Source organism: Peromyscus californicus, unplaced genomic scaffold (assembly GCF_007827085.1).
Source record: "Peromyscus californicus insignis strain IS unplaced genomic scaffold, ASM782708v3 Scaffold_5__1_contigs__length_169319896, whole genome shotgun sequence".
In the NCBI taxonomy this organism is placed as follows: Eukaryota; Metazoa; Chordata; class Mammalia; order Rodentia; family Cricetidae; genus Peromyscus; species Peromyscus californicus.
Window position 1 is genome coordinate 13,498,883 of NW_026294573.1, and position 264,625 is coordinate 13,763,507.

At 52.2% G+C, this 264,625-nt stretch overlaps 1 protein-coding gene across 8 annotated transcripts; it reads left to right on the plus strand.

Annotated features, from left to right (window-relative positions):
- The first annotated feature begins 62,841 nt into the window (after positions 1 to 62,841).
- On the plus strand, positions 62,842 to 201,714 carry Arhgef10l (Rho guanine nucleotide exchange factor 10 like). Of its 8 annotated transcripts, none has more exons than XM_052715390.1 (30): positions 62,842 to 62,962; positions 74,610 to 74,706; positions 98,868 to 98,947; positions 104,828 to 105,010; positions 105,643 to 105,676; positions 121,836 to 121,927; positions 122,863 to 122,946; positions 125,247 to 125,416; positions 130,060 to 130,176; positions 132,831 to 132,939; positions 135,953 to 136,059; positions 136,386 to 136,463; positions 137,342 to 137,521; positions 138,446 to 138,562; positions 139,782 to 139,874; positions 140,382 to 140,555; positions 144,303 to 144,448; positions 146,526 to 146,540; positions 146,777 to 146,958; positions 149,722 to 149,837; positions 150,220 to 150,347; positions 151,701 to 151,801; positions 162,244 to 162,365; positions 169,179 to 169,265; positions 172,534 to 172,757; positions 174,266 to 174,420; positions 179,730 to 179,878; positions 194,503 to 194,677; positions 198,982 to 199,104; positions 200,670 to 201,714. In XM_052715390.1, exons 3-30 carry the CDS (start codon positions 98,911 to 98,913, stop codon positions 201,209 to 201,211), a joined length of 3,840 nt encoding a protein of 1,279 aa, XP_052571350.1. In that variant the 5' UTR covers positions 62,842 to 62,962; positions 74,610 to 74,706; positions 98,868 to 98,910; the 3' UTR covers positions 201,212 to 201,714. The 8 variants fall into 8 exon arrangements, with proteins under 8 accessions (XP_052571350.1, XP_052571348.1, XP_052571352.1 ...); XM_052715388.1 differs by having other exon boundaries at positions 62,843 to 62,962; positions 74,610 to 74,707; positions 98,870 to 98,947; positions 104,825 to 105,010; XM_052715392.1 differs by lacking the exon at positions 146,526 to 146,540 and having other exon boundaries at positions 62,843 to 62,962; positions 104,825 to 105,010.
- The last annotated feature ends 62,911 nt before the right edge of the window (positions 201,715 to 264,625 follow it).

Here is a 264,625-nt window from a genome sequence, read left to right on the forward strand (position 1 = left end):
TGAAGGCAGGCAGAAACTCCAAGAGAACCAAATCTAAGTTATTCGATAAAGTCATGTAAGTCTGTGTGTCCTGAGAGCCGGAAGCACTTATGTAAAGCAACTCCAAAAATGAGCTTCAACTGGTGCATTTCGGAGATACTCAGGTCAAGACCACATAGGAGTACCGTTTGAAAGCCTCTTAATAGGCCAGGCATTCGAAAAGATTGAAGAGATTAAACCTTGAGGCTTTGATATAAAACATTAGAACCAACCAGAAAAGAATTCTGCCTTAAGTGTGCCGTCAGGTCCTGGCTTCAGGAAACGGCGTGCTGGAGCTTGTCGGGGGAGGTGGCTGGTTGGGCGTTTATCTTCCCGACAACACCCTGTGTGGCCAATTAGAAACGCTGAGGGCGCCTTTAAAAGGCTTTCAGGCAGCGAACGTCTCTTTCTTTCTCCTGCCCCATTATACTGCTTTCTGCCGGCGTAAAAGGCACATGCGTCAGAACCGCTGATGCAACCCGACGCTAATATCACGTTGCATCATCTGACCCAAGGTGTGGTGCTTCCAAAACTGGTTTTTCCTGAGGCTGTGCTGGAGAAGAGCACTTGGGGGATAACACCCACCAACTGGCCCTCCTCGGCGGATGATAAAAGTGTTTGCTGCCACTACATGCCTCAGTTCCACACTATTTGAGACCCAGGGAAAGCCCAGTGACTCCCCTGGCTGAGATGGGGGTGCAGACGCACACACTCATCAGTGAGGCATGTCGGCTGCTGCTTGGCTTATGTAACCAGTGTGACAGTGAGGTGCACCTACGGGGCAAGCTGGGAGTGCTCCTTCCAACCCCCACTTAAGCTTGAGAATTTTACTTCATTTTAGTTGAGCCACTGCTCGGGGACAGAAGAAAGGTTTAGAGCATGGGATGAAGAGGAGAACGGAGAGCAGGGACTGAGACCCTTCTCTCTGGGCACAGGTGACTGGCCCCTGTCTGTTCATGGAAATATGGGTGATCTTGCTGTTTGCCTTTTTTGGTGCTCCTTAATAAAGGTTGGACTCAGCAACAGTCCAGAGCCCCTCTCGGAGGTGTGATTGCATCCAGCTGGACTACAGAAAGCTCCCTTGCTAGTCCACAGAGGCTCTGGTCCCGTTTATATAAAAATGAAGCCAGCCGGGAGGTGGAAATGGTTCCGTTTTTAAACCAGGCTGGCCTTGAACTCACAATGTAGCCAAGGATGACCTTCAACTTTTGATTTACCTACATCATCTCTGGAGTGCTGAGATTACAGGCATGGACCACCATAGTCCATTTATAGCGTGTTGGGAATCGGGTTTTGTACATGCTAGGCAAACACTCTACCCACCAATCCACACCGTCAGCTCCAGACAGAAGTGAATTCTGATAGTCTGAGTAGGTGCAATTGGACCGCAATAGGATGATACACAGTCTGCCTGTGCTGTTGAACCAGGGAGTGGAGAAAATACTGGACCCTTGAATGTGGCAGGTTCATGCTGCAAGTATGCTGTAGCATAAACACACTGGATTGGTTTGTTTCATTTGGGTTTTTTGTTGTTTTTGTTTTCTCCTTTGTTCTTGAAGCAAGGTTTTACATTGTAGCCCACCCTGGCCTTGAACTGATATTCTATTGCCTCACCTCCAGAGTGCTGGCATCTTGGGCTTGTACCACCATACCCAGGTCACGATACACTTGAAGACTCAGAACATAACAAAATGAAAAACCCAAAAAACGAAACAACCCATGACAGATCTCGTGAACAGTTTTATATACATACCATTGTGTCAATGGTATGTAGCTATGTAGTCCCAGATATTGGGAAACTGAGGCAAGGGGGATCGTAAGTTTGAAACTAGCTTGGGCAACATATAGAAACTTCCTACAAAAAGCTAATAGAGTTGGGGATACAGCTCAGCAGTAGAGCACTTACTTGCCTGGCATGTGAATGGCTCTGGTTTCAACCCCAGGCACACCCGGAAGTAAAGGATAAACCTGGTATGGTTGCACATACCTATAATCCTAACACTCAGCCAGCTAAGATAGGATTGGTATGACCTAAAGGGCAGCCTGGGCTACGTAGTGAATCTCAGGCCACCCTGGTATATAGACCCAGAGCCTGTCTCAAAAGCAAACAAACAAAATAGGGGCTGGAGAAATGGTTCAGAGGTTAAGAGCACTGGCTGCTCTTCCAGATCCTGAGTTCAAGTCCCAGCACCCACATGTGGCTCACCCCCCCCATAATGGGATCTGATGCCCCTCTTCTGATGTGCATGAAGACAGGTCACTCATACACATAAAATAAATATTTTTTAAAAAAATTAAAAATAAATCTGTAACACTAACAAATAACAACAACAAAAAGGGCAGGCAAGATGGTCAGCAGGTAAAGGCTCATGCCATCCGGCAGGGCAACCATGATGACCTGCCTCTTGGAACCCGCATGCCACCTATGGCATGTGTGCTCACATCATACATGCACCCACAATAATAAATTTTAAAAATGTAAAGTCAGATAGATATTTAAAATAATATATTGATTCCACATTGAAATGATAACATCTTGCCAATCTGGGGTTAATATACTAAAATATTCTTTTTTTTTTCTTTCTTTCTTTTTTTTTTTTTTGAGACAAGGTTTCTCTGTGTAGCCCTGGCTATCCTGGAACTTACTCAATAGACCAGGCTGGCCTCAAACTCAGAGGTCTGCTTGCCTCTGCCTCCAGAGCACTGGGATTAAAGGCACTGACTTACATTTTCTTTCTCTGGGGGGCGGGGGCATGCCAAGGGGTTCCTGTGGAGGTCAGAGAACAACTTGCAGGATGCAGGAGTTGGGTCTCTCCTACCATGCAGTTCCCAGGGACCAACCTTAGGTCTTCAGGCCCGAAGGCAAGTGCTGTAACCCGCTGAGGCCTCTCACCTGCCCCGGCATTTCTTTCATTCTCGTTGAGCTACATTGCCTTTGCAAGCGCAACTGGAAAGCCAGTAAATGAGTGAAAAAATGAAGTAGAGGGAGGAGGGCATGGCTGCTCCTAAAGGATGGAGATTTTTATTGTAGAGATCAAGAGGAGACAGGCAGAGGGGAGATCCAGCCTGATCATGGCCGGTAGACTGAACCGGACCGTGAGAGGAGCCGAGCCGTTGACCAAGAGGCAGCCAAGAGGTAAAAGGGCTAAAAAAAATGCGTGACATGGCGGGCGGTGGTGGTGCATGCCTTTCATCCCAGCACTCAGGAGGCAGAGGCAGGTGAATCTCTGTGAGTTCGAGGCCAGCCTGGGCTACCAAGTGAGTTCCAAGACAGGCTCCAAAAGCTACACAGACAAACCCTGTCTCAAAAAATAAATAAATAGATAGATAGATAAATAAATAAATAAATAAGCACCTCGTGGCCAAAATGACTGGATTATATAGAGAAGAGCAGTTGGGGTAAGGGCAGACCCAGCCCAGTCCCTAAGCTAGAGGAGTTTAGGGTAGGGGGACAGGTGTGCCAGCCAGGAGGACCCCGAAACAGGTAGGAACTGAGGGATGCTGGGAGAACCTAGTGGCCAGGTCCGCTCTGATGTGTTCCTAGGTCCCGGGTTTGAGAGCTAACACTGCCTTTGTAAGCAGAAGTGGAAAGCCAGTTGGTTGATCTGGAGTCAACACTTCCTGCTTCCTCTCTGGTTCCCCTGTCTGTAAATGACAACATTGATCTGGGGTTCCTTCTGAATTTACTGTTTCCTCATACCCAGATCTGTAGGTAGTGGCATCCCTGTCCTAATAGTTGAGAGGTTTCCTGAGAAGTACAGATCCTGTTCTAGGGGCTGGAGAGATGGCTCAGCAGACGGCTCTTCTAGAGGACTTGGGTTGGATTCCCATCACCCATATAGCGGCTCACAATTGTCTGTAACTCCAGTTCCAGGTGATCCAACACCTTTTTTCTGGCCTCCTTGGGCACCAGAAATGCATGCCACGTGGCATACAGGCACACATACAGGCAAAACACCATACACATAAAAATAATTAAAAAGAAAAAAAACTTCTATTTCTGACAGTGAGTCACAGAATTTTAGAATCCAAAAGGTCTTTAAATGTTACAGCTGGACCTCTAAGTCCCCAGCCTGGCAGCTATCCTGGGCTCAGCCTGTGGTTTTTCTCTCTGTTATCTAGTGAGCAGCCAGGGCAGCTGGCATGCAGGAAGCCGGCTACGTTTGCTTGCTGACCTAAATAACATCCAGAAGACGACTCAAAGCCCAGAGAAGCCCTGGTATGACAGACAGGAGGAATGGAGCTGCTCAGCCCAGGTCGGGAAGCTGTGATGTGACCCTGGGACCAGCCTTGTCAGCATCCCTTGGGAGTTTCTTAGAAGCTAACTTACTAAAACAGAAACTGCAGGGGCGGGAGAGGAGGCACAGCAGTTAAAAGCATGCTTTGCTCTTCCCAGTACCCACATGGTGACTGCCCTGTGCACGTGGTGCACTTACGTGCAAGGAGACAAAATACCCATGCACATCAGCTAAAGTTAATACGTAAATATTTGGAAAAAAGAAAACAAATCGCTAATTTTTTGCTTCATTTTTTATTTATCTTCACTTGTTTGTTTGTTTGTTTGTTTTTGAGACAGGGTCTCACTATACATTCTTGGCTGGCCTGGGACTTACTTTGTAAACCAGGTTGGCCTTGAACTCGCAGAGATCTGCCTGCCTTTGCCTCGTGAATGTTAGGATTAAAGGTGTGTGCTACCATACCTGGCTGTTCATTATGATTATAATTAAGCTGGCTCACAGGGCCAGCTTCGTGGGTCCTACGTCCTTTAGCTGAGAGCTCCTCTCCACGAATTAGGGGACAAACACCCCCAGGATGAAAATAGACAGTGGGCCCTCCCTTGAGGAAAGTGGTCAAGCAGGTGGCACTTCTTAGGCTGTTGGAAGCAGAAAAGGCTCCTGGGATATCTGTTTAAGATGCATTTTCCTGGCTGAAGCAAAGCTCACCAGAGGGTACACCTTTTGCTTGCTTGTTTCACCATTTCCTTTTCCTTCTGTTTGTTGTTCTTACTTCTGAGATAGGGCCTCGTGTAGCTCAGGATGTATGTCGCCAAGGATGACCTTGAACCCCTGATCCTCCTCTCTCCCCTAACCAAGTATAAGCTTTACAGGAGACATCGCAGAGTCCAGCTAACATCTAATGCTTAAAATGTTCTAGTCCTGTGTAGGGTTCCCATCACTGCAAACATGAAAATCAAATCTAGCTAAACATGTCGATGCATGGGCATCATCCCCGCAGGTGTGGGGCAAAGAGAAGAGGATCAGGAGTTCGAGATCACCCCTGCCTCCATGGTGAACTGGAGGCCAGCCTAGAGGTACATATTGCTTAAAAAGATAACGACCATGAGGGAGCTGGAAAGATGGTCCAGCAATTAAGAGCACTCACTGCTCTTCCAGAGGACCAGGATTTGACTCCCAGCACCTGCGCGGAGGCTTACTAGTTCCAGTTAGGGAATCTGACACCCTCTTCTGGCCTCCACGGGTACTGCATACACTTGGTGCATAGCCATACATGCAGGAAAATCTCTTACATACATAAAATAAAAATAATAAATCTTTAAAATCATAATTATTTTTATTTATCTATTTACTTTTGGTTTTTTGAGACAGGGTTTCTCTGTGTTATAGCTCTGGCTGTTCCAGAACTCACTTTGTAGTGAGTTTAAGGCAATTCCATGAGCATTTGCAGGCACTCTGCCTCATGCCTGAGCCACATCCTGTTTGGAAGGCAAGAAAAGTCCCAAGGGTTGGAGAGGGCTCTTGCAGTCCCGCCACCTAGTCTTCAAGGATTAAGCAAGCACTTTGCAGTTGTGCCCTGACAGGTTTTACCGTTTCTCTCTTAATAGAAGAGAGGCCAGAAGAAATGGGAAATGAGAAGGGGCTCATCTGGGGAATCAAATGTAATTTCTCCAATCCGGGAAAACCTGGATCGAAATCAATTTAATCAACATATGCGGTTAGCTAGCTTGCAGTCAAGTGGCTCCCCATCCTGACCCGTGTTTGCATTCACGACAGAGCCACAATCTGCAGAATTGCTCTCTAATCAATAACTCAGCATCCTTCTAGAAGACCGTCCCTCTCTCAGGCTTAGAGGCAAAGGCCATGTTCTGCAGGGTCTGTTTTCCCTGTCAGAGGACAGGACAGATACTGGGTTGTTTGGTCGGTTGGTTGGTGTAGCAAAAGTTTCTCTGGTCCCACCCGGCCCTGAGGCCCATAGCCGCTTATAAAATAATCACTCAGAGGCTTATATTAATTATGAACTGTATGCCTTTGGCAGGCTTCTTGCTAGCTAGCTCTTTCATCTTAAATTAACCCATTTCTATTTGTCCGTGTATCGCCACGTGTTCCGTGCCTTTACCTGCGTCCCATTACACGTCGCTCCTTGGACGGCAGTTCAGCTTCTCCCCCCACTCCCCTTTCTCCTTTCACTGTCTTCTTGGATTTTTCCCACCTGGCTCCATCCTGCCCTGCCATCGGCCAATGCGGCTTCATTTAATAGCCAGTGGGAGTAACACATAGTCACAGCATACAGAAAGACATCCCACAGCAGGTTGGTTTTTGGTTGTTCGAGGCAGGGTTTGTCTGTGTAGCCCTGACTGTCCTGGAACTTACTCTGTAGACCAGGCTGGCCTCGAACTCACAGAGATCCACCTGCCTCTGGGATTAAAGGTATGTGCCACTATGCCAGGCCAGTTTTGTGTTTGTGAAACAGGATCTCATTTAGCCCAGGATGGCCTCCAGTTCACTTGATCCTCCAGTTCAAGGATAGTCTTGAACTTGTGGTCTTCCTGTCTCCACCTCCTAAATTCTGGGATTACCGGCCAGTGTGACCACACTCAGCTGGTTATACAGGTTTGAAATAAGAAAAAGACCAACTAGGCTCTGGTGGCTCATGTGGTGGTACTGTGTTCCCCAAAATATTGTGCACCCTAATAAACTTATCTGGGATCAGAGAACAGAACAGCCACTAGATACAGAGGCTAGAAAATGGTGGCACTCACACCTTTAATCCTAGCATTCCAGAGGCAGAAATCCCTCTGGATCTCCGTGAGTTCAAGGCCACATTGGAAACAGCCAGGCATGTGACACATGCCTTTAATTCCAAGAAGTGAGCCTTTAATCCCAGGGAGTGATGGCAGAAAGCAGAAAGATATATAAGGCGTGAAGACCAGAAACTAGAAGCATTTGGCCGGGTTAAGCATTTGGCTAGTTAAGCTTTTAGGCTTTGAGCAGCACAGTTCAGCTGAGATTCATTCTGGATGAGGACACAGAAGCTTCCAGTCTGAGGAAACAGGATCAGCTGAGAAATTGGCGAGGTGAGGAAGCTGTGGCTTGTTCTGCTTCTCTGATCTTCCAGTTCACCCTAATAACTGGCCCAAGGTTTGATTTTATTAATAAGTACCTTTAAGATTCCTGCTACAGGCTCAAGTTTGTAATCCCATCATTCTAGAAGCAGAAGAGGGGAGAGCAGGAGTTCTAGGCTAGCATAGGCTACAAAGTGAGTCTCAGGTCAGTCCATACTATATTAGCAAGAGCTACTGGGGTTGTGGAGGGGACTAGGCAAAGGGATTGTGGGAGGTCTTAAGAGACACCCACCCGCCGGGCGGTGGTGGCGCCCGCCTTTAATCCCAGCACTCGGGAGGCAGAGCCAGGCGGATCTCTGTGAGTTCAAGGCCAGCCTGAGCTACAGAGTGAGTTCCAGGAAAGGCGCAAAGCTACACAGAGAAACCCTGTCTCGAAAAACCAAAAAAAAAAAAAAAAAAAAGAGACACCCACCCAACTTCACCTGTGAAATGGGCTGAACCAAATGCTTTTCTGGTGACGTTGAGAGCCACTGGGATTTGAACAGACAAGAAAAACAGCATCATCAGCATAGAGTCATGTCATCCCCCTAAAATTTACTGACAAAACAGGAAACAGGACAGCCTGTTTAAGGCATACTGGTGGCCCTGGTGACTCTGGTGGAGCTCTGGTGGCTAGGGGCTTTTGTGCTGCAAGCTGTGTTACGTCATACAAAACTATTCAAAGTGGAAAAAGAATTGCTGGGGATGTAGCTCAGGCAGTAGATTGTGCCTAACATGCAGGAGGCCCTAGTTCCTATTCCTGTCACAATGTAATCAGGGATGGTGACACATACCTGTAATTCCAGCACTCTGGAAGTGGAGGGTGGAAGACAAAAAAAAAAAAAAAAAAATCCGAGGTGAGCTGGCTGTGGTGGGACACACCTGTATTTAATCCCAGCACTTGGGAGGCAGAGGCAGGCAGATCCCTGTAAGTTCGAGGCCAGCCTGGTCTACAGAGTGAGATCCAGGATAGTCAGGGCTACACAGAGAAACCCTGTCTGGTGGTGGTGGGGGGAATCCAAGGTCATACCCCCTCCCCTAGGCACAAAGCACATTTGAGGCCAGCCTGTCTAAAAAAGTAAGAAAAGCAAGCAGAGGCATGGCAGCACATGCTTTTAATCCCAGCATGCAATAGGCAGGGGCAGGTGGATCTCTGTGAGTTCCAGGCCAGCAAGTTCCTGGCCACCAGCACTGGCTACATAGTGAAACTGTGTCTCAAAAAAAAAAAAAAAAAAAAAAAAGGAAGAAAAACACATTATTAATCTCATGGGAAGTACCCACCATTCCAAATATCTAGGCTGATTCTAAAATTCACTAACTAGACAGCCAGGTGAAGGGAAGAAAGGCATTCCTACATTTGTTCCAAAAACACTGAACTTTTACCGTGTGCCAGACATGACAAGGCTTGTTTGGGTTGAGGGTGTGGTTCTGTGGTACAGTGCATGTCCTGGGCTCCATCCCAGCACCATCAAAAAAACCAAAAAAAAACAGAAGAGTAAAGTTATCTCTACCCTGATACGGTTGTGGTCTCACTATGAGTGCTTAGGGCCACCAATATACAGCACATACTCGAATGCATGAGGCCCTCCCTAGGTTCCATCCCAGGTTTAGCAAAGAAAAGATAGGATAGGAAAAGATGAAAGAAAAAAGGAGCTGGAGAGATGACTCAGCGGTGAAGAGCACTTACTGCTCCTCCAGAGGATGCGAGTTCAGTTATCCAACACCCTCTTCGGGTGAATAACCACCTAAAACTCCAGCTCCAGGAGACTGGCAGCTTCCTTTGGACATTTTGGATATTGCACTCACATGCACAACACCTCCTCCCCAACACACACACATATACATACGATTCACAATAAAGTAAATGTTTTAATATTTATTTTTCATTGTTATGTGATGGGTGTTTTGCCTATGTGTATGACTGTGCACTGTGTGTGTGTGTGTGTGCCCAAAAAGGGCAGAAGAGTCCGCTGGAACTGGAGTTGCTGATGGTTGTGAAGAGCCAGAATAATCTGGGGATGAACAGAGTAATCTGGGGCTGGACAGATGACTCAGAGGTTAAGAGCACTGGCTACTCTTTCAGAGGTTCTAAGTTCAGTTCCCAACAACCACATGGTGGCTCACAACCATCTATACGAAATCTAGTGCCCTCCTCTGGTGTGCAGACAGAACACTGTATACATAATAAATAAATAAATCTTTAAACAAAGCCAAAACCAGAATAATCTGCTGGGAGGTGGTGGCTCATGACTTTAATCCCAGTGCTCAGAAAGTAGATCTCTGTGAGTTCGAGGCCAGTCTGGTCTACAGAGTGAGTTCCAGGACAGCCAGGGCTATAAAAAAAAAAAAAAAAAGAAAAGAAAAAAAAGAAAAAGAAAGACAGTTATAGGTCTTGTAAAAATGTGGAAGATGGTTTCTACACGACCATGGCTTTAGGAAGGGGAATTGGATGCTGCCTGATGCCTCTCCAGCCCCGACACTCCCATCACCTTATGGCCCCTGATCTCTCTCTAGAAGCAACTCCTGGGTGGCAAAGTGGTTCAGCAGAGATAGACTCCCGCTGCTAAACCTGAGACCTTTGTTTGATCTCTGGAATCCACGTGATGAGGGGTGAACTGAATCACACACATTGTCCTCTGATCTCCACACGCTCAGCTCACCTGGTGCTATCGGGTGCACATATGGTAGCATGCACCCTTGCACACACACACACACACACACACACACACACACACACACACACACGTGCGTGCCCGCATAAAATAAAAATTTAAAAATAAAAACAGAAGCATCCATGATGATGGGGAAATGGAAAGAGACAAGAAAGTAAGACCTGTTCATGCCCTGACTCACACAGATCCTCACGCCATCATAGAAAACCTGTTGGCGGAGTTCGTGTGCAGCCTGTCACACCCCGGCAGGAGCCTCAGCAGTGGGAAGCTGACCTTGGCCTCTCTAGTGCATACATGTGAAGTAAGGCTGGTCATTTAGAGAAGTTATCTTTCTAGCTGGAATCCAAGCCCTCCTCTGAGAGACAGAGACCTGGGGAAGTCGCGCTGGCTCCAGTGAGTCCAGAGAAGGACCATGTGTCCACTCCCTGGAGCCTGTGGCTCAGTGCCCTCCACTCTGCCGAGAGCCACTCTGACAGCTCAACCACTCATTATTTTTTTTAATCTGCTGGATACTTTAAATAACTGTTATTACACACACAGTGTTCAAAAGAGTACACTTATTATCAAACCTCATTAAAACGGCCTGTGGCGGGGAGACTGTGGCTGGACACAGAAGGACCCCCTCCACAAATCACCACCCAGAACACTTGCCTGCTGGGGAGGGTCTCAGTGTCCCTCAGCAGAGGTGAGCTCAGGGGAAGCTGAGATCAGAGCAGGGCTGGAAGGGTAGGAAGTGCAGGACAGGGAGCTTGAGTCACGGAGGGCACAAAAGTGCCCTGGCGGCTCATACCCCTGCTCTGCCACTCGCTGTGCGTTCTTCATCAAGTTCCACTGCTTTCTCCATGCCTCGCTTCCCCCTCTCTCTGTGGAATGATCTACCAAGGGGCCTCTGAGAAAGAGGATAATCTAGGTGTTACACAAAGGCAGAGTAGCATAGGGAGAAAAGAAAAGATGTGCCATGACCCACATGGGTCAAAGTGGCTTCTGCCTTTTATGCCTTACGTAGGTGGGAACCGCATCGCTTCCCACGAGTCCTATTTCACGTCTGACCCTTCGATATCAATATCAGCGGAAGCGGGAAAGGGAAGGCTCAGGAAATATGGACCCTTACTGTGCTGACTACCTTTGATTAAAAAAAAAAAAAGTCTGGGGGGCGGGGCTGGAAAGATGTTGCAGCCTTTAAGACCTCTGGCTGCAAGGGGCTGCTCTTGCAGAGGACACAGGTTCAATTCCCAGCACCCACTGGCAGCTCCCAACCACCTGATACTCTAGTTTCGGGGCATCTGACACCCTCTTCTGACCTCCACAGGCTCCATGCATGCACATACATTCAAGCAAAACATTCATATACAGAAAAAAAAAAAAAGCCAGGCAAAATGGTACAAGCCTTTACTTAATTCCAGCCCAAAGAGAGCAGAGGGAGCAGAGGGAGATGGACTTTTGTGACTTCAAGGCCAGCCTGTCCTACACAGTGAGACACCCCCACCCCCCCCCCCACCTCAAAAACTAACTAAACGTACCTAGTGTGTGTATTCTTGCCAGCTTGCCACCTCCTGGTCCACAGGGCCTCCTTCCCAACTCTTTTTTTCTTTGGGGGGGGGGGCGGGATGTCCTTTGAGTGAAGTCATTTCTTTCACAAATGACACCCAGGCCAGGTCTGAGCCTGAGGGAGTGGAGCCTGGCATGCCCTGGAGAGAGAGGTGCATCTTCAAGCCTGATGCTTGGAGGGGGGCGGGGTGGAGATGCTGGGAGGAGGTGGCCTGGGGAGGAGGCCGGCAGGCCTTAGAAGGAGGCTCCAAACTGGGGAGACTCAATGGTTATTCCACCCAGGGCGGCTCCCCTGGGCCTTGTGGTGCCAGAAGAGGATTCAGCTCCGGAAAACCTTGGCGATGGTAGCAGATGGAGAACTTGCTGAGGGCATGAGCCCCTACCCACCAAAACCCACCAAAAATCTTCATGTCACAGATGGCTGGGTGGGTCGACTCACAGAGGTCCCCTCTCTAGCCTTTCTGACTTCCCTCTTGATGTAATTGGTGTTGTCAACTTGAGAAAATCTAATCATTGGGAGGCTGGCCTCTGGGCACGCCTGGGGAGGTGATTTTAATTGTGTTAATTGAGGTGGAAAGACCACCCACCAGGAATAGCACTCTTCCTTGGGCGGTCTGAATGGAGAGAGGGGGCTGGGCAGCAGCATTCCTCTCTCTCTCTCTCTCTCTCTCTCTCTCTCTCTGTCTCTCTCGGCTTCCTGACTGCAGATGTGACTGGACCAGCTGCTTCAGGCTCCTGCTGCTGTGACTTCCCACCATGGTGGACTGCATCCTTGAACTGTGAGCCACAACGAACTCCCTCTCAAGGTTCTTTTTGTCCGAGTATTTTATCACAGGAACAGGAAAAAGAAAAAAGAAATGAAAGAAAGCAAACAAAAATCCCAAGACGCTCCTTTCTCCACTAAGCCATGTTGCCCACATGCATTTGCTGTACAAGCTTAAAGGGCCCAGGGCGTATCTGGATCTTCCCCCCTTGACTCAGAAACTCTAGAATGCTTCCTGTTTGCATCTTCAGAGAAGACACTTCTAGAGTTCTATTGCTAGCCTGAGCTTATTGCCAGTTTTGTTTTGGTTTGGTTTAGTTTAGTTTGTTTTTTTTTTTTTTTTTTTTTTCAAGACGGGGTTTCTCTGTGTAGTTTTGGTGCCTGTCCTGGAACTCCCTCTGTAGACCAGGCTGGCCTCAAACTCAAAGAGTTTGCCACCCGAGTGCTGGGATTAAAGGCATGTTTAAGGAGAAAGGAGAGACTATGGAGGCAGTGGGAATGGAGTGCTGTGGGCCGGAAGACAGAAGGGAGGGGAGAGAGGTGAGCAGGTACTGGAGGCGGCTTGGAGTTGAGGCTACCACACCATACATCTCTGACACCCACGGTGCTAGGTAGCAGCTAGTCAGTATTTCAGGCTAGAGGATCAGTGAGGATAGATGAACCCTCCTCCCCTAATCAGTAGTTTGTAAAACCAGGAAATGAAGCTTTGGGACTTGGATTACTGGTGTAAAGAATAAGGGTTGGGGATGTAGCTCAGTGGTAGAGCACTTGCCTAACATGTATAAATTCCTAGGTCTGAATCCCAGAACCCTAGAAAGAATTAGGGTCCAAGCCATGTCTCTGGCCCTAAGTGGCAATATGACACCATACATTGACCTGAAGATTTTAGGATTACTATCCAGCCAGAGGCTTTCTGGTAAAGAACAAAGATACAACATATTCTCCTGTCTTAAAACTTAATCCATGGTACTGTCTGCCTATAATCCCAGCACTCGGGAGAATCCAGAGTTCCAGGCTAGTCTGGCTGCATACCAAGTTTGAGACTAACCTGGGCTACATGAGATTCTGTCTCCCCATATAAACATAAACACAAACAAACAAACCAAGAGTTGATCTAAGTAGGCCTGTCAGTTACCCCAGGCAGCCCCCAGGAAAGCTGTCTGTTCTCCAGACTTTACAGTGTACATCCACATTAGAAGATGGGGTGGCTGCCAGATGCAGTGACTCATACTTAATCCCAGCACTTGGGAGGCAGAAGCAAGCAGATCTCTGTGAGTTTCAGGACAATCTGGGCTACAGAGGGAGCTCCAGCCCATCAGAATTACATAGTGATGTTCTGGCCTTTTTTCCCCCTTTCTGAGACATTTCTCTGTGTAGCCCTGGCTGTTCTAAACCTACTTTGTAAACCAAGCTGGCCTTGAATTCAGAGATCAGCCTACCTCTGCCTCCCAAGTGCTGGGATTAAAAGTGTGTGCCACCACCCCCAGCTGAGAGCCTATTTTAAAAAATAACTTAAAAGCCAGGAAGGGGTAGTGCACACCTTTTGACCCCAGCACTTGGGAGGCAGAGGCAGGCAGATATTTGTGAGTTCGAGGCTAGCCTGGTCTACAAAGTGAGCCAGGGTTGTTACACAGAGCAACCTTGTCTTGAAAAAACAAAAAATATAATAATAATAATAATAATAAATTAAAAACAGCACACCTGTCCTGTTGATGTTCCCCTAGAGAAGAGGTGCCAGAGTGAGTTATTAGGTTTCTTCCTGAGTCCCACTTTGATCTGCATGGAAGCCTCCGCAGTTGTATATGGTCCCAAGAAGTGCCTGAATAGAATATAGAGAAGGTAGAAAGTTAATTGGGGGGGGGGGTCTATTTCTACAGCTGGTGGGACTTTGCAACTGTTTGGGGGGGTTGCCCACCATGCTGGTTCATTTTTGCCAACTTGACACAGCTGGAGACTTCTGGAAAGAGGAAATCTTAACTGAGAAATCACCTCCATTAGATTGTCCTTTGGGCAAGTCTGCGGGGCATTTTCTTGGTTAACGATTGATGTGGGAGTGCCCAGCCCACCTTGGCATCCCTGGTCCCATGGTCCTGGGTTTTATAAGGCTAGGAAGCAGCACTCCTCCATGGCCTCTGCTTCTGGCCCTGCCTCCAAGTTCCTGCCCTGACTTCCTACCCTGACTTCCTGTCCTGACTTCCCTCAGTGATAGCTTGTGACCTGGGGTTGTAAGATGATGTAAACCCTGCCCTCCCCTAAATTACTTCCGTGTTCATCACAACATCAGAGACTCCAAGCTAGGCCACCCACACCTCTCACATGCTTCCATAAGCAAGCCCAGTAAATCCATTGGTTCACCAAGATGGACTTGGAAATGGTGGAATCTGCTGGTGGTGTCTCATCTGGGATGAACAGACACTTGTTCATATCTCCTGCGGGGATAATCGAGAGAGAGGCAACTTGCAGTCAGTCTCTCTTTCTCTCTTTCTTCCTTCCTTCCTTCCTTCCTTCCTTTCTTTCTTTCTTTCTTTCTTTTGGAGACAGGGTTTCTCTGTATAGTTCACTCTGTAGCCCAGGCTGGTCTTGAACTCACAGAGATCTGCCTGCTCCTGCCTCCCAAATGCTGGGACTAAAGGTGTGCGCCACCACCACCCAGCACTGTCTTTCTCTGTGTTGTTTATTGCTGCTCAGAATGGAGCACCAAGTTGTAAGAAGTCACGACACACTCCTCCTCCCCACCCCTCCCCCTCTTCTTCCTCTTCCTCCTCCTCCTCTTCCTCTTCTTCCTCTTCCTCCTCCTCCTCTTCCTCTTCTTGCTCTTCTCTCCTCAGCTCTTGTCTCCTCTGCTCCAATAAATTTTCCACGTGAAAAAATAAGAAAAAAAAAGTCACAACACATGAGGTAAGTGGCAGAGACCCACCCCAGGCTTGGGGACCCCCAGAGCCTACACCCTTTTTTGACTGTGTGGCACTTTTCCTGGGATCCTCTGAGCTTTCCCTGGCATACTCCTGTCTGGGTCAAGGGTTCTTCCTCCTGCCCAGTGTTTTGCAAGATGTACCGGTCCCTGGCACCTAGGGTTGTGTAGACAATGGCTGGGGGAGGGAGAGGGGCCTTTGAAGAGTCAGCAAGCTCCAACCTGCTCTGCGGGGCCTGAGCTTCAGCTGGCAGCCTCTGCTCTCCTGCAGCTCCCTGATTGTGCTAAGGAGTATCATCCTCCAGGCAAAGCCCTGCCACGTGCCAGAGGTTGGCTGTCTAGAGTGCCTCCAGGTGGCTGGTGACATGTCTGCACCCAGGGGTAGGATGCTGGTCTTCGTGGTATTCACCTGTAATGTCAGAGGGTTCAAGGGTAGCTTGTGCTACAGAATGCTTCCTTGCCTCAAAACAAAACAGTAGTGTCACATGCTTCTAATCCCAGAATTTGGGAGTCAGAGGCAGGAGGACCAGAAATTCAAGGTTATCCTTGGATACATAGGGACTTTGGGGCCAGCCTGAGCTACAAGAGACTGTCTGAAAAAAAAAAAAAAAAAGAAAAGAAAAGAAAGAAAGAAAGAAAGAAAGAAAGAAAAAACCCAAAAGCCAAAATAAAACAATAACCAGGTGTGGTGACACATGCCTTTAATCGGGGCACTAGGCAGGCAGAGGTAGCCAGCTCTGTGTGTTTAAGGTCAGCTTGGTCTACATAGAAGGCTCCAGGCCAAAAGAAACAATGTCAGCATTGTCTACTCTAAAACCAAGAGGTGGAGGGAATCTTGGAGGCAAGCAGGCCTGCTCAGAGGAGGCTGGACAGCCTCCTGACCCACGCATCACCCCTAAACACACCAAAACACGGACCTGGTCCAGCGTGGCCACGAAGCCTCACTCTGCCTTGATTAGAGAATAGTGCCATTCCAAACTACAAGAGGCTGAATAAAGGGCTTAGGAATATATATATATATATATATATATATATATATATATATTTTTTTTTTTTTCCAGGCTAGATTTCCAGAAGTTAGAATGTCTAGGATAAAGAATGGAACTTTAGTTTTGTGACAGACTCTTACGGTGTGGCCTGGGCTGCCCCTGAGGGTGGGTTCTACAGCCTTGGCCTCCCAAGTGCTGAAGTTAGGTGTGTGCCCTGATATGCTCTGCTTAAAGATTGGATTGTTTTTCTTTTTCTTTTTTTAAAATTTATTTATTTATTTATTTATTTATTTATTTATTTATTTATTTATTTATTTATTTATGCAGGAAGCCCTGAGTTTAAATACAGCATAGGATAAACCAGACATGGAGACACACACCTGTAGTCTCAGAAGGCTGCAGGCATAGGAGAATCAAAAAGTCCAAGATTGCCCTCCGCTAAAAGGGGAGTTCAAACTTAGCCAGGGCTACAGGAGACTCTGTCTCAAAAATATCAAACTAGAAAACCCCTAACAAAAAAGATGCTGTACACCTGGTCTTGGAGCTAGCACTGGCTAAGGGAATGAGCCAGGCACCCTGCTCCATGAAGGCTTTGAAGATAGCATCTCCTGTGTGACAGGAGATATTATCTCATTTAACACTTGAGGGCTGTCTTTGAAGGTGGAAATTTACGATCCTCTTCCTACAGATGAGGGAGGTGAGACACAGCTCGTCGGAAATTTGCACGGTTAATATGCTGCTATCTGACTAGTTCCCACCTGTGCTGCTTTATCCGTTAGTCGAATTCTCAAGGTCCCAACCCAGGAATCCAAGTGAGGCACATGCCTGGCATACTGTCTTCCTCTTGCTCTTGCCAGGGTTCTAAGCTCTAGCGGATACCCACCCCTTCCTTGCTGGTGCAAGTCTTTGCACTCACGCTGGGCAAACTTTCTCATCTATGTGTGCATCTCCTGGTCTATACACTGGGATGGAGCTCAGGTGGTACAGTGCTTGCCCATGCACAAAACCCTGGATTCTGATCCCAGAACCACCTAAAACCAGGCATGGTGGTGCATGCCTGAAATCTTAGCACTCTGGAGGTGGAGGCAGGAGGATCACAAGTTCTAGGTCATCCTTGTTGATGTAGTGAGTTTTAGGTCAGCTTTGTATACATATGTTTCAAAACTAAAAGTGGGGTGGGGTGGGGTGGGGAGGGGGTGCAGCTGAGAGGCTGCCTCTTGGGTTGGCATCCATTCCTCTGGGGTCAGCCTCAGAAGTGGCCACCTTCTTGGTTTTTGGCTATGGCTCCAGGGCCCCCAGTCACTTGGTCAGGTGACTCTGTACAGTGTGGGTATCCTGCTTTGCTGGGCGAGCGGTTCTGGCATGCACGGTCAAGGGCAGCTTTGCCCACACACATCCCTTCACAAGTCCTCACAAGCCTGAGCAGGGTCTTAAGGACGGTGGAAACCACAGCTCCAGATGTGAACAGCTTCTCTCTGTTCTTCTCTCCTCACTAAGAGGACTTGCAACTGAGGGTTATCCTCCTGCCTCCACCTCCCCAGTGCTGGGATTACAGGCCTGAACCAACATGGCCTGTTTCAGGAAGCCCCGGACCTGAAACCCAGGGCTTCACAAATGCCAAGCAGGCACTTCACCTTTTTTTTTTTTTTTTTTTTTTTTTTTTTCACTTTCTTTTGAGAAGGAGTTTTGCTTTGTAACCCAAGCTAGCCTCCAACTCACAATCCCTCTGCCTCCCCAGTGGTAAAATCACAGGCATTCCACATTGAAACATTTTTTTCTACTATTCGTCTTAGGTTCTCTGGCTGGGGCCCTGCAGATTAGACTGTTTAAAAAAAAAAATAGGTAAGGGCTGGAGAGATGGTCCAGCAGTTAAGAGCTCTTGTTGCTCTTGCGGAGGATCCGGGTTCAATTCCTTGTACTCATATGGTGGCTCCCAACCATCCTTAACTCTAGTTCCAGGGACCAGAAACTCTGACCTCTGCAGGGCACCAGGCACATGTTACATACATGCAGGCAAAGACTCCTCCTACACATAAATAAATCTTTAAAAAATAATAGTGTTTCGGGGAGGGGATGACGCACGCCTTCAGTCCCAGCTCTCCGAGGCGGAGGCAGGCTGATCTTGTGAGTTTGAGGCCAGCCTGGTCTATACTCGGGAGGCAGAGCCAGGCGGATCTCTGTGAGTTCGAGGCCAGCCTGGACTACCAAGTGAGTTCCAGGAAAGGTGCAAAGCTACACAGAGAAACCCTGTCTCAAAAAACCAAAAAAACAAAAACAAAAACAGAGTGAGTTCCTGGACAGCCAGGGCTACACAGAGAAACCCTGTCTCAAAAAAACAAAACAAAACAGAAAGTATAGAAAGAAAACAACAGGAGAAAACCCTATATGTTAATATTTTTGGATTCATTTTATTTTATCTTATGCATAAGTGTTTTCCCTGCATGTAAGTGGGTGCTTGGTGCCCGTGGGATCTTCACCCGGGGCCTCTGCAAGAACAAAACAGTATGTGCTTGTAACTGCTGAGTCATCGCTCCCTCCCTGAAGCCCCAGATGCTGCATTTTACCACAACATGGGGACTCCTGGAATGAACACCTCAAAGGTTTAGTTAGCATTTAGGCCTTGGTAGCCAAAGAATGATGCATTTTTCTTTTCTTTTCTTTCTTTCTTTTCTTTTTCTTTTTTTTTCTTTTTTCTTTTTTTTTTGGTTTTTCGAGACAGGGTTTCTCTGTGCAGCTTTGCGCCTTTCCTGGGACTCACTTGGTAGCCCAGGCTGGCCTCGAACTCACAGAGATCCGCCTGGCTCTGCCTCCCGAGTGCTGGGATTAAAGGCATGCGCTACCACCGCCCGGCCCTTTTTTTTTTTTTTTTTTTTTTGAGACAGGGTTTCTCTATGTAGCTTTGCCTGGAACTCACCCTGTAGACCAGACTGGCCTCGAACTCACAGAGATCCAATTGCCTCTGCCTCCCGAGTGCTGGGATTAAAGGTGTGCACCACCGCCCGGCGGCAAATGATGCATTTTTCAGTGAGATATGTCAGGGCTGGAGAGATGGCTCAGTGGTGAAGAGCACTTATTGCTCTTTTGGGAGACAAGGGTTAGACTCGCAGCACCCACATGCCAGGCAGCTCACTACTGTCTGGCACTCTATTGCAATGTTACTGTTAGACAGGCTGAGGCAGGAGGATTAGTATGAGTTTGAGAGTCTGTATCTCATTTCTATGGGATCCATCGCCCTCTACTGGCATCCATGAGCACTGGGCACACACGTGGTGAACAGACACATAGGGAAAAACACCTTGTACGAATTAAAAAGTAAACGTTGCTGGGGTCCTGAGGCAGACACCTGAGGCCTCATTCATGCTAAGCAAGCACTGCTGACTGAGCCACATCCCCAGCCCCGGCACCTGTACCCGGCTGTGACTGGGGAACCAGCAGCAGGGGAGGGAAAACGAGAGTGCTGTTCTTGCCCAGGAACAGAAGTGGGAGGCCCACCGGTGTACTTTCCACTCCTCGGTGGGGGTTGTTCCAGCAGCCCGGTAAAAGAACACGGGAGGGAGAAGCTGAGAGAGGGGAGGGCTGCCGTTGTGGTCCCTGGGAATGGTCTTTTCCAGGAATTCCGGTGTGGCCCTTTTCCCTGCTTTTCTGGTTCTGTTCAGTCCTCACCCTGGCAATTCATGGCCAGTCAACTGTCCTGGCATTTGGGGAAGGGTGTCATTGACCGTATAGATAAGATTTTCTTTTTTCTAATTCAGGGTTTCTCTATGTAGTCCTGGCTGTTCTGGAACTTGCTATGTTGACCTGACTGGCCTCAAACTCACAAAGAGATCCACCTGCCTCTGCCTCCCGAGTGCTGGGATTAAAGTCTGCCATTACACTTGGCCTGGGATTTTGGTTGTTGTTGTTTTTTAATTTTTAAAAAATTTTTTAGACCGGGCGGTGGTGGCACAGGTCTTTAATCCCAGCACTTGGGAGGCAGAGGCAGGTGGATCTCTGTGAGCTCGGGGCCAGCCTGGTCTATGAAGCAAGGAGTTCCAGGACAGCCAGAGTTGTTACAGAGAAACTCTGTCTTGAAAAACCAAAAAAAAAAAATTTTTTTTTTTTAGACAAGATTTTACTCTGGTTGGGTGGGGCCAGCCTTGAATGCCAGCACTCTAACTCCCTTGGCCTCCCAAGTGCAGGAATTACAAACATGTGACCCACAGGAGGCTTGACTCTGTAGATGGGATTATAACGAGGCTGAGGGTGGGGGTGTCTGGCAGTCTCTTAGTCCACAAGGAACTTTAAGGCCACAGGCCTCTGGGGATTAGGCAGGAGGCAGTAGATCTGGAAGAGGGAGGCTTTAGAAGTGCCCAAGACTGTCCTTGTAGGAGTAACTTCCCTCAGGGAGGACCCAGAGCCTCAGCACATGCATAACAGGCCCCACCCAGTGCTGGGAATGGCCAGTGACTCAGTAAAGACCTGAGCTGGTGGTGGCTGTGTGCCGCCTCGCATCACTGAGACTCCACGGCCCTAATCCACAGCCCACTGGTAGAGGGGATGTCCATAATCTCTCTTTCTGTAATGCTCGAAGCTGCTGTACGTGAGCTAATTCAGGGTTTCTCAGCGCCCACCTCCCTTTTGTATTTTTATTTAAAAAAATAAATAAATAAATTGAGTGTGTGAGTCCCCAGAGAGGCTGAGGTGTTGAATCCCCTGGAACTAGAGCTACAGGCAGTTGTGAGCTGCCCTACCCGGGTGCTGGGAACTGAACTTGGTCCTCTGCAAGAGCAGCAGGAGCTCTGAACCACTGAGCCGTCTCTCTAGCCCCTCAGGTCCCTTTTTCTGGGGCATGGTGACACACAGCTTTAATCCCCATGTTCGGGAAGCGGAGGTTCCTGTGAGTCTTGAGTTCCCGTCTCTGCCTCCTCGGTGCCAGCATTACAGGCATGTGCCATCATTCGTGGCATCACCATTTCCCAGGGCTTCCTGTATGCCAGGCAAGCCTCCACCAACTGGGCTTCATTCCAGCACCATCACCAAATGATTACCATGTGTTTATTCATTTGTCTGTGTGTTGTGCGTGGCGGTCAAGGCCACCTTGTGGGAGTCCTCATTTTACCCCATGAGTTTCAGAACTTGAACTCAGGACAGTCTTGGAAGCAAGGCTCTCTACTCTCGGAGCTGTCTTGAAGGCCCTGTTGTTGTTTGTTTGGTTTTTTTTTTTCCAAGACAGGTTTTTACTATGTAACTCTGGCTCACCTGGAACTTTCTTCATGTTTTTCTTTTTCTTTTTTCAAGACAGGGTTTCTCTGTGTAACAGTCTTGGCTGTTCTTGAACTCGTTTTGTAGACTAAGCTGGCCTGGGACTCACAGAGATCTACCTGCCTCTGCCTCCCGAGTGATGGGATTCAAAGCGTGCCTAGAACTTTCTATCTGGACCAGGCTAGTTTTGTCCTTGCAGTGATCCTCCTGCCTCAGTGCTGGAATTACAGGTATGTGCGACCACACTGGCCTCCCAGGTACCACTGACATCATGTCACCCTGAGCAGTGCCTGGGAAACCCACTGGATGTCCAGCTCTCCCTAATCCACAGGGTGTCTGTGGCCAGAAGTCTCGCTTTAGATCAACTAGCCCAACCATTGGATCCAAGATGGATCCAGAGTGACGGTGGCCAGGCAACTTCTAATCAGCCTCATCCCAGTGCCAGCTGTGCTAAGTGACACCACCAGGGGCACAACGGTTGACAATTGTCACAGCGAGGAAAGAACCATAAGAAGAGGAAAATGGCTGCCTGACACCAGAATTCCCAGGAAAGCTGTGACTGTCCCCATGTCCCTCCCTTCAGCAGCTCATCCCAATCCTCCTTCCTTTTACACTGCATCTTAGTTCCGTCCCCAGGACCTGAAGGACAAAAGAGAATAAACAAGCTGTCCTCTGATCCCCTAGACATGCACAGACACACACAGACATGCACAGACACACACACACACACACACAGACACACACCACACACATGCACTGACAAACACAAAGCACACCCATGCACAGACACACATTAACACACACAAACACAGATCACACCCATTCACAGACACATACACACCACACCCATGAACAAACACACACACATACACACATGTACATACACAGAGACACACATAGACACAGACATACACACATACAGATACACATATATGCACACACAGAGAAACACAGAAACAGATACACATATACTTAGACACACACACACACACACACACACACACACACACACACACACACGCCATTCTCTGTGGTGGGACCACTCTCCGCACTGTGTAAACGGAACTGAAGTTCTCTGAAGAAGCTGCATTTGTCTAGAGCGTGCAGCCCTCTTGACCTTGGCTGAGTAGAACATGGCACACTGAGAGCGATTATCCCAGCTGTCTTCAGTCCCGTGTAATAACCAGTTACTACCCACCTCTCCTGTGACTTGACATCCTCTTGACTTTTAGAAGACATTCTTGACACAAGTGTGTAGCTTCCATCAAACTCACACTAGGAATTTCATTAGGTAGGTTTCTCAGTGCAGGGAGCTGTTCCTGCCTCCAGCATGCACGAAGCTGGGTGTTTCATTACTTGCACTTTTTTGTTTGTTTGTTTGTTTTTTCAAGGCAGGGTTTCTCTGTGTAGCCCTGGAGCTCTCTTTGTAGACCAGGCTGGCCTTGAACTCACAGAGATACACCTGCCTCTGCCTCCCAAGTACTGGGATTAAAGGCGTGTGCCACCACCGCCCAGCTCATTCCTGGCACTTTATAAAGCAGTAATCGACACACATCTGCAATGTCAGTACTTGGAAGGTGGGGCAGAAGGATCAGAAGTTCCGGTCATCTTTCATCACATAGAGAGTTCGAGGCTAGTATAGACTATTTGAAGTCTTGTCTCTAAGAACGGAGCCAGCTGTGGTTGCTTAGGACTTTAATTCTGCACTCTGGAGGCAGAGGCAGGTGGGTCTCTGAGTTCAGCCTAGCATTACCTCATCTGTTGTAGTTCATCTACCTGAAGGGCCCCACCAATGCATTCTGGTTTGACTTTGGGGCAGGGTTTCATGTGTCCCAGGCTGGCTGACAACTCAATATACAGGCAAGGGTGACCTTGAGCTCCCGATCCTCTGCTTCCTGAGTGCTGGGATTGCAGGCATGCCCCCACCTGGTTTATGGAGTGCTGGGGATTGAAACTTTGCCTTTGTGTACTAGGTGAGCAATCGAGCCACATGCCCAGCCCCTCCATCTATACTTTGCAATGACTCATGACTTCTCTTTTGTCCTCTGACTATACAGGTTAATGTCACTTTTCCCAAGTGTCATTTCCACATGTCGTTCCAGCTACTTTGAACTTGAACCTACTCCTGGTCAAGAGGATGGAATCTGTGGCCTGGGTGGAGACTGAACATTCCAGCTGAGCTGGCTCATTCACTTTGTGTAAGGACCATCCCTAGGACAGTGGGCTCCCCTTATGCCATGGGGGAGAGATGGGCGGAATAATTAGTCCTTCAATGAGATACCATAGTCTCCTAGAATCCCTGTCTTGAGTGCAGAAGCCTGTTTGTCACAGCCACATAAGCTGGCAGGTTTATTTGGCAAGCTTCATTTTACCCTTTCTTCTGTCTCTAAGCCTGCCGTTGTCAACATTTTGGGGTTTCCCCCCAACATTTTGGGCTTCCTTACGCTTTCTCTAAAGCCTCCCTCCACATGATGTGGCTGCCTGTCAGCCATGTGTCTGACCTCCCTGCCAGCGTAGATGGCATGACCCTTTTTCCTTGTCTCCATTCTCCTGCTCTGGGCAGCTACTGAGGTCTAGAGCTTGCCTCCCCTGGGGGGGTTTCTTTTCAATGCTATTAAAATTGCCCTTGTGTCTCCAATTGAGTTCATTCTTAAAACTTTCTATTAATGAGGCTAAGCACCTCAAGAGAGGACCCCGGTTTTCCCATAGCACCTTCCGCAGAGCTGGTGTTTGCCATCAGCAATTACAGCTGCTTCAGCACTACCCCGGCCCCCACCTACTGAATGTCAGCAGCTCCCCTTTTCTTCCAGCTACAAAACCAAAAAATATCTCCTGACATTGACATATGTTCTGTGGGGGGGCCATTGCAACCCCTTTCCCAATGGAGAACCATGGAATTGCTGGAAAAAATTACCTTCCCATGTGGTCCAGGAGCTGGGGGTCTGGCTGGGGCCCTTCCAGGGGTAGGGATGTCAGAACCAGATGTCTCACTTTGATCCCAACAGCCTAATAGACTTCGAGGCCATGTGTTTCCTATCTGCTGGGGGCTCAGAGACTTCATTGTCCTGGGGTGAGGCCCGGAGTCTGTGGGAATCACCAGGCTCCCTCAGAGACAGTAGAAGGGGGTAACATGTCAACGATGTCTTCGTTAATGAAGAAACATGTCATTCTGCAAAGGGAAAGAGAAGAGAAGTTGGTATTAGGGATACATGCCTGTGATCCCTGCACTTGGGACGTAGAGGCAGGGGGCTAGTCAAGTTCAAGACTAGCTTGGGCTACATATCAAGACCTTGACTCAAATAAATAAGTAAATCAACGAGGTGCTGGAGATTTCAGCAGTCAAGAACATGGACTGCTGTTGTAGAGGCTGTGGGGTAGCTCAAAACCATCAGTAAAGCCAGCTCCAGGGATCTGACATCTCTGGCCTCTGTGGGCACATACACTCATAGGCACATACCCTTACACACTTACACATATTTAAAAAAAATCTTTGTGTGTGTGTGTGTGTGTGTGTGTGTGTGTGTTTTGAGACAAGGTTTCTCTGTGTGACAGCCCTGGCTATCCTGGAACTCACTCTGTAGGCCAGGCTGCCTTTGAACTCACAGAGATCTGCCTGCCTGTCTCCTGAGTGCTGGGATTAAAGGCGTGAGCCACCACGGCTCGGCATTTTTTTTTTTAAAGCTTTCAAAATAATGAACAAAATATATATATATAAAAAAAACCCCGAGGGACTAGAGAGACGGGTCGGTCTGTAAAGTAGCTGCAGTATGAGCCTGAAGACCTGAGTTCAGATCCTAGGTGCCCACGGGAGAGCCTGCTGTGTGCCTCTAATCCTAGCACCAGAGGGATGGAGACCTGAGGATGCGTGGAGCTTTCTGGACTGCTAGCCTTGCAGAATTGGTGAACCCCATGTTCAGTGAGAGAACCTGTCTCAAAAAATAAGGTGGAGGCTTTGGGGAGGTGCCTCAGTGGGTAAAGTGCTTGCCAAGCAGGCACGAGGACCTGCGTTCCGATCTGCAAACCCCACACAGATGCTAGGCAGGTGTGATGGCCCACCTGTCACTCCAGCTCTTGGGAGGCAGAGAGATCCCCAAGACAAGCCATCTAGCTAGACTAGCTGAATGACTTGGTGAGCTTTTGGTTCAACTTGGTGGCCTTACCTTGATCTGTAAGGTGGGGAATGATCAAAGACACTTGACATTAGCCTATAATTTCCACATACATACACCCCAACACATGTGACTAGGAATACACACATGTACACCACACCCAAAATAAGGTAGAGAGTCGTTGAGGAAGACACCTGTACATGTACACATTTGCACACGCGTGAACGTGTATACACACTCACACATACAACAAATAAGAGAAAAGTGACTGAGGGGCTGGATCTTGGCAGGAGTAGAAGACTGTGTGACCTCAGGCAAGTTCCTTAACCTCTCTGGGTTGTGAAAATCAAGTACCAGGGGTTGGGAAGGTGCCCAGGTCTTCTGTGGCCTGCAGCTGGCCTGGCCCTGTGAGCGCAGAGTGTGTGTTTTCACTCTTGAAATGGAAGCAGGGCTGGATTGCTACAGAAGTCTCCTAAGAACTTTCTGGAAATGTGAAACTGCAGGGTCTTGCCACACAAGCCTGTCATTTCGAAGTGCTGAGGGCCAGCATGGTGTCTATGTCTAGAAAGGACACAAACCAAAAGGCTGGGAGGGACTTTGGGGTGGGCGGTTCCTTTAATGGCCTTTTGTTTGGGGCTGACTGGATTCAGACATTCTTAGAAAGTTTGAGGTTTTCTTGGTATCAGTCGAGGGGGCTGGAGAGATGGCTCAAGGCTAGAGCACTCTGCTCTCCCTGAGGACCCGAGTTCAGCTCCAGCACTCACATCAGGCGGCTCTTAACTGCTTGCAACTCCAGCTCCAAGGAAATGGATTCCCTCTTCTGGCCTCTGTGAGCACCTGCTCCTACGTACATACCCACACACAGGTGTAGACGCAATTAAAAATCAAATAAATGGTGGGTGTGGGGGCACCTACCTTTAATCCCTGATCTCTGTGAGTTCAAGACAGCCAGGGATACAAAGTGAGACCCTGTCTCAAAACAAACAAATAAATAAATGAATGTTACACACACACACACACACACACACACACACACACACACACATTAAAAACAGGGTTTCTCTGTGTAGCCCTGGCTGCCCTGGAACTTACTATGTAGAACAGACTGGATTTGAACTCAGAGATCTACCTGCCTCTGCCTCCTGGGTGCTAGGATTAAAGGTGTGCCACCATGCCCAGCTTGTAAAATAAATGTTAAAAAAAAAAAAGACTAGGAATATTAGAGAAACATCCATGGAGGTGATGAACGAAGGCTTAAGAGAAGTTAAATAAAAATTACAGGGTCTGAAGAGATGGCTCTGTGGTTAAGAGCACTTGTTCTTCCAGAGGACCCTGGTTCAATTCCCGCACCCGCATGGCAGCTCACAACCGTCTGTAACTTCAGTCCCAGGGGATCTGATGTCCTCTTCTGGCTTCCTTGGGCACCAGACATAGATATGGTGCACAGACATACATGCAGGCAAAACACCCATACACATAAAATATACATAAATAAATACATTACAGGAATCCATTGTTTTGGACTAATCCAAAAATGGCTCCAAGCAGCGAGGCTAAAATCTAAGATGATTCCATACCTCTCAAATGAGCTGTTTGTCTGGCCCAGAGAAGTGAAGGTGAGGTGATATTTCCCAGCTAAGTTTCTCAGGCTGGGCATTTAACTGACAGCTAAAGACGCTCCCTCCTTCGTTATCATGTAAAAGTCCCCTGGTGTTCCAAGACAGGTCCTCAGCCTATTATTGTTTGGTTCCCTTTCTATAGAGGTAACTCTGACAGTTCAATGCACCAGAGTACCTATTGTGTTTCTCGGCATGCTAGAATCATTCTATAAAATAATTGTATAATGACTAAAGGCCTTTAATAAAGATTAAGCTAGGGCTGGGGTGTGGCTCAGTGGTGGCTTGGTTTGCTTATCATGCTTGAGGACCTGGGCTCCCCAGCACTATAAAGAGGCAAGAAGCAGGGCTGGGGTGTGGTTTAGCTGGGACAGTTCCTGACATCAAGCCCCAGCGTCCCACAAAGTAGGCGTGGAGGTGCACCCTGCCACCCCAGCATTTGGGACGGGGAGGCAGGAAGATCAGAAGTTCAAAATCATTGTTGTGGGATATTTGTACACGGTGTGAAAAGATATTGCTGTGCTTGGCTAATAAAAAGCTGGTTGACCAATAGCTAGGCAGGAGGTGTAGGCGGGACTTCTGGGCAGAGAGAAAACTCTGGGAGGAAGAAGGCATGGGCAGTGCAGAGAGGAGGTAACTAGGCACTCGACAAAACGTAGATTAAAATAAATAGGTTAATTCAAGTCATAATAGCTAGTGGGACAAGCCTAAGCTATAGGCCACGCTTTCACAATTAATAAGTATCCATGTTGTTACTTGTGAACTGGCAGCCTAAAGAAAAATCCGACTACAGGTCATTTTCAACTACATAGGAAATTCGAGGCTTGCCTGGACTACTTAAGACCCTACCTAAAAGAAAAACAGTACAAGTTAAAATTCTGTTTTGTCTAACTGTTTTTTAGATTTATTTATTTTTCTCTGTGCATATGAATGTGTTGCCTGCCTGCATGCACGTTTGTGCACCACATGCGTGCCTGTTGGACCCTCTGGAGCTGGGTTTATAGATGGTTTCAAGCTACCATATGGGGCTGGGGATCAAACCCAGGTCACCTTAACCTTTGAGTCATCTTTCCAGCCCCCTGGAATTTTGTTCTTTGACCTTCCTCCTGGGCTCTGTATCCGCCCGCCCCCTCCTTTTAGACAGGGTTTCTCTGTGTGGCCCTGGCTGTCCGAGAACTCACTCTGTAGAACAGGCTGGCCTCAAACCCAGAGATCCACATGCCTCTGCCTTCAAGAGCTGGAATTAAAGGTGTGGGCCACCGCCTGGCTGGTTCTGTATTTTTTGTTCTCAGTGCCAGCCCCATGACATACCCGCCCCCGCTAGCCCCTCCCACTCAAAGCTACACTGCAACGATGTGGTGGGGTGGGGAGACTCCTAGGCCTGGAGATGGCACTGTGACCCTAGCCAAGATGGTAGACGCTTGGCAAAATTATCAGAAAACAAAAAGAGAGGAAGAAAAAAAAAAAGAGGTAGATTCTTTTTGTTGTAGCCTCTAGCACACCAGGGAACTTGGTGTGTGAAGCTTGTGTGTGAGCACGCATATACACACACAGACACACATACAAACACAGTCCCCCGTCCGTCCCCCCCCCCCCAGTAATGCCCACCCCTTCCCGTCTCCCTGGCTCACTCAGCCTGCACACTCTGCCTTCCCTGGCACACTGTCTCCCTCTGCTGCTCAGACATGACGACGTGTCCTCAACTCCTTTGGCCCCTCTCACCACAAACCCAGAACAGGAGGGAAGTCGTGGCTGCTCAAGTTTTACCAACGGGACATTTCTTTCTCTTCTCCTGTTTTGAGATATGGTTTCACTCTGTAGCTCAGGTTGGCTTTGAATTCCTGACCCTCCTGGCTCCATTTTCCCTGTGCGGAGATTATTATGTGTGTGTGTGCCACCACACAATCCTGCGCTCTCTCTGTCTCTCTCTGTCTCTCTGTCTCTCTGTCTCTCTGTCTCTGTCTCTGTCTCTGTCTCTGTCTCTCTCTCTCTCTCTGTCTCTCTCTTTCTCTCTCTCTCAGGCTCCACTCACTATGTAGCCCTAGCTAGCCTGGAAGTAACAGAGATCTGCCTCTGTTTCTGCCTCTTGAATGCCGGGATTAAAGCCACAGGCCGACATGCTCTGCCTTCTTCAGCTTCTCTTAACATGAAAGGGTGGTCTGTGCCAATTTCTCTGGTCAAGTAGACATAAATTATTTTCTGGGACCCAGAGAACTGAGCCCCTGAATCAGGCTGTCACTGAACGCACATCACTGCTTCAGGAAGCCTTCCCAGACTGAGCCAGGTGAATTTCTTTGGTTCTGTGCTGGGGGTCTTTTCAGAAATGGTTGATTTCCTCTGAAAAGAGCACGAGCCTTTCAAGGCTGGGATGCTGCGGCAATTATTTTAGAATCCCAGGCGGACTCGGAAAACACGGGTGGAGAAAGCAAGTGCCGTCCTGTTGGCGTTGTTTTCACTGCCACCAGCAGGGGGTGCTGGAGCCCCACGCTTCTGCACAGATGGGTTCTGTTGGAGGGAAGGGGACTCGGGTGAGGGCTCTCTCCTCTCCTCAGAATCAGGTCACTCTGTTAGGCTGTGAAGAACATGGGGACTTAGGCCCAGGGCATCCCACCCAGGACTTTGTGCCTTCCCATCCGACCCTTGTAGTTAATAAAGCAAGGATGGGCCAGGCAGAGCTCTGAGCCTGGCCAGGTAGTGCAGGCTGGCCCTGACATGCTGTGTATCCAGGGAGCTAGGATTACAGACTTGCACCATCACACCTGGGGCCTGAGAAGGTCTCCCCGCAGGCCAGAAGGAGAGCGAGGTGGACCGCAGGGACCTGGTTTCCATCCATATTCGGAGGACAATAACACACATGCCAATTTTTGTGTTTTGTTTTTTATTGGGATGGGGGTCTCATGTATCTCAGGCTGGCCTTGAACTTCATGTAGCTAAGGCTGGCTCAATTGTCTACAGTGTCTCTGGATGCTGAAGGTAGGAGACATCAGCAGATCCTCCTGCCTCCATCTTGAAAGTGCTGGGATGACAGGTGTGCCCTCCCATGGGATGACGGGTGTGCCCTCCCATGGGATGACGGGTGTGCTCTCCCACACCTGCCCACATCTCTCTTCTGTGCACTAGTTGGGCTTACTCCATCCAGTAGACCCCCTTTTCCTCCCTTTTCTTCCTTCCTTCCTTCCTTCCTTCCTTCCTTCCTTCCTTCCTCTTTCTTTCTTTCTTCCTTTCTTTCTTTCTTTTCTTCCTTCCTTCCTTCTTTTCATTCATTCATTCTTTCTTTCTCTCCCTCCCTCCCTCCTTCCTTCCCCCACCTTCTCCTCTTCCTCTTTCTTCTGACTTGCTATGTAGTTCTGGCTGGCTTAGAGCTTACTATGTAGATTAGGCTAGCCTTGAACTCACAGAGATCCGCTTATCTCTGTCTCCCAAGTGATGGCATTAAAGGTGTGCACAACCATGCTCCCACCCCACTTTTTCACATACTGGGGACTGGACTAACGGCCTCACACAGGCTAGATAGACACTGTATAACTGAGTTTCATCAACTACCCTCATTTTATTATTAATTGGGTTTTTTGTTCTAAATTATTTTTAGATACAGGGCATCATGGCACACACCTTTAATCCTAGTACTGAGGAGGCAGAGGCAGTCAGATCTCTGTGAGTTCAAGGCCAGTATGGTCTACATAGCAAGTTTCAGGTCAGCCATGGCTATATAGTAAGGCCTTCTTTTAGTTTTTGATTTTGTTTTTCAGGTTCTGGAGAGATGGCTCAGAAGTTAAGAGCACTTCCTGATTTCCACAGAATCCAGGTCTGTCCCTAGTATTCACAGGACAGCTCACACCCCTCTGTACTCTAATTCCAGGGGATACAACATCCTCTTTTGGCCTCCGAGTATATATATATATATATATATATATATATATATATATATATATATGTATTTGCAGGTAAAACACTCAGAAGCATAAGGTGAAAATAAGTCAATCTTTAAAAAGAAATAAAATTGGTCTTACTATGTAGTTCTGGCTGTTCTGGAACTTGCTATGTAGGACAGGTTGGCTCTGAACTTTTCAAGGCCTTTCTGCCTCTGTGTATTGGTCAGTTTTATGTCAACTTGACACAAGCTAGAGTCACCTGAAAGGAGGGAGTCTCAACTGAGAAAATGTCTCCATAAGATTGGGCTGTAGGCAAGCCTATAGGGCATTTACTTAATAAGTGATGGATGGGGGAAGGCCCAGCCCACTGTGGGTGGTGCCATGCCTGGGCTGGTGGTCCTGGGTTTCATAAGAAAGCAGGCTGAGCAAGCTAGTAAGCAGCACCCCTCCATGGCCTCTGCATCAGCCCCTGCCTCTAGGATCCTGCCTTGTTTGAGTTCCTGTCCTGACTTCCTTCCAAATCAAACAGTAATTTGGAAGTGTAAGCCCAATAAACCTTTTTCTCTTCAGCTTGCTTATGCTCATGGTGTTTCACCACAGCAATAGAAACCCTAACTAGGACCCTCGGTCTCCCAAATCCTGGTGTTACAAGATCTATGTCACTATACTAATAATAGTGATTATTAAATTTGAAACAGGGTCTCACAAGTTGCCCAGGCTGGCCTTGAACTTACGGTTCTCTCGCTTCAGCCTCTCCAGTAGCTGGGATAACAGACTTGTATATCAGCAGTCACATCTTCCAGTAGAACTCGCTGCAGAGGAAAAGTCCCCACTCTGCATGCAGCTAGCCCATTTGGCAGTGACTCTCATTCCTGTGACGGTTTGTGTGACGCTGAGCAGGTGACCTCGGTGGAGCTCAGTGTTTGCAGTGTCTCTGGACGCTGTTTATGACAGAAATCACATGGGTGTCCTGTACCTGCGTGCTTTCCCCTCGCTGCAGTTACTGACGTTGGAAACTAAGTCATCTTTAGTTATACAAGAAGTACTCGAGGAAGGAGGGTCAGGAGGTATTGTCAGCTACATAGCAAGTTCGAGGCCAGCCTGAGCTTCATGCAATCCTGTTCCAAAAAAGATGAAACAGGGCCGGGGAGATGGCTCAATAGGTAAAGTGCTTGCCGCACAAGCGTGAGGACCCGAGTTCAATCCCCAGCACATAAAAAAAAAAAAAAAAAAAAATCTAGGCCAAAAAAAAAAAAAAAGTAAAAAAAAAGCCGGGTGGTCGTGGCGCACGCCTTTAATCCCAGCACTCGGGAGGCAGAGCCAGGCGGATCTCTGTGAGTTCAAGGCCAACCTGGTCTACAGAGCGAGGTCCGGGACAGGCACTAAAACTACACTGTCTTGAAAAACAAAACAAACAAACAACAACAACAAAGAAAACAAAAAATAAAAAACAAAACCTAGGCATGGCGGCATGTGTCGCTAACCCCAGCACTGGAGAGCGGAGGCGAGGCTCACCGGTGCCTCCTGGCCACCCACTTAGCCACGATGGGGAGCTCCATGTTTAGTGAGAGACCTTGTCTCAAGTCATAAGGTGCAAGTTGGTGTGGTGGTGCACACCTCTAGTCCCAGCATTCAGGAGACAGAGGCAGGTAGAGACCAGCCTGGGCTACATAGTGAGTTCCAGGACAGCCTGGGCTACATCACCCTTTCTCAAAAACAAACCAACTTAAAAATAAAGTGGAGAGTAATGGAGAATGTCAATGGAAATTGAATGAGTTTGAAAGAGAATGGCCCCCATAGGTTCATATATGTGAGTACTTGGTCCCAAATAAACACACAAAAGCTGTTATTAATTACAGAATGTTCAGCTGATCACTCAGGCTTATTACTAACTAGCTCTTATATTTAAATTAACTCATTTTTATTAATCTACGTATTGCCACATGGTCCGCAGCTTTAATGGTCCTCTAGCATCTTGCTTTTTGGGCAGCTAGCTGGCATCTCCCTGAACTCTGCCCCTCTTCATCCCAGTCCTCAGTTTGATTGTCCCGTCTAACTTTATCCTAGCCAAACAGCTTTATTATTAACCAACAAGAGTAGTAGTAATACATACTCACAGAAGCTTGGTCCCTAGTGAGTGGATCTCTTTGGGAAAGATTAGCGGGTGTGGCCATGCTGGAGGAGGTGTATCACTGGTGACAGGCTTGGAGGTTTCAAAAGCCCATGCTATTCTCAGTTAGCTCTCTCTCTCTCTCTGCTTCGTGCTAGTGGATCAGGATGTAAGCTCTCAGCTACTGCTCCAGCACCATCCCTGCCTGCCTGTTGCCATGGTCCCCACCATGATGGTCATGGACTCCCACCCTCTGGAACTGTGAGAGTTCCCAGATTTAACGCTTATTTTCTTCCTTCCTTCCTTCCTTCCTTCCTTCCTTCCTTCCTTCCTTCCTTCTTTCTTTCCTTCCTTCCTTCCTTCCTTCCTTCTCTCTCTCTCTTTCTTTCTTTCTTTCTTTCCTTCCTTCCTTCTCTCTCTCTCTCTCTCTTCTTTCTTTTGTTGTTGTATACATTGCTTGGGGAGTGGTCATGGTGTTTTGTCGTAGCAATGGAAAAGTAACTAAGACAGAGCAAGACACCGACCATCAACTCCTGGCCTCCACATTCTCATGCACAAGGGAACACAGCTGCACACATGTGTGTAACACACACACACACACACATACACACACACCCCAAACTGAAAAAATATGATCAAGACCACATGTCTAAACCAGTGCCACAAGACAAACTTCGGGGGGATGACCCCCAAGCTAGAGATCCCTTGTTAGTTATGCTCCTGTCTCTGAATGGAGAGAAGTGGTGGGGGTACTATTCCAGAGACATCCTAAGACTCCAGCCTTATACACCGGTCACTTCATGGACTCCTCAGAGGGATGGTTAGAGCACTGTCCCAATATATGGATAGGGAAACTGAGGCTCCAGGAAGTTGATTGACTCCTTCAAGAGCCATACCCAAAAGACCAGTGGTCCAGGGGCTGGATTTGACCCTGAACAAGGGCTCAAGGTTGCTCTCACTGTACTCGCTGTAGTATAGCCTGACTGCACCACTCTGTGCAAACTCCTAGGGTTGCCATGTACCAGCAGGAACCTCTTGTGAACCCAGCTCTCAGGATTGTCCCTCTGTGGCCTGTGCTTCAGCTGTAGCCAGCTACCTGTGTCCTGGGAAGACACACAGTGTCCGGTATTGACTGGCATTCTTGACTACCCCACTCCAACTCACTTTCTGTTCATGCAATGTATTGTGTGTATCCACCTGTCTATGCTGTGAATAAGATTCCCAGGTGGTCCTGTTATTGGCAGAGGATAGATGCAGTAGGAGTCTACTAAATGCATGAGTGCTAGGGGAAAAGAATGTGAGTAGCCATGGCTGGAGCCTCTCAGTGGATCACTCGTCCTTGAGAGAATGCTTAAAGGACGGGGCTGGAGAGGAATGAGAACTCCCTGCCCAATACAGTGTTGTTGGCCTAACGAGCTGGGACCCAGACAGGATGGCTTCTCAGTGAAGGGATGGGTCTGGGTTCTAATTCTGCCCCAAGCCTGTACAAGTGAAAAAAATGACTGCCACATGTCAGCATTCCCATTGTGGTAGAGTATCTATTTCCCTGTTACTTGCTTTTAAAATATTTATTTATTGAGCATATGTAGATGGATTTTTCTTTGGGCTGCAAACTCACACACACACACACACAAAAGATATGGAGACTTCTTATTAATTATGAAAGCTCAGCCTATAGCTTAGGCTTGTCCCACTAGATCTTATTATTTTGTCTTTTTTTTTTTTTTTTTTTCAGAGCTGAGGACCGAACCCAGGTCCTTGCTCTTGCTAGGCAAGCACTCTACCACTGAGTTAAATCCTCAACCCCCTCCACTAGCTCTTATAACTTAACCCATTTATACTAATCTACAAATTGCCTCATGACTTTTGCCTCTGGTCCATATTGCAACTCCTGTTCCCTCTCTGTGTGCTCTTTGTCTCTCTCTGCCCAGAAGTCCTGCCTAATTTGTTCCTGCCTAGCCATTGACCATTCAGCTCTTTATTAAACCGTGTTTGGATATTCAAGCCCCACATTGGGTGCCATATGTAGACAAATTTTTCTTTGGGCCACCAGCTCACACACACACAAAAACCAACATAGAGACTTCTTATTAATTATGAAAGCTCTGCCTATAGCTTAGGCTTGTCCCATTGGTTCCTATAACTTAAACTCACACATATATATTAATCTATGTTTTGCCTGTGGCTTTTTACCTCTCTTCCATCTTGCACCTCGTGTTTCTACTTCATGTTCTCTGGCATCTCTCCTGTGCCTAGATTTGTCTCCTCTTCCTCTCTTTCTGCCTGTAAGTTCCGCCTAACCTCTTCCTGCAAAGTTATCGGCCATTCAGCTCTTTATTAAACCAATCAGAAGGTGCCCGGGCAAAGACACATATTCACAGTGTACAAAAAGATTGCTCCACAACAAACTTTGTTTATTTTATATTTATGGGTATCTTGCCTGTATGTATGCCTATTTACTATGTGTGTGCCCAGGGTCAGTGGGGGTCAGAAGAGGGCATAGGATCCTGGAACTGGAGTTACAAATGGTGGTGAGTGCTGAGGTTTGAACACTCGCTACACTCCAGATCCTCTGGAACAGCAGGCAGTGCCCTTAGCTGTTGAGCCATTTCTCCAGCCCTTTACTTTTTTGAAATAGGGTCTAGCCAGGCAGTGGTGGCACACGCCTTTTATCCCAGCACTCAGGAGGCAGAGGCAGGTGGATCTCTGAGTTCAAGGCCAGCCTGGTCTACAGAGTTAGTTCCAGGACAGCCAGGACTACACAGAGAAACCCTGTCTCGAAAAAGTTAAAAAAGAAAAAAAAATAGGGTCTCGTAAAGCCCAGGTTGGCCTCAAACTTCCTATGTAGCTAGGATGCCCTTAAACCCCTGATGTTCCCTGGGCTCCACACATTCACGGCAAGCCCTCTACCAACTGCACTTCATCCTCAGCCTCATTTACTTCTTTGTGGGGAGTCACCCCAAAACTTTATGGTATAGGACAAATGGTTTCGCTATGCTGATTTGGACAAGGTACAGTGGGAACAACTTGCCTCTGCTTTATAGTAACTGGGGCCTCAGTGGGGATAATTTAAAGGCTAGGGACTCAGTAGCTGGTATTGGAACCCTCTAGAAGCATCCTCACTCACGTGAGCCACAGTTGATGCCAACTGGGTGGGGACTCAGTTGGGTTGCTGGCCAGAGTACCTGCATAGGGCTTGCTCAGCTGGAGGGGCTTCTCTCATTATGGTGGCCAAGTGTGGTCAAACCCTCCACCTCAGCTCTGCCAGAGAGTTCCGGTGAGCCGCCCATGGCCTACTCTAAGCCAGCCTCCTGAACCACACAGTGTCTCTTCTGCTGCCTTCCACGATGTGTTACAATCTGTCTGCAGTCTACCTGGCTGTAGACACAGACTTTCCCTCCGTGAGGGTTTGTGGGGGTATGTGTAAGCACCACAGGTGGGTGGCACCAACAGATGAGCATCCTAGGGCCGTGACAGCTGGGGTGAAGCGTGTGAGACACTAGGACCAGTTCAAAGGTCTCAGTCAGTTGTCCATCCCTCTCCTGCCCCCCCTCCACCACCCCTTCAATTTTTTTCCCCTGCTCAGTCATGCTAGCAGCTTCCTGCCTTTGAACTGGAGACTGTGCTCCTAGTGACCAGCAGGGGGCGGCAGATACACTGGGAGGTAGCTTTTTGACATGGAGGAGCTTATGGGGCATCCACCCAGGAATTGGATCGCCTTCTTACAAACGCAGAACAAACTAATGATGGCTTCCTGCTTTTCCCAGCTGTGCTGGTAAGACCCCAGGGGAAGCCCAGGGTAGGCTTTGCAAGTGGGCAGATTGTGTCTTGGATTCATCCTTTCCCTAGTCTCACCTTTGACCTTTGGATCTTCTAGAAACACCACAGTGAGGAGTTAAAGGCACAATCTCTATATATTCCTACCTCAGTTTCCCAAGATAGTGGGATGACAGGCCTGGCTCAGACATAACTCATTCTGAAGGTCACTACCCTGCTCTGGGCCTCAGTGTTCTTACCTGGATCGCACATGCTGGAGGGCTGCATTAGGGATAATGTAACTTATAAACGTCCCCAGCAGGCACTAGCAGGTGGTCAATGACAGCTTCCTGCTTGGAAGCTCCCTCCCAAAAGCCTGTGGAGGCAGGCTCTCAGTACTTCCAATGAGCCCATGGAGGATCTCATGAAACCATGGAGGCAAGCTCAGGAGTCACTGGGGGTCTAGGGAGCCAGTGAGTATGGCTGAGCCCATTCCATCTGGCTCCTGGATGCAGTTCCAGAGTCCCCCCCCACACACACACACACAACTGAGGCTGTCGAGAAAGGCTCAGGTATGTATCAGTGTAGATAGACCCAGCTGGGGGGTGGGGAGGGCTCTGCCCTGGGCCTCTCCGATGGTGCAGTCTGACTCCATGTTGGATGACAGGAGGTCATGGGGAGGCACTGTGAGCCAGGGAAGAGGCTGGGGACCCAGATCAGCAGTCCATCCTGAGAGGGAATGGGAACCCCGACTCCCTCTAGCAGTGAGACTCTTCCTGTGACCCTTTCCGCACTTCCTTCCCTCTCTGCTCAGCCCTGTGAGCTCCAGATTGGGTTCACGGTGCCTGCGCCTGCCTTTCCTCCTTGCTGCCCAGTGCTGAGCCCATGGCTGCCCTGCAATGAGTCTTTCTCTGTCCCACCAGCCAACTCCCAAATAACAACACAGAGACTTATTATTAATTATGAAAGCTCGGCCTTAACTTAGGCTTGTTTCTAACTAGCTCTTATAACTTAAGTCAACCCATTTCTATTAATCTACGTGCTGTCACGTACCACCCATCCTGCTTCTTCTGTGTCTCCTGGAGTCTCAATTATTTCCTCCTACTCATCTTTCTACCCAGAAGTCCTACCTAAACCTTCTGCCTAACTATTGACCATTTAGCTTTTTATTACACTAATCACGGCAATACACCTTCACACAGTGTACAGCTATCCCACAAACTGCCCCATCTGGTTCACCCCGATATGCCTTCCTGACCCTCCATGGACCATGCCAACTCTGGGGGAACAACAGTTTCCGTGGATTCCTCAGCTGGTGACATTTGTCTGCAGAATTGAGGGTGGCCTGTTGGCTGTCTCAGTAGCAATACTTAGCTAATCATGGTGATGGGACTGGAAAGACGGCTCAGTGATGAAGAGCACTGGCTACTCTTCCAGAGGACCTGAGTTCGATTCCCATCACTTACATGGTGACTCACAATTGTCTGTAACTCCAGTTCTGGTGATTTGACTTCTTCCAGCTTCCACAGGCATGTGTTAGACACACACACACACAATCATGGTAGTGCAGACCTGTGAACCCAGCACCCAGGAGGCTGAGGCAGATGGTCTGCCTGTATGAATTTGGGGCCAGCCTGGGACACATAGTGAGATCTTATCTCAAAACCAAATAAATAGAGGCTGAGCTTGGTGATGCACACCTTTAATTCCAACACTTGGAGGCAGAGGCAGGCGGATCTCTATGAGTTCAAGGTCTAATAGCAAGACCCTATCTCTAAAACGAAAGCAACCAAACAAAACCACATAAATAAATAGACAAATGCGTTAGAGATGTGGCCTGGTTGTTACAATGCTTGCCTAGCTGGCATGAAGCCCTGGATTCGATTCCCAGCACCAAATAAAACTGGTGACCATCAAGGCCTGTAATCCTAGCACTTAGGAGCTGGGTGAAGGAGGAGCATCAGGCTTTCAAGATCATTCTCAGCTACACAGACACTTTGAGGCTAGCCTGGTGTTGTGGAATTAGTTGAAGATGTGTTACATTTGTTCATGCTGTGGAACATTTGTTTAATGATGCAAAGATGTGTTACATTCTTTTATGTTGCATTTGTTTAACTCTATGTTACTTTGCCTGTCTAAAACACCTGATTGGTCTAATAAAGAGCTGAATGGTCAATTGACAGGCAGGAGGAAGGATAGGCAGGGCTGGCAGGCAGGCAGGGAGAATAAATAGAAGGAGAAATCTGGGAAAAGAAGGTAGAGGAGCAAGAGAAGGGGAAGGGGAGGAGGACTCCAGGGGCCAGCCACCCAGCTACACAGCCAGCCATGGAGTAAGAAGAAAAGAAAGACATATAGAATAAAGAAAGGTAAAAGCCCAGAGGCAAGCAGGGTGGTGGTGGCAGCACTCGGGAGGCAGAGTCAGGCGGATCTCTTTGAGTTTGAGGCCAGCCTGGTCTACAGAGTGAGATCCAGGACAGGCACCAAAACTACACAGAGAAACCCTGTCTCAAAAAACAAAACAAAACAAAAAAGCCCAGCAGCAAAAGATAAATGAAATAATTTAAGAAAAGCTGGCTAGAAACAAGCCAAGCTAAGGCCGGGCATTCATAAGAAAGAATGAGTTTCATTAGGGAGTTGGGTGACCAGCCCCCTAAAAGAGTAAAAAGGAAAACAAACAAACAAATAAACAACTATAGCTTGGACTATGTGAGAACCTGTTTCAATTACACCACCACTCCAGAAGCTTCAAGTCCAACTGCCTCTTTCTATAGCAACATTCATGGACAGCATTCAACTCTCTGAATGAATTTTTTTCTCCGTCTGTTGAGTGGGGACAATAATGACAATAATAAACATGTGGGGTAAATCTTGGTGGCAAAATGATAGGGACAGAGCAGGCACCCTGAAAATGCCTCTGTCCTTGGAGTACTAAGGAGTAAGGTTTCCCTCCCTCTCCCCAGCTAGACCCTTCATGCTTTGCTTCCAAACTCAGGAAGGTCCAGTGTAGATGAGACATTTGGGGTCCCAGAGCTTCCTCTTCCTTACAGTGTTTTTCTTCAAAACAGAGCATTGAATTTAGGACCTGTACACATACAAGGCATGCACTCTACCATTGAACCTCATGGGCAGCCCAGGGTCTCATGTAGCCCAGCCTACCCTTAAATGCCTGACCCTCCTACCCCCAACCCCCACTGTAGGTGGAGTTTCTCTGTGTCTCAGCAGCTGCTCCCAAATAACCGCAAAGAGGCTTAATATTAATTATAAATGCTTGGCCCATAGTTCAGGCTTGTCTCTTACAACTTGAATTAACCCACATTTCTTATCTAAGTTCTATGACATGGCTTGTGGCTCATGGCTTGTTACCTCATATTCTACATGTCCTGCTTCCTCTGTGTCTGGCTTGAGACTCCTCTGACTCCTCCCTCCTTCTTCCCGCATTCTTTCTGTCTGGAAAATCCTGCCTGACCATAGGCCAATCAGCTTTTTATTAACAATGAGAGAAATACAAATTTACAGTGTACAAAGATTGTTCCACAGCATCCCACTTCATAAGTGCTTGGGTTACAGGCTTGTGCCACCATACCCAGCATTTTTTTTAGGCATTATCTCTATAGGCAGCCCAGGCTAGCCCAAAACTCACCAGCCTCCTGAGTGGGATTAGAGGTGTACTACTACACTCTAAGTCCCAGGTTTTTCTTGTTTGGTAGAATAAAAAAGAACAAAGGCCACTCTCATTGTGCCCACATAATGATCCCTGGCACCTGGGTGCTTTTTGTGGGCGAGCTCATTCACTTTGCACAATGGCCTCTTCACAGTTGAACAGCTTCACTCCCATTTTACAGCCTTGCATATAGAGGCCAATGGGTCAAGTGGCTTCTTCTCCAGGGTCATGTGGCTTGGGAAGAAGCCGGACTCAAACTGGGGTTTGTTTGATCCCACCCTGCCATAATTACAGGCCTGTCCTGAGGCCCTGGCTGCATTGTGTCTCCATCCAGGGCTAGGAGCTCTTTAAGTCAAGCTGTGACACGGCTGGCCAGGAGGGAAGGCTCAGAGGAACAATGAGTGGCAGTGCCCTCCCCAGGGCAAAGCTCCCATCTCAGCAGTAATGGTGGGGACAGCTGGAGTCCCTCTGGCTCAGCCCGGTGGCTTGTTTCACAGCTAATGGTAGCACATGCCATCTGTCTCCAAGACACCAGACAGGCTGCCCCAGAAGGACTTCTGGCCTCAGCATCCTTTGCAAAGGCTGAGGAGGGTGATGGGGGTGAGGTAGGAGCCCTGCTCTGCAGCACGAAGATCACCACTCAGTGTGTCATGTGACCATGACTCTTTACCCCTTCAAGGCTGTGGGCAGATAGCTTAGGAGGTTGGGAACCATGGGCAGACCCCCTGCTCCTCAAGCAGCCTGCCCTAGGCGCCTCAATCGTCTCCTTCCCACGAGGACTGAGTCAAACACCAGCTCTCCCTCTTGCTAGCTCTGTGACTTCTCTGAACCTTGATTTTCTCATCTTCCAAAATGATGTGAGATCTGCCACTCTGGCTGTTTAGGAACTGCCTGAGCTGACTGACAAAGAGTGCCTGGTTCCTGGATGGACACACGGTCTGTCCATCTGTCGGTCTGTCGCAGGCAGCCACATTCCTGCAGGAGCCTGGAGTGGGCAGGCTCTCCCCAGCTGCCCAGGCTGCACAGCAGGCTGGGCCCACAAACCTTCCCCTGCCTTTGTCCTAACCACCCAAGCTTATTGTGTAAGGATGTCCTTCCGGTGGGAAGCCCAATGCTTCCTGCGCTCTGCCTTGGAAGATCTCCAGAGCCTGCTACCTTACTGTTCTGAGGCTGGGTTCGGTGTTCAGAACTAGTGAGGAATCTTGGGGACTCCACACTGTTGACTGGTTTGAACAGGGATGATGAAGAAAACGGAGATGAAATGCAGGGATGGGCCAGCAAAAAGGCTCAACAAGTAAGGTGCTTGCTGCCAAGTCTGACGACCTGAGTTCGGTCCCTGGGACCCACATGTTGGAAAGAGAAAACCAACTCCCAAAAGTTGTCCTCTGACCTACACACACACACACACACACACACACACACACACACACACACACACACACACTCACACATACAAATGTAAAAAATGAAATGCAAGGAGGAGGCTGTGTGTGGTGGCGCACACTTGTCAACTCAGCACTTGTAACCCAGGTGGAAGCACTAAGATCAGGAGTTCAAGGCCAGCCACAGCTACGTTATCAGTCCAAGGCCAGCCTAGACCCTCGGAGGCTTTGTCTAAAAACCTATCAGTACCACCACCGACAAAACTACAAACAAACAAACAACAAAACCAGTAAAACACAGCAAAAGCCCCAATTACAACAACAAACAAAAACAGTAACAAACCCCGAGAAGGAAGTTGGTGGCAGGAAGCAAGCGAAACCGATGCCTGTGAGCTGGAGTCCCCTCTGAGGGCAGATTAGCCCCTCGGAGGGCATTTACAGCAACTGGCTGTGGCTGGGGTTGACAAAGAGAAGGTATTGCGGGCATGTGACAGGGGAGGGGGGCAGAGGCAGAGATTTGGTGCTGATCACCTATGGAGTCCAGGGTGATCCCGTGATGCAGAACCACCCAGCCCCTCACAGCCGCAGTGCAGAGGTGGGGACCAGTCCTAGGCCACCGCAGCTCCAGGTAGAGTCCTTGACTCCCACAGCACCTGCCATCGGCCGCCTCCATCCTGTTCTCAAAGGACTGAGATCAGTGTCAGCTTCAGCAGGACACTCATTCTATCTGCTTACTGTTGCATTGTGGGTGCTGGGCATGGGAACTGGGGGTTAGATAGGGCAAAGGGTGACTGGGGTTCCGTGAGGAGGAGCAGAGGCCAGGTGCATGCTGGACTCCCATACCGTTTCTGTAACCTTGGTTACAGCCAGCCAGCTTGCTCCTGCTTGAAGACACTGAGCATGGTTTGGTGTGGTGGGTAGATGGGGCATGGGTCTGTTCACCTGCAGAACTGGCTATTCCAGAATGTGCTTGTTAGTTGTTTTTTTTTTTTTTTTTTTATCAATTTGGTACAAACTAGGGTCACCTGGGAAAAGGGAATTTCAACTGGGAAAATGCCTCCATCAAACTGGTCTGTAAGTATGTCTGTTGGGTATTTTCTTGGTTAATGATCGATACAGAAGGGTTCAGCCCACTGTGGGTGGCGCCATCCCTAGGCAGGTAGTCCTGGGGTGTATAAGAAAGCCAGTAAGCAGCGTTCCTGCATGGTTCTGCTTCTGTTCCTGCCTTGACGTCCCTCCATGATGGACTCTAAACAGCTGAAATAAAGCCTTTCTTCCCCAAGATGCTTTTGGTCACAGTGTTTTATCACAGCAGTGGGCAGCAGTCCAGGATAAGGAGACTGAGGTAAGAATGATAACGGGACCAGGACTTTAAGACTAGCCTGGGCGACGCGGTGAGGTCCTGTTGCCAAGGAGGGAAAAATGAAAGAATGAACTCACTGTTACTTTTTTGTTTTGTTTTGTTTTTCGAGACAGGGTTTCTCTGTAGCTTTGGAGCCTGTCCCGAACTAGCTCTGTAGACCAGGCTGGCCTTGAACTCACAGAGATCCACCTGCCTCTGCCTCCTGAGTGCTGAGGTGTGCACCACCACCGCCCGGCAAACTGACTGTTACTTTTTTCTGAAGAAATGTGTGTGTGTGTGTGTGTGTGTGTGTGTGTGTGTTTTCTTAAAGATTTCTTTATTTATTATGTATACACACACCAGAAGAGGGCACCATATCTCATTACAGATGGTTGTGAGCTACCATGTGGATGCTGGGAATTGAACTCAGGTCCTCTGGAAGAACAGCCAGTGCTCTTAACCTCCGAGACATCTCTCCTGCCCTCTGAAAAATGTATTTTTTTTTTTGAGAAGCTTGTTCTCACCCCTTATGCAGTCCCTCTCAGGTCACTCCGGCTCAGGGATGGGGTGACATAAAGAAGGGCAGGATAGGGGATTCCAGAAATCCCTTAGCCCATCCTGGCCTGGGGGGTGGTCAGGTTTTCCAAAGGCCAACTCTGGCCCCTCCCATTTTCTCTTGCATCTAGGGGGTTCAAGACCAGGTTAGACTCTCCAGGCAGTGGGACTAGAAGGCAGCGGTTCTAGGGGTGGATGTGGCTGGAGACAGAGTGCAGCCTTCCCCCAGGTTGCCCGCAGGTACTGGTGGAGGTGGCAGCTCTCCTTGAAGGGAGGGCCTGGACCAGGGAACAGGACGCCAGCCTCCCACACTGGCCCCTGTTGGAGGAGTGACCACCTCTGCCTGGGGCATACTCCAAACCCCAGTGGCAATGACGAGGACACTAGAGCCTCGATGGGAGCCTGCCCGCCTGGCACGTGCTGGGCACCCCGTGCACACCATCTTCCTCAGTTCTGTGGTACTCCTCTTGTTCCGCTTCGGAGATTAAATCCAGGAACGTGACTCATCTGAGATTCTCAGCCTTCCGGGGGAATCCAGGGAGGCAGGCTTAAGGTTCCTCTTCTGGACTGGAGGACTTCTAAGCCCAGCCAGGACTTGCCTACTGGGGTAACTGGTGGAGCAGGAGGCTTCGGACTCGGAGTTTCGTTGTTGTTTTTAGATAAGGGTTTGTGTAGCCCAGGCTGGCCTCAAACTTGCTATGTAGCCGAGGATGACCTAGAACTGCACATGTCCCTGCTTCCACCTCCTGAGTGCTGGGTTACAGGAGTGTGCCACCAGGCCTGGCTCAGATGTACTTATTTGATGTTAGCATTTGATTCTTGAGACAGGGTTTGCTATGTAGCTCAAATTAGCCTTGAACTTGCTTTGATTGTCCTGCCTCTGCCTCTAGTGCTGGGAGTACAGTTGTGCTCCACTATGCCCACTTCCAGATAGTTTTTAAATTCAAAATATCCATCCATTGTGAGACTGTGGGTAAGTTACTTTCTCAGAAGCCACAGTTTCCCTCTCTGCATGAAAAGGGGAACCCATGTTGTAGGGTGTGAATGGAATTATGCTTGGAGAAGTTTTCTGTGTAACGAAACTAGTAGAGCTCATAACCCAACCACCCCACCATTATCAACACCATCATCATCATCACAGCCATCATCATCATCACCACCATCCCTACCATCATCACCATCGCTATGCAGCCCAAGGCTGGCCTCTGACTCTCAGAAATCCTCCTGCCTCTACGTTCCCAGCGCTGGGATTACAGGGATGCACCACTGTGTTCAGCTAAACACGCACTAGATTTATGCAAGCAAGGACAGGCCAGGTTTAGCCCTAGGGTTGCAGCTGTCTGTCCCGATCTAATACCTCAAGGCTTTGGAGTTTCGGTGGTGAGCACAGAACTGCTTTGGTGTGAAATCTGAGCACGGCTGTGCACACTGCCACTGATCTGTGTGGATTTGGTGAGTGCGGGCCGAGCTACCTCTGTGTCTCCATCTAGGCTTTTCTGAGGGACCCGTGATTAAACGACCTTTCTGCCATTCAGACACCTGTGTTCTTGACCAGCTCAGGGTTGTTCAGATCTGTGATAACTAACTCTGACAACAGAAAGATGACGATGGCGAGGCCCGCTGCCTGTCCTGCAGTGACAAAGAAGTGTCCTGGGATCTGAGCCACCGTCACGGACTGTCCCTAGGAGCCAGAAGCCTGTGGTGGCAACCCTGTTCCTTACAGTCTCATTTCATTTTCCAGACAGCCCTATCACGCAGAGGCTATTATAATTACACTTACAGTTTAACAAGCAGATAACTGAGGCTCAGAGAGACAAGACCGCTTGTCTGAGGTCACCCAGGTGCCCTGGAGAGGATCTTTCCAGATCAATGTATGCCTGGTCCTTCCCATCTTCCCTGGTTAAAGGGTCTGGATCATGGAGGGCTCCACCCACCCCCGGGCCTTACCTTGAGCCCTGTGCTCAGCACACCTTGGAGCCTCATCTTTCCTCATTCTGTTCCTCCCTCCTACCGTGGCTGGCCTCCTGGGCCTCCTAGGCCAGACACAGCCTAACTCTTCCCCATGGTAGGGGCCAGGGCCCTCTCCTGTCCTCCGGTTTCCCGCCCTCTGCCCGCCTTCATGTCCTATGCACTGGCCCAGCAGGTCTGGCTGGTAAGTGACTCATACCCCTGAGCTGTCTGCAAGCCTCGCCAGGCCTGGCTCAGGAGTCTGTGTGTGTCAGAACCGGGGCTCCTGCCTGCTCCCCCAGCAGCTTCCCCGTCAGACATCCTCCCCTGGTGGTGCCTGCCCCAGCCACTTCCACCTTCTCCCGTGAGGACCACGTTCAGACTGTGAGCAATCCAGGTCAGTCATTCTATACAGTTAAAGCCCTCTCCAGCTTTGCAGACCTGGAGGGAGCTCTTTGGATGTGATGGAGGTGGTGAGGGTCTCCTTGTGTCGACACCCTTGGGCTCAGGGGTGCCCAGCTCTCCCCCAGATGGCAGGGTGGCTTGGAAGTGCCTGGCGGTCTCAGAGAGGACCTTGTTGACAGTTCTGTGGTGGTGACCCTGGCTCCTGGCTAGCAGGTCGGGGCGATGTGGGAGGAGGAAGGCGGTGGGAATTTCCCTACCCCATTCTTAGGGTTAATGAGGTTGAGAAGGATGGCCGTGACTTCAGAACACCTGTCCAACCTCATCTCTCTATAACTGGAAAATTGAGGCTCCGAGACCCCTGAGAAAGGCAAGGTTGCCCAGTGGATGGGTGGCATGGTGGCTGGACACTAGCAGGTCCACTCCTGGTCAAGCACAACGTCCTTGCCACTCCATACCTGTTTGTTTCTGCCCATGTTGTTTGCTACCCTGGTGGCCAGCCCTGTCCTGTCGGCTCCGCCCCCCCCCCCCCCCCCCCCCCCCCCCCCGATTCCTGTGATTTCAAATCTGGAGGGGAGGGCAGCAGTTCATACAATTTCCTTAGCAGGGATTTTACCGGCTTGGGGTTGGATGGTATTTTAAAGGTCACCAGGCAGTCTTTCCCTGAGTCCCTTGACAGGTGGCTGTTTAGCCACAGCTTGAATACCTCTGGTGACAGACAGCTCACTGCTTTCTGAAAGAGTCCTTTTCATTGTTTGGTCAATGTGTGGCCAATGATAACATAATAAACTCACTGGACCCTTGCTTCATGTTTTGATTTGGCCGACACAGTGTAGTGCTTGTTTGAAGCATTTAATCCTCCAGCATCCCTGCTGAGTACGTGTTACTCTGACCGCAGTTCCAGAGAGCTGAGGTAACTTCCTGAAGATCTCTTAGATGAAGAAAGGGGAGCTGGGGCTTAAGGAGGAGGAAGGGTGGCTGAGGGCAGAGGACAAGAGGGGCCTAGGTTCCATCTGCTTCTTCTTCTTCTTCTTCTTCTTCTTTTTTTTTTTTTTTGGTTTTTCGAGACAGGGTTTCTCTGTGTAGTTTTGCGCCTTTCCTGGATCTCGCTCTGTAGATCAGGCTGGCCTCGAACTCACGAAGATCTGCCTGCCTCTGCCTCCCAAGTGCTGGGATTAAAGGCATGTGCCACCACCGCCCCGCCTTCCATCTGCTTCTTTTTCCCCTTTATTGCTATCTCCCACCTCGTCTTGCTTTTCTGCGAAGGGACTCTCCGTGATCAAGAAGGCAGTGTCTTACCCAAGGCACTTCACAGTCTACAGAGCCAGCCCGTGCTGCTGGTCCCCTAGGACATTCACTGGTGAACCGGACAGGGTGGGAACAACCACCCCCATGATGACTGACACTCATGATGACTGTCCCCATAGTTATGGGACAGAGGCCTAGAGAGGTCAGATATCCTGCCTGAGGCCACCTAGCTTTGAGACAGCACAGCTTCAGGGTCTCTTCCTTCCCTGGTTGTCTCCTCCTCTTGGCAGGTTTTAGTCTGGAGGACCCTGGAGTGCCTGGCAGAAGAGTCAGAGGTGGGGTTGCCTCTCCCACTGAGGCCCAGTTTGTGGCTATCACCCACATGCTTCCTGTCCCCCAAGAGCTGAAGACTTTGCGACATTTTAGAGGGTGACCCTTCCATATCCCTGTCATTGAGAAGTCCCCACTGTCAGTCTGGAGGGCAGTCATGGGGAGGAGAGCACACGAGGAATCTATCCCCCCCCCCCTCAGTGCTATCATGGTGACAGTGGCATCCACTGCTTCCACATTGCCATGGCCACCAATCTACTCCCTGGGCACTGCCAATGTAATGCACAAGCCACACAGAACTCTCCTGACGGCCCATTTCACTGAGGGCTCTCACTACGCATGACAGAGATTACTTTAAAATGCTGGGATGTGGTGGCTTACACCTGTCATCCCAGCACTCAGGAGGCTAAGGCAGGAGGGTTGCCATGAGTCTGAGGCTATCCTGAACCTGTCTCTACAACACCCAGTTCCCTTCTCCTTCAAGACAACAGCATAACCCAACAAAGCCCAGACCTCCACACAGTCCAGGCAGCTGCTCAAGAAGTCTGCAGGCCCTTCGGTGACGGTGAGGGTCTGAGGTACTTTTTTGTTTGTTTATTTAATGAATGACTGCAAACCTTTTAAGCATTTCTCTTTGCTTTTCTTTTTACTGTGTGTGTGTGTGTGTGTGTGTGTGTGTGTGTGTGTGTGTGTGTGTGTAGGGATGACAAACGTGAGCTATGGCGCACTTGTGGAGGGAAGTACCCTCATCCACTGAGCCGTCTCACCAGCTGGACTGTGCGGTTCTTGATGTCTATCCTTGTGATGCTGGAGCACAGGCCGTACGGATGCCGGGGAAGCGGAGACTGGACTCAGTCAAGGTCACAGGGCCATCGGGTGGGGACAGGGGTATGAAACAGGTCTCCATGTCCCAGGAAGTGGGTACCACTCCTGGAATGAAAGGTCTCCCAGGGTACTCGGGCTGAGCAGGGAGCCTGTTTTGGAGGGTTTGCCCAGCAGGTAAAATAAAGGTACTTGACACCAAACCTGATGAAAATTTAAAAAAAAATATTAAGTGAAGATTTAGAGATTGTGGGATTCCTGAAAACCAGACCCCAGGGAACAAGTCCCAGGAGTTGAGAGGATGGCTCTGAGCAGGCACAGTGGCTGCCTTGTTCTTCCCTCGAGTCTTCAGCTCCTAGATAGAGGGCACCCCGCTCCCAGTTTCCTCAGTGTGGGGGGAGAGAGCTCACTCTCCCCTGACTCAGCCCAGCTTCAGTCACGAGACAGCCAGCTGAGGGAGGGAACCAGGGGTTCAGACAGACAAGTTCCCCTCCTCCACCCCCAACACCTTTCCTGACCCCATCTCTCCCCTAAGCAAGTTGGAATCGAATCTGCTAAGCATTCCTTCTATCTGATAAGAGGTTGCAGTGGGTTTGTTTTTCAGAGCTACAGTGGGGGTAGAACCGGGGCCTGGAGCCGGCTGCTTTTGCTCCCTGGAAGCTTGAGACTTCATCTTGTGACCTTGAGGAAACCTTTGTCCTCCCAGGGCCTCAGTTTCCCCTTCTGGGAAAGGAGGGGATTGGTTTTCATCCTTCCTAAGAGTCCTACAGCTCTGAGGGTCTGAGGTCTGAGGTCTGGGGTCTCCAGGGACCCAGTGGCTTCCGGCAACCCTGCCTCTGTCCCAGGCCGGCACAGCCACAGTGTGCAGGAAGTAGGGCTCCGTGGCTTCTGGTGGGAGGGGAATGAGCAGGAGTGTGGGTCACATAAGCCCAAGCCTTTTGGAATAAACCGTGGACTCTGAGGGCTCATCTTGGGGAGAAGAGGCCTCATGGTGAAGGAGGAAAGCCGGGCTCAGGGTCAGGCTGGGGTTCTGAGCCCCTCTGTGCCTTCCATGGATGAGTCACTTGCCCAACCCTGGGCTTCCAGAGTTGGGGAGGGGGCAAGTTCTCCCAGTCATAGATCTAAACTTGATGTATAGTAAGTCACCCCAAAACCCCAACACCCCTTCCTTCTTTCAAAAGAACAAGTTTCAGCCGGGCAGGACACTTGCCTCCTCGTGCCACCTTGGACCACAATGTCACTGGATGGGTATCTTTAACGGGGTGGGGAAGACACATACTTCCAGTCTCTCTCTCCCTCTCTCCCTCTCTCCGTCTCTCTCCCTCTCTCCCTCTCTCCCTCTCTCCCCCTCTCTCCAGTAGGTCTCATGCAGCCCCAACTCATTGTTTATCGGAAGATGACTTTGAACTTCTGACTCTCTTGTTTCTACCTCCCGAGTGCTGGGGTGGTTACAGGCATGTACCCCCATGCCTGATTCTGTACTGCTGAGGATTGAACCCAGGACTTCTCGCTGCCAGGGAAGCAGTCCCCAGTCTTTCTGTTCTTTCTTTTCTTTTCTTGGTTTACTGGGGCAAAGTTTCTCTATATAACAGTCCTTGTTGTCCTGGGACTCACTCTGTAGACCAGGCTGGCCTCAAACTCACAGAGATCTGTCTGCCTCTGCCTCCTGAGTGCTGGGATTAAAGGTGTGCACTGCCACTGGCCGGCCTTTCTTTTCTTTCTTAAGATTGTTCCAGCAACTAGAAACTGGGTCTCCTGCCTTGATGGCTCCCCTCCCCATGAGTCTCACCTGTCCTACAGGAAACTGCTCAGAGAAAGGGGGCGGGGCACATCTCTTCATGATATCTTGCCCCAGAATCTAGTAATGAGATGGGAGGACTCATGGGTCACATGAGATCTCTCATATGAGGACAGCCAGCCTGGAAAGAGCTGCCAGGACGTCCACCAGCCTGGGGTCTGAGAGCTCCTGGGTGATGGTGGCGGTGACTCCAACCAAATCCACACCTCTGTTCCCAGGCCCCACCCTGCAGCCACAGGGCAGGGAGCTCACTTGCTGGGTACAGTTTATGGCTGTCTACACCCCCTCCCAGCCCCATCTGGGGACACAAGCTGGGGCTGGTACAATTCCCGGGCACAGAGGTGTCTGGGAAGGGACTGCGGGATCACTTCTGATGCCGCTGTCACTCAGCCTTCTCAAGGTGTCTCATCTGACCACATTTCCTTGTCCCTAAAAAAATGTCACCACACTCCTCTCTGCTGCCTCTGGAATCCCTGCCAGGGGATTTTCCAGTAAACAAGGAAACCACATCCAGCTTCCTCCTTCTCTCCCAGGGGGTGAATCTCTTCTCTCAGTTTTCAGTTGTGTTCACTCATATGCCATCCTTTCATTTCCCTTCTGTCTGTCCATCCATCCATCATCCATCTTCTCTCCACCCATTTCTTTTTTAAAAATATTAATGATTTATTTATTTTATGTGCATTGGTGTTTTGCCTGCATGTATGTCTGTGTCAGAGTGTCAGACCCCCTGGAACTGGATAGTTGTGAGCACCATGTGGGTGCTGGGAATTGAACCCAGGTCTTCTGGAAGAGCAGCCAGTGCTCTTAACTGTTAAGCCACCTCCCCACCCCCTCTCCACCAGTTTCTACCCATCTGTTGACTATCCATACACCAATCTATCCACCTCTACATGCATCTACCATCCATATATCTTCCATCCATCAGTCTATCCAGTTTTATCTATCCATCCATCCATCAATCCATCTTCTACATACCTACCTACTATCTATCCATTTTCCATCCATCTGTCTACTATCCATCCATCTATCTACTCATGTATGTACCTACCATCCATCCATTCTTTCATCCAATTTCCATCCATCCACCCACTCAGCCACCCACCCACCTGTCTATCCATGCAACCAAAGGCAGTTTATTGGATGCCTGTTCAGTGCCAGACACTGTGTTCAGGAGATGGGATTCTGCCATACAGACAGGATCCTGCTTTCAGGGGGACTAGAGTAGCAGGAGTGACAGATAATTGAGCAAGGACTACAGTTGCTTATGCTGTGGGTTGGTTGTCTCTGCTGATCAGCTTCCTTGTGTGTAGCACAGGATGGCACTAGCTCCTACCTAAGGAGAGATTATTGCGATCTGACCAGATCACATAGAGAAATGCTCACACTCGGAAGCCAGCAAGTGCCTGTAAAGGTGATGATGGTGATGGAGAGGATGACAGTGATGGTGGTGATGGAGAGGATGATGATGATGGTGATGGAGGGGATGATGGTGCTATTGCCAACTCCAGGCCAGGCTCTGATGAACCACTGCATCCATGAGTTCCTCTGGGCAACAGAGGTGGCAGGAGATAGTAACACAGGCCAGGTCTCAAGCCAGCTTCCCAGGATGGGTTAGACCATGAGGGACCGACCACCTCCACAAAGGGCCTGGATGCTGGCCCTGCTGCCTGGTAGCTGATGTGAAGGTCTAAGGCATTCTACAGGATCTAGGACACCAGAGCTACCCTTCTGTCTGCCAGGCAGGAGTGGAGTGTCTTAGCACAAAGGAAACTAGGAGGCTAGGGGCTGTAGACTGCCTTTTTCTTTGTCTTTGGGTTTGAGATAGGGCCTCCCTGTATTGCCCAGGCTAGCTTGGAACTTGCTGTGTAGTCCAGGCTACCTATGATTTTATGATCCTCCTGCCTCTGCTTCCCCAGCACTGGAAGTGCAGGTCTGTGTCCCCCTGCCCCGCTCTACCTCCTCAGACTGTCTTCAGGTGCAGGGGTGAGGAGGAAACCAAGGGAAGCCGAGAAGAGGCAGGCAGTGCAGGGAGTCAGGGGCGCAGGTATGGGTGGAGCCAGAAAGTCCCAAGTGGCTCCTTGGGAATGAGGGACTAGGGACATTTTGACACATCGTTCTCATGTTCTGCTAGACTCCTGGTTTCTAGAAAGATGAGTAGGGATGTCCTAACACTTGAGGAGTATATGACATGTGTGTCAGGTAAGGGGTCTGGGTGTCCTGACTCTCATGCTGGTCTACCAAAGGGCAGTGATCTATATCCAGACAGAAGTGAGTCCATCACTGGCACTCACACTAACCAGCTTCATGGGAGTATGGCTAAGACCTTTCCCACCCCCCTTCCCAGACTTTTTTTTTTTCTAGCTTTTTTTTGGAGACAGGATTTCTCTGTGTAGTCCTGGCTGTCCTGGATCTCACTCTGTAGACCAGGCTGGCCTCGAGCTCAGAGATCCACCTGCTTCTGCCTCCCAAGTGCTGGGATTAAAGGCGTGCGCCACCACCACCCAGCCCAGACTTTGTTCTGGCCTCTGCAGAGTAGGAAATGGCAATATCGGCATTGGGTTATCCAACAGGTAGAGGGTTAAGGGCTTTAGTACTTAGAAGCGACCCAGGAAAGAGTGTGAGTCCGGGCCTGTGACTATGGCTTCAGGATGGAGTGCTTTCCTGGCATGTGCAAGCCCTCGGTTCAATTCCCTGCTACAGAAAAATAAGACAAAAGTAGAACAAAACTATGAGCCACATATCTGGGGTGACACTTAGGAGGGTGCAATCCAGGGCCAAGTGGCTGAACCCCACTTGTGACATTTGGGGGAGGTAAGAGGTAGACCTAGAATGCAGGGCTTACATGCTGTGTGTCTCAGGCATGCTACTTGGCCCCTTTGTTCTTCAGTTCCCCACATGAAAAGGGATCTTGGAAATCTGTTCTTACGTGAGGGAAGGGGCTCGGGCATGGAGTATATGATGTATGTACTCCAAGCATTTGTAAAGCTTGGGGGGCTTCAGGAGGAATGGGGTGACAGGACTGTGTGAGTCTGAGCTGGTAGAGGATCCTGGGCTTTGTGAGGGGCTGGGCTCAGGTACTCCTTTGGGTTAGGTCCTTGATGTGCTGGGTCCCATCTTATGTGATCCCCTCTCTGTGCCTGACCTGCGTGCTGACAATGACAGATTGTTCCTAGGAGCATGGACACTACAGTTTCACTTGCAAGGCTCTGGCTGTGTATCCTCAGGCTAGTCCCCCACCCTCTCTGGGCCTCAATTTCCATATTCATAAGGCGGGACAAAGCCATTGTCCTGGCAGGGATGCCTGAGGGCCTGGTGCACAGTGATCCTCTGTGAATGAGAGGGATCCAGTGGAGCCTCATACAGGGACTAGGGGACTGGATGTTAATTAGCGCTGGGGCTGGTCCAAAAAACCAGTCTATAAACCCTGGGCCTGCAGCTTCATGGGTGCTGCTGATTGGAGTTTATGTGAAGGGTGCAGCCACATAAGGGCCCATTGTTCCGAGTGGGCACAGTTTTATGACTCTTAGAAAGCGTCTTTCATCTGGGGACCCGGGAACTGGTAGCGAGTCCCAGCTCCGGGTGGTGGTGAAGCCGGGGACAATGGAGGTTTCTGGGGCTCGTGCCAGGCCATAGCTGTGGCCACTCTCACTGCAGACTGGCAGCTGCAGAGCCTCCTCCCAAGCTGAGGCTGTTCCCTTCTGGAGACCTTGTGTCTGGGCCCGGTCCCCTGGCTGGGCTCACACTGTCCCTGGTTCCCTTGCTATCCCTTTTCTCTGCAGTGTCCCCTCAGCCTGTCTCTCCATCCCTATGGTGACTTCTGGAACAGGCTCGGGGCTCTGTCAGCTGACCAGGAACTCTGAGCTCCTGGTCGGTGGTAATCCGATGCCAGGAGGAAAAGACCTTGCCTCCTGTCCTTTCTGGCTGTGCGCCCAGGCCCCAGGCGGAGCCACCCAAACTCCTGCTCATCAGAGGCCCCGAGCGCTTTGCTTGCTCCTCCTGAGAGGCTGCAGACACCCAGGCTGTAGGTGAGGCAGGGCTCCTGGGCACATAGGATAGCCCATGGGCCTGTAGTGTTGGGCTGGTGGGCAGAGATTCTGAGTGTCCTGGCAGCTGCCTCTGAGGCCCCTGGCTCACAGTTACCCCGCTGTGACCTTTCATGTTGCTCTTTCACCTTTTGATGACACAGGAAGGCAGAAACAGGGGACTGAGCATCCTCTTGTACAACACTCAGGTGCTCCCTTCACCCTGCATGGTGACAGTGACCAGGACACAGAGAGCACCACCTGCCTCTTGTCACAGGCTACTTTGCTGTCAAGGACTAAAGATGCCCTTGGGAGGGTCCAGAGAAAGGGGCTCTCTGGTGGGGCTCACGTCAGTGATGGAAGTCGGGACCACGACAAGTCTTTGTGCTTCAACTCCAGTATCTGTAAAAATTAATATGATACTTTATATCTGGGGGTGGCAGACACAAGTGTCCACACAGAGCGAGGTAAGAGACAATGTTCTGTTTGCTATTACCATTATCGTTGCCATTATTTTTATTTATGATTGCTTATTGTTGGTTTGTTTTGAGGCAAGGGCTCATGTAGCTCAGACTGGCCTTGAACTCACCACGTAGCCAAGAGGACCTTGAATATCTGTTCCTCCTGCCTCTACTCCCTGAATGTTGGGATTACAGGTGTGTACCACCACTCCTGGTTTATGTGATGCTGGGAATTAAACCCAGGGCTTTGTGTGTGCTGGGCAAGAACTCTACCTACAGAACCACGTCTCTCAGCCATGTCTTCAGCCCCGTTTTTTTTTTTTATTTATTTATTTTTATTTTTATTTTTCTCTCAAACCTCAGCCTGAACTCGGCTGCAGTTACTTTGTAATGTGAACACTGACCATGCTCTGAACAATCTTTGTGGTCAATTTCCAGCTCAGCCTTTTGGCTCTCTAATTCCACATTCTTGGGAGCAATGAGCCGATGGACTCAGTGTGGGTCAAGTGTCCATTCCAGCTGACCCGCTGTGCCAGGGAGGAGGTGGCTCCAGGGTCAGTCTTGTTGGTTGGAGGCCTCATCACCATGGGAGTGGACAGCTGAGGTCTGGCGCCTTCTCTGTCGATCCAAGGATTTCATAAAGTTCTAAAACTTTCAGAATGATTTATTTTTGGTGTGTTGTGTAGAAGCCAGATGCAGGAGGATCTCTGTGACTTTGAGGCCAGCCTGGGGTATACAGCAAGTTCTAGGCAAGACAGGGTTACATAGTGAGACCCAGTTTCCAAACAGCTACAAAACCAGAAAACAGTGTGAAGATGATTGAGGAGGACACCAGAAGTGTCAACCTCTGGCTTCTACACAGGCATGAACAGGCAAGTGCCCTCATGCACACACATACACACATTTGCACATATATACACAAGATAAATGAAAAAAAATCACATAGTTCTGCAAAATGTCAAGGTTTGTGCTGGGTTTGGGGGCACATACCTGTAACTCCAGCCCTTGGAAGGCTGAGACAGGAGGGGTGCCTGGAGTGTGAAGGCAACCTGGGCTGCTGTGTGAGACCCTGTCTCACAAAACACAACAACCAAAAGAACAAACAGAAAAACAACAACTCCTGGCCTGTTGTGTGATTTTTCTTGTGGCTATGTGAACAAATGTCTGCTTACTCCAGACACTATGCCAATGACAGACCAAAGAAACATTTCCACATAAACCCAGCTTAGGAGCATGGGTGGTGACCTCCTGAAGGGCACAGGGGAGGGCGCAGGGCAGAGGGCAGGGGGAGGATACAGCTGGAATCTCGGGTGAGGGGCTGGTGAGCTACCTCCCCACTGTTTGACCAGAGAATCTGTTTGATAGGATGGCTCCTGTGAGTCATTTTGTTTGCTTGTTTTTTTGAGACAAGTTTTCTCCATGTAACCCTGGCTGAACTGGCACTTGCTCTGTAGATCAGGCTGGCCTTGAACTCAGAGATCCACCTACCTCTGCCTCCTGAGTGCTGGGATTAAAGTTGGGCGCTACCACTGTCCGGGTAGCTGAGGAGTACAGTACAGATCTGCTTTTCTGGGCTCGTTTTGGGTGTTTTAGATGCACGTATGTCTGTACTGTGTGTGTGCAGTGCCCACATACGCCAGAAGCAAGTGTTGCATCCTCTGGAACTGCAGTTACAGATGGTTGTGAGCCACCAACTGATGCTGGGAACTGAACCTGGGTCCTCTGCAGGAACAGCAAGTGCTCTTCACCACTGAACCATCTCTCAGCCCCTGTGGGAGTCTCATGCCATGATCACAGCTGCTCCATTTAAGAGGGTAAGGGCCAGGACATGCCCCTAGGAAACGGGGGCATTATGTCATGGAACTGAGACCGAAAAGGTGGGCATTGTGTCATGTGCAGATATTGGAACTGAGACCGAAAGAAGGAAATGGCTTGTTTGGTTGAGGATGAGTCATCTGACTTTTCCTCTAAATTTTATTCACTATTATTATATGAGTTGTGCCATTGCAGGCGTGCACATGCCACGGAGTGCATGTGGAAGTCAGAGCACACACCTCGGTAGTCAGGTCTCTCCTTAGACCTTTATGTGCATTCTGGGACTGAACTCAGATTACCAAGCCTGCATAGCAAGCATTTTTAGCTAATGAGCCCCCTTGCGGGTCCCAGTTTTCTTTAGTGTGTGTGTGTGTAGCGGGGGCACATTAGGAGTTTAGAGGACAACTCTGGCAGTCAGTTTTCTCCTTCCACTGTGGGATTCAGGGATCAAACTTGGTTGTCAGGCTTCCAGTACACGTGCATTTACTCCCGAGCCATCCTGCCAGCCCTGCCTGACTTTGCAAAACACCTCAAGTACTCAGAACAGTTCCAAGTCCGACACGCTCCCACTTCCCGCCGGCTGACCCTCCCAGGGACTGGAGAGGGAGCTGCTGGCTTCATGGTCTTTCACCCTGGCCACTGTGGTGTCTTTCCTGCCCACAAGGACACTGTCCCTCAAAGCTATCATACAGTCAGCAGAATCAGGAAATTTACATGATACCTATCTTCAGACATGGATCAAGATTTTCCAGTTGTCTGTGGTCACATGAGGCAGCTCATGCCTCCTGAATATTTCCTGATCCTGTTCGAGCTACCTGAACACCTGGGTACATTTACTGGGAAGTTGCTTTCTGCTCTTTTGGGGTTAACAAGCATTGTGTGGGGAAGTGTGGGAGACCATGGACTTCCACGTGTTCTTTTGTATGTTTATGGTGTGTGGACCTGGTGGTCCATTGTAGAATGCAAGCTGTTATAATTTTGTGTTGTGTGTTTCTTTGCCTGCATTGCCAAACAGGGCAGGGGCTGGACAGAGCTGCATCTTAATGAGATTGAAACGGGACCCAGGCTCTTTAGACGCTGAACACTTAGGACTGGCCTCAGTGTCAAGGATAGAGTGAGGACTTCCGGTGCACACTCCTTCCTGCCGCTGTGGGAGGGTGGTCCCTGGGCTGGGAAGTGACCCGCTTCCGCAGCCACCCTTGTCGTCTGTCTTTTCTTTTTTTTTTTTTGAGACAGGGTCTCATTAAGTAGCCCCAGCTAGCCTGGAACTCACTGTGTAGACCAGGCTGGCCTCTAACTAACTCACAGAGATTTGCCTGCCTCTTGCTTCTAAGTGCTGGGATTAAGGGTGAGTGCCACCATGCCCAGCCCTTATATTTATTTATTTTTGTATGTTTGTGGGTGTGAGCATGCCATGGCTCATGTATGAATGTCAGAGGACCACTTGTGGGGATTAATTTTCATTTTCCACCTGTGGGTCCTGGAGATGCAATTCAAGGTTTAGAGGTAAACACCCTCATGTGCTGAGTCATCTTTTCTTCTTTTGAGACAGTGTTTCTTTTTCTTTCTTTCTTTCTTTTTTGGTTTTTCGAGACAGGGTTTCTCTGTGTAGTTTTGGTGCCTGTCCTGAATCTCACTCTGTAGACCAGGCTGGCCTCAAACTCACAGAGATCTGCCTGGCTCTGCCTCCCGAGTGCTGGGACTAAAGGCGTGTGCCATGGCCTCCCGGCTTCTTTTTCTTTTGAGACAGCGAAGCCTGGCTGTCCTAGAACTCACAGAGTTCCACTGCCTCTGCTTCCCAAGTGCTGGATTAAAGGCGTGTGCCACCACCAGGGGGTCAGCTGTCCTGCAAATGTTTGTTTTTGCTGCAACAGATTCTGTCCTAGGTGTCGGGAGGATGTTCTGCCCGATTCCAGAAACTGCCTCTAGGACAGGTTATGGGGGCAACTTCCTTGCCGTGCCTGGAGGGGACTGCAAGTTACTTGGGAGCCGGGAACTCCCGAGGAGGGAATGCAGGAAGGAGTCATTTGAGAAGGTGCTGTTGATGTAGAGATACCTGGAAAGCAGTCACCAAGCCTGCCTGTGATTCTAGGGTCTGGGAGGCTAGGCAGGAGAACCTCAAGTTCGAGACCAGCTTGAGTGATATAAAAAGATGGTGTCTCAAAACACCAAAGCAAAGCCTGCCTTTGCACATGCCTGCCACCCCAGGATTTGAGAGGCAGAGGCTGGAGGAGCTTGAGTTCAAGGCCAACTTGGGTTATGTAAGACCCTGTCTTAAAACAAAACAAAACAAAACAAAACAAAACAAAACAAAACAAAACAAAAGCACCCAAACAAAGAAGTCACATAATAAACAGCAGTTAGTGTTGTCTTTGGCATGGAATAGCTAGGTGCAGTCCAGGCCACAAAGACAGCAAGCACAAAGGGCCAGAGATGTCCCTTGTATCATTGTCGTCTGTGTTGTGAGCTTAGAATGTGGAATTGCAACAGCTGGCCACAGGATCTCCCACCTGTAATCATAGCACTGGGAGACTGCCAGGCAGAGGCGGGATTGTGAGCTCAAGGCCAGCCTGTGTTACAGAGTGAGATCCTGTCTCAAAAAATCCAACCAACTGAAAACCTTAAAAAAAATAAAAATAAAAAGAGTCGGGCAGTGATGACACATGCCCTGTCCTAGCACTTTGAGTTTGAGGCTAGCCTGGTCTACAGAGCAAGTTCTAGGTCAGCCAGGGCTACATGGTGAGATTCTGTGCTATAAAAATAAAACACTGGGAGTGGTGGGGCATGGCTTTAATTCCAGCACTGAAGAGGCAGAGGCAGGTGGATCTATGTGAGTTCAAGGCCAGCCTGGTCTACATAATGAGTTCCAGGACAGCCAGGGCTACACAGAGAAGCCTTGTCTCAAACAAACAATCCAAACCAAAAATAAACAAATAAAAATAAAAAGAATATGGAGCTGGGGGAAGGGAGGGGAGATGTGTGTGCGCATTCAGAGAATGAAGTTGACGGCCCAGCTTGTGAAGGCTGTGGTCTCATGCTTTGTCAAGCATGCCTCTTTATGGCAAAAGTAGAGAGCAGAGAGATGCTGAAGTCAAAATGCTAACTCCCAGGGGAAGGGCCTGGGAGTCAAGGGTTCATGGGGCTGGCAGGGAGGGCTGGCTGGTAGAGAACATATTTGTGTTGAAGGGGCCTGTCCCCTGCAAAACATGGCCACACCACAGGGAACATGACCCGGTCATTACCATCTCCTAGCTGTATTTGGAGATCTGGCAACTTGGCTCTTTATGGCCAAGCTCCCTGTGATCAAATGTTGGCCACCAGTTAAGGGCAACTGCAGAGGCGCTGTGTGGAGAGCAAGCTGAAGCTCCCAGCTCGGTTTGTTTTCTCAGCCGGGGGTTTGCGGCGTGGAGCCTCAAGGGTTCAACGGATGAGGGTTTGGGGGTGTCCATGCAACCCTTAAACGTTGAGGATGCTTCCACCTTGTGCAGAGCTCTAGGGGGACAAGGGACATCTGGATCATGATCTCTGCCTTCAAGTCTGGACCACAGTGCCCTCCAGCTAGGTGTGGTTCAAATCAGCAACCTGTTCACAGCTGCATGTTGAGGGTGCAAGGCAGGCGTCCTAGGGATTCTGGGTCTTCGTATAGTTCAGGGAGGGAATGGCAGCCTTATGAGCCTGAAGGAGGCTGGGACCGATCCTGAAAAGCAGAGAACAGAGACCCAGAGCATGTGTTTGGCTCTGGTTATGACAGCTCCCTCAAGTCACATTCTGGTCTACCACTTAGTGCTATGAGCTGGGGTCACTCTGCACATCTGAAGTTCTTCCTGCTCTGACGGCCTTTTGGAACATTCCCCTATGTTCTTCTGGCCTCAGTACATTAGCCACTGGCAAGCTCCCCCAGGGCAGAGACTGGAACTGCTCGTTCAAGAAGTCTCCCATCTACCCACAATGGAGCCTGGAGGGTAGCACGTGTTCAGCAAACATTTGTCACTCAATGACCAGAGTGAGTGCTTGTGGTGACTTCAGAGAGTTCGGCCCCATGACTTGTCTGTACTGTAGCCTGTTTATTGGTGTCTCTTCCTAGTTCAAGAGCCAAGGAGGCAGGGTCTGGGCCCCTCTGGTTCCTTTCTTCTTCGGTAACCCTTTAGGCAGGTGCCTCATAAAGGGAGGGTATTTAATTTTCTTTAGATTTATTTATTAAGCCGGGCGGTGGTGGCGCACGCCTTTAATCCCAGCACTCGGGAGGCAGAGCCAGGTGGATCTCTGTGAGTTCGAGGCCAGCCTGGGCTACAGAGCGAGTTCCAGGAAAGGCGCAAAGCTACACAGAGAAACCCTGTCTCGGAAAAAAAAAAAAAAAAAAGTTGTAGATTTATTTATTTCATTTTGTGTGTATGAGTATTTTGCGTGCATATATGTAGGTTCACCATGTGCCTGCGTGGTGCCCGAGGAAGTTAGCAGAGGACTTTGGTCCCCTGGAACTGGAGTTATGAATGGTTGTGAGCTGCCATGTGGGTGCTGGAAATTGAACCCGGGTCTTCTGTAAGAACAACAAATGCTCTTAACCATTGAGCTATCTTCCCAGGCCCAATAGAAGGCATTCAAACAAACAAACCGACAAACAAACCTACAAACCAATTAAGGGGCTGAAAGGATGGCCCAGTGAGTAAAGTGCTTGCCTTGAAAACAACAAAGACTGGAGTTTGAATCCCCAGCACCCACGTAAAAAGCTGGACAGAGCGGCAGGACCCTGTTAATCCCAACACTGAGAGGCAGAGACAGGAGGATTGCTGGAGTTTGTTGGCTAGCCAGTCTAGTCAAACTGAAAAGCTCCAGGTTGAATGAGACACCTCTAAAAAAAAACAAGTGACTTGGAGAGATTCACTCTAGAGGACCGGGTTTGACCCCCAGAACCCATACCGAGTGCTTCACAACTGCTCGTGACTCCAGCTCCTGGGGATCTGACGTCTCTGGCCTCTGTGGGTGCCTGCACTCACATGCACAGACCCGCGCACACAACATCATTAAAAACAAAATAAATCTTTTTAAAAGATACAGGGAGTGACTGAGGAAGATATCTGACATCAACAGAGACACTTACACGTATTCAACACACACACACTACTACTACTACTGCTACTACTACTACTACTACCACCAACAGCAACAAGAGCAAGACACCTCTCCTCTGCTGGTGTTATGTCGACAAACACAGACGATGATTTCAACCTGCACTTTGCACTACGCTCCTTCAGTCATTATTGCTAACCCAGGAATAATTGCTGATAAGCCTGAGTGTGAATTACGTCTCACATAGAGAGGTAGCTGGGAGTGTTTAATAACAACGGATAATCTTAATTAGTGACCTGATAACTGTAATTAATTGCATCATATCCTGAGGCCCTCTCTGGGATCCTGGAAGGCAGTAGCTAGTGCTTGGCAGCCTTGAGGCAAGCAAGGCCGGAGAACTGGGAGCTCAGCTTCATTCACCACCTCCTTGCTAGGGGGCTGGGGGCTTTGGCGAATGACTCCCGTTTCTGAGCCTCAGTTTTGGCACTGGGAAATGGGGCTGTATCAAAGACTGCATGGTGAGGATGTCAAAGCCCTTCTTTGAACAAGCCAAGAGTACCTGGGGCTGCTTGGCTGCTACCGGAGTCCAGGCTGCACCCAACCCTCGTGGATGTAGGGCAGCCACAAGAGGCCTTGTGTCTGCACAGGAACACATCATGGGTCTCAGTTTCCCTGAGGACAGGCCCATGCACCTTTCACCCCTTGCAGGGAACTCCAGGTCATGCTGGGGGAATTTAAAGGAGCCTGGTGTCTTCAGGATCTTTCCCAGGGCTGCAGAGGAGAGGCGCAGTGGTGTACAGGGGCATCCGGTGCCAGACTGGGAAGGCGGAGGTTTGTGTGTGTGTCCCTCGTGTTGCCTGGGGTCTCTCCACCCCCAGCCTCAGTTTCCCGGAGAGAGAGAAGGATGAGTGAAGAACCGAGCCCCGCCCCCCTCTGGGTTCACGGTTAGGGGAGCTGGGAGGGGCGCTGCGTGCAAGCCAGGCCACCAGGGGTTAAGCGGTGACCTCAGCCGCGCGCCCCGGGACCGTGCGGGCGGGGCTGGCCGTGCAGCGGCTGCAGGCCGCGGGCCGGGGCTGCAGCGGGGCGCGGGGCTCGGCCCGGCCACCGGCGCCCGCGGCGGGATCGGGAGGCGCGGTGGCGCGGAGCCTTTGTCAGCGGCAGGGACGGTGAGTTGCGTGTTGCCCAGGCCGGGGCTCCCGGCTCCGGCCGCTTTGTGTGTCCGGGTCTCCCAGGTGCCTCTGGGGACAGTCCCCAGCCCTGTATGCGCGGGTCCGGCTCTTGGTTGAGTCCTTTTGTGCTCCATGAGTGTCCCTCTGTCTGAGTCCTGACTGGCCTTTGTGCCTCAGTCTGGTTTTGTTTTTCCCCCTCTCTGTTCTGGACTCCCCCCCCTCCGGTCCCCCGCCCCCAGCTCTCTGTCATGCTCGCCCCATCCCTCCACTGTGGTTCACTGTGCCCCTCCCACGCCCCTCTGACCTTGGGTGTTGTGGAGTCCCCAGATTGCATGAAGTCAGGTAACACGGTGTGGCTTCTGTTCTGGGTCAGCCTCTTGAGCCCTTGCCCAGAGGCGGGACAGCCAGGCCTCCTGCAGGAGTGGAGTGTAGGAGGGTTGGATGCTGGGTCAGCGGGAGGCCATGGGCACAGAGCCCTGGGTGGCCTTGGGTGGAGATAGAGTCCAGTGGGCTCTCTAAATGGTGGAGATCAGCTTTCGGGCGTGACTTGTGAGTGGGAGCCCGGGTCTGAAGTGGGGGAGGGGCCAGGTTTCTCTGTGTTCCTGAAGGTGGGAGTCATTTGCCCCCCCCCCCCAGAGCCTGAGGACCCCACCTCAGCCGAAAGCGGGGAGATGGTACTGGGTGGGTCTCATTTCTGAGGGGCTTCGGATCTCAGGGCTTGCTTCAAAGGCCTTGGAGTCCCTATAGGGAAACTCCTGCCCGCTCCCCACACCCCCGCCCCAGGTCCCATCTGTTCCACTTTGGATGTGGGGGAGAGAGCAGGTTGTGAAGGCTCATTAATACGTTCAGCCCAGCACTGCAGCCCTGTGGGTTGGAGCTGAAACCCCCAACTATCCACCTGTCTACACAGCATGGACCCCGTCCAGGCTGGGCTCTCAGAGGAGAGACAAGCATAGACTGAAGATCTTAGGCAAAGCTCAGGATGCTCTTTTTCTGCACGCGCTATTCCATCCCATTTGTCTGCCTGGGGCTGGGATTGCCTCCTTGGTCCCACTCTTGCTCCATCTACAGATGGGTTCCATCCCTCACCTCTTCATTCTCATTTGGGGGTACCTCCTTTCCATCAAGCCAGGCAAGTTTTCCCATGCTCTTAGGACTCTTGTCCCCAGTAGAGAGGCTCCCCTACATTTGGAAGGCTTTGAATGCAAGGGCTATGTCTGTTCTTGGTCACCCGCCTGCAACACTGCCTGGCACATTTCATAGTTGTTGAAACTGGTGGTTCCCGCATTGTGTTGTTTCAGGTTTTAACTTTAGGGGGCTGAGGCTGTAGCCCAGTGGTAGAACACTTGCCTGGTCCGTGCAGGGCCTTGGGCTCCTTCCGCAACAAACAAACAAACAAACAAACCAACAAGCTGGGAAAAGCTGCTGGGCTCCTTGGGGACATGGGTCCCAGGCTGTCAGAAGAGGAAGGACCCCTGCGTAGACGTGGAGGGCTGAGTGACGAGCTGAGAGCCCTGGAAGCTTCCACAGTGGGAAGGTACAGGGTAGCAAGAATATAATCATCTTAGATACTGTTGGAGAGATAAAGCGGTGGTTCTAGAGACAGGTGATAACAGCTTAGGTTTATATTGTACTTTCACAGCCCCTATCTCTTCGTTTGACAACAGCCCTGGTAATTAGGTGGGGAAGACAATCTGTTTTACAGATGAGGAAACTCAATCAATAGCAGGCAAGTATCAGCCTGATGTAAGTCAGGGAAGGCGCAGGGCTCCAGCCCGTGCTTTCCACCTCCTCATCCTCTCTGGCCTCTGCAAGCTGCTGCGTCAGGCCTCTGTTCTCACCCTGTCCCACGAAGGCCAACAAGTCCCTGTCTGGTCCCCGAGGGATCCAGAGTCCCCACAGATTCAAACTCATAAACAGTGAGTGGTCCGGGGTTCTCTTCCCGTCTCCCTAGACTCCCTCAGGCCCAGCTTCTTGTCTGGTGTCCCCAGTGTCTGCCTTGGTGGAGGTCCGCAGGGTCACTTTCCTTCAGGGCCCCTGGATTGAGTATGTTCCCAGGAATTGTCTGTCCTGATGGGTTTGTACAGAGCTCTGGGCAAGCTGTGCTGGAGTTAGTGAGTCTCGATGCATGAGAGCCAGTGGCCTAGTGTTGGGAGCTGATTATTAAACATCCATTAGACAAAATCATGAGTGAGGCCAGGAGGATGGCTCAATAGGTAAGCCCTTGCTGCCCAAGTCTAAGGACCTGAGTTCAAATCCCTGGAACCCACATGGGAGGTGGAGGGAAACAGTGAGTTTTTGGAGGTCTGCGAGCCAGTTAGCTTGGTATATGCTGCCACAAACAGTGAGACTCTGTCTCAAACAAAGTGTAAGACAAGGACCATGCATGAGGTTGTCCTCTGACCTCCACATATGCTGTGGCTTGTTCGTGTCTGCTCTCACACATATATCATACAGACACACAGAAACACACACATTACAAAGATTAAAAAATTGTGAGTTAAAGCCAGGTGTGGTGATGCACACCTTTAATCCCAGCACTTGCAGGACAGCGGCAGGTGGATCTCTGGGAGTTCAAGGCCAGCCTTGTCTATGTAGTGAGTTCCAGGCCAGCTAGAGCTACATGTCTCAAAAGAGAAGGGGAGGGGGATGGTGGAAGGAGACCTGATTTATTGAGAGCAGCTTTGGTATTGATTGACCGGGGGTGGGGTGGGGTGGGGGGGTTGGGGGGGAGTGACCTAGGCACTGAGAGATAGAGTGAGCTGTCAAGGTGCCAGACATGTCAGGTAGCTCCTGGTGACGTTCAGGTCACCTGTGTGGCTGAAGCTGCTTGAGGGTGGCATAGGCACTGGTGACCACGTCCCACCTGGACAGATTCTGGGACCTTGTGAGGGAGAGGAGTTGGCTGGCTTTTAGATGGTTTATGACCTTTGGTTGGGACTCAGAAATGACAGCTTACTGAGTCTGGGCAGGATCCTGGACTATGGTTGCTGGGGTCAGCCTGTACCAACATGTAGAATGCATTGCTAGGTTCCAGAGGTGTTCAAACTGGTCATTCAACAGAGCCACCATCAGAACATGGGCGGCTGTATGGCAGCCTCTGGTGCGGGAATGTGCCGAGCCCAGCGTGGAGAAGGAGCAGCCCTGGAACAGTGTCTGTGAAGGTTCAGTAGCAGAAGCAGCTTCAGTGTGACTCCAGCACCAGGTGAACTGGGAATCTGCAGGTCTGTGGCAGAGTGGGCAGTACCCAGTACCAGACCTTCCTTGGGTCTGGGATTATGGCATCTTCCTGGGTATCCATAAAGGATGCCTGCACACCTTGTCCATCAGGCCTTATGCTGGGTTCGCTCCCTTTCTTGTGTGTCTTGAAGTGTTTCATACTGCTTACCTGCCCCCACCCAGACCTGCTGCTGCTGTTCCAGGTCTCAGGGGTTCAGAATGAGTTATTCAGCGTTACTGGGCGCTTAAGTGGGGAGATCATCCAGACAGGCCGCATGTCTTACTTGCATTTGAGACAAGCTTTGCTGTTTAGCTCAGTCTGGCCTCCAACTCATGCTCATCCTTGCTCAGGTTCCAGGTGCTCTTCCCTCAGATGGATGAGAGGGCCTGGCTTCAGGTGCAGGATTAAGAGGATGGCATGGCATGGAAAAACCGCAGGTTCAGGTAGCCAAATCAACACACCGCCTTTAAAACGGCGTAGTCTCAATTACCCGCCTAAGCCAGGACAAGAGACAGAAATTACTTCCGTCAGTTTTTCTGGTAATGTAGAGAGAAGGAGGAGAGGGGGGCAGGGGAGAGAGAGACCCCCTGCCCAGCTGTGTCGCATTGGTCTTGATGTGGCTGGGCGACACATGAGCACCGCCATGCCAGCTTAGAGGTGGTTTCACTGTCCTCTGCTCCCACATTTGTCCTGGGTTTCTCGTCCCTTTGCTGAGGAGGTGGGGAGGAAAGACGGCTCTCTAGATATCTGGAGTGCTCCCCCCGCCCCCCCCCCCTGCACTTTGCCCTTCTTACTTTGAAGCCAAAGAGGTGGGGAAAGTGTTTATTTTAACCCCGTGTTGGGGAGGTCCAGTGGTTTGCTACTGGCTCGTCACCCCCGGCTCTACGTTAAGTCTGGGGAGACTTTAGTGTTCTTAGGGACAGCCCTGGTGCGGTGTCAGGAGAGCTGCAGGGGTGCGCAGGGAATTTGCGGGGTGGTGGGCACCCCACCATTGCACGGGGAGCATGTTTAGTCCTCCTCACCTCGAGGCGGCCACATTGCTGTCTCCATCCTCTACTACGAGGTGAGGCCAGGGCCACGTGGCTGGGAGCTGGAGGTGACCAGAGCCTGTTCTGTTGGCCCACAGCTCTGCTTTTCCACCCTGTGCCCTAGCACGCTGCTGTACTCCGTCCTGAGGCCTGGTCTGCACAGCTGCTGGTATCCTGGCAGTTCACACATGATGTGGAGATGAAAAGACGGATGGCCAGCTCATACGGTTGGCCTCTTAGTTACACCCTGGCCCTGGCTCCTGATTGCATCTCCCCTCCAGCCTGTGGGTTGGTTGAGAGGTGGTCTCGGACTGTCCCTCCCCGCCATAGGCATGTCCCCAGCCCAGGACAGTGGTTGGGTTGTGGTAAGCCAGTTGTGATGGTACCAGCACACGGTGGCATCTGCCCACGGGGAGCCTAAGGTGAACTCCTCTTCCCTGGCGCTTCTTAGTGAAAGTCCATTCCAGAAACCCCTTGCTTGGCATGTGTCCTGAATCCCAGCCATCAGCACAGAATTCAGCCACCTCCTCCTTGCCCTCCTTCTTGTGAGTCTCTCTCTTCCTTGTTTGAAGTGGGTGGAGGGAGGGAGCTGTCAGGAGCGGATCTTATTCAATTTCCATAGGGAAACAATGGTTAAATCAAGTAGGAAAATAACAGTCTTAGAAGAGAAGAGAAAACATCTCCCACCTGGATCCCTCCCAGAACCTCCCGAGTACTCATTACATAAGGGTTTATTTTACTTTTATTATTTTTGTTTCTTGAGACAGGATCTCACTGTGTAAGCTGTGGCTACCCTGGAGCTTGCTATGTGGACCAGGTTGACCCAGAACTCATAGAGATCCACCTGGTTCTGCCTCCTGAGTGCTAAGATACAAGGCGTGTGTCACCATGCCTGGCTACTTTTGTTTTTAAAAACATTCATTTTATTTCTGTGTGTATGAGTGTTTGCTTGCATGTATGTGTACCACGTGTGTGCCTGGAGTGTATGTGGAGGTCAGAAGAGGGTGTTGGATCCCCTGGAACTGGAGTTACAGATGGTTGTGAGCCCCTAGGTGGCATAGGGAACCAAACCTGAGTCCTCTGCAAGAGCAGCCAGTGCTCTTAACCACTGAGTCATCTCTCCAGCCCTTTTACTTTTTTTATTGATTAATTTATTTTTAATGTTTTATTTATTTTTATTTTATGTGCTTTAGTGTTTTGCTTGCATGTATGTATATGTGTGAGGATGTCAGATCCCCTGGAACTGGAGTTATAGACAGTTTTGAACTGCCATGTGGGTGCTGGGAATTGAACTCAGGATCTCTGGAAAAGTAGCCAGTGCTCTTAACCACTGAGCCATCTCTCCAGCTCCCCTTTATTTTACATTTAATGACACATGTACTTCGTGGCCATTGAAGAAAACTTGGAAGAAACCCAAAATAGCCCTTTATGGAACCAGCTCCCGACTCTGGACAGGGTGGCGTGTACCACTCACTCATGCAGCCACTGGCTTGCTCTTTTGGCCCAGGTTTTGTAGAACCCACAATGCACCAGGTCGGCCTGCACTGGCTCTGGAGAGGAGGGGTCCGCTGCTCACCACTGGGTAACTCTCCTTCTCTGTAAAGTAGAGTCATGCTAACTCTGGAGTCTCAGGGCGTGGAGACCTAACAAGAGAAATGCAGGTGCCCAGGGCAGTGCGTGGGCTGAGTGCAAGTTTGGGTGATTGTTACGTGGGCGAGGAAACGATGCTCTGCACTTTCAGGGTCTTCCTGAGGCCTGAGAATTAAACTGTCAAAAGGCAGATTAATAAGAGAGAAGGCATGCTTTTATTTATGAACTTTTTATTACATTTATTTATTGATTGATTGATTACTTTGTGTGTGTGTGTGTGTGTGTGTGTGTGTGTGTGTGTGTGTACTAAGCTGAGTGTGTAAAGGTCAGAGAACAGCTTGTAGGAAGTCAGTTGTCTGCTTCTACCTTGTGGGTCCTGGTGATTGAATTCAGGTTGTCAAGCTCGACTCAAGCTCCTATACCCACTGAGCCATCTTGCTGGCCCCGAATATTATTTGATATTGATTTTTTTTGAGACGTTGTCTTATATGATCCAGGTTGAGCTGAAACTTACTACGTACCCTAGGCTATCCTTGAGCTCATAGGAATCTTCCTGCCTCAGCCTCCTAAATGTTACATTGAGTCTAACCTTTTGATTTAACTTAATTTAAATTTTGGAGACAGGGCGTCCTGTAGCCCATGTTGGCCTAGAGTGACCCTGAACTTCTGATCCTCCCGCTCCACCTCCCCAGTGCTGGGACGGCAGGTGCGTGTCACCATGCCTGCTTTCTGGGACCTGGAACCTTGTGCGGTCTAGTCAAGCATTCTACCAACTGAACCACATCTCCAGCCCCGTATGTAGCCTTATTATTATTATTTTAAATATTAAATTCTAAAGGCTGTGTTGGGGCTCCCTAGAGCAGTTGGGAGAGAGCCCTAAGAAGTGGACGTCCCACGTTAACACAGGGTGATAAATCTGAACTACTGGAGAAGTGTGAAGGCTGAGTGCCTAGGGGTCGTCAGTCCTGGGAAAATGACCAGGAAACGGTAGTAAAGTGAGGCTGCGTCAGCCACCTTCCTGTCATTGTGACGACACCTGACGAAAGCAGCCTGAGGAAGGAACACAGGTGGGGTGCAGCCTATGAGGCTGCGGGTTGTATCACAGTCAGGAAGCAGGGAGCGATGACTGCTGGTGTTCAGCTCGATTTTATGCTTTCTTAGCAGTCCAGGACCTGAGCCCCGGAGACAGTGTTGACCCTAATCAGGGGGCGTCTCCCACCTCCTTTAACCTCCCTGGAAATGCCCTCATGGGTAGGCCATGAAATGTGACTCCTAAGGGTCTCTACATCCTGTTCAGTTGACAATCAAGAAGGTCCATCGCAGATGTTCAGTAGGCACCGCATACAGACAACATTCCTCTTCTTCCTGTTTGAGGGGGAGGGATTTATGTCCCTGTCACAAAGGGAAACATAGGCCCTGCTTTTAGACAGAGGGCACAGGCGGAGAGCATTCCTGTCCCTGCTGCCTGCTCAGGGCCTTTAGCTCAAAAGTATTCTTACACCAGAGTGACAGATTTTGAGGTAACATTCTTTTTATTTATGCTTTACATGTATTTATTTTGTGTGCCTGTGTGTGTGCATGTGTGCGTGCATGAGTGTGTGTGTGTGTGTGTGTGTGTGTGTGTGTGCATGCGCTGTGATGTTCCTGGGGAGGTCAGAGTCCAACTTGTGGTAGTCAGTTCTTCTCACCACGTGGGTCCTGGGGATCGAACTCAGGTTGTCAGGCCTGGTCATCACGCTGGCCTTGGGGTGGCGTGCTCTGATCCCTCTCAGTTACAAGGAGCAGGCAGGCTGTCACCCTTTCCTCGTGGATCTTCTCTAATGGCAGATGTACTTACGAGTCAGTTTTCTGTTACTGTAACAGAGCACAAGGTTAACGAAGACGTTTATGACTCACAGTTCTAGATGTTCAAGGGGATTGTACAGCATCTTCTTGGCTCTGATGATGGGGTCGAGGCAGATAGCATCATAATGGTGGGAGTGTAGGAGAGAGAAAGGAAGCTGGGAGAAACTGAGGCTCATAGTCCCTCTCCAGGGCCATCAACAACCTCAGAATGGCCACTAGGCCTCACCCCCCAATCCTTATGATCTGTTAAGAAGTCTGCAGATAATTTTTCTGAGTGGCCGTGACTTGGGGGCATTTGCCTGGATATTATCCAAGGCTGAGGGCCAGACACAGGGTAGGGAGGCCATAGTTTCCAGGCCAGTGGAGGGGATAAACAGATGGAGATGGCCGGTGTGGGGTTCAGGAAGGTTTGCACCGTATGCCTAGCACACCCACCCTGTGCTCCACCTGCCTCAGTCCCCCTGAGTTGCCATAGTCACTTGAGGAAGATCTTAGCAATCTGCTGGACAAGGCAGTGGGCTCCTGGGGCCAGAGGGAAGCAGGGTATAGGTGCGGGTTGTGCCAGGGAGCTGGGATAAGTGTGGGATCAGGGTTATGTGTCTGAGATAGAATCGGCTAGAATTGCGAGCTAGGACTGCATGCACCGGGTGGGGGGGGGGCAGGAGGAAGGAATCAGGTGACTTCTAGAATTTTCTCTTGTATCCGTGGTTGTTGGCAATGTCAGTAAGTGAGCCAGTTTGTGGGGATGGCTTGTGGGGGAAACTGAGGATTTAGTTCAGGAGGTCACATTCAGAGGTTGGCTGGAAATCCAAAGTGTACTGGCACCTGTGGAGAGTCAGACTTGAGCTCAACATCTAGGCTGGAGGGTGCAGTGGGGGGTGGGCAGGGGCCCCACAGGAGACTGGGAACCTGGTTGGGAGGAACCCACCCTGCTGTGCTGGGGTGTGGGGCTGAGCTCAGCACTCTGGGAAGATCAGAAGTCAGAAGTACAAGCATGATTCTGGTGGCGGAGCTGGGAGAGAGGCTCCCACAATGCCCAGCTGTGTGGGAAGGAGAGAGGAAGGGAGAGAGGGAGGGAGAGCAGGAGGGAGAGAGGGAGGCTCCCCAGCAGGCCAGCTACTGTGTCCATGACCTTGGTGACCTCCTTCAGTCTTGCCAAGAGGATGCCAGAAGCATGCAGTGGTTTTCATCTGTCTGGCTTTGCATTCTTCTCTGACACCCGTTTAGTAAGTGACTGGATACAGGCACAGGTGCAGAGCCAAGATGCCCAGCGGAGTAGGATATGGGCATGCTCAGTCTCTAGGGAAGGCCGACAGGTCACCACCCAACACAGGGAAAGGGAAGACTGGAGGAGGTGCTGGGTGAAGTAAATGGCAAAGTTAGCCCAGAGGAGGGAGGGATCTGGAGGCAGGGGAATGCTGCTGGAGACCCTGCACCTCTCATGGGACCCCTCTGACTTATTCTGAAGGTCTTTGAGCCCTTCAGATGTTTGGGTCAGGGAATAACACAACCAGAATTTTCTGTCCCAGGGACATCCTGGCTTGGAGGGGGCTGGAGACACAGGAAGCCCGTTGAAGCTGGTCCGAGCCCCGGATTACTAGCCCCGTGTCTGAACCTTTCTTGCTTCCTCAGGTTTCCCAAACTCTGCTCATTCCTTTTTTCTTAAAAGAGGTTTCAGAGACTCCGAGAGGTTAAGCAACCTGCCCAAGGTCACAGAGCATAACAAGGTAGATGAAACAAAGGACATCTCAGGGCAGAGGCAGGAGGTTGAGTAACCCCAGGGAGGGGCTCGCAGGACAGATGCTGTGGCTTTGACCTTTGTCTTTGTAGTCTCGGGGCCTCTGGAGATGAGGAGTGGGGCGTGGGGCTTCCCGGAGCCACTTGGTCGGCATGAAAGCTTTCTGGGCGTCTGTTTCCTTGCAGTGTTGGGAAAACCACATGGGTCTGGTCCAGGATTCGATTAACACAGGTCACATGAGGCCACCAAGGGAGGTGGCCCCACCGGGGAGCTGTGTTTCATAGATGGCAGGCCCACGCCTCATGCTGGGGAACGGCAAGAGGTGTCAGGCAGGTTTCAGAGCCCCGCCCTTTCTGAGTGTAGCCGAGGTGAGCAAGGGTCTCCCCATCCCCTCCTAAAGCAGGGGTACCATGAACATGGCCTGCAGGACTGGAGTCCTAACCGCAGTCACTGTGGCTCATCTGGTGATGTTTTGTATGTAATGTGCAGGCTTATTTATCTCCACTGTATAGATGCGGCAGCAAAGGGTGAGCAGTTAGCCCAAAGTCACAGAGTGAGTACACAGCAGGGGTGAACACTGTCCCATGTGACTCTGGAGCCCTCCTTTGAAACCCTGAGGGTCCCTGTCAGCCTCAGTTTACCTGAGCATGTGTGTCTCCTGCAGGCCTGCCATCTGGGTAGGATCTTGGGGGGCCTTGATTTCGCTTACCCACTTAGGGACACCCCGTCTTTCCAATTGTTCCCATTTTATCCCAAAGCCTTGGTGCTGTGGTCGGCCTAGTCAGGTAGACCAGACTGGGGATCCCAGCAGCCCAGTTCCCAGTCTTGGGCTTTTTACTACTCTGGGGTCTTAGGGAGGGTGTGTGCCAGGAGCCTGGAGCTGGGCACCTGGGTTCACACCCCACTTCCAACCATCCAGGAGAGCATGAATAGTCTTGCCCTCCCTACCTCCAACTTCTTCCTCAGCTTCAGTTTCCTCTTTTGTGAGATGGGCAGATTGAACATCTAAGGTTTCTCATTCCATTTAAAAATTTTTTTTTGAGATTTTATTTATTTTTGATTTACATGTATAGGCTTGTCTGAATGTATGTCTGTGTACCACGTGTGTACAATGTCTGTGGGTATCAGATCCCCTGGGACTGGAGTTAGAGACAGTTGTGACCACCCATGTAGATGCTGAGAATTGAACCTGGATCCCCTGCAAGAGCAGTCAGTGCTCTTGACCACTGAGCCATCTCTCCAGCCCCTCCTCTTCTTCCTCTTTCTCCTCCTTCTCCTCCTCCTCTTCTTCTTTTGAGACAGGGTTTCTCTGTGTAGCTCTGGCTGGCCTTGAATTCACTTTGTAGACCAAGCTGGCCTTGAACTCACAGAGATCTGCCTGCCTCTGCCTCCCAAGGGCTGCGATTAAAGGAGTGCGCCACCATGCCTGGCTCCAACTTCATTATTTAAAAAAGAAAGAGGGGATCTCCTGTAGCCCAGGCTGACCTCCAACTCATTATTTAGTCAAGGGTAGCTTTGAATTCCTAATGCTTCTGCCTCTACCTCTCAGTGCTGTGCTTACACAATAAGGAGTGTGTTTTGGGACAAAGCCGCTTACCACGTGGTGGCCTGGAAGCAGAGAAAGAGAGGGAGAAAGGGGCCAAGGTCCCTGTTTATTTATTTATTGTTTTTTTCAAGACAAGGTTTTCTCTATGTAGCTCTGTCCTGGAAGTTGCTTTGTAGACCAGGCTAGCATCGAACTCACAGAGATCCCCCTGTCTCTGCCTCCCTAGTGCTGGAATTAAAGGCGTGCACCACCATGCTCTGGCTATCCCAATATTCCCTTTAAAGGCGTACCCCAATGGCCTCATTTCCTCATTAGGCCCCACCTCTTAAAGGATCCTCCCTCTTCCTCACCCCAGTAACACCACAGGGAGTGATCAGGCCTTTAACTTAAGGGAACATTCACTCAGTAAGAAATACTTGACACACTGGTTACCAGGGTGGACTCTGGAGGCAGGTTGAGCTCAGGTCCCTCCTCCCACTCTCTAGCCCCGCCTCTCTCCCACTCTAGCCCCGCCTCTCTCTAGCCCCGCCTCTCTCACTCCCTAGCCCCGCCTCTCTCATTCTCTAGCCCCACCTCTCCCACTCTAGCCCCACCTCTTCCACTCTCTAGCCCTGACCCAACCAGGGCTTGAAAGTCTTCCAAGTCAACAAGTCTCTTTATCTTTGTCGTTTCATCAGGCTCTGGTGCTGCAGGACTTCTCAGAGCCTTTAACACGTGCATTATTCTGCTGTGATTTCCCTACTGTTCCTGACCTCTGAATGTCTCCATTCTCCGAGTGAGTAACCTGTAATGTATTGCAGGACCCAGATGTTGCCCCAAATGTATATATTGGTGTGCATGATTCTTTAGGACTTTTGACACCTTTAAACTTAGACACTATTGCTTGTGGAGTTTGGGGACATCCCTAGGACCTGGGACCAATAGAACTCTCATTCCTAGCCTGTTTGTGCTCCTTGGTTGTCTGATGTCACTTCCCTGAACATGGGTCTTGTTAACTGTAACCACAGGCTGCCTGGGGCGGCAACCTGGCTGGGATGGCCGGCCGGCCGGGGTAACCTGGCTCATGGTAGGGGCAGACACGTGGGCAAGGAGAGCGGGAGGGAGATTCATCCAGTGATTCCTAGAAAGTTTGGATGTCGCACCAGGGACTTTCTCCAAGCGGGCCAAGTGTGTGCAAAGGTAGCAGGTGTAGACAGATGGTCCTGAGCCCTGGAGAACCCAGGAGCCAGCATTCTGACCTGAGTGTGTGTCAGGTGGGGCCCTGGACGGCCTGCCAAGAATGCTGATCCCCAGGCCTCTTAGGGAGGAATTGGGAGAGTTTGGGATGTGATTTTTTTGGGGGGGTACTGGGGTTGGAGCCCAGGGTCTGCTTTCATTCCCACTCTGGTGCATGTTAGGCTGGTGCTCTACCAATGAGGTCGGCCCAGGCCAGAATCTGCATGTGAAGCTTCTTGTACTCAGGTGGGTCTGAAGCCAGCAGTTTAGGGACCAGCTTGGAGACAGCTTCGAGACCCTCAGACCTGGAGAAGTTTGGCCGAGTGACTGTCATGTGAGTGGGAGCCCTCTGCGGCTCGGCTCCAAGCTGCCTTTCTCTGCAGCAGCCTCCAGCAGCCTCCGGAGGCTCCTCTTGGGTATGTGCCTGGTACGCCAACACTGCGCTGGTGACTCTGTACAGGATGCACGTGCTTGACTCGCACCCGCAGAGATGCCCGGGGCCGGCAGACCTTGCTGGGCCCGGCTTTTCAAAGCTCCCAGGTCTTTGGTTTGTTTGTTTTCTTTCATTTAGGAGGTATCTGTTGAGACCTATGAAGGCTAGTGTAGAGAACATGACTGTCGGACCAGTCACAGCCTGTGGTGTTACCTGCTCTGCGCGTCTGGTGATGGAGACGGGGCGATCATAGAGGAGGTCTAAGCCGGGTTGGGGAAACAGCTGTCTGCAAGATGTCTGAGTCAGACTGAAGCTTGGGATACAGCTGGAGTTCCTGGGGATCTGAGCTCTAGAACATTCTAGGTGGGAGTAGGGCTCCAAAACACTTCTTATAAGTTCCTGTCATTTTTCTTTCAGTTATTCATTCATTCCTCCATCTTTTTGGTTGTTCAGCTGTCTTGGCATTTATGCATCTGTTTGCTTATTCATCCATCCGTTTATCTATCTACACACCCACCCATTATCTACCCTCCTGTATCCATCCATCTACCCATCTACCATCGACCCATTCATCCCTTAACCCATCCACACATCTAAACACCAATCCATCCACTCACCTATCATCCATCTTCTACCTGTCTTCTACCCATCCTTCATTCATCCTTCCATCCACCTACCCACACTGCCATCCGTCCACTGATCCATCTGCCCATCTACTATGCATTATTCCATCCATCCATCCATCCGTCCGTCTGTCCATACATCCATCCATCCATCTCATTCACCTCTCCACCTACCCATCCATACTCCCAACCATCCATTTATCCATCTATCCACCACCTATCCTCCTACCCATCTACCCATCCATCTATCTATCCACCCTTCATCTTCCCATCCACCCGCCACCCGGCTCCTTGGCCTCCCGGTGTGTGCCGAGGACCCTCTAGGATCTGGAGAGACAGTGGAAGCATCATCACTTCCCTCTGGGAGTCAGAAAACAAAACAAGTGGCTGCAGCCCTGAATTTCAGGTGCTCAGAGGGCATGTGGCTGGTTATCCTGTGGTCATGTGGCTGGTTATCCTGTGGTCATTGCGGGAGCCTTTTAGCCTGGGCTGAGTCTCAAGAGGTAATGGGAGGGTCCCAGGCAGATGAGGTGGGGGACAGCCTTGGGATGGAGACAGGGTCCTGCCCTGGGGAGCTGGGGCAGGTGGGCACCTCTTCCATTCCCAAGCTCAGGTTATTTTTGTCTTCATCTTCCCACAAGGCCTGGTCCACAGGAGATGCCAACAAGTGGTGGGGTTAGCCGACGGGTCAGAACAGGGCCTCTGAGCCACACTGAGGAGCTGTAGGCTGTGTCGCGGCAGGGGAATGATACTGTTACATGCTGTCCTGTCACAGGCAAAGCTGAGGGGGTCCTAGCTCTCTTCCTCAGCCCTTCCTTGGTGCTCTCATGTCCTAGGCACAGTTGGGGATGTGTGATGAGTGGAGTCCTATAGAGATGGTGGCTGAGACCCTTAGCCTCCTCAGTCACTTCTGACGCTTGTCAGTTGTGTGGCATTGGCTCAGCGTCACAACCTCTCTTTCTCTCTGTTTAGTTTCTCAATTTGGGGTTGTTGTTAACAGCTGTCGCAAGGACTAAGAGAGTCATATCAGTGCCCAGAGTATAGTTAGAATCCAGTGAGAGTCCAGGGAAGGAAGGTCCTCTGCAGGCAGCCTGGCCTCCGTGGGCTGGTGTGAACAGTCTCAAAGAGGGAAGACTGAATTCAAACCCTACCTGTACCTCAGACTGACACTAAGACCTCCTCGAGCTGGCTCAGTGCTCTGATGGGTTTCCCGTCTGTGTCTGGGGATGGCAACCCACAAGCCGTGGGGTCTGATGACTCATCTGCCTTGTGGGTTCTCCCTGAGACTGCTGGGAAACTCAGGTCCAAACAGGCAAAGTGAACTTTGGGTTTGGTGAGGGTCATGGAGTCATGACCTTAGAGACTAGGGCCAGCTGTGGGGTCTCTAGGGCCATGTGCTCACGGCCTCAGGTCCTTTGGAAATGGGCCCTTGAGTGTCAGCTGCTAAGGTCTTCACAGCTGGATGCTCTGGCTGGGCGGGGGGTGGGGGTGGGGGCTGGCCTGGCTTTTTCATCTTCTTCAGGTTCCCAGGCTCTCTCTCCCTCCCCGTCTTCCTGCCTGGCCCATGGGTGGGGCATGCCCGGTGTTCTGCAAGGTTTGGGTCACTGCAGGTAAATATTAACTCATATCTAGCCTCCATCACAAGCTTGTCTGAACTGGCTTTGGGGGACTTAGATCTTAACCTGGTAGCTGAGTTGCAGGCCTGCCTGGGAGGAAAGGGCAACCATTCTTTGATAGGGATCGTATTGTGTTCCAACCCCAACTTTGTCCAGGACTGCTGTAAGAGGAGGCTCACCCAGGGTCACACAGCTGTGGAGGTGGCCCTGTAGCTGGAACCTAGCAGTGTTACCCTGCAAAGTGCCTGCTTTTCTCACCGGGACCTGGATCATCCTTGTTCTGTCTGGCTTATCCCGGGATGCCGTGCCTGTCAGAGATGCCTGAGATTTGCCCACCTGCCACACTTTGTCTGGGCTGCTGGATTTCTTCTTGTGAGTTGTTGCCAGGCTTGCCCAGCACACCCTCAGGGCAGAACACCATGAGCTTTCCTCAGCCTGGGTTGGGACCTGGGAGTGACTCCCTAGCCAGCCAGCCAGGCATCTCTGGAAAGTCACTCACTGGGCACCGTGAGGACCCAAGTGTTGAGTCCCATTTGGGAGCAGACACATGTACAAGAGCCAGCATGCCGGTTGGGCCTCTGGGACCCGGCTTCCAATCTCTGACGTTTTCTTGTGACATTGTCTCATTCAGTGTGAGGGGATCCTCTGAGACGTGGGACTAGAGTGTCCAAGATGGTGAGGGGTGTTCATGAGAGCAGGTGCTTGGGGGAGTTTCTACTTTACCCAGGCTTCCTGTGGCTGAGAGCCACATGGACCTGAGATAGTAAGTGAGTTCAGTCCCCCATGGTACTGGCTGCTGTAGACAGGACAGATAGGGGTCAGTTCATGGGGGGGCCTTGGAGGTGGGACAAGCTGGGCTCAAGAGAAACGCTGGCTTTGCCTGTACCTTGCTCATGGTCTTGCCGTCAGAGGTGGCCCAGTAGCCCTACCTAGGAATGTCCCCATTCCTATCTCAGAGGGGTCATGTCAGGACCCCCAAGAATACAAATGACATGTCAGTATTGCCGGGAGTTGGTGGCCAAGGCATGTGACCCAGCCTAACGCCCAGCTGGTCAGTCTCAAAGTGGCTTGGGTTAGGTTGGGCTTCCTGGCTTTCTGGCATGACCTGGAACCAGCCCTGCATGGAATATTCTTGGGCACATGAGTCACAAGGCTAACTTTCCTCTGTAGGGCACCCTTCATTTTGCTTTCTGCAATTTTCCCCTAATATGGTCTCTTGTGGCTTCCACTTTACCCTGTTGGGTGCCTTGTCCTGAAAGTCTGGCAGGAGGTGTCCCCCGGAAGACGCTGCCGGACTATGTATGGGCTTAGGCGCAGGAAGGGTCCAAGGGCAGCCAGATGGACAGGGTGGAGTCACGTGGCTCAGGGCAGTGAGCTGAGGCTGAGTATCCTGTGAGCATCGGCTTTCATGGGGAGGATGCTGGAGGCCAGGTGTGTCTCATCCCTCAGCCGTGATTCCCCTGGCATAGCCAGCATCTGAGAGGAGTCTGCTGAACTAACGAGGACCACCTGGCAACACCCTCTCAGGGTGGGACCGGCAGGGGAAGGCAGGCAGTCAGGCACACAGGGAGGGACGAAAGGGCGGAGACTGGTTGGCCAGGGGGAGGGCAGACATGGAGAAGGAAGGACAGCTCTGAGGAGGGAGTATCCTGTGCAGGAGAGATGGTCCTTGTTCCTAAGAGCCCCAAAGGATGAAGTGGGGTTGGTGTGGTGGGAGGTAGACACCCACCCCTCTCCCAGGGATTGTGAACTTTCTGCCAAAGGAGCAATTTCAGTGTGTGTGGTGGTGTGGAGAGTCACTTTGGAGACTGGCCCATGCTAGGTACAGGGCTAGGCTCCGTAAGCTCCCTTGGATCAGGGCCCTTTTCTTCCCTACACACAGTTGTTATATCCCCAGTAACTGTGCAGAAGCTTGACGTGGGGCCTTTATGAATGTAGGCTGAGGGAGTGAACTAGCATCTCACAGCAGCTGGGTGGGTCTTAGGAGTGTTGTTTCACCCGGTAAACTGAGGCTGGGGTAAGCTGAATCTCACAGTGCCTAGGAAGAGATACTGGGTTTGGCATCCACTCTGCCCGATTCTCCATTCTATGCTTTAACCCACCACACCAGGCTCTTTAAGAAGGAGTCTTTGTACTGGCTGCCTGGGGGCCTGTGAAGGCTGGCAGAGAGCTCCTGTAGTTAGCCTACTGAGACTCTGGGGCCCTGCCACATCTAAGAAGGTCCTCAGCCACACCAGGGCGGGACACATCTCAGGCCAGCACTGTGGGGTCTGTACCACCTGTGGATCTGCCTGGGCGGTGGCAGATCCATCTGGCTGAACCCCTGGAGCCCTCAGAAGTGTGTGCGTTCGGGCTGGAGGGATGGTTCAGAGATTAGAGCACTGGCTGCTCTTCCAGAGGACCCGGGTTCAACTCCCAGCACTCACATGGCAGCTCACAACTGTCTGTAACTCCAATTCCAGGGGACCAGACACCCATGGCAAAAAACCAATGCACATTAAAAAAAAAAAAAAAGCGCTTGGGAGGCAGAGGCAGGTGGATCTCTGTGAGTTGAGGCCAGCCTGGTCTACAGAGTGAGTTCCAGGACAGCCGGGATTGTTTCACAGGGAAACCCTGTCTTTAAAAATAAAATAATCAATCAATCAATCAATCAATCAAATGTGTGTGCTCAGCCCCTTCCCAGCTAGAAGTCCATCGAGACATCCTGTGTTTGCATAGAGCTGTTTTCAGAGCCCAGGGAAGAACCTGCATCTGTCTGTCAGTTTTCTGTTAATTGGGCAGAATGCTCGAAGAGTACATGAAGGCACCTTGGGATTGATTTTGTCACCTGCTTCTCAGTGACGCTGGGCCACCCAAAGAACTGTGCCCTTAATTCTGTGCCTGGGCATGGGACCTGGACCCCACTTCAGGCAATATGCTTATCACAAGTGAGGAGCAGGGCGGTTGGGCGGAGCGGCAGGAGAGAAGACAGTGTGAGGACACTGACTCCTCGGCAGGCTACTGTCCTGGCACAGTCACCCTGCTGTGACTGGACACCAGGGCCCAAGTGGTGGGTCATCGGCAGACACGCTTCTCATGAGTTCTCAGCCTGTGGGTTGCGACCCCCTGGGTCTCAGCTATCTTCCATATCAGATATTTACATTACAATTCCTAACAGTGGCAAAATCACAGTTATGAAGTAGCAATGGAATAATTTTCTGGTTGGGGTCACCACAGCATGAGGAACTGTATTAAAGGGTCACAGTATTGGGAAGGTTGAGAACTACTGTTCTAGAGGCTGGGAGGTTCAGCATCAAGGTACCTGCTGTTCCCTGCCCGCCAAATCTGGTGTCTGTGAAGGTCTGCACCTTGTGGATGGTCCCTCCTCACTGCGTCCTCACTCAGGTAGTGAAGGGCACTTGCTGGCTCTCTGGGTCTCTTACTTTACGTTTGAAAATATTTATTTTATTTTTAGTTATATGTATGTCTGTGTGTCTGGGGTATGAGTACATGTGTACAAGTGCCTGAGGAGACCAGAGACATTTGATGCTTCTGGAGCTGGAGTTACAGGCGGTTATAAGCTACCTGGAGTGGTGGTTGATCGTGGTGACATTGCCCTGTGTTAGGAGGCCAGTGCTACCCCACTGTCAGGGAAGTGACCCTTGGATCAGAGTTTTCCCCGAGTGGAACAAAGGACACCTAGACTGCACAAGCCTTTGTTGGGAGGCCATCCTGTGCGCCATGAGTGTTTGGCTCCCTCTTCCAGTTGTGACATGGCCCCCTCCTCCCTCGTGAGGTTCCCCAGCTTACCAGGCACCACAGCGTGTGTTTGTAATCTCAGCACTTGCAAGGCCAAGGCAGAAGGGTTGAGGCAGGATTGCTGTGAGTTTGAGGCCAGCTAGAGCTACCTAGCAAGACCACATCTGAATCTTTCTACTCTCCAAATAAAAACCACTGCCTTGAATGGCTCTGGAAACCTGCAAGTATGTGAATTGAGGGGAAGGGGCACATTGGACTGCAGTAGTGACCCTCTCCTCCCCAGGGAGGAACAAAGGAGGCAGATGAACCCCAACCCCCATATTCCTTCTGTGCAGACACAATATGCAAATACCTGTGAGGTGTAGGGGCCTAGGAAGCCAGGGCTGCTATGCGTGGCCACATAGACTCAGCTGGAGTGTTGCCTGGTATGTGTGTCTGGGTGGCCATCAACTGAGACCTGAAGAACCAGGGAAGAGCCTTGGACCTAGAGAGTTGAGATGTTGGGCCATTGGCTGGAGCCTCAGCAAGCCCTGGAATGCTTCCTTACCTTATGGTTCCTATGAGCACAGGTCCAAAGCTGTGCCAGTTGTTAGCATCTTCCTAGAGCCGCATGCCATGCCTGGGCCACAGGCCATCATCACCATCACCACCACCACCATCATTATTATTTTGATTTGATTTCTGAGACTGGGCCTCATGTAGCCCAGGCTGGTCCCTTACTATGTAGCCAAGGATGACCTTGAATTCCTGATCATACTGCCTCCACCTCCTGAGGGCTGGGATTACAGGCAGGGTCCATCATGTCTGGCTACTCTGTAGTCTTTGGCACACGGTCCCTGGGCTGTTGGGTGGTTGGAAGACTCAGAGAAGGAGGCTAGTGTTCCTGCTGTCCCTTTGAGTACGTGAGGGTGTGCCTGGAGATGGGACCACTGACCTTCATTGCCGGGTTTGAGCCTTCCTCTTGGAAGGAGACGGTGTCCTTGTCCTCTGTGAGAGCCGCCGGCCACGGAGCAACCTCGGGTGGACTTGGCAGGCAGCATCCATGTGGTGATCTGTGCGTTGTCCCTGTTCCAACATTTTTTGGTATAAATTGTTCTGAGTGGTGGCAGCATATGGGGAGAGAGCCCTCTGTCTCGCCTGCCCAGGCCACAGGTCTCTGAGGGGACGACTCTGGCTTTGCATGTGTCTCTGTCAGGGACATGCTGGTGGGTTTGCTGACTGAAGAGACTTTGCTGGCACAAACTTTAGCAAGCCCCTCATGTATGTATGTATGTATGTATGTATGTATGTACGTATGTATGTATACATTGTGTGTGTATGATGTGTGTATACTCGTGCACATGTATACAAACATGTACATACCTATGTATGTATATATGAATGTATGTATGTAGTGTGTGTGTGTGTACATGCATGTGCATGTATGCTACATGTACATGTAGAGATTGGAGGACAACTTGTGGGACTCTGTTCTCTCCTTCCATCATGTAGGTTCCGGGGATTGAACTCAGGTTGTCATCCTTGGTGGCAAGTTCCTTTACCAGCTGAACCATTTCGGCAGCCTAAGCAAGTTATTTTTCAGGCCTAACAAGGGAGTGGAGGCCTGAGTCTCTGTGTTTGTGGCTCTCCCGGGGCTGGGTGTCTGGGCTCGGGTCTCTGCAGGTGATCCAGTGCAGCCTGTATGGGCCCAGAGACTGGAGGTCCTCTGTACCCCACCCTAAGACCGTGGTCATTGCTGTAGTTTACACAGTGAGAGGAAGCCCATCTTGCTGTCTTGATTTCAGTTTCTGCCTTTTCCTGCTGGGCCTCCCCACCCCTGTCCTGGAGTCACAGTTGTGAAGAGGACAGGGGGCATATGGAGGCTTTGGGAGAGCTGAGGTTTAGCTCCGCATTGGGCCAACTAGTGGCTGTCCTAGAATACATCAACTATCTCTCATTCCCCGCAGTGAGGGCTGCTGTGGGCCAGTCCCTGTAGGAAGGCCCGTCCCAACACAGAAGCTTCACTATCCCAGGAAGGGCAATGATTGGGGGTGGGGGACTCGAGCCTAGGACCTGGGCGATCATTTATTCAATCAACAAGTATATTGAGCGCCTACTGTGTTCAGGCTCCCATTGAGGCATTTTATACGAATGACTACTTTTATTGATTTACCAACATATTTGCAGCGTTAGGGCTTGGATACAGGGCCCCCTGCAGCTCTTCCTGTGCCCTGTATGGTGAAGGTTCTTAGTGGGGGAGGAAGCCAAGATCGGATAAAGGAACCAGTGTACTCCAGAGTCCTGCCCCGCTCACCGGGCCACATGGAAACCATAAACTCGTTCTCCTAAAGATCGTGGCCGGGGCCTGACGGTGGCACCCGGGCCATTCCGAGGATATGTGGTAGGGCTGAGGTGGCTTCAGAGCAGGAGGGACCCCAGGGGCAGTGGCCTTCATTCTCCACTGTGCAAACAGGACACAGGCAGCGTGGGCTGCAGCTTAGGCTCTGTGTGATTTCCACATAGTGGGGAGGGAAGCTGGGATGGGGAGAGCGGGGAGCAGCAAGTAGGATGCAGGCAGCCTTGTGAAACGTGCCTCTGGGTAGTCATCCCCAGTCCATCCTGTCTTAGTTGATCGTCTGTGGAGGTTCCCTGCCTGGGCCAAGGTCATGGGCTTGACTCCACCCTAACACAGCAGGATTCAGGGCACATCCTTGCCAGGGTTAAAAGCCTTCTATCCTGGACACCCTAGCCCAGCCTCCCCCGACCCTTCCCACACCCCTGGGTAGACAGACAGCATCTCTCCTTGGAGTCAAGAGTGAGGGAGGCTGGGGAAAGTGCTGGCTGGATCCTGGGGCATCTTGCCAGCTCCCATGGACTCTGGACACTGGAAATAGACAGCCTTGGGGTTTAGTTGGGGACCTGCCACTGATAAACTTAACTTTGGATGGCTCTGAGCCTCAGTTTCCCCTGTAGAATGGTGGTGCCAGGTAGAGTCCGGCTTGGGGCAGGGTCAGAGTGTATGGGCTTCTTCCACCTCCCTCCAGAGGTGTTGAAGTCCACTCAAAGCTCTCCAGGAGAGACAGTACTCCACACAGGCCACAGGTTTACATCTCTGAGAGTTCAGCCAGGGCTCTCCTGGGCTAGGTGGCCCCTGGCCCTCCAAGTGCCTTGGACTTGACCTTCTGGAGGCGGCAGACTCTCCTCCCAGCTCACCCTGCCTTGGGTGGGTGAGCCAAGCTGTTTTTAGCTAAGTTTTACAGAGGCGATTTCCTGCTGAGCACTCCCTGGGGTCAGAGTTGAAGACTCCCTCCCTGACAGACTGGAGATGGGGCCTGAAGCTGTAGATGGAGCCAGATAGAGTCCTGTGGCCTCCCAAGGGCCCTTTCGCTCTCTAAGTCCAGCCTTGTCTCTTCCCTGGAGAACTGAGTGAGTGTCCCAGTGCCCACCTTCTCTCCTGCTGATGGAGGCAATCATGACGTTCCCGGGTCCTGGCCTCCTCACTGGACCACATGCTTCTGACTCACCAAAGGAGGAATGTGGTGTTTTGGGAGCAAGTTTTTAAAAATAGCACCAGTCTTTCTCCACCCTGCCCCACCCTTCTCCCCAATCACTCCCTAGAGAGGGCCTCAGATCTCTTTCCACACTGGTTTTGGGGTGCCGCCTCTTGTACAGCCCAGGGCATGGTGAGGGTCCTTGAGAGGTTCTGTCAGATGAAATGTGTACACGGTGGCCATGGCTTGGGTGGAGGGAGCTGTGAAGGAGAGGTAGGAGTGGAAGCGGAGAGGCGGTGATGGCCTCTTGAGCCAAGCTGCGGCAGGAACTTGTGAAGGTTCCAAACAGAGGATTCATTTGGCTCCCATGCTGAGCACAGATGTGCGGGGAGGAGGGAGGTGTGTGAGACCTGGAAGGTTGTGATAATAGTCCAGGTTAGTGACCATGTGGTGAGATGTGCTCAGTCCCTGGGCAAGCCTAAAAGAAAGAGTAAGGCTGTCCATTCGAGGACAGGGGACTGGAATTGGCCCCCGGGCACTGGTGGGAGCGGAACTTCTGGTGGGGGTGGTCCAGGGAGCTAGCCCACCGGGAGCAGCAGGCGGCTAACTGTCGACGGGGCTGGTCCACAGTTTGGTGTGAGCTCAGTGAGATTCAGACCCCAGTGACAATGGAGTAAGGGTGCCAGGCGGGTAGCAGAGAGAAGAGGCTGGTGTGCGGGAAGGTCAAGCCAGGGCCATGGCTGTGGGACAGCAGCAGGTGGGGTGGGGAGCCGCAAAGTGGGTGAGGTCACTAGAGCAGAGAACAGGTAGGGACTGTCTGGTTTGAGGTTGAGCCTGGGAGGATCTAGGTCTGAGATATGAAATGGAGCGGGGGTGGGGGTAGAGGAGGCAGGAGCGCTGGGTGACAGCGGCTGGGGTAAGAGGGAGAGACTGAGGAAGGGAGCAGCGGGTGTGTGGGGACTGAGGGGGGGCTCGAGGTCTATCTACTGGTTCTTGTATTATAAGGCCTCTGGTGACCTCAGGAGCTGGCTGCTGGGGAGTGAGCAGACACCTCCTTGCAGGAGAGAACAGGAGCGCTGCGGACAGAACCCGACCATACTTCTCAGGAGCCTTTTGTAGGGATGCGTGGAGAAATGGGATGCCAGGCAGAGGAGCCGCAGGGTGGGAGAAGATCCTCACCCCCCTTCTTCCTTCCCTCCCTCTTTTCTGTCCACCCTCTGTCCCTCCTTCCCATGGCAGGGTCTCATGTAGCCCAGGCTGGCCTTAAGCTTGTTGTGTAGCCTTGAACTTATGATCTTTTACCCTAAACCTTCCAGAGTGCTGGGACAGGCGTGTGTCATCATGCCAGGTTTTATGTGGTGCTAAGAATTGAACCCGGGGCTTTGCGCATGCAGGGCAAAGTACTCGACAAGTTGAGTTTCAGCTCCAGCCTTCTTACAAGACAAGGCCCGGTATCTAACCCAAACGGGCCTGCAACTTTCAAGGTAGAACAGGCTGCCTTCCAATTTGTGGCAACCCTGCCCCTGTCTCCTAAGTGCTGGGGTTACAGGCGTGAATCACCTTGTCTGCTAAGTCTCTGTTTTTAAGGTGGGCAGGAATGTTGCCGCAGAGATGAGCTAAGATGTGTGCTAATGGCCGCAGCCTCAACCCCAGAGAGACGTTGCTGCTCTCATTCTGGTGTCAGCACAGAGGCCAGGTGAGGAGCAGGTGGCCCATCTCACTGACCCATCAGCATGCAAATGTTGGCAGGGACAGGGCGGGCAGGCACTCCTTCCTGCTCAGAGAGGTGGGGGGGGGCAGGGACGGGGATGGGACGGGACTGGACAGGTCTCAGTGGTTCATTCCTCTGTGTGTGTGTGTGTGTGTGTGTGTGTGTGTGTGTGTGTGTGTGAGAGAGAGAGAGAGAGAGAGAGAGAGAGAGAGAGAGAGAGAGATTGAGAGGGAGAGAGAGAGGGAGGGAGAGAGAGAGATGCAATGTGCTTGAAGAGTTCAGATGACAAGTTTTGGGAGTCAATACTCCTACCTTGTTGAGACAGGGTCTTTTTTTTTTTTTTTTTCCTCTGCTGTAGCTCTGTATACTCTGGCATAACTGGTCCATTAGCAATTCTTCTGTCTCTGTGTCTCACCTTGCTGTGATTACAGAGATGGGACACTGCACCGGGCTGTTCATATGTGTGCCTTCCAGGGATGGAGCTCAGGCTGTCACGCCTGCAGGGTCTGCACTTCCACCTGCTGAACCTCAGCACAGCCCCAGCCTAAACTCTTAGCGTGTGGAAGTCTCTGTGCGTGATCCACGGGGTCTGGAGGGCTGGAGGCCACAGGGAAGGGGTCCCAGAAAGGAGGGTGCCTTGTCCTAGGTCCATAGTGAGGTCTTGCTGCCTTGCTGGGTGGGGTGCAATCGGACCTCAGTGGGAAGGTCGTGGGTGTGGAGGAAGTGACGGTGTGCAGGTCAGCGCCCACCTGAGCACGTGCTGAGAGTCCAGCGGTGGCCGCATAGTCCTGTTAGTGTGAGGTCCCTTGATGACCTGGTCAGGTGCCAAGTCAAGTTCGTTCCTCATTCCAACCCCGAGAGCCTCAGTTGCTCAGCACACAGTACCCATTTCACTCACACAGTGGAGTTAACCCAGCTTGTACGCACTGAGCTCGTGGATGCTTTGCCTCAGAGCACTCGCTGTGGCATCTTCCTGAAAGTGGGCTGGAATACCCATCTGCCCTTGTTCAGGGGCCTGCCAGTCAGAAGTCTGGGCTAGGCCATTCTTGCCATAGAGCCTGTACCTACACTGGGTGCCTGCTACCTGAGGACAGGTACCTGGGGTCCTCTGCAGGCCGGGCTAGCAGGAAGTAAGCACCGCGCTCACGAAAATGCTTACTGAATGGCAGACTTGGGGTACAAGGGAACAGAGGTGAGATTAACCTCTTGGAAGTCAGGGCAGGTGAATTGGAGTCATAAGGATATTCCAGAAGTTGTGATATGATCTTACTGTGTTGAGGCCACACATGGACTTTTAATGCTTCTGGCATTTGGGGCTGGATTAGTGGGTCATGTGTTTGTGCCTTTCCCGTCCATACTCCAATGCATCCCCTCAAGATGCCCCCCTGATATCTTGGCTCTAGCCTACCACCTTCCCCCTGCCTACATCTGGGGACTGTGGAGCCTCAAAGACCACCATTCCCCATCTCAAGTGCTGAGGGCCGCAGGAATATATCATAAGAACTCAGCTGGTTCTGGCAAAGTCACTACCTGAAGGGATCAAGGAATTACTTCAGAGGAAGCCAAATTCCAAGGAGCTTTTGGTGTTATTTGGCTTGTTACATATCAGCTGTATTCTGTTATGAAAATCATGTGTACCTTCATAGTTTTCTCAATTGACTTTTCCCTAAGAAGGGCTAACAATGTGGACTGATCACCCTCTGGACATACGCATTCAAAGTACTTGGAGAACAGCCTCAGGAAAGGCTTCCTCTGGAATCAGATATCTCCCTTAGCCACTTTCAAGGACTAGCAGTAATAACAGTGCACATGCAAGTCTCCTGATTTAAGATAAATTCCACAAGGAGACACTGCCTAGGTCAGGTGGACGTTAAGTAATAGTTTTACACAATTTAGCTTGGACCCTCCTTTCTTACAGCCGTACTAACTTTATAGACCTCTAACTCTTTACCTAACCACTTCTAGGAACATTTAGATAACCTTCTGCACTGACAGCTATGCTCAGCCAGAACCCCAGTTCAAGCCTCCCTGTAATTATCATCATTGGCAGCATCCGGCCAGGTCCAGATGGAGGAAAGTACCTTATCAGAGATACCTCTGTGTTCTCTAAGAACAGACTTAAGCATCCAGGCTACCCATTTGAGAAGGCCTGATGGATGTGTCAATTAAGCTTTACTTCCTTCTTTCCCAAACCTTACCTCTAGTTCCAGATCTCCCTTTAACTATCACCAGAGGCATCTAGCTGTACACAGGTTACCTAGCGACTGAGCACACTTTCCCCCACCCTGCAGAAAAACAGCAGATAGCTTGGACAGATAGGAGCCACAGGAAAAAAGAAGACAGTTTTTTTTTCTCCTGTTGACCTAGCAACTTATAGATTCTTAACATTTTCTACCAATCACGTTTAAGATTATAGGTGAGCACATAAGATCCCTCTTCTTAGATATTACCCGAATTTAGCCTTTAGTTAATTCATTAGTCACTTCCCTTTTGGGTTGCAAATGATAATTAACAATTACTGCCCCTCTATGTGATTCTTATCACCCCTCCATTTGACCCTGAAAGCCTGACAATCACTGTCTGAGGAAACTCTTACCTGCCTTTATGACCACACAAGAATTCAAGCCTGGTGACCTTGCTTGACCAGGAAACTGCTATTGCTTCGGTTTATAACTGGACTCCAGAGAGATTTGGGGGGAACGGAGAGACGGAGGATTTTGTCCAGAGAGAACGTGTGGACGAGATGGAAGATGAGAAAGAGTCAGATGGGGAAGTACTAGTTGGGTAAGAATGAGATGATAAGGACCTAGATGAGGCAGAATTAAGACGAGAGAATTAAGACAGAACTTAGAGGGAGCAGTAGATAAATATAGAGAGAAATCAGGAAGAAAGGAGCTAAAATAGAGGCTTGTAGGGAGAGAACTGACACAGAATAAAAATAAAGTGTGTGGACTAAGGAGTTTCGTGTACATAGATTCATTTATTCTCATCAAAGATTAATTATCCGCTGGTTGTAGATTCTTCCCGGACCCTGGGAGGGGACTATCGAGGGGCTGGTCCCCCATAGTCCTCAATACTCAAGCTCCTGTTGACCCTGGCCCAGTCATTTTATCCACTTAAGCCACAACTTTTGTGGTCACAAAAATGAGGGTGGCAGAACCCCCTCTTAGTTTGGCACGTGTTCCCTGGGAAGTGGCTTCCTTTTCTAGGTAGGGAAGCTGAGTTGGGCCAGGCTAGCGGAGTGATGGAGGACAACCCAAGCCTCAAACTCACCCATCTCTGCTCTCCAGGTCACAGCTCAGGATGTGGCTGGGAGCCCCGGGCCCCCAGAGAAGAGGGCGGAGTAGTACCGCTGATGGACTGTAGGATGCTTTTCATGTGCACTCCAGCTTCTGATTCCCAGCTTGGCTGGACCCTGGGGACAGCAGGGTTAATGTGTCTAAGACTGGGAGGGGGAGGGTAGAGAAGGGCCGAGCTGAGTCTGGTGCAGCCAGGCGCCCTTACTTGCTGGATCCAGCAGTTCTCCAGCCGCGCGCTCTGGTTTCCAGGGCAACAGACCCCAGGGTCCCCTCTGGCCAGGCTTTGGGGCGGCTCCTTCCCACAGAGGCCTGGGGGTGGTGCCCCTCACCCTTTCTTGGTCATTGACCAGGGGCTGGCCTAGGAGATCTGTGGGGTGGGGGCACCTACGCTGAGCTGACAAGCCATCCTTTGTTCCCAGACTGCCTCCATTGACCAAGTCTCGCCCACTCCGGGGAGGAGAGACTCCCTCCCTGTTCCCTGTAAAGAAAGGAAGTTAAGAGACAAGGGCCTGAATGACCCAATGTCTGGGGACTCAGTGCCTGAGTGGCCCAGAGGGGAGGAGCCAGACCCTGCTGTCTCTTTGGCCCACTCTGCCATCTGGGGGGGGGACTCCCTCCACCCCCAGCATGTCCTTTCTTCCAACAGCAGCTTCTGAGGGACAACCCTGCTCTCTCCCAGTGCCTCCAAGCTCAGTGGTCTCTAGGCCCTGGGGACATCCCTCATCCCTCTCAGGCATTGGTTCTTTTGGGATGGGAAGGAGTTCAGATGACGTCGGGTGACAGGAATTGACTTCATTTCTGATGTCGTGCTCCTTGGCCGGTCCTTAGCTGGGAGACATCCCGCTGGGACTTTACTCGGCCATCTGTGAAGTGGGATCTCCCGGCTAGGGCATTCACGAAGAACCTGTGGTGTTACCCAGTGCCATCCCTGCCTTTGACGGGCGCCCTCTTCGTGCTGAGCTGTCCCCCTGGAGCCCAGCTGAAGCTGGGGCCACACCCCTCTCACACAAGTGCCTCTTGACTTCTCTTTGCCGTTTTCTTGGTTGAGCTCATGGCCTTTGGGAGTCTCCCTGTGCGGAGTCTCCACCAGGTGGCCCTTGGTGCTGAGGGATTCCAAGGGCTGGGCTTTGCCTAGGAGCCATGGTGCCCCCTCCTGGCTGGGGCTCAGCCCCACTTCCTGCTTAGAACCATTTTCCTTTGTAACCCACCTCTCTCCACTGGGCTTCTGGGCAGGGCTTTGCCCCCTGGGAGGGCTTTAGTGCACAGTTTCCCCTCCATCCCTCTGAAACCCATCTATCTCTACAGATGCCCTAGCTCTGTGCCCTCTGTTCCGAAGCGGGGAAATGCTCTGTATTTGGTTGGGCACCTGTTATAGGCACGTGCTGTAGGTCACACCCTGGCTGCTGTTCCTGATGCAGAGGGATGCAGCCAAGTGCACCCCAGAGCTTCTAGTCTGGTGAGCAAGACCTCTGTAATAGGGGCTGTGTCACCAACCTTGTGTTCGTCTCGTGTTCTTTGAGCTTTTGAAAATAGCCTCTGGGACTAGGACTGGTCACATCTCAAGTCACAACCTCTGTGTGTTCTTTTAGAAAGCTCCACAGCCAGGGCCCAGAAGCCACTGTGTGAGGTGAATCATGGGGAAATCATGGGGAAAGTGGGACTGGGTTTTGAAGGTTTAGTAGGAGTTTGCTGATTGAGAGAGGATTCCATTTGGAGAGAACAAACAGCCCGAACAAAGGCTCAGAGATCTGAATCAGGTCCCCACTGTCCCTGGCAGCAGAATTTCAGGACAGGACAGGAGCTGCTGAGATCAGAGGGGACAGGTGAGGGGCTAACCTGAGAGGGCTTTGCTTAGGACCTGGATGAGGAAGGGGCTGACCAGAGTGGGCAGTCTGTGGGAGAGTCGTTGGGGTGTCCGAGGTAGGGGACCAGTTGGCCAAGTACCTATCTGATGAGAACTGGAAGCTAGAGAGACCCTGGAGGACAGTGGGCCCTGAGGCTAGCTCAGCTCCAGCCTAGCCCAAGCTCCTTGCTACCCACCCCTCCATTCTCCACCTTGCTGTCTGTTTGTTTGTTTTTCCTGGCATCCAAGAGACAGACATACTGCCTCTGAGGCTGGAGTTCCTCAGTTGGGTGCTCGAGACACAGCCTGTTCCCTGTGCCTCATTCAAAGGTGGCCAGAAGCTGCCTGGTACAGACTAGAGCTGCTGGACCCCACCCCTCCCCCTCCCCTCGCCCCTCCTAGGGACCACCCTCCACTGTTCTTCAATGTCTGGCTCCCCTCACAGTCCTTCCTGAAGTCTGGGTCCCTCCAGGAGTGTTTCCTGGGGTTTGTGAGGATGGAGGGAGGATAGGAGTCACTCAGAGAGCTACACACACAGTGCCTAGGAACTGAGTTCACCACCTACCGAGACTTTGAGCTCTAGAGAGAGGGAAAACCCCAGGGAAACCCAGGGCGAGCCGATTGAATTACCAGCTGAGAGGGAAGACATGTCTGAGTGAGCTGCCGTCAAGGGTGCTGGGTGTTTCCTCTCTGGGGTCTGGTCACTGAACTCCACAGGATCTGGCACACCGTGCATACATACCCCTGAGCCCAGACTCTCTCCCTTGTTCCCCTGTATCTCACCCTGCTGTGTACCACCCCAAAGAGCAGGCCCCCCCACCATTCTGCATAGTGTGGCATAAAAGGGACACTCTGGGCTCCACCTGCCTGTCCAGTCTCATTTTAAAAAGGTGCCCGCAAGAGGGGACAATCTGTAATCCTGTCACCCAGATATCACGTGGTCGGTGTCAGTTTTAACAGTGGCCACGCTGGGTATGGTGGTAATTTCTGTAGTGGTGGAGCGATCGTGTCCAACACTTCATCTTAGCTCAGGACATCTCTCTGCTCTCGACAGGTGTCCCCTGTCTTGGCTGGCACAGCCAGAGCTGGGATTTACACTCAGAAACGCCTGGCTATAGATCCCTACTTTGAGCCACGTCCTTCACAGTCACTGCCTGGCTTATGTTGCACCCACTGGGGAAGGTTCTTCCCTTTTCCTTGACTCAGTTTCCATATCTGGGTAGCAACAGCACCACGTTGGGGCCGATTTCTGATTCTGAGGATGTGCTGATGGTCGTGGGAGGTGGAGCAGGAGGATAGGAATAGGAAGTTTATTTACGTACTTGGCTACGTAGTAAATCTGAGGCCAACCTGGGCTACATCATACCCTGTCTCAAACAAGAAGAAAATGCCGATGGATTGGCTGGGGGTGTATGGTGTGGCCCAGCACTCCTGAGACCTGGATTCTGTTCTTAGTGTCACCACCAACTGAAGAAAGTGTGGATGGTTTTCCCGGTGTGGATGGTTTTCTCGGTGTGGATGGTTTTCTCGGTGTGGATGGTTTTCCCGGTGTGGATGGTTTTCCCGGTGTGGATGGTTTTCCCGGTGTGGATGGTTTTCCCGGTGTGGATGGTTTTCCCGGTGTGGATGGTTTTCCCGGTGTGGATGGTTTTCCCGGTGTGGATGGTTTTCCCGGTGTGGATGGTTTTCTCAGTGTGGATGGCTGCTGCTTCTCTCCCTCCTCAGTGCTCACTGCAGAGGGCTGAGGGCAGCAGCAGAGGCAGTAGAAGGAAGACCCTGCTACGACGTTCACCTGCATGTCACACTCCCCCCCCCCCCCCGCCCCCGAGACAGGGTTTCCTCTGTGTACAGCCTTGTCTGTCCTAGAACTCACTCTGTAGCCCAGGCTGGCCTTGAACTCACAGAGATCCTGCCTGCCTCTGCCTCCCGAGTGCTGGGATTGAAGGTGTGTGTCACGGTTTTATCCTGGCTCTGCCCTTCTGGCCCCTTTTCTCTTTGTGCTGCTAAAATACAGCTGGGGTGCTGAGGATGGGGCTCAGTGCACAGTCCTTGTCAGGCCCGCACAAAGTCCTGGGGTCAGCACTCAGCGTTTGATGAATTGGGTGCGACAGCACACATCTGTAATCTCAGCACTCGGGAGATGAACGAGAAGGATCAGGAGTTCAGAGTCAGCTTCGGCTACAGAGCTCGGAAGCCAGCCTGGTCTGTCTATATGAGATCTCGTTTTTAAACAAACCACACTAAACCAACAAACAAAAAAATGTAAAAAATGAGAGGAAACGAAATGTAGGGAGGCTCTGGGAAGGCTGGACCTCTGTGCTTGCCTGGCCACTTTCAGCTGTCTGTTATGTCTTCCCCTTCAGGAGAGCCTGCTACAGGGAAGGTCTAGCTTGGCTCTTCCTCACATCACCACAACGCAGTCATCTGGGCTACAGCCCCCTTCTTGGAAGCTTCCCTAGCCTGCACAGCTCAGGGAAAGCCTAAAAAGCGTCAAGCACCCCGCCGAGCAGCTCTTGTCCTGAGTATCACCCTCATCTGCTTTCTTTCTTTCTTTCTTTCTTTCTTTCTTTCTTTTCTTTTCTTTTTTTTTTTGTTTTTCGAGCCAGGGTTTCTCTGTGTAGCTTTGTGCTTTTCCTGGAACTCACTCAGTAGCCCAGGCTGGCCTTGAACTCACAGAGATCCGCCTGGCTCTGCCTCCCGAGTGCTGGGATTAAAGGCGTACACCACCACCGCCTGGCTCCTCATCTGCTTTCTTTCTTTTTTTTTTTTTTAAAGATTTATTTATTATGTATACAATGTTCTACCTGCATGCCCGAAGAAGGTGCCAGATCTCATTACAGATGATTGGGAGCCACCATGTGGTTGCTGGGAATTGAACTCATGACCTCTGCAAGAACAGCCAGTGCTTTCAACCACTGAGCCATCTCTCCAGCCCCTCATCTGCTTTCTAATGGGCTCCTCCATGTTGCAACCTTGAGGCCTCTGGGCAGCCGTGTGCGTACCCACTGCCCAGAAGCAAAGCCTAGAGCTGTGAGAGGTGAGGGGAGGCTGGGGCCACACAGAGAGGGGGCAGCCCAGCCTCCACATAGATCCCATCACTCCATGATGCTGTCCTCAGATCCTCAGGGCTTCAGGTACTGGGGTCCCCTGAACTCCTGTGGTATGGCATCCTGGCAGAGTCCTGTTTGCTACCCTCATTGTGGGTGACTGTATGGGGACAGGTGTGTTGGCACACATCCTCCCAAGGCTCTGGCTGGCCTCAGTTGTCCTACAGAGTGTCCTGTGGGATGGGTCCTAGATCCTCATTTTATAGATGTGGACACCAGGGCTCTGCTGGACTGAGCTGTCAGTGGTCACGTGGGAGTCTAGCCTGGGCCCCAACTCTGGAACAAACTGGTTGTCACAGCCTGTGTCTCATGTGTTGGCAAAAGGAGGACTGACTGGCAGGGACTGGCGTCGCCGAGTCCTCGTTGGAAGTTTTGCCTGTGCTCCCTGTCTTTGTTTTTGCCCACAAGGGCCTGTAGAGGTGGCCATGGGCAGCTTCGAGCCAGCCCCCTCGCTTTCCCACATTCTTTGGAGACTAATGGCTTCGTGAAGTGGCAGCCACAGGTCTGTGGGTATGACAGGACTCACTAACATATGTCCTTGCCCAGAAGAGTTTCCAGGGGTGCTGATTAGCCTGGATTAGGTGCCTCCAGAGTCCAACCCCAAAGTCCAAGGCAGCAGTGTGGCCAGGGGGCTGATCAGAGTTCCTGGGTCAGAGCCCTGTACTGTGTCCTGTTCTGCCAGCTGCTCGCCTTGGCTGTGTGACCTCGGGCAAATCCTTAACCTCTCTGGTCTGTCACTGTAAGAGATGGGATGGTGAGGGAATTAGATGGAAAACACACAGAAAGTTTCTGAGCCTGGAAGGGAAGGCCTCTGGATTTTGGCTGTAAGAAGTCCAAGCCTCTGCCGTCACTATTACGCCGTCTTTGTGAGGTTGGGTGATGATGCCTCCATTTTCCTTTCTGTGAAATGAGCATTTGTTTTCTTGCCTTTGGGTCCCAGTGCTCACAAGGGAGATCTGAGGGCTGAGCCCACCGGAAGGAGCCCTGCAGGACAGCTATGTGGCTGTACTCCCATCTTCAGTTTGCAAGTGGGATGGCATCAGTCCCTCCCTGGGCATTTATCCTTAGAGACTTGTGTTTTTAGGGGTGAACCCTGAAGGCTTGTGAACTCACCTCCACAAGGCGCAGGTGGGGTCAGGGCAGGGAGGATGATGTCCACCTTTGACTCATTTATAACATCAAGAAACCAAGGTAGCTTCTGCCTGTGCAGCCAGGGGCGATTATGACTTTCAGATGAATTGTGGGGCTGTCTAGGGCAAGTACAGCACAGGTGCGTGCTGTTTGAGAAAGGGGGCTGGGCTCAGTGTGTCAGAGTGCTTGCTGTGCGGGCATGAGGACCTGAGTTCAAATTACCAGAACTATAAAAAGCCAGATGTGGCCACGAGCATGCCTGTAGCTCTCGCACTGTGTGTGTGTGTGTGTGTGTGTGTGTGTGTGTGTGTGTGTGTGTGTGTGTTAGAGACAAGAGGATTGCTGGGCACACACATACACAAATATACACATAACTGAAAATAATATGTATGTCTGAGCTGGGGATGTAGCTCGGTGGCAGAATGCTTGTCTAGCACACCCAAGTCCCTGGGTTCTATACCCAGTGTCGGAAAGCAAACACACCCATTTCCGCATGCACTGTTGGGAGACCAAGAAGAATGAAATGAAAACCGAACAGTGGAGAGGTCTGTGTCCTTCAGTGTGAACAGGCTGAGGACGATGCTCCAAGATCCCCAGTGACGCCTGACGTCCCCGATAGTGCCCAACGCTGTGCACGCTTTGGAAGCAGGCCTGACGGGAAGCTCAGACCCCGGACAGCAGAACACATTAATGATGACAAGCAGCGAGGAAGTTGAACAGTGGTGGCAGCTCTCTGGATAAAAGCTATGGTTAGGTGAAGGCAGGCTCTCACCGCTCAGGTTCCTTCATGGCATCCTGCGTCCCCTCTGGTAGTGAAGGGAGATGCCCAGTGCCCCACTGATGAGCTGAAGTGAGGCAGGAGATGTGGGTGTGCAGCAGAGCATTAGGCTGTGGTCAAAGGAACAACGGCAGAGCCATGGTGACATGCTTTACTGGGGGGAGGGGTAGCTGACATAGAAGACAACATCATGAATAAGGGGGAGGAGACAACTGAATAAGCTTGTGACAGCTAGTGAATCTGTTGGATTGTTCTAGAAGTTGGTTCTGGGTTTTTGTTTTTGGTTTTTTTTTTTTTGTATGTTGTTTTTTTGAGGCAGAGTTTCTCTGTGTAGCCCTGGCTGTCCTAGAACTCACTCTATAGACCAGCCTGGCCTTGAACTCACGGAGAGACATGCCTAGTTCTGCCTCCCATGTGGTAGGATTAAAGGTGTGTGCCACCACACCCGGATAAAAGATTCTTAAGAAACTAACATTAGCTATTTCTGGGAGTTTAGAACCTGGAGTAAAAGGGAGATTTTGTGTGTGTGTGTGTGTGTGTGTGTGTGTGTGTGTGTGTGTGTGTGTGTGTGTATGAGCACACATGTGAATGTGTGAGCACACATGGGCATGCTTGTACATGTGTGTGCCTGGTGCCCACAGAATCCAGAAGAGGGCATCAGATCCCCTAGAACTGGAATTGCAGACAGTTGTGAGCCACCATGTGGATGCAGGGAATCAAATCCGGGTTCTTTGCAGGAGCAGCCGGTGCTCTGAACCCCTGAGTCACCATCTCTCCAGCCCCATACTGGTTCCTTAAGGAACACGGACAGTGTATGTCCTTGGTTTGAATCCCGCGTCTTCCAAGCTGTGTGATCTTGGTCAAGTTGCAGACACACTCTGGACCTCATTTTCTCATGGTGATGTATCCATCTACACGAGTGCTTGTCCTGGGCCTGGAGTGGCCTCTGAGCTGCAGGCGCTCCGTGAATGTCACTGTCATCGTTTTTCCCGGTCATTCTTGCACATTCCATTTTTATTCGGTCAGTTAGTTAGTTAAAAATAAAAGCTGTTTTCAGTTAGTAAAAATAAAAGGCAAGCAGGCCCCCAGCCAGCTGGCGACAGGGTCAGGCTGGTGATAGGGTCAGGCTGGACGGAGTTCTCTGCTCTCTCTTTAGGCCTGAGTCCCTCCCTGCAGGGAGGTCTAGAAGGGCAGCTGCCAGATCAGAGGTGCAGGGTACCTCTCCCTGCTCTGTAAGGGACAGCCGGCAAGGTTGCCCCAGAGCCTGGGGAGTCCTCCCCCCATGGTTTGGCCCTGCTGTATGCGTGAGCCTCATGAGATGAGAGTGGCCTCTGCCACCAGGGCAGAAAGCTGCCCCAGCTTGGGGCATTTTGGATTCTGTCCCTGTCGTGTGCCGTCCACCTGCCCTGCAGCCCTTTGCCCTGCAGCCTACAGCCATGTACTTAGGCAGCCGGCTGCTTGCCAGCTGGCCAACACCATAGGGCAGGACAGTGAGAAATGAGGAGAGGGTGGCTTGTATCGGGGCCTCGGGAGGGGCCTGGTGAGAGCGGTTAGCCCCCAGGGAGCCTGTGGTGATGAGGACACCATGAGGAGGAGGTGTCCCGCCACATCTGTGACAGTCCAGTCCAGGGCAGTATGGTTTCTGGAACACGGGGACCTGGGCGCTCAAGGGCGACCCCAGGCCCTGGGCTAGAGGACGTGGGAGGGACCCTCTTGGCGGCCTACGGGCTCTTATGGGCCCCTTGACGGTGGCTAAGGCATGTTGTGGCTGTGGTGAATTCTGGGAAGATGGGGGTTTCTGCCTTGCAGCTGCACGTTTTTCTATAAGTTAATGATTTATACTGGGTGGAGGCTGGGCCCTTCCCAGGGCTGCCGGGAAGAGTGTGAGTGTGGCCGGGCCAGAGCATGGCTTACAAGCCAGGCTCCCTGGCTGTGTTGGTTATCTGACTGAGTCTCTGGCCTTCTTTTCACAGCGAACACTGAGGACGGCGGCACCAGTCTGAGCTGGACTCTGATGGCTTCCTCGAACCCTCCTCCACAGCCTGCCATAGGTACTGTACCCCAGGGGCCCGGGGGCATGGGTGAGCTGTACTGGCTTTGGGCAGGCTGAGCTCTGCTGGCTCTGTGCCCTGCCCTGTGTCTCCATCTGCTTCCCTGTCCACAAGATGGAGTCATGTCTTTGGAGTAAACCCCAGGCATTTCCCGGTGATTTACCTGTCACCTGAGATCACCTGGGGAAATGGACGGTTTAGGGACTGGGATTGAGGGGCACTTGGGGCTGAAGTGGGACAGTTGAAGGTGCAAATTGGGACTGAGGGGAAGGGTGTGACCATAAAGTCGGATCATGAAGGCCTCTTAGTCTTGACCAATTTATGAAAAGAAGGAAAAAAAAAAGGAATGTATTTACCTAACAAAACCACTTGTTGATCTGGAATTCAACCCAGCTTCCTGTATTTTATTTGGCGGTCCCTTCAGTGGGCCCCGGATACCGCAGGGTGGCATCTGTGACTGTCTTACCCACAAACCCAGCTTCCTCTCCTCTAGTCTCCTTCTGCCCCCCCTCCCCACCCCTCAGGGAGGGAAGAGAATAAATCTGCTACCAGCCAGGCTCCTTGATTACTGGCCCAGTCTGAGTTTGGATCCTGACCCGGCCACCACTTACACTGTGAGCTTAGTGATGGGACTTGGTATCTCTCTCCAGCTCAGGGTCCTTGTCCTCAAATGCGGGGTAATAATGCCACCCTCTTCTGTACTGTTGCAAGGCTTAAACATACATGAAGAACTGTGTGTGGCAACCAGTGCTCAGTGAATAGGAGAGTGTCTCATTGAAGGGTGTGCAGAGCCTGTGTGGGTCGTCCTTGCGTGCCTAAGCTCTGGTGGGGCCAGAAGATGAGTCTCTTCACCTCTGGAATGTTCTCTCGTGAAGTATGAGGAATCCACTAATTTGTAGGCCCACCTTGACGGTGGTGGAGGAGCCGCCCAGAGGATTGCTTTCTAATGGCAATATGGCTTCTCGGTGTTCTGCCTCCTAGACTCACTTAGGTTGACTGTCTTGAGAACTGGGTGTGTCTGTCAAGGGCATGAGTGACTGGCATCTGTCATGCTACCTGGAAGCATGGCTAGGAAGGGTTGGGCTTCCAATCACCCTGAGCTGGGTCAGTGGATCCTCCCTCTGATGACGATCAGTGTGGGGTTCTATAGCAGATAATCCACAGATAACGATAAAGGAACTATTTATTTAGAAATTATATTGGGGAGAACAACTCACTAAACAGGATAGGCAAAATCGTCACTGAGTCCTGGAAGGCTGACGTCCTGTCCCACGATGCTCCTGCCGCCTGAGTCAGTCTGCACCATCCAAGCCCATGAGGGAGAGAAGGGGCCAGGCATATGTGCCCCTCAGCTTAAGCTAGCCCCCGAGGCCACGCCCTAGGGGCTGGTACTTCAAGGTCATGGAACAGTTATCCACTACAGGGTTCCCTGGGGAAGAGGGGAGGGCAGCCAGCTGGGAGGGGATCTTTGCTGTGCCAAGGTCCTCGGGTCCCTCTGGCTCCTGCCACTGGGCCCCCAGTTCTCTCCTATCCTGTAAGGAGGCCGTTTGGGAAGTAAGAATGAAAACAGAACGGACCCGTCCAGAGCCTCTGTTCTAAGGTCTTGACCGACAGCCGGCTCCGGGCTCCCTTGTCACCTGTTGGACTGGTCCGTGTCTGTGTCTAGTTTTCAGTTCCTGAGGAAGGGATGCCCTCAGATACCCGGCCCATGCTGACCCACGCCATGGCTCATGTCTTCGATGTGCTGGGGGGCACTCGCTTTTGGTCACTGACTCCTGCTGCCCCCGAGAGCTGCATCCACTCCCCATCCAAGCACGTCATGTTTCTTTATCCTTCTGGCTCTCCAAGGGTAGCCTCATGCTAGGTCCTTTCCCAGGGCCTGGTAAGCACTGGCTGCCTCCTCTTTGGGCATGGCCTTATCCCTCTTTCTCCCGCCCCCCTCCCCCCACCACCAGGTCCTCAGTGACCTCTGACACCTCAGCCAATGTCTTAACTTCCCCACAATGTCTGGCTCAGGGCTGCCAGGAGCAGCTGGTTGGATTCATGGTGATACAGATGAGGATAGCTGGAGCTATTTGCACTCTTCAAGGAAGGAAGTACCAAAGTGACCTGAGCCCCTAGTACTCCCTGGGGGAGTCAGAGTGACAGGGGCTGGCCTGTGAGTTGGAAGTGACAGCTCATGTTAGCCAGGGACATGGATGGGGCTCAGATAGGGCTGTAATAATAGTAATAACCATGATAGAGTTAGGAGAACATGACGTGATAAATGACAATAATATACTTGGCATCATTGTTGTGCAAACAGCTGGTAGTGACTGAGCTCAGCCCTCACACCAGGGGCTCCATGCTAACCTGTCTTTCCTCATCAGCCCTGGGAGCCAGGTAGCCCTGTGACCCCATTTTTGATAGCAGAAGCCAAGCAAAGCTTGATGGTCAGGTATCTCCACACTCACCCTACAGCCGATGTCAGGGCTGAGCGGAGCCTTAAGACCTTAGTCACTGTGGTGACACCTGCCACATGTGCAGAGAGACCCGTCAGAGTGAAGACGGAGGACACTGAGAGGTTAGGCATCCAGGAAGCAGGATGGGTCTGTCTTGTACCTTCCCCACATAGCAGGCAGAGACTCTGTGGTCGTTTACTGTGGGACTGAAGAATTATTTTGAGAGCTGGGTGTGGTGGTGCCTGTCTCTACTCCCAGCACTCCCTCCCACCACAGTGTGGTGGAGGCAGGAGGATCAGAAGTTCAAGGTCATCCTAGGCTACGTAGTGAGTTTGAGACTAGCTAGCTTGGGTTACATGAGACCTTGTCCCAGGCTTTCCATGGCAGCCTGAGGGGGAGCAGGAGAAGACAGATGGGAAAGAACATCTTAGGCCCTGGAGGAGCCAGTGCATAGTTCCTGAGGCAGGAGCTACTTACCACATTCTTGTACAGCAAGAAGACCAGTGCGGCTGGAGTAGAGAGAAAAGGGAGAGAGCAGAAAGTCCTGCACACACACACACACACACACACACACACACACACACACACACACACACGTTCATACATGTGCACATTCCCATGTATGCACAGACTGTACGTACACACTGTATATATAATTAACACCACCGTCAAAAACAGAACCAAAGTTGTACTTGATATGGGCTGGTGAGTTGGCTCAGCTGGTGGGTAAAGGCACTTGCTGCCAAGCCTAATGACCTGAGTTTGATCCGGGGACCCATCTGGCTTAAGGGGAGAACCAACTCCCACTCGAGTGTCCTCTGACTTCTGCAGGAGCATCCTGGCACACACACACACACACATATACAAATAAACGATTTTAAAGATTGTGCCTAATCTTATTTTGTTAATATAAAGCTTTAAAATGTCCGAAGTTACCAACCCAATACCGAGTGGATTGTATTTGGTATTGTACCGCCAAATGTGGTTTTCTTTTCTTTTTTTTTTTTTTTTCAAGACAGGGTTTTTCTGTGTAGCCCTGGCTGTCCTATAACTTACCAGGCTGGCCTCACAGAGATCCACCTGCCTCTGCCTCCCCAGTGCTGGGATTAAAGGCGTGCGCCGCCGCCGCCGCTGCCGCCGCCACCACCCAGCTATGATATCTGATTTCTTTTCTTTTTGTTTTCTTTTTAATTTTTTTTATTTTTGTGCATTTTTATTTTATTTGGTATGAAGGTGTCAGATCCCCTAGAACTGGAGTCACAGACAGTTGTGAGCTGCCATGCGGGAGCTGGGGAACCCAAGGTCCTCTGGAAGAGCAACCAGTGCTCTTAACCGCTGAGCCATCTCTCCAGCCCCAATATCTGATTTAAAAAAATATTATTAGTGTGTGTATGTGTATGTGTGTGTGTGTGTGTGTGCGTGTGCGTGTGCGTGTGCGTGTGTGTGTGTGTGTGTGTGTGTGTGTGTGTGTGTGTGTGTGTGTGACAATATGCCTGCGGAGGTCAGAGGACAGCTTTTCCGAGTTAGGCCTCTATGCAGGTTCCGGGATGGAAAGGAAGTCATCAGGCTGCCATCATTGGGCCCCAAGTGCCGCTATCTTTTCCCAAGTCCTCTTTCTGGCCCCACTGTTTTTTTCGAAAAAGACTATTTTTCTGTGTATGTGAGTGTGCATGCCTATGTCTGTGTCTTTGGAAGCCAGAAGGAGGCACTGGGTCTCCTGGAGCTGGATCCAGGTGGTTGAGTGCTGGGAATAGAATTCAGGTCCTCTGTAAGCGTTCTTACCTGCCGAGCCATGTCTCTCTAGCTCCAGCTTTTCTTTCTTTTCTTTTCTTTTCTCTTCCTTCTTTTCCTTCCTTCCTTCCTTCCTTTTTTTTTTGAGACAGGATCTTATTCTGTAACCCAGGCTGACTTCAAATCTGTAGTCCTCCTGCCTCAGCCTCCCAAGTGCTGGGATGACAGGTATGAGCCACCACATCTGACAGGAGAGCTGGTCTCCATCTACATGTATGCCTGAGTGTCATGCCTGGGGCCACCATGGGGAGGAATCGAGGCTTCTGGGGAGGAGAGACTATTGGAGTTGAGGGTGGCCGCCCATCCATGCATCTGCTGTCTCCTCCACCCTGCTCTCTGCTCTGTCTTCCTCCACCACTCATGTCCTCAGGGGTCTCAGGCAGGCTCCACAGTCTGTCGTTCAAGTTGGGGGCAGAAATTCCTGACTAGGAGAGGCTTGCTCCCTGGGGAACAAACAGTCATGTTTAGAGACACTTTGGGGTGTCATAACTATAAGGAGCCACTGTCCTTCAGTGGGATGCTGCTGAGCCCCCACAGTGTGTGGGAAGGATGCTGTGGTAGCATTGACATTCACTGTGCCAGTTACACTGAGCTGAGAAATTTTTGAGGCCCTGCAGGCAGCCTTAGGGGGTACTTTTCTTTTCCCTTGTAGAGAGGAGGGAACTAAGGTGCAGAGATGTTGAGTGAGATTCGGCTCTCAGCTATGTAGTACTGCCGCGGGAGGACCCTCAGAATCAGGAGTGCTCACGGTGCTCTCTGTTGGACAGAAATCCCAGTCCTTAGGTATTTAGACAAAAGCTGCAGAGCCCCAGCCTGGACCAGTCAGACCCTGACAGTAAAGGACACAGTCAGCTGAGGTGTTTGGGATCCGTCTCTGGTGGGGATTGCATGCTATTCAGAATAAGCTGGTGCTGGCCATGCAAGACCGGGGTGAGGAAAGCAGGAGGCAGGGGCAGAAGGAGGCACCCCCAGTGAGCTTGGGGAGACCTCTGAGCTGGGCTGTGAAGAAAGGGGGATGGGGATGGGGGGGCGGGGTGGGTGGGTGGGGACGGGACTGAGAACACACCAGGAGGGGAGAAGCAGGAAGTCAGGCCCTGCTGGAGACCTCAGTACTGGGAACTCAGGTCTCACACCTTGCTCCAGCCAGCCCTGCCTCAGCACCTGGGTGTCCTCTATCTGCCTTCCAGTCACAGCGTTCCCAAGAGGCTGTTTCACACCGCCTGTTCATGTGGGATGAAGAGCCTGCTTGCTTTCACTTACCCCTAGGCACCAGCATGTAAGCACACAGAAACAGGTGTCTTCACATGTGCATTTGAAAGGACTGGGAACTCAGCCAGGCATGGTGGCGCACGCCCGTAATCCCAGCACTTGGAAGACAGAGGCAGGCGGATCTCTCTGAGTTCCAGGCCAGCCTGGGCTACAGAGTGAGGTCTTGTCTCAACAGACTAAGAGGAGAGACTGTCAAGTAACGCCTCCGCTGCCCTCTGCTCAGAGACCTGACCCAGTACCCAAGATGCTTTGGGACCACAGTAGGACCCTCTGGCTTGAGCAGCATTAGCCTAGTCTCCGGAACTGCTAACCAGCCTCCAGACCCGGTCCTTGGAGGCCCAGTAGCCCACTAACCCCCCCCCCCCCCCTCTTCCAGAAGATCCACTGGCTCCCAGAGCCCCAGGCCCCTCCCCGGAGGTGGAGGAGGACTCCGGAGAAGCCTTTGAGTTTGATGACAGTGATGATGAAGAGGGCACCAGCGCAGACGTGGTGGCTCCTGGCCTTGCCCCGGAGAGGGATACAGAGCCCTCACTGATCTGCTTCGACCCTGTCCCCGGCCCAGGTGAGGTGTCTCTGGGGGTCTCAAGCAAGGAAGTGAACCGGTGGGGAGTGTTTGGCTCCCAGGGTCTCCAGTAAGCAGGAAGAGAGCCCCTGGGAAGAGGCTGTGTCCCGCTTCTCTTGGGAAAGGAGATTCCTAGCATTCCTACAACATCTGGCTTGCACTCTGGCGGGGCCCGAAATGGAATCGTTTCTGCTGGGGACACAAGCCCTGAGCTCTTGTAGCCTTCCAGCCACAGCTCCAAAGAACCCATCTGTCTGTTTGGGGAGCCAGCACCCCGGGGGTGGGAGGGCCCAGTCATGTTGTCGGTAAATGCCAGCTGCTGGGCGCTCAGGTCTGTCATCTGGGAGACATTGGGGACTGGATCAGCAGGAACTTCCTGAGCTGGGGTTGGTGGAAGCCTGGCAGGCGGGGTGCTGGTTCTGACTGAGGTTGGGCTGTGGGGGCGGTGTGGGGCAGGCAGGACAGGTAGGGAGCTTACTCAATAGAGTGGGGGCCTAGGGAAAGGCAGGGGCTCCTCCAGGCACCCTGGTTCCTTGCAGGGTGGGCGGGGCGGGGTGGAAGGGGGCGGGGATAGGCTCAGCTCTTGGGGCCAGCCTCTGTCTGACAGGCTGTCTCCTTTGCTCTTCCCACAGACCTGGACCCAGCCGCTGTACCGCCCCAGACAGAGTAAGTGAGCTTACAACTCATCCTTGCTTTGCCCATTGGGAAGAGAGTGGAGCAGAGCAGTGGAACGTGGGGCAGGGTGGGACAGTGGTTAGACCCTTTGCCCGGATGAGGTCAGTGTTGAGGCTATGGCGGCCCCTCTTTCTTTCTTTTGACTGGGAGCCTGTTGCATAGCAGGAAGCAGGCCTGGCCCCAGTCCCACACCAAGGCCTCTCAGCACCCAAGTGGCCTCAGTGGACTTGTGGACTCTCCCAGCATCTTTGTGAGAGGAGACTCGCTCCCCCAGAGCTATCCATGGGAACTAAGCCGCTGTGTGGCTACCTCTGCTAATACCAATCCATCATCCTTTTTTAATTAAATTTTTTACTGTGTGTGTGTGTGTGTGTGTGTGCATGTGCCATGGTTCATGTGTGGAGGTCAGAGGATAACTAATGGGAGTCAATTCTTTCCTTCTGCTGTGTAGGTTCTGGAGAATTAATTGAATTTAGGTCATCAGGTGTGGCAACAAAGACCCTTGTCGGCTGAGCCATCTGGCTGGCCAGTTTTTATTTTGCTTTATTTTGTGGGAGAGGGCAGATAAGTTTTCACATAATCCAGGGTGACTTTGAACTCACCGTGCAGTGAAGATGACCATGAACTTCTGGTTCTCTTGTCTCTACTGAGATTATAGGCATGTGCCACCGTGCCCAGTACTGGGGAGTGAGCCCAGGGCTGTGTGCATGCCAGGCAAGCACTCTGCCAACTGAGTTACATCCTTAGCCCCTATTTAAAAATAATTCCTTTTTTTCCTTTTTTGGTTGAGACAGGGTCCATTTGTACTAATGGCAATCCTCCTGCCTCAGCCTCCTAAATGCTAGCATTACAGTTGTGAGCTACCACACCTGGTTACATCCCCCCTTTGTTGTTATTGTTGGGGACTCTCTGCGCCTTGTGCCTGGGAGCTCCCAGGAAGCAGGACAGCCTAGTGGCTAAGGACTGGAATGCTGGGGCCTTGTTTTAGCCCACCCAAGCACTGACTTAGGGGCCACATGGAGGCCAAAATTCCTCTGGACTCTGGTTTCCTCCTTTGTAAACTGGACCACTGATTTTTCTTTTTTCTGCTGTGCCTAGCTCAACTTAGAGCCAGTGGTACCTAAGCAGGGTGGCTACTTAAATTTTTTTATTATATTAATTTATGTAGTGTGTGTGTGTATTTGTGTACATGTGTTTGCATGTCATGGCACACAAATGAGGTCAGAGGACACTTACAGAAATGGGTTCTCTCCTTCTACCATGTGAGTTGTGGGGATTGAACGCAGATCCTCAGGCTTGCCTGCAAGTGCCTTAACCTGCTGAGCCGTTTAGACATCACAGTTCCACTATGCTCAGGGTAACAGAAAGCTCGTGCGTGCGTGTTTGTTTGTTTGTGTGTGTGTGTGTGTGTGTGTGTGTGTGTGTGTGTGTGTGTGCGCGCGCGTGTGTTTGTGTGTGTGTGCGCGTGCATGCGTGTGTGTTTGTGTGCATGTGTGCGTGTTTGTGTGCGTGTGCGTGCGTGCGTGCGTGTGTGTGTGTGTGTGTGTGTGTGTGTGTGTGTGTGTGTTCACACTTGGGGGGATAATCGATGGCTAAAGGCATCTGGAGCCCTGAGTTGAAATCCTGGCTCTCCTGATGTGAGGAGGGCAGAGGAACCCTTTTTCTCCCTGGGTGAGATGAAGGCTAATTCTTAGGCGGATAGCCCCGGGTCTCCAGGACAGATGCCCTTGCAGTGGAGGGAGGGCCTCAGTGGAGGGAGGTCACATTCATTGCTCATGTTGCGTGGGTGGACCCCTAGGGTTTTCTGCCTGGCTTGGAGTGGGTGAGCAAGTTCGGTATGTGGACACCTCTCCTCTGTGATTAGCTTGGACAGGATCAGCATGGTTCCTCTGTATTGCCTGGGAGTCTGCTCTGGAATCCCCATGGTACACCAGGGCAGTAAACTGCAGAGAACTTCAGTCAGGGGTCTTGGACACAGGATGAAATAGAATAGGGATGGATATCCAGGGGTCTGGGGCATGACGGGAAGGGCTGTAAAGGAGGTCTTGCTAAGCGTGAGTGTAAATTCATATAGGGCTGGGCAGGGTGGGGCAAATGTCTGGGTTGAGAAGCCCCTGAGCAGATGGACAGGCTCTCCTGGATTGGTTTGGGCTACAAGAAAGAATACCCCTCCTCAGGGTCTGGCTGTTCACTCCATCTCCTTCCCAGAGCCAGAGCTCAGGGCTGGAACTGTGGTAGTGGCATTCTTCTAACACTTTCTGGTGTGCCTTCTCTCTGCCCCCTGCCCAGTGTGCCCGCTGTGTCCTGGGGACACGACTCCTCAGCTCAGACTTAATGATCCCAGCCTGATCATATGTCAGATCAGCGCTGGACATCATGCTGAGGCTGAGTGACCCAGTGACCCCAGGAGCTGGCTGTGTACGCTAGTATTTCTAGTTCTTGGCTCGTCTGGTCAGGATGGCTCAGAGTGGTTCATCGCTTAGACATGAAGGGCCAGACGCCTCACTCTCAGTCATCACCCTGTCCTGCCTCTCTGCTGCCTGTTCCAAGCTAGCCTAGGGGACAGTTGCTCTGTTGCCTTGAACATCTTCTCTTGGTGGCACTGAACCCAGTGCTAAAGCTCAGCTGTCCACTAGCTGTGTGCTTTCGGGTTGTCTGGGAACCTCTCTGGGGTCCCGTTTCCCCATCAGCTCAGTGGAATGATGATACGTACCCAGCAGTGGCATTAGGTGTAAACAAGGCTGGGGAGGGGAGCCCACCTCTCCGAAGTGTGCCTGGAATGTGGCTTCAGCCCTGGCTTGTGCAGTGGGGAGGCTCCCAGTGAGGGCAGGCTCTGCATTCCCCATGCCTCAGCCTGAGGCAGTGGGTCACAGCTGCAACCAGGAAGCAGAGGACAGTGAATGCGGCTGCTCAGATTACTCCTTCCTTCCTTCCTTCCTTCCTTCCTTCCTTCCTTCCTTCCCTCGATCCCTCCCTCCTTTCTTTCTTTTGGTCTTTTGAGACAGGGTTTCTCTGTGTAGCTCTGGCTGTCCTGGAACTCACTCTGTAGACCAGACTGGCCTCAAACTCATAGTGATCCTCCTGCCTCTGCCTCCGAGTGCTGGGATTAAAGGTGTGCGCCACCACCACCCTCTGATTTCTCTTTTCTTGTTTAAACCCCCAGCCTTGGGATAGTGTTACCCACAGTTAAAGTGGGTCTTCCCACTTCAGTGAATCCAGTTGAGAAACTTCCTTAGAGACAAGCCTAGTCATGTGTCTCCTACGTGATTTTGGTTCTATCAGGTGAACAGTTTTAACTGTCACACGGAGGTCCATCTCCGATTCAAACCATGACAGGGACTCCTTCCTTCCCTGGCCACTCAGTCCATAGCTGGGGAGGCGAGGAGGCAGAAATTGCAGGTGGAGAGAGGAGCCAGGGGCTCTGAGTGTGGCTAGGCAGAAGTGTGGCCTGGGGTGGGGTCTTCTGGGGAAGAAGTGGTTCTGCCTTCTTCAGATTGTGACATTTTAAAAAATTATACTTGCTGCGCATGCTGGTGCATGTTTTTAATCACAACACTTGGGAGGGAGGCAGAGGCAGGCGGATCTCTCTGAATTCCAGAAGAGCCAGAGGTACACAGAAAAACTGCCTCAAAAAACATATATATATGTATATATGTATTTATTTGTATTTATATGTATATTATTTGTATATATTTATATATAATGTATTTATTTGTGTATGTATGTGGTATGTGTGCGTGTGCATGTTTGGACATGTATATGCCACAGCGTGTGTACACAGGTCAAGTGGGAGTTAATTCTCTCCTCCACCGTGAGGGTCCTGGGGACCAAACTCAGAACATTAGGCTTGGCATCAAAGCAGCACTACCCACCGAGCCACCTTGCCGGTCTCAGATTGTGGCTCTGCTCCTCAATAGCAAGGGACTGCAGTGCCTGATCCTCACTTTCCCCATCCACAAAGGGGAGACAGCAAAGCCCAGAGTGAGGAGTGCGGGGACACAGTGCTTACCTAGATGGCTGGTGACTCCAGATGCGTCCTTTGCTGGGGCTATGTCCCTACGGTTAGACCATCTGTGCTCACGCACTGGCTGTCACCCAGACGGGCCCCTCCTCATGTCAGTCTGAGTGACCTGTCTGCACAGTGAGTCGGTGTCACCTCCTGGTGCATAGTTGTCATGAGGAGCTGACAGGCAGCTCAGATGTGTCCATCCATCGCCCTTGCTGTGAGGAAGTCCCCAGGACCAGCAATTTGAAGGAGGGAAGATTCATTTTGGCTCATGGTCTCAAGTCCATGGTCAAGGTGCTGGGCCTGTTGCTTCTAGGCCTGTGGTGAGGCAGGGGCATGGTGACAGGAAGGCACGGAGTGGGGAAACCTGTTCCCATTATGATAGCCAAGAGCAAGCTCGAGAGCAAGCTTCATCCAGGTCTCATCTCTTAAAAAGCCCATTCAGTATGAACTCGTCAAGATTAACTAAGGCTAGGATCTAACTCAGATGGCAGAGTGCTTGCCCAGCATCCATAAAGCCCTGGGTTTGATCCCCAACACATCAATAAGCGACATAGTGACACACACACACCTGATACTCTGGATTGGAGATGTGGAGGCAAGAGATCCGCCGTTCATCTTTGGCTACACCGGAGTTTGAGGACACCTTGGGCTAGAGAATTTGTCCCAAAACCAAACCAAAGACAACGGATTGACCCACTGATGAAGTGTGCACCCTCAAGTCCCATAAGCTAGGGACCAGTCCTTTAACATGTGCTTTGGGGAGGGTATTTTATATCCAGGCCATCACACCATATGGCAGGCGGATGCAGTAGTAGATGAATAGGTGACCTGTCACCTCTCCCTTGGAGCAACTTCAGCGTGCTCAGCTGACTGGCAATGCATCCCCTTTCTTCAGGGACACATTTGTTAGCAGGCACGAATGCTATTAATGTAGCTTATAATGACAATGACCCTGTTTACCACACACCAGGCTCACAGCTGGAGGCCCAGGTGTCTTTCCATCTCTGGAAAATAGACTCTGTTGTCCTGCTAAGGCTCTAAGTGTGTGTGTGATGTGCACACACAGACACATGCACACGCACACGCACATGCAGGCACGCACACACACACACACTTCTTTGAAAAGGAGATAGAACTGAAACCTCTTTGGCCGGCAGCCCTGCAGCTCATCACTGAGTCCCCTGCTCCAGGGGCTGAGACTGTGGGTCCTGGAGGGAGGGCTTTCCTGGCCCCAGTCTGGTGTTTTAGGAATGTTACCTGCTGAGAGGTGAGCTTCGAGCTCCTGGGAGAGTCATTTCCCAGCTTCCTGTGATGTTCTGTAGACCCTGCCTGGCGAGCCTCCGAGGTACCTGGCAGTAAAGCCTGGTGTGTGATTCTAGGTGAGGCCCCTTCCCTTGCAATGAGAACAGAGGGGAAGCCCTGGTCCCTCTCTCCCAGCTCTTGTGAAGGTGGTAGGGTGTGTCTCTCACCTGCTGGTCAGCTCCCAGGTGACAGGGACTCATTCTTGGGGGGTTAAGTTTGGTTTGCTGCCCAGGCCTTACTTCAGTCCCCAACACAGGGGAGAGTGGAAGGCAATCCTTGTTGAAGAGGTGAGGGATGGAAGGTCCAGGTGGGTCGGGAAGGAGACCTCAGTGTTGCTATGGAAACGAATAGGACTCAGATGGGCCCAGGCCAGAGGCCAGTGGGAAGGGAAAGCGGACTTGAGTGGTTTGAGGGGTCACCAACTGCAGCCACCCAGCACCCCCAGTGCAGCTGCTGTGGCTGTTCTTACTAAGCTGCCACATTACTGTGTTACCTTCAGGCACCATCGATCGATCACACCCACTTTGTAGATGCGTAGCTGAGGCTTAGGCAACTGAAGAAAGTTATCTCACTGAGGTTGTTGATGGCAGGGCCGGGACTGGGTCTTTGTGCCCTGACACTGTCCCCTTGAAGTCAGTTCTGTCCACCAGAGCCTGTTTGGAGCCTGTTCACTCTCTCTGGATCACTGTCAGCGTTAACTAAGGGAATCGGGATAGAGGGGCAGTCCTGAGCACACGGTAGCGGCAGGATGTGTGAGCTGTGGACAGCTGACGTCCACTGTTTCTCCAGGACACTGGCCCACACCTCTGCCTGCTGAGCATAGTGCCTGGACTCCACCCCCCTCTAACACTGTTTGCTTTTCCTGCCAGCTTCGCCTCTGTCACAAACACCCCCAGGCACCCCAGCCTTTGCTGGTGGTTCAGGGTTTGGGCTCATGGCTCTCCCTGTGGTATTGTCCCCTTTCTGGGCTCATTTGGACCAGGCATGCTATGATGCCAGTTGCCTGGGGTCCTTTAGCTGGGCCTGCAGCCTAAGAGAAGTCAGGGGGCAGGCAGTAGTGTTCACAGGAGGGCCTGGGAGACCCATCCTCCCCACTGGACTAGGATCGAGAGGGAGGGGCCTGTGCTTCTGAGCTTCTGGTGTGGGGAGCATAGGAACTTTGTGGGCAGGTCAGTCAGGACAGCCATATTCCTCAGTCTGCAGAGGGCATGCTCAAGATTTTCCCTATGGCCTTAGACCTCACCTGCAGCTGTAGTCAGTCCTGGGGACCTGGGGTCCTGGGGTCCTCTTGCACTTGATGGTTCCTGAATCCCCTGAATCAGCTTTCTGGGTTTTGTACCTAAGGGTGGGGCCTGAGACCTGATAGATACAAGTTTCACCCAGTGGAGTCTCTTGTGGGAGGGGTGTGACTTCTCTCTGTGCCCCTTGCCGGTTGCTAATTGAGAGAGCTGATTTTTTTTTTCTCTTCCTTTTTGAGACAATTTCTCACTGTTAGCCCTGGCTGGCCTAGAACTCTCCATGTAGACCAGGCCAGCCTTGAACTTACAATCACTTGCTTCTGCATCTAGAGAGTTGGGATTAAAGGCTTGCACCACCATGCCTGGCCCGTTCTCTCTCCTTTTCCTCTGGTTTCAAGGCCTCTCAGTCTTTGTATCAGCGCCCTCTAGCTCCCAGGCACTTTGAGGGTCCAGGGCCAAAGCTACTCGGCTTCTTTGCCTTAGCCGGAGGCATGTGGGAGATCCTTGTCTGAGGGTGTCCCTGGGTTCCCACAGCCGTGAGACTCAGCCTTGTTAGCTTGCAGTCCCCAGTGCCCAGCATAAAGGAGTGGAATGTCTCATGCTCACATGGGCCTGATGCTCACACAGCCCTCTGCACACATCTCAGTCTGCTTCACACAGCTAAGGTGGCTGGGTAGCAGCAGCTCCTCCAGTGCCGTCCTCATCCTAGTCTCAGAGACCATGAACATGTGCCATGAGTGGCCAAGGGACTCTCATCTGGGATCTGGAGATGGAGAGGTGATCCTGGGTCTTCTGGGTGGCCTGATGTCATCACAGGGTCCTCGTAAGAGGGAGGCCAGAAGTCAGAGAAGGGAAGATGCCATGCTGCTGGCTTTGGAGGGGGAGGAAGGGGCCCTGAGCCAAGGAATGAGAGCCACTTCTAGAAGCAGACTGTCCTCCAGAGCAGTACCTCTCAACCTTCCTGGTGCTGCGGCCCTTTAATACAGCTCCTCATGCTGTGGTGACCCCCAACCATAACATTATTTCATTGCTACTTCATCACTGTAATTTTGCCACTGGTAAATATCTGTGTTTTCCAACCCTTGTGAAAAGGCCATTTGACCCCCCAAAGTGGTCACGACCCACAGGTTGAGAGCCACTGCTCTAGAGCCTGAAGGAGTCTAGCCTGTCCCCTTGACACCTTGAGGAGGCTCAGTTTGGACTGTGTCGACCTCCACAACTCTAAGATAATAGTTGGCAGTGACAGTGAGTCCCATTTTGCAGACACAGAGAGGTGGAGCACCTGACTGGAGGAGGCAGGCTGGCTGGCAGTGCTCGCTCTGGGCGCTTCTGGTGTTCTGTGTGTGTCTGGGTCATTCTCACAGCTCTGGTGACTGGCCGGGGCTCTTCAGCCCTTCACTTCCTTCTTCCCACCCTTACATCATTCTTTCCTGAGTGCCCAGGCTGGGGTGCTGAAATACTGGGTGAACCAACGATGTGTGTGACAGCTCCATTGACAAATAACAACGCCCCATGTGCATCTGGACTCACTACAGACCAGGCCTAGTACTAGGAATGTCACCTTGCTTATCTCATCAGTCATGACACACAAATGCTCGTGGGCAGGCATGTCACAACCACATATTACAGGTGTGGCAACAGGTACAGGAGGGGCATAACACCAGCCTGGTGTCACAGAGTGAGGTGGGCAGAGCTAGGGTCACATCCAGGCAGCTTCCAGAACCGGTGTTGCCTCCTTGTAATCTCGGGGCTCTGGAGGCTGAGGCGGGGATGGCCTGGTTGCACCGTCAGGGTCACGCTGAACTGTATACATGGTGACTTCCAGGATAGCCTGGGCACGCAGACCTGTTTCAAATGGAAGAAAGACCCCTCTCTGCTTAAGATTTTTGTTTTGTTTATTTATTTTGTATGTGTAGGGGTGGTGGTGGGGGTCATAGTGCATGTGTGGAGTTCATCAGAGGGTAACATGGTGAGTGTTGGTCCTCTCCTGGGAATTAAACTCAGGTCTTCAGGCTTGTAGCAAGCACCCTTACTAAGTTCACAGTGGATCCTGGGAATTGATTTATTTTCTCTTCCTTCCTTCCTTCCTTCCTTCCTTCCTTCCTTCCTTCCTTCCTTCCTCCCTCCCTCCCTCCCTCCCTCCCTCCCTTCTTTCCTTTCTTTTTTTCCTTCCCTCCCTCCCTCTTTCTTCCAACAGGTTCTAGTAGCCCAGGCTATCCTCAAACTTACTCTATAGCCAAGGATGACCTCGGATTTTTGATCCTCCTGCCTTCATACCTCTCATGCTGGGATTACAGATGTGAGCCACCACACCCAATTTATGTGGTGCCCAGGGCTTTGTCCTGCTAGCGAAATGCTCTACCTGCTAAACGACATCTCCATCTCCCAGGAATCAGTCCTCAACATTCCACGTCATTCTCCTCCTCTGCTACCCCCTCCATCCCCTCCTTTCAGTAAGTCAGACATGCTTGTTGTTGAAGCACATCTAAGTCAGAAGATGACAGGCCGTGGCCCACCTTTCATGTGTGCTGTGTGCCGTCTCGCGTCTCTGCTGGCCACACACTGCAGCGGGAAGTATGGTTTTTGTAGAGCGGTGGTTTTATTGCGCCTGCCATTTCACGGCTCACTAATTTTTTTTAACCTAATTACACACAGTGAACGTTTTCCCGTGGGAACCTGTGTTCTTGTTTCTCGCCTGTCTGTGCTCTCACTGCGGACCCCAGGCCCTCCAGATGTTAGGGAGCTCCTGAAGTAGACCAGTAGCTGCACTGGGGTGGCACCTGTGTTTGTGGAGTCAGGTCATATGAGACAGTTCTCTGGTGTCCCTAGCTCTCACTTCCTGTTGAGGACTGTTTTGGAGGCCAGTATGAAGCACCCCTGCCACACCATTCGTTGAGCGTGTGGACTTGTGTCCAGGTGTAGGACACACAAAACAAACTGTGCCCTGGAGAGCATCCCTACGCAAGGGGCCCTGGACACAGCATGCAGAACACATGGTTAGAGGGGACACTCTCTGGAGAGGCAGAGGGAAAGCCTGAGTTGATGTGCCACAGGCCAGAGCCTAGGCAGGTATTGTTACCTACTTATCTCTGTATCTGCTTTTCGGCAGGACCCTCAGAGGTGGGTATCATGATCTGTTCCACAGATGTGGAATCTGAGGCATGCTGAGTGCTTTACTGTATATTCTTCCTTGATCCTCACGGAAGGAAGCAGAAGTGATGATTCATTTGGTTCCGCGTTTAGTGACTCTCCCTGTGCTCTGGGCCAAATGGCAGAGGCAGGATTTATCTTCTGGCTGTTGTAACTGGTGTGTGCTGCACCTCACCTCTGGCCTGGGTCTCTACTTTGCTGCTCATTGGAGCTGGTAGAAGTCCCTCCCAGGGCCAGCGATCAGGCCCATGGGGCAGGTTATTTGAAGCTAGTGTCTTTTTGGAGCTCCTGAGTGACTCTACTCTCCCAGAAGCTGGCTTGGAACCTTTGGGCCTGATACACAGTCTCCTTATGTGGTTCAGGCTAGCCTTGAACTCATGATCCTCTTGCTTCAGCCTCCCAGGTTCTGGAACTGCAGGCCTGAGCCTGTGTGCTCAGTCTTACTTGGTACTGGGATGGATCCTAGGGCTTCATGAATGCTAGGTAAGCATTCTACCAACTGAGTTACATTCGGGGCATCAGGGTTCGATGGTCTTTAAGGTCCGTTCAGCTTTGCTGGGCAGGGTGGTCAAGAAAGCTACCTGTAACCCCCACACTCAAGAGATGGGGCAGAAAGATCGTTAGACTGCATTTATTTCTTGGTGTGTCTGTACACGCGTGCTGTGGTTGGTGTAAGGCCGTCTGAGGGCAACTTGTAGGAGTTGGTGCTCTCCTTCCTCCGTGTGAGTTCAGGAACGGAACTCAGGTCGTCAGTCTTGGTGGCAATACCTCTACCTGTTGAGCCGTCTCACCTGCCCCGAGGCAGAAGGATTTTGAGGTTGAAGCCAGCCTGTGCTACGCAGTGAGTTCCAGGCCAGCCTGGGCTATACAGTGAGACCTTGTCTTAACAAAAGAAAAAGAAAAAAGAGCCTTTCAACATGTGTTCCCAACCAGCAAGCACCGAGGCCTGAAGAGAGTACCCCGTGTTTCCTTCCAGCCTGCTAAACTGACTTTTGTTGGTGTCTCTTGGATGTGGAGTCACAGGGAGTGGGGGCTTTTGGGGGGACTGGTGCTGTGTGAACAGCTTGGAAGGAGAGTCTCCACTCTGCCCTTGGCTGCAGACTGGGTTTTCTTCCACATCTATTAAGGCAGATCCTATCGCAGCGTGTTCTGCTCCCCAAAGGTGGCATTCTTTCTTCTAGAATATTCTTCATGCCTCACTTCATAAAAGGCCCTGGATTTGCCAGGTGGCTGGGCCCAGCTAGCCAGGAACCTTCAGTGTTCTGGAGTAGAGGCCCACCCTGTATAGCCTTTAGGAAGGAGCCTTCTGGGGTCTGATGTCTAAAGAGGTTCATTGGCAGACCCACATCGACTACAGCAGCTGCCACTGGACGGATGATAGGAGTGAGGTTTTTCAGGTGGGTGTTGGGCATTACTGTGTGCTTATGGTGCATGGTGCAGGTAAGACAGAGCAGGTCACTGCTGTCTGTGAGAAAGGAGAAGGGGCACACAGGGCTTTGGGGCTCTGGGATCTGGAGGCATGCTGGGAGGTTTGTGTGAACTGCTCTTTCTGATTGACACCCCCACCCCCACCTTCTCTGGACCCTTATCCTCAGCATAAGTGGCTTCACTTGGCACGTGAGGGCTAGGTGATGCAATTCTTCCTGTGCAAAGCCTGAGGCCTCAGGAGTGTGGAAGTGCACACGAAGCCAAGATAACGAGCCTCTCCTAGGTATTTATGGTGGTTATTTGTTATCTGGAGCGTTGGAGGAGGCTCAGAATGAGTGTTTGCTCACTGGGAGAATGGTCTATCCCAGCTGGGCAGTGGCAGAGTCCTGGGTGATTTTCCGGGACAGCACCTGGGAGGGGCTGCCCCTCTGGGAACAGGCTGGGCACGGGGGAGGAGGTGCCTTGGGCTCATTTCCTGCCATGTTTTCCTTGTACACTAACCTGAGCCTAGACCTCTGCTTGGAGTGTTACCCCATTTGGGGAGCCCCTTTCCTCTTGCCTGCCTGGGAATACTGACTGTAGTCTGTGGGCTAAAGAGCTGACCCCTGGAGCAAGGGTTTGCAGGAATGGCTGGGGATGTGTCTCAGCTGTGGAATGCTTGCCTAGCGTGTACAAGGCCCTGGGTTCCATCCCCAGCACCGAATAAACCAAGCATGGTGGTGCACACCTATAATCTCAGCGCTTAGGAGGTAGAGGCAGGAGGATCAGGAATTTAAAGTCATTTTTGCTACATAATGAATTTGAGGTCAGCCTGGGCTATTAGACCCTCTCTTACCATCCCCAGCTTAAAACAAAACAAAAACCAAAGAGCTTTGCAAGAATATCAGCTTGGTTCAGATCTCAGCCTTGTTCTTCCCTACTGGCCAGGAGGCTTGGGCAGTGAGGTGGGCAGGAAGGCAACATTGTGTATAGATGACACCTTCCACCCGGCCCATAGCTGCAGGACCAGGACCTGTGCCTGGTGTTTCGTGTGCTTGGATAACACACAGCCAGGAGGCTCATTCCTCAGCCTCCCTGTGGCATGTAGTGTACTCCTGGTATTTCTAGGTCCCTCTGGAGCTACTTGACCTCACCCAGTAATGCCCAGCCCCACCTTGAGGTCAACTTCAAAGTTGACACAGGATCTGCCATTAGCAGTTGTAATAGCCTCAAAGTTGGCTGCCAGGCTTTCTCTTGGGCAGCCTATGAGGCAATACCTGAGTGTTCAGCATGGTGGTGGCATAATTGCCTGGCACCTGTAAGACCTGGGGTTGCATTTCCTGCACAAAGAAGGAAGGCAAGGAAGGAGAGAGAAGAGGGAGGGGGAAGAAGGATGGGGGGTGTGTCATAAGCAGCAGATGTTACCTCTCATAGCTCTGCACCCTAGGCATCACTGTGTGCCCACTGTGCATGGGGCTGAAGGTGTGGGGCAGGCAGGACAGAGCAGGTCATCGCTGTCTGTGAGAGAGGAGGAGGGGCACATGAGGCCTTGGGGCTCATGGGGTGGAGGCGTGCTGCACTGCCTCTGCTCTCCCAGAACTGTCTGGCCTGTGTGGACACCTCTTTCAGATTGAACACTCCAGCTTCCTCCCCGTCCGTCTGTTCTCCCCTGCACTGGTGGAGTGGCCAAGCCTGGCAAGTGCAGGTCACGTGATACCACTGTAGCTTTGTCTCCCTCAGGGGTGCAGAAGCAAAGTTGAAGCTAAGATGAAGGCAGCGGGAGATTGAGGGTCTGCAGGGTATGTGTGTGTGTGTGTGTGTGTGTGTGTGTGTGTGGTTACTTTGTCACCTATCGATGGCTGTCATCTTCTTGTGAACTCTCATGGTGGAAGGGGGAAGGGGTTGCTGGTGGCTTCTTTTATAAGTTATTCCTCTCATGGGTCTCTGTCTCATTACCTAATCCCCTCCCCAAAGACCCCATCTCCTCTCACTGCCCAATTGTGGGTGAGCATTTCTTCTTCTTCTTCTTCTTCTTCTTCTTCTTCTTCTTCTTCTTCTTCTTCTTCTTCTTCTTCCTCCTCCTCCTCCTCCTCCTCCTCCTCCTCCTCCTCTCCCTCCTCCACCTCTTCCTTTTCACAGGGTTTCTCTGTGTACTCCTGGCTGTCCTGGGGCTTGCTCTGTAGATCAGGCTGGCCTTGAACTTAAAGGTTCACTTGTCTCTGCCGCCTGAGTGCTGGGATTAAAGGCGTGGGCCACCACTGCCTAGCTGCGGGTGAGCATTTCAACCTGTGGGCTTTGGCAGGGCCACAAACCAGGGCTCAGGGATCGAGACTTAGCCGGTGCCTATGATTCTATGCTGAGCGCTGTTTCTTGACTTCCTTATAAAAAATAATGGTTAAACAGGTGTCCTGGCTAGGCTCTCTATTGCTGTGATGAAACACCAGAACCAAAAGTGTCGTGGGGAGGAAAGGGTTTATTTGGCTTATGTTTCTACAGCACTGTTCACCATAGAAGGAAGTCAGGACAGGAACTGAAGCAGGGCAGGAACCTGGAGGCAGGAGCTGATGCAGAGGCCGTGGAGGGTTGCTGCTTACTGGCTTGTACCTTCTCATCATAGGTGGGCATAAGAGTGATCATTAGTAACCACATGACACAGTCAGTACTGGGCTGTCTTGAAATCTCTTCTGCCAACTCCATTAACCTAAAACTCTTAGATTTAGCCTCTGGCAGGTTATTATTATTATTTTTTGATAAGGGCAAAAAGCAGCCACATTCTTTGTAAAAATATTGTAAGAATGCTCGCTAATAGTCTTTCCCTCTGAGACTTCTGTACTGGGCCCCCACTGTCCCCATCACCCCCAGCACCACTGTCTATGGCCCTCCTGGGACGGCCCAGTGAGCCCTACTTAAAGCACTCAACTGCTTTTCCAGTCCAAAGTCCACATGCTGCCAACATGCAGCAGAGTCAGGCCTGTCATAGCAATCCTCCGGTCCCGGTACCAACTCCTGTCTCAGTCACTGTTCTGTCACTGTAAAGAGACACCATGGCCAAGGCAAGTTTTGTTAAAGAAAGCATGTAACTGGGGCTTGCTTGCAGATTCAGAGGGTTAGTCTGTTATCGTCTGGGCAAGAGCATGGCGACATGCATGGTGCTGGAGTAGTAGCTGAGAGCTGCATCCTAACTCATAGGCAGTAGCAGAGAAAGAGACTTGGCCTGGCATGGGCTTCTGAAATCACAAAGCCCACCCCCAGTGACACGCATCTCCTCCAACAAGGACACACCTCCTAGTCTTTCCTGACAGCTCATCATCTGGGGACTAAGCTTGCAAATATATGAGCCTACGAAAGCCAATCTCGTCCAAACCACCGCAACAGGAAGGATAGGGTAGGACATTGTGTGACATGGTGGGGCTGAGGAGTAGGTGAGGATTTAAAAGCCTCAGCTTTAAAAATGTTTCAGAGATTTTTGTTTGTTTGTATTTTTTTGTTTGTATATGTATTTGTGACGAGTGTGTGTGTGTGTATGGGTGTGTATGTGTATGGGTGTGTGTGTATGAGTGTGTGTGTATGAGTGTGTGTATGTATGGGTGTGTATGTGTATGGGTGTGTGTGTATGAGTGTGTGTGTGTGTATGGGTGTGTATGTGAATGGGTGTGTGTGTGTGTATGGGTGTGTGTACGTGTGTGCGCGCATGCGTGCGTAGAGTCTGAGGATATCTTTCCTCCCACTGTGTGGGTCCCGGGAATCAAACTCAGGCTGTCAAACTTGGCAGCAAGCATCTTTACTGAGCCATCTCACCTGCCCTCAACCTCAGCTTCTGAATGGTGCTGGGAGAGCATAGTCCTCACAGCAGACAGACTTGTGTTTAGTGGCCCTCTGATTAGCCCAGTGGTCTGAGTAAGTGAGGGAGCCTGTTTCCCAGCCTGGATACTGGGTTAAAACTCCTTAAACTTTTTCCAATTCATGACCCCTTCTCACCCAAGAAACTTATATCCAACCTCGGATGCACAGATGTATTAAATAGGTACACGTACCACACACTTAGCAACGATGGGTCATTTAGACATTTATTTAACAACTCCTTAGTGTATTGTGTCATTTTACACAATTTTTCAATGGTTAAAGACATAAACAGATTTTGCATACTAATGAGGTGGGTATGCTTGTTTAGTAGTTATGAAGATTTAAATCTCCGGTAAACACTGGATGCAGCAGCACACAAGGCAACTGTTCCTCACAGTTGATTGGCTGTTTTGATTTTATGATCATCAGCGCTGAGACCTCTCTGCAGTTTCACATAGAAACCCAGGACAAAACATCAGAAGAATGTTTAAAGCCATCTCAGGGACTGTTAAAGATTATCTCAGGTCAAAATCCATATCGTGATTTTACTTAAATGAAATTCAACTCAGCAACTTTTAAAATTAAATATTTGAACATAATCCAATCCCAAAGACAGAATGGTTTGATACTTATGTGCTGAAGAATGTGGGTAGGAGTAAATGAAGTCTTTGCTTTCCATGATGAAACAGTATATTTTTATTTATTTATTTAAATTTTAACTTTTTTTCTTTCTTTCTTTTTTTTTAACTATTTATTAATTTATTACATATACAGTGTTCTGTCTGCATATATGCCTGTATGCCAGAAGAGGGCACCAGATCTCATTATAGATGGTTGTGAACCACCATGTGGTTGCTGGGAATTGAACTCAGGACCTCTGGAAGAACAGCCAGTGCTCTTAACCTCTGAGTCATCTCTCCAGCCCCCAACAGTATATTTTTATAAGAACAGAGAACTCTATGTACAGTAAAAACATTGCAATTTGTAACATTCATGGTCTTGAACCAGGAGGCTCATACTCATACATAAAATAAATAAATAAGTCTTTAAGAAACGAATTAAAAAAGACAGTCTTGAATCAGAGCCAAGGTTTCCTTTTTTTTTGGAGACTAGCCAGCTTAGATGACCTGAGGGCCTAACCCTAAGCCATCCTTCCAGTGTGGCGAGAAGGCTGAAGTTTCACTGAACCATCTCTCTGCAGGGCGCCCGCTGTGGTCAGCAATGGGGATGCTGTGGGCGCAGCTTTCTCTGGGGTTCGGCGCTCCAGCTGGAAGCGGAAGAGCTCACGTCGCAGTAAGTCGCTCCCCACTCATCCCCGCCCCCCATCTACCACCTATCCCAGACAGAACCAAGATTGTTTCTTAGTCTCTAGGCCAAGAACCGGCATGGGTGCTTGAGGGCCAAGGGGACATTCATCTTTAGAGGGTTACCACAGACTTAGTGGCTGTCTGTCTGTAGTGGACTGCCCACTCACGGCTCACCAGAGCCCTAGATCCTTAATCCAGCTGTCCACCCATTCTCAAGAGGCTCCAGCAAGAGGCTGGCCAGAGTTAGCTCCCTGGCAACTGAGGCAGGCCCTCTGCGAGGAGACCCACGTTCAGAAGCAGGCGGTTCCCACACAAGCCAGAGGGGCAGCTTCTGTATGAGCTGGGGTCCAGGGGATGAAGTACCACGTGGCTCATGTTAGTGTGATGGCTCATTAGGGTTGAGGTGGGCTGCCAGCTCCCTAGCTCCTCCAATACCTCTGCCAAAAGGTGAACGATAGAATCACACTTGTGGTTCATCACAGGGGTGGGTGAGAGAATGAGACAAAGGGGGAGGGGCGGGACTAGTGAGGACCATCACAACCATCCAGGAGAGGGGTGGTCAGTCTGGACCCAGTGGAGAGTGGGATGGGTGGGAGGAAGAAGAGGGTATGGGGACAGAGCCTGGTCAGGCTCTGGACGCTGCAGGACTCAGGATGGCATCCCTTAGGGGTTAGGGTCTTTCTAGGAGGCCCAGAGGTCAGGACAGAGTCCCTATCCTGGGGCTAGGCATCAGTGCAGGGTTTCCCGGCAGGTACTGTGGCCAGGGTGGAGGTCTGTGGGTGGCTGGGAGGTAAGTTGGGGTCTGTGGTGGCCACTGAGAAGTGGGCCAGAGGTAAGCAGTGGTGAAAGTCAGGATACATGATGGCCTCCGTGGCTGTCATCATGTGCCACTTGGGTGACCTTTCTCCCCTCTGTCACCAGTTGACCGATTCACTTTCCCCGCCCTGGATGAAGATGTGATTTATGACGACGTCCCCTGTGAGAGCCCAGACACCCATCAGCCCGGTATGGCCTATTCTGGCTTCCTTCCTGGCCTTTCCATGGGACAGGGAGGGAAAGCCATGCTTAGGAGGGTCTCTCCCGCTTCCTTCTGTCCCCAGTGCCTTCTGTTCCCACCTTTTCACACTCCTGTAGACAGAAGCAGAGATTCTTCATAACTTCAGGTCTGGGCAAACTGGGCAGGACAAGGTTTGGGGTCTTGGGTAGGATGACATTAAGCCATGAGTCCCCAAAGGCTCTGGGTTGAAGACAGAAGAGGGACAGGTGGTGTGTGTGTATGTGTGTGTGTGTTGGGGGACTGAGATACATTAAGCCATGCTGCTCAATACACATATTTATGTATGTGTACACATGTGTACATACACACACACACACACACACACACACACACACACACACACACACACACACGAACACAATATGTACACATGCATACACGGGCACACACACAAAGTGGTCCAAAGCCAAGACCCCTGAGCTATATCTCAGACTCTTGGTGCTTTGAGACAGGGTCCTGCCATGTAGCCGAGGCTAGCCTTGAACTCATTTTCCATCATCAGCCTCTGAAGTCAGCTGGGATTACAGGCACACATCATTGCTCCAGGCTGACTCTTCACATGTTGTCATGTAACCCGTGATTAAGGGGTCTTCATTTTACAGATGAGGAGACGTTAGAGGCCAGGCTGAAATTCAAGTCCAGCGCTCTGGCCCTCCCCCGGGAGGATCCAGGTGGCATTTTTTTTTTGACAGATGAAGCACATTTGATTTTCCTGCAGAGTCAACACAACCCCTTGAGATAGTCAGGGTGGGGCTTGTGATTCCTTGTGTACCAGACAGGTCAAGCCCCAAGCCCCAGATCACACAGCTAGAATTTGAATATAGGATGACTTTTTAAAAATTATATTTTTCTATCTGTTTCTGGGGAGGGGGCCCCCTACCTACTTGGGAAACATCACCCCTGCTTTTGAGTAGCCTTTAGTCTGATGGGGCAGCAGTAGCTATCCTTGGACAATACACAGTACCATGGGGAGTACACAGATACCAGCAAGGCCAGAGGGCTGCTGAGAATCTCCTGTCTCCTGTCCCAAGAAAAGGGACTGATGCGCCAGTGATGTGCATGTCACTTTAGCAGGTCTGGGCTGGGCTTGGATCATATTTACCTGCTTGCAGCTCACTGGATCCTGGGAAGATAGCTGATGGAGCTAGGAGGCAGGGGCTCATAGGGGTGCGTCTCAAAGTGGGCAGTTCCAGTGGCTGACCGGGCCCCCTCACGGTGATTTCTCACCTGAATAAGATCAAGCAGTTGATGATGTAACCCAGGTTGTCTCTGTCCTCAGGTGTCACAATGGGTCTTTTTTTAGGCGTCCCTGGGATCTAGGGTCTATCTCCTCAGACGATAGTTGTGGGGGTAGCCAATGTAGAAATAACACACCCAGCCTCTCCTTCTCAAGGTCGCAGCCAGGGTGGCCTGCTGCTCTATCCTAGAGACGTTAGTCACTAACATCTTGGCTTAAAAATAACCTCCCCATGATTGGAGGTGAAGTGCTTGTCACCAAGCAGGAGGGTTTAAGTTTGATCCCCAGGACCCATAAAAAATGCTGGGCATGGTGTAGTCCCACAGCTAGGGAGGCAGAGGTCGCTCCCTTGGGCTTGCTGGCCAGCCAGCCTAATCGAATTGGCAAGCCTCAGGTTCTTGTGATAGATCCACATTCAAAAAACAAGATGGATGGTGCCTAAGGAACACACACACACACACACACACACACACACACACACACACACACACACACAGAGGCATGCACACGAGTGCCCAGTTGAATTCTGCCCCTCTAAAGACAAGACACTCAACTTATTGTCCCCACTTCTCAGTCTAAGCATTTCCTGTGGTCTGAAGTGAAGGTTCCTCTTGGACTCTAGGCCAGTTGCGCCCTCTCCTGGACCTTTGCAGACCACATGGACCCATGGGAAGGATACAGCATGAAGGAAGTCCAGCCCCTTCCTGTGTCTTCCCATTGATGCATTAGAAGTCTCCAGCAACCCAGGAGCATGCTAGGGTTCCAGTTAGACTCTGAGGTTCCCTCTCTCTTCTGAAAAGATGCCGAAGTGTGAGCACCCTGTTCTCAGGCCCTTCTTTCATAGAGAGGTGGAGGACATGCTGGCACTGTCTCTGAGGAAGTGGAACTAAGTCTGGGGCCAGACCAGCACACCTGCTCTGTCCTCCCTCCCTTTCTTATGCCTTTACCCACTGGGGTTCCAGATCTGGGTAGCTGGGGCCTCCAGCTCACCAGATTGTCCCTGGCTGGCAGGGGCAGAGCGGGGCCTACTTTACGAAGATGTACATCGTGCTGGAGCACCGCGTGAGGCTGAGGACCTAGGCTGGAGCTCCAGCGAGTTTGAGAGCTACAGTGAGGACTCAGGGGAGGAGGCCAAGCCAGAGGCAGAGCCCACCAAGCACCGGGGATCCTTCCAGCCCAAGGTGAGGAGCCTGGGGGTTATCTCTCAAGGTCTGGGCACCCACACTCCTTCAGGAAGGGATGTGGGTGGTGAGGGCCGGGCACTAGACCCCCATCTGGGCACCATCAGTTTCCAACAAGGGGCTTGGGTTATCACCTGAAGTTAGGAAGTCACCTGGGATCCCCTGTTTGGCTGTGGAGGACCTGGAATGGAGGCAGGTACTCCCCTGTCTCCCACATTTCTATGCAGACTAGGTAGGTCAGTTGCTTGTGATGTTCATGGGCTTAGATTGGTCTTCAGAATTCTTATAAACACAGTGGTCTGTGAAGCCCAGCCAAATGATTAGAGTTGGTTATTGCCTCATTCAACTCAGTTTTCCGGCCCTATCAGGTACATCCTCAGACCCACACAGTACCATTGGCCCTGGGAGTGGACAGGTGATGGGGGAGTGTGAGCAGGGGACTGCACCGGAGCTGCACTGGCCCAGCATCTGCTTTCTTCTTGTCTGTGGCCTTTCTCCTGCCTGTTTCACGAGGAGCCACTGGGGTGGAGATCTGGTTCTTCCTCTCCTGTGCTCTTCCTACTGCTCTCATGTCCCATGCTGAGACTGAGATTCAGTGGGTGACACTTAAGGGTCCTGCCTGACCAGAGGTGACAGGGGTCTCTCTTTAGACATGGGGGTGGGTGGGGTCCAGACTGGCTGGGATTAGTGGCTAGCTCCAGTTGCATCCACAGACTTCTTGGGAAGGCTTACAGTATTCCTTCCTGCCTGTTCCTGGGTTTCAGGTACACCCCCGCCCTCCGGGAGAGGAGTGTTGGCCGGAAAGCCTTTACTCAGCCTTGTGTTGAGCAAGCTCAACTGCATGGACTTCTCAGGATAGGCCATGGGAAGGAGCTTAATGCTCACTGGCCACCAAGCACAGTTCTCAAGACCCTACTGTGTACCAGGGCATCATCTTAGGTCATGCGGGGTAGTGTGGGTCCAGGAAGACCTGACCCAGGCTTGGTGGACCTTTATGGTCTGGGAGGAGATGCTGTGTATGACATAATTTGTTAAGACTGATAATAAGGACTAGGGGTGTGGCTCAGCTGGTATAATGCTTAAGGCTCCCATCCCCAGTGCCTCATAAACTGAGTGTGGTGGTGTACACCTGCAGTGCCAACGCTGGACTGGTGAAGGCAGGAGGATCAGAAGTTCAAGATTGTCATCTGCTACTTCGGAAGTTTGAGTCCAGCCTGGGCTACATGAGACCCTATCTTAGGGGAAAAAAAGAAAGATAAAAATGCCTTTCTGTTGAGATGAGGGGTCCTGCCCAGCAGCATGCTTGACATGTGTGGGGGACCAGTGGGATAAGCCTGAGGGCTTGCAAAGCCAGGTGAGAGTTGGGGGCAGGACTCTTGAGGCCTGAGGAGATGACCCTGATGCTTGTGGGCCAGAGAGACAGCCCAGGCTGGCCTGCGATTGTTTCCTGTTTTCAGAAGGGGTAGCATATGTTCCTTTAGAGAAGAGGTGCTGTACCACAGGCCCCCCAATTCCCTGAGTCACCTCTCAGTAGAGATCAGGGTTTGTCAGGCTATACTGCTCTGGATGGTGACAAGTAGACTATTGTGCCTTGGGCATCCTGTGGTCCCTCCTCATCACCCAGGTCCACTCCTACCTCCTCCTCCTCTGGGTTTTTGAGACAGGGTTTCTCTGTGTAGCCCTGGCTGTCCCAGAACTCATTCTGTAGACCAGGCTGGCCTTGGACTCAGAGATCTGCCTGCCTCTGCCTACTTAGCAGAGGGATCAAAGGTGTGCGTCACCACACCTGGCTCACTCCTACTTTCTTGACAGGGATCTGAGAGGGAACCGCAGGATCTCTGAGGGAAGGAGTGTGGCAAGGGCAGACTTGTGCCACCCAACAGCAGGCCTTAGCCTTACATGACATCAAGAGTCCTGGTGGGAGTTGGTTGACATCACAGGTGCCAGGGGTCTGCTCCCAGGGACCCTGGCTCAGAGCTTGCCTTTTAACCCTCTGGCCCCAGGGGGTGCAAGTGGCCCCTCACAACTTTAAGGAGGGCTGGAGTGGGCTTCTCCTACTCCATAGCCTCGCCTGGAGTAGGATCCGTGGCCTGCTGGGAACTTGTACCCCTTAACAAACTCACTCTGGGGTAGCAGTTGGACGGCGCTCTGTTCTCTTCCTCAACAGTGTCCCATAGCACAGTTTTAGGGATTTTTAACAGGAGGGCCTTTTCTCTATCCATCTGCTAAAGCCTGCAAGCTTGCTAATGGCTGGTTCCCAGGGAGATGGGGGTGTGTGTGTGGCTTCTTCTCTCTGCTTTCTCTGCCTAGGGTTACCGCCAAGCACTGTCTGTGGAGTTTCACCCTCCTGAGCTGCTGGGGCCCCTGCTCTCTGCCTGGCCTTGCAGCCGCTGTGTGTTTCAAGGCCCCTGCTGCTCGCACATATGCTGTGTATGCTGCAGAGCTCTGCATGGCAGGCCTCTGGGGAAGCATTTTATCCTGTCCTTGGAGTCTGATGGCAATCCCAGCAATAAGCTAGCTAGGACTCCCTGCTTTAAGATGCCCAGGCCAACCAACTCCAGCCCCCAAAATGGACCAAAGTATCTGTAAACAGACCTTCTCAGACGTACCCGACCCAGGTGTGAGCAGCTCCCTTGAGCTTTGTTGGTCCCCAAGTGACTGTTCTATTGGCCACCAGGGTCAGCGGGTGTTTGCTGGGCCTGTGACTCAGCCTGTGACCTCTTTGTGGCCAGTCACTGTGACCCAGCTAGGGCAGTCTGGGAAGGGTGGCCTCATTACAGAAGCACCTACTATAGCCTCAGTCTCCTTCTGTTCAGCTCAGCCAGTGACCTTGGACCCTAATGCTTCCCTAGTCTTTTGACCCTCAGAGAGGGAAGGGGCCGGAAGGCCAAGGGGCTTGATGGTTTCATGCCGCAGCTGAACAGGGCTCAGGACAGAGCCCCCCGCTGCCCAGTGTGCTGGCAGTGACTGGCCAGTGTTGCTGGCAGAAAGAGTTTCACGTTGATGAGCTTCAGCTCAGGGAGGTTAGGAGACATGGTTGGGGTCACACAGCCAGGAATGGCAAGGCCAGGACTCAGCTTCATAGATGGGTAAGAAGACCTTATCCATCTGTCTGTCTGCCATCTACTCATCCTCCATCCATTGATCCATCCATTTAGTAAATACAGAGGACTTACTGAGAGATGGGATGCTAGTGTCTCCTGCTTTGAATCATTACTAAGCTCTGGGCTTTACATGGGATGTCTGATGATGCTCTCAGCCATCTACGAAGCTAGGTGTCCAGAACTTCTCATGGTCATTTTACCAGCAAGAAAACTGCAACCTCAGAGAGGTCCAGAGACTTCCCTGGCTCGTAAGTGCAGAGCCCAGACTTGCGTGTTTGCCCACCTTCCTGCGGAGTCCCTGCTCCATCTTTCTGTTAGTCTCTCTGTCCAGAAATGCACCGTGTCTCTGTCATCTGTGTGCTTCATCAGATGCCCTTGTGGCTCACACAGGCCCTGTATTTAAATGTCTGCTTTTTCTGTCTGGTCATTCTCCAGATAGCATGTAAACCAGTCATCACCATTCATGCTTCCATGCTGCGGCCCCTCCCTCCTTCCATTCATCACACCCTCCCTCCCTCCCTCACTCCCTCCCTCCCTCCCTCCCTCCCTCCCTCCCTTTCTCTTTCTTTCCCTCTCTTCTGCCCATTCACCTTTTCCTCCAGTGGAATGCTGGGGTGAGCTTGGACTAGCTTGTTAGTATTACAAATCGATGTTCAATGGTGCTACTTTGTTAGCATGTGGCTAGCCAGGGTTGGGGGTTTCACACTGTGGAGACACCAAGACACAAGGCTTGTACCTCTGAGAACCAGTTGGTAAGTATTTATCAGCTCAGCACTGCCTCTGGACATCCATCTGTCTCTCCAACATTCATTTGTCCAGCTATAGTTACCCAACCAAATATAGCCAATTGCTTACCTATCCATTTGTTTGCCTGCTCATCGATCCACTTATCCATCCATCATCCACCCATCCACTCATCCATTCATCTATCCATCCACTCATCTATCCATCCATCCATCCATCCATCCATCCACCCATCCATCCATCCATCTTGCATCCACTCACCCATCAACGTATCCATCCCTCCATCCCTCCATCCACCCATCCATCTATCCATCCATCCATCTCTATATTGTTCACTCAGATGAGTGTCCAGCAATCCTCTAACCACTTCTCCCTTTGTCCACATACCTGTTCACTGTCCCCACCCTGTCATTCAGCCCATCCATCCCTTGTCAGCCTTCCACGTTAGAAGTTTCATTGTCAGGCCTGGGGTGAAGAGAAGACACAGTCAGTATCATCCAAGTATCATTCCGCCATGAGAGGGAGGCCTGGGCTCACTTCCCTCCCGACTCTGCTGCCCAGCAGCTGGGAATCCCGCAGCAGAGACCCAGCTTCAGCTGCCTGGCATGCTGGGCTGGATCTGCAGGTGCAGGTTCCAGTTGGATGCACCCAGACTGCTATCCCATCTGCCCGCCCGATTGTCCGTCTGCCACGTGACCTGAGTCTCCTTTTCCCTGTTGTCTGTGTTTTGTCTCCTCGCTGTCCCGCCTGCTCTTCCCGCCTGCTCTCCTTCTGCCTGGCCGCTTGGGGCCCCAGCTTTCTCCAGACCTGACTAGGCTAAAGGAGAGATACGTCAGGACTAAGAGAGACATCTTGGCTTTGAGAGTTGGGGGTAGAGACATGCAGGAGCTGAAGCTCAAGTACGATTGTAAGGTACTGTCTGTCCCTCGCTCCTGGCCCCAGGGGGCCTTCCTGCTGGGCCACAGAGGAGGGTGGGTGTGAGCCTGGGGAGGCCACCCTTGATACTTGGGACCTGGCTGCACCTCACATCTGCACTGCAGAAGGGCAAACCCATGAGCCAGCTGTTCCTTCCACTTCCTGGTTCTTGTCTAGACCCCCCACCCCCACCCTCCCACACCTGCCCGAGAGATGCCAATGAACCACAAGAACACCCAGTGGCATTTCAAGTCAGAGAGCCCCTAGAATGACCTGGGGTTCTCCTTTTAAAAAATGCAGGTTCCTGGCCAGATCTAGCAGCCATGTGCCTGTAATCTCAGTACTTGGGAGGCTGAGGCAGGAGGATTGGGAATTCAAGACCGGCTTGTGCTATATAGTAGGACTAGGCTTCTGGGTGATGTCGTTGACAGCAGTAGATGGCCTTAATTGAGCACCACACAGCATGGGCCGTAGAGCCCTGTGGATCTGGGTTCAATCCCAGCCTCACTGCTTACCCTCTGAGTGACCCTGGGGAGACCCCTTGGCTTCAGTGAGTCTCCATTTCTCTGCCGTAAGTAGTGGCGACCCCAGGGTGGATGTGGAGACTGGATGATGAGGCCATTAAGGTACTCGGTGATGTTTGGCTTTATGTGCTTAATGATGGTGGCCACTGTTATTGTACGGTCCCTGTGGCACCCAGAGATGGCTGTCTTTCCACTATCATTTAGTGCCAGGAGAGTAGGGCATGGCTGGTGGTCACCCTGGCAGTCCGCAGCAGCACGGGGCTCCATTCTGGTCATGCCAGGGTCTGAGTGCTGTCAATCCTGCATTTCTGCCCACTGCAGCAGAGCCAGGGCCAGCAGGAGGATGGGGAGGGACCTCAGCAGACACCCATGAAGGTCATGACCCAAGAAGGGAGCAAGAGAGGAGTCAGGAGCCCACGGAGGGTAGAACACTTGGGCCTGTGGCCCAGCTTGCACTGTATGGAAGGGTGCACATGCCAGGCCAGCTCAGGTCATCTTTGTTCAGAAAAACACCAAATGGAAAGGGCTCTGATGATTCCCTGAAGGCCACACTGAGGGATTCTGAGGATCATTGGCTCATGGATGGTTCCATCTAGGGTATAATCCCCCCTAGTTGGATGTGTCCTAGAAGAGAGGTTCACCCATGTGCAGTTTCTGGGGTTGACATCTGTTCCTCCATTAGATTTTCTTTTTCTTTTTTCTTTTTTTTAAGATTTATTTATTACATATACAATGTTTTGTCTACACATATCCCTGCACGCCAGAAGAGGGCACAGGATCTCATTACAGATGGTTGTGAGCCACCATGTGGTTGCTGGGATTTGAACTCAGAAGAACAGCCAGTGCTTCTAACCTCTGAGCCATCTCTCCAGCCCCCGCCCCCATTAGATTTTCAAAGGCACTTATGACCCTTCCTACCAAGGGACCAAAAATCATAGCTATGGCTACAGCAAGGGGTGGGCACCCACTTCCTCTTTGCCTTGTTTCCTGAAAGCCGGTCTTGTTCCTAAAAAGCCACCACTCTGTGTTAATTCTCTAGCCTCAGCCCACCCCCTAGGTTCTCAGCTCCCCCAGGCTCTCAGTCCTCCAGGCTCCCAGCTCCCCCAAGCTCTAAGGCCCCCAGGCTCTCAGCCCGCCTACCCCAGGCTGTCTGTCTGTCCTCACTCAGACCCGATGAAGAAAAGTGTGTAGCCCTTCAGTTGGGAGTCAAAGAGCTGCTGAAGGTAGAAGTGAGGCCAGTGAACCCAGGGGAACCCTCACTACCAGACTGGTATCTTCATCTTCATCAGAGTCTGAGGAAGGAGGGGGGTTTCATGGAACATCCATACCATGGCCGTGTGGCTCTTCCCGTGAAATGAAATTGAGATTTCCAATTCTTGGTCACACGGCATGTTCAGAGTGCCTATTAGTCACATGTGGGCCCCATATCGGACAGTGCAGATACCCCACCCTTGTGGAACATTCCGATAGTGAATGCTGGTGGTGTGGAAAGTGTTGGGGTGGGGCAGGGGCAGGGTATAGGGACAGCAGTTTTCCTCTTAGGGTCCTAGTGGCAGGTGTCTGCTTCCCACTCTGAGCATGTCACAGTCCTCTCACCTCAAGGCCTGCTTGGCTTGCTTTATTGGCAGCACTGAGCGTGGCTTCTGCATCCTGTGGCCTCAGTTTCCCCTCCCTGTGGGCAGAGGCTTGAACCTGCCTGTTGTGGATGAGGGGTGGGGCTCCTCACCTGGCTAGGCAGGGAGGGGGGTCAGCCTTCAGGGACCTTCCCAGAGCTGGCCTGTTGAGTCTCTGCTCACCTGGGAAGGTAGCCTGTATGCTTCTGTCTGAGGTTCAGAGAGATGTCTACTTGCTGAGGAGTATTAGAGCAGGGGTTTGAACCTAGACCCGGCCCTTTTCCCATCCCATCACCCCCTTAGGTAGAGGGAAGAGGTCAGGCCCTCTCCTGCCCATGGAGGGACCCTGGAGCATGAGCACATCTCTCTCCCTGCATCTCTGGCCTCTGCTGCTCACCTATCCAGAATGGATGGAACAGGGCTGGCTGGCTCTGATGTCTGGGCTGAGGTCCCTTGAAGGCAGGGGTTCCCAGCTCCCCTCAGTTTCTGATGAGTCCCTTTTGCCTTTGCTCAGATGACCCAGCTCATGAAGGCCGCCAAGAGCGGGACCAGGGATGGGCTGGAGAAGACACGGATGGCCGTCATGCGTAAAGTCTCCTTTCTGCATAGGAAAGACGTCCTTGGTGAGCAGGGGCGGCACTCAGCAATGTCCTCGGGGTGGGGCATGCTGGGGGTGATGTCGCTGGTGCCTGGCCTTTTCTGAACTAAACCCCAAATGTCTGGGTTAGTTCCAGCTTGCTTCCCACACCTCTGACTGGCACGGCCAGTCTCTTATGTGAGCCATGGGGCCTCCCTTCCGTGTGGCTAAGGCTGTTTCTCTTCTGCCTCCTGGTTCACCTGACTTTATCCAGAATGTTCTTTGTCCATCTTCATCTCACCACTGCTTACTGAATACCTACTAAACACTGTCCTCAGTGAACCTAGCAATTTCTTCCAGGGGCTCCGGGTGCTGTAGGGCATGGATCAGACTGACATTAGTCTTTTAGGTCCTTGCGGGAGTGTGGAGGTGAGTGTGGGTAGAGGTGAAAGGTGAGGCAGAAGAATGGTTACAAGGCAGAGGAGAGTGGAACTCTAGGGCGAAGGTTGAGCATGCGCAAAGGCGTTGAGGGTCAACATTTACCAAGTGCGGAGGGGCATCGTATCACTAATCTGCAGATGAGGGGACGGGTACAGAGAGCTCACAGACGTTCCTGAGGACACAGAGGCATGGGGGTGATGGAGGGGGCTGAGGTGAGAGGTCAGGGCTGGGTCAGTGTGCCTCTATGGGCCTGACTGGGCACTTGCCCTTGCCCTTAAAGACACCAGGGTCATCAGAGTTTTAGACAGAAGTGTCCCATGGTTGGATCTGATCAAGTGGCCATTTACTCGTTCAACAAACCATCTACTATGGGCTACTAAGGATGGGAGGATTGGAACCCACAGTCCTGGGATACAGCTGTGAGTGGAGTGGCGATGAATTCTGCCCTGGATTCCGGCAAAGCTAATGCTCTGGTTGGAGTGATGGGAGGCGAAAGTGTGAGCAAATAGGGAATATAATGTCCAGTCACAGTAGGCGCTCTGGGAGAAAAATATAGCTGGGGGGAGTGGGGGATGGAGCAGAGGAAGGGCTGTATGGGGTGTGCTGAGAGCCTGCAGCCCGCTGATGAGGTGGTATTTCAGCATCTGGGGTGAGTCATGCGGGTAGTTGTGGGGAGGGTTGGTTGGGGAAGTGACGCAGGTGGAGAGGGTCCTGTGGTGCCTTTTTGCTACTCTTGTGTTGGCTGCCTGGGCCTTCCTGGCTTGCACAGGCCTCCTGCACCTGCCAACCCAAGGCTTTGCCTGGGAGGACCTGCCACTGGCAGGAGGTGAGGGTTCTGCTGCCCACATGCTCACCTGCTCAGCCGTTGTTTGGTTCTTCTCCCTGCCCTGGCCACTCTTCCGAGATAACCCAGTTCCCGAGCCCCCACTCAGGTCTCCACCTCTTGTTTTTCGATGCCCACCAGGGCACTCACTGATCCCCTCTTCCACACAATGTCCAGACTGGGGCCCTCAAAATGTTCCCAGTAAGGCCCAGCACTGGTGACGTGTTACATCTTTGGGGACAACAGGCAAGAGTACAAGGGGACAAAGATGTAGGACAGTAGGTGAATGGCCTGTGATGTCTGGGCAGAACTCTGAGGGTGCCAGACCTTGGGTGGGAGGCGGCCTTATCCGGGGAGTGCCTTCTGCTGGCCTCACACATGGACTGACGCTTAGAAGGAACGTGGCTGCAAGCCAAGGAGAACCCGTAGCACCTCCAGTTTCTTGGAAATTGTGCATTTTTGCTGTTCTGTGCCTCAGTTTCCTCCTTCATGCAATGGGACTAATAACAATTCCTGTCTCCTGAGGCCAAGGAGATGATGTCCATGTTGCACACAGAAAGAGTCCTGCACAGTAGGCATTGTTCTTGACGACTGTCAGCCCTGGTGGCATTTGGTGCCAGGGTAGCATGCTGACTTGGGTCCTGCCCAGTCTCTCTGGCCTCACAGCTAGGATCTCACCCAGTCTCGTAGAAGTGGCTCTTTAACACTGGCTAAGCCAACCACCCCATGCCTCCTCTCCCTTTGTGGGGGCACTGGCTCCTGTAAGGGAGTACACAGGCTGGATGTTTCTGGGACACCCTCTCCACTCCGCCCACTAGCCCTGGGCCTAAAATGACCCTCCCCCAGAGGCGTTATTAATAGCTGGGCGGCTCAGATCACAGGGCAAGAATGTTACCCAGCAGCTCGTGGGGGAAGAGGAAGCCTCGGTGCCGCCGGCTGGGGTGGATGCGTGATGCCCGAGGCAATATGTGGGCCAGGCAGGAGGGCCTTCACCACCCCCACCCCCACCCCCATGCTGTCATTCGCTGCCCGTCCTCCTCCTCCTCCTCTGTGTCCTGCTCAGGTAAGGGCCGACTGGGTGTCCTGCTCCTCCGGCGGCTGGACTGGCTACTACTTCTCTTTTTCTGTCTCCCGCTTCCTGCTGTCCGTGGCCGCCATGGGCCCTGCAGCCTCTGAATAGCAGGGGCTCACCTCACGGGGGTCTCAGAGCTTGGGAGGACAACTCTTCGGCATCCTACCACGCCTCCTTTTCTCCTTAGGGCCTTGGTTGCCGTCGGACTCTGTCTGCCGTGGGCTGAGCCCAGCCCCAGTAGACTGGAGTCCCTGTCACACCCAGCTAAGCCTGCTCTCTTTGGGGGCATCTTTGCATTTTTAAAAATGAAAGAGAAAAGCCGATGGGTTGATTCTTCTTGGGCTGTATTTTCTTGCCCCCCGTTTTGGCATCCAGATGAAAACTATTTTTAGTGCCCAGTGATGGGGACATGAGTGGCTGGCCCATGCCAGGCTGGAGCAGGCAGAGTGGGCAGGTCTCGGCGGGGACAGTGGCCCTGTGGGGTGCTGTTTTCTCATCCTCCAACTCTCCCTCCCACTGCTCCCCGCTCCCTGAGCCAAAGGCTCTCGGGGAGCAGCCGAGGACCATGGGGAGCCTGGGAGCTGGAACTGGAGCTGACCCACTTGTCTCAGGGGCAGCTGTTCCCAGGTTTGATTCGGGGCTCTTTGAGTGGTTCTCATCTCCTGGGGCCTGGGCAGGAGGTGCCATCCCCCACCTTCGCTACCCTCCCGTTTGTCTTTCCAGGTGACTCGGAAGAGGAAGATATGGGACTCCTGGAGGTTGGTGTGACAGACTTCAAACCTCCAGCGCCAGAGCTGGGCCCCATGCCGGATGGCTTGAGTCCTCAGCAGGTCTGTGGGGGAGCGGGGGCACCCGCCAGCCTGCTGCCTGGGGCTATGCTAGTTAGAATCTGAGGGGAAGTGACTATGAAGGCGGGGTGGCTTTCGCAGGGAACTGGACTCCGTGTGTTCCATACAGGGTCTGGAGACGGTGAGGTCCGAGAATTTGGGATGCTTAAGACCCACTAGCTCTATGACTACCAGAGCAGGGGTGTCTCTTGGTCCCTCCCATGTGACTCTGGGGCTCCCCTTCTTCTCGCCTTTGGGATCCTTCATACATCAGGGACTGGCTCTGCTCCTTGGATCCCACATCCTGACTGTGCTCTTGGCCCGAGCAGGTGGTCCGGAGACACATCTTGGGCTCCATCGTGCAGAGTGAAGGCAGCTATGTGGAGTCATTGAAACGGATACTCCAGGTGAAGCTCCGGAGGACTCGGGGGGCCCGGGGACGAGAGCGGGAAGGGCTCTGGAGTCATTTTATAAAGAACACCGGGGGACTGTGGTAGTTTTACAGAGAAGGGGCTAAAAGCCATTCCTGCTTCCGAGGAACAACAGGACGTGTGGGGACGCCAGGGGTTTCCAAGGCCGCTGTCTGTAGTGAGAGCTGTATTCTGAAGTGAAACTGGGAATCTCTGAAATGGGAGCCAAGGCATGTGTTCCCTTTTGTGCCTGGAAGGGACTGTGTCTTCCTGGCCATTCAGATAGCCCTCAAAGCAAGGTTGCAGGGGGACGCCCCCTGTTCCTCACACTGGGGTGCCCAGTGACATGTATGTGGACCCTTGTCTGGTTTGGGTTTCCAAAACCTAGACTCCTCAGGGATGCTGGAATGGAGCTGCTGGTGTAGGAACAGTTTGGGACCCGTATGAAGGAGCCCAGGCATCAGACAAAGTGTCTGGAGAGTGTAGTTCTGACTTTGAGAGTTCAGGGAACTGTGGTGACCTGAGACCTTACCGCTCAGCCACACAGATGGCTCTGAGCTTCCCCCCTAGCCAGCCTTGGCCCTGAGCCACCTACCCAGAGTCCTCACACACAGATGGTGTAGAAGTGATCCTCTTGCTCCCAAGGCAGCTTAACACAGAAGTTCCTGGGTGGGAGGCGTTGTGGAGTGACAGACAGGGCAGAAATGTCACATTCAAGGAGAACCTTCTAGAAACATCCATGAATAAGGCAGGATGCTTTTGCCTGCATCAGGAAGGCCCCACTGGGCAGGGGGGTCTGCTCGGTTCTCAGCCTGCTTTGTCTTGGTGGCCTTGAAGATAGCTGGTCTCATTCTCGCTCCCACCCATCCTGGCAGGATTACCGTAACCCACTCATGGAGATGGAACCCAAGGCCCTGAGCGTCCGCAAGTGTCAGGTGGTCTTCTTCCGCGTTAAGGAGATTCTGCACTGTCACTCCATGTTCCAGATCGCCCTGTCCTCCCGTGTGGCCGAATGGGACTCCACTGAGAAGATTGGGGACCTCTTTGTGGCCTCAGTAGGTGTTTCTACTTAGATTAGCTGGTCCAACCTCTACCCTCACCTGGTTGCCTTGTCTAAGTCAATGATATCAGAGCCTCTGAGTCGTGTCCTGCTCTAGAGGTTGGGCATGACACCTTGATGTCCTGTAAGAGGTGTGCCAGGCCAAGACAATGTTGAAGCCAGGGTATAGTGGCAGCATTGCTCAGAGACCAGCCTCATGGGCAGCCCCGGACACGGTGTCGGTTCCTATCTAAGCATACCAGGTGTGATCAATGAGGCTTGCACATGCTGGCCCAGGGCTGCATTCATAGCTCCAGGATGAAGCCTCAGGATCTGGGGGAAGAGCCCTGGATCACGGTGCAGGGGTCGTGGTTCCAGTTTGGTTTCACAGCCTCAGACAGGTCTTGGGATGTCTCTGGGCTCAAATTCCACACCTGTGGAATGAGGAGTGTACTGGTGTCCTGCTTGTCAAACTGAAACCCTCAGATTTCAGAGAGGGAGTGAGTGAGAAATGGTCCAGCCAACTTTGCTGGGTTGTAAAGCCTCTGGGTTCCGCTAGTGGAAGGGATAGTCTGAGACTGACAGTGCTTGGGAGAGCTTAGATGTGACATCCCAGGTGGGTGTGCCTGGGGGGCCTATGGTGAGAGGTCGACATCTGTAGCTTAGCTGTGGGTGCATCTCCCCAGCGAGGGCTCGGGAACATTTCATTTCCTGGCCATGGTAAGGAAATAGATACCCAGGCAGCATCCCTGCCCTAGGCTGCCTTCTCTCTCCTGTGGGTTCTGAGTTGCTGTAGAAAAACTCTCTGTTTCCTGTCACCTCGAGACGATCTTCCCAGCTCTGAGACTCCTTCCCTGCGCAGGGTCTCAGAAGCATGGTAGGGTGGGTGCCGCTGCCTCCTCCACCATGGTGATGCAGCTCCTGCTCCTGTTTCTTACAGTTCTCCAAGTCCATGGTCCTAGATGTATACAGCGACTATGTGAACAACTTCACCAACGCCATGTCCATCATCAAGAAGGCCTGCCTCACCAAGCCAGCATTCCTCGAGTTCCTCAAGGTACCCTAGGGCCATGCAGTCGGCACTCACAAGGGACGGACGTGGGGAGGTGCCTCAGGAGAGAAGGGACATTGTCGTGCCAACTTTGGCGTCATGACTGTGGCGAGATTATCTAGGAACCCAGTCTCCAGGGAGATATCCCTTCTTGCCCTGAGAGGGAGGTGAGAAGGTTAAAGGGTCTGTGTAGTCAGCTCAGGATCCTGGAGCCCAATAGGGTGCAGGGCAAACCTGGCACACAGATGGATCTGTGGTAGGTACCACAGGGTTGGCCTGTGTTCCCATGGCCTGTGGCTTCCTTGTTTGTGAAGTGACATGGGCATCGCCAGGTCTTGGACTTTACCCAGGAGCAAAAAAGGTTCAAGACTTTGGGAAGCTACAGAACTCTTTAGCTGTGGCCAGGCCCCAAGATCCTCTGCGGTGGGGTGCTGTGGGTGAGGGACACAGCCCTGCATCCAAAAGAGGACACAGGGGGATGACACGTTGGGGCTATGGCAGGAGAGCTCTGCCCCACTGACGAAGACGTGGACCCGGGATGCTTTCTCAAGGGGGAACCATCTGATATGGGTCTTGGGGAAGACGGTTGAGGGCTGTTTCCAGAGAGAATACTGACAAGAGTAAGAGGCAGGAATGTGGGAGCAGGCAAGGCTGGAAGGATTCTGGGGGCATGGGTACCCCATAAAGAACGCTCCCTGGGGCAGTGTAGTTTAGTTTGGGCTCTTCTGGATCTTCAGGCCATGGATGAGATAAGAATATTTAAAGCATTGGGAGCCACGGAAGAGCTTTGAGCTGGGGCAGAAAACGTGGAAGCTGATGGGGAAGCCGTGAGGTTGCCAGGGGTATGGGCCAGGACCCACATGGCACGTGGGTGGAGTAAGCCAGCAGGTGTGAGGTGGGACAGGGAGACCCCCATGCTCACCCTCACCCTGGCCCAGGCCTCTGCTCTTAGTTTACACAGAGGGAATGGTAATGTTGGTTCCTTATAGACGGCAGTGAGGAAACTGTTGAATTGTTCGGTTTTGCCTCCAGTGGCTGTTCAGGTTCTACGAGGGTGTGGCTTACATAGGGTGTGCCATGGTGGGAGGGCCCCTGACTGTGGATTCCAGGTTGAACAGGGTCCTGGAGCCCAGGGAGAGGTTCCCAGGATGGGAACTAGGTCTGGACCCTGGCGCTGGACCCCTGCTGTGGAAGATTGACAAGTGACACGGCCTTGTCCCCACAGCGGCGGCAGGTATGCAGTGCGGACCGAGTCACCCTCTACGGGCTGATGGTGAAACCCGTTCAGAGATTTCCACAGTTCATCCTCCTGCTCCAGGTACTGCCTGGGACTCCCCAAGGGTCAGGGGAGGGCTGTGGGTAGGGGGGACCAGTGGATCTCATCTGTGGCCCACTCCTGTTTTGGGGCTTGCTTTATCTTTGTCGACTTCGAGAGGGCAGCCTGTTGTGCTCAGCAGCATTTAAAAAAGAAGATTCATTTTATTTAAATTATATATATATATGTATATATATGTATATGGATGTGTGTCTGTGTGTGGGCATGTGTAAGTGCATGCTGGTACATTGGAGGCCAGGGGCGTTGGATCCAATAGTGCTAGAATTACAGGCAGTTTTGGGTCATCTGATATGGATGTTGGGAAATTGAAATTGGGTCTTCTGCAAGAACTGGAAGCTCTCTTATTCACTGAGCCTTCTCTCTAACGTGTGTGTGTGTGTGTGTGTGTGTGTGTGTGTGTGTGTGTGTGTGTTCACAGTGTGTGGGTGTGTGTGCATGCGAGCACATGTGTGGGGCATGCCTTATTCGTGCTCTCTCTGGCCCTGGCAGGATATGCTGAAGAACACTCCTCGAGGCCACCCTGACAGACTGTCGCTGCAGCTAGCTCTCACGGAGCTGGAGACGCTGGCTGAGAAGCTGAATGAACAGAAGCGGCTGGCCGACCAGGTGGCAGAGATCCAGCAGCTGACCAAGAGTGTCAGTGACCGCAGCAGCCTCAACAAGGTGGGTGTGCGCCTAGCCCTTGGGTCCCCCTGCGCATCGTGGCCTCACCTGCCTCACCTGCTGCTTCTGCAGCTTTCCTGGGGTCATTTACTAGGTGGCAATGTTCTCTGAGGGAGGGGAGCCTGATCCACTGGATCATTGTGATTCATGTTATTTTAGGACAAAAGAAAGTTTTGTTCATTCGTCTAACTACCAGGACAGAGTTTTGTTCATTAGTCTAATTAACCAGAGACTGTACACTAGTATCATAGTTAAGTGAATGGATTCCGAAATCTCCATCTAAATCAGATTTATTTTATTTTATTTTTTTTTTTTTTGAGACAGAGTCTCATGTATCCCAGGCTGCCTTCAAACTCACTCTGTAGCTGAGGAGGATTTTGAAATTCTGATCCTCCTGCCTCTACTTCCCCATGATGGGATTACATGCATGTACCTCCATGCCCAGTTTATGCATGTTGGGGATTGAACCTAGGATTTTAGGCATGTTAGTCAAGTGCTCTATCCACTGAACTACACCCTCCCCCCCCCCCCCCCCCCCCCCCCCCCCCCCCCCCCCCAGCCTCAGTGCAAGTTTTTAGCCAGTGTGCTGGTGAACACCTGTGATTCTGGTGCTTGGGAGATAGAGGCAGAGAGAGAGCAAGAGTTTCAGGTCAGCCGGGGCGCAGAGGGAGTTCTAGGGCAGCCAGACATACGTACAGAAGAGAAGACTGTACTCCAGGTGCTGGAGGCTGCAGGCTCTCTGCTTTCCTGGCACGTGTGGAGTGTGAGTCCCTCACTGCCCCGCACAGGCCAGCAGATCCTACATCTGCCCTCATGCTCACTGGTGGGAGGGTGGAGGTGGAAAGGGATGGTCTGCAAGTGAGGTGACCTTGCCAGGGCTTACGAGATGGTTGTTTCCAGAGAGGCCACATGGTGTGAGGTCACAGGAAGTGTTCGATGTTCTGGGGAGTCCCAACACACAGCTGAGGCTAGCGGCTGGCTCTTCCTGGAAGGAGATTTCAGCAGTGTGGAGAGAATGTCCACTGTCCAGGAGGGTGGCCTGGGAGACAGCAGTGTGGAGAACTCTCAGCTGGGACTGCTGGCTTTGACTTTTGTTGTTGACCTTCGCCAGGTCATGGAATCAGGCTGGGCTGGGTCACCTGAGGTCCTGAAGTCCTGAGCGTCAGGCACTCCCATAGCTGCCCTGCCCTGGCCACAGGCAGGCTGCAGGCCTATTTGGGCCCACATTGTTCTTTTAAGAAAGTGGAAGTCATTGGCAGCATTTAAAAATTGGGACATGCCATAGACCTCAGATTCGAGGAACTTTCCCTGAGGGCTGGAGAGCTGGTGCAGCAGCTGCCTGTGTGGTTCCCTTCACCTGAGAGCGGTTGCCCACTTCCGTTTGATCTTACTGTCGCTCCTCACTGAGGGCACGTGCTGGCTTGAAGGCGTCTGGTTTGCTTCACCTGTCTGGGAGCCGGGGATTTGGGGTGTGTGGCAAGAAGAAAGGGGAACAGGGCCTTCCCCTGGGGGGAGCGTCCCATTCAGGACTGCCCAGGGTGGCTCCTCCAGGGACCATCTCCCGCCCCTCTGGACAGTACAGACTCCCCCATGCCCCAAGCCTGCCATTTAGTTCCCTGTGCTGGCCTTTGTGTTGGAGAGGTTTCTTCCAGCAGCTGATGGAGCCTGGCAGGCCAGAGAAGTCTGTTGGTCCTGCCCTGGAAAGAGCTGTGTGTCCTCTTCCACTGCCCGTCCCCACCCCCACCCCAACACCCAGATGTAGCAGGAGGAGGAGGTCAGCCAGACCCATTTGCTATCAGGCTAGAGGATGGATGATCTGAGCCTCAGTTTCCCCCTCGACTGAGTAAAGGGTGAGCTGGGCAGGTGTGGATGCTAATGTGGAGAGGGTGCCAGCTGCACACCGTGGGGTCCCCCCTCCTCGCCCCGTCCAGGGGACTCTTTGGACAATCTGGAGCAGTTGAGGATCGCATCAGTGGTCGTTCTCTGGCCATCACCCGGAGAGAAGGGGAAATGAAACTGGGAGGGGCAGGAACAGACCCATGAGCTGTTTTTAAACAGCCGACTCAGGAGCCTCCAGAGGGGTGCTGGTGTGATGGTTTTCCTTTTCCTCTTTAATCTGCATAAGGGACCAGGCCTACGGCCTGAAGCCCAAGGGACTTTCCTCTCCCCAGTGTCGGTCCTGGCAACCACGGCCTGCTGCCTGACGCGTTGTCTTGAGCTGGGTCCGCCTTGCTTACGGACCCTGTGGAGAAGTGGGGCCGCAGCAATGGCGGGGCCTCCAGCGACCTTGGGGCTTCTGTAAGGTGGGAACAGAGAGACTCCTGTTGAGCCAGGCGCTGCCACACAATGCAGGGAGACAAAGCAGCGGGGGGTCATCCTGTGTGGGGGCCGTGGGGGGCCCTGTGGGTACTGCACACCTCGGAAGCTGTTTCTGTACCTCAGGGCTGCTGAGCTGATACACGCGGAGTGCTTCTGAGTCCCACAGTGCCTGCCACCCAGCAATGCCCATGCCACCAGGACCTGAGTTTGTGCGTTCACTTGAGGGGTGCTCTGAGAAGCCGGGTCCTCTTTAAGGGACGCCAGCAGGGAGAGGTTGGGATCAAGACTGCCAGAGTCACACTATTCAGTAACAGATTTCACTGGATCCTCCACTTAAAAAAACCCCAGAAGGAAAGTCATTTCTCAGAGGGATTTTGGATGGGGGCCCCTGTGAAGTGGGGTGAGCTTGGTCAGGTGCTTGGGGTCTGAGAGTCTTTGGTCTCCCGAGAATAGGCATTGATGACCAGCAGATCTATTTCCATCCCCTCACAAGGCTGTGCAAGGGATGATGTGGGCTGATGCGGGTCAACAGTTCATGGTGAAGCCGTGGGGCTCCTTCCAGGTCAGGTGTCCCCAGAAAGTTAAGTCTCTCTGTGACAAAGATGGTCTTAAACAGCGACACTGAAACAGGGTCCGCTGTGGGCACCCACTGCACATCTAATGCAGGGCATCCTGTGCTCTCCCAGGGCCCCCGGGCCTGTTTAATGTGCTCTGCTGCGGCCTTGAAATTCAGGCTGACCTTTGAACCCGTGTTTGCCTGGCGTAGTGGCTTTGTGTATTACTTGACTCGGTGATACCATGTTCATTACTCGGGTTATCTGAGCAGTGGAGATACTGAGGGAATTGAGGTTTCCAACTGAAGTGTCCTGTGACTGCCCAACCGGGGCATGTAGGAGCTGCTCAGAGACAGTGTCTGTTTGGTGAAGGTCATTACGGGATCACGATACATGGGGATGATGGCAGAAGCCAGCTCACCTGGAAAAGAGGCTACTGGGCTCTGCTCTGGCCAGGGAGGCTAGGCAGGTTCCCCAGGGTCTCCCCAAATTAGAGAACCCAATGTGTGTGCCCTGGTCTTCCCTGTCTAGTGTATCTTGTTGTCTAGTGACAGGTGTTGGCTCTGGGTCCTCCTCTACCTCTCCCAGCTGCCCCCTTAGTTTCTCTACAGAGTCTACCGAGTCTCTGGCCAAGGCTATCCTCAAATTCCTGCTGTTTTTGAGAAGTCTCACTGCATAGTCCAGGCTGGCCTGAACCTCATGGTCCCACCCCCACCCCTGAGTGCTGGGGTTGCTGTAGGCTTACATTACCACGCAGAGTCTTGGTCTATTTTCGGGAAGGTGGGAGAGGTTCTGAACCTCTGGCCTGGCTGTCTGCGAAGCACCCTAGATCGTGACCCTAGATCGTGACCTTCTCTGTTCCTTCCTTCTGCAGCTGTTGACCTCTGGCCAGCGGCAGCTGCTTCTGTGTGAGACCCTGACGGAGACGGTGTACGGAGACCGTGGGCAGCTGATCAAGTCCAAGGAACGCAGGGTCTTCCTGCTCAACGACATGCTGGTCTGTGCCAACATCAACTTCAAGTAAGAGCCTGGAGTGGGGTGGGGCACCCCCTTCCCAGAGGATCCTTGTTGTCTCCCCTCCCCCCAGCCTCGGCGCCACGGTCCTTCTGTAGCCCTGATGAGGTCTCAGATACTTGGCCTTCCTCGAATCTCCCTCGTGTCCTGCTTTGTCCTTGGCCCCTAATGCCAGAGGGATTTGGACTAATCAGGGCATCCTCTGACCCTAGACTCATCATCATTCACAGCCTAGGCCACGTGCTACAAGACTCTGATCTTAGTAGCTGAGCCTGCAACCTTGAAGTTGAAGAGGGTTTTCCTTGTGTCTACCCCAGACCCCTGTTGCTTTAGCTCACATGGGGTTCCTATATCTCAGAGCTGCTTGAACTCCCCACCCCAACCCTTCCCCCCGAGAGTAGTTTCTGCCTGTAGGAACATGGTTTCCAGCTCATGGGAGGCTGTAGAACCCAGAACTGGGCTGTGGGCTTAGCCTGAGATAGCAGGAACTGGGCTGGTGGGAGGAAGGTGGTCTGTGGCTGTGTTAAGCTGCCAGGACCTCACATTTGGCTAGCACAGGAATCCACACAAATGTCAAGACCTTTGGCTTCACTCGACTGTTTGGGTGATGTAATATATGGGGCCACATTGCCTCAGGCCATGAGAGCTAGGATCTGGGACCTGTGCTCTGCAATCCTCCTGACCTCACCCAGCAGGGCGACTCGCAGGTGTCCCTTGTGTGGCCCTGTAGGTCTAGGGGATGGAGACTATTTTCTGTGTACTCCTAGAATTCATGCTGTGACCTTTGCAGCAGGATCCTGGGAGAATCCTTTAAGAGCCTGGGACACAGCCTGGTGCAGCTGTTAGAGCCAGGCCTGGAAATGGCCAGTGACTACTGTCAACCCAGGCTAGGTCTCCCACCTCCCAGCTTGGGTACTCACAGTGTCATGTGTGTGTGTGTGTGTGTGTGTGTGTGTGTGTGTGCATGTGTGTACGTGTATATCTCTCATCTGTGTGTGTGTGCATGTGTGTGTGTGTGTGCATGTGTGTAGGTGTTTATCTCTCATCTGTGTGTGTGTGTGTGTGTGTGCATGTGTGTACGTGTGTATCTCTCATCTGTGTGTGTGTGTGCATGTGTGTGTGTGCGTGTATGTGTGTATGTGTGTGTGTGTGTGTGCCCAGAGTCTTGTTTACACTCTGCACCCAGCATTGGCTTGTGCATTTCTGTTCACGGCCACAGAGTGGAAACCTTGTGGCTGCAGATCTGGGGTCCTGAGGGGAGAAATCAGGGCTGCAGGCTCATCCACCCACTGTCGCCCTGTTCTTCCATCTGCTCACCCGTCAGCGTAGATGGAGCCTGCTCTGTGCTGCTTCCCTGCTTCCGGCCTGCTGGGAGACTTGGCAAGGAAGCCTCTGCCAGAGCTGATGTGGGCGCTCACTCACCCATTCACCCACTCATTCATTCATTCATTCATCTCCAAGTGCTTTGAATCTTTCTAAAAACTGTCTTTAACATGGTGTGTGTGTGTATGTGTGTGTGTGTGTGTGTGTGTGTGTGTGTGTGTGTGTGTGTCTGTGAGAGAGAGCATGTGTAGGTCGGAGTAGAACTTGGGGAGTCAGTTTTTAGTCCTCTCACTGTTTGGATCTTGGGGATCGAACTCAGATCATCAGGCTTGGTGGCAAGTACCTTTATCCACTGAGCCATCTTGCCAATCCTGAGTACTGTGAATCTTAAGTCCCACTATGTCTAGACATCCAGCAGGGCCAGGACCAGACCACTGCCCTTCTCAGCCTTATGTTGTTCAGGGTTGAGCACGTGTGAAGAGTGGGGTGCTAGCGCTCAAGTTTAGGGACACCAGTTTGCAAATTTGGCTGAGTCACTTAACTCTGCTGAGTACCCGTCTCCTGTTTTGGGATCCTGAAGCCATGGGGAGGTGGCTGTAAGAATCAGAGGGGACGGCTTTCTGTGTGGTTCCCCTCTGTTCACACCGGGCCTAGGTGGCCATGCCTCCACGCTGCCTAGGCCAGTGGCCAGCCTCCAGAATTCCCAGCCCCACGGGAATGTGCCGTCCAATAACACCTATCCTTCTTGTCTTTTCTCCAGGCCCTCCAATCACAGGTAGGTAGCTTGTGGCTTGGGGACTCAGGCATGTGACTCTGGTTCTGGGCCTGGGCTTCCTGGTGCAATGGCTTGGTGTGAGTTCCTTGCACTGCGTGGCCTGGCTTGGTTTGGGCCTGAGGTCCCATGCTTGGGCTGTCTGGAGCCTGGCTAAGCGGAGGTGCTGGGAGTTGGAGTTGCGCTGCCTCTGGGCTGGGCTGCAGCAGGCTTTTCAGCGCTCTTCTTCTGTCCTGCAGGGGCCAGCTAGAGATCAGCAGCCTGGTGCCTCTGGGGCCCAAGTACGTGGTGAAGTGGAACACAGCGCTGCCCCAGGTGCAGGTCGTGGAAGTGGGTCAGGACGGCGGTGCCTACGACAAGGACAACCTGCTCATCCAGCACGCTGGCGCCAAGAAGGCCACGGCTGCAGGGCAGGCCCAGAGTGAGTACTGCCCGGCTGCTGCCCCTCACCTGCTAAGTGTCTAACCTGGGCCAGGGACCAGCTGGTGGGGGCGGGGCCTAGAGAGTCTTGCTGTTGTACCCAAGTGCAGATCTGTGGCTTCAGTGGCACATGGTGTCCCTGTGGTCTCATTCCCCACCCAGTGCTAGACTGCCTCACGCACAGCTCACACAGCGACAGGGAGAGGCCACGTGTGAACTGACTCGGAGCTGTCTCCGGTGAGACCTTGGACAGGTGCCTTCTGTTTGTACCTAGTGTGCCTCTTGGTACATTGAGGAACTAGGGGTACTCATCTTACCCCCTGATCTCCAGGGGTGCTAGAGAACTCAGGTCTGTCTGTCTGTCCCCTCCTGGGCCCATGTCTCTCCGTTTTGACCCAAGTTCTCAGACTCTGTTGGAAGACAGGGGGACAACTTAGAAGCCAGAGCCTCCTGCCTGGTAGCGTCTCCCTGTCTGCTCTCTGCCTGCTCACTGGCCACCACCACTGTGCATCTGGACCACTGCACATCTGGACCACTGCAGTGGCCTCTGGCTGCTTTTGTCCTTTGTCCCCTTAACCCCCTGCACCTTCCCCAGAGCTTAGCTCAAATGTAGTTAGTATATGTAGGTAGTGTAGTATGCCACGACCTCCTCAGAGTTCTTCTGAGGAGGGGACATCTGCCTGCCTCCTCCCTCCCTCCTGGCCTCTGATGGGGCTCCTTGGCCTCTCTGGGGTTCTCCCTGGGGAGTGTACTCCTTTTGGCTGCAGGGTCTTCCCCACTCTGTGCCTTTCTTGCCATCTGTGTCAAGGATTCCCTTCTTCCTCTTCCCCATGCCCGTCTCTCTGATGGCCTGAGCTTGGGCCAGAGCCTTGTTCTGGGCTCTTCAGGCCTCAGGCTGAGTTTTCTGAGGTTGCTGCATTCCTCACGGTGGGGAGGGTGTGATGGTAGGTGTGGGAAGGAACCAGTCACATTGCATTCCTAGTCTGGAAGCAAGGAGAGGTGAATGCTGGTGCTCAGTTCGCTTTCTCCTTTTTATTCAGTCCAGGGCCCCAGCCCATGGGACAGTGCTGCCCACATTCATTCAGAGTGGGTCTTCCCACTGCAGTAAACATAATCTGGAAACTCCTCACAAAGCTCGGAGGTGTGTCTCCTAGGCGATTCTAGAGCCTGTCAAGTTGGCAGTACTCGCCAGCGTGACTGACCATTGGTTGTGTGGAACCTTGGTTTCAGCCAGGGCCTGAGGCCCAGAGATACTAAGCCGCAGGCCTGGCAGAGTATGGAGTACTGCGCACAGTACCTTCCATGAACAAAAGGAACTGGAGTTTCGCTTCCCCTCCCCACCACCACCCTGCCCACAGCCCTGCCTGGGTGCTTGCCTCACTGGCTCCCGAAACTCCGGAAATTTTGAGGCTTGATTGCGACAGCTGTTCTGGCCCACTGTGGATGAGGCGGGAGAGGGGGGTGGCCCCTCTTGGGTGCCTTCACCCCCATTCGACTCTCTTCTTCTTGCCCACCCCCAGGCTGTGGCTCTGGGAACCCTGTGTCCCCGACTCTGTCCCCCTGCAGCCATGGTCCCCAAGCCTGACCCCCTTGAAAGGAGAGAAGCTCTGTAGATTCTTGGTTGACCTTAGATAATTGTTTATTATATTATTATGCAAATATGGACACACAGAAAGCTCCTTGCATTTAACACATGTGCTTTTAGCCCTTGAACAACAGTGAAACCCAAACAAAACACAAACTGGATAAAAACAACACTATAGAACAATAAATACAATTCCCACCCGCAGTATTAATTTGCTGTGACAGGTGACATTTTGTTTTGTTGAACCCAGACTGCTCACAGGATAGGTGCAGCATGCTTTCCCGTGAGTGGGTTCCCTGCCCCCAACCTGCGGGGTGACTTATGTGGAGCCCCGTCTTCCCACCAGCGTCCATCCTTTGGGCATTTTCTTTCTGTCAGTGCGTCATTACCATACCGTGTGCCCCTGCTCTTTGCTGGCTCCCCATGGACCTTTATGCAGTTCCACTCAGCCCCTGGATCCTCAAAAGCCCTGACCCCATGCAGCAGAATATGATATTAAAGTCACAATATCCAGGGGGCGTGGAATGACCCAGAAAGAGGCCTCAGCAACCTTACGTAGCCCGAGAAACCACGGCCTAGCGTGTGCCATCCTGTTCCCAAGGTGACACCCAAAGACTTCTCTGCACTGTCTTGCCCATCACTCACGGTGTCTCTTGTACCCACCCAGCTTCTGTATTTGTATCACCACTGGAGCTCCAGGCCTATTCAGTGCCCACCATTGGCTCGTCACACTGGTACCTTTCTTCCAAGTGTTTTCTACCGTCTGGCTAATCCCCTCCCCTCCCCTGCTCTCTGCCCATCTCCCTGGGTCCTAAGTCCCATAAGAGCAGGTCCACCATATATCATTGAGCAGTTTGCTTTTTGCGGGCTGCTATACATCTCAGGAGCTTTGCACACGCTCTTCTCTGGCTTGGCCATACCCGTCACATTCTGGCCTGCGGTAGGCTCCTCGGTTCTCCAACATGGCTGATTTAGTCTTATGGTCCTTGTGAGCCTCACTCAGGACGACTGTGTCACCGTCCCAGGTGTGACACCTTCCTTCTGCTGGGACCTCCCTCCCTGGTCGTGTCTCCTCCAAGTTGCCAGTGCCTCTTCTCTATGGACATGGCTTACTTTTCCCTGTCGGCAGATGCTTACCTCCCCCAGCCCCAAGGCTGAGTCCGGTGTCTTCTCTACCAGACAAGGTGTACCTGGGCCCGCCGCGCCTCTTCCAGGAGCTACAGGACCTGCAGAAGGACTTGGCAGTGGTGGAGCAGATCACCCTGCTTGTCAGCACCCTGCATGGCACTTACCAGGTGGGTGTGGCCCCGGGGGTGGCGAGGGGGCATCCCAGCATGGTGCTCCCGTGTGCCCTGGCTCTGAGCAGGGAGCAGTGGTAAAGGCTGGGATCCCCTGGCTTCTCAGAACATCTGGCTTTATGCAACAGCTGGAGGTCTTACAGATCCTCCCTAGCCTCTGCCCCAGGCTGCAGAGCATCCGGTTAGGAGGGTGTCCCTTTTGGAGGAAGCAATAGCCGGGTGGGCTCTCATCCAGGGCTGGGAAGTCCCAAGTACAGGTGGGATTGCCTCCTGCGTGGCTAAATTATCCCATTGTGCTGGGTGCTGTCACTGTGGTAGGACTTGTGTGGTTTGGGGGGAGCCAGGAGATGGTGGTGACCCCTTTCCTCCCCAACACTAGAATCTGAACACAACTGTGGCCCAAGACTGGTGCCTGGCCCTGCAGCGGCTGATGCGAGTGAAGGAGGAGGAGATCCACTCTGCCAACAAGTGCCGCCTGAGGCTACTGCTGCCCGGGAAGCCTGACAAGTGAGAGGGTGTCTGGGAGGGAGGGGGTGCTGTGATGAGAGAGTCCACACCCACTGTGGACCAGGCCCCGCCTAGCACCTGGCACACAGTCGCTACTCAGCAAGGAACGCAGGAATGCATGGAGGTCTTGCTGACACCCCGGGTCAGCTTGGCTCTCTGTTGGCTGACTCAGACACTCAGTCTCCAGTGAGCTCATTGTGTCTTACCTTCTTCCCTCTCCTCAGCCCATGGCCTCCCAGATCCTCTTCATAGACCCAGCCTCCCCAGTTCAAGGTCCTCTGCTCACAAGATTCACCACAGGAGCGGTGGGACACCCCCACTCCCCACACACACCCCCGTGTAGAAGCAGTCCTGAGGCAGTGACTGACAGGGAAAGGAGTCCAGTTGCCCCTCTTCCAGATCTGCAGGGTGTGCCTCAGTATCCCCACTTTATGAACAAGGAAGTGAGACCAGAGGGACAGGGACAGGCTCAGAACCCCTGGGCTTTGCTTGTGGAAGGAGGTGGGGTCTGTGCAGTGGGAGTCCTGGGCAGGGGAGTGCTCGCTGCTCGGGGGTGGGCCTCTGGGTGGGGGAAGATGGAGCCTGGCATCAGTTGCAGGGGTGCGAGAAGAGAGAGCAGTGTCCTTGTGTCTGAGTGTGGGAGTCTGCAGCTTGAGCTCCAACCCTGCTCCTGACTCCTCTCTCTGCCCAGCACCCTAGAGAGTGAGAGACACAGCCCTGCCCACCTCCCGGGGGGCCTGGGTTACTCACAGGACTCTGAAGGGGCCCTGGCCCTAAAGGCCACCTCCGATCATCTTCTCCGTCTCTCTCTTCTCCTTACCCCCTTCCCTTCCATCCATCCTCCCATCTTTCTTTCTCCTCTTATCATCACTCCCTCCCTTCCTCTCTCCCTCCCTCCCTCCCTCCTTCTCCTCTCCCTCCCTCCTATCTTCTCCCCCCCCCCTCTCCTCTTCTCTTTACTGTGTATACGTCCACTCTGTAACCATCTTCGGAGTGACTGCCCGTGTCAGGTGCTGGGGATAGACAGTGTGAGGTCCTTTCCTCCATGATGAGGCCCACAGAATTCTGGCAGGTAGTGATGCCAGGACCTTAGCTGGGCATAAAGCCAGGGCTGTTGGAGGTCTGGGACTGGGCTGCCAAGAATGGCTTAGCATCTCTAGCCAGGTGCCTCTTGATCATCACAGACGGTGGAAGGAGGTCTCCCCAAGGGGGTGGATCTTGGCCAGGCCAAGGCCTCCCTCCATCTCCAGGAACATGGGTTGGAAAAGAGCCAAGGCCTTCCAAGTCCTTCTGGGGAGCTGAGCCTCTGTACCAGTCACTCATGGGGGTCCTGCCTCATCTCGCCCTCCACAGGTCTGGCCGTCCCATCAGCTTCATGGTGGTCTTCATCACACCGAACCCCCTGAGCAAGATTTCCTGGGTCAACAGGTTACACCTGGCGAAGATTGGCCTCAGTGAGTACAGCCCAGGGCAGGTGTAGGGAGGGAGATGGAGAGTATGAACCCAAGGTGAGGCAGGAGCATTTCCCAGTGGGAGAGGGGTGAAGCCATGCAGAAATGCCTGGAGCCCAGTTCTGAACCTTGGACCTGTCTGTCACTTTCTCTCTGTACCTCCTCTCTGAGTTGTTGGAACTTGACACAGCGAATTAGCAGCTACCAGGGCCCCGGTGAGGGAGGGGATGCTTAGGGAGTGAGTGCCGAGTCTTCCTGGTGCACAGAGGTAATGGCTGCCAGCCTGCTAACCAGATACTGTGGAAAGTACACACTGGTAGTACTTAACTGCCACGGAAGTACGGGAAAATAAACAAGTAAATACCAGGTTGGAGTCAGCTGATCTTAGCCAATGGCCTCCTTACTGCCCAACATGGTGGCATATGCAATAATCCTAGCACTTGGAAGGCTGAGGCAGGAGGATTTGGGGTCCAAGGCCAGTCTTAGCTGCAGAGCAAGGCTGAGACCAGTTTGGGTTACATGAGACCCTGGACTCAAAAAACTCAAATAAACCAAAAATAAAACCAAACTCTCCTTATGGCTGTTTCCCCTAGGCACCTGTTAGTACTAACAGAGGTAAGTAAATGGGTCTTTATGGAATGCTTCTGATGTAGCACACACTTGCAAAATCCCACACACGCCCTTGTTCACAAGCTCCCTGTGGTAGGTCTGTTGAGACCTTTTTCATTGAGGACTCAGGCCCAGGGCGGTGCAGTGACTTTTGTGAAACTGCATAGCAGGAAGGGGTAGAATTAGGATTCAGACACGGGGCATTGTGCCCCTGGAACCTAGGCCACCACCCTGTCCCTCTGCCCCATCCCCACCACATTCACATGCACCGGGTTGTAATGACTTCATCTGTTTGTTTTGTGACTTGGAGTCTTAGACGGTCAGAAGTGCTGTACGATAGAAATCCAGCTGATACTGGGACCATTTCTTTACCTTTATTGTGTATGTGATGTTTTTATAGATGTTACTTATTAATCTTTGTTTTATATGTGGGTGTTTTGCCTGCATGTATGACTGTGCACCCCATGCATGCATGCAGGGTCCTCAGAGGTCAGAAAAAGTTACCGGATCCCCTGGAACTGTAGTTATAGATGGTTGTGAGCCACCATGTTAGTGCTGGGAATCAAACCCAGGTCCTCTGGAAGAGCAGCTGGTGCTCTTAACCACTGAGCCATCTGTCCAGCCCTTCCAATAGGTTTAGAAAACATTTCTGAATCAGGAGCCAGGGCCTTTGTCACCCGGCTTTCATTCATTAAAAAAACCTTATTCATTCATTTGTTTCATTATAGGGTTTTTTTTTTTTTTTTTTGGAGACAGGTTATTTCTGTGTAGCCCTGGCTGCTGGCTGTCCTAGAGCTCACTTTGTAGATGAGGCTGGCCTCGAACTCAGAGATCTGCCTGTCTCTGCCTCCCTAGTACTGGGATTAAAGGCATGCACCACCACCACCTGGCATCATTACAGTAATTTGTGTGTGTGTGTGTGTGTGTGTGTGTGTGTGTGTGTGTGTGTGTGTGTGTGCATTCGTGTAGAGGCCAGAGGCCAGCCTAAGATGTTGCTCCCCAGGCACCGTCTACTTTAAAAATAAAACTGTGTGAGTGTTTGCATAGATGTCTGTGCACCACTTGTATGCCGTGTGCTTGCACAGGTCGAAGAAGATGTGGAATCTCCTGGAACTGGCAGTAGTTGTGGTTGTGAGCGATCATGTGGGTGCTGGGAACTGAATCTGGGGGCCTCTGGAAAAGCAGGCAGTGCTCTTCACCACTGAGCCACCTCACCAGCTCCCACTTTTTTTCTGGGGCTCACTGACTGAGCTAGGCTGGGTGGTCAGCAAACCCAGGGATCTCTCTGCCTCTTTCTCTTCAGTTCTGCAATTGCAAGTGCAGGGACCGTTCCCAGCTTGTTTGTTAGTTTTGCACAACGAACTCACAGAGATCCACTTGCCTCTGCCTCCCAAGTGCTGGGATTAAAGGCCTGTGCCGTCACACCGTTTTCCAGCTTTTTTTTTTTTTTTAATGTGACTTTGGGCCCTTGTGCTTAGGAGGCAGGTGCTTTACCTAGTGAGCCATCCTCTGGTAATTTTAGACATAAAGAGCCCTGTCAAAACTCAAAGAGCAAAGCTTTCTGCTCTCGAGGAACTTGAACTTGAGATGGACAGGTGGACATTAAGTGAGGTGCTGGGCGGTGAAGTAGGGCCGTGTGGCTGTCACTGAATGTGAGGGCTGCGTCAGGGAGAAGCTGCCGTGGGAAGATCTGGGCCGAGTGATCCAGGCATGTGACTCACAAGTGTGCAGGTCCTGGGGCAGCAGCAGCAGGTGGTTCCCAGTGGCCAGAGCGGGCGGGGGTGGGGGTGGGGGAGTCAAAGAAGTAGGTGGTTGAATCGGAGGGCAATGGTGCTCTGCAGAGCAGGGGTGAGGCTTGCAGGGTGTGCGGGAAAGATGCAGGGTGTGTGGGAAGAGGCACACGTTCTGGATGTGTTCCAAAGGTGTTCACTGAAATGTGGGAACCTGTGATATCACAGTTGGGGTTCCATCCAAGGGAGCCGTTCTGCTGCTGTGCAGAGGGCCTTGGAGGAGCAGGTGCAGGGGGGGAGGGGGAGGGGTGTGTGGCTCTGGAGGAGCTGTCCCAGCAGTGTCTGCTTGGTCAGTGTCCTGGGTCTGGGGCTGGTGTAGCTTAGAACTTGGCCTTGTCACTGGGAGGCTGCAGAGGGTGGAGGGAGGGTTTTGAGAGCTGCCGCATCCCTGACAGAGGACTTGGAGATCTGGGCCTTGGAAGGGCTGGGAGTGCCTGCACTGGGTCCTGGAGGTGGGTACATGCTGCCTTCCCTATTATACATGACTTCAATGTTAGGCGGATGCTAAAACTCAGTGTGAGCCCTTCCTCCTTCCCTGCCTCCCTGCCTCCTGCTCTCCTGTCCCCCTGTCTCCCCCCAGCTCCCTGCCCCCCACTCCCTGTTTCCTGCCCTCTTGCCCCCCTTTCCCCTCCTCCACCTCCTCCCTGCCCCTGCCGCCTGCCCTCCTGCCTCCCTAGGGGGCCTTCTGCCTCTTTGCTCCCCATCCCCCTTCCTTCCCTTTTACTTCCCCCTTCCCTCCTCCTTCCCCTCTTCCTTTCCTTCTGCTGTCAGTGGGGAACTAGGGAACTAGGGCACCACACACCCTCAGTACTCCTTTTACTTCTATTGGGAGGCAGGCCCTCCTTGAGCTGAATTTACTCTGTAACCCAGGCGGGCTTTGAACTTACCATCCTTCCAAGTCAGCTTCCCAAGTGCCTGGGACACAAGCCGGAGCTCCTGGGCTAGGTGTTCCAGGAAAATGGACTTCCTGTTTGAACCCTGACTCTTTGTGGAGCTGGACTGGTGCGCTGGGCCTGGCGCTGACTGAGGCAGGTGCCTGGGCAGCCTGTGGGCCGCCACCTTGTCTCCACAGGGCTTCACTTCAGCAGCCTTAATAGGAGAGTCATTTGAAATTATATCTGAATGCCGGGGTCTCCTGGGGCTTGAATAGTTTATTCTTTTCATTTTGCTGCGTTTGTTCTTCATCTCTGTGTGTGTGTGTGTGTGTGTGTGTGTGTGTGTGTGTGTGTGTGTATGTGTGTGTGTGTGTAGGTATGAAAGGAACGGGACCATGTTAAAGATGTGGCACTCCTTTATCATATTTAATTTTCTTCTGCGTACCATGAGCTAGGATGGTAATCCTCTGAAGACTGAGAAAGGAGAGGGACAGGAGAGCCTTTGGTCAGCATTACCCTGTGGTCCTGGGGAAGGCCTTTTTCCCGAGCCCCAGTTTTCCCACTCTTGACCAGACTAGATCTCTAAGGGTCCTTGCTTATTGGACGTAGGGTCTCAGGTGCCCTGGAAGGTTCAGAAGGTGACCAGGGACAGGCCTTACACCATTTGATCTGAAGCCAGATGGTCCTGTTTGGTTCATAGTTCCAAGGCTTCTAGGCTGGGCTGTCCTGTAAGCTGTTCAGTTTCCAGCTCTGGGGGAATCAAAGAGCAGGGACCACGCAGGTGCTTCAGTGACAGGGTTCTGGTGAGAGTGCGTGGGCTGTGGGGGCCAGCCCTGCATCTGCAAGTTAGAGCCTCACACGATAATGCAGAGCCGGGTCAAGTCTCTTCCCATAGATCATAGCTGCTAGCCTCCATTCATAAAGGCTTGGTAGATGGGTGCACAGGGAAGGCTCCAGAGAAGGAAGAGAAAGCCAGGGCTCTCAGGGTTCTGCTGCACCCCGGCTCTCAAGGCTCTACTCCTCTGACCCTCATATCCCCAGGCCCCAGAGCCGCTCCCACTGACAACTCTCCAGAGAGGGTCTGGGTGTAGCAGGTCCTACCCACACCCACACTTACAGAAGCGTCAGAGGCTTGGGCCAGGCATCTCCATGCCACCTGCCAGCCTCCCTGTCTCTCATCTCTGGTCTAGTCTTCCAGTCCCCTGTCTTCTCAACTACCCAGCACTGATGTTTACCTCCTCCTGAGCGTAGCCTGGGAAGCCTCGGTACTGTGTCCTAAACCTAATCTCCATTAACCCTGCAAATCATCCCAGGGCTGGGACCCCTAAGCCAGTGGTTCTCAACCTTCCTAGTGCTGCGACCCTTTAATACAGTTCCTCATGTTGTGGTGACCCCCAACCATAAAATTATTTTCCATTGCTACTTCATAACTGTAGTTTTGCTACTGTTATGAATTGTAAGTATCTGTGTTTTCTGACGGGTCTTAGTGACCCCTTCAAAAGGATCATTCAATCCTCCCACCAAAGGGGTTGTGACCCACAGGTTGAGAACCACTTCCAAGATTCTCTGGCTATGGTGTCCCTCTCCTTTGGGATGGGGGACAAAGGTCTGTGTCCTAGCTGGGAACTTGTGGCCTTTAGCCGGCCTTCCTGGATAGCATCAACATCTCTTGGGGGGCGGGGTGGCTGATGGGAAGGATGCCTGGCTTTGTGACTGTGGCTGTGACTGACGATGGCATCTCCCTGCACTGGGGACATGCGATAGGGTCTTGGAGACAGCTGTGGTTCTGGGAATCTTGAGAGCAGTGCATTCACGATGGTGAAGACCTCACCCTGGAAGCTGAGCACAGAGCAGGCTAGAGGTGGCTCAGCCACTCGCCATAGGGCTAAGAGGAAGGACGATAATTAGAAATGGCCACCATTTCTCCAGGGCCTGGTATATCCTAGACCTTATTTATGTTCTTTCTGGGCTCCCCCAACAACTCCAGATGATTGGAATTCTGTCCCCTCTTTTCTAGACCAGGCAAAGGTTCAGTGTCGCACAGTGAGTTGAAGGCTGGGTTAGGCTGTGCCTAGGGTGTTTCTAGCAGACCGGAGGAGATGGTTCCTTGGTTGGGGGTGCTTTCAGCCCTAGAGATCCCCTTTTGTGCCATAGCGGCTCTTGAGCTCCGTGAGCACCGATAAACACGGCCCTAGATAAGCCTCTGCTTAGCGGCAGTTAGAATCACAGCCGTGCCATTGGTACCTTTCCTGAATGTCACTTACCCCAAGTGGGCTTTTGGCGTCCAGTGGCCACAGCCTCCTCGTTTGGTCTCCCCCGCTCTGGTTTTGTGACACAGACAATGACAGTGGCAGATGGGGAGCCACAGCTCCATTTTCTTTCCCCGTTCCCAGTTGCACACAAGAAAGGCACCATCTGGAAGGGAGAAGGTCAGGCTGTTAAAAATATATATGGTAATAAATTGCCAAGGCCTGACGGGCTGTGGGTGTGCAGGGGAAGGAGGGAGGGGCTGGGGTGAGATATGGAGGTGGGGGCTGTGCGTTTACCTGTCTGGCTGTCAGGGGGGTGAGCTCCGTGGGTCTCCTGCCTGGCAGAGGAGGGTCTGTTTCCTTGTGAGTTCCCTGAGGGCAGGGACAACATCTCAAATTGCGTCCTGTTTATTTACCACCGGGCCTTAACTGAGAGGCAGCAGGGCGGCCGGTCGGTTTCCCGCGGTGTGTGGGCATGCTGTGTATCATGCCCTGTGGCTTCTTTTCTTCATTTCAGCTTCCCCAGCACTTTGGGGATCCCCAAAGTGAGGATGAAAGGATGTAGTGTTTTGGTGTATATTGTGCTGAGGTCCCCTTGCCTGATGGGTCTCTCACACTCTGGCTTTTTTTCTGTGGCAAGGCTAGGTTTTATGGAACAGTTTCCAGGGCCCAGAGTGTGAAGGGCTACTTCTGGGCCCGTTAGGAAACACAGTCAATTCTGAGCCCTTCAGGCAGGGATAGGAGCCCTCAGGGTAAGCAACCAGCTTTGTGTGTTAAAGGAAGTGTTCAGATTCTCAATGTCTGGTTACACGTGTGTTTCACTCCAACCCCTCTGGCCCTGCTGGGCTTTGGGCTGGGCTACTCTTGGAGGTGGTTCCTTCTTACACAGATCAGCCTTTCATTTTGCCTTGGTATCTTTTCTTTCACAAAAGCGAGTCGTATCAATGGGGTACGTTAGACACCCATGCAAAGTGAGGCTCCAAGAGAAAGGTCATGTTCAGATTGCCCTTGGTTATTGGTGTGTGATCGGTAGTATCGCTGGCACCATGTGAGTGGTTATTGGTGTGTGATTGGTAGTATCGCTGGCACCATGTGAGTGGTTATTGGTGTGTGATTGATAGTATCGCTGGCACTATGAGTGTTTGTGTGAGGGAAAGTTTTGGCCCTCATGAGTCATTGGCATTATAGGGAACCTCCTGTCCGCACATGCATGCACTTGTACACTCAGGCTCACACACAGGCTCACACATAGGAATAGAGAAGCCTGTTCCTTCAGTTATAATGGGTAGTGCCTCATGAACTCATCTTGAGTTGAAAACATCTGAAGGGGAAACTGCATTTAACCTCTTACCTCCCACACATCACAATTTAGCCCAGCTGACCTTTAGCATGCCTAGGTCATTTCCATTAGCCCCGGGTTGGGCAAAATGATTTCTTAATCAAGTGTGTGTGCACTGTGTATATAAATAAGTGAGGTTGAGCTTGGCTGTGGAACACTTGCCCTAGCATGCCTGACATCCCAGGTACCATCTCTAGTAATGCAAGCAAACCAAACTAGGCATGCGTGGACACATTCACACATGCACAAATGCACACACACACACACACACACACACTGACGGGTGTGGGGAAATGTGACAAGATCCAAAAAGGCAACATCCAGAAATGCCTGGTGTGGTTGGTGAACTCAAGAGTTCAGTTGTTTATCCAGGGTGGCCTGGAGCTGGCTGTCCAGCATCCTGAGAGATGATGCCTCCTAGTGCCCATCCAGGGAAAGATCAAAGCTCAGAATCAAAGGCTGGTCTCTGCTTTCCCACCACCGCAAAGTAGACGGGCTTAAGTTGAATCGTCCCAACCCGGAGACACTTGCAGTGCTAAAGGGATGTGACAACTCTGACAGAGGCTGGGTGGAGGCACAGCTAGGCAAGGCTTTTAGGAGAGGAGCCGGCTGCCGAGTTGGGTAGAGGGGCAGCGTTCCACGCAAAGGGACATCCAGAGCTGCGTGATGAAATTGCTGTGGAGCCTGGTGACCAGGAGATTAGGCTGAGAGGGAGGGACAATCCTTGTGGCTCTTCCAGAAGAGTCTGGGCCTGACTCCAAGGAGTCCAGGACTTTTTAAACATTTTCAAACAGGGAGCAATGGGATGCTCTGTGGAGTTGTTTCAGGCTGGCCTTGGAGGCTGGGTGGAGGGCAGCTCACGTATCCAAAGGCAGGGGCAGCATGGGCCTGGGCCCTGCTTCCTGTTTGCCACCAAGGAGGGGTGTGGGACTTAGGGAGGCTGCTGTCCCAGTAGTTCAGTTGATGACCCCCTCATAGTCCAGAGCTACAGGTGCCCTCAGGTGGGCATCTCCAGGGGCAGAGCTAGCATTGCTGTGTCAATAGGCCTCTGTGAGAGTGGCATTGGGACTCTGGTTCCAGCTAGTTTGGTACAAAGAATACAGTTATAGGAGCACAGCAGAGCCAAGTCCCCGGGTGGGTACTGCCACCCGCCACACTCAATCCCTGTGTGTCAGTGTCACACATATATGGTGGTGATCACTGTATCCGCGTTGTGCTACTGTGAACACTGGCCGGGTGGAGCCACAGCCCTAGTATATATTTTATTAGTTCCTTTTCTCATTGTTATGACATAAACAAGAAAGAAAGAAAGGTTTTCTCCTCCTTCTCCTCCTCCTCTGCCTTCTTCTCCTCCTCCTCTGCCACCTTCTTCTTCTTCTTCTTCTTCTTCTTCTTCTTCTTCTTCTTCTTCTTCTTCTTCTTCTTCTTCTTCTTCTCCTCCTCTGCCTTCTTCTTCTCCTCCTCCTCCTCCTCCTCCTCCTCCTCCTCCTCCTCCCCCTTCTCACAGTTTGAGGGATGCATTCCATCATGGAAGGGAGGGAAGTCATGGCGGCAGGAAGGTGAGGCAGCTGATCACACAGCATCCCCAGTCAGGAAGCAGAGAGGACACGGGTGCTCAGCTGGCTTCCTCCATTTTACTCAGTCCTGGGCCCCAGCCTGTGGGATGGTGCCGCCGACCTTCAGGGTGGGTCTTCCCTCTTACCCAGTCTAGAGACTCCCTCACAGATGTGCCCAGAGGTTTGTTTCCCTGGCGAGTCTAGATCCTGTTAAGTTGGCAATCAGTGCCCACCATCACAGCTTGATGCCCACTGACACATGGGCATACACAGCCTGTGTGGGGCATCCCTGTCACACTGGATGGCTGTCCTGGGCTGGTGTATAAGAAAGGAAGGCTCCTTAGTCGGCAGAATCCCTGGGTCTGACGTAAGCTTGTTCATTCCCTCCTCCTTCTCATTCATTCATGACAATAGTTAAAAATTTGTTTCTTTGTACACGGGGGTTTGCCTGCATGTGTGTCTGTTCATGTCTGGGCCTGGTGCCCAAGGAAGCCAGAAGAGGGCTTTGGATCCCTTGGGACTGGAGTCATAGACAGTAGTGAGCCATCATGTGGGTCCTGGGAATCAAACCTGGGTCCTCTGGAAGAGCAGCCAGTGCTCTTAGCCTCTGAGCCATCGCTCCAGTCCCCATTCATTCATTCTTGGAGCCCATGTATCCTGAACTCATAGTCTGTGCCGGGCACTGCTGTGGGGACAGTGGTGAATGACACAACCCAGACCCTGTGCACCGCTTCCAGCCTAGGGACGTGTGGAGACAAACCACTAAGGTACCTGAGTGGAGATGATTTCAGACGGGCAGAAAGGCACCGAGGGAAATGAGACAGAGTCTTCAGTGGGTCCTCAAAGGGGGCGGCCATAGCCAGGGTGGTCAGAAAGGGCTTCTCAGAGGAGGCTACCCGTGAGCAGACCGCCCTCCTCACCATGAAACGAGAAAGCACCAGTTGCTGGCGTAGATCCGCCCCCATTTCTTTAATGTGAAGCCCAAGACCACACACAAGCATCTCATCCAGTCCTTGAAAACAAGAACCTTTTTATTTCTTGTTCCAAAACTGCATGAAGGCATGGTTATCAACCCTACTCCACCCTCAACAGACAGGGCTCACATAGTCCAGGCCTAGACCTCACCTTGTAGCTGAGGATAACCTTGAACATCTGCTCCTCCTGCCTCCGTGTCTGAGGGCTGGACTGTGGGTGTATGCCTGGTTCATTCCATGACGGGGGTGGAACCCAGGGCCTCGAACCCAGGGCCTCCGGCATGCTAGGCGAATGCTCGCTCTACCAACTGAGCCACATCTCCAGCTTCATGATCTCTCTCTCTTTTTCTTCATCTCTCCTTTCTTTTATGTGGGATGCGTGTGTATGTACGAGTGAACTCACCTGCGCAGGCGTATGTGAAGGCCTGAAGTTGACATTGTGTGCCTTCCCTCTGCCACTTTTCTCCTTGGTTTTTGAAGCAAGGTCTCTCTGAAGTTGGATCTCTCTCTCTCTCTCTCTCTCTCTCTCTCTCTCTCTCTCTCTCTCTCTCTCCTCTCTCTCTCTCTCTGTCTAGACTGGATGGCCATGGAGGCCCTAAGATCTGTCTGTCTGTCTCTACCCTCTATCACTGGGGTTACAGATACTGTCACACCCAACTTTTACATGAGTGCGGAGGATTTGAACTCAGGTCCTCACACTTGCCCAGCAAGTACTTAATCCACCAACAATCTCCCCTACCCAGTCACCCCTTCATTGGCAAAGGAATTGAGGTTCAGGGGGTTGTGGTATCCTTACAGGTTGCTCCATGGTAGGGTCAAGCTGGGACTCTGTTCTCAGGTTTCCCAGATCCTTGCCTGTGGTCCACAGCCAACTCCAGACTGGGCTTCATCTCAGACCAAGAGGCATGTTGGGAGGGGGACTGATCAGGGCAATAAGGTCACCATGGGACCTGGCCCACTGGGGTCGGTGGTGATTCTCAGGGTTGGGGGCCAGTCACCACCTGCCGGGGCTCACACTCACTAGCTTCGTCCACCTCCTTCCTCTCGCTGCAGGGGAGGAGAACCAGCCAGGATGGCTGTGTCCCGATGAGGACAGGAAAACCAAAGCCCCGTTCTGGTGCCCCACCCTGGCCTGCTGCGTCCCTGCCTTCTCCTCCCGAGCCCTCAGCCTGCAGGTGAGTGGACCTGGCACATGGTGCTGTGGTGGCCCTGCCCAGCCTGGGAGAACCAGTGTCCAGGTAGCATCTGCTGCAGCTGGAAAAGTCCAGCATCTCAGTCCAGCTAACTGACCCAGGGGGCCAAGCCTTTTTTTTGTCGTTCTGTGAGTCAGTATTCCCATCAAAAGAAAGGGTGTGTATGAATGACCAGCATGGGCCATGGGGTGGAAAATTCCATTATTTTGTAATAGTGAATACCAGCAACCTCATCTGTTGAAGGCCTGACTTGGGACTGTGCCCAAGTTGATGCCACTAGGCCAGTGCTGACTTTGGTGGTGACTTCCCTTCTCCCGGGATGCTCCGTGGTCATCACACCCTCTCACTTGCCCACTATTCCCTTCTTGTGTTTAGCTGCACTTCTTGTAATAGTGATTAGAACAGAATTTCACAGGAGATAAAAGCCCAGACAGGTCTTCCAAAATGACAGCCAATAAGGGGTTGGTTCAGCTTGATTATAGTTTCCATGGTATTAACCACCAGGAAGCTCGCCCCATCCCCCATCCGTCCCTTGTCCCTTATGTCCTGGCAGAGCCCACCCCTCCATCTGGAGCAACTGTTGTCTATCCTCTCCCAAGCAGATGAGGACCCTGAGCTCTGGGACGGGCGAGCGAGCGTGGGACCCAGCACAGATAAATAGTCGCAGGAGCCGTGCGGGCTGGGCTGTAGGACTGGGGCTCTAAGAGCTGAAAGAGCCCCCGTGCGATGTAAGTTCATCGTTCATTCCTTTACTCATCTGTCCGTTCACAGGTCATCCCTGAGCACCTACTGTGCGCTAGAATTGGGAATGCAGTGGTGACCAGGACGTATGAGGTTCCCACCTCCTGCAGCCTGCAGTCTAGTGGGCAAAGACAGGCAGGGACCTCAGCACACAGAAGGGAATTGAAGGGAATGCATGAGTGTAAAGCAGAGATACGGCAGGCATGGAAATGGGGACCGCACGGTTCGTGGGTGCAGGGAGGGCCCCTTGGAGGAGGTGGCATTAAACAGCAGAGCCACACAGCAAGAAGGACACAGACCCCAGGGGGCCCAGGGGGATCCATTTTGTAAGTAGTCCAATCAATACAGAGCAGACAAATCAAGGGTCTGGCAGGAAACAGGATGGAGCTTAGTTGTCTCTTAAAGGGGCCTTCTTCTAGACCTGTGAACAGTGGCCATTAAATTTCAATGTGGGTTCTGGAGGGGACATTGAGGCTGTTGCTGTGGGTGATGAGGTCTGTCGCTGGGTGAGGGAGACCATGACAGCCTTGTAGTGTTTCATTCTTGAAGCCCTGATGGACCCAAGCCAGGTAATGGTGGCATCTGGATCTTTATTTGAATCCTTGGAGGCGGGGCCATATGGACAGAAGAAGAGACTGAGATAGCTGAACAAGACTTGTAGCTCAGTCCAGGGGCCTGCCAGAGGTGGAGTCTGGCTGGGACTTGGAGGCCAGGGCTTGGGGCCAGGGCAAAGTAAGAAAGGTTCTCACTTCTGCAGAGTGAGGCCTCACCCAGCCTCTGATCAGGATAGAGTAAAGCCATGTACTACTTAAAGTTTATTTAATTTTTTTCTAGAGATTTATTCATTTTTATTTTATGTGTATGGGTGTTGTGCTGGCATATATGTGTGTGCACCACCTGCATGCCGTACCCACAGAGACCAGAAGAGGGCATCAGATGCCCCTGGAACCGAAGTTACAGATGGTTGTGAGAGGCACCATGTGGATGCTGGGAATTGAACCTAGGCCTCTGGAAGAGCAGCTAGTGCTCTTAACTGCTGAACCACCTCTCCAGTCTCCCATGTAATCATTTCTTTTTTCTTTCTTTCTTTCATTCATTCTTTTTTTTGTTGTTGTTGTTGGTTTTTCAAGACAAGGTTTCTCTGTGTGGCTCTGGCTGTCCTGGAACTCCCTCTGTAGACCAGGCTGGCCTCAAACTTAGAGATGGGATTAAAGGTGTGGGCCACCACTGCCCAGCTTTCCCATGTAATACTTAAAAAAATTATCCTTCAGAGTATGGCCTGTAGGTGTGTTTTTTAAGGGAATAATGAAGGACTGAGGGTTACCTGTGGGCCTTGGTGTGGAAGCCAGAGTCCATGGAGAGGAGACTTTTAGGCTCTGTACTGTGTTACTTACACAAAGCTGGCCCTGGAGTGTGGCCTCTGCAGTGGGGACTGGAGTCTTCCGTCACCCCCAGGATCTTAGGGTTTCCTGATACGTAGGTCACACCCTGGGTCAGACATGGATGGTGGAGTCCCTAAGTGGGTTTCTGTTTCCAGAGTCTCCTTGAAAGAACGGACACCTGATGGGAACCATCTGCCCTCCTGAACCTGGGAGGATGAGCAAGGGCCTGTGTATCTCCTCTCTTGGAGCTGTTGGGGCTCTAGAACATGTGGGCTGGCAGTGCTCAACCCATGCTCAGTTGGTCCCAAGGAGCCCCCATGTCAGCTGAGAGAGCCATGCGTGAATCTCTGTGGGTAATGGGCCTGGAGGCAGGGGTTCCTGGGGGACCTGCCAGAGCCTGTCTGGCTGTATTTTCTGGGCTCATCTGGCTCTGCTTTGCCCACCTCCTACCTAGCCCAGACAGCTGTGCCCCATCAGCCCAGTGCTGGCAGCCGGATGAATTAGAGCGGAGACGGCCAGCCTTGTCCAATTACTGTGGGAACAGATGTGTATGTGGGCAGCTGCCCAGGCTTCTCTCCCACTTATGCAGGCTCTCAGGTGGCCACATGAGCTGGCAGCAAGCCTATTTCTTCTCTTGGAAGGCTGGAGTTGGGCAAGGGAAGTGCTGGCCCTGCCTCTTTCCTGGGCAGACAAGACCCTGACCTGTAGCTGCTAGGTGACGTGTGTGCTGGGCTGTATCCTTGCTGGGGGTTGAAGAGCAATGCTCTTCTTGGAGCTGACAGCCGTGCCCATGCTGGGCCATGCCAGACCTCTGGTCGGCAAGGGAACTGGTTGTGGGGGAGTGTGAGAGGAATCTGACTGGGGGTCTTCCTGCCCTCGTTATATCCCAGCCTGGAATGCCCCAGTCATGTGACACTAGAAAGCTGTTGTAGCTCATAGTATAAAGCCACATCTTTGTTTGTTTGTTTTTTTTTTTCGAGACAGGGTTTCTCTGTGTAGCTTTGGTGCCTGTCCTGGACCTTGCTCTGTAGACCAGGCTGGCCTCGAACTCACAGAGATCTGCCTGGCTCTGCCTCCTGAGTGCTGAGATTAAAGGCGTGCGCCGCCGCCGCCGCCGCCGCCGCCGCCGCCGCCGCCGCCGCCGCCACCACCACCACCACCACCACCACCTGGCTAAAACAATATCTTTAGTAGCAACTAGAGAGGCCATTGAGACCCCTGGCTGGTCACAGTGAGGATTAAATGATATGGTTGAGGGTCTGGGGAGATGGCCTAGTGGTAAATGCTTACCATGCAAACATGAATTCCATCTCTAGCACTCATGTAAAAACGATGGGTGTATAGTGTGGACCTGTAGTAATCCCAATGTGGGGAGACAGAGCTGGGTGGGGCTCTAGGCACAGTGAGGTATCCTGTCTCAAAAAATCCGGTGGATGGTTGTAGCACAAATCCTAATTGTTCTTAATAAAAACCTGGAGCCAGATATCGGGGTAAATGCTGAAAGATCAGAGAGACAAAGGAACAAGCCACAGCCACCTCTCACCTCACCAACGCCTCAGCTGAAAAAAGACTGAGCCCCTGTCTCCTCCCACCTTACATTCCTTTCTCCACCCAGCCATATCACTTCCTGTCTCAACCTCCCTAGTGCTGGGATTAAAGGTATGTGTGTGTGCCTCCCAAGTACTGGGAGCAAAGGCATGAGATCCCAAACGCTGGGATTAAAGGTGTGTGCCATCACTGCCTGGCCTCCATGGCTAACTAGTGGCTGGCTTTGCCTTCTGATCTTCAGGCAAGCTTTATTTGTTAGATCATACACAAAATATCACCACAGAAGGTGTTTGAGGAAGACACTCAGTGTTGACCTCTGACCTTTCTGCACACGTGTACACACATGCACATATGTGTGTGCAATGCACTCAGGGCTCAAGAAACAGAAGGAACATCTCAGGACGTTTTTAACCCCCAGGAAGAGGCCTCTGGGTCTCCTGGGACTTCCCAAAGATTTGACCACTGGGGAGCCTGAGGAAGCTCCTTGGGCTCTTGGCTCTGTTCCAAAGATGTCATCGTGGACATGCCACAAACCAGGCCAGGCTCAAGGCCTGCCTGGGCACAGGCTTGAGACGGTGGAGTGTGTCAATTGTGAGGGTCTTTAATTTTTAAACTTACATGATTTATGTATTTATTATTTATTTGTGGGAGGGGGCTTGCCCACATGGTGCACATGTGGAGGTCAGAGGACAATTTGGAGATGTCACTTTTATCCCTCCACCGTGGGGGTTCAGGGCATTGAACTCAGGTCGTTGGACTTGGTGGCAAGCCCCTTTACATGCTAAGCCATCTCTCGGGCTCTCTGAAATGCTTTGTGACTTGAATGCCTTGTGGAAGGGGTTGTAGCCTGGACCCACAGGGGTCTATAGCCAGACAGCTTGGTCCTCAGCTTCCCAGCCCAGCAACCTCTGCTCTGATGGACATCAGCTCCGTTATCCAGAACGGCTAACAGTCATTTTCTATGGCTATGACAAAACACTCGAGGTTGGATACTATATGCAAAAAAGAGATTTCTTTGGCTCACAGCTTTGGAAGCTGGACATCTAAAGATCAGGCAGCCCCAATCTGTTCACCAGTAAGGTCTCAGGGTGATGGCATTATGATGGGGGTGATTACATGTGAAGACCTCTGGGAGGCTCAGGGACAGGCTGGTTCATTTGGTGACAGCCCACTCTCAGGAGAACTGGGATCCCATGAGAACATTAATCTCTTCCTAGAGAAATGCATCCTTAGCCTAATCACCTCCCCATGTCCCACCTCTTAAAGGTCTTACTACCCTAACACCGCCTCCCTGGGGACCAGGCTTCCAGCACACAGGCCTTTGGGGGACACACTCAAACCGTATCTGCGGCACAGCAGTTGAGAACCCTGAAGACTGCTGGCTGTGCAGTTGCTTGGCTGTGGTACATGCGAAGTGCTGGAGGAATCTATCTAGGCTTCGAGAGGCACAGGGATGCTGGGTACCAGGTGCCCAGGCCTATCCTCCGTGCTGGTTAGCTGTCCTCTTCAGACCCCAAGACCATCCCAGTGAGATGTCAGGTCCCCACTTATAAATAGGGAGTTGATGTGTAAGCAGGGTTGGTGCCAGGCTGGCTGAATGCAAAGCCTGCATCCTTTCACTAGCTAGTACCCTGCCTCTTGTGCGCCTGGCTTTCCAGAAGTCAGGAGCCACACAGGGGTCCAGACACTGCTCGCCTTTTTTGTTGCTTGTTTTTTCAAGACAGGGTTTCTCTGTGTTACAGTCCTGGCTGTCCTAGAACTCGCTTTGCAGACCAGGCTGGACTCAAACTCACAGAGATCCACCTGTCTCCATCTTTCAAGTGCCAGGATTAAAGTCATGCGCCACTACCGCCGGCTAAGGACACTGGTCCCTTAAGGAAGCATGTAGTTGTTACCACCATCTCAGACCCATTTCTGTCAATCAGCTGACATCAGGGCCCTCGGGAATTGCCATGGAGATGCCTGAGTCTGGGCTGTGATGATGCCTTCCTCTCCTGAGAGATCAGGAATGGCAGCCTGGCAGAAAGGCTGGGGCCCTTCAGCCAGCACAGCCATGGAGGCAGAGGGTCTGGAGACTTCTCACTCAGTGTGTGGGTCCTGGATCCCCAGCTGGGAAGAAGTGGAACATTGTAGCCCTGAAGTCTCTGGCCTGGTGCTTCTAGGTAGAACTTCAGTGAGAGCAGAGAGAATCAGGCATGAGAAGTCTGAGTCTAGACCTGCCTCTGTCCCTAACATGCTGTGTGACCTCAAGCCAGCCATGTCCCCTCTCTGAGCTTCAATCTGGCTAATTGCTAAGATGTCTGGGGGCAACTTTTGGCCCTCTTGCCCATGGCCATTAGGAATCTTGGTAGTATTCCTAGAGCAGGACTGGCAGGTTCTTCACCAGTAGAGGGCAGCACCTGCCCGGGAAAAGTCCCGGTGTCTCTATGTCTCTGGACACAGCCCCTTCCGGGTGCCCCCAGTGCTGTCCTGTCCAGAGAGACAGTCGGCGCCTGAAACAAGGCTCTGAGAGGCCACCCAGCCAGGGGCTGGAAGCAACAGAAGCAGGAGGCTGTATCAGAAGCCAGTGGCTCTCAGTGACAGCTGCTGCCAGTCAAGCCCGTGTTTTCCTTACACAACCCACCCAGTCCCCTGTCCCAGTGGGTCCTTCTGCAGAGGGGTACTGATGCAGAGCACCTTTACCTCATTTTCACCTCCTTACGGCTCTCTGGAGTCATGTGGGAGGCCATGGGGTGCAGGAGCAAGCGGGGCCCTGTCACTCACTTCCTCTTTGACCTAGTGCTGGCCCTGGCCTTCTGTGGACTTTTCTTTTCCATCTACAAAATAAAGTGCTTGGATGAGGGCGGGGAGCCTAGTGGTCATCAACAAGCCCTATCTAGAAGCTGCCTGGTTCCAGAGTCTATGGACGGATATAGAGCATCAGTCAGGCCTTTTCTGGACAGAAGGTTCTAGAAGAATGATGGTCAAATATGAAGCATAGGAAACTGTATGTGGCATGTGGCACTTCCTTGGCCCCCATCCTGAGGGATTCTCATGGGGGGGGCAATGGGCTCAGAAGTATGTCAAATATTGGCATTTTGGCACCTCACTGATTGACCTACCTATACTATCTCTGTCTCTACAGCTTGGGGGTCTGGTCCACAGTCCTGTCAACTGTCCCCTGCTGGGCTTCTCAGCTGTCAGCACTTCCCTTCCACAGGGCTACCTCTGGGTAAGTAGTCCCTTTGCCCAGTCAGGGGGTGGTGGTGGTCTGTCCTCAGGATGGGGACAGAGAGGGTGACTCTCAAAAAGGGTTCTGAGAAAGCCACCCTCCTGTCGAGCAGCCCTATCTATCAACCTTTGGGGGTAGGAGGTGGGGGAGGCATGGAGCCTTATCCAGGGTAATGGAATCCAGGGAGAGTAGGGCTTTTGCAAGGGACCAGACCTCTAGGAGAGGGATGACTGTAAGCCATGTAGAGACCTAGGTTGCAGAGGTCTGGATTGCAGGAGGTCTGGATTGCAAGAGACCTGGGTTGCAGAGGTCCAGACTGCAGGAGGCCTGGGTTGCAGAGGCCTAGGTTACAGAGGTTTGGATTGCAGAGGTCCAGACTTCAGGAAGCCCAGCTCAGAAGAGGTCACAGGAGGCCCGGATCTCTGGCCTCACTGGGGCTTAGGCATCAGCACTGGCTCTTACTCATCTCACATGGAGCTTCCAGCCACCTTCTCTACTTCCGAGGTTCTCAGCAAAGCCCTGTCTTGTTTTAAAATGAGGGGCCCCATGCTCCTTGGGTTGCTGTTTGTGTCCTCCTATTTCTAAGGTTCTGACTTCTCCATCCCTGGCCAGCCTCTCTCACATGCTCCTTCCCATCTCTGGGCACTTGTGCAGCAGAACCGTGGCTTACCCTTCAGACTGTAGTACAAATGTTGATTTTTTTTCCCCTCATGCTGTTTCCCAATTATCATCCAGCACCTGGTGAATCTATTCATCTATGCATGCATGCATCCACTTACCCTGTCCATCCTTCATCTGTTCATTCCTCTATTCATTTGTGCATCCATCCCTCCATCCATCCCTCCATCCATCCCTCCATCTATCCATCTCTCCATCCCTCCATCCATCCATCCATCCATCCATCCATCCATCCATCCATCCATCCATCCATCCATCCATCCATCCATCCAATCATCCATCTAACCTTCCACCCTTCCACACACTCACCCACCAACTACCATTTACCATCCGATTGCCCACTCACACATGCATGCTTCCTTCTATCCATCACTTGACAGGCATACACACTGGGTGCCTACCATGAGCCAGACACAAAACAAACAGTGAACAGGACAGAGGGTCATTAAGGAGACAGAGTGGCTCATTGGATGTTACTTGGGAGGTCTCTATGGAGGGGAAACTGGAAAGCTGGCTGGGTATTTCGTCTACTCAAGCCTTTCTTGATTTCCTTTGGCCCCTGAAACTAATTTGTTTTCTTGTAGCTGGGAGAAAGTGACCATTGTGAGTGCAGGCTGTGTGTGGGCTGGACAGGGGAATTTCCTCCCCATTACTATCCCCAATGGCTGTGTGTGTGTGTGTGTGTGTGTGTGTGTGTGTGTGTGTGTGTATGTATGTATGTATTTGTGTCTGTGTATATATATGTAGTCGTAAGTTTTTCTGGTCCCACTCAGCCCCGTGGTCCTGTGTTTCTCCGGTCCTGCCCGGCCCCGCCTGGCCCCACAGTCCCACAGCCACTTATAAAATAATCACTCAGAGGCTTAATTTTAAATGCAGATTATATGGCCTATGACTCAGTCTTCTCGCTAGCTAGCTCTTACAACTTAACTCAGCCCATTTCTATTAATCTATGCATTGCTATGTGGCTTCGTGGTTTACCGGTATATTCACATCTTGCTTCTCCTGGTGGTGACTTGCAGCATCTGCCTCGACTTCTTTGTCTCGTCTTCAGTTTGAATGTACCACCTAACCTTATCCTGCCTTACCTTTGGCCAAACAGCTCTATTTATCAACCAATCAGAGCAACACATATTCACAGCGTACAGAAAGACACCCCACAGCACTTCCCCTTCTCTATCTAATCAAAAAGGAAGGTTTTAACTTTAACATAGTAAAATTACATATAATAGAACAGTTATCAAGCAAGGATTACAGTTACAATATCTGGTCTATTTGTATTTGGCAAAATTAAAGAAAATATTCTATCATCTATCCTATATTTGTGAGTTTAAAGTTTTATATCTAATTTTTTTTTAGTATAACCAAGGTAAATTATAACTAACTAGTCTTCAACTACATCAGAGACCTCAGAAGGATATAATATTACCCAAGTACACAGGAGTACATTGCAAGCAACTTCCACAATTCTAGAAATAACAGAAACATCTGGCTGCCTGGACAGTCACCCAATGTTCCTTTGTAACATTGTGGCATCCATCTTCAACCTATAAACCTAGAGTGTCTGGTAGACTTTTCAGAAGCAAGAAATTTGAAGGACTGTTCTGCCTAATGGAAAAGTTCATCAGTTGCTTTTCTCTTTGTCCTGCAGAATGTCTGGCAGTTTCTTTTGTGAAGCAGGAAACTGGAGGACCATCTTGCCTTGATTTGGCAAAGTTCAATGGTCACTTTTCTTCTTCTTTTTTTTTTTTGTTTTGGTTTTTCGAGACAGGGTTTCTCTGTAGTTTTGCGCCTTTCCTGGAACTCACTTTGTAGACCAGGCTGGCCTTGAACTCACAGAGATCCACCTGCCTCTGCCTCCCCAGTGCTGGGATTAAAGGCATGCGCCACCACCGCCTGGCTCAATGGTCACTTTTCTATGGGTCCTGCATGTTCAGTTTATACAACATACTGTCAAGCAGTCCAGGCAAGAGCAGTTTCTTGCCCAAATGGCTAGCCTTTTCCACATTGTAAGCAAACTCCATAATGACTTTCTTTGGTGCCCGTCATCCTCTCTGAAGTAATTGGTGCTGCCAGGAGCAGATGTGTCTTGTTGTCCAGAAAAGTCTAAGTTCTTAAAACATTTTAAATGCCATATTCTGCAGGTCTTTGAAGTGTTTGAAGATTACCTACCTAATTGAAATATATCTTTGTATACCTAGAAAACTTAACTAGCATGACTATAAGTTTGATTGTCATAGATGACTATTAATATATATTTCTTAATGATATAATGTTAAATGAGTTGCATAAACATAATACCTTAAACAAGAGTAGAAATATACATACACTATAACAAAATTGACCTTAAATTTGTATTAATAAACCAAAATCCATACCAATGTAAAGTATTTTGAGATTAACAGTTGTTTTTTTGGATCAAAGTAGATTCAATAATCTATCTTTTTACATCATTTTTCTGTCATATGTATGTCTGTATATGTATGTGCCTGTGCATCTGTGTGTTTGTCCGTGTGTCTGTGTCAGGGTGTGATCCCTGGGAGAGTGTGCTCTACTCACGGGCCTGACAGCCTCTCTGGGCCTCTGCTTCCAGGTTGGAGGTGGGCAGGAGGGTGCTGGTGGCCAGGTGGAGATCTTCTCCCTGAACCGGCCTTCGCCACGCACCGTCAAGTCCTTCCCGCTGGCAGCCCCCGTGCTCTGCATAGAGTACATTCCGGATCCGGAGGAGGAGGCTGAGGCTGCGGAGGAGAGCCGGGTGGCTGCTGATCCCTCCGCTGCAGTGCACCCCACCGTCTGCCTCGGGTTGCAGGATGGCAGGTGAGGGGCAGGAACATGCGTGGGGATGGCTGGTGCTGCCAGGCAGATGGCTGCAGGTCATCCCTCCAGCTCTGTGGGTCACTAACCAAAGCACTCTTCCCCAGCTTGGTGGCACCAGGAAGATGGGAACTGGAGACAGCCAGTGCAGACTCTCAGTGCCAGGAGTGGCTTATGTCACAGCCGACAGCTCCCCATAAATCTGGCACCACTTCCTGGCTGTGCATCCTTAGACACACCATGTCAAGTCAGGTTCTTCTCTGTGGTGAAGCTCAGGAGTCCCACAGTCTCGCCATGTCGAGTTGTTGAGTCTCAGGTTCCGGTGGTCAGTGAGGCTTAGCACCCCCCACCCCCAACCGCAGGGCTGTGTGAGTACAGGAGGGCCGATCCTGCCTAATTGGGAGAAGACTGCCCAAAAGAGAATTCCCCGGCCTCTCTGCTCTTCACCATGTCCTATAGAAGGACAGACAGTGTGTGTCTCTGGAGTACCTACTATGTGCCTCACACATGCTGAGTGGGATCTCTCACGGTGACCTTGCAGCCTGGGGGCTATCTCCTTTCCCACACAGGGAGGGGCCAGGAAGAAGTGGTGGGGAGCCACACTTACCCCCCACAGTCCACGCTGGGACTGTAGCCTAGGGCCCCGTCTGGACCTGGGCTTAGAAGAGATCTGGTGAACACCTTTTGTTTTAGTTTTGAGCCAAGATAAATTTCATGTAATACAAAACCCACCATTTTAGGAGGGGGGATGGCAGTGTGGCTTGGTGGGTAGAGCACTTGAATAGCCTACACAAGGTCTAAGTCACATCCCTAGAACCTCAGACTGGGCATGGTGATTCATGTCTGTGATCCCAGCACTTGAGAGGTAGTGGCAAAGAGGATCAGAAGTTTAAGGCCATCCTTGGTTACATAGCAAGATCGAGGCCAGTCTGGATCACACTGTGACCCTGATTTAAAAAACAAAAAACAAAAAACAAAATGAAACAAATCACCATTTTAGCCTTACTAAGGAGCACAATTTGGTGGTTCCTGGCTATCACTACCTAGCTCCAGCACATTCTCATTACTCCCCAAAGAAGCATACACCCATCTCATCCTCTCCTTGGAAACTGCTCATCATCTTTGGCCTCTGAGAGCTTGCCTTCAGGCACACCCTACAAACGACATCTAGTGCTTCATGGCCTCTGTTCCTGGCTCCTCATTACTCTGCGCATGCTTCCAAAGCAGGCCGAGGAGTGTTGTCATGCTTTGTTCCCCTGTGGCACCACGGATCATGTGAGGAAGAGAGCTGAAGGTCAGCACTCCAGGTCCGCAGCTAGGAGTTGGTGGTTGGATTTGAACTCAGGTCTGAGTGGCACTGGAACTCAGCACCTTCCTCACTGTATTCTGGAGCCAGAGTCCTGACTTGTGACAGAAGCCAGGGCTCCTGTAGGAGGAACAAGCCTGGGCAGGTGAGGCCCACGCGCAGGTAAGAACCCATGGGTCACAATGCTGCTATTATCTCTCTTCAGCATCCTGCTCTACGGCAGTGTGGACACTGGTACCCAGTGCCTGGCAACCTGCAAGAGCCCAGGCCCGCAGCCCGTGCTCTGCCTGCGGCACAGTCCCTTCTACCTGCTTGCCGGCCTACAGGACGGGACCCTTGCTGCCTATCCTCGGACCAGTGGTGAGGACTGGCGGGTGGGTGTGATGGGGGTGGTCATCTGGGGCACCAAGTTGGGCCTGGATACTTTACTGAGAGATTGCTAAGGAGGCAGGGTTGGGACTGGCTAGCCCCAGGCTGGTGGGGATCTGAGACCTGATCTTCACTGGAGTCTAATGCCTGGTTCCCACGTGTGAATCCTTGTAAAAATAGAACATTTACTTCTCTGCCAGTAATCAAGCTCTAGGGGACAGTCCTCTGTGCGCTGGGAGACTGAGGGTGGTCTTGGAAAGACCTGGCTTCTTGCCCTGTGACAGCTGTGTCCCCAGTGAGTGGAGCCTTCTTTGTGCCTTGGGCTCTTTCATAGAGTGAGACTCGGGTGGTGCCCACCCCTCTTGGTTCTAGCAAACAAAACAACTCAGTATAGACCGGACACAGGGCCAGGATGGGTACTGAGAAGGGGAGGTACCATTGGGCTGTCACTGTCCGCCGAGCTGTCACCGGCCATGTCACTGAACCTGAAGCAGGAGGCTGGTGGTGCTATGCGGCAGCCGTGGGCACCACACTCCAGTGCTCCAGGAACAGTGTCAAGGATGTGATGTGCTACCCTGGAGAGTCACCTCTGTTCCAGGTACCAGGATGCTGAGCCTGGGGGAGGGAGAAGCACAGTTTCGTTCACAGCCATGTGAGTGCTGTGCACGGTCCCTGAGCCCCGAGGCTTGCTCAGCCCCTAGATTGATATTGAGGACCCAGTGGCAAGTGTGGTAGCCCCAAGACTCTACAGCAGTGTCTCCCCCCCTCCTTCCGCCCCCAGCTCAGCTCTGATCTGATGACTGCGTCATCCTTGCAGCCTGTTGCGGGGTTATAAACGGATATTTGCAGTGAGGGTTCTTTTTTCCTATTTGGCACTATGTTGGTATTTTTAATTAGCTTTTGATAAGGCATTTATAGTTTTTAATTAAAGGGGGAAGGAGGGAAAAAATCCCTCTTACCATCAGACGGAGCAGAGCATGTGTGTGAATGTAAATCCTGGCTCAGATGTGCTGAGGTAGACAGGAGGGTCTGAAGGGACCACCCACCCTCCTCTGTGCCCTAGACACCATGACTCCAGCTTCATCCAGCTCTGGCTACCTGTGTGGATGCTCAGGTGGGCGGGGTAGGGCTGCTGTAGCTAAGTACCACAGCAGTGGCTCAAACAGCAGAAGTTCAAGATCAAGACTCTTGAGAAGGGTCCATCCTAGGCTTCTCTGGCTCTCAGTGACGTCTTGACTTGTAGTGACATCACTCAGGTCCTCATGGTCCTCATGAGGATGTCTCCCTGTTCATGCACCTTTGCGTCCCAATCTCCCCCTTTATAAGGATGTCTGTCACATCTGTAGGGTTACTGTCTCCAAGAAAGACTATATACTGGTCCAGGGTTAGGGTTTCAGTGAGTGGATTTTGGGGAGACACAGTTCAGTCCCTGATGGAGTTTTGGGTTTAGCCATTGGCCTTTAGCCTAGGGCTGGAGCTTGCTAGCTTATCAGAATGGAGAACCCATGGGGGTATTACACTTTATCTCCTCACTTTTGGGGGATCTTCCTTGCAAACATTTGCTCCCCCAATATGTATGAACACTTACCGTGTGCCATGGATATGCTGGTCAACAAAAGAGACATGCCTCCTGCCCTTATGAGGTTTAAAGTCTACAGAGGGAGGTCAGAATAGCCATGTCAGCAGGCAAGAAGCTAGGGGCTGCTGAGGTAAGATTGGGGTCACTGTTAGAGCCTGACTACCTAGTAGGGTGGACTGAGTGCCTGGGGCTCATCCCAAGAGGCGGGCCCTGAAGCTGAGAACCGAGAGAGAGGTGGCCAGGCAAGTGGTAAGTTAAGGGAGCAGTGTTTGGAGCAGAGGGACCAGTTGTGTGTGAAGGCCAGAGGCAGGAGTTTGCCTGGCATCGTGGAGGCCCCAGAGAGGAGGCTGCAGGGCTGGCTAAGAGCCAGGGTAGATGGCACTGGGCAAAGTCTGGGGACGAACATCTGCTCATGAGGATCTTGAGTTTGTCTCAGCCCATTGGGATGTAGAGAGAAGCATGACAGTCTAGACACTGGCTCCTTTGACAGGAGGGCAGGTGTGCCTGGCATTGCATCCTCTCCAGGATCCCATTCTCTGGGTGTCTGGTTTGACTGTGGCTATCATGAAGATCTTCCCTTCTCTGGGCCCCCAGCCATCTTGTGGTGTCCTAAAGAGGTGATCCCCAGCCTGAAGCCAGACTCTTAGGACCACAGTACCACATGGTTTAAAAGAGGCCTCAGAGTCCCCTTGGTTCAAGAGCAGAAGCCTTGCTCTGTGCTGCCCCTGGGCCAGCCTCAAGGTACCCTTCTAGAACATCTCCAGGGTGCTCCTGGTGGCCAGGAGTGTCTGGGAAGCCCAGGCTTCACAGCTACATCCTGGGGCTGGTGCTGGATGAGATGTGTACAGTGAAGTGACAGTCTCCTTACCTGTGAAACGGGGGTGCAGACAGCTCCTCCTCACAGGCTGCTTGTGAGGGTCACATGTGCAGATGTCCCCAGGGCCTACAATGGAGCCTTCCCCGGAGTGGGCCCCTCTCAGCCTCAGTGGCTTTCACTCTGTGTCCTGCTTCCCGGCACCAGCCAGATCTGGACCCCTGTGGGAGACCAGCAGTCTGTGTCACCTGAGGCTGGGAGAGGAGGGATGCTGGCACCCTGAAGGTGCCTTTGCTGAGACAGGCCTTCGTCTCTGCTGACCGGCTCTGCCAGTGTAGATGAATGGGCTGTCACCCAGGGGCGGGTGTGGGCCCGCCAGCGCAGGCTCTGGATCGTGTTTACTTACAGCTACCCAAGGGTTGGGAAGTGGGGAGGGCCAGTGGAGGGGGCAGTCCCTTGAGCCCTGCCCAGCCTCAGTAATTACCTTTGTAGTCCGTGAAGCCGGTAAAATGGGGGCTGGAAGGACCTCAGAGGACAGTCTGTCAAGAAAACCAAGTCCCAGCAAGGTCAGCAAGTCCAGGGTGCCTCTATGGACTCCGATGGGAGCTCCTGGCCACTCTCCACTCTGATATAAATTTATATTGAATTTTATCACAGTTCCTTGCTTTGGAGGGCTTCTGGGGACAGCAGCCCACAAAAGTGGGGTGGTCAGTGTCCATGTGACCCTCAGGACTTCAGCGGCTGTGATGCACTGTCCTTGGGTGACAGGTGCAAGGGTTCCCCCACCATTGCTGCTGTGCCCTTGGGTGAACCCCAATCCCAGCCTCTGAGATGCTACCCCATCTTTAGCGCCTTTCCTCAAGTGTTTTCCCATCCACTTCTTAGCCATAGTGGCGGAAGCTTTGGCATCTGGCCACAGACACTGCTCACCTCCTGCCACTAGGGGGGGCTCAAGAGCCTTGCATTTCCCTGAATCTGGTGCCCTGGGTCCAGGGTCACATTCCTATGGAGATCTGCCTCCTTTTGGTCACCTACCCCTCCCAGACACCAGTCCCAGCACAGGACTGGTAGTAGGGCTTGGAGGCAGCCAGGCCAGACCCAGCTGTGGGTTTAAATGCTGCTTGGCTTGACACTCCTTGGGTGAGTTACCCGGGTTCTCTACTCTGGGCCTCTGCTGTCACCTTTAATTAAATGGCGCCAGCATTGGCTTCTGTAGACTATTGGGAGCCAGTGAGCAGGGACAACTGTGCAGTTGTGTGACTTGGGTAATTGAACTTGCAGCGAGTGAGTTATAAGTCAGGGCTAATGACAGTATCTGCCACACAGGCGTGCGGGAGGTAAAGAATTCATTCATGAGCACACGGAAGCGGATGGGACTCAGTGTTGGCCACCGGCACTTTTTACCAGTGCCACATGCTGTGTTGGGGTAGCATACACAGTTACTTGACTCCTTGCAGTATCTGAGGAGTGGGTGTGTGTGTGTGTGCATGGCCATCACATCCATTTTAGAGATGAGGGAACCAAGACTCAGAGAGGTCAAGTCTTTGACCAAATGGACATGGGAGTTAAGAGCCACAGAGTGTTCTGGTCTGGCCTGCTTGCTATGTATGTGGTCATGCTCTGAGCTGGATGGAGTGGTACTATGTATGGGAGGGGGTTCCCTAGTTCTTAATTTATTAGCTTGGGCTGGGAGTATGAAGCAGGGTTCAGGGGGAGGCTAATGATGGGGGACACGCTAACCACATGTGGCCAGGAGACAGGGTGAGGAGTTTGGTGGCTTTCCCACATAACTTGGGGTCCTCCGCCTCTGGGGACAACTGTGCTCGGTCTTCCCACACAACATCTGGCTCAGAGGAGGGTATGTCTGTGGTGAGTGGCTTTGTGTTCCTTCTGGGGACCTAGAGGAGGGGTGCGGGGGGGCTGCAGGGCATCAGTAGCTGACTCTGTCCTGCCTTCCTGGCCCCAGTCACTGTGCCTGCAGCTCCAGGGTCTCCCCCACAGACCCCTCACTGGGCCTCAGCTCCCCTCAAGCCTTCTTCCTGCCCAGCGCCCTGACAGCCTAGGGCAGCCACTGGGGCTTGGTGCAGCTTGAGATGTGACTTCAGAGAAGGCAGTGTTGAGCCACTGTGCTCGGGTGCAAGGAGGGGGTTCTCAGTGAGTGGGCATGGGTGGGGGTGGGGAGAGGAGATGCCTGTTTCTGGCCAGGCTGCTGCTGTGGTCCCTGGGAACAGCAGATGGGAATGTCACCTCTCAGAGCTCTCCTCCCTGCATCTGGTGGCATCTCTGGAGGGGAAGATCTTGGCAAAGTGACAGGAGCATCAGGTGGCAGGGTCTGAGGGAAGTCCTCCAGCTCTGCAGATGAGCTGGGGTCTCCATGAAGTCCCTTCCTCCATCCAAACTGGGACTTGGAGAGGCTGAGGAGAGGTGCACTCAAGACCCGTAGCAGAATCAGGGCCACGCTGGTCACAAGTCCTGGAACTCTGGGGTCCTCCTACCTTCTGGCAGGTACTAGTGTGGAGGTTGCCTCTCCCAGAAGCCCCTGTGTATCTGTCCACCACGTGTGTCTGCACCTCGGTGCTTGGCACATCCGCTCGGAGCTGGCGGCCGCTGTCTCTACCCAGTGTGGTTCGCCAGAGGGCGGGGCCTATACCTGCGCCTGTCTCTCTTCTCAGCTCATAGCCCAGCTGGTCATAGGTGCTTTCTGAGTGTGTGTGGAGTGAATGAATGAGGGAGAGAGAGAGAGTCAGGGAAGGAGGGAAGTCAGGGTGGTTCCCAGGGCAATGGAGTATAGTGTCAGTCACCCCGGTGACATGAAGCTGAAGGACCATGGTGGGGGAGGGTGTATGGAGCTTGCTGAGTTCCCCCTGCAGGGTCTCAGCCACTGACCTGTGCCCTTCTTTCCCATAGGTGGAATTCCCTGGGACCTGGAGAGCCCTCCCATGTGCTTGACTGTGGGCCCAGGGCCCATTCGCACACTACTGAGCCTGGAAGATGCCGCATGGGCCAGCTGTGGCCCAAGGGTCACTGTCCTGGACGCTGCCACTCTGCAGACTCAGGTACCAATACTACAGAGTCCCTGCTGGGACACAGGGACGCAGCCACCTTGTGGCCTGTGCTCTTGAAGCAGAGGTATAGGTGGAGGCCAGCAGTGTGTCGATGCTGGGATGCTGGGATGCTGGGATGCTGGGATGCTGGGATGCTGGGACGCTGGCCTGGCCGCCTAGCCTATGCCAGGCTTACCTGCCCCATGCCAGGCTTACCTGCCCCACCTTACCACATTCTGTGCTCCATCGTCAGTGGCTGATAGGAGCTTTGTGATGGCTTCCCAGATGGTATTTTGGTGACATTTGCCATTGTTGATTTGTTTGAATTATTGATCTGATCAGATATGGCGCCAGACCCAGAGGGGAACCTGGCAAAGGTCCCTAGACAGGCAGGCTCCTCAGACATGCACCCTTGTGTGGGCCTGTTTTCCTGTCTCCAGTAGATTCTCTGTCTCGGACACCTCCAATTTGATACTTGATAGCTCAGGCACTAGGCAGAGCTTGGTGCTGTTAGCTTTTAGGTGGCTAGGGTAATGTCCTGGAGAGCTCTGTCCTCACTGGATAGGTGGGGAAACTGAGGTGTGGGTGCTGTGAATGATCTCTAGGAGTGTGTGTGTGTGTGTGTATGTGTGTGTTTGTGTGTGTGTTGAACGCTCGGAGTCCTGGGAGATGTGAGCTGCTAATCTTATCTGTGTTCTTGCTTTTGCTGAAGCCTAGAGGTGAGTGAGCATCTGAGTCTGCACATGGGTCTGTGGCCAGTCCTCGCTTGGCCAATGAACACCTTCATGCTGGCCCCTTGGGAACACTGGCTTCTGGTCCATGAATGAGGGTGACATATGTCTTCCCCAGGGTCCTGTGGCTCCCTTTAGGAGGCAGAACCAAGAGGTCTGTAAGTGACCTAGGTGAGGAGGCTCATGTAGGGGTGGAAACTGAGGCCGTCTTGGAGCCGGAGGCCCAGGAGAGCCAGGGTGTGGTTTAGTCTGACACACAGGTCTGAGAACCAGAGAATCACTAGGGCAAATGCCAGTTTGAAGCTGGCAGTCCGAGGACCCCAAAGCTCCAAGCTTTCTGCCTGGTTCTGAAGGTGGGAATACCTTCCATCTGCCTTAGCTACAGAGGCAGAGAGCCCTTCTCCCTTCTCAGCTGTGGTGGTCGCTGGACCAGGCGAGGCCCACACACTTGGGGAGGCCATCTGCGTGACTCTGCCTACAGGTCAAATCTTCCTCTTCTACCAAACACCCTCACAGACACACCCAGAGTCATGTGTGACCAGCTATGGGGACACTGTCAAGTGGTTGCCTGAAGTAACACTTGAGTGGGCCACGTGGAGGGAGCTTCAGTGCCGGCCCCCACCAGCAGGGGGGGATGTGATGGACATGGAGTTGGATGACTGACCTTATGCCAGCTCCTTAGCAGGGGAGGTTGTGTTTTGTGAGCCCCAGGGCAAGTTGTGAGACGTGTGTGTGTGTGTGTGTGTGTGTGTGTGTGTGTGTGTGTGTGTGTTTGTGTGTACAACCTTGGGTGTCATTCCTCAGGTGCTGTCCACCTTTATCGAGACAGAGTCTCTCTGACCCTGGGATTCATCAATTAGGCTGGACTGGCTGACTGTGTTCCCCCAGGACCTGCCTGTCTCTGTCCCACCTTCACCCCCCAGTGCTAGGGTACAAGCATGTGCCACCATGCCCTGCTTTTTTTTTTTTTTTTAAATATGTATTCTGGGGATTGAACTCATGTCTACATACCATGCCGTCTCCCAAGCCCCATGCTGCCCTTCATAGAGAGGAAGCTGGTGCTTATGGGAGCTCCTTAGCTACTCCCATGGGGTCTGTCCCATTCAGAGGCTCCTTGAGCATGGCACTGAGGACCTGTAACCTCCCTGGTACTGTTGGGCCAGACCAGAGGCCAGGGAGGTGTGGCCAGTGAGACCACAGCCTGATTTCTTGTTTAACTGAAGAGTGGGGAGGGGACCTAGTGACTGTAACCACAGACCCTCGTCCTGCCTCCCTGATGCACCCTGGAAGGCTTCTCTGCCAAGACCCCGCCCCCCATCACTTCCCTTCAAGGCCCTGTCACCTCCTCTACTTGTGAAAGAAGGTGGGTGAGATCAGCTGGCATGCCAGGTCCTGTGGTCCCTGAGAGCTAGTCCCACAGACATGTCTTTCAGGGAGGGAGTCCTCTTTCAGGGGAGCCGAGGATGGTGGCCGCTGTGGAGTTGGGGATCAGGCTTATAGCTGAGGAGGTGGGAAGCTGGGCTACCTCTCCTAGACTCCCTGACTATCTTATAAACATGAGCAGTGGCGGCTTCTTAGAGGGGAGCGTTGGCAGGATGGTTAAATGCAGCAGCCCCACCTCTGTATCAGCCACTGTTGGTCCATCTCTGTTGGTAGGGTAGCCTGCACCCCTGGAGGGAATGTAGTTTGTGAATAGCACTGGGATAGGAAGCTGGTTTTGTCTCTGCTGGGCTTTACGACCTTGGACGAGTCACTGAACCTCCCTGTGCATGGTGGTTAGTTAGACATCCATTGTCCTTATTTGCCTAGCTCCCCAACTTTTGTCTGTGTGAGGCCTAGAGGGCCAAACTGCTTGCCTGGACTCAGACGTCAGTGGTGTGGGCCTTGTCGGCCTCCGTCAGCAGCGCAGGCCTGCCTCCCTCTCGATTCGTGGGAAGAAGCTCCATCCCCTCCCATCCCAGGAGTGTGAGCTGGGCACAGAGGAGGTTTGTAGAGCCTGTGTGGGCTGCTCTCACTAGATTCTGCCCCTCTGCGGCCACAGTGCTGTCTGGCTCTGGCCGACTGTCCCAGGGCTCCAGGGACCTCCTGGCTCCTGTGAGGCTGTGCCGATTTAAGATTAGTGCTGGACCAGCGGCAGGATCAGTATGGCCTTTCACCTCCTCTGTACGCCTGGCAGGGAGTCCAGGGCCACTGGCCAGGGAGTCCCAGCAGGAGGTGCTGCAAAGCCAGTGGGTGGGCGTTTCTGGGCAGCTGGGAAGTTTCTGTGCAGGTGGGTGGCAGCTCGCCTCCCCCTCCCCCCATACATACGCCACGGTAGTAGCTCGGTTACAAGATCACACCATGTATATTTAATAGAGCCGGCCTCCTGCCTGAAAGGAGGGAGCTGCCTGCTCTGGCATTGTGCTCTAGAGCTGGCTCCATCTGGCTGCTGTTAATGACCAGAGACTCGGTCCTGGGCTAGCCGGCGCCAGGCTTGCTTCTGGGTCCCTGGCAGGACTAGTCCTGGGGGAGCCTCCAGAATGTCCACACATTTCTGTCTGTGGTCGTGCTGAGCCTGGGTTCGGCACCTGCAGGGTCTTCGATGCCCCGGCACGGTCCTGGGTTCCAAGAGAGCCCTCTGAAACACCTGCCTCATGTGACTTCCCCCAGGGTTGAGGAGGACCATGGGGAGGGAGCATGCTGGAAACTTAGCATCAGCTAGCGAGTGTCCCAAGCTAGAAGACCTGGCTGTGCAATTCTCATGGCTGGGGTACAAGGTGAAGACACCAGGGTTAATCTAGGTGTCTCCATGCCCAGGAAGGGACAATGGGTTTTGTTGGACCTGGCCTGGACTTATGTATTTTACATATAGAAACTCATTTAATCTTTGAGCCACCCTCTGCTAGGGGTGCTGTTCCCACTTAAAAGACGAGGAATCAGGCACAGAGAGGTTAAGTAATCCACCTGAGGTCACACAGCTAGAAAGAGGCAGAGTCAGGGTTTGAGCACAAGTCTTATGGGTCTTAATTCCCAGGCTGTCTGTCTCAACAAAAACGAGGTTCTGTCTCCTCTGGGATGTCACTCTGGGGGACCCCATTATGAGCCTGCATCTTCCACTACTGCGTTTTCCAGGTCGATTGTGCCTTGGTCACCCTGTGTCTGGTTCATTGGTGGTGACAGCAGGCGCCACTTAGCGGACAGTCCTAGTGGGCAGGTGTTGGGTGCAGTGTATGCCCCCCCCCCTCCAAGTCCTCAGGCACTTAGGGGACCAAGACGAGCAGGACCTGGCCTCTGCTCTTCAGGAGTTCAGAGTCTACTGTGGAGAGAGGCCAGGACTATGGTATTACCAGGCATGGTAAGGTACTGGTGTAGCTGGGACCCAGGGAGGCAGAAGCAATGCCAGCCCTAGCTAGAGGGGACACAGGAGCTGGGACTCAGGGCTGGGCTTGCCTGGGGAGGTCGTGTGTGACATGTGACGAGGGGAACGGGGTCTCAGTCGGGAGGAAAGCAGCAGGAGTCAGGCCCATGTCAGGGAGCTGGAGGTGAGCATGGTACCAGGTGGCAGGGGAGTGGGGTGGATCTGGGGCCACTGAATTGGGCACTGTTTCCTCAGCCCACTTGGCGGGGTCCCTACCTCCACCCTGACCTTGTTCGGCCCCGCCCCGATGGTTCTGGGCCACCACTGCCTCTGGGTTTTCCGTTTACCACCGATTGCTTGTTCGGCTCCGATTGCTTGTTCGGCTCCTTGATCCCGGCAGAGGCAGAAGCGAGGCCTGTTAAATAATAATGTGGCTCACCAGGGCCTGTGTCAACACCGCATCCTCCTGTTCATTATCTGCATCGCCACCTTCAAAGTCTAATCCAGTCGTCTGGAGTTCATTCGGAGCGATCGCCGGAGGGGGAGCTGGCTGTGGGGTGATTGTTGCATCTTAATTAAAAAAAAAAAAAACTGATTGGGGATAGCAGGCCTGAGGGTGTGCTCTGCTGGGATGGGGTGGTGGGGTGTTAGGCAAGTCTGTTCTCACATGAGTCTTGGGGTCTCTGCCTCCTGTTCATGGGACAGGGAGGGGTGATGGAGACAGGGCTGGGCTGTGGGTGTCCTGGAGTGGTTAGATCTGGGTAGTGTTGCTGAGAGATGAACCAGCGTGGTGTGCGGACGGGCGCCAGTCGGGAGCAAGCCCTTTTCTCTTGTTGTATTTTAAAGATTTAATTTTTAAGATTTTTCAATTATGTGTGTGCATGTGTGTCTCTGTGTGGGTGTGTATCATGGGTCCGGGTGTCCACGGAGGCCAGAAGATGCCCTGGAGCTGGAGTTAAGGCAGCTATGAGATGTTTGACATGAGTGCCGGTGATCAAACTCGGGTCCTTTGGAAGGGAGAAAGTGTTTTTAACCAGCTGCTGGGCTATCTCTATAACCACTTCCTCCTCCTTCTTTCTGTCTTCTTCTCCTTCCCCCTCCTCCTCCTCTTTAAGTTTTATTATTATCACTGGGGGAGGGGCACATGTACCACAGTGTGCCTGTGAAGGCCAGAGGACACGTGTATAGTCAAGTCTCCTCACTTCACGTGGGTCTCAGAGTCTGAGCTCAGGTCACCAGGCATGACCGGTACTATATTCTCTGAGCTATCTTTACTGGCCCCACGCTTTTATTTTTTCTCCAAATCCACCCACCCACCCACCCTCCTACCCTTTGTTGGCCTTGGAGCAGGCTGGCTCCTTCCCACAGCCAGCCTTTGCCCTCTGCTGCCCACTGTCCTAGGAGCACATGCCCATCCCACACGGCTCCATGTCTGCCGTTCAGCTCTGGACTTTACCATCACCTCCCCAGGAAGACACTCAGTCCTACAGCTTCAGCTGAGTCGCTTCCATGCCACTCATGGCTTAACACGTCACCTGGCTGTGTGGCTTCATCAACAGTAGTCATTTTCTGAAAGCATCTCCTTGATGGCTGTCCCTGGGGCCTCTAAGACATAGGCACCTGTGGCTGTAGGTACAGCAGGCTCGTGGCTTCATGGAGGGCTTCCTACAGGGCAGGTATAGCTTGCAGGTCTGTGCCACATGGCAGCAGCCACCCTTTCTGCACAGTCTGGCCTGGGAGAGACTTAGATACCAGGGACCAGCCCAAATGTCCTAGGAGGAAGTGTGAGACTGAGGAGACAGGGACAAGGCCATACCAGGAGTCAAGTGGAAGTGGAGTGAGGGGCTGGTCATGGTGTCCCTGGCCAGCAGGGATAAACCCTACCCATATGGTGGCTGCTGGCATAGGGCAAGATGGACAGTGTACCCTTGATCCAGATGTGCCAGGCAATGGGGCACATGAACTCACAGTTATGCTATTCAAGGGCCTAGGGCCCCATCTGGACCTGCCTCAACACCAGCCTTGAGGGGTTTCCACAACCCAGAGGCCCAGAGCTAAGCCAGTGTCTCTGGTATATTGTTTTTATCTTGCTAGGGATGGACCCGGGGCCCCATGCATGCTTAGCAAGTGCCCTACCACTGAGCTACACCCCCAGCCCCTGGGTACCTTGCAGAAGCCTGGCCCTGGGGTCTTGCCGAGAGTTCACTGGTGCCCCTCTCCCATTATACCCCTGCTCCCTGACCTCTGGAACAGCCCATGTAGGTCACTTGGACTCCCCCACACCTATGGGGATCTGTCTTGGGACTCACCACTGTAGCCCACACTGTAGCTGTCTATGGATACTTTGGGACTGAGTATGAGATCAAGCAGAATGAAGCCACACAGGCCAGGGCTGTCTGGCTCCTGAGTTCCCCTTGCCAAGGTGTGCAGGAGAGGTTCAGGCCGGCAGGGGGCAAGCACACCACCTGACCCAGGACCTAAGTACCCAACTTGAGAGCACCAAGGCCCTTCTGGAAGGAAGCCAAGTGTCCACTGGCAGTTGGCAGTCCCGCCCTGCTCATGCACCTGCCCTGCTGACCAGTATGAACCCCGTTTGCCACTCAGCCCAACAGGGAAGAGACTTCTCTGGGTTAGGACATCCCACAGCCTCCCATAGCCTCCCTGTGCACCCCATGCACCCATGCCTCCCCCACCCTTAATTTTCATGTTAGTACCCAAACTTCGTTTGCATGCATTAGCTGTTGTAAATCCGTCACAGCTCTCGACACGGCATGAATAAAACATCACTGGGCTGTATTAGTTTTCTGTCTCTCATCTTATTTATGACACAAAACGGGTGGGAATTTGAAAAAACGAAATCCAGGCGCGCGGCTTCTGGGGTAATGCTATGCAAATTGGCCCGGGAGCAAAATGAACCCCCAAGTCCTTGTAGCACCTGGGGACCCCCCAGTAGAGTGCCTGATGTTTGGGTCATTGGAGTATGTGGGGTCTGGAGTCAGGTCCATGGAGTCAGCTCTGTCCGGTTTTGTCTTAATGTTTTTTTTTAACGCGTGTTTTATTGTTCTCGTGTTCTTATAAACAAGGAGCTAGTGAGCAAAAACCGTGAGAGACTAATTTGCTGAAGACAGTGGGAACTTCCTAGGAGTTCAAAAGTAGCAGCAAGTTTTAGGTTAGATCTGCAGAAGAACTGCTTGTGGGGAGGGGGGCGGGGGTGTTTTTGGGGATCCTGATGTTCCCTTCCCACAGAGCAATTGTAGAGCCAAAAAGTCAGCCGTGAGGGCGTGGCCAGGTGCGGGGGCATGGCCAGGTATGAGGGCGTGACCAGGCATGAGGGCGTGACCAGGCATGAGGGCGTGACCAGGCATGAGGGCGTGACCAGGCATGAAGGCGTGGTCAGGTGTGAGGGTGTGGCCAGGCACTAGCAGGAGTTGTTGAAGGGATAGGGCTTTGGGTTCTGTCTTCTCACCAGGAAGAGTCAACTCTCTCTCCATCCAGTATTTGATCTCCCATTGGGAAGGTTTGGGTTGATAAGAGGACTTTTATAGTTTTTATAAGAAGTGGACATTGTTGCTCAGAGCTAAACTGTCTGGCTTTACCGTTTCTGCTGTTGAGTGCCTCGGTTTCCCCCCTGGAAGCATTGGGATGGTTGTAGAACTCACTGGGACTTCAAGCTGCTCCTTGCTTATTCAGCCCCAGAGCTGGCTGAGGGGAAAATTGAAGAGGGGTCCTCTAGTTTTGAGACTTACTTAGGGTGCTGGGGCTCCCAGCCCAGGGTGCAGCATGGCTTTCTCTCCAGAGCCCTGGCCTGCCATCTCCATGCCTTGTATCCCACAGGGTCTTGTGGATGTGCATACCAGGGCTGTCCTCTATGGGATGGCAGGTCACTGTGAAGAGGGACAGTGTCCAGCTTCCTCCCAGGCCCTCAGGTGGGTGGCAGGGGTCTGGGCACACATGCACAGGGCCCACTCACAAGCCAGCTGTCAGTTTCTGCAGAGGGTAGACCCTCACCCATGGTGTCTATTCTGCACCATGCTGACGCCCGGCTGGCCACTGGTCTGGTCTCAGCAGCCATGCTGGGGGGCTTCCTCTCCCTGGGTCTTCAGGAGTAGCTTAGTCTTCACGTGGCTTCCACAGCTCCACCCTGGTCCCATGGCTATACGGATGCCATGAATGAGTGGCTCAGGGTAACCTGGAGCCATGGGAGGATCAGAGCCAGACAGAGAGGGGAGATGGAGTGAAAGGGGCCGTGGATGAGAAGGGCGAAGAAGAGAGAAGTCTCATCCACACTTGCCCTCACGTCCCAGGGTAGGCACTGGGTCCAGCAGAGGCTCTGTGACTCATGGACCTGCTCCTCCCACGAGAGGGTTAAAACCCTGGTTTCCATGCTGAGTTACAGTGAGGGTGCCTGAGGCTGGTCAGAGCCCTAGGCAGGCAGGACCCTGTGACAGAACAGCCCTGGGCAGTCCTTGCTTGTCATTACCACTTTAAAGTTGAAATGACTGAGGCAAGGAGTGGCTGGACTGCCTGAATCCAGCATTCAGACCTTGGCTTTTGCCTCCCTCGGGCAGTAAGAAGCAGGCAGCAAAGCCTGCCTCAGGACAAGAGGGCCTATAAGCAGGGGAGGCACACAGCCTTGCCTAGCCCACCATTTCCTGTACCGGCCATGTCCTGCTGGCCTCCAGGTCCTCCTCTGACCGAGGCTGCAAGATCCTCCCTTTTTCTGGTGTTTGCGAGGGGATCTGCAGGGTGAGTAGACTGGGGTGCCCCCAGCCCTGGTGCGTGGAGCATCAGAGAGCAAGCTGCCCACCCTGTGGCCTCTGCCGTGATGGGCTGAGGCGGCCTCCAGCTCTCTCAGCTTAGCCCTGGTACTTGTTTGTACAGGGCAAGGCTGGGAAGGGGTTGAGGACAAGACGTATCAGAAAGGTGCATGGTGGCCCTGGGTGGCCGCTGCCCAGCAGCCCTCTCCTCAGGTGTCTGTGTTGGAGAGGAAATGCTAGGCTGGCTTTCGTAATGGCAGATAACAAAAGTCATTAAGTAGAGGAGGGGACAGCGGTGCCCCTGCCTGGAGATGCTTTTCACAGTCCACTTTTCCAGAAGAGTCACGTGCACCAATGGACGGCCTTCAGTTGAGCTACAGTGGTAAAGGGAAACACTGGTACAGCCGTGACAGTGACACGAATTTTTGCAATGGCGCCTTCTGAATGCCGTGGTTTAGGCTGCCATTGGGGTGACTATAAAGGGTCACCTTCAGCAGCTTCTTGAGTGCTTAGCGACAAGCAAGACTTAGTGTGTGATTTTACTTTATTTTTTCTGTTCTGAGATTGGAACCCAGGGTCTCATTCATGCTAAGCAAGTGCTCTGCCACTGAGCCAGGTCCCTAGCCCTGATATAGGACTGATTTTTTTTTTCCCAAAAATATTTTGAATCCAAAAAAGACCTCATGTGTATGATGAGTGCTTTGCCTGCTCTCCTTATGTACTATGTGTGTGCCGGATGGCCACTGACACCTCTGATCCCCTGGAGCTGGAGTTACAGACGGATGTGAGCTGTGCAACGTGGGTGCCAGAAATGAACCTGGGTCCTCTGTGAGAACAGTGTGCACTCTCAAACTGTTGCGTTGTCTCTCCAGCCCAGAGTTTTATTAAATTTTATTAACAACATATTTTTATTCTTTGAGAATTTCATATGTGTATACAATGTATTTTGATCATATTCACCCCCGCTCTTCCCCCAACTCCTCCCGGATCCGCTCCTCCGCTAACTTCATGCCCTCTTTTTTTAATTACTATTTTATTTTTAAGTAACTCTGCCTGTTCCCCGCAGTGGGTGATGTCCCTTCCGCTCTGTCAAGCATGAGGTGGCTTTCTGGGGAGAGGTGGAGACGGCTGTATCTCAGGCCTTCCTGATCAGGCCAGGGTTGTTTTTTTCCTGGTTGAGCCCTTGACCTCAACCAGGTCGGGCAAGGTAGAGCATCACACCAGCCAGAGTGTGGGAATTGTGTCTCATCTGAGTGACCAGCCACCCTGGTTTGTCCCAGGCTGGGAATGTCCTGAGGTTCCAGAGTCAAATGTCACAGCTGTCACAGCTAGATGCATGGACCGGAGTGAATTAGCTACCCAGGTTAGGGCCTTGGTCTCTCCGCTTTCCCGGCAATACAACTCGCAAATGTCACTTTAGTCTTTCATTCTGTTGCTCTGGCTGTGGAGGGTTGATGAGAACGCAGCACCTTAGGACAGGCAAGGGACATTTTTGACGATAGCTTGTACAAGGCCCCCTCTCTGTACACTCAGCTTGGCAGGCCTGAGTCTCAATTCCCGGTCTGTCCACTGGCCAGCTGAGCCACGACACCCATCATTCCTTGAAGTTCCTGTGTTTTGCCTTGAATGATGGTAGAAGGGTGGTCCCCACGCTATGGCTGTCCCCAAGGGTTGGAGGGAGGCAGTGTTGGTGGGGTGTGGGCCAGTGTTTGGGGAGCAGTTCACCCCCAGGCCCATGACCAGACTTCTCAGGACCAGCTGGTCCATGGTAACTGGGCAGGGATAGGTGGCAAGAATTGCTTTAAGCCCGACTTTGACTGAATGCTAGGGCTGAGGTTCCTCTGAGCCTCTGGGAGTGGGCTGCAGAGTGGGGTCTGCTCATGCCCCACTCGGCCTGTCAGGGTCTGTCAGTCCCATTTCTGGATTTGTTCACCCTCTTTTCTGTGTCAGGAAAGTCCTGGTGTCCAGTGCCCTGCCTGACTCTGTAGAGGCCTGGTGCCCTGTTGGTGCCCAAGAAGTAGAAATAGACTCTCCCGTTTCCTGGTAGCTTCCCTCTCGCTGCTGTCCTCCAGGCCCCCCACGCCATCTTGGGCTCTAATGACTTGGAGTGCTGAGCGCATCACCCTGGGAATTTATGGCAATGGCGCACAAGTGTCACCGGGAGGCACATAAATATTCCACGACTGGCTGTGTCAGCGGTCCTCTGAGAAGATCACTCACCTGGAACCCGCAGTGTGGGTGGCCATGGCTGGGTGTCCAGAGGCTGTGGAGGTAGGCACCATGGGGAGGGGCAGACCTTGTGTCGTCCTGGCCCCACACAGCAGCATGCAGGGGCCCTTTGGGTGTGCCACATACCTTCTCCACTGAGTTCTCAGCACCTGTGAGGCAGATTCTTTCTGTCCCGGTTTACAAAGTGATGGACACACTAAGTTACTCACAGAGGAGCTGAGACCCTGCCTTCCTTAGGCCAGTTCTCTTTATTTAATACTCTACCCCCTACTTTGTTTTTTAAAGATGTATTTTATTTTTAGGTGTGTGTGTGTGTGTGTGTGTGTGTGTGTGTGTGTGTGTGTGTGTGTGTGTGTATCTGTCTCTGTGTGTCTGTGTGTGGCTATGTGCACATGAGAGTGTCCTTGGAGGCTGGAAGAGGGTGTCAGATCTCTTGGTGCTGGAGTTACAGCTGGTTGTGAGCTTCCTGATGTGGGTGCTGGGAATTGAACTCACGTCCTCTACAAGAGCAGTACATGCTCTTAACCCCTGAGCTGTGTCTCTGGTGTCTCACTGTGTAGCCCACATCGGTCTTGAACTCCTGGCCATCCCTCCTGCCTCAGGTTACTGCGTACCAGGATTACAGGCACGAGCCTCCACACCCAGCTCTCAGATTCTTTAGAAAACCCAGCACACTAGAATCCAGGCCCCTCCTTACTAGTGTGATACTCGGCCTTGTTTGGATTGGCCGGGGGCCTCTTTGATCTGGGTCCTGGATGCTGTGGACACATTCCCATCAGTCTTTCACTAATTCCTTGCTTTTATAGTTGTGAGAGGCTCTGGGCTGTACCTCTGTTTCCCCTGCCCCAACCCACTGTCCCCCTGGTGCCCTAGCTGGTGGCTCCAGAGGGAGCAGGAGTTGAGATCAGGATGGGGCAGTGATGTCACCTCCAGTCTTTTTTCAGGGGCGGAACTTGGGAGAACCCTCAAGTTCCCACCTCTATGGTCTCTTTCAGTCACGTGTCATCTTCTTTGACTATTGATGCCCTTCCACTACCACCAAACCTGCCAGGGAAAGCTTGGTATCTGCTGACAGATCTTTTCATCCTTAAGCAGGACCACCCCCTACGGTCAGAGGGTTGTGTACCAGGCTCCCTGTCTGGGTTCTTTCCTGTGTGGTCAGGGCTGACTTCCAGGAAAGCCTGGTTTACCAACTCAGCAGTTATGTGGCTCATTGGCACTGAACCCAGCGGGCACTGAGGCCTGGGCCTCATGGCTGCCTTCCCTCACCCTGAGGTGCTGGGCTTGGCTCCCCCTAGGACCCATGATGCTGGCATGGCTATCTATGGGCCCAGGAGGCTCAGCCAGGAATCTGAGACCAGCTTGGAGTCTAGGAATCAGTCTCCTGACATGAGCAAAAGTACCTGGGGAAGATGACGTGGGGCCCCAAGTGGTCCGCCTTGTCCCTCACGTCCTGTCCCTGTGAGTTGGCATGGGCCTGCATGGTCCACCAGGCCCAGCATTGACTAGTCCTACCTCTGGAGGAACAAGGCTGGGTACATTTCAGACTTCTTCAATCTGGAGGCAGGGCCCAGTGGTGGCGGCTGCAGACTCAGGAGCGGCGTGTGCAGGCCCAGGCCTCACATTCTTCAGTGCGTTTGGCTTCTTCTGGGGTCAGCAATGCTCTCCTCCGAGCGGCCTCACACATGCATCCTGCTGCTGCGTGCGTGTGCATTTGCACGCAAAGATGTGTTTGCTATTTTTGGAAAAGACCGCAGACAAAGCTTGCTGGGCCTTCCCTGTGCTGCAGGTGCTGAATCAGTCCGTCTGCATGCCGAACACTGACCACTGGCTGAGGGGTATCTGTCAGGCTTGGCTTCTGTGTCTCCCCTGACTTTCTGCCGCCAGACTTCAGAGGAAGATCCCACTTGAACTCTCCTGGATTCCCCTCAGGCTGGTTCTAGCAAACAAGGAGCCATCATAGATTTCTCGGAAGAAACAGCTCAAGCCAAGGGCTGGGCTGGACTCTCAGAGGCAGGCTGCATGCAGGTCCTGAGTGATAGGGCTGTTGTATCCCTGCTGAGGCCCAGCCCTGGCTCCATGTTGGCTTAGTTTCCTTCAGAGGTCAGAGTCTCCAAGCCCTCTGCTCATGAAGTGGAGGATGCAGCTGAGAAGAGAGACAGAGCCCCTCCTGTGCACCTCGGGAGTGCTTAGACAGAGCCCCCAGTCTGAGGGAGGAGGCAGGTTCCTGTCCTCACCCTAGGGATGCCCCACCCTGTGGAGACCATGCACCCTGCCTGTCTGAGGGTCAGGGACTTCTGCTGTGTGTGTGTGTGTGTGTGTGTGTGTGTGTGTGTGTGTGTGTGTGCACGTATTGCGTATACTTGTGTATGTGTGAGTGTGCATGCATGCATATAGATGCACTTGTGTATATATGTGTGTGTGCACACACATGTGTGAGCATGCACATTCATGTGCGTGCACCGTGTATGGATGTGTTTGTGTGGAGGCCAGAAGACAGCCTGGGATGTCATCCTCAGGTACTATCCACTTTTTTCTTTTGAGACAGGGCCTTTCGCTGGTTTTTAACTTGCTAAGTAGCCAGTGAGTCGCAGGCCTCCACCTCTGCAGTGACGGGATTGTCATGTACAGCACCACAATCGCTTGGGAGGAAAAACACAGAAAACAAAAAGCAAAAAGCATAGGTTCTGGGGATCAAACTTGGATCCTCCTGCTTGCGAGGCACACACCTTACTGACGGAGCCACTTGCCCAGCCCTGTATCCGGAGGGTTGTATTGTTTGCTTAAGCTCAAATAGACCCATGCCGATAAGAAGAAAATCAGCTGGCATGGAGCAGTTCCTGCTCGTCCCCCAGCCTGCCTCCCGTGCTCTGTCTTTAATCCACACACCTTCCTCATTTGCTCCTGCGCTCTTGGTCTCTGGGTTTTGAACATTATTTCTTGACTTTTCCTGCCTTCACCATTCTATGAGAGATGAGGATTTGGTTCACACTCTTATTTCCTTCCCCGGGTAGTTCTGCAGGTTGCCATGGTTACTTTAAATAATATACATAGTTGGACATGGCCTGTGATCTTAGTATTTAGGAGGCAGAGGTGGGAGAATTATGAGCTGGGGGCCAGCCTGGGCTACATAGTGAGTATCAGTCTGGCAAGGGCTATATAGCAAGACCCTTTCCCAAAGCCAAAAACTATACATATAGCTTCAGCTTCTGCTAGCTGGTGGCTCCGCTTTTCCCTGCTGGAAGCCGAGAACCTGAACGGAGCCCTTGTGTGTTTTGGAGCTGGGTCTCCACTCGTGAGCCAAGCATGCATTTTTGCCTTCTCACCTTGCTGTCACCTCGGTTGTCTGTAGTCACATTAGGAGCGTTTACGCCACCACAGTCAGTCCGCACTGCAGACCCGATTCCTGTTAGTTGCTAATCTGTGCAGTACACTGGGCTTCCAAGGCTTATGACAGACAGGTTCAGGCAGAGCCTTGCTTAGCTTGCGCCCTTGAAGAATATGGGAACACTTGATCCTGGAGAGTGGGGGCTGGTCAGGATGGCAGCCTCAGCCTGACACCTCCATCCCCTCTATACACAGCAAAGCTTCGAGGCACACCAGGATGAGGCGGTGAGTGTAACGCACATGGTGAAAGCGGGCAGCGGTGTCTGGATGGCCTTCTCTTCTGGCTCCTCCATCCGCCTCTTCCACACTGAGACCCTGGAGCATCTTCAAGAGATCAACATTGCCACCAGGACCACCTTCCTCCTGCCAGGTGAGGCTGCTGGCTTCCTGAGGTCTGGAGTCAGGAGGACCCCCTTCCTCGTGCCAGGCGAGGCTGTGAAACCAGCTGGGGCTGGCATGAGGGGACTGACGTTCCTGGATGGCAGCAGGTGGTTGTGTAGTGGGTAGCCCAGCTCGTTAACTGCCAGGGTAGCCTTGGTCAGACTTAAAAACTGGTTCATGGTAGATGGGAAGATGCAGGGCTGGGATTTATGTCCAGGCTTGCCCTACCAAAGCTTCCATCCTGACCCTCTGCCCCCTGGACCACATCCCAGCAGTCTAGGTGCTCAGGAGTGGGCTGTAAGCTGGTAGGCTTTCAGGTGCTGGGAACTGGTACCAAAAACACATGGGCAGGGGACCCAGGCTGTCTACAACGTCCCAATACTCAGGTAACCAAAGCCTCATTCTGCCTCTGATTTATGGGCAGGAGAGGAGGCCCCCATCTGTCTCTTTCCGTAGAACTTTCTAGAAGGAAGGAGAACCTCTACATTTGTTATTCAGCAGGTTTGGAAACACCGTGAAGGTGAAGAATTTGGATGGCAACTTCTAGGGGACTGTACTTCCTCTTACAAAGCTGTCTGTTTGATGAGGGGGCGAGGGAGGAGGGATTACCACTGGGGCTCATACCACACCCCACCTTGCTGCTCTCTCCTGAAATCTCTGTGGAGTTGGCTTCCATCCCTACCCACCATTGCTGCCCATATGAAGGGCTGCTTTGGAGACCCTGGGCAGATACCTGCTGTGGTCCACTCTCTCTTCAAATGGCTTCTGGGCTACCCGTGGAGCTATAGGTACCAGCTTCTTCTGCTTCTATCCTTGTCCCAGCTTCTGCCAGTCCACTTGACTTGGGACTAGTTGAAGAGGATGACCAGCATCCTTAGGCAGGCCTGGGTTCGTCAGCGAGGAAACTGGCCCTGGGGCTAGGGAAACAGCAACATTTTTACCTGGGTGTGGGAGAAGGGCTGTGGCAAGGCTGGGCGTGGGTTTGAGCTGAACTGGGGAAAGGCTCACTGGCCAGCGCCTTGGGGTCTGAGGGCCTCTGTCCTCCCCTGAGATCTGATCCCTATTTCCAGCTGTGACCCAGACATCATCCTGGCTGCTGCTTCCACCTGGCTAGTCAGGGCATCACCCAGGATCAGGTGGCCGTTAACAAGCTAGGTAGCAGCCATGCCTATCTACTCAGAGCTGCCAGTCTACTAGAGTCCGGTACTAAGCAAGGCTCCGCTGATGGCCATCACACTGTGCTCTAAGCCCCCAAAGCTGCAGATGGTCCCCGAGTTAGAGATGCAGACATAGGTCTCCTCAGCAGGGTCATAAGCCTTGTCATGCAGTGGCTCAGAGTCCTGCTGGATGATGGGAAGTGCGGGGGATCACACACACACCCAACTTCAGAGTTAGTCGAGTCCGGGCGTAGCCACTGAGTACTCTGGTCCCTCCATGTGTTGGGATGCAGTCCTGAGGGTAGATCCCATGGCTAGGAAGGTGCTTCACATGGCTGAGGTGGGGGACAGTCCCTTCTGCACCATTCCCCTGCATCAGAAGCCCTGTGTTGATTGTGGTCCTGCTCCTTCCTGCCTTCTCCTCCCCCTTCCTCCAGTTTGAGTCCATTTCCTGAAAGGGGGAAGGGGGGGGGGAGCGGGACAAGACTGGGATTCGGACCAGTTTCATCCATTATACAACATAATAAAAATTCTCTGTATCATAGAACTACTTCGGCATTTATCTTGATAGCTAAATTATTTCAAGATAATGGAACAATGGAAAAAATGGTTAATCTTATGAGGTTTTGAAAATCTTGGGAGTCTTGTCTAGTCAGGGCAGAGTAAAGGGAGAGACATTGACTTCAGCTGTCAGAGGCCGGTCTGTGGGAGGATCCACGGGGGTGAGGGGGTGGAGAAGCCCAGCTCTGGTTGGGCTCATGGCTGTATCCCAGAGGACCCCAGACATGTGTTCTTTGCTTTTAAAGGGGAGGTACCATGGGTGAGTGTCATTGTTTCCAAGTCATGTGAGCAGAGACCCTGGAGGCTGTGTGACAGGCCTGTCCTTGTCACTCTGCTGGTCAGGTGGTGGACACATCCTCTCCCCAGCCTCAGTTTCTCCATGGATACAGGGCTGAGTCAGAGCTTGGCTGATCTCAGAGTCACATTCTTGCTAGACCCCCTGCTCTGCCTGGAAACAGTGGTCAACTCTCTTCTCCCCACTTGTCACCCTGCAGTTCTTGGTAGGAAAAAGCCTCGGTCCTGACAGGGACGTTTACTGTCATCATTCTTATCTTCTTATTGTTATCATTGTTACCTTCATGCCCCGTCCCACTGGCCTGTTGCCAGGGAGCTCCTGCAGAGCCTCCTTGCCCACCCTGAGCCTCTGGGTCAGTGCCTTCCCTGAGGCACCAGCTGTGTGTGAGCAGACAGGGAGCCCTTTTCTACGTCTGAGCCCTGGGTCTCCTCTAGGCCTGGGCACCCCTGGTCAGCCAAGCTGAGTATCTAGCTCCGTTGAGCTGAGAGAGACTCCCAACCCCCCAGCTGAGCTGGAGTCAGTTTCCCAGGCAGGAATCGGAGGGCAGAGGGCGGCTTCCTGTCCACCCCACACTGTGCCCTGGAGGAAGAAAAGCTGAACAGGATTTTTAAATTCTTTATTAGAGATATTTAAAACAGGCTTTTAAGTATTTCTTCTCCCCCACACCACCAAATGAAATAATTGCATAATTAGTAATAAATTTGTTCTTCCTCTAAGTGTGGATTTTTTTTTTTTTTAGGGCGTGTTAAAAAATTTATCACGCTCCCTCCCTTCCACTGGAGTACCCGACTGGTATTAATGCATTTTTTTAAACCTAAACTCCCTCCTCCTTTTAACTAGACAGGTCATTAATAAAATGTTCTCCGAGAGCCTGAGCTTTTAAAAGTTGTATATCTCCAGATAGATGGCCAGGGTGAGCTGAGCCCTGTGTATTAAGTCTCTATGATCAAATATTTATCCACCATTAGAATTTTTTTCTTTTGGACTGTTTGTGAAGTGTCTCACTCTCTTCCTTGAGGCGGAAGAGAGGGGCCCCAGAATGAGGCCTGCAGATGAAGTCGTTTCTCACCTCTGTCGTCTCTGTGGGTTCTCGTTCACCCTCTTCCTTTTGTCAAGTTTCTGCTGAGGTTGGGATGAGGATGCGAGGCCTCCGTACCACCTACTCTTGGTCTTGGGGTCTCGGGAGCTTATGGAAAGGAAAGTGAGGCATGTGGGGGGCAGCATAGCCACAGCTCCCTCTTGGCCTTACTATTTTGGGGGTTTGTATCTGGGATGGAACTGATCTTAGCATATTAGAGTCTAGGGCCTTTAAGTATTTATAAATATTACTCCATGCACCTCCAGTGACTGTATGTTACTGTCTCAGAGCTGTGCTCAACTGTGTGTGTGTGTGTGTGTGTGTGTGTGTGTGTGTGTGTGTGTGTGTATCCACCCATCCACTCATCTACCCACTCTTTTTCTCATCTGACCATCCATCTATTCACCCATCTATCCATCTACCAACCTATTCATCTACCAATTGCCAATCTATCTATCCATCCATCCATCTATCCATTATCCCTCCTGCCATCCATTTACTGATTAATTGCTTAATCCATCCATCTGTCCATCTATCTACACCCTTCCCAATCTGTCTACCCATCTGCCTGCCAATCCATCAATCCATCCATCCATCCATCCATTCACTCATCTACCCATTCACCTATCTATTCATCTACCAGTCCACCTATCTATGCATTTGTGAATTCATCCATCCATCCATCTATCCATCCACCTACTCACTGCACAATATACTCTTCCATCCACTCACCTATCCACCCTTCTTATTATCTATTCATCTGTCTGTCCATCTACTCACCCACCCATTTGCCTGGAGTAACCTGGCAGCAGGCCTGTTCACAGGCTCTGCCCTGGCCCCCTTCTAGTACGTGCCACTGCTGCCAGCTTCTACTTTATCTCTGCCCATTGCAGACTGTCCCACCTGCTCTTCATTGGCTTGCAGGCTGGTTTGCTGGGTGTGGCTTTCAAATGGACACCCAACTGCCCCTGGGTGCCAGGCAACTGGGCCCCGACACACAGAGCCCACATCGGCCAGTCACCGTGTCCTGTGGCATCACCCCACTGTGTCCTCACAGCAGTCCACTTACACTGGGGAAACTGAGGTCTGACTGGGTGCTCATGTCCTAACCACGGCACCCTCCAACTTGTCTTGGGGGACGTCTGGGCTGTACAGCTCCCTGATCCAGATGAACTGAGCGTATGTTGCCCCTCTCTCTGCAGGCCAGAAGCACCTGTGTGTCACCAGCCTCCTTATCTGCCAGGGTCTGCTCTGGGTAGGCACCGACCAGGGTGTCATTGTCCTGTTGCCTGTGCCCCGGCTGGAGGGCATCCCCAAGATCACAGGTAAGGTTCTGGGGCTGTCTCGGTGGGTTTTGGGGTTGGCTTCAGGGAGGAGGGGGAACTGGGCCTAGATATCTGCAATCCCTACTGATTTGTGATCGAGTCTGGCCTCTCTGTCCCTCTTGCCTTAGCCAGGGCATAGTAAAATAATATCCCAGGCTACCACCTCCTACCTTCTGAACCTTACTTTTCTGATCTGGGTGGAGATTCTCGCACTGACTGGAGAATCTGAGGGTTGGCTGAGGCACCTGATTAGTGGCAGAGTCTCTGCTGGGCCCTGCTGCTTGTCTCTGTAGCAGAGTGTATCAGAGGTAGAAGTGTGGGCTCTGAAGATGGGCCCGCGTCAGCTGTGGCAGCCAGTCGGCCCTGACCTGTGACTCTACGCCCAATAGAACAGAAGCAGGGGCAGGGAAATCCTGTTTAGACACTGGAGCTCTGGTCCCCTTTGCCTCTGCCCTGAAAGGGAAGGCAGTGGTCTCCTCTAACAGTCAGCAAGCATAGCGGGGAGAGGGAGGAGCCAACCGTGAGGCAGCCCTGCCAGACCTCTACCCTCTTCTAGACTCTCAGATTTCTGGGTGTCTTGTCTTCATGATGCACTCGCTAGAGCAATTTGTGCATGCAAGGAGGCACCCAGGCTGGGTGGGACACAGGGATGCATGAGGCAGGTAATGTCCAGGACAGCCATGGTCCAGGCAGAGGGTGCCATGGTGGAGAGAGATCAAGGAGTCGCTAGGTGCCAGCTCCCCTGGGAGGATGAAGACAGGATGCACTGTGGATGCTGGAGCTTGGCTGGAAGGAGGAGCTGTAGAGCTTGTTACAAGACTTGGCTTTCTGGGTGGAGCTCAGAGGAAGTTATCAGTGTGGCTGTTTCACCCTGGAGATGGAGGATGGCCCCTGTACCACGCCTTTTCTTTTAGGCCACCAACCAGCTCCCAAATCATGACACAGAGACCTCTTATGAATGCTCGGCTTTAGCTTAGGCTCGTTTGTTTCTAGCTCTTTTCACTTAAATTACCCTGTTTCTCTTTATCCACCTTTTGTCTCAGGGCTTTTTACTTTCCTTCTGTACATCTTACTTTCACTGTTTTCCGTGTCTGGCTGGCAGCTGCCTGGCTTCTTGCCCCGGGTGTCTCCTTCCTTCTCTTCTCTCTTCTTCTCTAGTTCCTCCTCTTGAGCCTAGTTTTCTCCTCCTGTTTATTCTCCCTGCTCACCAGCCCTGCCCAGCCTTTCTCTGCCTAGCTATTGGCCATTCAGATTTTTATTGGACCGGTCAGGTGCCTTAGGCAGGCAAGATGAAACAGCAATGCAGCTTTTCATAATTAAACAAATGCAGCATAAACAAATGTAACACATCTTTACATAGTTAAAGTAATATACCACAACAGGCCCCGTTCTATGAAGTCATGCCATGAAGCATGGCATAGACAGATCTTATGGCCTCCGGGGAGATGCCAACATAGATGGCAGATGAAAATGTCCAACCCACTCAGAAAGTTCTCCAGAAGTACTTGGCTATCTCCTTTAATGACCTGGTCTCTTGGCCCTTCTCCTCTGCTTTGCTCTCACAGGGAAAGGCATGGTGTCTCTCAATGGTCACTGTGGACCTGTGGCCTTCCTGGCTGTGGCCATGAGCATCTTGGCCCCTGACATCCTGCGGAGTGACCAGGAAGAGGCTGAGGGGCCTCAGGCTGAGGAGGACAAGCCAGATGGACAGGCTCATGAGCCAGTGCCTGCACCTGATAGCCACACAGGCCGAGAGTTGAGCCGCAAGAAAGGCATCCTGCTTCAATACCGCCTGCGCTCCACGGCCCACCTCCCCGGGCCTGTGCTGTCCGTGCGGGAGCCGGCACCCACAGATGGCTCAGCTCTGGAGCATAGTGAGGAGGATGGCTCCATCTACGAGATGGCTGATGACCCTGATGTCTGGGTACGCAGCCGGCCCTGTGCCCGTGATGCCCACCGCAAGGAGATCTGTTCTGTGGCCATTATCTCCGGTGGGCAAGGTTACCGACACTTCGGCAGTGCTCCCGGTGGCCTGAGTGGGCGGCCTGCCCCGTGCAGCGAGACGGACAGTACACTTCTTATCTGGCAGGTGCCCTTGGCTCTATAGCTATCCACCCTGTCCATCCGGAGGTCGTCACAGGGCAGCTGGACCGCTGGAGACATGCTGGGACCTTTTTTGGCCCACCTGGATTCCCCCCAGGGACTTGTACAGGCCACAAGACGGGCCTGGATTCTCCACTGAGGCCTTGAAGAGCAGAGGAAAACCTTTGAAAACAAAAATTCAGAATGTTTTGGGGAGGGGTTTTAGGGTCATGGGGTATGGAAGGACACACTTGGAGAATATGGCCTTTTTGTTTTGTTTTGGTTTTGAAGCAAAAAAACATAAAACCTCACCACTGCCTGCTAAACCCAGAACCTTTTGTTGGGGCTGAGTGAGGCTCGGAGGTGGCCGTGCCCCTCCAGGAAGGATGTATGTGTGAGTGCCTGAGCATGTGGACTGGCGTGTGAATATATATATGAATACGTATATACGATGTATATTATATGTGTATAAATACAATCTGTACATAATGGGTCTCTGGGAGATGCTGGAATAAAAGGCAAGAGATATGTGGGCCATGTGGGCTTTATGGGATGTCATGGGGATGGGACACAGTGAATAACTATTGCCAGATAAGGGATGTTGGGGACCAGGGGCTCCCCTGCTCCAGCATGAAGGATTGAAGCCAGGGTCAGGTTGGAGGCCACTCAGAAACACACTTCAGAAGGCACTGTCCAAGGCAGTTATCAGTTGCTATCCATAACCACTTAATTTGCATGTTAAAGATTTGGTCCATCATCTCTTAGCCACATTTCAGGTGTGACTGGAAGAGCCCTGCTGGGTGGATGAGTATTGAACAGGTTGGACAACATACATGACCATCATTTTCATCATGGCGAAAGGCTCGCTTGCTCAAAGAAGGGCTCTTGGGTACTTTCTGGAGTGTCTTGGAGAAAGGCTGGTCACCTCGCTCTGGAGAGGTCATAGTGTATGAGGCAGTGAGAAGAGGGGTGGCCTTGGGCTCCTCAGTAGCTGGGGCCCAAGACTTTGAGCAGGGAGGGGGGGGCTGCTCCCGAATCTGGAGACATGGATGAATACCAGGCGGGACTGTTGCGGGCTGCCAGAAAGAACCAGTGCTCGGGCCTCTTACCTCGCCTGGCTCCATTCTTCTTGAGAGTTCAAGCAGCTGCTGCAGGGAAAAGAAAATAAAGTTGGAAGCCACGGCCAGCAAGGGCGGTATCTCCTCCATCTTCCCCACGTCATCTGCTTGTGTGTCTGTCTGTTCACATCCATGGATTTTCCCTCCACACTTAGGGATGGCAGAGCCAGGTACTGAGAGATATGAGGCAGAACTTTCATCTAGGCCTGCCCACAAAGTGCACTGAGAACTGTCTTCTGAAGGGCCGAGGACCCGGTGGAAAAGCCACCAGAGTTCTGGAAGCCCCAAAGGATCTCACCTTCCATAGTCATTCATCCGTTCACTCCTTTCACATTTCCTGAGTTTCTACCATGCCAGGTACCGTGGTAGTTGGTGGGGCTATGGAGGTGACCCACAGGAAGTGTGTGGTCTCCAGTTTGAGGACAGACCCTGAGTGAGACTGCTGCAGAGGAAGAAGAGGAGCAAGCAGGCTATAAGGAGGTGACTCGTCGCTGGAGGGCAGGAGTCCAGTGGGTCTCCAGGTGGGGCGGAGGGGACACTGGATTCCCAGGAGGCACTAGGTGGAAGGGTCTGGTTCTCACTCCCACACCATGGCTTTGATGGGAGACATCTCTGGTCCTCAGTTTCCCATTTTGTATCAGAGGAAGAGCCATCACTGTCCACCTGTCAAGGGGCAGAAGAGTTGCTAACATTCCCTTTTCTGCTGCTGTATTGATTTTCAAATATCATGTCTTGATGGGACTTCACATAGGCACGTTAGCCTGTTGGTCAGTGCTGGCCAAGATGTTCTTGGGACAATGACGGGCAAGGAGAAGCTGTTTAGGAGAAGGGGCAAGCCTGGACTCTAGGGCCGCTCTGCTGAGCACCTGCTGTGTGGCTCCCAGAATGCCCCTTGGTTTCCTCATCTATCAAATTATCATCTACCAAAATATCTATCAAAAGGTACTGCTTTCCTGTGGGTCCCCAGTGCTGAGTATGTGGGAAGTACCGTCATAGCCTCCAACAGCAGCTGTGGGATTGTCCCTTTATCCTTGGCCCAAGAATTTGTGGCAGAAGTCTCCCCTTTTGTGAAGCAGCTGGTGGCCAACAGCCCTAGTCTGTCTTCATACAGCTCACTCATCTGGAATGGGCCTGTGTATCGCTGTCACTCAACATTCTTAGTCCAGTGAACCGACCTCATCGGTCAGCAGCTCCTCTCTGCCTCTCTGACCACAGAGGAGGGGAGCTGGGGGTGTGGTGGTGGTACCTGAGAGAGGAGGCCCCGGTGCTCTGGGTCCTCACGGTGTTTAACAGCTGCCCTACTGGGCCTCATTTTGCACACAGAGAATTGGAGATTCATAGGATGTAATGAACTTGCCCAGCAAGCTGCAGGCCCCAAGTCAGGCAGGATTGAGGTCTGTCCTCAGACACTCATCCACCACACAGCTCCTCCAGAAGAGACTCTTTATAGACCATGCTAGCAAGCTAGCTCTGCCTTCCACCTTCCTGTGTGATGTCCAGCAAGATCCTTAACCTCTCTGAGTCCCGGCAGAGGGGCAGCCAGGCCTCGGATACCATCAATTTCACTCAGTACCTGTTGTGTGCTGAGACTTGCTTCAAAGTGACCTGTAGATAGAGTGTGGCGAGCAAGACAAATGCTGTATCCCCTCGGTCACCCCAGTCACCCCCGTTCTGCCCGTGAGTGCAGAGGAACAGAGTAAGGAAGTATTGGTTAGTGTTGGCACTCCAGAGAGGCAAAGTGCTGAGAGACAGAGACAGAGTCTGTGGGGAGGAGGCTCAGGGCGTTGAATAGGGTTGGCAGGAAGCCACATGGGGTGGGTGGGTGGGTTTGAGCAAAGACTGAGAAGGAAGCAGGAGGCCGGAGAACATTCTGGATCTAGAACATTCCAGGCAAGAGCAGAAGACAAAGTAGGGGTGCGGCTATGACGGAGGGATTAAGGGGTGCAGAAGACAGACGGTGAGTGCTTGGCAACAGGGGGATCACTGGGGGTTTCAGCAGAGGAAGACCCATTGGTCTTGAGTTGGCTCTGTTTCCAGTCACTCGTCCACTCATTTATCTGTTTATTTATTTATTAAGACAGGTCTCATTATGAAGCCCAGGCTGGCCTCAAACGTAAAATCCTCCTGCCTCAGCCTCCAAAGTACTAGGGTTTTAGGCCATCTTCGGTTTTTCCAGCCATCCATGTTGCCTGGGAGTCCTGGGGGGCAACGTGTGGAACCAGAAGCCTTTGGGGAGGGTTGTGCCGTCATCCTCCAGATTCAGAGTCCAGGCTGGGGACGTGTAGGCACGCTCAATGAGCAGCAGCCCGGGAGCAGATCTGAGCTGTCCGGTACAGGGAGAGCCAGTCTCTGGAGCTCTGGGAGGGGAGACAGCAAGCCTAAGGGAGGTGAGGAGGTTTGCCACAATGTCTCCATTCGTGCTGTGACAACAGACTAACCACGTCTGGGCGTTTTGTAAAGAAAAGAGGTTTTTTTTTTTTTTTCACTCTCAGCTTCAGTGAGGATGTGGTGGCTGGTGACATTGCAAGGTGGTTGTGTATGCAGAAGAAGGTCTCAGGAGGTGCCTGTCTCAGCCATAATTCATTCTTACAGGAATGAAACTAAGTCCCATGAGACCCGACCCACTCCAGTGAGACCAGCATTAACCCTAATGGTAGCACCACCATAATCTAACTACATCTTACTGGGCCCCTCCTCTTAAAGGTTCTGTTACCCCCATCAACATGTCAACTTTTAAGGAACCACACATAAACCATAGTGCATGGGATGAGGTGGGAAGCTTGGAGCCATGGAGGGTGTTTGAACTGGTCTGTCTGGCACTAAGAGTCAGGTCAACTGACTCTCACCATATGTTGTCACACATGTAGACCCAAGGGACACCAATTGTGGTCACAACATAGTTTTTTGTAGGTTGTTGTGTGACACACCTACCACCCTACCCACTGACCTGCACACCCACATATGCTCATTCACTCACACAGACACACACACATTCCATCAGACCTCACATATTCATTCATACACACCCGCATACTCTCACACACACACCCATTCATACATTGACAGGTATACCCACAGACTCAACACCTTTATTCACAGGCATATACACTCAAGCAGTCACTCAAACGTTCAAACACTTATACACTCTCCCTTACATACACACACAAACAGACACAAACTCAGAGCATGTATTGTATGTGCAGCAGTTTCCCCTGAAGTTAAAGTCTTCCATTTTGGAGGGAAACTTCATAAGACACAGTATGTTTACAGGGAGGTTAAACAACAGGATTTTCTAAGGGGAGGTGAAACACACATCCTTCAGGGATGCTCTTTAAGACAGGAAGTAAACAACTCAAAAACAGCGTCAGGAAGTTCCTGAAGCTGAGCGGATCCACTAGGCCCCTCCCTCCCTGAGAGTATCTAAGTAAGAACTGCTGGGAGACACTCTCAGACAAGCTGTCTAGGGGAAGCAGAGACCAGCTGAGCTGCCCGAAAAGGACATTTTCCAACCGGTGAGCTGCCTGCAGGCTGTGCCGTGTGCTCCAGGTTCCCAGCTTTGTGAGTTGTCACCCATGCTGGAGTGGGCCTTGGTGACGCAGCTGTCTTTGAGTCATTTCTGCTCCTGTAAGTGACCCCTCACCCATATTCCTGTGAGTAACCCCAGTAAAACTCACTGGTTCACCAAGTTGGACTTTGGTGGTATCCACACTTGGTCTGTTGTCAGTTTCCTATTTGGAGTGAGCAGACATTGGTTCATGTCACCCCAGGAATAGCGTCATACAACCCAGGAATAGCATACTCACACAAGCACACACACACCTGTACATACAAATGTTTCTGCGTGCACATGAACACACACACACACACCCCTTGGATTTAGATTTCAGACAAATTGTCCCCACTATACTGCTCCCACTACACTAAGCACTTTCCTGTACCTTGCCTCTGTTGTCACAGGGCAGTCCTTGTCCTCAGGGAACACACTCCATCCAGGAGGCAGGATGTGGTGTGAAAGAACATGACGAATAGTAGGAAGCTTCCTGGAGGCAGCTGGGCTGCCTCAGCAGGGCAGAGCTTTGATCTGCTCAGATTTGGGACTAAATCTTGGCTCTGTCATGCACTGAGTATGGCCTTTGACAAGGGACAACCTCCAGAGTGTCCAGATGTCCTCAGCTGAGCAGGCAGGGAAGGAGGCTGTCCTCACAGGTCCTCTGAGCCCTGCTGTCTCAGCACATCTTTAGATACTAAAGGGAGGCAGAGGAGCAGGAGGCCATAGGTCAAACACCATGCTAGATGCGTAAACTGTAGTGGTCCAGGCTGGCTGACTCACAAGTTCTGGTCCTGGCAGGGACTGTACTGAGGCTGTGTTTCCTCTCACATTGACTTGTTTCCAAACCCTGGGCTCAGGCATGTCAGCTGATCCTCCTGGGAGCCAGTGCCATCTCAGGCCCTTTAGGTGGGGATGGCTCTGCTGCCACCAACATGTGGCCCTTGGTTTGTCCCTAGCCTAGTATACATACATTCCAGCAAAGATGTGACTCCAGTGTCCTGGGGGCATAGCAGAACCTCCACAGGCTGCCTTCTGCAACCCAAAGGTGGGTTTTCTTTTTAAAAAATGTTTTATTACATTTTTATTTATGTTGTATGCCTATGTGTGTATGTGGAATTTGGGGATATGATGTCATAGCACATGTAGAGGTCAGAGGACAACTTAAATTTAGGGTTAGATCTCTTCATCCACCGTCGGGGGATCGAACTCAGCTAGTAAGGCTTGGTGACACATGCCCCTCACCCATGAATCATCTCAATGGACTGTGTGTTCTAGTGGATGACACTGGGAATGTGGGTGGTCTGTAAAGATAACAGTCACAGCTGATGGACCAGCAGGGATCACAGACCTGGGGTACCCCCAGTTTCTGGGGCTAAGGGGAAGGCTGTCTTGTCTTTTGGAGTGTCCTGTCTGATGAGAGCCACAACCCTGTCACTCAGCTCTATGAGGGAGCTGCTGGTCTGACAGGGGAAAGGATGGGTTCTGCCCAGGAGGAGACTGTAGTCTGATGGAGGAGATACATCTCTGCATCCTCAGAGGATTCTCCAGTTCTAAGTGGGAGACCCACAGGCTGAAGGGGAGACAAATCCCTAGTCCTTGGTGGGCTCCAGAATGGGGTGGGGGAGACGAGCCCCTCAGCTGCGGAAGATACAAGATAATAAGACACGCAACAGAAACTTCCCAGCAGTGTGGACCTAATCAGCCTGCGGCTGCTCGAACTCCTCATTTACACTTCCCGGGGAAATGGCAAAGTAGCAGGAATGTGCAAATTGAGGAAATTAATATAATTATCCGAGCTAGCTCCTGTCAGTTCTCCCCATCAAGAGAGCCCTGGACCTCTCTCAGTGAGTGGTGGCGGGCTGGTCCTTATGTCCCTAGCCAGCAGCAGGGCAGACAGTTAGATTCTCCTCTGCAGAGGTGGGATCCCACAGGGCCCTGTGGGTATTCTCAAGAGCAGGGGGGATGACCTTGGTGTGGAGTGGGCACTTGGCTTCACATCCGGTGGGCTTTAGTTCTGGTTCTGTCTCCCTTGGCCATATGACCCATAAGCCTCTGCAGCTAGGTAAATGTGCGTCAGTCCAATCTGAGTCCATTCAGGCCATTGTGTTACGTCCCCAGAGGGAGGTACCAGCATGATCCTGCTTCACAGGAAACCCAGGGCAGAGAGTGAGGGTCACAGCATGGAGGAAGACCCCAGAACTGCAGGCTCAAGGCGCCTTCCCTGGTCCCCCTTTCCTTTAGTCGTAAAACAAAGCCCCACCATTTCCATTTGCTGCAAGCGGATCCCTGTGAGGACAGATGCTCACAAGCCCACAGGAAGCTCAGCACGGTGCATGGTCGCAGACCCTTAGCTGAACTTTCAGTTCCAGGATGTGGGGATTTCGGCAGTGCTGACCACATAGGCTGTCTCATGATAAATGGAGTTACTTTGTGACAAGTGGGAGCCTGGAGGGTATTCATGCTCCTAGACGCTCCCCTTTGTGTAACTTGAAAGGGATGGGGGGATCTTGCCTTGCAAGCCTGAGGACCTGAGTTCGATTCCCAGGACCCATGTGAAAAGTGCCGAGTCTGGTGGCATATTCTTATAATCCCAGTGCTGGAGAGGTGGGGGCAGGGGAGGTGGGGGCAGGAGAAGTGGGGGCAGGGGAGGTGGGGGCAGGCCCTTACTTTCTGGGAGCTGAGCCTGCTTTCACAGGTGACTTAGCTTAGAAAAGAGAAGATTCCAGGAGGCTTGTCCTGCTGGGTTTTCAGCTCCTCTCCAGGTGCTCTGCCCCAGCTGGCCTCGGTTTCCCCCTCCGTAAGAGAGTGATGACAGTGCTTTCTGGGAACTGCTCACCCTTGGCCTGGTGCAAGGCAACTGTGCTCAGGGTTCGCTATTGTAAACAGCAATGATTATCATGGAGAGTCACGTGTGGGTGGGGCCAGCAAGATGGGTGGAGTCTCGGGTCTAGAAACCGCCTCTTAAAGGACCCTGTCTGGGAGACTGGAGGGATGTCTCAGTGATTAAGAGCACTGGCTGTTATTCCAAAGGACCTGGGTTTGGTTCCCAGCACCCACGTGGTGGCTCACAACTGTCAGTAAATCCAATTCCAGGGGATCTGACTCCCTCTTCTGGCCTCTGTAGGTACTAGGTATACACATGGTGCATGGACATATACGCAGGCAAAGCATTCATACACATAACATAAAGAGTAAGTAATTAAAGGACCCTGTCTGGTGGGAAGGGGGACCTAGAGGTTCAGCTGCAAGGGGATCAGGTACCCCTGTGAGATTGGACTCTCCTGGCAAGGCCAAGGCCGTGGGACTCTCAGTTCAGGGCCACCGCGACCAGGGGTCCCTCAGCTCCATTCCAGAAGGCTTTGTGACTTCTTCTTGGCCTGAACCCAACACAGGGACAGACAGTCTTCTACCCCTGTTATTTCTGCTAAATTAGGTGACAAGGCTTTTTTCCTTTGGCAAATCCAGGGACATGCATTTATAGGCTGTTTTGCATAAATCAGGGTCTCATTTGCATCTATTTGCATGTGTTCCTGGGTGTGTGGTTCAAAAAGGCCCAAACTGAGCCAGTGTAAAACGGAAGCGGGTGTGCTCAGTCCACCCTCCGAGCTGGCCTGAGTCCCTCAGGCTGGGGTGCAGGTGCTCAGGGGCTCGGTTCATCCTGGGAAGAACTCTGGGCCAGCTCTCCCTCTGGCTTTCCCAGTGTCCTGAGCCGGACATGTTTGTGTACCCTCTGGTTGGTTGGAGCTGGCATCTGTCACCTGCACTGCTGGGATCTGCTTCGAGCCAGCTCACTTCTAGCCTCCTAGATGTCACACAGACCTGAGTGTGTCTCCAAGGCTTAGTTCTCAGGGGAGAGGGAGGACATGTGCCTGGCTCTATTGAAGGGGAGCCTGTCCTTGCCTCCTGTCACCCCCTCACGTTGGCCTTCCAGAGGCATGGTACTCGAGCGTCTTGCAGGCTGGAGCGGGTCGGAGGCCAAGAGGAGGGGTTCGGGGCTCAGAGGCCCCTGGGGCCCTCTCCATGTGGCCAATCTGTGAGGCACAGATGGGCGGGGGAGGGGGAGCAGGAGAGGGAATCCTATTAACTTTCTGTGTCCTAAATCAATTTAATGGGAGCTTCCGATGACTCCGATTTGATTTTTCCTTCTCAGTATTACAATTATCAGCATGATGTGAATGGCAACTCAAGCTTGAAATGGGACATAGTGGCAGGGACTGTCAGAAAGGGAATAGCACCAGATTACACCAATTATCGAATATTTTACTAATTAGACACTCGGTGCCTCTCTCTGGTTTATAGCAAGGGGATGGGGTACCCAGCCTCGCATTGCCATCTTGGTTGAGTGGTGGTTGCCACATGCTAACTCTGGTCTGGGGGAGCACGGTCCTTCGTAGACATAACTCAGGCACGCACACACACATGCACACACACTACCCAATGTTCATCCTGCTGTCCCTGGAAAACCGAAGAGCAGGTGACTGAGGAGGATGAGTGGGAAGGTGTTGAGAGTAGGAAGTCTTTCCCTTTTACAAACGGGGACACTGGGGTCAGCGAAGGGTGTGACTTGGTTTAGATGTCACCGGCAACTGTGGCTGAGCTGTGTGTGTGTGTGTGTGTGTGTCTCCTCACACCCCCGCCCTCACCCAGTGGTCTGCCCATCTTTTGTGGATGTCCAGTGTGAACCAGGGCTATTTAACTCTGCCCAGCTTCTGAAGGGCTTGGTAAACCCAGCTGGCGCAGGAGGGAATCTTAAAGGCCCAGGCCGGGCTCCTCACCTGGCCCCGGGCTCTAGTCTGCCCTTCCTTAGCATGTGGACAGGCAGGAGAACCAAGTCCAGTCTTCTACCTCCAGTTTAAGGGCTGTGTGATCTGGACCAAATTCTTCAGCCCTTTGAAGGCCAGGATAAAATTAAGGTGTTAATTGGCAGTTTGGGGAAACAGATGCCCAAGGTTGGAAGCCGGAGGTGGGCTTGGGTAGGTGGATGGGGCGAGAACTTATTATTTTCCTCTAGTGATAAAAGTGATGCAAACCTGCACTCCTAGCTATTCAGGAGGCTGAAGCAGGAGAATTTCAAATCTAGACTGGGCAGCTTAGTGAGACCCTGTCTCAAGAAACAGAAAAAAGCAAGCAAGCAAACAAACAAAACGAAAAGAAAGGGTAAGAGAGCTGGGATGTGGGGCAGGGTAGAGTGCTTGACTGGCACACCCGAAGCTGTAAATCTAACCCCAGTACCTTCCCCCAACAAAGTCGCCTGCTCCTCACTGGGAGGTGGGGTACCACATGCTCCTGGCATTTAATCTGCACCAGGAAGAAGGGTGTCAGCAGACAACCCATTTCACAGCTTTTGAAACTGAGGCTCTTAGCAATCTGCCGAAGGCAGCGCTTGAAATCCCTCAGTCTCCTCCCAGATCTCGGTCCCTGAGCTCCCGTCTCAGGGCAGCTGTTCCGGTACACACAGGCAGCCCTGCTTGCTGAGTTTTGTTATCTTTATCAAATTAGTTTACACCAGCTACTCTGGTCACCTAATTAAGACATTTCCCAGGGCCCTGTGTTGGCTGCTTAATGAGGCAAGCTGCTGGACTCCGGTCTCGTGTCCTGGGGCGAGGGGAGAATAGAGGTGCCAGTGTGTGCGTGACCAAGGGGTAATCACCTGCACACACACCCCCCACCGAGCCTCCTGCAGACTGCAAGGTGGGCGTGGGGTGGGGAGTGTGGACAACGATGGGCCATGGGCACAGTGCCCCAGGCTGTCAGAGGGAGAGCACATTCTGGGGTCTTTCCCCTTGCTGATTCTGTAATCGATGGAGATCAGACTCTCAGTGCCTGCAAATGATCCTACCCTAAGGCAGGGTGCCCTCAATTTGGGTGGTGAACTTGCTTACTTTGTTTCTGAGAGTTAGGTTTCTTTTCTTTTCTTTTTTCTTTTTTTTTTTTTTTTTTTTTGATTTTAGTCAAGGGAGTGAGGCTGGAGGCTGGAAGGCCAGTTAGGGGCTGGGGCAGCTCTGCAAGTCAGTGAACATGGCCTCTATCGGGGAGGAAGGTGGGGCTCTAGCTAGGGGAGTGTAGGGGGTATCGAGGCAGAGTCAGAGATGGCCTCCTTGTCTCTGGTTTGGGCATTAAACAGAGAATGTAAACTTTCCCCTTCCTCCATCCATCCATCCCTCACCCATCCATCCACAATCCATTTATCCATCTATCCATCTGCCCACCTACCTAACCACACATCCATCCACCCACCCACACATCCATATATCCGTAAGTCCATCAATCAGTCCATCCATCTTTTCCTCCATCTACCCACCTACTCATCCATCCATTCATTATCTATTCACAGACCCATTGATTAATTGATAGATTGATCCACCCACCCATCCATCCACTCACCCACCCACATACCCATTGATTGATCAATTGATTCACTGACCCATGTATACCTCCATCAGCTTATCTATCCATCCACCCATCTACCCGCTTACCCATTGATCTACTCATCATCCATTCACGCACCCATGCATCCACATATGCACATATGTATCCAGCTGTGTACCCATTGATCCATCCATCCGACACGTGGTACATACATACACTTCTGTGTACACAGTGCCTTGTACAGGGAATGAAAGCCTGAATAAGAAGCGGCCACACAGAATGACACCTCAGTAACGTTCAATGGAGCCGAGGCCACCTGAGCCCTAGGGTGGGAGGTGTTCATTGCTGACTGAGAGTCCCAGCTCCATTAGCAAATGTTCTACTGATGGTGTCTGCATGGTGCCAAATGATTGTCCTCTACTGAGGAAGGGCTTCATTGTACAGGTTCTCCTGCGGGGGCCCTGACTCATCACAGAGGGGAGGCTGATTCCTTTTGTGGATTCTTTCTTATTTTTATTTGATGAGGAGCTGGGGTTTGAACCTAGGGCTTCACACACGCTGAGCAAGTGCCACACCACTGACCAGCTGGGCTCTCTTAGAAGAAGAGACGAGACCTCCAATCCTCTTCATGCTGGGGTCTGGACGTGTCTCCTGTCGTCTGGTTGTTTCAGATGAAATTGTCACCAATCAATCGGGCTTGGGGGGCAGGGGTGTTGCCTCTTTCTTCTGTCCCTGTCCCGGCTTTAAGGTCCTCAGGTCCCTGCTCCCTAATCCTTTCATCCTAACTCTTGCTTCTTGCTCAGCTCTCCAGCCAGCTTGTCTGTCTTGAGTCTTGAGGCTCCGCTGCGGAGTTTTGCAGAGAGAAAGCTGGGTGAGGGAGGCTGAGAGGAGGGCAGTGAGAATTGGGAGGGTGGCTGGGGGCAGCTGTGCCAGGCAAGTCTGTGCTCTAGCTTGGTCCTGATCCCTCATCTCTAGCTGGAAGCCCTCAGTCTCGACTCCCCCACCCCCACCTCACCCACAGCTCCCAGAAGATGCCCCTTTCCTCCGGTACAGACGCTTTGAAAGCAGTCAGAGCTTTGTTGCGATGCCACCTGACACGGGCTCTGGGCGTATCACTCAGATCAAAGCAGGGCCAGTCTTGTGGTAGCTGGAGCCTGAGAACCACTTTCTGTTCCTTTCCCTCCAAGGTGTCTCTGGGGCAATGGCAAGAAATCCCAGAATCCCAAGAAACATACTTTACACGGCTCTAATCATGTCCACGTTCTTTCTTGGTGGACAGAAACAGGATGAGAGAGGTCACATGCTGTGTTCAAGGTCACCCAGGGTATCATAGGCAGAGGTGAGATTTAGTTGGTGGCAATTGTCTCCACTGATGTCTCTGGGGCTGTCTGTGGAGCCTTCCCGTGTTGAAGAATCACCTGTGCAGAGACTGAGCCTGCAAAGCCAAGGCCTGCTTACCAGGGTCAGGCCGGAGCAATACAGCATCAGCTACACCAGCATGGAGCTCCTGTCGCCAAGAGCTAAGTGCTAGGAGTAGCTTGTAGAGACTGTGTCCCCATCAGCACCGCAGTCTGCTGGGTCTCCTTGAAGAAGACACAGACATAGCTCTGTGTCCCCAGTCCCCAGAGCCTATCCCTGCCTTTCTAAGGCTCCCTCTCTGTAAAAGCTCCAAGGTGACAGGGACCAGTCACAGCTTCCACTTGGCTGTGAGGCTTGGCCAAGCCTCCTCTCTGGGTCTCAGTGTACCCATCTCAGTGTACCCATCTGCACCAGACGCCATCAACCTGCCGGAGAAGCCTGGTGGCTCTAACCCTCCTGCGGCCTTGAGTCTGCTCCTGCAGACGGGCTTGTGGGTTCCCACTCCAGTCTGCAGGCTCGGGCTTGTGGGTTCCCGCTCCAGTCTGCAGGCTCGGGGTGGGGGTGGGGGGCTCCTCGCTGCTCCCCTCAGGGATGACCGACTCCAAAAGAACCGTGTCTTTTGTCAGCAGAGCTGCCTCTCCCAGCAAAGCGGCTTTCATCCTTGTGGGTGAGGCTTCCCGCAGCATCAGCAGAAACCTTTAGAAAGGGAAGAAGCAGGTTCCCAATGCCCACGGAACCTCCAGAGACCTGGAATGTCAGGGCTGGAACCAGGCTCGGCCTCGGAGGTGGCTCAGCAGTTAGAGACATGGGAGTAAAAGAGTCCTGGTCTTGAACTCTGGTTCCATCACTTACTTTCCCTGTGGCCTTGCGTTGGTCAGCTAAGCTACCACGGACCCAGTTTCCCTAACTGGGACGCAGGGACTGAGAATAGTATGTCATTAAATGTAAGGTTGGATGAGAAATAGCTGTCTGTCAGCAAGTGTGGCATTCCCCGAAGCCGGCTGGGATAAACTGGTTTTGTGAACATCCCCTCCTCCAGCCTCTTTCACCCTTCGGCTGCTGCTCAACAGGCAGTGGCCACCCCCATCCTTAGTCTGGCCTCCCAACCAGAACCATTCTGGGGTCCTCACTAACTAGATTCCTTAAGCCAGCCGCTCAGCTGGGGAGATCGCTGTTAGTAAAATGCTTGCAGAGGGCTGTGATTTGCACTCCAGAACCCATGTTAAAAAAAAAAAAAAGTTGAGTGTGAGGGTGCATGCTTGTAATCCCAGCTTGGGGGAGGTGATGGGTGGATTCTTAGGGTTCCATGACCAGACAGGCTAGCGTATTCTGAGAGCTCCAGGCAAGAAAGAGACTGCATCTCAAAAAGATATGTTGTTGGAACCTGAGGAATGATGCTTAAGGTCCTCTGGCCTCTACATACATGTACATACATGTGGACACATGTGAACCTGCACACACATGAATACACATGGATAGGCGTGCACCCACAAAAGACACTTGTTTGGGGGTGTTTGTCACACTGTATGAAGAGGACACTCCATCACTGATGCAGACACCTAGAAGAGTTGATTCACAGCTGCTGAGGGGAGGAACCCAGGACCTCGAATGCTCTAAGCACGAGCTCCCCTTCTGCACTCCCCATCCCCCGCTCCACTTGCTCCGTGCCTGAGTCCAGCAGCACTTGCCCTTCTCAGCTTCATTTCTTCTCCTCACTGGGGAATACGACTCTTACAGGACAGTTGGGTGGATTCGACATTCTCCTATAGAGGGTGTGGTACATCCTGGACACTTGTCTCAGCTAGCTGTGGCCGTATAACAAAACACCTCCACACGGATGTTCGCCATTATGTTCATAGATGGGCTCACTGTTCTTTTTTCCTTTGTGTGTAGCTTTGGCCGTACTGAAGAGGGATCAGAGGGTTTCGTGCCTGCTAGGCAAGCACTCAGCCAGTGAGCTATATCCCAGTCCACGTGTGTGTGTGTGTGTGTGTGTGTGTGTGTGTGTGTGTGTGTGTGCGCTGAGGTAGTCTCATTATGGAGCCCAGGCTGGATTTGGACTCCTGATCCTCCTGCCTCAGCCTCCCAAGTGCTGGAACTGCAGACATGTGCCACCATGCCTGTCTCTGTGGGTCGACTTCTGGTTCCTCTGTGCTTAGTGGGTGTCATACCCAGAAGCTGAGACTTTCCACAGTGCAAGCCCAGAGCACCCCAAGTGTGCTGCACTGGCCATCTTGGTTGTTGTCTGGGTGGCTTGCACAGGTGGTGTTGGCTAGGCGGGCGGGCTCATTGGTCTCCCCCATGCCATGCACACTGCCAGCAATTGGTACAGACCACGGTCTGGGGCTGGACCGGGGCTCTCTCAAGGCCTCTATTGCTTTTCACTCTAGCTGCCTTCCTTGCGACCCCAGAGTTTAAGGTCCTGTCCAAGAGGGATTGTTTGAAAGAAGTTGCCCCCAAAGCGAGCACCTATAGAGTTCCCCTGGCTTCAAGTGGCTAATGTCCTGCTGGTGAGAACCTGTGACCTACCCAACCAGAGGTGAAGTGAGAGGGGATTGTGCTTCAGTGGGGCTATCTGGTGTGGAGGGTCTGCTGTGGGGTGTGGAGAGTCTGCTGTGCAGTGTGGAGGGTCTGCCATGGGACGTGGGTCTGCCATGGGGTGCTGGAGGGTCTGCCATGGGGTGCGGGTCTGCTGTGGAGTGCCGGTCTGCTGTGGAGGTGCAGGTCTGCTGTGGGGTGTGGAGATTCTGCTATGAGGTATGGAGGGTCTGCTGTGGGGTGTGGAGGGTCTGCTATGGGGTGTTGGAGGGTCTGCCATGGGGTGTTGGAGGGTCTGCCATGGGGTGTTGGAGGGTCTGCCATGGGGTGTTGAAGGGTCTGCCATGGGGTGTTGGAGGGTCTGCCATGGGGTGTGGGTCTGCTGTGGAGTGCCGGTCTGCTGTGGAGGTGCAGGTCTGCTGTGGGGTGTGGAGATTCTGCTATGAGGTGTGGAGGGTCTGCTGTGGGGTGTGGAGGGTCTGCTATGGGGTGTAGAGGGTCTGCTGTGAGGTGTGGAGGGTCTGCCATGGGGTGTGGCCCTGCCATGGCGTGTTGGGGGGTCTGCCATGGGGTTCTGGTCATCCCCCGGCTGCTCCAGTTGTTACTGAGACTTTTTTTCCACTGTTGATATCTGAACTGAACAACTTTGGTGGATATGCTTTGAGGTCCCTTCCCCCATCTTCTGGGCCCTGTGAGGATGAATGGCCTGCCCAGGGCCACCCAGGGATGTGGGGGCAGAGCCAGATAAATCACAGATCTCCCACAGAGTAACACTATTGATAAAACAATTAGTAACTGAGAAACGTTGGAAAGAGAGCATCCTGGGGCGGTTGGGCTGTATCCAGAGCGGCAGGCCACTGCGGGTGTGGGGCAGGGTCAAGCCCTCTGGGCCTGGTTGGTGTACACAGTGAAGAGCTGGGAGAAAGTCAGAGGGGTTAGGATATTGCCGGGGAGGGAGGGAATGTCATCCTTCTCATGACAACGTGAGGCCCTCCCTGCCTTCTGAAGGGGGCTTGTTTTCAAACCAACAATGAAAAATGTTTCCAAACCATGGCTCAGAGAGGTCAAGCTGCTTGCCTAAGGTGGCAGAGCTAGCAAAGAGCAGGGCTGAGACTAGAACCAGCAGCCCAGGCACAAACGCTGCACAACTCTGTGGTGTATATATTAGGTCACATGCCACAGGTCTACACAGAGCAGCAGGAGCAGGTGTGCCTCAGACCAGTAGCTCTCCAGGTCAGAAACCCCATCCCCTTGCATTTGGCCCCCACACCTTATCGACTGGCAGGCAGCCAAGTACAGGTCAAGGTTCCCATCTGGTGACAGGTGACCTGCTGGATCCTTTTCAGGCAGGACCTCCTCCCCACTAAACCCAGGCTTGGTAATCCCTGCCTCTAAAGCCCAGCCCCTCCCCAGCCCCAGTGGATGGTCTAGGAAGAAATTCAAGCAAAACGAATCGTTAGCCAGAGGCGCGGGCTGTTGATTTATTTCTGGGAAAGGCCCGTGTCCCCCGCGACGGTGACCTCCATTAATGTTGACGTGTTCAAAGCCGCATATTTCGGATGCAGCGTGCCTCTGCAGTCCCTTTAAAGAACACACTGTTAAGTTTCAAAGACTCTCGCTGGCTCGGAGCGCGTCTGGAGTGCCGTTCCTCCAGGAAGAACATTCCATCAAACCCGCCTGATAAATGGGGCCTTTGTGGCTGCAGATGCTTCACTCGGACCCGGAGGCCAGCGGAGGAACCGGCAACATGAAAGGAGCCACAGACCAGACAGACGCCTGGACAAACAAGTCACGCACGAGGCCCTGGCCTCTGCGCAGCTGGCTCCCTGGGGCCTGGCACACGGGGGCTCCAGAGGTGCCATAAACCCCTATGGCACTCACCAATTGTAGCCAGCTGGATTACACCAGCTGTGTGAGGCCCAGAGGGGTGGGGGGGGCCTCCACCCAAGACCCCACAGTCCAGTAAGCTCAGCCTACGAACTTGTCTCTGATTGAGCCTTTAGGCAACAAGGCTGGACCCTGGCACATAGCACGTGTGGTGGTTTGAGTAAGAATAGCCCCGGGGCGGGGCTCATATATTTGAAAGCTTAGTCATCAGGAGTGGCACTATTTGAGAAGGATTAGGAGGCGTGTCCTTGGAGGAAGTATGTCACTGGGGGCGGGCTTTGAGGTTTTTAAAAGCCCATGCCAGTCTCTTGCACTCTCGCTCTGCTTACAGATCAGGATGTAGCTCTCAGTTATTGCCCCAGCTTGTGCCTGCATGTCCCAATGCCCCCACCATGACGATCATGGACTAAACCTCTGGAACTGTAAGCAAGGCCCACTTAAATGCTTTTTCATGTAAGAACTGCCTTGGTCATGGCGTCTCTTCACCGCAGTAGAACGGTGACTAAGACAGTGGGGAAACAGAGGCCCAGAGAGGTGATGCAACTTGCCTGAAGTCACACAGCAGATCTACTCAGGAGGGATGTTCTAGTGATGTGCCTGGTCCTAGGTGGGCTGCACTTACTGGGTTAGATCCCCTCCCTCCCTGCAACTATGCCACTCACCTCTGACTGCCAAGCTGTGGCCAGGTGGGCACCTGAGGGACAACTCTATTCCGTGGGTCTTTCAGCAGGCTCATGAAGCTTCTAGAAGGTCAAGGCAGGCTCCCAGGGAATCCAGTAGTCTGATTCTCTACCATGTCACCCCCTATTGCCTGTCCAGACAGCCTCATAGCTTACAGGACAGTGTGGGTCCCCCTCTTCCTGGCCCCACCCCTGCTTTCCCACACCTTTCCCTTTTGGTCCCTGTGCCTAACCAAGCTCTCCTTCCTCGGTACTCACCATAGGACTCTTAAAGGCACAGGCCTCAACGGTGCCCCGTAGAGGGTAATTTCCCAAACCACCTGCGTGTGCACTTTGCTCTTGACCTCCCCAAACCCCCCACACCGTTTGTAGTCCTTTTACCTGCTAAGGTCAGCAGGACTCAAGATATGGCTTTTACCACTTAGTGCCTGGTAACTGGTAACTACTGGGCACTAGAGTCCCTTTCCGATGGAGCCACGAGGCTCAGGTCAGGGTGGTAGACTATCCAAGGGTGCCTAGCTGGGTCTGCCCTTCTACTTATCTGACACCCAGGCCCATATGCATAATGAGGAGCTGCCCAGCTTGGGAGACACCCTCCCAACTCCCACCACAGGTCTGGAATGGCTCTCAGCCCTCAGACTTTTCTGCTGCTGGTTGTACTGGGCCTCAGTTCTCGGCTCCATCCTGGGACTGGGTCTTCTGTCCCTCCCTCAGCCTCATGCCCACACGATTCCAGCTGAGGAGGAGAGCCACTGACCAGGGCTCAGTGGGCAAATGAGCAGTCTCCTCTCACCCCAGCTGACCAGGAGCCCCGGGCACCAGCTCAGGCTGCCTTTGTACCTGTCTCTGTCAGGCCTGACCTGACAGCAATGTGACTTGGGGGCTGCGTCCTTCCCCACCTCCAGCTGGCCTTGCTGTTTCCTGTGTCCTTGTATTTGCTTCCCAGGTATTGGGCACTAGGTAGAGAGAGAAATGAATCTCAGGCCACCCAGTGGAGTCAAACAAGCAGTGTTTAAGACACTTTCATCCCCTCTTCCATTCTCTCATTCATTCATCCATCCGTCCATTCATTCACTGGTCACTTCATGTCTTCAGCATACTTTCTATGTCCATCCATTCATCAGTACAGAGTCTGGCCTGGGGACACGGCAATTAACTGCTTCAGAAATCACCCTGTCAAGGGGACACGGACCAGCAATGGGACAAGGGTGGGTCTGCCTCCTGAGCTGGCTTGGTGCCATCATGGAGCCAGGAGCATCACAAAGCCCTCAGCGTGGCTCTGGGCCGGGCCTGGGTGACCAGGGCTTACTGGGGTCCGTGGTGCCGTCCGGTTGCTTGGTCTTTCAAGGCAGGTTGTGGCTGCTGTGGAGCTGCCGCCTTTGAAACACCCACAGGTGTCGCACCGGACCGCCAGCATCTGCGAGGGCCAGGGAGGAAATCCATTTCTAGGCTAGGAAATTATTGAATATTTAGGAGACGGAGAAGATCGTTTGGAGGGAAATGAATTCCTCCCGCTTCCTCTGGTTGAGATAAATCAAGGCGGGAACTCTGTATTTTCATTTACACTGCGGAATGGCCTGAACGGGCGCTTTTGCAGCGTGGAGGTGGCCGTTTCTTCCAGAAGTGCTGCCGATTGCCTCTAGAATCATCAGCCCTCTCTTAATGCTGGTGTGGTGACTCTGAGGGTCAGCCTCTGCACGTGCACGTCCCCAGGGCCTGCAGCCCAGGACAGGGACGCAGGGGCTGGGTGTCCACTGTTCATCTGTAGTGCCACCCACTCTCCGGATGGTTGAGGTCCTGTAGGACTTGTCAGGGCACTGAGTAAGCTCCTAACCCAGTAGCTGTTTGGGGCCAAGGGTCTGAGCCACGACGCAGGAAGAGCAGAGGGTGCCAGACTTAAGAGTTAGATTTAAGGAAGGACTTCCTATGTTAGAAGCCAGCTATGACATTGCTGTCCCTGGTGTGTGTGTGTGTGTGTGTGTGTGTGTGTGTGTGTGTGTGTGTGTGTGTAGATGAGAAATAGAGGCAAGGGATGGACTGAATGGCCTCCGAGTCCTTCACAATCCAGATTCTTAATCTGTTCACCCACTGGGAGTTCTGGCCTGGTCTGGGCTGCTTTCATTCATAGCATTAAGGGTTCCGTTCTTAGCATTATGACCAGGGCCCAAAAGGAAATGCAGCCTTTGATTCACCCTGGGAGTCTGTCCCAAAGGCCTGACTCTGTGGAAGATGACAGGTGAGCAGGTTGATGTGGGTAGATTGCCTTCTCCAGAGCGGGGTGGAGGGAGAGCTGCTGGCAGTGGCAGCAGATGCAGGCGTTTAAAGAGGAGTCCATGTTCTTGGCTCTCATCGGTTTTTAAACCAACTCTATTTCCTTCCCCTGATTAGAACAGTCATGTTTGCTTGTAGCTCAGAAATTAGAATACCACATCAGGGCAGAAAGGGACAGTCGTGGGCTGCCGTCTCCCGGTTCACAGCTTAACGGCTGCACACACTTCAATGCTGATGTGGTGTTCCTTTTAAAGGCCATCGTGTGCAGACCGTGTTTACTGAGGCTGTTAGGTTTTGAGTGGTAAATTGACTCTGGCTTGAAGGAAATCTGGAGGCAGCCATTGGGAAATCAGGCTCAGGGTGTATGAGGTGGCTGAAGCCCAGGGGGCTGGAGATGGATGAAGGAAACTTCTTTCTCCTAAGTGTTTTTTCACAGAGGTGGGCACCAGGTAGAGGTGGGCATGTGGATGTCTGGAACGAGGAAGGGAAGACAGGGAGGGGAGTGCTTGGCTGGCTGCTTCTATAGCCAGAGGGATGCAGGCATTGCATCTAACTTAGTTGGGGGCAGGGAACAGGGGTCCTGGCTCTTGGGGATCACTCTGCCTGGGCCTCAGGATCTAGCAGATCCTCCATTTACAGAAACAGCCTCAAAAGCATTGAGGGGTTGACCTTCCCTCTGCCCTTTGAACAGAGTGACTCAGTGATACTCAGAGATAAGGGTGGTCTTTCCCAAGCAACAGCTTTTCCTTTGGCCCTTGTTCCTGAGAGGAAGATGTGTCTGTTTCCAGCCGTGATGTGGTCAGTGGGACAGAAGAGGGAAGAGGTGGGGAGAGCAGTCCTCTGCAGACAGAGTCAGGGGGGAGGCACGGCCACCAGAGTGGGAACATCACCCACCCAAATCTGTGCCATGCTGCATCACTTCCGCTTCACAGTCCAGATCTGCGCCTTCTGCATCGTGTCACTGATACAATGGCCAAATATTACTAGAGACAATTTGCAAAGTGCTAGACCCAGTGTGAGCTATGGGGTCATTGCTTAATCTTCCTACATGCTTGTGTGTGTGTGTGTGTGTGTGTGTGTGTGTGTGTGTGTGTTCGAGCGTGTGCACATGTTCATATGGGTGTACATGCACATGTGTGTGCACATTCCTGGGAAGCCAGAGGTCAACCTTGGGTCAGTGAGCCCTAGGAATCCCCCCATCTCTGCCTCCTAGCACTGGGATTATAGGCCTGGCTTTTTTTTTTTTTTAAATGAGGGTTCCGGGGATTGAACTCAGGTCCTCATGCTTTCACAGACAGCTCTTTAGTGGTAGAGCTGTGTCTGAGCTCTGTTCCTGTTCTCGTCTCATAACAAGAATTCTGGGGTCTTGCACCGTGTATTGTGAAGCTGGGCTGTGAACTCCTCAGCCAGGCACCTGCGCTGGATTGTATCTTGGCTGTGTTCACACTGTCCAGCCTGGGCTGTATCCAGTGGGTGCTCAGAAGCAGTAGTGTTTAGAAGTATAACGTATAGAAGACCTTTAATGAAGGGCCCCTGTGTACACGCACAGGCAGACTAGCCGGGCAGACGGATGGAGCCTAGCAATGAGCCTACCTCTCCTCAGCTTCTGCTCCTCACCTTTCCTTCTCAGCAGTGATGGCCCATTTCCTACACCACTGTGAACTGCCCCAGATTAATTTCAGGTTGGTTGGATCCAATTTGGTTCTCAAGTTAAAAAAAAAAAAGTAAGTGTAATTAAAAAACAATAACAACACTGAGCCAGAGGTTCCTAGCACAGACGATTTGTCACAGGGCCTTATAATGGGAGCACACACAGAGCTTCGAGTGCTTCTGAAGGTGTGCCAGGCAGAAGCGGGTGGGCTGGCCTGCCTGCCTGCTCATTTACAGTCCCAGGAAGAACACTGAGGTCAGGCAGGGACCCACTGAGATGCTCCCCCATTTCCTTTCCTTCACAGCTTCTACATGTGCTGTGGATCCCCCGAGAGCATAGATCTGGCAATGTGGTGTTAGAGGGACTTTCTTGAGACCCCCCTCAGGCTTCCAGCCCTCAGGACAGCTAATGGTTATGGCTAGATAGGAGGAGAACCTACTTCTCCTCCCAATGACCTTGTGGAGTGGGGATACTTGTGCCCATCCCTTTGCAGATGAAGAAACTTAAGCTAGGCCAGGGCAAGTGTCGTGACCAAGATCGTCAGCCAGAGAGTGTTGTGTGATTTTTGTTTGTGTTCTGACAAATAAAGCTTGCCTGGAGATCAGAGGGCGGAGCTAGGCACTAGTTAACCATAGAGGCCAGGAGGGTGGTGGCTCACACCTTTGATCCCAGCACTTGGGAGGTTCACACTTTTAATCCCAACATGATTGATTGGGAGGTGGAGATGGGAGTATAAGGTGGGTGGAGACAGGATCTCGGCCCTCCTTCTGGTCTGAGAGGTAAGAAGTCACTGGTGGTGGCTCCTTTGCTTCTCTGATCTTCCACATTATTACCCCTGTATTTGACTCCTGGTTTTTATTGATAGGTCTAATTAGGATCACGCTTCCAGAAAGTGTTTCGGGGGTTCAACTGTGAAGGTCGCCACACTGTACAGTTAGGCACACATAAGAACACAGGAGAAGCCCCAACTCCGAAGCACCAGGGTAGACCTTGAACCCGCCTGGCTATGCAGGAAACCTTATATAGGCTTGTCATGCCTCCGCACATGACAAACAGGGCTCACAGAGAGGTCTTCACTGTGATGGGTGACCAGTGGGTGGGGCCGGTGGGCTCTGAGAACAGCTTGCTGTGTGACCTTGGTGGTGTACTGAGCGTCTCTGAGTATATGGTGCTGTCTGTGGAGCGGGTGCCTGCACACCAGTCTCTAAACCCCACTGGGCTCGTTCCCATGCTCTCTCTTTCCATGTCTCTGAAGGCTGAGGTTGTGAGGGAAGCGGGGCAGTGAGTGGTGGGAGAGAAAATCTGAATCCAGACCTTGGGCAGCTCTCCAAGAGCAAGCAGTTCCAGGCTGGGAGCTAGACGGACACCTGTGGTGTGTGCCCATAAATATTATTTTTGTCTTAATTAGCAGTCAGTATTTGAAAACAGGTGATTTTTCAATTTCCTTGAAAAATGGAAAGGTGAGTGCTGGTAGGATCCACCCCAGCATGGCAGCTTTGCCTCTAGCCTCAGAAGCCAAGGCCAGAGGCCATCTTTTCTTTTTCTTTTAGATTGAGTCATGTAGCCCAGGCTGGCTTCAAACTCCCTATGTAGCTGAGGCTGGCCTTGAAATCCTGCTCTTCTAGTCCCCACCTCCTCAGTGCTGGGATCCCAGGTGTGCACCATTACATCTGGTTCCTGTGCTACTGGGGATTGAACCTAAGGCTTCCTGTGTGCTCATCAAACACTCTACCAACTGAGTCACATCACCAGTTCAAAGCATCCTCCCACCCCCCACCTCTCGTGTGTGTGTGTGTGTGTGTGTGTGTGTGTGTGTGTGTGTGTGTGTGTGCGTGTGTTGATATTACTGTTTGGACCTAGGGCCTTACATATGTCAGGCAAGTGCTCTATCACCAAGCTGCCACCTAACCCTAATGCCAGGCTTCATGCCCTGGGGTGCAAAGAGCTCCTGGGATGTGGGAAGAGCAGACTTAATTAGTTAATTAAGTCTTTATTATAAGTTCTCAGTATGTAGCCCAGGCTAGACTCAAATCACCTATCTTCAGCCTTCCAAGTGCTGGGATACAGGTATGTGCCATCACTCCTAGTGACTTTCTGTTTTGAAAGTGGCAAAGAGGGACAGTGGACCAACTGTCACCCTGACTGCATTCTGAGCCCTTGCATGATATTGCCCCCACCTGGCTCTCATGTCTCCCCTCCAAAGAATGCTGCCAGGATGGGGGTAAGTTTGTTGGGAGAGAAGACAGCCTCCATGCTGCAAGTTAGCAGCCTGGGTGAGAGGCAGGGCAGGTGGTTCTGGGGACTTCTCAAGAGCCTGGGTTCTGGAGGGTTAAGCCTACATTGAGGAAATGTAGCCGGCAAGCTGGAGGAATGAACCAGCCCGGAGTTATCATGATTAATGTTATTTCAAAGACTTAATTTCCCCTCTTTCAGGAATGTTTGCATGCTGTGGTGCAGAGTGCTGTTTCTTGATTTGGAGTGTCCTTTCCCTGGAGTAATTGGGAACAAGGTCACTGTTCTCCAGGCGGACTCTGAGCAGCAGACACGGTGGCAGGATGGTGTCGCCTGATGTGGGAGCCACAGGAGCAGGGCGACAACCACCCTGTCCCTGGAATAGACAGAGGTGGGAGCTGGGGTGAGCACATAACACTTTCTCTGCTGGCTGTAATACTTCTCTATGCCTCAGTTTCCCTGACTCTCATAGTGCTTCCCTTTCCAGATGGTGGTGAGCAGCCAGTGGCATCCCACTCACCCGGGGACAGCCAGGAGGCAGAGGTGACTGTTTTCCCAGCAGCGGCTCAGGTGGTAGCCATGTGGCTGATTCGCGGACAGCAGGCTGAAGGGCAAAGGTGATGAAGACAGAGTGCTGGGTCAGCTCTTGGCATCATGGGAAGGTCTCAGCGTGTGTGTGAATTCCATCTGTATCATCACCACCACCATCACCATCATCAACACCATTATTAGCATCAGCAGCAGCAGCATCACCACCATCATCATGACCACCACCATCACCATGACCACCACCATCACCATCATCAACACCATTATTATTATTATTATTAGCAGCAGCAGCACCACCACCACCACCGCCATCATGACCACCACCATCACCATCACTACTGCCATCACCATCAACACTATTATCATCACTATCACCACTGTCATCATCACCACCACCACCTTTATCATAATTATATCAAAACCTTCACCATCTCTCTATTCTCACTATGGTCACCACCACCACCACTATCACTACCACCATTGCCACCATCATAATCAGCATCATCACCATCATCATCACCACTACCATTATCACTCACCATCCTTGCCGTCACCATCATTATCACCACCACCACCACCACAACCACCATCATCACCACCACCACCACCACCACCACCACCACCACCACCATCACCACTACCACCACCACCACCACCACCACCACCACCACCACCACGACCACCACTGTCACCACCACCACCACCACCACCATCACCACCACCACCACCACCACCACCACCATCACCATCATTACCACCACCACCACCACCACCACCACCGTCACCACCACCACCACCACCACCACCACCACCACCACCACCACCATCACCACCACCATCATTATCAATCACCATCCTTGCTATCACCACCACCACCTGCTGTGGGATGGTCTGTATGTCAAATGTGTTGCTGATTGGTCAATGAATAAATCACTGATTGGCCAGTGGCCAGGCAGGAAGTATAGGCGGGACTAACAGAGAGGAGAATTGAGAGAACAGGAAGCTGGGTGAGAGAGACACTGCCAGCCGCCACCATGACAAGCTGCATGTGAAGATGCTGGTAAGCCATGAGCCATGTGGCAAGGTATAGATTTATGGAAATGGATTAATTTAAGCTGTAAGAACAGTTAGCAAGAAGCCTGCCACGGCCATACAGTTTGTAACCAATATAAGTCTCTGTGTTTACTTGGTCGGGTCTGAGTGGCTGTGGGACTGGCAGGTGAGAGAGATTTGTCCTGACTGTGGGCAAGGCAGGAAAACTCTAGCTACAACCACCACCACCACCACCACCACCACCCTCACCAATTATTTCATCTTCATCATTTGGCATCAACATCGTCTTCATCAACATCTTCTCCATCATGGCCAGACCTTGTCTACCCCTCCATTCCTCCCACTCTCAGAAGTTACAGAGACTTACACTCACACCAGCTACTTTTACACACAGGAGTGACCAGACTGAAGCGCCCATGTGGCTCTGGACAAAGTCTGGTGGCTGACAGTCAGGCGACCAATCACACCTTAAAACATTCTAAAGAAATGGAAAGATTATGCCATTTAGGCTGAGTGTGGTAGCACACTGCTATCCCACCACTGGAGAATCTGAGGCAGGAACAGCCTGAGTCCTAGGCTAGCCTGGGCTATGCAGCAAGACCTCGTCTCAAACCCTGAAAAACTAACAAAACATCAAAAAGATTTTTTTTTTACTATCTAATTCTTTCCTCTAACAGATGGGGAGACTGAGGCCAGCCCTGGCCAGGACATAGATGTTGGAGTTGCAGAGTCTTGAATTCAGATCCCTGTCATCATCTATTGGCTGTGTGGTCTTGCATGAACCTAATCCTCCCAGATTCTCGGTGTCTTCATCTGTAGGATGGGAGGTGGCAGCTTGCAGATGGCCTCCAGGGAGCCTCGGCTTCCGGTATATAAACCCTCACCTGTTTGCTCCTAGCTGTCCCAGCACTGCTGTGTGACCAGCGGTAGTGGGGCTGATGCACCTCACTGAGGCTTGGAGGCCATGGCTTCTCTTCCTTCCCCTCCCTTCCCCTTCTTCCTCCCTCCATCCTCCCCTCCTTCCCCACCTGCCTGTGTTTGTGTCTCTTTCTCTCTCATCACTCACCCAGGAAGAGGTCAGTTGCCACGTTCTGAGTCCCACAGCCATTCACACAGGCCTGCTGAGAAGCCCCCCAGCAAGAGTCAGATGCAGCCTGCCAGGGACCACGTGGATGACCGCTCCTCCAGTCCCACTCTAGCCTTGTGCGCCCAGGCTGAGACCACGCTGGCCCACAGGAGGCTACATCTTCGAGGGAGACCCTGGTGACTCAGCTGTGGTGTTCTGACTCCCGAGCCCAGGCAGCTGCTGATCATGTGTCTGATGGCTTAAGCTGCAGAGTTATCTGGGGGCTGATCCACCAAATGGAAGGGATGAGGAACGAGCAGGTCATCTATTCAGAGGCCTAAGTGAGGCTTACATCTGTGTTAACTCTCTGTGGTCCACAGTGCATGTCGGAGGCTTCATGAAATGAAACAGACATGTGACAGCATAAACGAATGATCATACCCTCCCATCAACAACCCCAGGGATGCCGAGCCCACACTCAATGGGGTTGGTGAGCTTGTCACTTTAGCTGCCCAGATCTGTCTGTCTATCTGTCTACTTATTTGTATACTTATTGTGTGTGCTATGGTGCCCATGTGGGGGCCATTTCTCTCTGTCTACCGCAAAGATCCCTGGGATCAAATTCAGGTCATCAGGCTTGGTGACAAGTACCTTTACCCACGAGCCATCTCACCGGCCCAGTTGCCCAGTTTTAAACCTCGCTGCCCCCTGAGCCTTCCTGGCTTTGGTGGATACCAAAAGCCTTATTAAAGATGGAGAAACAGGCAGAGGGCAGAGGAGGGTGTGATGGTGACCGGGGCCAGCCACAATGTTTTGGGGGATGAGGTACAAGGTTGAGATACATGTGATCAAGGGTCTGTCACCTCTGAAGTCCCTTCTAGGCCCAATTGCTGTCTATTTCTGGGCTTGCTGCCATGGGAGGCTCAGGAAAACCGTAGCAACGAGATGGTTAATGAGCGGGATGGAGGAGCCTAGACACCTGGTGTCCCCAAGGCTACAGAGAGAAGATCAGGGGGAAGGTCCTTTGGAATTTCTCTCTGGCCACATCCAGAACCTTTAGGGATATCAGGGAAGGTCTAAGGGTGAGGCTTCAGGAAGTACAGGATTTCTGGGCTCAGCAGATAGCACATGTTCCTGCAAGTTTGTCCACAGTTTTCCTCAACTTCTTGGTAGGTCTATGCTCCGAGTCATGGAGATGGCTTGTGGATCATTAGTCATAGGAACCCGAAAATGGAGGCACAGAGCAGTTACAGGACCAGCTCAGGCCACACAACACACTGTGTCAGAGGCAGGGTTGGAACCTAGGTGGCTTTACTGCACACTCGGGAGCCCGTGGTAAATAGGCCACATGTTCTTGTGTATGTGGGATCCTCTAGCTGAGGACCTTCTGCCGGTACAGCTGGGTCAGTGTGATGGTCCACCTTGGTTGTCAGCTTGGCTGCTGTTAGAGTCTCCTGGGAGACACACCTCTGGGCATGTCTGTGAGGCTGTTTCCAGAGAGGTTTAAATGATGTGGGTGGCACTGTACCATGAGCCTGGGCCCAGACCGAGTAAAAAGGAAGTAGTGGGACTGGGATGTAGTCCGTTGGTAGAGTGCTTGCTTAGCATTCACAAAGTCCTGGGTTTAGTCCTTAAGACCACATAAACTGTGTGATCCCAACACTGAGGAGGTGGAGGCAGGAGGATCAGGGGTTCCAAGTCATCCTTGGCTACTGCAAGAGTTCAAGGCCAGCTTGGGATGATGCATGAGGCCCTCAAAGCAAAACAAGCAAACAGATGACCAAACATCTTCCTTCAAAAACAGGAGGGGAGACGAGAGCTAAACACTGGCATTCGTCTCTCTGCTTCCTGCCTGCAGGTGCGAGGACCAGCTGCCTCACCCTCCTGCTACCATGGCTCCCCACCACAGTGAACTGTACCCCGAAACTGTGAGCCAGACAAACCCTTCCTTCCTTAAGTGGCTTTTGTCAGGGACTTTGTCTCAGCGATGAGAAGAGGAAGGCACGGTGGCAGGGGTGTGAGACATCTGGTCACATGGCATCAGTGGGAACTAGTTTTCAGTCACAGTCAGGAAGCAGACAGAGGATGCTGGGCGCAGACGGCTTTCCGCTTTTGATTTGGTCCAGGACTCTAGGCCATTTAATGGTGCGGCCCACATTGGGGGACTCTTCTCTCCTCGGTTAATGTAATCTGGAAACTGCCTCATCGATGTACCAGCAGGTTTGTCTCTGGGGTGATTCCAGATCTGGTCACATTGACAATGTTAACCACCACAAGGTGTGACTTGGAATTGGGGCGGTCTGTTCCTTACCCGTGATGAACACTTTGATTTCTGTGGGAGGAAATCAAAGAGCATATGGATCGTGTCTGATGTTATTTTATTGTTCCATTTGTTTTCTTTGACTTCTGAAGGATGGCATCCCTCCATCATTTGTGCTATGATAGAGAACACTTTCACACCCCACAATCCTATTATCTCCCCCCACCCCACTAAACCTGCCCTTCACTCTGGCGTGTGGCTTTGATTTCTGTCAGTGAATGTCATTTTCTGTTCTTGAGCTTCCTAAAGGGGCACTGAGAGGGCGGGCATTAATTTCTGGTTTCTTCCTGTCAGTGTGAGTCCTTTAAAGATTTAACCATTTGTGGGCTGGTGAGGTGGTCCAGGGGTACAGATGCCACCACACAAACATTGCCACACAAGCCTAATGACCCAAATTCAACACTTATTGTTTCGAGGTCAAGGCCATCCCAGGCTGTAAGACCCATTTTTTGTTTTTTAAAGATTTATTTTATTTATTATGTACAGTGTTCTGCCTGCGTGTATGCCTGCACACCAGAAGAGGGAATCCAGATCTCATTACAGATGGTTGTGAGCCACCATGTGGTTGCTGGGAATTGAACTCAGGACCTCTGGAAGAGCAGCCAGTGCTCTTAACCACTGAGCCATCTCTCTAGCCCAAGACCCTGCCTTAATCCCCCAAAACAAACAAACAAAAACCCAAGAAACTTCTCCCTTGCCTTCACTGTGTGGCCAGCTCGTCTGTGTTGTAGCCCACACAGACCACGAATCACAATCATGCCGGACACAAGCCTGCAAAGGTGGCATCTGGGGAACTAATTTTCTGGTAACTTTGGACTTCAGGGTGGTGTTAGTTCCTTACCAATGGGAAGTGGTGACCAGTGACCAGGCACTGTAACTAGCCAGACCCTGCTCTGGTTAGTTTTTTTTTTCAACTTCACACAAACTAGTTACCTGAGAAGAGGAAACTTTGGTTGGCCTGTGGACAAGTCTGTGGGGGGCATTTTCAGTCACTGATTGATGATTGATATAGGAAGGACCAGCTCACTGCAGGTGGTGCTACACTTGGGCAGGTGTTCTTGGGTTCTATAAGAAAGCAGGCTGAGTAAGCCATGAAGAACAAGCCAGTCAGCAGTGTTCCCCCATGGCCTCTGCTTCAATTCCTGCCTCTGCTTCAGTTCCTGCCTCCAGGTTCCTGCCTCTGCTTCAGTTCCTGCCTCCAGGTTCCTGCCTCTGCTTCAGTTCCTGCCTCCAGGTTCCTGCCTCCAGGTTCCTGCCTCTGCTTCAGTTCCTGCCTCTGCTTCAGTTCCTGCCTCTGCTTCAGTTCCTTCCTCCAGGTTCCTGCCTCTGCTTCAGTTCCTGCCTCTGCTTCAGTTCCTGCCTCTGCTTCAGTTCCTGCCTCCAGGTTCCTGCCTCTGCTTCAGTTCCTGCCTCTGCTTCAGTTCCTGCCTCTGCTTCAGTTCCTGCCTCCAGGTTCCTGCCTCTGCTTCAGTTCCTGCCTCCAGGTTCCTGCCTCTGCTTCAGTTCCTTCCTCCAGGTTCCTGCCTCTGCTTCAGTTCCTGCCTCCAGGTTCCTGCCTCTGCTTCAGTTCCTGCCTCCAGGTTCCTGCCTCTGCTTCAGTTCCTGCCTCTGCTTCAGTTCCTGCCTCTGCTTCAGTTCCTGCCTCTGCTTCAGTTCCTGCCTCTGCTTCAGTTCCTTCCTCCAGGTTCCTGCCTCTGCTTCAGTTCCTTCCTCCAGGTTCCTGCCTCTGCTTCAGTTCCTGCCTCTGCTTCAGTTCCTGCCTCTGCTTCAGTTCCTGCCTCTGCTTCAGTTCCTTCCTCCAGGTTCCTGCCTCTGCTTCAGTTCCTTCCTCCAGGTTCCTGCCTCTGCTTCAGTTCCTGCCTCCAGGTTCCTGCCTCTGCTTCAGTTCCTTCCTCCAGGTTCCTGCCTCTGTTTCAGTTCCTGCCTCCAGGTTCCTGCCTCTGCTTCAGTTCCTGCCTCCAGGTTCCTGCCTCTGCTTCAGTTCCTGCCTCCAGGTTCCTGCCTCTGTTTCAGTTCCTGCCTCCAGGTTCCTCCCCTGACTTCTCTAGGTGACTGACTGTAACCTACAAGCCAAATAAACCCTTTTCTCCCCTACTAGCTTTTGGTTCCAGAGTTTTATCACAGCAACAGAAGCAAACTAGGATAGGCTCCCAGTTGTAATTTTGGAGACTCCGAGATGTGGCGCTGCACTTGACCCTGCCAGCCACAGTGAGGCCCTTCAGGCCCGGAGCCGGGTGAAGGATAGATTGAGGGCTCCTGAGCACTTACAGAGAGCAAATAACAAACTCAGGTCCCTCAATTCTCTCTTCAGGTCGATGGGCAGCTGGTAAGGAAGGCCTTGTGTCTTCCAGCCACAGGGCTGCAAGGGCTGCAGATCACACTCAAGTGAAATGGCGCTGGGTTGGAGTGGGGCTTGGTGGAGAGGGCTTGCCTCCAAGTCGGGCCTGGGCTCTATCCCGCACATTGCAAAAACAGTTTTAAAAATTGTGCTGTTTGCTGCATTCTGATGAGAACTGAATTTATACAACTTAGTACATTATATCCTCACATGAGAAGGGGTGGGGTTAACTGGGGATGAATGGGGTCCTGGAACAAGGAGTGGGGACACCTGTTACACACAGGTGAAATGCCACCTGAGCCTCAAGTGGCCTGAGCACGGCTCTCAGGAAGTTCCTGCCTTCTGGCTGGAGACTCTTTTTTTCTATTAAGGATGTCACCACTGTCCCAGCAGGGCTCCCCACAACCCCCCTGCCTTCACTTGCCCTCTTTAGACTCAATTTTCCTCATGTTGCATGGTTCTGGTTGTACCTGAGAAGACAGGAGGAAACATCTGTGTGGGCAGAGTCCCTGGCGACACCAGGGCACATGGGAGAGCATTAGCTAGGCTGAGCTTCTGGAGAGAGGTACAGGGTGAAGCAGGCTTCGGGAGTTGAGATCTGACCATCAGGTGGCCTGGTGGTTTGAAAGAAAACAGCCCCCAAAGGGAGTAAGTAGCACTGTTAGGATGTGTGGCCTTATTGGAGCAGGTGTGGTCTTGTTGGAGGAAGTGTGCCACTGTGGAGGTGGGCTCTGAGGTCTCATATATGCTCAAGATACTGCCCAGTGTCTGAGACCGCTTCCTGTTGCCTGCAAGCCAAGATGTAGGACACTAGGCTACTTCTCCAGCACCATGTCTGCCTGCCACCATGTCACACCATGATGATAATGGACTCTGAAAATGTAAGGCACCCTAACTATTTTTCCTTTAGAAGAGTTGCCATGGTCGTGGTGTCTCTTCACAGCAATAGAAAGCCTGACTAAGACACCCAGCTGAAATGGCCTCACTGCTTGCTCAGACATGATGTTCCCATCAAAGGAAGTGAAGGCCAGGGATACAGATGTATCGGACTGTACTGTGTGCGGTCTGACCCCCCATGCCCAGCCAGATTCCCTTGCCTGAAGGGCACAGACATGTAGGGATTGTGAGTACAGGAGCTCTTTCATACCTTGAATTCAGCAGGGACAAGAGGCAGCCCTTCCCTGCCAAGGTCCAGGTGGGCAGTACGGGAGAAGGTAGTGGGAACACATGGGCAGAAAGGCCACCGTAGTCCACAAAGGACTTCCAGAGCTCAGTAAACCTGGTGTTAGGAGAGCAGGTAGTAGCAGCCCCTAGAGAATCACGTGGTGCCGATCGATCACTCCTTCTGATCTTCAGGGGAGGAGCTCCTGGACCCCTCGAGGGTTCCAGAATCCCCAGCCACCAAGTCCCAGCTGGAAAACAGCCTGACATTTGTGTCAAACCCACCCACATCCTCTTGCAAGGCTAAATCAACTCTAGATGGCTCACAATAGCCAAACAGCACAAAGTGACTGGTATGAGAGGGTTGTTATTTATTCTACAGCTTAAGGATCGGAGATGGAAACAAAAATCGGAGTTTTCAGTAAGGATGAGATTTTTTTTTTTTAAATCTATAGGTTTTTGTTCCATCTTGTGTTTTTGAGACAAGGTCTCATGTAGCCTAGGCTGACTACCAACTTACCATGAAGCTGAAGATGACCTCTTGGTCCTCCTGCCCCTACCTCCCAAGTACTGGGATAATAGACCCACACCATCACATCTACTGTGTGAAGTTCTGGGGATTGAATTCAGGGCTTCCTGCATGCTAGGCGAGCATTCTACCAACTGAACCACATCCCCAGAGCTGATCTGTTTGTTTTGATGCCTGGATAGACATCTGCTGTTCAGAGAGGTGTGGCTATGACGTAGGAAGCCTAGAGCTGGTCCTAAACCTGACTTGAGTCACCACTGTGGACTTTTAGCCTGTCAGCTTGTTTCCAGAACTGGGGACTCCGAAAAAGCCAGGGCCCTTTGGTGATGAAGCCTGCTTCATGGCAATAGGAACTCCCTCTAAGCTCTTCCCAAAGGGACCTGCTGTCACTTATCAGAATGATAGGGTACAGAGACTAACTCAGTGGTACTAGGTTCAATGTCAGACGAGTGTCAATAAAGAAAGCAGAAGGCAGTCAGGGGACACAGCCAACACTGGCCTTTGGTGTGCATACACACATGCATCCCCTGCACATGTGCTCACAAACGAATATCGCGCGTGCGCATGTGCACACACACTCAATCACAGAGAGAGGGGGGAGGGAAGGAGAGAGAGCGAGAGGAGAGAGAGCGAGAGGAGAGAGAGAGAGAGTAAGTAGTTATATGCATCTGTAACCCAAGCCCTGGGGATGCCGAGGTAGGACGGCTGTGAGCCTGGGCTATGTAGTGAGACCCTTTCTAAAAACTTAAAAGGGAACTATCGAGATGGCTGTTAATGGCCATCTCTGGCTCACACATGGAAGACGTGGAATCATGGAATAGATAACAAAATGGAGTCGTCAGGAAGGGAATTTGCTGCTTGTCTATAATCAGAACTCCAGGGCTCGGCCTGCAGAGGGCGCTGTGGGTCCTGCAGCAGCTGCTTCCTGGTTGCAAGAGTCAAGGCAGCTGGCTCAGTGATTAAGAGCACTTGCTGCTGTAACAGAGGACCTGGGCTTGCTTCCCAGCACCCACATAGGGCAGCTCACAACTGCCTATAACCAGTTCCAGGGGGATACTCTCTTGTGGCCTCTGAGGGCTCTCTGTGCAGGCGAGCTAATGAAGACTATTGTGGGGTATCCATCAGAGAAGACTACTTGGAAACAGGTTTAAGCCAATAGAAAGTCTTTATTAGTCTGCCAGTGACTACGCTGGGTGTTTGGGATCCCAGGGAAGCCTTGAACCTTTCTCAGAGTGAGCTTTTAAGCACAAAACCATATTCTAGGTTGACACATCTCAGCAAGAACAGTTAGCCAGAAGCAGAACTACGAAAGCCGAAAAGCAAGGTTGGTACAGCGAGGGACTTTCTCAGAACCGTGGACTTTGATGGCTTAGGACTTTGTTCCCATTTTGTTAGCTGGTGCTATGTGCTGGGTTCCAAGGCCTGGATGGTACTTCCATCATGGAGTCAGTTGTGCTAAGAGCTGAAGGCCTGTTACACAGACAAGCAGACACACACACACACACACACACACACACACACACACACACCCCAAAAGCAAAATAGATTTAGCTACTAACCATTTTCTTCTTCTGTCTCCTTCCCATTTTAATTTTACGCGCAAATTTTTGGAAGTCCATTTTTATACTTTTGTCTTTTTTTTTCTGTTTGCTTTGTGGTGTAGGGGATGGAACTAGGGGCTTGCACAATGTTGAGCAAGTCTCTACCGCTCACCCCCAAACCAAGTTCTCAGTACGGTATGTTGACAACAGAACACTTCCATGGCACTGAAGGTTTATGAATTCAGCTGGTGGTGACTTTTAGACTTCCCTATTTCAAGAGAACTTTCCTTTTAAGAAACATGGCTCCCTGGGTAGACGTGGAATCATGTAATAGATAACGAACCTGGGTAGACGTGGAATCATGTAATAGATAATGAAGTGGAGAAGTCAAAGGAAGGGAATTTGCTGCTTATCTATAATAGGAACTCCAGGGCTCGGCCTGCAGAGGGCGCTGTGGGTCCTGCAGCAGTTGCTTCCTGGTTGCCAGAGTCAAGGCAGCTGGGCCCCTACAGCTTCTTCAGCTCCCACCCCCAGGCCTCCCCCATGTGAGGGCGATGGCTCCCCCAGTATGTCTTCAGACCATCCCTGCAGTGGGCTGTCTCTGGAGAGACACCAGTGTACCAGGCTTTTCCTTTTCTTTTCTTTTTTTTTCTTTTGGGGCTGGGGCACCAACCAGCTCATGGCACAGAGACTTGATATTAGTTATGAATGCTCGGCCTTATCTTCTGCTCCTTTCTTGCTAGTTCTTTGAACTTAACCTGTTTCTCTTTATCTATGTTTTGCCTTGGGCTTTTACCTTTCCTCTCTGTGTATCTCACTTTCCTGCTGTCTCTGTGTCTGCCTGGCTGGCAGCTTCCTGGCTTCTGGCCGTGGCGGGCGGGCATCCCCTCATTCTCTCCTCTCTCCTTCCTCTCCTTCTCTTCTGGAGCCTAGATTTCTCCCTCTACTTACTCTCTCCGCCTGCCAGCCCTGCCTGTCCTTTCTCTTCCTTGCCATTGGCCGGTCAGCTCTTTATTAGGTAAATCAGGTGCCGTAGGCAGGTAAGTGAAACAAACGCAACACATCTTTACATAGTTAAACACATCCTTACGTGGTTAAACAAATGCAGCATAAACAAATGTAACACATCTTTACACAGGTAAAATAATATTCCACAACACACCTGGGAGCAACTTACAGGGATGATTCTGGTCAGTTCCATAGATCACATTTGTAGCGTTTCCCTGGTGTGGTTCCAGAGGACCCTTCCCTAAATCCAGGCTGTGTCTTCAATAGGGTCTGCACGTTCCTCCCCACGTGTTGGGTACATGTATTTGGGGAAGGGACTCTTTCTTGAGAGCCTCTCCCAGTGAGAGCCTTAAGGTAGCATGGCCTGGAGGGGACTTTCTCTGGGCACCTGCAGTAGACTGTCTTCCTTGGGGCTGCCTGTCACTCTGGGGGACTGTTTCCATGTTTTCCCTAGTCCTGAGAATGGGGAGGGGCACACCCTCTTCTGGGGCAGTTCTCTTAGTTCTGGCGCCTGTCTGCAAGCACATATCTTAGCTGGGCATGGCATGTGTGGGTAATCTCAGCTCTTGGGGGTGGAGGCAGGAGGATGGAGAGTTCAAGGCCATCCTCATCGTCAGCTACACAGTGGATCTGAGGCCCATCTGAACTATGGGAGATCCTGTCTCAAAACCCCCAAAGCCAAATCCCTCAACCAGGAGCTCCTGCCGCTAACAAATAAGAAAGCAAGTCACCGCTGCCCTGCTGGGTCCTCAGGGGTCATCCTTTCTCTGTGGGCTGCTTTCTGCTTGTTCATTCTGCAGTTAGTTCAGAATCCTTGGTAAGGAACTTTCCAGCGGTTGGGTAGCTTTCCCTCCTGGAAGGCTGATGTTTAGGTATGACAGGCCATGGTTGCCTACCCTATGTTCACGTTGATCATCTTAATCTGTGCTGTCAGGGGTCCCCTGACCTGCACAGCCCTGAATGACAACTCTTTGGTGCGGTGCATTTCTGTCCCTCTTGGGTACATCCCTTTCAGGGCTTCAGGTCCCTGAAATGGGGAGGTGGCTGAAGGGGGGGTGGATGTTGGGAGGGTCAGGTCTGTGTTTTCATGGCTGGTAGGATTCAGTGTGAGATGAAGGCTGTGGGAGGGGAGGAGAGATACCCACTTAATGTTCTCCAGAAGAGGGGTTGCTCAGTCTGGCAGTTCTGGGTATGCAACTGGGGTTCTGTTCTAACACCTTTATGTGACTTCCCTGTGGAGAGTGCAGCCTTAGGTGGCGGTGGGTGCTGGACTTCTTGCCTAGTCCCCTGGTAGTCACCTCTGCTGGGCCCCGGCCAATCCAGGGCCGGAGCTGTGGTACCATGGCGAGCCAAATTGCCATGATTAGCAGATAAAAATCCCATCTGTGGGGGAATTTATGAGTGTTATTACTGTCTATAAAACTGATCTGAGGAGAAGGATGGATCTGAGGGGTAAGAGCCCTCATGGTTAGCTGAGAAGCAGTGACTTTTAAATCAGGTCAAAGGGTCCCTGCTGGTGTCTGGGCCCAGGAAGTGGCTGCAGAGGGAGGGGGACGCAGGGACAGCTGTCTGGAACCTTGCATACTGCAGGTGCTTAATGAGTGCATGTTTCTATGTTTCTGGTTTCCCTCTCTTCTCCTGGGGACTAAGTCAGGTGGCTGCATGGGCTGAGGTGGCTGCATGGGGGGAGGTGGCTGCATGGGGGTGAGGTGGCTGCATGGGGGTGAGATGGCTGCATGGGGGTGAGATGGCTGCATGGGGCTGAGGTGGCTGCATGGAGGGAGGTGGCTGCATGGGGCTGAGGTGGCTGCATGGGGGAGGTGGCTGCATGGGGCTGAGGTGACTGCATGGGGGAGGTGGCTGCATGGGGGGATGTGGCTGCATGGGGCTGAGGTGGCTGCATGGGGGAGGTAGCTGCATGGGGGTGAGGTGGCTGCATGGGGGTGAGGTGGCTGCATGGGGGTGAGGTAGCTGCATGGGGTGAGGTGGCTGCATGGGACTGAGGTGGCTGCATGGGGCTGAAGTGGCTGCATGGGGGAGGTGGCTGCATGGGGGGAGGTGGCTGCATGGGGGAGGTGGCTGCATGGGGGGGAGGTGGCTGCATGGGGGTGAGGTGGCTGCATGGGGCTGAAGTGGCTGCATGGGGTGAGGTGGCTGCATGGGGGGAGGTGGCTGCATGGGGGGAGGTGGCTGCATGGGGCTGAAGTGGCTGCATGTGGCTGAAGTGGCTGCATGTGGCTGAGGTGGCTGCATGGGGGGAGGTGGCTGCATGGGGCTGAAGTGGCTGCATGGGGCTGAGGTGGCTGCATGGGGTGAGGTGACTGCATGGGGGTGAGGTGGCTGCATGGGGTGAGGTGGCTGCATGGGGGGAGGTGGCTGCATGGGGGGAGGTGGCTGCATGGAGGGAGGTGGCTGCATGGGGGGAGGTGGCTGCATGGGGGGAGGTGGCTGCATGGGGGGAGGTGGCTGCATGGGGGGAGGTGGCTGCATGGAGGGAGGTGGCTGCATGGGGGGAGGTGGCAGTCTTAGCTGCCCTTTCGTCCCTGTGGCTTTTGTGTGTGGCATAACTGTTAGAGCTTTGTAGCTTTCCTCCATCCCCAGGGGACCCTGAGGGAGGGTTAGGGGAGGAGGCCAGGCCTCGCTCTGCTCTGAGTCCCTGATTTTGTCTTGTGCTTAGCTGACTATACCTTCTGGCATCTCACCTGGGGACAGAGGCTGCTTCCCAGAGAGGTTCGAGGGGCACTGAGGGCCTCCTCTGAGGTCCCTTTCATCCTGATGCTTCACTTTCTTGGAAGGATGTGGTTTCAAAAGCCTTCCTTCCCCACTCACCCCCACCTCTCTGCCCCTGAGAGCAAGGCTGTGTGTCTGAGGTCCCACCCCCACCTCTCTGCCCCTGAGAGCAAGGCTGTGTATAGCTGAGGCAAATATGGTAACTGGGGCCATCCTGGAGGGAGGTGTCCTCGCTGGCATACACAACAGGCTTTTGGAGCAGGGTGGAGATAAAATGAGCCATCCCACAGCCTCTTTGCCTTGAACTTGTGGGGGGGGGGGACCTTCTGCCTCCATGTCCTACATGCCTGTGGTCCCTCAGCGACATGAGTCTGAGTGGAAGATGGTTACAGAGGAAAGGTCCACCCTCAGTGACTTAGCTTTGTGGCTGTTTGGACTTCTAGGGCCCCAGTTTCCCTCCTTGTCAACGGGGACAACAAGGCTGGCTGCAGAGTTCCAGTAGTACTTACAGGAGGTTATGGGGTGGGGAGGTGTCCCAATCCAAGCCGGTCCCTATTTTACTGGCTGCTGAGGGCCAGGGCCTGGCTATCTAAGCCTGCTTTTCTGGGCTGAGAGCCTTGGGGAGGTGAGGTGCTGTGGCTTCTGGAACATTCGTGAGGCAGCATCTCTCCCCGTGAGCCCCATTAGGCTAATGGTTTTGTTTCTGTCTTGAAGCCATGCAGTTCAGAGCCAGGTGGGCAAGGTGTCACCATGGGGTGTGTGGAGTGAGGTGGCTGCTTGTACTGGGCCCTCTGTGCCGGCTGCTGACCCGGAGAAGTAGAGGTGGGCAGCCCGTTCACAGCCTGGCTTATAGGGGAGACGTTGTAAACACAAACAGGTCTAAAGGGGCTTCAGGCAGCGGCTACTGTGAGTGAAGTATTGGGGTGACCCGGGGAGGGCTTCCTCATAGTCACATTGTGTCCTCCTTTTCGTGAAACTTCTGAGGGTGTTAGTTATGTTCCTCATTGCTATGACAAAAGCAGCTTAGGGGGTTTTATTTGGCTCACAGTCTGAGGTGCAGTCGTCACGCAAGGAAGGCAAGGTTACAGGAGTGTGAGGTGGTTGATCATGTTACGTTCTCACAAGAAGTGGAAAGGGATGAATGCTGGTGGATGCTGCTGGCCTCTGGTGAGCTGAGGCCAGAGAAAGAGCTGAGACTCCTTAAAGAACCATCCTCCACAGAAAAGGCCCAAATGCCCACAGTGCCCGGGCTGATAAATCCTGATCTCTATACATAGCACTTGATGGCTCAGTAAAGGTGAGGTTGGGGAGGCAGTTTCAAGTTGACTGTGAGAGCTTCCTATTGGACCACTGACTACTGTGTGAATTTCCTATTGGACCACTGACTATGTGAGAGCTTCCCATTGGACCACCGACCACTGTGAGAGCTTCCCATTGGACCACTGACCACTGTGAGAGTTTCCCATTGGACCAACTGACCACTGTGTGAACTTCCTATTGGACCACCGACCACTGTGAGAGCTTCCCATTGGACCACCGACCACTGTGAGAGCTTCCCATTGGACCACTGACCACTGTGAGAGCTTCCTATTGGACCACTGACTACTGTGTGAATTTCCTATTGGACCACTGACTACATGAGAGCTTCCCATTGGACCACCGACTATGTGAGAGCTTCCCATTGGACCACCGACCACTGTGAGAGCTTCCCATTGGACCACTGACCACTGTGAGAGCTTCCCATTGGACCACCGACCACTGTGAGAGCTTCCCATTGGACCACTGACCACTGTGAGAGCTTCCCATTGGACCAACTGACCACTGTGTGAACTTCCTATTGGACCACCGACCACTGTGAGAGCTTCCCATTGGACCAACTGACTACATGAGAGCTTCCCATTGGACCATCTGAAATACTGTGAGGGTTTCCTATTGTATCACTGACTATGTGAGAGTTTCCCCATTGGACCAACTGATTACTGTTCTCTGAGGTCAGAATGGTACAAGAGCTGGGCAGACTTCCAATCCATGGTACCCTGGTGGAGGCGGAGTGCTGTGACTGTAGGTGGCCTGGAAGTTCAGCGCTCCTAGGACTCTACCCAGGGTTCCATCCTGAGATCTAGTGAAGCCCAGTTCTTCCTCTCTTGACTCCCGTCTGCTGCCCACCAGCCACCAGTTCTGCTTTGGACACAGGCCCCTGAGTTATTTGTTTATTTGATTTCTAGTACTCATCTGTGCTGTGTCAACGTCCCTCTGGGAGATCTGGGGAGAATCCAGGCCTTGCCAAGCTAGGCCAGTGCTTTACCACTGAGCCACCCCTTGACCTCTTGGTTGTTGTTTTTATCTTTTGAGACAAGGTCTTGCCAAGTTACTCAGGCTGACTGTGATGTTAATATTGTCAACCCAACGGGAAGACTCACCTAGGGGACACACCTCTGGCCAGTCTGTGAAGGAGTTTCTAGATTAAGGTAAACTGAGGCAGAAAGACCTAACCTAAGTTTCAATGACATCATCCCATGGGGTCCTGGGGAATCGAAAGGGAAAAGTGCGTCGAGAGAACTGGGATTCATCTCTCTCTGCTTGCTGAGTGCAGATGCCGTGTGACTGGCCACCAGAGTACAGTCCCTGCCACGAAGGACTGTGCACCCTCAAACTGTGAGCCAAATAAACCCTTCCCCCTTAAGTTGCTTTTGTCACAACAGTGAGAAAAGTGGCCATACACTGGCCTGGACTTACTTTGTAGCCCAGGCAGGCCTTGAACTCATCACTTTCCTGCCTCAGATTTCCGCATAGCTGGTTATAGGCTTCCTGTGCCATCGAGCCACCAAGCCACACTGAGCGTGGGCTTTCATAGCTGAACATTTCTTTAAAGATTTCCGCTTGTCTTGAGGTCCTCACGCCTGTGGTCTGCCTGCAGCTCTGGAGGGGTCATGCGGACTTGATATGGCACAGTGCTGATGGCCGGCAGTGTCTCCCTCACTCTGCTCAGCCTCCCACAGAGAGGACATGGCCTCTCTGCTCACAGTCCATGCTCTCATCCCATAGCCCAAGGCGGCACTTGACTCAGGGACCCATGCCTGGGGGTGGAGACTGGCTAGTTGTCAGCTGATGGATTTCCCTGGAAAAGGCCATCATGTGGGGACTTCTGTGCTGGTGACAATGGCCTTGGGCACCAGGGCTGCCGTGCTGAGGTCCATTCTGGGTCATAGCTTCTGATTTGTGACATGTCTGACTCTATGCCCAGGCCTCATGTCTGCCAGTAGCTCTTAGCTTTGTGTGTAGCCGGTTGTCTCTGCTTGACAGACCAGCATCCCTTGGGCCACAGTGTGTTCCCTGCCCTGTGTTGCTCATTTTTTTCAGCCTCTTCCAGCTGCTGGGAGGCTTCCATCTCCCCCACTACTCAAAGGAGGAGGCCATACTTGAGGGGTCATCAGGCCAAGGTCACACCCCTGGATGCGGTGACATGGGGGTTGGTATCCACAGAGCCATCTTTCTGTTGCTCCCTCCCACTTTCCTGTGGCCCTTCCTTGATCACAGGAAACAGAGCCTTTCTCTGTAAGGCTAAAGGACAGAGCTGGTCTCAAAAGCAAGCACCTTCTAGCAAAGGATGCACTGGCCTTGTGTGGGGGTTGCTAGTAGGGTGCAAGCGATCCCTTGGCATCCCCTTGCTGAGTGTTCTAGGAGTTGATGGCCAACATATTGGGGTCTGGGGCAGAAGGTCCCTGACTGTCTTATCTGTGAGGGTCCAGCTTCTCCCTATCCTTGGTTCCTCTGAGTCTGTGGGAAATGGTGACAATATCCCCTATGAGCAACAGAGGCCAGCTGGTCTGTGACCCCATCTCTGGTCCTTCCTGTCTCCCATGTAGAAAAGTCATTCATGTTGTTTTGCTTGGTGGCAGCCGATGGGCCATGAGTAACCTTGGGGAGGGGCCATAAGCAGGTCTTAACCTGGCAGTTTGTCCACCAATCTGCTCTGCTGAGCCTCGCTCTGCTGAACACCTACTGTGTGTCAGCCTCTGGCATGTCCTTGTGCTCTCAGTGGCCCCACTGGGACTTGTTTCTGGTCCCCAGACATCCAGACTGGTCTGAGAGCTGTCTGTCACCTGGAACAGGGCTGGGCATCTGTGTTCTGTCGTAAATTCCCCAGCAGGGGGTGGGTGTGGGTGTCACAGTTCCCAGTGGTCACTGCGCAGCAGCTGGGGCTCCAGGGTGTGCAGGGTAGAAGGGTGTGACTGGGCCACGAGGCAACCGTGAGAGGAGCCGCCAGAGGTGTTGGGCACCTCCTGTCCTCAGAGCAGGTGGGAGCAGAGGCTGAGCTCTGCCAGGGCCCCTGACCTGTACCTTGGGCATTCATACAGAATGCTGGCCTTGAGGGTCTCCCTCTGTTTCAGTGCCGGGGGGCACAGCTGGCACTGAGTGTGGGGTCTGGGTAGGACAGCTTGTTCTGTGCCCTGCTACTTGACCCCAAGCAAGCATGACATCTGCTGGAGTTGCCACTGAGGACTGAGCCTGGAGCCTTCACACATGAGCTGTCTGATGCTGGAGCCAGGCTCTGAGGGCAGGTACGGGGAGGGAGAATGGCCACTTGGACACCTTGTTGACCATGTTCCTGCCCACTAGGCTTCCTGCTGCTTGGCTCCACAGTGCCCTGACTTCACCGGTTCAATAGCATTGGTATCGTTTTCCCAAGTCTGGAATGAGGCTGAGATCCCCAAAGATTCCCTCACTCCTAGGGAGGGACACACCCCTCTCTGGAACAGCCAAGTTCATGTAGTCCGCCCTCTACGGAGTAATAACTATAATTTCTTCCATGTGCCCTGGGCTTCGAATGATATTGTGACTGAAATGCAAGGAACAGTGACAGTCTTGGCCATTGTAACTGACACTTCAAAGGCATTGCCACCGCCTCCAGAGGGAGCCTGGGTGCTGGGCAGCGGGGGCCGGGGGAGTACCACCTCTGAACCCAGCTGTTGGGCTTTGTGGCTGAGTTGTAAATAACAGTGACTCATAGCTGTGACTGTGTGACCCTCCAGAAACTGAGGCTATGCTCCCATCTCTGGTCTTTGTAGTGGCTCTGCTGCCTGGGGCTGGGCCTGTGCTGGGGCCCTGATGTAATCAGCAGAGGTGAGGTGCTTCCTGAAGCCACACACATACATGTGAGTGACAGGGCCAGAGCCACCCAGCTCTTGATCCCATTTCACACACTTCCTTGTCAGCTGGTATCCCTCAGGGCACAGGAGTGCCAGGACAGGGGACAGATGATGGAGCTGGAGGGGCGCTTCAGGTTGGCTCTGGAGGCCAGGCTGAGAGCAGTTCTGTGGGAATCCCTCAGAAAGCCAGTGTCTTTACTGCCTCATGGCTGTGATAAACACCCCAAACAAAAGCAGCTTCATGGAGAAATTGTTCATTTGCTTCGTGGTTCTAGGGTGCATGCAGTCTACCATGGCAGGGAAGTCACAGCAGCAGGAGCTTGAGGTGGCTGGTCACATGGCATCCACGGTAAAAAGCAGAGAGGCACGAATGCGTGCAATATGAGCTCAGCTTGCTTTCTCCATTTTGTGCAATCCAGGGTCCTTGCCTAGGGGATGCGTCTGCCTACAGTTGAGATGGGTCTTCCTATATAATTAACGTAACCTAGATAATAACCTACAGATAGGCCCAGAGAGATAATTGCCCACAGATAGGCCCAGAGCCCCATCTCCTAGGTGATTCTAGATCTTATCAAGCTGACATTAACCCTTAGAGCCAGCATTTCTGGGATGTGCTCTACTTCTTTGGGCTGCTCATTTGTTCGTTCGTTCATTCATTCATTCATTCATCCATCCACCCACAGTTCCTGGCTCCCTCTCATGTGCTTAGCACCCTCTCTAGGTGCTAGAGATTCAGTTCTGGGCAAAGCAGACCCAGTTCTTGCCCTCGCAGGACTCCATTTAGTCGGGGAAGACAAACCCTAAGCAGGCTCTGTGGCCTCCATTGTGGAGAATGAGAGTGAGGGATGTGGTGATGGAAGGAGGTGGTGTTGGCGAGGATAGTCAGATATCATCACCACAGCATAAATGAAAGGGAAAAATTACAATGGCATCATGGGATTTCATAGGTTCCAGGACACTTTTCCTGTGGTGGGAAGCGTGGAGCATGGGAGGAGCAGACAGGAAACTCCATTCAACCTCCATCCTGGAGGGCAGGCTGCTGTGGGTGGAGGAAAGCAGGGCACCAGGATGGGGCCTCTGTAGGGTGGAGGATATGATTCCACGCATGTAGCCTACGGTGCCTCAGAGGGCTTCCTGGCAGCTCAGCCTCCTCTGTCTCTGGCCTGCTGATTTCTGCACCCCCTTTTGTGTGCTCCTGGGGAGAGAGAGTTTGGCCTGTTCTGTGCACTGTGTCGCTCGTGAGGTCTTGTCTCTGCCTCTCGCCTCCTGTGGCTTCTGGGATGATGAGTGGAGACATGCACACACCGTCGCCTCATCTTCTTTCCTGTTCAATTCTTATTTTTGGCATCTGCAGAAATACCTGCTTTCTTCGTAATCGGCTCAATTACATCTCATTGTTCCCTCAGTTATTTGTTTTGAGTGAGACACGACACCCCCGGTTGGCTGCTCAGCTTCTGTCTTGTTAACGTGGGGCCTCAGCAGCAGCCTGATCACTTTTTCCTTGGTCCTCACAAGCCCTGCCTCTGGCCGTGCTGTTGCGGAGGGAAGGCTGGGTGTCAGGCGTGGGCCAGGGGCTGGGGTGGGTCTTGTGGTCACTCACAGTTTTCTACTGTTCTGGCCAATTGAGTCTCAAAAGCCCGGCTTGCATGGATCCCCTGGACCCTGAGGTCGACTTGATAGACCAGGAGCCTGGAACAAGCCAAAAGGCTCTTGGGAGGCTAGAATCCATGATGTTCCAGGAGAGGAGACCTGATGGACAGGTTTGGACTTGTGGTGGGGGTGAAGCCCTGACTCAGTGGTGCTCAGGACCTTGTGCTCCGAGTCCTGTGCTGGGGAGGAGTGAAGAGGTGAGATCACTATTAGACAGATCAGGGTGCTTGCATCTAAAGAAGAGGGATGAGGTGCGTGGCTTGTACGGCTCCACATTCCCAGAGGCTCAATGATGACTGTGCTGCCTCTGCCCTGCAGAGTGCTTTCTCACCAGATGGAGCACTGGAGAACAGAGCTGCTTTTCTCTGAGAGACTGAAGCAGCTGGGTCCCCAGTGGAGAAAAGGTCTTGCTTGAGCTTGGGGACATCAGGAATGCACTGGGGTCTGGGTGGCCTTGAATAAAGGGCAGAATCTGGGATGGAGTGCTTGGGAGGTGCTCTGTCCAGACAGAGGTCCAAGAGGATGGATTTGGTACAGGTGAGGGACCAGCTGCTGGCTCATGGGTGACAAGCAGGCACGTGACTGTGGCTGCAGGCTGGAGGCCAGCTGAAATGCCAGGCAGCAGAGAGTGGTGTGTCTATCGTGGTGGTTTGAAAGAAAATGGCTCCCAAAGGGAATGTCACTATTAGGAGGTGTGGCCTTGTTGGATGATGTGTGTCACTATGGGGACACTCTTTGAGGTCTCTTTTCTCAAATTCCCTCAGTGTGACTGTCAGTCGACTTTCTCTTGTCTGCAAGATGTAGGACATTTGATTATTTCTCCAGCACCACATCTGCCTGCATGCTGCCATGCTCTCCACCACAACGATAATGGGCTGAACCTCTGAAACTGGAAGCTGCCATCTCAATGAAACATTTTCCTTTAGAAGACTTGCCATGGTCTTGGTGTCTCTTCACAGCAATAGAAACCCTAAGACAGAAGGGTACCAGGAGTTGGGTATTACTGCAACAGGCCTGACCATGTGTTTGTTTGGAGGCATTTGGACTTCGGTGCTTTGGGTTAAGAAAGCAGTGGAATGCTTTAAGCACTGCTTGGTGGGCCATACTTGTAGGAACATGGAAGACAGCGGTGCTAAGAGTGATTTGAACTGTAGGGGGCTGGCTCAAGAGGTTTCAGAGGAGAAGAATCTTGGTATGTTGCCTAGAAATCATTCTTGTGATATTTTGGTGAAGGAAGCAGCTGCCTTTTGCTCTTGTCCAAAGAGCCTGTCTGAGGCTAAAGTGAAGAGTTTTGGATTAATTCTGTTGGCAGAAGAAATCTCAAAACAGCCTAGTATAGACTCTGTCCTGTGGACATTAGTGGTAACTCTAATGAAGATATATGATGAAAAGGAGCGAGCTGAGCAAGGAAAAAAACATTTGAGGAGAAAAAGGGCACCAGAAAATGGAATGGAGCTAAATCCTCTGATCAAGGAGATAAACAGATTAAGCAATGGAATAAAGGGAGTGGTGACCTCAGGGCAAGATCCCACCCAGCTAAGTTTCCAAGTGTGAAAGGAATTAAAGAAAAGCTTAGAGTCAGGTGTGGTTAAAGCAAGCCTTTAATCCCAGCACTCAGAAGGCAGAGGCTGGCAGATCTCTGGGTTGAGGCTAACCTGTCTACAGAGCAAGTTTCAGGACAGCCAAGCTTAGGCAGTGAAGGACAGAAAGCTGGTGAAGATTAATTGAACGAGGGGACCATGTTCCAGCCCCAGTAGCAGCAGAACTTGGCAGCTTCAGCCTTAGAGTTAAGGACAGAAGAAAGGAGTTATGGAATAAGCTGTTGAGGCCAGGCCTGTGCCGGGGGGTCCCTGGATGGAGACCCAGTAGAGAGCCATTGCGTGAAGCTGTGAAGCTGAAGCCTGGATTGCCTTGGCGAACCCAAGATGTTAGAGATGCCGGAGCTGTAGGATACCTGCCGAGGAGAGCTGCTGACAGGGAGTGGAACCAGTCCAACAGAAAGAAGTGTGTTGCAGTCAAACCTGAATGGAGTTGGAGATCTGAAGAACATTTTGACATCAGACATAGAGATGCAAAGTTTGGAGTTTGTCCAGCTTGGTTTTGGTCTTGCTTTGGTCCAGTATTTCCTCACTATGCTCCCTTCCTATGCTCTGGAATGATAATGTATATCTCATGCCATTTTGTGTTGGAAGTATGTGATCGGTTTTTTTATTTTGATTTTATAGGGGATTACAGTTAAGAGATTGCGTGAGTCTCAGAAGAGATTTTGAACTTTTAAACATTGTTGAGACTGTTATAGACTATGGGGACTTTTGAAGTTGAACTGAATGCATTTTTGCATTATGACAGGGCTATAAGCCTTTGGGGGCCAGAGAGTGGAATGTGATGGTTTGAAAGAAAATGGCCCCCAAAGGGAATGGAGCTATTAGGAGGTGTGGCCTTGTTGGAGGAAGTGTGTCACTGTGGGGGCGGTCTTTGAGGTCTCTTTTCTCAAGTTCCCTCAGTGTGACTGTTAGTCGACCTCCCGTTGCCTGCAAGATGTAGGATAGTTGGCTATTTCTCCAGCACCACATCTACCATGCTCCCTGTCATGATGATAATGGACTGAACCTCTGAAACTGTGAGCCGCCACCTCAATTAAAAGTTTTCCTTTATAAGAGTTGCCATGGTCATGGTGTCTCTTCACAGCAATAAAAACCTGTAACTAAGATGTCTACCTAGAGGAGCCTGAGGGTGAGCAAAGTCAGAATGGAGGAATGCTATGATGTGCTACTTTGGTGAGCACCCACTGTGTGCCTGATGCCATACTAAGTGCTTCGTGATAGCTGATTAAATCTTTAGTAATTCCACCAGGGAGATGCTCTCATTACCTCTGCAACCCAGATGATGAGTCAGGCTCAGAGAGGTTAAGTGACTTGGCCAGGGTCCCAAAGCAACCTGTGGCAGCCGAGGGAAAGGAACCCAGGACTGGTCTACATTTCCCTTTCATCTGTGTCCTGAATTCTCAGCTGAGGAGATGAGGGAAGGCTGCTGACCTGGCACCCGCCCTCAGTCTTTAATTCTCTGAAGGTCTATACTGTACCAGGCAGGGATGATGACCAGGTTAGGCTAAGACCGCAGCAGCAAGGATTAAAGGTAGACTTTGGGAGAAGGAGACAGTCCGGGGGGTGCTCTGGGTGTGTGAGGAGGCTCTGAGGACATTTTCTTTCTCCTTGGTCCTGCATATCTTTTGCTGGCCTGCCCTCCCCGCAAAGAGCCGGAACAAAGCTGGCAAAATCGGAGTCAGCAGAAAAATCTAATTTTCACCTTGGACACGTTTGTGGCTGACTGATATTCACCCAGCTTCTAGGCGTTCCTTCTCGACAGGCCTGTGCTGAGTCCCGCCCCGGATATCTGAAGACCTCTGTCGGGAAGCATGTCACATCAGAGACTGGACACCTCCAGATCCTAGAAACCTCAAGGTCCCCTCCTGCACAGTGGGCATGGCCAACTCCCATTCCTGCACTCCAAGGAAGGCACAGATGTGAGAGGGGCCAGGCAAGGGGTGTGGGAATGCTGGCCTGGAGGGCCTGGTCACTGTGACAGGGCCAGCCTCTGCTTGGGTCAACAGCTGCTTCTATAGAAAAGCTATACTGTTCGTAGTGGAGTGTCAGCTGTGGAAATGGCTGTCTGTGGAGAGCTTGCTGTGTGTGAAGACCTGATTTTGAGCCCCAGCACCCCTGTGGAAGCTGGGCATGGTGGAGTGGGGGTAACCCCTGAGCTTTCCTGGCTACTTAGCCTAGTCCAGTGGGTGAGCTCAGGGCTCAGTGAGAGGCTGCCTAAAGAGGTAAAATGAAGGCTGGAGAGATGGCTCAAAGGTTAAGAGCATTGGCCGCTCCCCCAGAGGATCCAGGTTCGATTCCCAGTACCTACGTGGTGGCTCACAACCATCTATAACTGCATTTCCAGGGGATCTGGTGCCCTTTTCTAGACATGCAAAACACAGGCTGCACAGACATCCATGCAGGCAAAATATCCATCTATATGAAATAAATAAAATAATTATGAAGTGGAGAGCAATAGAGGAAGACCTCTGACACCTCTGTCCTCTACATGCATGGAAGACACACGTGCACCTGTAGACACCAACGCCTGCACACACACGTACTCACCCCTCCATCCCCTGACAAACAAACACTTACCCCTCCACCCACCCTCACATATCCCCCCACCCACTTCTCACAATATACTCACCCTTCCACCCACACAAAATATCTAGAAGGAGGGTCTGGCCACAAAAGGCAGCTCCCCGGCCTCAAACTGGCCTGAGGTTCCTCCAGCTCACAGTGTCTGGACCTGACTCTGCGAGTGAGATGTGTCCATACTTAGTATTCGTAGAAATACAATCAAGCATTTGCCTTCTGGATACATTGATTGGTGTTTATTGATGAGGCCTGTGTTTTATGCCATACACCCACACTCACTGTTAATAAAGAGCGGTCGGAAGCTTACTTAGATGAGCCTTAATCATAGATTAGGAATCTGTGCCTCGGTCTCTCCCACCGGATTACTTACATCTTCCAAAGTCTACCTTTAATCCTTCCTGCTGCAGACTTAGCCTAGTCTTGTTTCTATGGCAACAGAGCATGATCCGCTTGCTCGTGTCTTAAACTCAGAAAGGAAAGTGTGGGGAGAGGGTGGCCGTCTCAGGGCCCCTCCAGTTTCAAGTCAGTGTTAATCATGGCCCCCAGGCTCGACTGAAGCCAGAGCAGGATTTAGTAACTGTTCTGAATTTGTTCCCTCAACTGCCCCTCTCGGGGGCGCTGTGGGCACATTTCTTTAGTATCGAGAGCACATTGGGTTTACAGGCCCTTCTAAGGGTAGGCTTGGGAAAGCCCTGGTGGTGCTGGGAGGGGTTCTAAAGGTCAGAGTGGCCGGTAAGGGTTGTTGATCGGGTTCCTAAGAAGCAAACTGTTTGGAAAGACCAGATCTCCCACTCTGGGTGCCTGTGGGCTGTGTTTCCTGGGAACTCTTCAGCTTGGCTGCTGTAACTTGAAGCAACCTTAGACGATATGTCAATGAGTGGGTGTGGCTGTGTGCCAATAAATCTTTATTTATAGATGCTGGGATTTGAATTTCGTATCCATTTCATATGTCACCAGATCTGTCTTTTTCTAGTTACTTGTAACTGCAGGGAGACTGCGGGCTCTCAGGCTGTGCGAATGCAGGGGGGAGGATTTGGCCAGGCTTACAGTCCTTTCCCGTGAATCTGGGCCTCGACTTCCTGTCTTGTTCTGTTCATCTAGAGGCTTGGCTGGAGGCTGGAAAATAGTCAATCCAGAAACCCAGGGCTTAGATGGGAGAGAGGCAGCCAGGCTGGGTGGGGACTTGGGTGTGACCCGGTGTCTCCAGGGTTTCCTTCCCTCTAGGATAGACTGACAGAAGTCTTGACAGGGAGACAGTTGAGGCAGAATCCTGGGGAAGCTGGAGGCCCATCAAGCTGTGAGTGCTGGGTAAGGGGCATGCTGGGAGACAGGCAATGCAGGGGCTGCCGTCTGGCTGGGGACTGGGAAGGCAGTGTTCTTTCTGGGTCTGCAATATATAGCCCTGTCATGGAGGGGGCATGGCTTTCTGGTCTCCACGGTCCTCCATGGAGTTCATCTTTGCTTGGCATCTCAAGAAACCCAGGGATGTGTGCTGGCCATGTCATTCCTCCCTGCAGCTGAGGCTGATGATGCACTGGGTCTGACTCAGGGAGGCAGCTGGGGCTCAGGGGACACCTCACTGCCATTCAGAGCCCAGCGCTAGGGGCTGAGGCTATGGCTCAGTCGGTAGAGTGCTTGCCTGGCATGCATAAAGCCACGGGTTCCATCCCCAGCATCTCATGATCCAGGGACGGTGGAGCACAGTGGAGCCGCCTCTAATCTCAGAACTTGGGAGGCAGAGACAAGAGGATCAGAAGTTCAGAATTGTCGCCATCTGTATATGGAGTGTGAGACTAGCCTGGGCTACATGACACCCACCCTGCCTTACAAACAAAAACAGCAGATCCGTGCTCTGTGATTGCTGCTTCAGTGACTTGGGTCACACATGTCACTGGCCTCTCTGAAGGCTTGGTCTTCCCATCTGTGGATTGGAGGTCCCTGGCCCCAGTGTCATCTGGGAACGAAGGTCTGAGGGAGGGCCCAGCCTGCTCAGACGTCCTTGGGTCAGGTAAGGCAGGGGTCCTCAAAGACCACACATCCTGAAGGTGCAGACATGGGACTGGTGCACGGGGACACCAGACAGGGAAGTCTGATGTTCCCAGAGTTGGAAGAAGCCTATCTTCCGGCAGACACGGGTGCTGGCTCTGTCCCTTGGCCAGGTAGAGTGGCAGGAGGCAGGGGCTGGGACAACACAGCCCAGGGTTGTCACCCTGCCTCACTGATTCACATGGGGTCCCATCCTCCTACCCGATGGCAGCCCATGAGGAGTGTGCAGTTCTGGGTAACAGACTGGGGGGGAACCTCAGAGCCCCATCTGGGGACTGGGAACAGTGGTGTTCAGTGGTGTCCCAGTTCCCTGGAACACTCCGGTATCTGGCCAGCAAGTCCCATGTCTGCACCTTCAGGATGTGTGGTCTTTGAGGACCCCAGGCAGCTGGACTAAGAACCTGCTTCCCTCTGCAGCGGAGCCCATGATGGGGCCACTGTCTGGGTAATGAGGGCTTCCGTGTGGCAACCTCTCCTCAGAGCAAAAGAGGAAAAAAAGAGGAGGAAATAGGATTGCCTGGAATTTATTAGTCTAATTACATTTTCCTAATACAGTTGACCCCCGCTCACAGCAGTGTGCTTATCAAAGCCGCCATCGTGCCTGCGTTATTGGAGTTTTAATAAGAGTCAATTGGTTATTGTCCTTGCTGTGTGGGACACTGCAGACCTAATCCCCGCGGCCCCCGGGGAAGGCAGGGTGCTTGCTGGCTTTGCGGAAATATTATTTACATTAATAACATGGATTAGAGTCTTGGTTTATGCGGTTGGGAGAGGCAGAATTTTTCTTTGTTCAGGAGGGGCACAGGCAGGCAGCGCGGTGCTGAAGTCAAGGGAGTGTTGGGACGGGAGTCAGGACGCTGCATCTCTAGGTGGCCCCCTGCCCGTCACCGTGCCCTGCTGTGTGAGCTTAGGTGTGCTGCCTACTCCTCTGGTCCCCCTGGATTGACATGAGGTGGCCTGTGGGACGACCTGTGTGGTGGTCGTGGGGTGAGGCTGCTCAAAGTTGGGGTGTGCGGGGAGCAGTGAATTCAGAGACAACGATCCAGGCGGTGGTCGATGGTTTAGCCTCTCCCTTGTGTTGAGAGTCCCTTTGGTCCTGGGACAAGCTCCTGGAATACTTACTTCCAGTTACTTTACGGAAGTGGGAGAGGGGCAGGTTGGCTTCAAGGAGAAGAGATTCACTTTCTGCCCTTGTGTGTGTGAGTTCTGTGACCTTGGGCAGCGTTCTCTTTCATAAAGGCTTTACTTTCTGTTATTGGGTATGTGGGTGGGTACCACAGTGCACGTGTGGAGGTCAGAGGACAACTTTCAGGAGTTGGTTCTCTCTGTTATGAACCCCAAGGCGGGTAGGGACCCTAGGGCCAGGGACCCTAGAGCCAAGGCAGGGTAGGGCAGTGTCTGGAAGAGCTAGGGAAGGTCAGGACATCAAGACAGCTCTGGATTTTGTGTCCTGATTCTAGAGCATTTTAGGCCCATCTTTCTGGAACATTCCCCGGAAGCTCATGTCGTGCAAATGCTACTTTCCTCACAGTGCAGTGACATCTGTGGACCTTGCACTCTTGCTCACAGAGCGTGACCTGCAGCCCTGTACTCCTCTGCCCCAGGCCTGTGTCATGCCCACATCCTACTCCCCTATTTACCAGGTTAACGTGTATTGCGTAGTGGAACTGACCCTCACACTTTGGTTCTCTAGCTGAGGATGGCAAGTCTGGGATGTGGTGCTCATCTTGGGCACCTTCTCTGATGTCTAGGATGTGGCTTACCAGAGCTGAGTGCAGAGACACTCTAGACAGGACTGGGCTCAGCCAGAGAGAATTCTATGATTGATTAGTGATGCCTTCCTTATCCACGGCAGTGAGGGAGAAGAACTATGTGTCTGCTTGTGATGGTCACCTGAGGCTGTTGCCTTCCTGGGTTCCTGCCCTGTTTTGTGCTTGGGAAGGCAGTTTTGTGGGGTACAGACCCTTGTTGACTTTCCTTAGAGATGGAATAGGGGCTGAATTCTGTTAGGCCCAGCTGGTTCTGGGGGGTTGGGCATTGCTCCACTCTGAGACATGGGTTCATCATGGCCTGTGCTTTGCCACCAAAACCCACAATGAGTTGCCCTATGTTAGGTGAACTGGGACCACTGCAGGAGAAACTGTGGACATAAAGGGGTGCCCCAGGCTTTGGACATTAGTGCATGGATCCCACTCTTTCTGGGTGGTATCTCACTGGCCTGGAGGGGCTGTGAGCTGAAACAGTTCTCTGGTCTCATCCTGGGGTGGCTTTTGGTTTCCCATGGAGCTGTGTGGGGGTACAGGGCTGGAGTCTCCAAGCTTCACTGGTCTCCCAGGATCTTTTTTCCCTTCTCCTGGTAAATACTGTGGCATGGGTGTCCCATTGGCTGAAGGGACATTGTTGGGCATGGCTACTGATGCAGAGGGAGTGCTTATGGCAAAACAGAACACGTAAGGGGGCTGATCCCAAGGGGCAGAGACCTACAGAGAAACCAGTGTCCTGTGCTCTCATGAAGCGGCATCATGGGTTTGCTGTGCAGCTGTGGGCAAGTTCTTCCCCGCTCAGGGCTCATTTTCCTTCTCTGAACAAGGAGAGGGAGTGGGTGAGTGAAGTTCTAAGGATTCTTTCTGCTGTGCCTGTGGAAGTGTGCAAAGTATCTGTATCTGGTTGGCAGGGGTAGAATGTTCCAGAGCCTGGAGAGCAGTGGTTGGGGGCTGGTCTGTGGAAGTGCTTAATCTGGTTGGCAGAAGTAGAATGTTCCAGAGCCTGGAGAGCAGTAGTTGTGGGCTGGTGCGCAAGGTGATGGGTGGACTGCTGAAGAACTGTCAGACCTAAGCAGCTGACGAGGAACTGAGAGACGCGCTGATGACACCCTGACCTATGCAGGCCACACTGGGCCTGATTTAGCTGGGAGGGGGGTCTGCAGCCTCCAGGTTAAGCTCCATCCCTGGCTGGTCTCTGCCTCCCCAGTTCCTCCTCCCAACTGAGGGAATCCCAGCTCCCAGACTGACTTCTCTGAACACCTGCACCCATTGATTCTGCCATGTGATGGCATCCTGCGCCTTAGCCTCTTGACTCCATCAGCACTGTTGTGCATTGGCACCATCGCATGCATCTGCACCATTGCATGCATCAGCACCGCCACATCAGCACTGTTGTGTGCATCCTCTCTGACTTTGACCTTGCACCTGTGTGTAGAGGCCAGCCAACTTCACACTCCTGTTCCTTCCCCACCTTTTGGGTGTAGTGTCGGCCTCACCATTTGTATCACGTGATTTGGTCTTGTGGCTGGAGTCCCCATCACGAGACCCTCAAAAAGAGGTGGTCTTTGCTATTGGCAAGACAGGTGTGCTCTGCTGTGGTAATAAGATATAAGCACAGGCTAGGTTCTGCAAGGGTTGGAGCTTTCTAAGATGGCTTCTAGGTCAGAGGGCTTTGATCTGGGACTCAGCCTCCCAGCATGGGACTGTCACCTCTGAAAGCTGCAGAATGTGAGATGGTCCTGCCCTTTAATGAAGTGTTAGTTCAGAAAAGTCCCTTCTGCTCATATGGGATGGAATTAGCTAGAAAGGGCCTCATTGGCCCATCTAGAGCTGGGGTGGGGGCGTGGATATAGATGAGGGACTGTACCCCAGCCCATGAGTCCAGAAAAACTGACCAGCCTCAGCCTGGCTAGACATTACAGTGAAACCATATAACAGTCAGTCCAGGGTGGAATCTGACCAGTGTGGAAGGTGCTGGTCTTTCTTCCTGCCAATCCTGCAGCCTGGCCTCCTGCTGTGGCATGCCAGCAGGGACAGAGTGGGGGTGGCGTTGTCTCTTGGGTTCTGGTGAAATTATTTTAAGACTTTGTAAAGCAAATTAGAATTTCAAACCATCCAACCCTCTTGAAAGCAGACTGGGGGTGTGTTAGGAGTAATTTAATTTTTGCTTTGTTTTATTAATAGAGCGTGGGAGGGAAAGAGAGAGGGAGAGAGGAAGACGGGGGGGGGTGCTCAGGGCCTGGGTGGTGTTGTCAGCTCTGAGTTAGTGTTAGACAGGGACAGTGTTAGTCTCTGGGGTGGGAGTGGGAGACCTCCTCGGGACACACTGAGGCTCTAGAGCCTGGATGACAGCTCCAGGGAACACAGATAAGAGGGGTCTGGAGGATGGGCTACCCCTGAAGGAATCTGAAGAAACAGAGGACGGGGGAAGGGGTTCCAGCCTCTCAGGCTCCACAGGCACCTCCAAGAATCGGACTCTTCCAGGGGCTGGAGCGAAGGCTTAGTGGTCAAGAGCATTTGCTGAACAAGCAGGAGGAGCAGAGTTCAGATCCGAGCACCCAATTAAAGCTGGGGACCCCAGCCCTCAGGAGGGTAAAGACTTGCTGGGGTTTGCTGGCTGCCAGCCTAGAGGATAAAACATGAGCTCCAGATTCAGAGAGAGACCCTGCCTCGAAGTAACGAAGTGGAGAGCAGTGGAGGAGAGTGCCCTCCTCTGGCATTAGGGAAGAGTTTCCAGAACAGCCCCGGGGTTCAGGTGTTGGAACGCTATACAGACATCAGCTTGTTCATTAGCTAAACACCCTCCTCTCCCATTCCACAGGATGAGAAACTGAGGGGTCCCCTCGGTCCCTAGAGCCTTCTGCCACCCTAGCCAGTGGCGCCCTCTATGGACGGACTCCAGTAGGGTGCTTCCTCTATGACTGTCGGAGAAGGTCACAACATAAAAGATGAGGGGTTTGGGGGTCCTCTTAAGCACGTCAGTCATATTACTACTTTTATTTAATTTTGAGTTTGAGACAGAGTATCATGTAACATACGCTGGCCTCAAACTCACTATGTAGCTGAGGTTGACTTGACTTTCTGATCCTCCTGCCTCCACCTCTTGGGTGCTGGGATTCCAGGCGTGTGTCATCCACCTGATTGTGCAGTAGCATTGAACTAAGGGCTTGATGAGTGTTAGGCAAGTGGTCTACCAACTAGCCAGGAGTTCAATAACTTAAACCATGGAAACAGGAGTCCCGTGTTCAAAGCTCTTTCTTCAGAGTGGCAAATTCATCTACTGTGGCTTCTGCGTGTCTCTCAGCCACACGGAGGGTCTAGAGATGTTCTGAAGTGTATGTGAGGATTATGCCAGGCATACATGGACACTTTTTTGCAAGGGACTTGACATCCTGGGATTTGAGCATCTGGAGAAGGGGGCTCCTGGAACCTGTGGAATCTGTGGATACCAAGGCAAATACAGACAAGTGCATGTTTTAATATTCTTTCTCAGTGGATTACATACTGTGAAAATGCACACCAATAGATAGAGTCTGGTGTGTTCCTTGTGTTTATTCATCACATACACACGCGCGCGCACACACACACACACACACACACACACACACACACACACACACGGAGCAGGGAGAGGTGATGTATGCATGCACATGCCCATGCTATGACATACTTGTGGAGGTCAGAGGCTGTGGAGTTGGTTCTCTCCTTCCATCTTTACGTGTTCCCAGGAGTGATCTCCCGGTCATCAGGACTACATGGCAAGCACTTTTACCCCATAAGCTGTCTTGCCAACCCTGGTGTATTATTTTTAACAGCTGTATAGTATTTCATAGCATGGCTTACTATAATTAAGCTGAAGGTTTCCCTGCCGATTGACATTCATTTTATCCACCCCGCCCCTTTTAAACCATGGAAACAGGACAAAGATTAACCTCCTCGCGCACACGTATCCTTAGGTACCAGTTGCTTATTTCTCTGGGGCATAACAGAGGAGTTGAGTTGTTGGGTCAAGAGGTTTGTGTATTTTAATTTTAATTAATAGCTACTGTCAGCTTGATTTCCCCAGAGGACAAGGCTCTCACCTTCACCTTAGTAATTAGAGAAACCTCTCTCCAGTCTCTGGCTGCTAGCGAGTGTCCTATTGGCGGGCTGAGGATCTAAAGCGAGGCCTCCTCATTACTTTAGTTTGCATTTCCCTGAGTGCCTCCCCATGCAGCTTGCCATAGGAAGGCCCATGGCTCACTCTTGCCGTCGTCGCTGCTGTCCTGGGCTCCTTTCTCCACAGGGTCATTTGTCCCTTCTTGTCCATTCTACCCACTCTGTCTCTAGTGCAGACATTAACCCCTTCTTACCTTCTGCCCTGAAGTTACTTAGCCCAGGCACTGGGCTAAGTTGGTGACGGTACCCTTGGCTGTGCATGGTTCTGGCTCATTACGTGTTGAAGGTCCCATCTTTCCTGCTGTGGTTGGAGAGCTCCGTGTTAGCTGAGGACTGATTTAACTGTTCGTTTTCTAGCACGTATTTACCAACTGTAGAACTCAGGGAAGACCCCGGGATCAGTGACGCCGTTTGGGGATACACTCAGGGTCCCCTTGAGCTTGCCTTTCCTGGGTTATTACAGCTAGCCTGATCAGCTCAGGCAGCTAGGAGTTCAGGATCTGGGTGGGACTAGGAATCAGGGGCTGATGGTCAGGGCGGATCACAAACATCACAGAGTGTGATCCCACCTCCTCAGAGTGGTCCAACCTCCAGAAGAGTCCTTGCCTGTCTTAGGCAACCCTGTCCATGCACTGTACCCAGGGAATAACTTGTGTCCTCCAAGCTGTAGGGCTGAGCTGCAGGGTGAGGGCCAAGTGGGCCAGGTATGTGTGCTGGGGCAGGTCCTGGAGAAGGGACCTATGCAGGATGGTGGCTGGTAGCTTATCCTGCTAGAGGAGTCCTAACATGGCCACAGGAAGAGGTGAGACTGTGGAGGTGTGCTGCTGTGCTGTACAGACCAACAGATTTGATGCTCACCCCCTTTTACGCCCTGAGGAGGGAGGGTAGGACCCTGTGTCCCTTTGACCTCCTGTGCCTTGTAGAGAGTGTCCAGAGCTGCTGGGTTCTCTCGGCTGAGGGTTGAGGATGGGGTGCTTGTGTTCCTAGGGGGGGGGGTGTGGAATTAGAACTGGGAGTCTATTTCAGTCCTGCCCCTCCCCCAAGGTGTATTTCCGTTCTCTTGATGAGGTGCACCTTGTGAGGGAGGCGGCACACTCCTGATTATCAACAGACACGTAGGCAACATGCACGTGGGGACATGGCTCTTGGGATGAGCTCCTCTCACCCTGGCCCCTCCCCCTCCAGAGCCTGCAGCTGGCCCTGAGTGAGGGGGACATGGACACAGACGTGGGGGAACCTGGCAAAGTCAGGCGGTGGGGACCCTGAGCCCCAGGCACGCTGACTCCCGTCACCTCCTTGGACCATCCCTTCTCAACACCAGACCCCTGTTCTCCTTTAGAAAACAGCTTCCACCTTATAGCTAGTTTATCAGCTTAGCTTTCCCCCTTGGCTCACTGGACTGTAGACACCGTAAGAGCAGGAACCGGAAGGTCCATTCTCTGCACTGTCCCAGCATCCACTCTGGTACCCAGCGTGAAGTTGGTACTTGCCACCTGTTGGCAGTGCCATGTACGTGAGATGAAGGATATTTTTCCTATGTTGTTAGTTTTCCTCCCCTATAGCAGAAGATGTTAATATCTACCCTTGGAAGCCATTTGGGTTCAGAGAGGCGGATGATTTGTTCTAGGTCACACAGCTATTTGGGCATGGGGGTGGGGGAAAGGAACTGAGGTTTTCTGGATGTTCACTAGCCGACTTGGCTCTTATGGAACCTTGCTGTCATCCCATCAGCTTTGAAGACCAAACTGTATTGATGGGAGAGGAAAGAGAAGTCCAGAGATGGGCAGCCCCCCTCCCCCAACACGTCCAACAAGTGGGAAAGCTGGGGTTGGAGCTTAGGTCTGGGCGAGCCTTGAACAGCGCCTCTTTTCACCACCTCACCAGCCATTCTCCTCTTCTGGAGCGGCTCTGGAACCCCACGGTGGCTCTGACATCTAGGGGCGTGTGTGGGCACAAACAGAAGGGTACGAATCCCTGGCATGCACCCACGTGCAGGCAGGTGGTGTGGTGAGGAGGGTGGATGGGGCCACCCGAGGGTAGGCGTCTTCCTTGGGTACCAGCCCGGTGGCTCTGTCTGCCTGAGAAGGAGGTGATGTTTTATGCATGGTTCCTAATTTTGCCCCAGCAGTCTCTGGCTATATTTAACCCCATTAATCATTATTGCTAGCTCCCGGGGGACGGATCTCTGATTAGTGTCAGGAACTCGAGGCAGAAGGAAGAGCAAGTGCATGCTGGCCCACGTCCTTCTCCCTGAGTGTGGCTCTCATTCTCTCCTGTCTCTGCCATTGAGAAGCTGGAGGCTCCTGGCTGCTTTGCCCCAGGGTTCCTGCCCTGGGCCATCTCATTGCTGACTCTGTGTCACTGGAGTCAGGGCCTGTCGTGGTAGCCAGCCCCACTTGATGCCTTGTACCCTCCTGTGGTGGTTATTTTCTTGGCAAAAGCAATGTAAGGAAGGAAGGTGTGCCGTGGCTCACAGTTGGAGGGCGCACAGTCCACCATGGTGGGAACGCATGGCGGTGGCAGCATGAGGCGGCTGGTCACGTGGCATCTGCAGTCAGGAAGCAGAGAGAGAGATGGATGCTGGTGCTCAGCTCGCTTTCCCTTCTTAATTCAGTCCTGGACTACGACCCACAGCATGGTACCACTGACATCTTGGGTAGGTCTTCCCTATTGAGTTCAGCCTTTCTGGAGACCTCCTCACAGACACACCCAGAGATGGGTTTCTGTGGTGACTCAGTCTATTCAAGCTGAAAGCGAAGATGAACATCACACCTCTCTGGGCATCGGAGCCCAGGCAGCTCAGCCAGGAAGGACAGCTGGTGTTTTGCAGCTCAAGAAAGGGTGAGCTGAGCACTTACCAGGCCTGTGGTGGCTTGAACGGGGATTGTCCCCTGTAATCTGGGGCCTTCGAGCACTTGGTTCCCGGTTGATGGCTGTCCGTAGAGGTTTAGGAGGTGAGGTCTTGCTGGAGGGAGTCTATCACTAGAGTCGGGCTTGGAGAGCCCATGGCTTGCATCACCCAGCTTCCAGTCGGCTCTCTGTTTCATGCTTGTGGTTGAGATGTGAGTTCTCAGCTTTCTGCTCCTGCACCAGACTTGCAGCCTGCTACCATGCCTCCCAACCACGACAGACTCTTACCTTCTGCAATCCTAAACCAAAATAAACTCCTCCATCTGTAGATTGCCTTGGTCATGGTGTTTTCACACAGCAACAGAGAAGTAAGTTAAGACAGGCCCCTCCTGTACACACATGCTTCCTCTGGGGCTGTCTGGTCTTTATGCAATGATCTTAGACCCACCTCTTCATATAGGCCATCATGGGTATTTTTCTGTGTGCATTTTAATTCAAATCATTTAGTTTTGTTTGTGGAGACAAGTTTGACTCTGTAATCTAGGTGCTACCCCTGCCTCAGCCTCCTGAGTGCTGGGATTATAGTCATGAGCCACCATACCTGACCTGTTTTAACTCTTCTTGACAAATGGGGAAACTGAGGCTCAGAGTTGTGTTTCCCAGCCCATGGCTGGTTCCAGCTGATGTATGAAAACACCTCTCCATTTACAGAGCTGCGTGGAAGATATACCCGACCGGGCTTGTCCTTCAGTTTCTGGAAGGTTCTGGCTGCATCCTGGGCAGCTCTGTACCTGGGCTCTCTCATCACAGATGTACCCGAGACCAGGGAGAGACCAATAGGCAACACTCATTTTCTGGTCCCTTCGCCTTGACCTCTGGGCATTGGTTCCTTTTGATCGTCCACTTGACACTATGTAGAACACATGGGAGGCGGGCTTCCGGGCATGTCTGTGTGTGTCTGTGGGGTTTGTCTTGATCACTTAGTGTGAGTGGGTCCTGGGCTGTAGAAGAGAAGAGAGAGAGAGAGAGAGAGAGAGAGAGAGAGAGAGAGAGAGAGAGAGAGAGAGAGAGAGAGCTGAGCATGGCGAATACCTTAGAGATAGCTCAGTCCTGGCCTCCCTGCTCAGAAGCCTGGCGTTCCTCTCTTTAGGGCCGTGTGATACCTTCTAATCTCAACTAAAAAGGCTCATGTTCTCAGATGAAGCTTGCCATCATGTCCGTCTCTCAGGCAGCCTGGGGTTGGGGGTGGAGAGCAGGGGAGGGCTCTGTTCTTCTCCGGCCCTTCCTTAGTCCCCAGGAGCTAGTGTCACACTCCAGGGTTTGCTTTAAGGAAGATAGGGACAGTTGCCTTTTTTTTTTTAGTACCTCTGCTCTGAACCACCTCCCAGGGCCCTCGTAGGATTAAATAAAAATGTAGTAAAATACAACAGGTGTTCGTACATGCAAATCTCCTTCTATTTTTAATTTTCCCTTCCCTGCCTTACTTGGGACTAAGGGGGGGGGGTGCTTTAGTGAATCTAGGAAAGATTTAGGAGCAATAAACAAGAATGCTCAGGGAGTGCACGCTGCACACATGGAAATCTGGGGTCCGTGATCCCTTGGGCTCCACTGTAAAGCAGAAATGTAAAGGAGGGTTGCCGTCTCAGTGTCAGACACATGTACACTCATGTGTGGACCCTCTCAAGGACCCCACTGCCCTTCGATTGCAAGCTTTCTCTGTGACAGTGTTTGCCGAGTCCAAGGTGCCTCACGCCATAGATACACGGGGAGATGCTTTCGCAGCAGCTGTCTCCACCCTCCAGATGAACCCAGGCAATTCCAACCCTGCTTGCTGCCAGGAAACCCAGCATGGGGTGCAGCCTGTGCTGCATCTTGGCATTGCATTTCATTCCCCTGACACCCCTTCCTGCCAGAGCTGAAACCCCCCAAAGCCCCTCTGGGGCCTTTAAAAGCTGAGTTGGTGCAGGAGGAGCCTAGCAGGCGGCTCGCTGTGCTCTGTGGGGGCTGTAGGGAGATGCTGTCTCCTGGGGTCTCCCGGGGTGCAGATGCTGAAGTCAGCAGTGGGGCAATGGGGCCTGTGCTCCTCCAGCCATCTGGTAACTGAGCATGCTCAGACGGACTCTGCTGGGTATGATTTGGTTCCTTGGTGGGTAAGGAAGGGAAGAAATGGGGTGGGACGGCTTCAGGTTGTTCTTGACTCCATGAAAGGTGGGAGAAGGGCATATGTGTGTGCATGCCCTGTGTATGCACGTGTGCAAATCCTGCCATAAGGAATTCTAGAACTCTCCAGTTCCTGCCTCCTATGGCTGTGGCCCACCCAGGACCCTAACTTCTATGCTGTGAGATCTCTTAGAGCCCATGTTTTCCTCACCTGTGCTGTGAGGAAATGTGACCCATGGATGGAGAGCAGAGAGGTGTTCACTCCTCTTCCACCTATGAGTTAATGGTTGGAGGGCATTTTCTTCATGACGTAATCACTACTCCTGTAAACATTCCTAATGAAACTCATTGAGACACACATATACACAGCATACACACATATGTATACACACCCATACATGTGCACACACTATACACACCACGCATATATCACACACATATACACACATACAAATGCCACACAAACACATATCACACACACATGCATGCAACCTACACACACCACACACACAAACGCCACACACACAAACACATACCACACACACATACACACACAAACACACAAATGCCACACAAACGCACAAATACCTGCAGCCAACACAAAAGACATGGAAGTAGAGTGGGGCTTGTTGGTAACAGAAGGAGACTAATTGGAGTGGGAGGGGCAAGGACTATGGAGGGGTGACTATGATAGAAACCCATTAATCATGTACATGTATGAAAAGGTCATAACCAGCTCATTGTTATGCATAATTACTATATGCTAATTTAAAAAAGCATGCGTCCTGTGGAGAGGCCAGGGCCACACGCTGGAGCCGACGTGGCTGAGTTTGGATTCTGTATCTTCCACGCTGGGACTTTCCAGAACGGCATTTGCAGACTTGCGCACTGAAGCAGCATCTGGCCCAGCCCTGAGGTCTGGGGTGGCGGTCCAGAGGACTCTTCCCTGCCAGCACAGGTGCCTCTGCGCTCCCAGCCAGGATGTGGAATGTCTGTTTCTAGAGAGTCCTTTGGTTCATCATGGAGGCAGAACAGACTCCCGAGCACCAGGCAGTGGGGGATGGGTGCACTGGGGCTTCTTCCCCAGCAGCTGGACTTGGCCACAGCCCTTGCAGTCTTTGAGACTCCTGTCATTCTCCAGACAGATGGCACCGCCACCTCGTAAGCCGCTGTGACAATTGGGGGTGATGGTGATGACAGCCCTTGGCACCTAATAGCTATCTGCTGTGAGAGGAGGAACCTATGTCTCCTAGGAGACCACAGCTGCCTGGGGCTAAGTACCCTTCTCCTGAACACACCAGCTCACAGGCTTCCCCCAAACTCTGTTCTGCAGGAAGCATTGAAATGTGAAAGTAGAGAGCTGGGGCATGACTCTGGGGGAGAGCACTTTCCCGCCTCGTATGAAGCCCCCAATTTGATCCCCAGTGTGCCAAGGGGTCGCTTAGGCTTCATGGAGTCCTATCTTCTCCCAGGGAGATGGAGGTCAGGGGTTGCCCTGTGTTTATTTTGCACATGCTTTTGAGACATG

What these genes read in the sequence shown, in the direction of transcription:
- Arhgef10l (XM_052715388.1), top strand. Translation starts at nt 98,911, where the DNA reads ATGGCTTCCTCGAACCCTCCTCCACAGCCTGCCATAG. An exon ending in GGCTGCAGGGCAGGCCCAGA is followed by an intron (nt 146,959 to 149,721) that starts GTGAGTACTGCC and finishes CTTCTCTACCAG; the next exon opens with ACAAGGTGTACCTGGGCCCG. An exon ending in CTCGGGTTGCAGGATGGCAG is followed by an intron (nt 172,758 to 174,265) that starts GTGAGGGGCAGG and finishes ATCTCTCTTCAG; the next exon opens with CATCCTGCTCTACGGCAGTG.